General features: G+C 47.3%; 1 protein-coding gene and 1 pseudogene across 3 annotated transcripts; both read left to right on the top strand.

Annotated features, from left to right (window-relative positions):
- Positions 1–78,674: 78,674 nt before the first annotated feature.
- Positions 78,675–215,293, top strand: CPXM2 (carboxypeptidase X, M14 family member 2). 3 transcript variants are annotated; one of them, XM_061403799.1, is made up of 14 exons: positions 78,675–78,999; positions 89,916–90,014; positions 111,399–111,508; positions 133,184–133,323; positions 172,120–172,204; positions 173,187–173,337; positions 181,615–181,703; positions 190,918–191,041; positions 192,564–192,760; positions 193,847–194,026; positions 200,935–201,232; positions 206,405–206,544; positions 208,408–208,507; positions 213,953–215,293. In XM_061403799.1, the coding sequence occupies exons 1-14, from the start codon at positions 78,690–78,692 to the stop codon at positions 214,204–214,206; spliced, it is 2,277 nt and encodes a 758-aa protein (XP_061259783.1). In that variant the 5' UTR covers positions 78,675–78,689; the 3' UTR covers positions 214,207–215,293. The 3 variants fall into 3 exon arrangements, with proteins under 3 accessions (XP_061259783.1, XP_061259785.1, XP_061259784.1); XM_061403801.1 differs by lacking the exon at positions 213,953–215,293 and adding an exon at positions 208,714–208,799; XM_061403800.1 differs by lacking the exon at positions 89,916–90,014.
- Positions 215,294–240,240: 24,947 nt separating this feature from the next.
- Positions 240,241–245,799, top strand: LOC133239616 (polypeptide N-acetylgalactosaminyltransferase 11-like; annotated as a pseudogene).
- The last annotated feature ends 10,288 nt before the right edge of the window (positions 245,800–256,087 follow it).

The following is a 256,087-nucleotide window of genomic DNA, read 5'->3' as shown; positions in this document are numbered from 1 at the left end:
AGCCAGGGCAAGCCTGAGGGAGATGAGGTCACCTCAGGTCTGGGGCTGCGGGAGCCTGGGTCATCCTGGAGGCAGTGGGAAGCCGGGTCGGTTCCCGAATTCTGGAAGGACCCACTCTGGGTTCTCCTCTCCCCAGCACAGCCCCAGATACTGGTGTGTCAGAGGGGAGAGGTGGTAGCAAGGCCGGGCCTGCCAATGAGGAAACCCCCAGCTCTTGATGGCAAAGCCAGGAACAGCTTCACTCAGCAAGGAAGGTGCTGGGCCCGTGAGAAGAAGGGGCGGTGGGAGACGGGGATGGGGGCAGATGGGTGTGTCTGGAAGGTGAATCCCAGGACCCCCTCCCCCGGGGCCTGTCCAAAACCCCCGCTGCTGTGAGGCCACTCCCACCCCCACTCGGGACCCAGCTCTCAGGGAACATTCTGATGAGGACCATCTATATCTGAGTGCTCAGTCTCTTCAGTCGTGTCCAACTCTTTGTGACCCTGTGGACTGTAGCCCACCAGGTTTCTCTATCCATGTGGACTCTCCAGGCAAGAATACTGGAGTGGGTCACCATGCCCTCCTCCAGGGGATCTTCCCCACCTAGGGATCGAACCGGGATCTCTTAAGTCTCCTGCATTGGCATGCTGGTTCTTTACCACTAGCGCCACCTGGACTCTGGGCTACAGGATGCTAAAGCTGGATCAGCTTTCCTTCCCTGCAAAGCCCCTTTCCCAGGTAACATGACATATATCTCGGTTCCAGGAATTAGGATGTAGGCATCTTTGGGAACCTTTATCCAGTCAGCAACAGGGGGTGGTCCCCTGAGCAGATTGGCAGTCAGAGGATGCAGGGGGTGCCCACTGGCCTGCCCCTTTCGGACAAGAAGGTCTGAGTGGGCAGCGTCTGCCTAGCAGAGGGAGGCCCAGCTTCCCAATGTTCTGTTCTGAGACGGCGCCTGTGAGAGGAGGGAGGAGACAGGGCGAATGGCGAGTGGTTCCTTCATATGTTTCTTCCAAGTGAGCCTTGCTGTGGTCCCAGGGGGACCTGCAGAAGCCACACGGGCACTTCTGAGTTTCTGAAGTTCAGCTGCTCTGAAGTGAGTCATGCTTCCACAGGAGTCGCTTTTGAAAACCACACAAAATGGTTAGAATGTTTTCTGGCCCCCGAGGGGCTCTTGGGGACCCACCGGCCTCCAAGAGGGAAGCCTTTGGAAAGCAACCACCAACCTCGCTGTCAGCGCCTGGGCCTCGTGGCCCCAGGCTGACCTCCACTCTGTGACCTTGGCTCCGTCCTTGCTGCTGAAGCCCTGCCCTGTCAGCATGGCCTCGCCCCCCTTGTGTTGCCTGCCCCTGCCCCTCGTGGTGCCTGGCCCCACCCCCTCGTGGTGCCCATCCTTTGCAGAACGGCTCTTGCAGGTCCCAGTGGGCAGGGCAGAGGCTGGGCGGTCCTGGGCCTCTTTGACCTGCAGGTGGCTGTCCCTGAGAGCCTGCAGGTGACGAGGACACCACAGAGACGGAAGTGGTGGCACCTCAGCATCTGCAGAGGCCCCCCCGGAGGAATAATAGTCATTGCCCCTTGTCTGCCACTTGGAGTGGCTGGGTCCTCCCGCCAGGGGTCGGGACCAATCGGTTGCACCTGCGTTCATCACCCGCGCACTTGGGCAGAGCAAGAAGTAGGGCTGTCCATCCTGTGTGAGTACCCTGCCCTGTGGGTGCCCGGCTTCGAGTCTGGGGCACAGAGGAGAGTAGAAGGGGGCCTCAGCCCCCACAGTGGAGAACCCCAGCTGGGGGTAGCAGGGCAGTGAGCATGGGGGGCTGCCAGGGCTCCCAGGGCTTTCTGTCCACCTCCAGCTCTGAGCGGGCCCTTTAAGGTCAGGCCCAGGTCAGATCTAGAAGCAGGTTGTCTGGACCCTGGGCCTCCCAGGTCTCAGGACTTTCCCAAGACCTCCGTGAGGTAGTGGGGGACCCCGCCCTTCACTTCCCTGAGAAATTCCCTTCTCCCAGAGCAGAGAAAGCCCGGGTCCTGGGAATAAGGCTGGAAGGCTTCCAGCCTCTTCTCTTGGAGTCATGGGCCATCTTTCTTCACCATTCTTCCCCTGAAAGGCACAGTCTGACTTGCACCCACCAAATTTGGCCCCCGAAGAGGACAGTGTGGGGAGGGGGTGTGGGGCCAGCCCCGGGCCTGGAGCCAGATGAGCTGGGTTCAAGGCCGGGGCTGTGTCCACCCCATCTCCTTGCGGACACCACAGGCCCCGGTAATGGTACATGAAAGTATAAAGTGAGGATCCGAGAGCTACCCGTCTACCTGAGGTCCCACAGTTCCGATCTCTGGAAAGAACGAGCAGAATGTCACTTCAGAAGTTTTCCTTTATATCTTCCAAGTCAGAGCTCTTAACCATGCCACAGCGTACATTCCCCACCCCTCATCAGCCTCCCCCTCCCCAGCTGCCTGTCTGTATTTCACGTGTCAGCCCCATCTCTGATACCCTTAGGCACAGGGCAGCAGTTTCTGGGTCTTCTGGGCAGAGGTTTCTGCAGACCTGCCCACCTAGGGGTCTAGGTGGTGACCAGAGCTTCTAGGGGAAAACAAAGGGAAGCAGACACGGCTTTGTTCGGCCAGAAGGGTTTTGCTGTTGAGACTCCTGCCGGCAGAGGAATCCTCCAAGTCCTGGGTCGGCCAAGCCTCCCACTCACAGGACCAAGAAGACTTTAGGGGGCTGGCTGTGGGGGCTTTGGAGTCACAACATAAACGGACAGGCTGTCCCTGGACTCAGCCCTGCCCGGTGGCCTCAAAGGCACCAAGGGGACACCCAGCTAGAAAGTCTGCAGAGTCCGCATTTAACTTCTTAGCAAGGGTTTTCTGAGCATCTACTTTGCACAAGGCTCTGGGCCGAGCATTAGGGTGGAGGGGAGGCTGCTCGTCTGTTCATTCAGTGATTGCTTCACTGGTTCTTTCACCACGTATTTATGGGGCCCTGACTGTGTGAAGTGGGGGTGGGGGAGGGCAAAGGTCAGAGGTCAGACGCCCAGATGAGGCCCTGAGCTGTGTCCACGGTAGGCGGGGTGGGCTGGGTGAGGTCAGAATTCTCGGAGCATCCGTAAATCCTTCTTAACCACATACACGTTCTTAAACATTTGATTTTTACTTAAAGTATTTAAAGTACATTCATGTATCTGTTTTCTGATATAAGGGCCAAGGCCTTTTGCCCGAACATGAGTCTGCAGATTGGAGTTTCGGTCGTCTTTGCGGCCGAAACCACATCGTTCTGAATCAGCGCTGGTTTCTGGTTTTCGTTCTCTAAAGGCGCACGAGAACTGAAAGGCCCTTGTGAAGCGTCGGAAGGCAGAGTCCTTCGTCATACGTGTAGTTACTCCCCTTGTGTATGCTGGGACTTACCAACCCTTCCGACCTGGTTTTCAGAAAGTGACTCATATTTTCCACTCGTATTTCATTTGTTTACATCAGCGGTTCTCAAGCTGTGGTCCGAGGATGCTGGCGACCCTCAAGACCCTTTCAAGAGACCCACCAGGCAAAACTAAGACTCTTCATGACCATACCAAGACGTCGTTCACCCTTTACCCTCTCATTTCCTCTCGAAAGTACAAATGATGAATTCTAGAGGCTGAAGCTTTCTCTGATAGCTGATGGACTACACGCTTGTGCATTCATGGGCTTTGAAAATCTTTCAACCTCAATTTCTCCTGTAGGGAAGCCTGGTGTTCTGCAGGCCATGGGCTCGCAGAGTTGGACACAACTGAGCGACTGAACAACAACAAATACTGATAGATGTGAACCATATAAACAAAAGCTCTTTGGGAATCTTCAATAATTTTTAAGAGTGCAAAGGAGTCTGGCTACCAAACAGTTTGAGAACTGCTAGTTTCTATATTTATTAAATCATACATTTCTGATATCAAGCACAATTGGCATAAGAAAGACTTGGGAATAAGCGTAACTGACTTGCAATAAACACAGAGTTGACTGGAGGGCATTTTGCAGAAAGGCCAAGAGCACTAAGCCTGCCCTGAGCATCGGCTAGGATGCTGCGGAATGAGGAGATGGGCATCTGTCTGCGCGGAGGCAGACGAGAGGCATCCACGGTACCCGAGGCGACGGAGTGACAGCGATGATGCTGTTATGGAACACGTGCTGCGCACCAGGGCCTGTGCTCAGTGTCTCCGTGGAGCCTCACCACCACCCTGAGAGAGGGCTTCTGCTTATACAGATGGGGCAGCTGAGGCTGAGAGGGGCCGACACTAATAAGCCCAAGACCAGCCCCCCGCCGCCCAGCTCCTGAGGAGCAGAGTTAGGCCTGGATCTCAGGTCTGCTGATCTCCAGGACCTGCCTCTTAACCAGCTGTCCTCACCCCTGAGTCCCTGAAGTCTCCCCAGTTTCTAAGGAGTCAGGTGGGGCGGGCAGTGAAGTCAGGTGGGTGCCCGTACCTTCCACACAGTCTGGGCCGGGAGGCCGACATGGGCAGTGGGGACTGAGGTCAGGACCAGGTGGCCTCTTCAAGTCATTTCCTTGTGGAAGCAGCGGAATGGACATGAACGGTGCCCCACCCCCTCTTCCGTGCACCCCATCAGTCGGTGCCAGCCTTGTAGGGGCCTTTGGGCAGAGCCTTGATCCTGGCCTCTGCCCCCTCTTTCTGCCTCCCCTCTGTGTCCCGCACCCATCTGGAAGGGAGGAAGCTGAGCTCTGTGTGCTGAGCCCCTGACTTTTTAGGGGTTCGAACAGGAGGGACCGGCTGCTCCAGGGGCCCTTCCATCTCATGGTCTGAAGCTTCCTCAGAGCCCAGGAATCCTGGGTTGCCCCCATCCTGCCAGTTCTGAGGTTAGTGAGGGGCCCTCTGTGTTCCCTGTGGGCAACAGCTCCTGCGGCCCTGTGGGTTGGAGTCACGGGTGAGGAATGGGGAGTGGCCGCTTCCCTCCTCGGGGCTGGCCTCCCCACGGTCACCATGGAGATCGTTCGTTTACTCCCACCTCCACATGAGATAATCTGGAGAAACTGCCATTTTTCTACACTTTCAACGTGATTTGGAATTCAGGCAAATTCCAAAGCCACGCCAGCCTCCAGTTCCAAAGGCAGCCTACACGGACCTTAGGGTGCCGGCCAACTTCCCCTAAGAGAGCACGCACCTCACCTCTGCTCCACATTGTCTGTCTCCCTGCCTTTGCTCAAGCCATTGTGCCATCAGGAGTGCCCACCCTCCCCATTGTTCAACTGAGTCAACTTCATCCCCAAGGCCAAGTGCAAACATTACCTCCTCCTCCATGACGGCCTCCTGGGTTCCACCCTGTCTCCCACCTCCTGACCTGCTTGAGGACTCTTCCCCTCCTTGTCTCACCTCTGTCTAGCTTGGCCCTGATTGCTTTCTACGTGACTCGGTAGTCACTCATGTGTTTTTGTCTCCCGTCCAGACAGTGGATCCTGGGGACACACAGGCTGTTCCTTCCTCCACCCTCAGATACCCAGCCGTGGAGCGATGTTCCCGAGAGGGAGGCCGAGAGTGCCTGGAGAGAGAACTGAACTGGGAGCTTGGTGATCTGGACGAACCTGAGCAAGTGGTTTGACTTCTCCGAACCCCGTTTTCCCCAACTTCTGAACAGTGTGAGGGACCTGGAGGATTGCAACGGGCCTTTTCAGATCTGCGTTTCTCTTTGTTGCCTTTTGAGAACTCGCCACATTCCCCAAGCTGCTTCCATGCCCAATGTGTTTTGCAGAGAAAGTGTCTGGAGAAGGGATTGGGGCGGGTGTGGCAACCCCCTCCCCATTCTTCAGGGATTCCAGGAAGCCGGACCTGTGAGTAGGAGGCTCCCACTGACATGCAGCCCTGTGCTGCCCCCGTGTGACCTATGTGGGCACTGCACCAGGAAAGCCTTTCTCACCAACCTCTCTGAGGGCTACCCTGACAGATGCCTGTCACCAACCTGGCTGGCCTGCTCGACCTCCTGCTGTCTTCCTGCTCACCTCTCACCTGGGCCAGGGAGCTCCTGGCGACCAAGGATCATCTTAGGATGAGGACGCCCCAAGGTGGAAGGACTAAGATCTCCGATCAGCCAACCAGGTGAGTTGTTCTGTGTGGCAGAGAAGGGATTACAGGGGCCTCCAGAGGTGCCCACACGTGCTTCTTGGTCTCCAGGCCCTTCCCAACCCCTGTCTCAGCTAAGAGGCCTGCAGGCCATGTAGGATCCTGCCTGTCATGCCTTTAGAGAAAGGGAGGCTGGGAAAGGGCCAGACTGACTCCCAGTCCAGTGGTCCATCCGCTCCATCTGGGGCCACCAGGACACAGTGCCTGATACACTGAGCTGAGACCCTTCTGTCCTTTGGGACTGGTGGTGGTCAGACACACACACTCCCCCACCAGCCCCTCCCCATCTCAATCCTTCCCACGTGGATGCCTCCCCTTCTCAACCTTGACCGCCCACCTACCCTTCCAAGTACCCTGTCCTGAGCGGACCTGAACTTGGGTCTCATGCACCCTCCCAGGCTCAGGAGAGCCTGGGGGAACCCTGACCCCTCCTCCAGGGGGCCCTCAGAGGTGGGAGTGTAGGTGATGAGGACCAGGCTAGAGCTCCTTCCTCACCCATCGTTGTTCTGCCGTCTCCACTCCCCACAGCATCCTTCCTGGGCTCTCCTGTCTCCTTGCAAAATGGACCTTGAGGCTCCCGGCTCCAGGGCCATCTCCATAAGCCAGGCTTTGTGGCCTCTAGCCCCACCCAGGCATGCTCTGCTACCCTTGTCCTTCCTAGATGTGAGGGGACAGAGCTCAGGGGTCCAGGGGGACCCCCTTTCCCCAGGGGGTCCTTTGCTGACACTTGTCCTGCCTTAGTGTAGGCACACTGAGGTGTTGGGCTTCCACGTGGCAGCGGGTACTCCTCCTGCTTGACCTGACCTTCTTTCCCTGCTGCTTGCTCTCTCTCCTGCAGTGAGGCATGTGCTGAATGGAGCAAAGCTGGCTGGGCTGGACTTGGGTTCCAATAGGCAGGTCTGGAGACATGGCCACAAGGCAGCTCTGGGAGTGTCTAGGGTGTCAATGACAAGCCAAGCTTGGCACAATCCAGAAGAATCGCTGTGCCCACGCTGCCAGGACATTCAAAGACACACTGCCTAACAAGCAAAGAAAATGACCGCGCTTTACCAGCAGCTGCTGCAAGACACATTTGAAGGGTCCAGTTTGTTATCTTCCCTCCACTTCCTCACAGCTGTCACCCTCGGGCTCCTTAAGCTCCTGCTCATCTGTCCCAGTTGCTTCAGGAGGCTTCTCCCCCACCACCTGGAGACTGCCCCTTCCAGAGCGTGTGACTTTCTCAGCACCCCCATCAGCTGAGAGGTGATCTGGTCCAGGCTGCTCGCATTTCAGTAGCCAGAACTCATCACGTGCCCCCTCCAGCCATGGGACAGGCAGTCTGCCAGGAGCTGGAAGGAGAATTGATGTCAAGGGTCATCTCTAGTGCTCCCAGCTCCCTCAGAACCCCCACGGGTTCCAGTCTGGCCCTTCTTAGTCATTTTCCCACCTCTCAGTCACTTTCGGATTTTCTGCCTCTTTGTACCTGCACTGCATTCTGTGAAATTCCCTCCCGTTTATGTCTCAGTTCACCAAATCTTTCTACTTCTCTATATCACCAACCCTGGTCTCGAAATTATTAAGTTTTTCATTTTTAAATGACATTTTTGGGTCATTTTCAATTGTAGAATTTCAATTTGGTTCATTTTCTAGTCTATATTTTTTTTTCACAAAACTTTGTTTTTTAAATATGGGTTTTGTTCCTTCTTTATGTCTTTAATCATTCTAAACATGATTTATCATTTCATTTGAACTGTTCTGTTGTTATAAGTGCTTGGAGGATTAATCATTATGTTTTTTTTTTTTTTTAATTTGCTGGCTTCCCTTGTGAATTGTTTCCATGTGTAGTTTGTTATTTTAAAAAATCATTATGAGTTTTTCTTGGGGTATGTCACCATTTTTTTCTCCTAGGAGATTCCCACGTGCCCTTGGATTGGAGATACTTGCAGAAAGGGCTTTCATTTTTGCGTTGGTCTGAAACCAAAGGTCACTTCTCTGGAAACAAAGTTTGCAATCACTTTTGGACTTGGGATGCCCTTGCTTTATAGGAGGTATAAATTAAAGCTGTCTATGTGATTGGGAAGGGTTTCTTTTTGTTGTCATTGTTTGTTTATTTGCTGTTCGTTTTCTGTTTTATTCTCAAAAAAAAAAAAAAAAGTTTTTTTCTGGAAAAATCCGACACAATTTATCCTGCTTCCTAGGCTAGGAATTAGGGGACATTTATTTAAATATTTTTAATAGCACTCAAGCAGTTTGATGTCCTTTGCAGCAGAAAACATGAAGCAGCGCTTGGGCAGCCAAGCTGGTCGCCCTTCCGCAGAGAATGGACCGCAGGGGCCTGGGAAGCGACCGCGAGGAGGGAGCCGGCGGCCGCGCGTCCTCCAGGGGGCGCTCCTGCCGCGAGCCCAGACCCGTGGGCGCTGTTCTCCCTGGTTAGCTGTGACTACGGGACGCTGAAATTCAGAACGAAAGGAAAAATCCTTACCACCCGTCACTCCCCAAATACATCTACGTACATTTGCATCTATTCGACTGTGTTTTTCAGCATTTGCAGTGTTTTCCTGACTATTTGAGAGATTTGCTGGACTGGCTGGGGAACCAGGACGGGACACACGTCCCACAAGCCCAGCTTGTGTCTTCTGCTGTGACCCTGCTCAGTGGTTCCACCGCTTAAAGCAGTGTCAGTGTCACTCTCCATCAGACTCATGACCAATACTTCGTATATTGCCTCGTGTTTAAAAAATGCTCACAGGCAGGCAGAGCTGGGTTTTCGGACTTTCCAGTCTCCCGGTCTAAAACCCTCGGGCCAGGACTGAGAAAGGGAAGATGAGGAGCAAAGAATGGTGAAAATCTTGTGAGTATGTGTGTGTGAGTGTCTATGTGTGTGAGAGTGTGTGCGTGTGTGTGAGTGCGTGAGTGTATATGAGTGCATAAGCGAGTGTGTATGAGTGTGTATGAGTGCGTATGTGAGTGCACGTGTGTGTGTGAGTGCATGCATGTGTGTGTGAGTGTAAATGAGTGCATGAGTGAGTGTGTATGCGTGAGTGCATGTGTGTGTGTGTGTGTGAGTGTGTATGTGAGTGAGTGCATGCTTGTGTGAATGTGTGTGTGTATGTGTGAGTATGTGGTGATATCTTCTACCCTCAAGGCTCCTGGGCAGAGCATGCAGCCTTCAGGAAGGAGGCTCCTTTCTGTTAGGGTCCCCAAGAGCAGCAGTGACCACCTGGGTCCCTGGGCCCTGCAGTGGGACCTGCGTTCACCTCCGGGACACTCTGGCCGAGGAGTAGCACCTAGGGGAACAGGGCAGAGAGAGGCCTGTGGGCTGCGTTCAGCCACCGCAGGCCCACCAGGGCTGGGGATGTGGCGAGACCTGCCGTAGAGGAGCGGATGCTGTCCTTGGGATGGGACACCACTGTGTAAGCGGCAGCGGTCATGTCTAGGGCTGCTGGGCGCTACGGAAGCCGGGAGACGGGTGGCTCGGGGGAGGAGAGCTGGAGTAGGGGTGTTACCTGGACATTTGTGTTGATGAAGGAGGTGCGGGGGGCCAGACTGCGGGGGAGAGAGGACAGGATGGCACCTGGGCTGACTTTTAACCTCAGTTCACGTGTCCAGCACAGACTTCTCTGCAGAGCCCATCTGCCTCCTGACCGTCACCACAACCCAGCACCACAAACCGGCCTCAGGGGCCGACACCCCCATCCTCCCCACAGCCAGGGCCCCAGGCCAGGAGCTGTCCTCAGCTCTCTCCCACCCCATTCTCCTCTGGCCTGGGACCCCTCCAGCCCATCCCTTAGCTAAGACCAGACTTAGTTAAGACCCCTTCTCATCATCTCCACGCTGCCCCCCAGTGGCTGGGCAGTGGTCTGCCTGCCCTCAGCATCCACGCTGGGTCTCTTTACAATCAATCAGCCAGAAGGAGGCTTGCAGGTGTGAGCTGGGGGCTGTCACTCTGCTGGAACCCTGTCAAGACACCCCCTCACCCGGACAACCACTGAGTCCTTCCTGTGGTCCCGCAGGCCCTGCGTGACCTGCTCTCGTCCTCTGCGACGTCAGTTCCTGCCATATCCCCTCCCTCCTTCCTCCAGGCCCATGAGCCCCTGGCCGGTCCTCGGTGCCCAGGGTCTCTGCACCGTTTATCACCCTGCCTGGCGCTCTCTGGTCACCTGGCAACAAGGCCACCCTGGAGGCTACATTCCAGTCCCTCTGCCTCTGTGTCACAGCACCTTTCATCTTCCGTGTGATCATCTCTCACTGATGAACTTGGCTTACTGTTTTCCCGTTTCTCACAGGGCTTCCCTGGTGGCTCAGACAGTAAAGAATTGGCCTGCAATGCAGGAGGCCCGGGTTTGATCCCTGCGTCAGGAAGATCCCCTGGAGAAGGAAATGGCAACCCACTCCAGTATTCTTGCCAAGATAATTGCATGGACAGAGGAGCCTGGCAGATAGCAGTCCATGGTATCTCAAAGAACCGGATGAGACTGAGCAAATAACACTTTCGCTAAGTAGCACCATGGAAGGAGGAGTTTTGACTGTAACTCCCTGCTATTTCCTGTCCCAAGCTCCCAGGTCAGTGCCTGGCACAGGCTGGGACTCAGTAGATGCTGTGAATGTTGGATGAACAGGGAGGCTGGCTGGTCACTAAAGGAACTGGAATTTTTTTCTGGTTACCAGAATAGATGATGAATGAATTTAAGCTAAGATGTGATGTGAGCTGGGAGGGATCAGGGGCCACAGAAGAAGAAACATCTCCAGAACTGGGACACGGCTCCTCCCTGACCTAAGCTTGAGGTGATGGATTTCTGTTTGCTGTTTTTAGGTAAATAGGGACTTGACTCTCCAGGTAAGTCCGGGTTTAGAAAACTAATAACCAGGGTGCTGGCCGAGGGAACGCCAAGCTAGACTTTCTTCCACAGCTACTCAGATAGTAGCAGCTGATTGGAAACCAGTCTGAGAGGCTGAGATTTCATTGGTGATTAAGTCTGAGTCATGAAAAGATGCGAATGAGAGGCACTTCTGATCCTCTGTAACTGTCCTGTGAGATCAGAGAGGGTTTGTAGAGCTTGGGGAAGATGGAGCCAGACTTAAAGCATGAAATTACCAGAGGGGGAAAAACATCTCTCCACCAGCAATGTGATGTTTCCTTAACAGACTGTCACCCCTGTTGGCTAAGCCCTGAGTCAAGAGTCTGGGCTCTCAGGTCTCGAGCGCCAATGGCCTTGGAACCTGGGCCACGTCTTGCATCACAAAGTCTCTTACTAAGAATCTGCCAGCAGGGGGTCAGGTGGCTCTAACTTTGAAACCAGAGCAATACTCTTCTTTCCATGGAAGCTTGAATGGACCCCGACACACTGGTGGCGGGGGTTACCTGGAGCTCAGATCTCTATCCCCTGCTCCTCAGCCCTCCCCTGCCCACCCCCAGCTGTGCCACTCACACATTGTATACAACTCAAGCAATGGTTTCGTTGACAATGGCAATCAACTGAAACTTCCAGCCCAAACAAGTGGTTAGTTAGAATGACGATGGACGCGTGAGCCGCACTGCTCTGCGCTTTTGTGCATCGTCGCTCAGTTTCCGAACCAGGGCCGAGGCCGGGGCTCTGAGAAGGCTCCCGAGGATGCAGACTGCTTCCTGGTCCCCCGACAGGCCCAGCAGAGGGCAGGCTGCAACTGGAGATGCGCTGGAGCCGCTGGGAGTGAGTGGCTGTGGCTTGCTTCTGGGCAAAGTCCATGGATGCAGGAATCTGACTCCCTCCAAAGGCCCGCTCCCAGCCCGCTGGCCCCTGCCTGGGCCCGGTTTGCTCTTCATCAAGGAGATAGTCTCTGAGGGTTCTCAGCTAGGTTCCCTCCCGTGTCCTACAGTGCCTGCCCGAGTCCACCCACTGGTCCGGGCTGGCTTGGCCCTTGGGGGCTGGGGTACTGGGCTGGGGGCTGGTGAGAGGGCTGTCCCCCTCCTCCCTGCTGTCCTTCTAGGCCAGCTCACCTAGTCACCACCGTGTCTGCGGCTCTTAGCCAGCTCCAGGCACTGAGTCCACTTGGCAGCCCTGAGCCAGCCCTGTTGCCCACCTCAGCTCCAGCCCCGGGCTACATAGACAGCCAAGCACAAAGGGCAGAGGCTGGGCTCACCCCCTGGCTCCACCAGTAGCCGAGGGACCTCAGCTCCCCACACCTTGATTTTCTCATCTGTAAAGCAGGACTAAATCAGTTAATACTTGAGAGACGTTCAGGAGAGTACCTGTTATGTCATGCGTGAGAGATGGACAGATAGTGTCAACCGAAAAGAAAACACACAGCCTAAAAACTGGGAATTATGTTTCATTTGGCAGGACAAAACTGGGGACTTAATTGATGCAGCTTCTCAGATTGCTCAGATGGACTGCTTCAAAGAGGCGAGGGAGGAGCCGGGTTATACAGGGGCTTTGCACGAGAGACCGAGTAGTCGGAACATCAGAAGATTACTGTTAATTAAAAGAAAACCAAACATCTCAAGCTAATGAATTTAACACTTTTCTGTGTATGTGAAGATGCAAGAGGCTGGGCTCGTTGACGTCATTCCTTGCATATGCGCTGTGGCCATCTGGGGCCACTATCCGGGGCTTTCTCATCCCGAGTCCTCTCGGGGCTCCTTGTTGGCGGGGGTGGCTTACTGTGGCTTGATGGCGGCAGTAATCCTTTGTTTACTGATGAGGGAGGCAACACTTTTCATTCACAATAGATATAAAATTTTCTTAAGCTGTAGAACACTGTCTTTCCACTTGACACTGTGAGCCAGGGCTGACCCACTCACCAACCAGCACCCTGCTTTGCCTGGGCTTTGCCAGCCCATGGCCAGAGCAGGTGACCCATGGCCCCTCCTGGATCTCTGGGCTTCTCGGTCCAGGGCAGCTGATGTGTTTCCTTTGAGGGGATTTTAAACTGCAAAGCTCTTGTCCTGGTATGCTGTGGAAGGAAAGGGGGATGGAGCTTTCCTCTTATTGCTTTTCAGAGCTCAGAGGTTGAGTTTCCCTCCCAGATGCTGGAGAAGTAAGGAGACCCTGAAACTGTATACAGGTCTGGATCATTCCAGAAGGCCCCAGAGGTTTGCAAAGTTGCTTAGCGCTACCGGGAGCTGCCAGGCCTCCCCTCTGACCTCCCTGACATCCCGGGCACCCACAGAGGTGCTCTTCCGGGCTTGGTTGTGGCCAGAGGTGGGCAGGGCATGGATGAGGCAGAGGAGGCTGTGATATGGGCACCACCGCCCTCCATTTGGGTCACAGCACAGGAAACTGGACCCTGAATGAGGCCCCTTTAATCTCCTGGACTGGTATTAATTCCTGGGACCCTGACCCACCCCATCTTGTCCTGGGCAGGCCAGTCTTTCCAACAAAGTTCCCTGGAAGCAGCTCCTGTTCCCTCTCTGCTTAAACAACAAAGACTGGCCTCTGCTCTGTCTGACCACGTTTCAACACGTTTTTATTGTGGAATAATCCCAGGATGTGTGCACCATGTGAGTTTCAGGACCAAACCTTTCTGGTTTCATCATCTTCATTCCGTTTGGTTTCCTCTGACTCATAATCAGGTGAAATATTAATTACAAGGGGAAGGCTAGACGCAGAGAGGTGGACATGATTTGGCCTGGCTGTTCCATTTAACAAGGAGGAAACCCGCCTGGGGTAGGGGTGGGGAGTGACTTGGTTCATCCAGGGCCTCCTGGGCCCCATCTTGGTCCCTGGGGCTTCCTTCTTTTTCTCAGCTGACTTGGTCCGATCTGTGATACTGGTTTCCCAGCAAGTGGCAAAGCACCAAGATGACCTATGCCCGCAGGAAGCGTCTGGTTAATCTGGAAGCCTCGGCGGAGGCGGGGGGTGGGGGGAGCTGGACCCTCTTGGAGAGGAAGTCTGGGGTGGAGAGAGGCCACTGTTTGAAATGGCTGTGGGACAAGGGGGAGGCACAGATTCCCACCTTCCCTGCTTGAGTCATTCATTGCAGGGACACCCTGGGCTCATGGGTGACGTGGATGAGGTTCCCACGTCATGGGTGATGTGGGGAATGTTAAAATGGCAGTTCTGCCCTCAGATTCCATAAGGGAACCCACGCTGGCGGCTGGGGCACATGATTGGGAGGCCGGCACGTACGCAGGGCCAATCACAGCATTCACAGCATGTAGGGGCAGGGGGTGGTGGTCCTTGGGCCAATTAGGACCCGCGTTTCCCATCCACAAACAGAAGAGGGGGGTCATGTTGCAACTTGTTTCACCCTGTTGTAAGGATAAGATCGCTGAGGTTTCTTCCCAGTTGTTTTAGCACAGCATCCACCCACAGGTCCAGCCCATTTGGGTGGTTAGAGTGAGAAATTAAAGGATTATGTCACTGATGTAAAAGTAATTAAACCAGGAGGCCATGGACTGAGTGGCTCTGATGCCTGGTAGCCCAGGTAAGCTGGCTGAAACCTCAGCCAGGTCAAAGCACTGGAATCCAGGAAGATACACACATAGGAGCAAACAGCCAACTAACTGGTCCCCAGTAGCGCAACGGCCTAGGCCCCGATGTTTCTTTGTTTTGTGTCCACATCTTTTGTATGAAAACCTTTCCCCTTACTCCTGTTGGTGGCCGGCTCCTAACCATCTTTGATTTTAATCAATGTATACTCATATGGGGGCTTCTCAGCAGTGAAGAGTCTGCCTGCAGTGCAGGAGTTTCAGGAGACAGGGGTTGGATGCCTGGATTGGGACGATCCCCTGGAGGAGGGCATGGCAACCCACTCCAGTAATCTTGCCTGGAGAATCCCATGGACAGAGGAGCCTGGTGGGCTACAGTCAATGTCACAAAGAGTTGGACATGACTTAACAACTAAAAAACAACGGCAACAATGCTCAAATAATCTTTTGAAATTTCTAAAGTGCCTCCATTTATCTCTTACCACTGAGCACCTTTGGGCACAACAGGACTCCCTGGGGAGACGAGGAGGGTCTGCCCAGGCTCAGAGCCCTAGAGGTTCTCAGCCCTGGACACACACTTCCAGGAAATTCTGTTGGTGCCTCGGAGTAGCCGCAGGTAAAGCTTCGTGGGTGCTTCCCACGCTAGGGTCCCTCAGGGCAGGAGGGTCTGTGGTTAAATGTCAGCATAGTGAAGGCTGGGAGATTGGCTGGCTGGTCCCTTCCTTCTGAAATCTGAGGATCAGGCAATGTTTTGTTATAGAGTTCTCCAGGGTTGTCCAGGAAGTGGACTCCAAGTATCTGAGGGTGGAAGTTTCCAGGGTCAGGACAGGCTAGGAGCCATTTCTAAAATGCAGGGAGAATAGACCCAGAATTGGACTGAGGTTTCATGTGGCGAGGACTTGAGTGCCAGGTGGGAGCATGCTGGCCTGCTCAGTTGCTCGGTCATGTCTGACTCTTTGTGACCCCATGGGCTGTAGCCTGCACCTCTGTCCATGGAATTTTCCAGGCAAGAATATTGGAGTGGGTTGCCATTTCCTTCTCCTGGGGATCTTCCCAACCCAGGGATCAACCCCCTCATCTCCTGGGTCTCCTGCATTGGCAGGCGAATTCTTTATCACTGAGCCACTTGGGAAGAAGGCAGATACACAGAAGAGCGTGGACACCCAACAGAGACCCAAGAACCTCACCACGTGCACTGAGCATTCTTCCATCCGATCAAACCAAGCCATGGACAGTCAGCATCCTGAGCAGTGGGGCTGGCCTCCCTTAAATAGCCATGGCTCGAGTAGTGTGTGTGTGTGAGGGTTTTGCGGGGTGGTATCTCGGAGGTGGGGTTTGGAGCACATGGATTATTCCAGATTTAGAAAGCAGGTGTGTGGGAGGATGTCCAGAGCACTGAGAGAGGGCGTGGGCTGGTTCATCTCAGGGCCTCTTTTGAAGGAGAACGAGTTCTTCATCTGAGCCCCACTGTCTCCAACCATGTGACCTTGGGGAAGTGTTCTCTCTTGAGGGTTTGGTTTCTCATCTGTGTTGTTAACCAACGTCGCTGCAGAATCTCTCCCAGGGCTGGGGTTTGGGGTGAGAGGGGCCTGCCGGGCTTCTTGGGGGCCAGGTGGTGGGTGGATGACATCAGAGGAGCCCTAGGGTCCCAGCTGGTCCTTAGTCTCCCAGGGCTGCAGAGTGGAGGCGAGGCGAGGTACAGGCTCCCATCCTCTGTCCAGTGGAGGTGCCCAGCCTGTCTCCTCAGTGTTCTTTTTGTAAGCTTTCATTTGTATAAGGACCTTGCACTTCTCTCTATCCTTTGGAAACCCTTGGAGCTCAGAAGGCTCTCCTGACTCTAACATTTGATGATTCTGCGACAAGCCTTTGTTCTAGGACACCAGATCTTCCTTGCTTTCTTCGTGACCCAGAGTTTCCTGGACGAGACTCTCAGTGCTGAGACTCGGGGTGTCCCAGGCAAGTAAGACGAGCCAGCCATCCTGTCACGTTCCCACGGTGCTGCTTATCTTTCGAGCCACGCTTGCTTTGGAAAGCCTCTTTGATGCCTGCATGCCAAGAAAAATGGGATTGGGAATCCGATCCAGTAGTAACACTGGATGAGAGGAGAGGGAGGCCCAGCCCATCTCTGTCCGGAAAAAAGCAGCATTTACTTTAATTTGCAAATCACAGAGCGGAAGCCAACAGGGACCTTAGACTGGTGTGACTGATGGGAGCCAGGGGAAGGGGAAACTTTAAAAGGGAGAAGAATTTCACACTGAATCTCTTAATGTGTTTTTACAAAGAGGCTCATAAAATCTTTAAATATAGACCTGGGGTCGTCATATTTATAGACACGGCATCAGCAGCAATGGCAGTGCTGGAGTGTGACCAGAGACTCTGCAGAAACACAGCAGGAGCGACGTGGATTAAAGTGACAGAACCACCTCCAAGCAGGGGAGGCGGGTCAACCAGAGCGTTTCAGTCTGGCCCCCTACTGTACGGAGGAGGCTGAGCGACAACCTAGTCTGAGGTTCAAGGTCACTGACTCTTTTAAGAGCTCGGTCATGACCATCTCTGCCAAGTTCACCTGGGGAGGGGAAGCAGCGGAGGTCTGAGTAAGGTCCTGCCCCCTGAGTGTTTATCTTCTAGAGGAAGATGAGTGATGTTGACATTTGCTCTAGACCAGCAGACACTCGTGTGATGGATGTGCGCTGGGATGAAGAGGCAGGGGAGGCTGGCTGTGTGGAGGGAGGTCCCTGAGGCTCCCTGGGGGGAGGACCTGAGCAGCGCCCCAAAACATCCGGGAAGGTGCAAAGGGGGGCATCGCAAGCAGGGGACAAGAAGAGCTTTTCGACCAGACTCGTCTGGGAGAGAGGAACTTGGGAAAGAAGGTGCAGGAGCGGTGCCTGCACGGATCAGGGAGTGACCTAAGCCCACGGAGGCTGAGCAATCAACACACTCAAACAGAATTGGAACGAGTCAAGTCCAAGGGCAGACCTTTCAGACCTAGTTCTCCTCCACTCTTTCTATGTGTTCCCACCACTGCCCGAGGAATCTGGGCCTTGGCATGACTCTGTTAACATAGCGGCTTTTTAATTTTTTCCTGTTATGTGCATTAAAGAAGTGATTTCCAAACATTGAACTATGTGGAAAAAATGAAGAACCAAGTGTTCCCTGCTCTAAGGCGAAATGTGAAAAATAAAGAAAACATAATGAGTTTTTCATAAAGGTAAGCCGATTCAGCTTAAAGGGATCCCCTCCGCACTGAAAGAGCGCTGTTCCTCTTTTGTCGTTTGGCTGACACCCTTTGTTCTTTAATGGGGTCGCGGTGACGGGTGAAGGGTGAAGGGCTCTGTGGTTGTTGTTGCTCTGTTTTGTTTTTTGCTTGTTTTATGCTGTCAACCCAATGTCAGTCCCCAACTTAACTTTAAATGAAAAGTACTGGTTCTGGAAATCCTAAAGGCTGGGAATGATTTATTAGACTGCCAGCTGTCTCCCTGGCTGGAGTATATGTTGATATAACGTGGGATTTTGACATACAGGCTGTAGGCATCAAGGAAAGAGCAGAGTCTGGATATGGGAGACCAGGATTAAGTAGCTGTGCTGAAGAACATGGGATGTTCAAATAGAAGGTGGGTCCCTAAAAGGCGAACCCCACAGCTTCCCTCCTGCCTCCTTGGTCCTGCCCCCTGGAAGGTGTGCATTATCACGGTGATGGCAGATGGGGATGCATTGTGAGGGGTTTAGAGATACCGTAAGATGGTTGTTGTTGGAGCCATTCATCGGACTGGCTGGGAAATCAGGTCAGGACACGCTCCACATGAGCCCAGCTTGTGTCCTCTGCTGTGTCCCTGCTTAAAGACGTGTGAGTGTCACTCCTCATCACACATCAGACTTGTGATCAGCACGTAACATGCTGCCTTGTTATTGTTCCGTTGCTCAGTCGTGTCCTGCTCTGTCAGCCCATGGACTGCAACACGCCAGGCTTCCCTGGCCTTCATTATTTCCCAGAGTTTGCTCAAACTCATGTCCATTGAGTCAGTGATGCCATCCAATCATTTCATTCTCTGTCATCCCCTTCTCCCCCTGCCTTCAATCTTCCCCAGCATCAGGGTCTTTTCCAATGAGTTCACTCTTTGCATGAAGTAGCCAAAGTATTGGAGCTTCAGCTCCAGCATCAGTCCTTCCAATGAAGATTCAGAACTTTAGGATTGGCTGGTTGGATCTCCTTGCAGTCCAAGGGACTCTCAAGAGTCTTCTCCAACACCACAGTTCAAAAGCATCAGTTCTTCGGAGCTCAGCTTTCTTTATGGCCCAACTCTCACATCTGGACTTGACTACTGGGAAAACCATAGCTTTGACTAGACGGACCTTTGTTGGCAAAGTAATCTCTCTCTCTGCTTTTTAATATGCTGTCTAGGTTTGTCATAGCTTTGACAAACTGTGAGATTGGAACCAACAAAATCTTTGTGAAAGTTGGTTTATTCGAGCTGGGGATGGGGAAGAGTTTTCTCTCCCTTGTCCCAGACACAAGGCAGGTCAGACAGTGTCCTGAGAGGCTGAGAGCTGGCCTGCTCTGAGTCTTCTGTGTTACCCCTCCCTAGCCTTCCTCTGGCCATGTCCATTCCCAGAGGGCCAAAGAGTCCAAAAACCAAGTTGACATGCCCATCTGGAGCTTGTGCCCCCTTCCCTCTGGGTGAGACTCTATTTCTCAGAACCCTGGAATTCTCTGTCTAAATGGCTCACTTCCAGGGCTTGTACTGGCCTCCTTCCTGAGTCCATCTCCCCCAAGTGGGCCTTTGGTTGGATGAGCATTTCTAGATGCACAACATGGCCAAGGAAGGCTTTTTGCAGGATGGGGGACTGCTTAGAAGATGAAGAACTTAGTGGTGATCATGTGATGAGAGGTGGTCCAGGGTAAGCCAGGTGTGGGGAGTGAGAGAGAGATGAGAGTCTGGGGCAGCTGTGACCACACTGCACATCCCAAGGAGGACTCTTGGGGATTAAAAACATGCTAGAATACCTATGGCTGATTCATGTTGACATTTGACAGAAAACAACAAAGTTCTGTAAAGCAATTATCCATCAATTAAAAAAAATAGATTTAAAAAAATGGGAAAAATACAGGTACACAATCCATAGAAGAGTCCAAAGAAATTAGAAAAATGAAGGAAGAAAGGAAAATGGGGAAACAAAGGAAAAAAGAAAAGGAAATTAGCAGGTCAAATTAGAAAGTCTAATATCTACAGAAGAAAACCAGAAAGAGAAAAGCAAAGAAAGTGGAAAGAAGAAAAGTGTCAAAGAAATAATTCTCAGATTTAGCTGTTAGTATGATGCCTGCGTTTGGGTGAGAGGAAGCATGTCAAGACAGCAGCCAAAGCAGGGCTCTGAACCGCCCCCATCCTGCTCCCATCGGTAATTCCCTCCAGCCCAGCGTGCGCCCCTTCTGATGTCTTGAGGCAAGATGGGCAGGCCCAGGAGATGGAGAAGGAAGGGCCTTCTTGCCGTTTTTCGGTCCCTGACCACCTTCCCAACTCAGAGAAGTGCTGCAGGTGGGCGGAGTGGACAGCCACTCTTCTCGGGCATGAGTCATCGGTGGAGTCACGGCTCCAGGAAAAGGCTGGACTTGATTAGATGCTTTTATGCCTTTTTTCCTACTCACATCTATTTTTTCAGGAGATAGCTGAGCCCATCAAGCTGAGTGACAATCAGAAAGGAATCCACATAAAACTTATGCACAGATTCAGCAAGAATGCAAACAGGAGGAAAAGGATATGAGAAAAAGTTGGGTGAATAATATGCTTCTAAAGAGGGGTTTTTCTTCTCTTTCTTGGAAGGAAAGCTATGATAAAGCTAGATAGCACATTAAAAAACAGAGACATCACTTTGCCAACAAAGGTCCATGTAGTCCACTACGGTTTCTCCAGTAGTCATGTTGGGATGTAAAGTTGGGCCATAAAGAAACCTGAGCGCTGAAGACTCGATGCCTTCAAATTGTAATTGTGGTGCTGGAGAAGAGGAGATCCAACCAGTCAATCGTACAGGAAATCAATCCTAAATATTCATTGGAAGGACTGATGCTGAAGGTGAAACTCCAATACTTTGGCCTCCTAATGCGGAGAGCTGACTCATTTGAAAAGACCCTGATCCTGGGAAAGGTTTGGGGCAGAAGGAGAAGGGGATGACAGAGGATGAGATGGTTGGATGGCATCACCGACTCACTGGACATGAGTTTGAGCAAACCGCAGGAGACAGTGAAGGACGGGGAAGCCTTCAGTTCGCAGGGTCTGCAGTTCATAGGGTCGCAAAGAATCAGACACAACTTAGGGGCTGAACAACAACAAAGAGCAGTTGCTCAAAAAAGGATGGGGAGAGATCAAATGAATCCCACACAATCCAAAGCAACTACAGATACGATGAACTGAAAAACTGAGCTCCAAGGACATCTGTGAGCGTTTCAAGGAAGAGATTCTATAATGACAGAAAGAGATGAGAGGCAAGTTGATGAAGCTTAGGAAACAAGTGGGGAAAAAAAAATTATAAAACACTACAGAGAAGGAAACTGCATTCGGGGCAACAAAAACCTGAAACACGTTTGACAAAATCATGCAAAACAAACCTGTGCAAAGATGCAAAAATAATAGTGGCAGTGATTTACATGGAAGGGAAAGGATTGTGGTACTTCCAAAGAAGAGAACGAAATGAAAGGAAAATGAGACATAAACTCACCAGAAGGACTCGAATCTTCTATTCAACAAAGTCATTATATGCCAGTAAAAAATGCACAGTGATCAATTCTGAATCATAACCTTGTTTAGCTACTGAACACCACGACAAAGGCAGAATCCTATAAACAAAAAAGCCAAATGAGACAAAACAATACAAAAATCCCCCCACAGCATCCGGTGCCTGAGAACGGTGGCCGGGATCTAGGGTTTGGCAAGGAAAGGAAATGTGACCCAGGGCTCCCTGGGTTGTAAAGACAAAGGACATTTTAAAGTATGAGCACAGTGTTCCTAAAAGCCTTTTTTTCTTTTTGAGAGAACCCTGAGGAATCACCTGGTGGCTCATAGGTAAAAAAGTGCCTGCAATGCAGGAGATGTGGGTTTGATTCCTGGGTCAGAAAGATTTCCTGGAGTAGGAAATGTAACCAACTCCGGATTTCTTGCCTGAAAGTGTTAGTTACTCAGTTGTGTCTGACTTTTTGTGAGCCCATGGTCTGTAGCCTGCCTGGCTCCTCTGTTCATGAATTCTCCAAGCAAGAATACTGGGGGGATTCCCATGGACAGAGGAGCCTGGTAGGTTACAGTCCATGGGGTTGTAAAGAGTTGGACACAACTGAAGCGACTAAATGGCAACAACGACTGAGGAGTCAAGCTCCAGATCTCAGAAATAAGGCACCATCCTCAAAAGATTGGTGGTGAGCACAGGATTCATTCTACTCTGGAATTAAGACTCAACAATTCTTGGAATGATGTTGTAAAACAGAATGAAGGTGTTAGAGACCTGATCCATGTAAACAATGATGCATGGAAACATACTATCATATCAAAATATAAGAACCTCAAGCTCTTACCCATTTATACTCCTTCTTCTCTTAGAGATCTTTTCTTCTTTTATATATTGCTTAGATTTTGAAAAAATGATCATGTTTTAACAGCAGTAACAAAAAAGTCATTATTCCTAAAACATTCCAAGTTTTCTCTTTTCCGTCTGGTTTGCTTCATTCAAGGAAAAAGAAGAAAGAATGTCCATGCCTTTGGAAGGCTCTGGGCCTGATTCAACATCCCCAGGGCAAGGGAGGAGCTGAGGGCTGCAGATCAGAGCCGGTGAAGGGTGGATGGGGGTCTCCTTGCTTCCTTCTGGCTGGGGCTCAGGGGCTGGGAGGCTCCGTGAGCACCTGGTCTGAAAAAGAGTCGATGGCCTGGGGGGCAGATTCCTGAGCTGGGATGGGGCCTGTTTAGTGGGGCAGGACCCGGGGAGGTGGGCAAGGAGAGGGCCGCCTGCAGGCCTTCTGGGGGAAGTTCTGGGCCCCTCCTCCTGCTCCTCCCTGATTTCTGTATTAGTGGGCCCTCTGCCACTCTGGACCAGGTGTGTGGCTTGAGCCTCAGACTTGCCCTGAGCAGCCATCCTGCCTGCTGGCCCCCTTTCCTTCCATTTCAACTGTGCCCCCCTTCACCTGCAAACTGGAGCTTGTGCAGAGAGAAGCTGGGGGTGTGTGGGAGGGAAGGGAAGAACCTTTCCTTTCTTCTTTCCTTCATTCCTGCGCTGAGCAGCCTCGTGTACAGCCCTTGCAGTCTCTGGGGACTGAGATGGCTCTGACACTCTCAGGCCTCATGGCACCCCTGCCCAGCATGAAGAGACCCTCAGGGAAGCCTTCCCGTGGGACTCAGGGCCCCGAGGGAGTTGGTGGGGGGTGGTGGTGGTGGTGGTGGTGTGCCAGGCACTGTTCTAAAAGTGAGCAAGATGGTGGCTCCAAGCTGGTGGAGGGTGGCTTCCCTGAAGGATGGATTTCTCTGCTGGATCCCAGAGGGTGACAGTGGAGTGGGTCACATTGGGTTTTTTCCTGGCTCTTCCCTGGCAGAAGTGCCCCTAGGGCCACTTTCAGGTTCCTGTGTCTCCCCACCTCCAGGCCATGCTGATTGGCCCAGTGCTGGGAGCATCTGACCTGCTTGGCCCAATCAGACTGGAATGGCACCAGACTCTGGTTCAGATTCCAGCTCCCTGACGGATTGGTTGGTGAGCTTGGGTAGCTAGAACCTGCTCTGTGCCTCAGTTTCCCAGTATGAACACTGGCTTTCAGGAGGATTAGGTAAGATAAAGCATGTGGCACCACACTTGGCGCCTGGTAAATGATGGCACAGGTGCATTCGGAGAATTGGAGGTGTCCTGGGTCCCTAAGGGCACACCTGGCCCTGATTCTGATTCTTCCAGAAGCTCAACTTGTCTCTAGTTCCTGAAGTTCATAATCCAACCTGTATTTTTATGATCAGTTCCTCTCTTTGGCGATGGTGATGGTGGAGTTCTGTCACTTGCAGTGATGTCCCCGATCGGAGGATGGGGGTGTGCAGGGGGTGTGGGCTGTGGGATGCTTTTTAGGGTTCGATGGGCAGGAACAAAGCTGAGCAAGTTTGGGCTCACACCATTTACCTGGAGCGCAGAGTACTGGAAAGGGCAGCGACATCAGGACCAGATTCTGAGTGTCGGGCTTGACACGCGGTAAATGCTCAGTAAGAACTGGCTTCCAGCCAGCTGCGGTCTGCGTTCTAGTGAGCCTCCACATCCCCAGATCAATCTCAAAGACAGATGATCTCCAGGACCATTTCCAGCCAAGAAACTGAGTTCTCGGGGGCAAGTGATATATTTAGTGTATGTGCTGTGCTACATTGGTTCAGTCGTGTCTGACTCTGCAGCCTCATGGACTGCAGCCCGCCAGGCTCCTCTGTCCATGGGATTCTCTAGGCAAGAACACTGGAGTGGGTTGCCATTTCCTTCCCCAATATTTAGTGTATACAAACTATAAAGATATAAGAGTGTATGAGCTGCTTATCTAGACATTCCTGCACAAGCATCATTGAGTTTCATCCTCATATTCTTATGCCCATTTTGTAGATGAGAAAACTGAAGCTCGAGAAGTGAAGTCACTTGCCCAGTAGTAGGTGGCAGAGACATTTGTACCTGGGCTTTCTAACTCCACATCCCTTGGATTTAATCAATATACTCATTTGCTCCTTTGTGACTTGTTTAAATAACAATTATTTTTTCCTTCCAACTGGTGAATAACAAGGTATCAAAGGGGAAGAACTGCTTCCCAGGTGGCTCAATGGTGAAGAATCTGCCTGCCAATGCCGGAGACACTTGTTCCATCCCTCGACTGGGGAAGATCCCCTGGAGAAGGAAATGGCAACCCACTCCAGTTTTCTTGCCCGGGCAATCCCACAGACAGAGAGGCCTGGTGGGCTGCAGTCCACGGTGCTGCAAAGAGTCAGACAGGACTGAGCACGGCACAGCAAAGCAAAGGGGAAGAACTAGTCAATTCATGCAGAAAGGAGAGCCGGCAGGGAGGAAAGGAGCTCGTAATGAAGGGCTGTGTCAGAGGGGAGCTCTGCCAGGGCCATTTCCCCTTAATTGAGAGCGTGTTTGGAAAATACTCCCCTCTCTGCATAATGAAAGACTGGAGAAACTGGCTTATTTTAAGGGACCATGAGCTAATGCATATGCATGCAAACCCTGCTTGTACAAGCTTGTGTTATGTCTCCTTTCCTTTTGTTTTCTCTGGATGTGCCTGCATTTAATATACATAACAAAATGCCTCCATTGTAATCTGTTTCTCATTTAAAGGAAAAAAAGAAAAAAACAACTTAGAAACCCAGTATAGAACCAAAAGCTTTTAACCCAGCAATTCCATAAAAAAAAAAATAAAATAAAATTATTAAATAAGGCGGCTAGTCCCCTAAAGAAGAGGGTGTTATGACGGTCCTGGCCAGCTCCCTCTGTGTGCCGCCTTCGCCATACCTCCCCCCTCCCCTGGCTGTTATTACTTGTCGCACAGAGCCTTCTTGGCCTGAGCTCTCAAGTGGGTATTTGCTGTGTGGATACAGAAAAAACGAGCTCTCTCCTTAGAGAGATGCCAACGATCTGACCTTTTGTACCAGAGACCTATCTGGAGAACCATAATCATTCCAGCAGAATTGCTCTCGGGTGATCTCTATGACAGCTTTTTAATCTCCGTGATTACGCGGTTTGATTATCTCTCATAGGTGAACAAGGATGCCATCTCTGAGCTGTTCATTGCCAGTGTGGGAGCCAGTGCCCCGTGGTCCGAGGAGAGGATAGTGTGGCTCCAGCTGAGGCTGTTTCTGCATCTCACTTCAAAGGGATTGAACTGAACACTCAACTTTGATTCTTTCAGCTCTGTTCTTGTTGCTGAGTATTACCCTGAGCTTGCTGGGTCCTCTTAAGCCTGCCCTCTTTCCCGCTGGCCAGTGGAGCAGCCAGCATCCACCTGCCCATATTAACCCTCCCCACCCTTGACCCCTCCCAGGGCACTTCTACAGGTGACCTGTAGGCCCTGGGTGAGCAGGGCATGGTGGGCATCATTTAGGAAAGGCTTGGGCAGAGATGAGCGGTGTGGTGGGGAGGGAATGGGCAGTGGACACTTCCAACAAGAATCTGCCATCTTCCCCAGTGCTGACCTGCCTTTCAGTCTGCCTGATCCAGGGCCCTTGCCCTGACCTCAGTTTCCCTCTGGCTTCCCTCAGCAGTTCCCTCGTGACCCTCCTGCTGGCTGAGGTGGAAGCATCTGTGACTCCACCTCTGGCTCCTCAAGGGACAGCCCCCACCCCACCTCAAATCTCTGGGCACAATGACTGTCCTCAGGGAGCTCACGGGACAGTCCCCAGGGGCCCCGAGGAGCACAGAGGACTGAATGAGGCAGACAGAGGCAGTCTTCTGGAGGACGAGATGCTGAATTGAGCTTTGAAGGGTGAACGGGAAACACCTGAGTGAGGAAGAAATGGTATGGACCTAACAGAAGCAGAAGATATTAAGAAGAGGTGGCAAGAATACACAGAAGAACAAGAACTGTACAATAAGATCTTCATGACCCAGACAATCACGATGGTGTGATCACTCACCTAGAGCCAGACATCCTGGAATGTGAAGTCAAGTGGGCCTTAGACAGCATCACTATGAACAAAGCTAGTGGAAGTGATGGAATTCCAGTTGAGTTATTCCAAATCCTAAAAGATGATGCTGTGAAAGTGCTGCACTCAATACGCCATCAGATTTGGAAAACTCAGCAGTGGCCACAGGACTGGAAAAGGCCAGTTTTCATTCCAATACCAAAGAAAGGCAATGTCAAAGAATGCTCAAACTACCGCACGATTGCACTCATCTCACACACTATTGAAGTAATGCTCAAAATTCTCCAAGCCTGGCTACAACAATACGTGAACCGTGAACTTCCAGATATTCAAGCTGGTTTTAGAAAAGGCAGAGGAACCAGAGATCAAATTGCCAACATCCATTGGATCATCGAAAAAGCAAGAGAGTTCCAGAAAAACATCTATTTCTGCTTTATTGACTATGCCAAAGCCTTTGACTGTGTGGATCACAATAAACTGTGGAAAATTCTGAAAGAGATGGGAATACCAGACCATCTGACCTGCCTCTTGAGAAACCTGTATGCAGGTAAGGAAGCAAAAGTTAGAACTGGACATGGAAAAACAGACTGGTTCCAAATAGGAAAAGGAGTACGTCAAGGCTGTATATTGTCACCCTGTTTATTTAACTTCTATGCAGAGTACATCATGAGAAATGCTGGGCTGGATGAAGCACAAGCTGGAATCAAGATTGCCAGGAGAAATATCAATAACCTCAGATATGCAGATGACACCACCCTTATGGAAGCAAGCAAAGAAGAACTGAAGAGCCTCTTGATGAAAGTGAAAGAGGAGAGTGAAAAAGTTGGTTTAAAGCTCAATATTCAGAAAACTAAGATCATGGCATCCAGTCCCATCATCTCATAGCAAATAAATGGGGAAACAGTGGAAACAGTGGCAAATTTTATTTTTCGGGGCTCCAAAATCACTGCAGATGGTGACTGCAGCCATGAAATTAAAAGACACTTACTCCTTGGAAGGAAAGTTATGACCAACCTAGACAGCATAGTAAAAAGCAGAGACATTACTTTGCCAACAAAGGTCCATCTAGTCAAGGCTATGGTTTTTCCAGTAGTCATGTATGGATGTAAGAGTTGAACTATTAAAAAAATCTGAGGGCCGAAGAATTGATGCTTTTGAACTGTGGTGTGGGAGAAGACTCTTTGAGAGTCCCTTGGACTGCAAGGAGATCCAACCAATCCATTCTGAAGGAGATCAGTCCTGAATAATCATAGGAAGGACTGATGTTGAAGCTGAAACTCCAATACTTTGACCACCTGATGCAAAGAGCTGACTCGTTGGAAAAGACCCAGATGCTGGGAAAGATTGAAGGCAGGAGGAGAAGGGGACGACAGAGGATGAGATGGCTGGATGGCATCACCGACTCAGTGGACATGAGTTTGAGTAAAGTCCGGGAGTTGGTGATGGACAGGGAGGCCTGCTGCGGTTCATGGGGTCGCAAAGAGTCTGACATGACTGAGGGACTGAACTGCACTGAGTGAGGAAGGGAGGCGGGAAGAGTTCCAGGAGGAAGGGACAGAGCATGGAGAGGTCTAGAGACACACGGCTACACAATCAGAATTCCGAGCTGTTAGACAGAAGACTCCTGTCAAAGATGGCGACAGGTGAAGTCAGAGCGATTTGGGGCCCAAACGCCTTGAAAGTCTCTCTGTGTTAGCCCAGGACTGCAGGGACAGGTGTGTGGGCTGTGCACTGCACCACTGTGGCCACCTGAAGGGCTGTAAGCAGGAGAGAGACCTGGCGGTAAGTGTGGCTGTGGAGCGTGGGATGGGGGAGGCCTGCGAGGAGGCAGGGGCAGCAGGGTTGGGAGCCTTGGTAATTCAGGTGAGGCGTGCTCTCAGCAGCGCTAGAGAAAGTGCGGGGGTGGATTCTGCTGTTGGAGCCTGACAGCATCAGTGCACCAAATAAAGAAAACACCCATCCCTTGTGAAAACCTTCAGTGAACAACAGGCCTGTAAAATTAGCTCCCGTTTGTCATTGCTTCTGCCCCAGGGACTTTCCAGGATTTTTCTCCTCCACAATTTCAATGATGCTTGAAAAAACTTATTTGGCTTATTGCAGATAAAATGCACACTTGGAGGCATTAAAAAATTTTTTTGTTGATGTATAACATATAAATTACAGATTGTATCAAACGATATAATGATTCACAATATTTAAAGGTTATATTTCATTTATATTATTATAAAATATTGGCTATATTCCCTGTGTTATACAATATATCTTTGTAGCTTGGAGGCATTTCTTTGTTTCAATATCTCTTCCACGCTAAGATTCAATACCTTTTCTCTTTTGTGACTCAGGGTGTTTCATGATTCCTACTACCCTCATGTCATATTGATTCTGGAGCTGCAGGAAAACATGGATGCTTGAGATGGAAAAAGGCAGCAGAGTTTGGTAGAGTCTGACACCATGAATCTTCCATCCCCCCTCACCCCATACAGGGCTCAGTCCCCCACCTTCAGCACCCAGTGGAATAATTTCCTCACCTCCTTTTCTCTCCCAAGGCTGCCCTGGAAACAATCTGCCATGCTTAGTCGTCTACAGACTCGGATGCTCTGCATGGCTGAGAAGTGTTGGGGGCCAGAGTGAGGTACTCCCCCCACCGCAAAGCTCATGAGGAAGGAGGCTCGACATACGCAAAGGCGGGATCGAGCCTCAGGAGTCCCCCTGGAAATCCTCGAGCATCTACCCCCATTAACCAGAGCCTGCCTACTTTACTACTTTGTGCTCTCACCTACACCCCTGACTTTACGGGGGGCTGTCCCCCACCACCTCTTTCGGAAAAGGAGTTAACTTAGAGCTCCAGTTAATAATAATTCCTGGGCGTGATAAGAGTGTTTTAACCTACAAACTCCTCTGAAGGTTCTCTAGCCTGCCTGACAGGCTTGTCCAGCCACATGTGATTGCTCACAGCCTCCCAACCGTGAGAGGCACGAGATGCTTTAAACCTTCTAAAAACAGGTTCCTTAGAAAAGTTAGAAAACTATTAGTATAAGTATAATGGGCTGATTAGAAATTGTATTGGTGAAGGGTTTTTCATTTGTTGAGCCAATGTTTGTTGCTAAGTCTCCACATCCCCTGCCCTTACACACATTAATGAATATATAGAAGAAATAAGTATTAACCTTTGATATTAATCACGTTAGACCTTAGGCTAAGTAAATTCTTTCCTTAACTAAAACCCACTACACCCTCACCCTATAGGAATGTAACTTTATTTGGGTAGTGTCTGTTTTAAGAATAATCACCCCTGGAGAAATAAGTGTCCTGGTTGACTGAACGTTGTCACAAGGAGAGGGTCATAAATTGTCAGCAGGCCCCCCTGGCCAGAAGATGATGTAACACCCCTAAGACCTCTGTATACATTTGTATGAAGCACCTGACTTTGATAAAACTCAAGACTGCTGACCCCACGTGACTTTTGTATAACATCTCAGTGTATAAAAACAGACTCTGGAAAATAAAGAATTGGGATCAGTTTCTCGAAATACTGGTCTCCCCATGTCGCTCTCTCTCACTCTGGTTGAGTCTCCATCTGGAGCGCGGAACCCGCCATGCTTACTAACTATGCCTGGGCTTCTAAGATCCGACCGGGGAGGCCTCAGTGTCTCCTCTCCTTTGGGAGAACGGAAGGACACCTGCGGCCTACGTAAGTGGTGCAAGCTTCTTGTCTTGAAGTTTTATTGGTCTCCCGCGTAAACCAAGCTACTCAGCCTCTTTTCTCCACTGAATTTTCCTACTGAGCTATCCTTATTCTATTACTCTTTATATCTTTAATTAATATCTAATTGAAGCTATTGTATCCTGACCCTTGCCGACACTGTCCCCGCTTCGAATACCCTGGATCAGCCGGGGAGAAGGAGGGACTGGAGTTCCCAAGGGCAATTCAAGAGGTATCAGAGAAGGGAGGAGCGAAGGGAGGACCCAGTGAGATGTGGGGAAATGAAGGGCTTCTGGCAAAGAAACACAGTCCCCGTGCTGGTGTGACCAAAGAACCAGAATGCCATTCAGATGGAAATACGTGTGGGTGCCTTGGGACTTTCTGTACAAATTTGTGTAAGCGAGTTACTGTCACAACAAAATCCAACAAGTAGTGGTTTAATACAGAGCAGTTCACTTCCTGCTCTCAGCTCAGCGTGGAGGTGGGGAGTGGCTGTCCTCCATGTGGTCACTCAGGGACCCAGATTCCTCGGTCCCAACCCCATCACTCTCCACATCCCCAAGGATGAAGAGGAAAGGTCTGGAGAGGAACACGTGGGCGGGTTTTACAGACAGTCCCAGAAACGGCATGCTCGCTTCTTATATTTATTTTTTCACAACTTCATTGAGGTATATTTTATTTATCATAAAATCTGCCCATTTCATTGCCTGTGTCATTGAATGTTTTTTAGTAACTTTAGAACATTTTCACAGCCCCATCCTTAACCCCACATTGGATTTCTTGTATCCATTTAATGTTTCTACCTCACTGTTGTTGTCTAGTCGCTAAGTCATGTCGGACTCTTTCGTGACCCCCATGGACGATCTAGCCCATCAGGCTCCTCTGTCCATGGGATTTCCCAGGCAAGAATACTGGACTGTGTTGCCATCTCCTTCTGCAGGGGATCTTTCCAATGCAGGGATTGAACCCGAGTCTCCTGTGTCTCCTGCGTTGCAGGTGCATACTTTACTACTGAGCTACCAGGGAAGCCCGTTCCCACCCCACACGTAATCACTAATACACTTGGTCTCTCTCTAAACCTGCCTACTCTGAACATTCCGTGTAAATAACATGATACAAGGTGTAGTCTCTGTGTCTGACTTCTCTCACTGAGCATAATGTTTTTCAGGTTCATCCTGACGTAGCTTGGGTAGGTAGTTTGTTCCTTTATAATGTCAAAGAGTAGTCTATTGTATGCCTAGACTGAACCAGGTTCACTTCTGCTCTCTTTCCATTGGTTAGAACTCAAGTCACGTGATCAAATCCCACTGCAAGGGCAGCTGGGAAATGTAGTCCATGTGCCCAGAGGCAGGGAGCCTATTATGGTGAACAGGTAGTAATCTCCACCCAAGCACTCCTTCCTTGACCCCAGTTACCTGATAAAAATCTATAAACACACAAATGCCATGCATGAGTGGTATGTGTGTGTGTTGTCGGGGGAGGGCAGAAACTGCAGAGTCCTGATCTGAACTGTTGCCAGTTCTGTTCCCTTCCACAAGCAACAGAGGGTGTGCTTGGGAGGAGATGGGAGGGGGCACAGACCGTAAATAGAGGTGACCTTGAGGACATTAACGTAACACCTTCCCTGCCTGCCCAGAGGCATGGACTTCTGGAGGACGAGGGTAAGTGCAGATCTCACCCAGTTCCTGGGAGAAGCATGGGTTACAATTAACGAAATGCACTTGAAATAGCTTGTGAGAGGGACCTGGGGGCCGAGGGTAGGTAGTTCCAAGTCCATCGCTTTTGTGCTCTGGGATTTTCACATCAACAGCCTCTTGTAGATTCTGCTTAACTGTTGATGCAGACGCATCGACAGAGCTCCAAGTCTGGAGGCGTAATTTTTAGAAGAAAATATGAACTCTCCTTGCATTCTTAGAATAGTTGTCAAGGGGGAAATGTCTTCCAGAAAAAGTGTGGTCTTTGCAGGAGGGTGAAAGGAATTGCACTCCCGGGCCTTTCCTGAACGTGATGCTCCTACCAGAAGTTCAGGGTGCAGAGTGGTCGGAGGTACAGCCCAGGAGTTATTTCAGGACACGTCTTGCCCTGGCTCCCTGCGATCCTCAGCAGTGCTTTTCACTTAATATTTTAATCATCTGGCAGAAATGTGGAGGCTGATTCTTTTCATGGAGACAGTGAGTTTCCAAGCCAGAGAATTCTATCACCTTGAATAATAGGCCCAGCCGCCTACGCAGACCCACAGTTGGCCGGCTTCTCCAGGACAGCTGAGTCCCAGCACCTGCTCTGGGAGCCCACAGTCTGGCCTGGGATGCCTGACAGTGGCCAGGCATCCGAATGAGGGAACAAAGTGCTGCCGCTTCCTCCGTTTGGAGGCAAAAGGCTGGAAATGCAGCCAGGACTCTGTTTTCCGGAGGTAAGCAGCAGCAGGGAGAGTTTAGAAAATTCTGCAGTTAACTCTGAGGAGCCATCTTCAAATAAGCTCTGCCCTTCTCAGACATTTCTGTTGATCTGGGGGGCAGGGGTCAAGAGGGAAAGAGGGTCGGGACCAATTTTGTTGAAATCTTGCAGTCCTTCCCTAGAAAACAACTCAGCTTTCCCATGTCCTGAACAATGGCAAGGTGGGATGCTGGAATTCCATTCCTTGTTCAGGTCCCCATATTTTAAAAGTCCAGAGAGCAGACATGAGTGAGTTTGTGTCAGAGCCAGAAGTAAAATGTGGTAAAATCAAGTGCTTTGAGAGCCCACCTAAGACTTCCGTTTCCATTCTATGGAAGGAGCAGGCATCAAAGATCTAGGTAGAGTCTGCTGTGAACCAGGAAGATCTCCTATGTTCTCAGGTCATCCCACAACCTGCCAGGGGCACACAACTGTGATTCTGCTTTATCAACCAGGTAAGGTGGATTGATCAACCCCCTCGAGGTCACACCACAGGGAAGGGAGAGAATTACAGTTTGAGCCCAGGTCAGCCTCCCACCCAAGCCTGGCTCCACAGTGGCTCAGTGGGTAAAGAATCCACCTGCCATGCAGGAGACACAGGAGACTTGGTTCCATCCCTGGGCTGGGAAGGTCCCCTGGAGGAGGAAGTGGCAACCCACTCCAGTATTTTTGCCTGGAAAATCCCGTGGACAAAGGAGCCTACAAAGGACACTACAGTCCATGGGGGTCACAAGGAATCAGCCCTGACTGAGCGACTAACATCTTCACTTTCACAGCCCCTGGGCCCAGTCGTGGATGAAGTGAGTGATCGTGATGTTTGAACCTTGTGGGCCTGGCACGTGCTGTCATGAGCTCGGGAGCCTTGCAGGATGGCCTCAGGTCAAGCAGCAGCAAGTGACCAAGACCTTGGGTGTCTGTAATTAGACCTGCCCCCTCTTCAGTCCTAAGGTAGAAACGCCTTCTCAGTCATCAGTTGCTCAGACTCTTCTCTGTGGGCCAGCGGGGTCTCTGACTCCTCCATCTGAGCAGACGAGCAGGAGGGTGAAAGTCCTCCAGGCTCGAGGAAGGCTGTGCCTGTCTGGCCAGGTGGCTCTGTGGCACTGGACAGCCTCTCCAACGGCCTCATCCTGGATCTCCACCCACCGGGGCTGTCAGCAATGTCTGGCAACCTGGCTTCAGCCCATTGGCACACACAAAGCCCGACCATGCAGCCAGCCGGGATGTTCTCAAGAGCCTATTGGTTACTTTTCAGACCTAACCTCATCACTCTGCACTTCGGAGAGCTGAAGTGCTGCCCTTGGGGAGGTCCAAGGGGGCGTCTGGCTTTCCTGCAGCCTGTGGCCATCTGAAGATTTATCCCTTGCTGATCACTTAGCCTCAGCAGCTGACAAATCCTTCTGAGCAACGCTGGAGAAGACAGAGTTCCCTGGAGGTATCACTTCCTGATGGGGTCATTATGATGTGGCTGCTGTCATTTGTGACCACCCATTTCTCAGCTTGCCAGGAACTTGGGCATTCCATGCTTTACCCCGTGGCCCCCATAAAAAGATTACTTTTTGAAGGTTAAAGTCACAGATCTCAGAAAATAGAAAATGGACATGTCAAATTAATTTAATTCATCATTTAATGAGGAAATCAATAGTATGTTATAACCAGTTCAAAGAAAAATTAAAAGAGCACACCTAAAGAGGCCAACAAAGGTCCGTCTAGTCAAGGCTATGGTTTTTCCTGTGGTCATGTATGGATGTGAGAGTTGGACTGTGAAGAAAGCTGAGCGCCAAAGAATTGATGCTTTTGAACTGTGGTGTTGGAGAAGACTCTTGAGAGTCCTTTGGACTGCAAGGAGATCCAACCAGTCCATTCTGAAGGAGATCAGCCCTGGGTGTTCATTGGAAGGACTGATGCTGAAGCTGAAACTCCAATATTTTGGCCACCTCATGTAAAGAGCTGACTCATTGGAAAAGACCCAGATGCTGGGAAAGATTGAAGGCAGGAGGAGAAGGGGACGACAGAGGATGAGATGGCTGGATGGCATCACCGACTCAATGGACATGAGTTTGAGTGAACTCCGGGAGTTGGTGATGGACAGGGAGGCCTGGCGTGCTGCGATTCATGGGGTTGCATAGAGTCAGACACGACTGAGCAACTGAACTGAACTGAACTGAACTGAAAGAGGCCTTGAGGAGGCTAGACACAAATTTAGACATTGTTGCAAAACCGGTTGCAAAACCAGTTGATATTCACAGGGCAAGAGTCAGTGGTATTCCTCTGGACAAAATTCACTAGCCGGTGTACAGACAAATCATTTTCATTCTCTAAGTTTTCTACAACTTCCAGAGTTGTCAGTTAGCTCAAAGATGAGAAGAGCAGGCCCCTAGGAATCCGACAACCCAGAAAGGACACCCACTGTCTTGTCTGCCCTCAAATCCTCCCATGTGTGTGCTTATGAATCCTCATCCCAGCTGATGGCAGGTTCACATCTTGTCACTGCTTTCTGTCCAAGATAAGTGACCAAGCGAGGTCTTTGGACCCCAAACTCTGGCTTTTGAACTCTTTCAACCTAAGTGGTCCCCCAAGGCAGAGGAAGGTAAAGGATGTCTGAAGTCCCGCCTGCTGCGGGTGTGAGGGTCTTCAGCCTCTGTTCCAAGTCTCTTATTCTGATTCCACGACCACCAAGCCCCAAGCCTGGGCCCAGCCGGCCCTGCCTGTGGAAGGGAAGTGATGCCAGCCGGCTGATCCATCAGCTCCCCGTCTCTGAGCATTTCCCACAGAGAGCCGGTCACATGGCTCCCAGTCCTGAGGCTGGCTTCCCGGGCAGCATGGGTCATGTACACTGAGACCATTTCTAGTCTCCGGCACAGGGATTCTCATGGCAGATTGAGAACATCCTCCGTGTTTACCTTCATCTCACTTTCCTGTCTGCCTGGGCTGGAGGGAAGCCGCAATGCCAGCCCCTCTGTGCCTGTGGCCTCTACAACCCTCCAGACGCTGGTCCTCTGCCAGTTTCCGCACCAGGTGCCCGGCTCAGCACGTCACATGCGCAGTCTTGTTTACATGCCAACAATCCTGCAAGTCGGGGTCTATGAGATTAATCCCTGGGTCAGGAAGATCCTTGGAGAAGGAAATGGCAACCCACTCCAGCATTCTTGACTGGAAAAATCCCATGGACAGAGGAACCTGGTGGGTTACAGTTCACGGGGTTGCAAAGAGTCAGACATGACTGAAGCGACTCAGCACAATATTTCACTGGCAAGCACTCTGTCTCGTGGTCGCCTGGGCGACAGGGAGCCTGGGAGAGTGAGCACAGGCCCCTAGGAATGCCTTGCTTTTCTCTCCTTATCACTGAGATGAAGAAATCGAGGCCAAGGTAGTTCAAGGCCACCCACAGGTCAGGGGTCGGGGCAGAACTGAATCCAGGTCTGCCTGACTCCAAAGCTGGGCTCCTTCCACACGACACCTCTGAGAGCTGCTGTGTGACCCAGAAGGTCCAAACCCACCAGGACACCCACCCAGAGGAAAGACTTCGGAGCCCACCTGCCCTCTCCCCCCGGGCCCTGCTCTGTGTGCTTTAGTGGTTTGGCTAAACACCTGGGTCTTGTTTCCACCCTCACCCAAGGCAGGCGCAGGTAGAAAACATCACCATAGTAACCCTTGTTTCCAAGGGGCCGCATGTTACTTCTGGAAAAAATGATACCTTGGTTCCCAAGACTTAGCGCCCTGTGGGCCTGCGGGATGAGTTTACTGGGCACCACTGCTGGCAGCTGGCTCAGCGGACACACTTCACGGCTTTCTGTCCCCGTTGTGGTTTCCAGGGAAGCGTGACATGTTTGCTCCCGGAAAGGAGGGAGCAGGGGAGCCCGGGTGTGTCATCTGCTGTCTGATGAGACGGCTGTCTGATGAGAGGGGCTGGGAGGGCTGGGGCTCTGTCTGGGAGGTGGGGGCACCTGGGCTATGTCCCACCTGTGTCCTCAGTGAGGGTCACCTGGGCTGTGTCCCATCTGCATCCCAGTGCTACTGCCTGTTCATGCTGAAGCCTGGCATGACCCCTCTCCCTTTGCACTGACCCCTGAGACAGAGAATATAGGAGTGGCCTGGAGCATTTGAAAGACGGCTCTGGTCAGCAGCGGCCCTTCCTGGTTCTCTCGTACTGAAGGCCTCTGCCGTGGTGACCTGTTTCCCCTCACCAGGTGCTCACTCTCCCAGGCTCCCTGTCGCCCAGGCGGCCGTGAGACAGAGTGCTTGCCAGTGAAATATTGTGCTAAGTCGTTTCAGTCGTGTCTGACTCTGCAACCCCATGAATTATAGCTGGCCAGGTTCCTCTGTCCATGGAATTTCCCAGGCATGAATACTGGAGTGGGTTGCCATTTCCTTCTCCAGGGGTCTTCCTGACCTAGGGATTGAACTTGTGTCTCTTGTATCTCCTGCATGGGCAGGCAGGTTCTTTTCCACTAGCGCCACCTGGGAAGCCCAGCAGGAAACTAGGGGATGTCTTCTGGAGGCTTCTGGGGGAAATTATTCCCTTTCTCAAGAGCCCCTTTCTGCCTCTTGTCAGGAGTCACTCCTGGAGGGTTTGCAGTCATCTCGAGACCAGGAGAATGGCAGGCATTGACCACGCGTGTAGACATGGTTGGGCTGGAGGCAGCCCCACATCTGTCACCCCCTGGCTTCTTGCTTTGTGACATAATGGAGTACCTTTCATGGTCTGAGCCTCTGCTACTCCAAGTGTGATCCCCAACCAGCACCTTCGGAACCACTTGGGAGCTTGTTAGACATGCAGACTCTCAGGCCCAGCCCTAGACGGACTGATCCAGAAGATACAGTGAAAAAAGATCTCTGAGTAACTAATGTGACACAGAAACCATGAGGAGGGAGAGAAGAGGGGATGGGGTGCGGAAGGTGGAGAAACTATTTTTTGGAGATTTGTTTTCTTCGTATTTTGTGTTTATGCCTCTCTGAGCTACAAACGATGAAATCGTAACTCTATTTAAAAGGAAGACAAAGCTTCCTCCCTCCTCCCTGCCCTCCAGCCTTTCTCCCCATCCAGCTGCTGGGGCGGATCAATGGTGGGGTTCTTGCAGGCCGAGGATTTACAGGATTTGCAGGAGGAGGCATTTACACTTGGCTTACTGCTCTAAGCACTAAATCATCCCTCATCCTCTCTGAGTTCCTTAGACTGCAAGGAGATCCAACCAGTCAATCCTAAAGGAAGTCCTGAATATTCATAGGAAGGACTGATGCTAAAGCTGAAGCTCCAATACTTTGGCCACTGGATGTGAAGAACCGATTCACTGGAAAAGACTCTGATGCTGGGAAAGATTGAGGGCAGGAAGAGAAGGGGGTGACAGAGGATGAGATGGCTGGATAGCATCACCGACTCAGTGTACATGAGTTTGAGTAAACTCTGGGAGACTGTGAAAGACAAAGAAGCCTGGTGTGCTGCAGTCCACGGGGTCGCAAAGAGTTGGACACGACTGAGGGACTGAACAGTAGCAACATCCTGTCTGAAGTCTGGGCTTTACATTTAGAAAGATTAAACCAGCTTGCTCAAAACAGGGGCGCCATGAAAAACAAAAAAAATGCCTGGGGCACTTTCTTTCCAAAAGCTTGTTTCCTTCCTCAGACAAGCTGTGAAGATGCTCAGAGAAGAATAGGTTGTACATTTTTAGCTTCGAGGCTTTGTGGATGGGGAAGCGCTCTCTTAAAGGAGGGCATTTGGTTCTTGGAAGAACACAGAGAGCTCGGATTCCAGTGCAGCTTCTTTCCACAACGCCGGGATTCGAATGCTTCACTTTTTTTTTTTTTTTTTCCTTTTTTACAGGGCTGAACACCGGAGAACCATGCTAGCTCATAGGACTTTGGGGGTGGAGGGACCTCAGAGTTGTAGACCGTGAGGAAGTTTTCTCTGTGTCACAGCAGGGAGGCACCTCGGCTTGGGCCTCGCTCCCCCCACGCAGGAGGGATGTCAGAAGCTCTGAGGGGAACCGTGGCTTTCGCGCTCCCTCGGCCGGCAGGGGCGGAGTCACGTCTAGAGCCCAAGTTCAGATTCTCCTCTTCACATGTCAGCACGACTCCTGCCCCGCCCCCTGCAAGTTATCCGAGAGGAAGGAAATTCGGGGTCACCTGACTTGCCCTCAGCTTGTCAGGGAGACCAGGTCCCCAAGACGGGGCGATGCTAGGAGCTCAGAATTTTGACAGAGATTCCAACTGGGGCTCCTTCTAGCTGACCTTGGCCTCTCTGAATCGCGGTTTCCTCATCTAACTGAGATGGGGAGAAGAAGAGAGGCCAGGTTTACGCCTTCCTGCCGCCGTCTTCTTAGAGAACAGAGCTTGAACGGCTGGACTGCCCCCACACCCTTTGCTGAATAAGCTGAAAGCAGTTGATCAATACCCACGGAGGAAGAGAGAAGGGTGCCCATGGACTCCAGGACCTGAGTAAGGGAGCATGGGAAGACAGAGAGGAGGGCAGAGCAGAGGGCAAATGCAGCTGGGTGTGAGACTCGAGGAAAGAGCATAGCTCAGTTGGTAAAGAATCCACCTGCAGTGCAGGAGACCCCGGTTTGATCCCTGGGTTGGGAAGATCCCCTGGAGAAGGGAAAGGCTGCCCACTCCAGTATTCTGGCCTGGAGAATTCCATGGACTGTATAGTCCATGGGGTCACAAAGAGTTGGACATGATTGAAAGACTTTCATTTCTCAGAGAGTGTGGGAAGGGTCTTAAGATGTGGTTCTCCCTGGAGGCAAGGAATTCAGTGCAGACCTTTGCTCCTTTGCAATACGCTTGTTGGCAGTGCATTTCCATTCTGCTTGGGTGCATCCTGGCATTGGTACGTGCCTAGGAGGGGCCTCCCACTGGAGAACGGAGAACCATGCCTGCTCCTTAGTTTCCCCAAGACAGCCCAGACTAGAAATCAGGCCTGCTGGGCATGTGGCTCACAGGATCTGTTCTTTCACTTGGGATTTGTGATGCATGGAATTGTGACACCACTCCAACTCCCACCAAAATTCATGCCCACCTGGAACCCATGAATGTGACTTTATTTAGAAGTAGGGTCTTCACAGGTATCATCAAGTCAAGATGAGGTCAATCTCCATGTGTGTAGGCCTGACCTCTGGTGTGACTGGTGATTGTGGAAGGCTAGGGAAGCTGGGATTCAGAGCCACAGACACAGCGGGGAGAAGGCCAGTGGAGACCATGGTCAAGCCTGGAGCCACACATCTGGAAGCCAAGGATGGCTGGTCACCACCAGGAGCTGGAAAGGGCCAGGAAGGATCCTCCCCCGGAGCCTCCAGAGGGAGCACGGGCCTGCTGACACTGTGCTTTGGGACCTCTGGCCTCCAGAACCGCGGGAGAATGAATTTCTAGTATTTTCAGTGACCAGCGTGTGGCGCTTTGTTACTGCAGCCCTGGGACGCAGACGCAGGGCCCCCTTCTCACGTCTCACCGGTTGTCCACCCTCTTGTCCCCTCCTGCTCCTTTCCTGGACCTTCCATTCGCTCAGATAATGCCCCTATTCCCTGTCCCAATAGGACTAAACTGGAGGTGACTCATCCCACCCCAGGAACCACCCTAATTCCCAAGCAGAGGTCTGATGCCCCCACCAGTGACTGGTTCTGGAGCAGGCACGAGCCAGTCTGGCCAATGAGAGATGAGGGAGTTGGGAGGGAAGATTTCCAGGAAGGCTTCCTCTCTCAGAAAGGAGGCTTGGGAGAAGATGCTCCTTCTTCTGTGGTCTTTGCATCCCATTAAGGCTGCCCTGGCCTACCCCCGACCCACCTGGGAGTGTGGAAGGGAGGAGCTGATGCAGGCGGGACTGGGCTTCCAATGTGATGAGATATTCATGGGATCATAAATCATCACTGCTTAGGCCAGTGTGAGTTGGGAGTTCCTTCTCCTGCAGACCAAGGTGTGCTTAAGACGCCCCAGGCCTGGGTGCAGAAGCAGGCAGGTGAGAACAGATGCTATGGCCAAGTAGGGGAGCATAAGTCACTGGCAGGCCAGCACCCCCCAAATAGCTGCTGCCCAGTTGCCAGTGGGCTTCTTCATTTGCTTCTTGAAGAACAAATGCGGTGACATCAGCTTTCGGTTATCTTCTCGATCCCTCTGACAGCTCATCCATATCAGGACATCCCCCTCCTGCACAGGCTCAGAACACTTGGAGCTTATTTAGGCCCAAGGCAGCTAGTCCTGGGTCAGTGTTAGTTGAGAGGGATTGCTTGCTGGGCGGTCAGTGGACCGGTTTGCCTCCTGCTGCCATGTGGTGTGGCTGACGGAGGCCGGATGGGCCTGCTTGTCCATCACTGTGATGTCTTTCCTTGTCCAGGCCACAGTGCTGGGTTCCAAGGTCACATCTAGTGAAGTGAGTGAAAGTCGCTCAGTCATGTCCGACTCTTTGCGATCCCATGGACTGTCCATAGAATTCTCCAGGCCAGAATCCTGGCGTGGATAGTCTTTCCCTTCTCCAGGGGATCTTCCCAACACACACATCTAGTTTAATTAGTTTAGTAGCTCAGTTGTGTCCGACTCTTTGCGACCCCATGGACTGTAGCCTACCAGGCTCCTCCATTCATGGGATTTTCCAGGCAAGAGTACTCAATGGTGGGTTGCCATTTCCTTCTCCAGAGGATCTTCCCGACACATCTACGGTGACTTTTAATTTACACCTCCTTGTTCAGTTTTCCTCCCTAATGCACAATCGCTGCTCCAGGGTGGCTTGATCCTGTGATCTTCCTGACTTTGTCATGGGTCTCAACTCCAGCAGATGCCAGATACATCATCTTGTGGAGTTGTGCTCTCAGGGTCCTATGGTTATAGCTCACGATGCTTACAGAGTCAGCCCTCCCCATGTGAGCCCTGCACGCTGTGTTGAGTCTGGGCCACCAGCTCAGCGTCCTACTCTCTCCTGTACACTCCCAAGGGTGGGCCTTGATATATTTTGCTACCTGCCATACTATTAGTGGGGCTTCCCTGGTGGCTCAACAGTAAAGAATCTGCCTGCAATGCAGGAGACCCGGGGTTGGAAAGATCCCCTGGAGAAGAGAATGGCTACCCACTCCAGTATTCTGGCCTGGAGAATTCCATGGACAGAGGAGCCTGGCAGCTATACTCCATGGGGTCGGAAAGAGTTGGACACGAATGAGTGAGTAACACTTTCTCTTTTCCTACTATTAATAGAAAAGCATCTCTTTTTCTCCCACACTTTCCACACTTGAAATTTAGGGTACAGGCCCTGGAGTTCTAGTCCTTTCTTCTCCAGAGGGTCTTGTGTCAGTTCAATTCAGTCGCTCAGTCGTGTCCGACTCTTTGCGACCCCATGAATCGCAGCATGCCAGGCCTCCCTGTCCATCACCAACTCCCGGAGTTCACCCAGACTCACATCCATCGAGTCAGTGATGCCATCCAGCCATCTCATCCTCTGTTGTCCCATTTTCCTCCTGCCCCCAATCCCTCCCAGCATCAGAGTCTTTTCCAATGAGTCAACTCTTCACATGAGGTGGCCAAAGTACTGGAGTTTCAGCTTTAGCATCAGTCCCTCCAATGAACACCCAGGACTGATGTCCTTCAGAATGGACTGGTTGGATCTCCTTGCAGTCCAAGGGACTCTCAGGAGTCTTCTCCAACACCACAGTTCAAAAGCATCAATTCTTCAGCGCTCAGCTTTCTTCACAGTCCAACTCTCACATCCATACACGACCACTGTCTTGTATACACTGTACAAGGGTTTTGTGTACTTTGTACAAATTGGTCTACCTTGTACTCAGAGCCCTGTGTTCCCAGGGTGAAGCAACTCTCAGAGAACACCATCTTAGTGCAGTTGGGGGTGAGACCTCAAGGAGCAGAGTGTGGCCGGCGAAGCACAGGGAAGGATGGAGAGCTAGCACAAAGATGCATCCTTGAGGGGACCGGTGCACAAGGTCCCTGACGGCCTGGTCCCACAGACCTGAGACATGTGTGGAATGTGCCTTCAAACTCTCCACCCAACAAACAAAGGGGGAGACTCGTGACCGCATTGATCAAGGGTGTCCCTTGGCGTGTTCACTTGCAAGCTGGGAGTAGGGGCTCTCTGGTAGTTCAAAGCCCACCAAGAGCTGGTTGCTGCAGCCTTGGTGGGTGAAGTGAGTGGTGGGCTGAGAGGCCCCCGGAAGGATGCTCAATGACAGGACAATACTCCTTGCCTGCAACACACTACAGGGTGCCGGGCAATGGTGTCTCCTGACCTTGCAGCTGCATAACCAAGGACTGAGTCTGGACAAAGCCCTGGACAAAGACAAATGGCTTCAAGGTGGCTGCTGCCTCTGCCTGAAGAGGTGGTAGACACCATCCTTTGGCAGTTATATCTGCGCCTTCCTAGACTGACACCGTCTCTAACTTCATCAACACCTGTCCTATTTAAAACAAACACATGCAGACTTAGGCTCTGCATACAATCCTATTCAGCTTCAGTATTTCTCATGTGATATCAGATGCTTGTGAATTTCATTCCCCGTGGCTGCCTGACTTCCTGCTATGGCACCTGGTTAGAGGAAGGCGGTGCTCCTCTCAACGGTACTCTTGTGACAATCTTCTGCAGAAAGTGTCTTACTCTTCGTTTAACTAGTAGACGGTGACTCTGTTATAATTAGCCTACTTCAATTTGTCTCAAATGAGTGCAAAGTGGGGAGCTCATAAGCATGATCACCCCTTTTTGATGAAGTCCAATGTATCATTTTTTGGAAATATCACCTCTTTATGTATTGGGGGCTGCTCTCCCCCAGGTAGTGGGGCAGGAAAGAAGCCAGAATTCTCTCACAATACCAGAAACCCACCAGCTACATCCTCATTCAAGCTTGATAATTCCCCAGAAGGGCCCTGAAACAGGCTGAAAGCTGTTAAACTCATGATTGTGGTTTATAACAGGGAAAGGATATGTTAAAATCAGCCGAGGGAGGAGGCGTCTGGGGTGGAGTGCAGGAGAGTTCCAGGCGCGAAGCTCCCTGAGGTCTTTCCCACTGGAGTCATGGGCAGCGATGTGGATTTCACACATGAGATTTTGCTGACCAGGAAAGCTCACCTGAGCTTTGGGGTTCAGAGCATTTAGGGTGTGCTTGTTGATCACCCATGGCTGACCTTAGAGCCCCTCTGGTGGCTGAGCTGACAAAGCAGGTCCAAAGAAAAGTGAAAGTGTTAGTCGCTCAGTTGTGTCCGACTCTTTGTGAACCCATGAACTATAGCCCACCAGGCTCCTCTGTCCAAGGGATTTTCCAGGCAAGAATATGGCAGTGGGTTTCCATACCCTTCTCCAGGGGATCTTTCCCACCCAGGGATCGAACCTGGATCTCCAAATTGTGGGCAGATTCTTTACCGTCTGAGCCACCAAAGAATAAACCACATAAATCACACTGTTAGACTATTCACCGTGGCCCAGGACCCCCAGGTAAACCAAGTCACTTACTAGCAGGATGTTCCAAGGGCTTAGAGGTCACCTCCTAGGAGCCAAGGGCAAAGCCAGATCTCTCTTTGAGTGAGGTTAATTTCCTATGACACAGCACCTAAGCATAGACATGTCCATGGACATGCCAATCTATACACAGACATCTTGGAACAGAAGTTCCATGCATTCTGGGCTGTCCAAGGAGTCATTTCTCAAAAGCCCCCCTGCCCCCAACCATCCTTTGTTAAGTAACGAATAGACACCTGGGGCTCTCTTCCACCCTAGTCCCCTCCCACTGCTCGTCTCTTGGCCAGACCAGGTGGTGATCAGTTCCTCCCCTCAAGTTTTCAGGATCCTCCTTGACTGATGTCTTAGTTTGCTCAGGCTGTTACGACAAGACTGGATGGTTTATAAACCACAGGATTTATTTCTCCCAGAGTTGGAGGCTGACTGTCTGAGATCAGCGTGCCTGTGTGGTCCAGTGGGAACCCTCTTCTAGGTTACAGATTCACTGCATTCTCACATGGAGGAGAGCAGGGGAGAGAGGCAGGCTCTTCTTGTGGCCCTTATCAGGGCACTAACCCCCTTCAGGGAGTCCCCACCCTCATGACCCCATCTAGTGCCAATTACCTCCTAAGGTCCCATCTCCTAATACCACCATACTGGGGGCGGGGGTAAGATTTCAATATATGAATTTCTAGGGGCACAAACACTGAGCCATAACTGAGGGCCCCATTGGCTCATTGGTCCATGCTCACTTTTGGGGTCAGTTGTTGTCCCCATGGATGAATGAATCCTCAGAAGCCTGGGCCATAAACCAAGACATCACGGCTAATCCAGTGTGGTTAAGTTCCCCCTTCCCCCACCTACACTCAGACCTGCTGTTGTGAAGAAGGAAGATTTATTAGCTCATTACCAAGCTCTGGTGACTTCCTGGGCCGCTTATGCTCCACAGTTGTGAGAGGACAGTGATAACTGAACATTAAACTATCCAATTAAAACTAATGCCAGGAAATGCCATTGTGAATTGTTTTGGGAGGATTCTTTTAGTGTCGTTGGAGCCACACTTTGGATGTCTATTTTCCCCCTGGCTTTTTACAGGAACAGGGAAATTAAAAGCACATGGCAACTCTCAGGCATGTTTTGAGTTTTTGAATCCCAACCCTGAAGGTTTGAGTGCTTGTCATCTCTGGGTCATGTGCAGTTGGTTGGACGGCGCTAGAAGGCCAGGCTGCTCTGAAGGCGCAATTGCCAACCTGAGCGAGCTCCAAGAGTCCAGCAAGGAGACTGGCAGGAAGAGCCCTCCCGCCAGCCGCTCCTCCAGCCCTGTCCCTGGCAGAGGGAAGACTGCGTTCCTTGGGAATGTTTCAGGCCCAAGATAAACGACTTGGAGCCATGGGGCTGCTGGCAGAGCCTGCATGCCCCAGTGTCTTCATTCCACTGACAGCACCTCTGCCTGGAGGTCAGATGGTGTGGCAGGAGCCAGCTGATGGCTTTCACATCAACAAAAGTAGGTCTGGGAGGTGCATGAAAGGCTTATGGGAAGAACTAGGAATTGCTTTATCGGCTCCCTGGGTGCAAGTGGGCAGGGCTTTTCCAAGGAAGTTTATGGAGCCATCAAGGTGTTCATGTGTCAGCCCATATTTTATTTATCCAGAGTTGGAAGGGGCCAAGGTGTTAGCTGTGCTGGAGAGAAGGGCTGAGTGGGGCTGAGCTGGGCTTCCCAGGGAAGGCAGTCCCCTCTAGGGTCAGACCACGGCAGGTGGAGGGTAGAGGCGGAGGTATTTGTCAAGTCTGCTTCAGCCGGAGCTCCAGGCTACTGTGGAGGCCCTGGCATGGGGAAGCAGGACAGGCATTTGGGGCTGTATGCCCCAAGGTCTTACTTTGGCATTCCAGTCCTCTATAATGAAAAGGGCATCTTTTTTGGGTGTTAGTTCTAGAAGGTCTTGTAGGTCTTCAAAGAACTGTTCAGCTTCTTCAGCATTACTGGTTGGGGCATAGACTTGGATTACTGTGATATTGAATGGTTTGCTTGGAAATGAACAGAGATTTTTGAGATTGCATCCAAGTATTGCATTTCGGACTTCTTTGTTGACCATGATGGCTACTCCATTTCTTCGAAGGGATTCCTGCCCACAGTAGTAGATATAGTGGTCATCTGAGTTAAATTCACCCATTCCAGTCCATTTTAGTTTGCTGATTCCTAGAATGTCGACATTCACTCTTGCCATCTCCTGTTTGACCACTTCCAATTTGCCTTGATTCATGGATCTAACATTCCAGGTTCCTATGCAATATTGCTCTTTACAACATCAGACCTTGCTTCTATCACCAGTCACATCCACTGGGTGTTATTTTTGCTTTGGCTCCATCTCCTCTTTCTTTCTGGAGTTATTTCTCCACTGATCTCTAGTAGGGAAAACCACTAGACCATTCAGGTATGACCTAAATCAAATCCCTTATGATTATACAGTGGAAGTGAGAAATAGATTTAAGGGCCTAGATCTGATAGATAGAGTGCCTGATGAACTATGGAATGAGGTTTATGACATTATACAGGAGACAGGGATCAAGACCATCCCCATGGAAAAGAAATGCAAAAATGCAAAATGGCTCTCTGGGAGGCCTTACAAATAGCTGTGAAAAGAAGAGAAGCAAAAAGCAAACGAGAAAAGGAAAGATAAAAGCATCTGAATACAGAGTTCCAAAGAATAGCAAGAAGAGATAAGAAAGCCTTCCTCAGCGATCAGTGCAAAGAAATAGAGGAAAACAACAGAATGGGAAAGACTAGACATTTCTTCAAGAAAATTAGAGATACCAAGGGAACATTTCATGCAAAGATGGGCTCGATAAAGGACAGAAATGGTATGGACCTAACAGAAGCAGAAGATATTAAGAAGAGGGGGCAAGAATACACAGAAGAACTATGCAAAAAAGATCCTCATGACCCAGATAACCACGATGGTGTGATCACTCATCTAGAGCCAGACACCCTGGAATGTGAAGTCAAGTGGGCCTTAGAAAGCATCACTACAAACAAAGCTAGTGGAGGTGATGGAATTTCAGTTGAGCTCTTTCAAATCCTGAAAGATGGTGCTGTGAAAGTGCTGCACTCAATATGCCAGCGAATTTGGAAAACTCAGCAGTGGCCACAGGACTGGAAAAGGTCAGTTTTCATTCCAATTCCAAAGAAAGGCAATGCCAAAGAATGCTCAAACTACCTCACAATTGCGCTCATCTCACATGCTAGTAAAGTAATGCTCAAAATTCTTCAAGCCAGGCTTCAAGAGTAAGTGAACCATGAACTTCCAGATGTTCAAGCTAGATTTAGAAAAGGAAGAGGAGCCAGAGATCAAATTGCCAACATCCACTGGATCATCGAAAAAGCAAGAGAGTTCCAGAAAAACATCTATTTCTGCTTTATTGACTATGCCAAAGCCTTTGACTGTGTGGATCACAACAAAGTGTGGAAAATTCTGAAAGAGATGGGAATACCAGAGCACCTGACCTGCCTCCTGAGAAATCTGTATGCAGGTCAGGAAGCAACAGTTAGAAAGAACTGGACAGGGAACAACAGCCTGGTTCCAAATAGGAAAAGGAGTACATCAAGGCTGTATATTGTCATCCTGCTTATTTAATTATATGCAGAATACATCATGAGAAACTCTGGGGTGGAAGAAGCACAAGCTGGAATCAAGATTGCTGGGAGAAATATCAATAACCTCAGATATGCAGATGACACCACCCTTATGGCAGAAAGTGAAGAAGAACTAAAGAGCCTCTTAATGAAAGTGAAAGAGGAGAGTGAAAAAGATGGCTTAAAACTCAGCATTCAGAAAATGAAGATCATGGCATCTGGTCCCATCACTTCATGGGAAATAGATGGGGAAACAGTGACAGACTTTATTTTTGGGGGGCTCCAAAATCACTGCAGATGATGACTGCAGCCATGAAGACGCTTACTCTTTGGAAGAAAAGCTATGACCAACTTAGACAGCATATTAAAAAGCAGAGACATTGCTTTGACAACAAAGCTTGTCTAGTCAAAGGTATGGTTTTTCCAGTAGTCATGTATTAATGTAAGAGTTGGACTATAAAGAAAGCTGAGTGCCGAAAAATTGATGCTTTTGAATTGTGGTGTTGGAGAAGACTCTTGCGAGTCCCTTGGACAGCAAGGAGGTCCAACCAGTCCATACTAAAGGAAAGAAGTCTTGAATATTCATTGGAGGGACTGATGCTGAAGCTGAAACTCCAATACTGTGGCCACTTGATGTGAAGAGCTGACTTGTTTGAAGAGACCCTGATGCTGGGAAAGATTGAAGGCAGAGGGAGAAGGGGATGACAGAGGATGAGATGTTTGGATGGCATCACTGACTCGATGGACGTGAGTTTGAGTAAACTCTGGGAGTAGGTGATGGACAGGGAAGCCTGGTGTGCTGCAGTCCATGGGGTCACAAAGAGTTGGACACGACTGAGGGACTGAACTGAACTGAACTCTCCCAAAGTCTTGCCCCTTCTTGGCATTTAAAGACAGGATATTGGGTGTGAGTGAGAGCTGGCAGGGGGCAGGCTGTGCATGTGTGTGGTGCACACTTGTTCCAGGAAAGACCACTTCTCTCTCTGGACTATCATGTGGTCCAGAGCTATCTTCTTAGGCAGCAGGTCGTGAGGATGTTGCCATTTGCAAATAAGGCTTGTGGGAGGCAGAGGAACACTTCCGGAAGCAGAGGGGGAAGGTGAAAGAGCAATACCCAGAACTCCGGCCAGAGCACTCACTTCAAAACAGGACCCAACAGGGGTGTGAAGCCGCTTGTTCAGGGACAAAGACTCTTCTGGTGTCCAGTCTGCTGGCTTCTTGAGGATTCCCCAGCTCAGTCTCAATGCAGTAGACTGCCTGTAGGAGTGCCCCCCTCTCCACCTGGGATCTCGTAGAGCTTCCCAGGCACCCACTGGGACAGCCCTGTGCTAGTGAGCGTGCTTAGTCACTCAGTCGTGTCTGTTTCTTTGCAACCCTATGGACTGTAGGCCCTCCAGGCTCCTCTCTCCATGGGATTCTCCAGGAAAGAATACTGGAGTGGGTAGCCATTCCCTTCTCCTGGGGATCTTCCCGACCCAGGGATCAAACCCCCAGTCTCCTGCATTGCAGGGGAATTCTTTACTGCTGAGCCACCAGGGAAGCCCGCCTATGCCCTAGTTACTGCTATTGGGTAATAAACTGCCCCAAACTTAGTGGCATAAAACAATGACTTTGTAATCCTTGCAGATTCTGTGGGTCAGGAATGGAAAGAAGCCTGTGGGGATGGATGGCTCATCTCTATTTTCTGGCTTGAAGACTCAAAGGTTGTGTTACCTTGGGCAAGGCGTGTTACAGTCTGTTTCTCAATGCCTTCATCTATGTGGCGAGAATGATGTTAGTATTTACAGGATCTTGGAAAAGGGTAAATGAATCAGTGGTGTGAAAGGGTTTCTGGGTGTGTCTGCAGTGAGTGCTTACACTCTGCTGATGGTCGGTTAGAATGATTTCATTCAATTCTCACAGCAATCCTTTGAGGCAGGTACTGTTATGCTGCCCACTTTATGGATGAGGACACTGAGACACAGGGGTCATTTTGTTGCCTTGGTACCCTTGGAGGGTGGGACACAGGAGGCTCTAGAGAAGGAGTCTCAAGGAGACCTCAAGGAAGATCAGGAGAGAACATTCTTTCTATAAGGGGGGCATCGTTTGCCAAGCCCCAGAATTGAGTTGGTACATGGGGTACATGTGGAGCTGCCTGTGGAGTGTGGCTGGAACCTCGAGATCAAGAAAAAGTGGTGAGAATGAGGAAAAAAGGGTGGCAGGACTTGGTGAGGCCCATGTGCTTATCTACAGATGAACATTTACTGGTTCCTATCATGTGCTGGGCCTTGTACTAGGTTTAAGAATATATTAGCAAGTCTTTCCTGTCTCTATCAGTTAGGGTGCATTTGGCCTGAATAACAATGACTCAAGGAAGTAAAGGGATTTTCCTCACATAGCAATAAATCCGGAGCCAAGCAGTACAGGGCTGATGCAGCAGCTCAGAAGCCACTGGGTACTCTATCTCCATCCATCTTTCTGGTACACCAGATTTAATTTGTGGGGTCCATTCTCATAGTTGCAAAATAGCTGCTGCCCCTCCAGACATCACATTTATAATCCAGGCATAAAAAATGGGGGAGAATAAAGGACAAAAATAGAAGAGAGTTGAGCCAGCTGCATCTGTCTTCTTTAAGAAAGCCCTGCAGAAAGCCAGACTATGCTGCAGGCCAGCTGAACTGCAAAAGAATTTGGGAAAGAGAATAGTTTTGTCCACTTCCCTGGAAAAAAACTGATGCCGTCTAAGCTTTGAAGGAGTGGGGAATGGCTGTCTTGGAGGCAGCCAGTATTTTCTGTCATGGGAGTTCAGGTTGAAGGCGAGAGATATACATGTGAACAAATTATTCTAGTAATGCTATGGAAGAGGTAAGTCAAGGGTGCAGGGGAGCTCCGGAAGGGCTGTCAGACCCAGGGAGGGCTTCTCTGACTAAATGTTAGGAACAGCAGGAGTGAGCAGAGAAGAAAAGCAGAAGCAGGGGGAAGGGAACCTACTGTAAGAGTAGTCATGGGAAGATTGGGTTCACGTTCCCATCTCTTTACTGTGCTTGGTTTGGGATTGACTGGTGACTTCATCTGGCTATTGGACCACTAAGAACATGACATGGGACCTGCCATGAGAAGAGCATGTCCTGGGTAGCTTCTCAAAAGAAAGTAGTGGACAACTCAGGATATATAATCTCTGAGACCATTTTAACCCTGAAATCTTACCTTACTTTTAAAACATTATGCAGATGTATGTTTCCCAATGAATTTCATTGGGAATCAACAAAAGTAAGGCATTTTTGCCTCATGTATGCATCTTGGAGGCTAATTTCGACCATGTCAAACTTATTGCAGTTTGTTGTGGTTCTATCTCTAAATTCCCCAAGGTTTGTTCATCACTCTATCTCTAGTTTCCAGAACCTTGGTACTTAACAGGTTGTCAGTAAATATTGGATAACTGAATGGATGAATGATGCATGAGCAGCTCTTATATTCTAGCGGGACAGTGAGACAGGAAAATGGAAGATGGAAGCAAAGTGTCTTAAGTGTGGAGAGTGGAGAGGCACAGTCTTGCAGGAGCCTCGAGTTCTACCTCGAAATATGCGTAAGAGAGATTGGGGAGATGCCAATTTTGTGAGCTGTGTTCAACTTACAAATATATTTTGGCACAGGCAGAAGATTTCCAAGAGGATGTTTATGAATCAGAGTGTTTTTTAGATTTATGCATTTCAATTAAATTCAATCTATTATGTGAAATTGTTGTTGCAGCCACTCTCTGTACACTAATTAGCAATCAAAATGCCGACAAGTTGCACAGATTTAGCAAAGGCTGGCAAAGATGATCCCTGATTTACTGGAAAACAAAGTTAATAAGTGTGTGAGAGTCTTTCTAATAATCTCTGCTTAATGAGTTCTGGAAACTTGCTGAAGATCTAGGCAAGCATTCAAGCCTGATTCCTCTCAGATTTTAAAAAAGTAGGCGCTGTTTTTATCTGTCACAGATTATCCTGACTAGGGAAAAATGGTGAATGAACCCCCAGATCTCTCCCTGCTAAAACTTTGTGGGTGAAGGGGTAGAGGAAGTACCAGATGGGGGTTTAATTGGTTCCATGGGCCACATCTCCCTCCCATCCTTTGGTGGGTGGTGGGCTTCCTCAGGTCAGGGGCCCTGCCAGCTGAGCTTGAGGTTACCAGCTCAAGTACAGTGCTGGGCTGTATACAGCTGGTGCTCATTGTCATTGTTGATTGGATATGTGATTGGTTGTTCAATCACTCAGTTGTGTCGGACTCTTTGTGACCCCATGGACTACAGCACGCCAGGCCTCCCTGTCCATCACCAGCTCCCGGAGTTGCTCAAACTCATGTCCATTGAGTCAGTGATGTGATCCAACCATCTCATCTTCTGTCATTCCCTTCTTCTCCTGTCTTCAATCTTTCCCAGCATCAGGGTTTTTTTCAATGAGTCAGTTCTTCACTTCAGGTGGCCAAAGTATTTGGAGCTTCAGCTTCAGCATCAGTCCTTCCAATGAATATTTAGGGTTGCTTTCTTTTAGGATTCACTGGTTTGATCTCCTTTCAGTCCAAGGGACTCTCAAGAGTCTTCTCCAACAACACCACAGTTCAAAAGCATCAATTCTTCGGAGTTCAGCTTTCTTTGTGGCCCAACTCTCACATGCATACATGACTACTGGAAAAAACCAAAGCTATATGGAAACCATTAGTATGGGAACTGAAGCCCTTAACCTTTAAAAAAAATTGTCAAACTTAACAGAAAAGTTGAAAACTTGTACCCTTCACCTAGATTCAGTTCAACATTTGCTGTATTTGATTTCTTTCTTTCTATAAGACTGTATGTGGGCCTCTATATTTACACAATACACCTATCTGTAGCATGTGGAAATAAATTCTATTATGACATTTCACACCTAAATCCTAAACCTTTACTACAAATCTCCTGAGAGCAAAGATACTTTCCTAGATCATTTTTTTCCATTAAAAATAGCAATTGTTTTAACTGTATAATATCCAGTCTATGCTCATAGTTCCTCAGTTTCTCAGCTCTTCTAAGAATGTGTTTTATAGCTTAAAAAAAAAAAAAAAAGAGTCCAGATAAAAACCAGAACGAAGTTCAGACACATGCATTACATTCTGAAGCTAGAATGGTCTTTCCACATTCTTTTCCTTTTCTAAGATATTCCCTTTATAAAGTGTGCCGGCCAATTGTCTTGTAGAATACCCCACATTCTTGATTCATGTAATCGTGTCCTTGTGGCCTGTCTTCTCCCAACTTCTGCGTTTCCTCCACATTAGGGGTTGCTCTAGGGTCTTTGCTCGGTTTCTTTGGCGAAATGCTGCTTCGTAGGTGCAGTTGCAGGCGTCAGAGGACCTGGCCGGCATCAGGAAGCCCACAGCTTCTGACTGCGTCACTGGTGGTGATTGCATCGCTTGGATAAGATGGCAACAGGGAGATGGCGCCATGTTAAGACCGCCTTCCCCTTAGTGACTGGTCACCAGTGCGGTGGTGCATTAGCATCGTGTGACCGTCTTGTTCCCAACAACTTCTTGCCAGTGATTCTGGCCTGAACCGATGACTGCACTGGGGTTTTGAAAGGGAGCCCTTCTGTTCCTATTGCATTCTAGAGCTGGGAATATTTCCTAGGGAAGAGCTTCCCCGCCCCCAGGCCCACCTACTTGAGAAAGTCCTCTCACCTCTCTGAGCCACCTTTTCTCTGGGAGATTTATCTCCGCTCTCAGAAACACTGTGAGCCTCAGTGAGCCAAAGTAGTTTACCAACTGGAAAGTTCTGTATTTGCTTATGCAAACTGGGGAGATGGTTACAGACTGATCAGGCTGGTATTGAGTGAGGAGCATTGGAAAAACATCATGTAATGAGTGTTGTTTCAATGAATGATGAGTCCCCAAAACACAGGTGTTCTGGGAAAACAACAACACATTAACACGGGGAAACTGCATTATAGGCAGATTAAAGGTTACCCATTTTACATGACAAAAAATCTTGACTCTTACATTTTTTTGACCTTAGTTCCCTGGGCTCTACGGATCTCAGCAACCATACCTGTGGTTAAGACAACTGGACCCACCCCTTACTCTTCAGAAATCATTGTCCATAGCATTTGCAAAATGAGCCAAACACTGGGTCTCAACCAGGGTCAATTCTGCTGCCCCGGGGACATTTGGCAAAGAAAGCCTGGAAACATTTTGGAGGGCTTCCCAGGTGGTTCACTGGTAAAGAATCCACCTGCCAATGAAGGAGACACAGGAGACGTGGGTTCAATCCCTGGGTCGGGAAAATCCCCTGGAGGAGGAAATGGCAACCCACTCCAGTATTCTTGCCTGGAGAATCCCAAGGACAGAGGAGCCTGGTGGACTATAGTCCGTGGGGTCACAGAGTTGTTCACAACTCAGCACACACGCGGGGACAGGTGTTTGTTGTCACAACTGCATGTGTGTCGGGGGGTAAGTGCTACTGTTACCTACTGGTTAGAGGCCAGGTGTTGTTCAGTCACTCAGTTGTGTCTGACTCTTTGCGACCCGATGGACTGCAACATGCCAGGGATGCTGCCAAACACCCTACAGGGCAAAGGGCAGGCCCACAACCAAGGAATACCTGCCCCCAGATGCCAGCAGGGTGCAGGTTGAGAAATCCTGGAATGGAGCTTGAGGCTCATTTAAAGGGAAATGATTGAAGGGGCTGTGTAGGAAAACATGGGGTCCAGGGGGCGACCTTAGTAACTTCCTTGCGTTCTCAGGCACTCCCCAGGACTGGGTCTACCATGAGGGCAAAGCCGCTAGGAAAGCAAAGTAGCAGGCATCCCCCCACACACTCTCTGAACCACAGGGCCCCTTTGCACGCTCCACCAGTCAGAAGCAACACTTTCCTCAGAATTTAAGCGCCTGAATGGCTGCCACGCCCTCTGATGAAAAAAGGTTGCAGCTTCACAACTGGAGCCTGTTCAGGGCAGGGCTGGGAACAAAAGGAGAAAAAAAAAATTGAGCAAAATGGGGCTTTGTCCCCATACTCTGCATGGCAGGGGCAGCCTTGCTGAGTCTCTGCCCAGAAAGAGGGGATTTCTCTTGGGACTTGGACTCTGTTCACATCTGTTGCACAGTTCGGCTGCCTTGGTGTCTAAACCGGAAAACACAGGGGCAGGGGTGGCCCCAGGACCTCCACCGCCACGTTTGCGTGTCTTCAAATTTTGGTTTCTGTCTCTGCTCTGCTTATTATTATTTGTTTTTGTTTTGATATCTATTCCACCTTTTCTATTGGAGTTTTTAGTGGGAAAGATAGAGCGGGTATACCTCTCCACCAGAATTGAAGCCTGTAAAGTAATTTTTTCAAGGCTGTATCATGTTTCATCAAGCACATGTGTCATGCACTTGATATTTTCTATCCGATTTTAGGTCATTTCTGTTTGCTTTCATTATTATAAATAAGCCTCCATGAATATCTTTTTCTGTATTAAGAATTTCTGTTCTTGAAGCATCAGCTCCTACCCAAGAGTTTTCAGCCTCCAGGCCTGCCCTCTAGAATTCAAACTTCTCAGCCCCTCCACGCACGCGTGCCTGCAAAATTGCTTCAGTCGTGTCTGATTCTCCGTGACCTTGTGGACTATAGCCCACAAGCCTCCTCAGTCCATGGAATCCTCCAGGCAAGAATACTGTAGTGGGTTGCCATTCTCTTCTCCAGGAGATCTTCCCACCCCAAGGATGGAACCCAGGTCTCCTGCATTGCAGGCAGATTCTTTACCATCTGAGCCACCAAAGAAGCCCCTCCAGCCCCAAAGCAACATTTGATTTGTTAGAAGACTATTGTCTAATAAATAAAAGAGCTCTGAAAAACTTACTTAATGTAAAAACAAAGTTTAAAGAAGTGGGGAAAAAGAATTATTGTCTTACAATAGATATTTAGGCAGGAATTACTGAGAATTTAGGCAGGAATTACAAATAATATGAACATTTTTAGATCCTTGTGTTCTCTTCTGTCTGGAATGCTCTGCCCTATATTCCTGCAACTGGGTTCTACTTGTCATTTATCTCAGTTTAAATGTCACCTCCTCAGGGAGACCTCTAATTCCTCTACCACTTGCTACATAAGCTTTCTTTTCTCATTGTTCTTTTTTTTTTAAATGAAGTATGCATGCATGCGTGTTAAGTTACTCTAGTCGTGTCCAACTCTTGTGACCCTATGGACTGTAGCCCACCAGGCTCCTCTGTCTATGAGATTCTCCAGGCAAGAATACTGGAGTGGGTCTCCATGCTCCTCTCCAGGGGATCTTCCTGACCCAGAGATCAAATGTGCATCTCTTATGTCTCCTGGATTGGCAGGTGGGATCTTTACCACTAGTGCCAACTGGGAAGTCCAAAACTGAAGTATAGTTGATTTATAATGTTTCGGGTATACAGCAAAGTGATTCGGTTATATACACACACACATATATTCCTCTTCAGATCTTTTCCATTATAGGTTATTACAGGATAATGAATATAGTTCTCTGTGCTCTACAGTAGGTCCTTGTTGTTTATTTACTTTATATATAATAGTGTGTATCAGTGTATCAGTTAATCCCAGTTTTCTCATTTACTCCCCCCACCCCACCCACTAACATACTCTTGATCACATCGCCCTGTTTTAATCTCTCCCCGGCTCAGATCTCCATCTGAAGTTGTCATGTGCGTTGAATGTTTAGACTGTGTTCCCATCATGACGTCGTCCCTTCCAGTGCCGGGTCCTGTCTCTCTCACTCATCACTGTATCCCCAGCACCCAGCATTGTAGCTGGCACATAGTAGGTAATCAGCAAACACTTCTGGAAAAAATGATATAACACGGTGTTTAAACACATGTTCTTCATCAGTCCGGTTTTGGATCCTGGCTAAGACTTCAGAGGTTGAAAGTGAAAGTGAAGTTGCTCAGATGTGTCCGACTCTTTGCGGCCCCATGGACTGTAGCCTATCAGGCTCCTCCGTCCATGGAATTTTCCAGGCAAGAGTACTGGAGTGGGTAGCCTTTCCCTTCTCCAGGGGAATCTTCCCAACCCAGGGATCGAACCCAGGTCTCCTGATTTGTAGGCAGATTCTTTACCAGCTGAGCCTCAGAGGTTGATGGGAGTGTAAAGGACACTGTATGAAAAGCTCAGTGCCCGGTGTCTGCTGAGTGTTCCAGGAATACTACTGTTACAAATCACTACATATGTAAAATGGGGCTAGTGATTCTTCCCTCTTCAGTGGACAGTAAGAGGATGTCAATGAGAGCACGTTCTGCTGTTAGAAAGGAAGGGCCCATTCAGATCGGAGGCTTTATGTCTTTTCACTATGCATATAACACAGCGAGAAAATTTAGAATGGGTTGGGAAGCCCATTACAGCCATCTGCCAAGAGTGGCAGTTAAAAGGAAGTTTCTGTCCACAGGCTCGCTCCAACTCCCTGATGTCTTTGTAATGTTTCATTTTGAAGGAAAGTGTTGAAGAAAGTCCAGGCTGGGTGTAAGAAATGACTGTGTAATTTCATTATTTTTAATGACATTAAACGTGTTCGTCACTGCAACTTGCCTTTGTGTGGCTGAGCGCATCACAGCTGATCCTTAATTAGAAAGGGAATGAAGGCCCTCTTCTATGGGTTTCTCTGGGGAGACGTTCCTGGCAGATGCACGAACTTCCCAGTATTCTGGCATCCGGTGATGTATGGAGCTGTTTCCACCCCCACTCTCACTCTTTGCCTCAAGCTCTTTCTGAATGTCTGTGCCTCCACCCAACCTCACTCAACTGCAGGGAAGCCAGGCTCAGCCTCCTACCCCCAGCCTCCTTGCTTCCCTCCAACCTCCTCTCTTTCCTTCCATCCTTCTTCCTCTTCATTTCCCTCGCCCCTCCTGGTTCCCCTAAAGGTCCCTCCACCATCAAAGGGCAGGAAGAGACAGATTGAGCCAGTGAGCTGGAAAGGACCCTTGCGATAACTTGGCCAGACCAAACCCACAATGACTTTGAGGCCTACTGTATGCCAGGCTCTGAACTGAGGGAGGTGTGAGACCCGAGGTCTCTATCCTTGGGGAGCTTCTGAGTTAATGAGATCAGACACCCCTCCTTGCACACACACACACACACACCACATACACTGGAGTTTTAACAGGTAGAGAAAGCTTAAGGCAGCTCGTGATACACGGCCAAATTCAGTGGGTAAAAATTCCTGTGGGACTCTGGGAAGGAGAAGTGACTGTGATTCCTGGCTGGCATGTGTATGTGTGTGTTTGTGTGTGTGTGTGTGTTGGGGGTTGCATTGAACTCCCTGTCTTGAAGCCTTGGCTGTCTCAGTCTAGACCTAGACCCCGGATCCCAGGAGAATCCAGCGCGTTAGCCAGCTAACAGCTCACCAGGACCCCTGCCCTGACCCTAAGGGCTCCATCTCCTCCTCTCCACTCACCTACCCCGCCCATTTCAGGTCCCACAAATAATGGCACTTTGCCCCTTCCCCCCGGGATGCAATTCCAGCTCCCAGGGTTGGAAATGAGTAGTGGATGAGATGGTCTCCCACCTTGCAGTAATTCATTTCCTCCTAAAGCATTAAGTGGCCCTGTCAAACTCTAAGGCCAAGGACAGAGCAAACCTTACGCCAAGTGCCCTGGAGCCCACAAGCTTCCAGAGCTGATGCTGGTCTCCCAGAGGGCATGGATATAGGCTTTGGTCCAGGGGTTAGGCTCTGGTTTCAGGGGCAGGAACCTGCTCAAACCCAGGAAGGACTTTTCTGGAAGAATCTTGAAGTCTTTGGTGGAACTCCAGGACCAGGGATGCACGCAGCTTCTAGAGCGATCAGAACCAGAGCTGGAACATCTGAAGAACACTTTCTCGGTCTCCTGTTGTCTCCTGTTTAGCTTTCAGAATCATACTCATTCAGAGTCTCCTACAGACAGTGCAGTGAATCAGACACAGGCCCTGCCCACAGGGAGGTACAGACTAGCCAGGATAGCTGACATTATATAAGGCAACAAGCTTATAAACAATTCCCAGTTGTGTTAAGTGCTAAGAAGGAAACAGACAGGTGCCCGAATGGAAAGCAGCAGATGGGGCTTACTTTGGATAGAGAGACGGGAGGAGGTCTCCCTGGGGGGATGACGTGCAGACTGAGATGGACGAGGAAGCAGCAGGTGTAGGACGGGCAGGGCAGAGGCAGAGGAATGGTTAGTGCACAGGAGGGCCTGCTGCGCATTTGAGAAAGGGAAAGAAGCTGGTTGGGGAGGGATGCGGAAGAGTCAGAGCAGCAGTTGTGGTGGGAAGGACCAGGGTGGGTTCAATTACAAATGCTTGAGAAAGGGGTTCACAGTTTATTCTTTTGTGATTATTTATTTTTTAAGTTGAAGGATAATTGCTTTACAGAATTTTGTGGTTTTCTGTCAAACATCAACAAGAATCAGCCATAAGTATATGTGAAGTCACTGAAAGGGGTTAAAGCTGGGGAGAGACGTGATTGATCAGTTGTGAATTGATCCTCTGGCCACTGCTTGGGAACAAATTTCAGGGAGTAAGAGTAGAAGTGGGGGCAGTTAGGAGGCCATCCAGCAAACTCTGGCTGGAGACAGCGGTGGCGTGGATGGGAGTAGCGATTTGAGAGATCAGCATGGTCCTCAGTCATGTCCGACTTTCTGTGACTCCATGGACTGAATTCTCCAGGCCAGAATACTGGAGTGGGTAGCCTCTCCCTTCTCCAGAGGATCTTCCCAACCCAGGTCTCCCACATTACAGGTGGATTCTTTACCAGCTGAGCCACAAGGGAAGCCCAAGAACACCGGAGTGGGTAGCCTATCCCTTCTCCAGAGGATCTTCCCGACCCAGGAATAGAACCAGTGTCTCCTCCATTGCAGGTGGATTATTTACCAACTGAGCTCTCAGGGAAGAGAGTAAGAGAATAAAACAGACTCATGGTTCATCTTGGAAGCTGAATCAACAAGACACACTGATGATGCTCTCCTGCGGGTGTGGGAAAAAAGCTGGCTTAAGTCACCAGCTGGCAACAGAATGGTGTTATTTACTGAGAGGAGGAAACAGGTTTGGGGGAGCAAACCGGGAACTCATTTAGGACGGAAGATGTTGATGCAACATCTAAGCAGAGACATCCAGGAGGCTGTGGACAAACCGAACTGGAGCGCAGACCTGGGATGCAGGGTCGTGTGTGGTATTTGAACCCACAGGAGAGGAAGAGATCCCGTAGAGAGAGGAGGGGAGCTGGAGGAAGAAGGGGCCACTCAGGGCTAAGAGCATGACCCCTGAAAGTGAAAGTGTTAGTTGCTCAGTTGTGTCTGACTCTTTGCAACCCCATGAACTGTAGCCCACCAAGCTCCTCTGTCCATGGGGATTCTCCAGGCAAGAATTCTGGAGTGGATTGCCATGCCCTCCTCCAGGGGATCTTTCCCACTCAGGGATCGAACCCGGGGCTCCTGCATTGCAGGCCGATTCTTGACCATATGAGCCACCAGGGAAGCCCTAGGGTGTCCATAAAGGATGAGGAGACAGAGAAGAGCACCCAGGTCAGGGTGGTGGGAGGAAAACTGAAGAAGTGTGTTATTCTGGAATCCACTGTGGTAGAGGCTTTGGGAAACAAGCCATGGTTCTCCATGTCCAATGTTTCTGAGAGAGTGACTAAGAAGAGGACAATCAAATTTAGCTACATGGAGTCCATGGTTGATCTTGCAAAAGGTCAATGGCCTCCACCTTCAGTTTGACCAAAATCGTTTTTCCCTGCTTCTTAGCCTGCAGGGAAACTTAGAGCTCCTCCCGGGTTACACGCTGCATCCACAGGTCCAGCCACCAGCTGACACCGACTGCCTGAACTCTAAACCCCCAAGTAAGAGAATGTGCAGTGGTTCCCCCAGGCCCATCGGGTGTGGTCCAGGGCTGGGGAGAGGTGTAGTGCATGGGCTGAAGGCAACTCCCAGCTTCCAGCGTCAGGAGGATGCTGCTTCCTGGGCTGGATCGACGCTCGGCAGTGTTCCCACTGTATCTGGTTAAATAGTCCATGGCATCTTCCGGAGCTTTATCTCTGTGGACCTGAAGCTGCTGGTCACCATGGAAACAGAAGCTTTCTGTTCACCACTTCCTCTTCTCTTTTCTCCCCCTCCCCCTCCCATTTTTCTCTCCTTCCTGTCCTGACACCTACTCCCTCTCCTCCCTCTATTTTTATTCTCCACCTTCTATCTCTGATTTATCTATCTCACTTGTCCTGATTTCTTTGTCTGTTTTTACTCGTTCTATTTTGTGTAGCTTTGTTAGCCACCTTTAACGTCTCCTGTGGGAATAAGGTAGAAACAAATATTCATTTAGACATCTGCACATACCCACCTACACACATAAACACGTTCACAGCGCAGTAATTCCAGAGCTCTTCTTCCAAGTCAGTGCTACCCAAACGGTTATTAGGAAGAGAATCAAGAGTGGGGGAAATGCATTCTAGCCTCGTCATTCAACAACTGCTACTTGAAATATAAGGAGTTTCGTGTAGATTATCCTGAGACCTGCATTTAGATGAGGCAGCACTTCTTTGGCATATTTGAGTATAACTTAAACCAGCCAGGGTTTGATTGCTCCTATTTTAATAAACACAGCAATCCGTCATGCTCAGCTAAAAATACCCACAGCGCATCTTTTATTTTATGTATATACACAACCAATCCAGATTCTTCCAAGAATGGCTCTGCCAAACGCTATACTCATTAATCAATTCAGGGCAGAGAGCCCAGCAGCTGACAAGTCTAAGAAGCACGTGGATTTAGAGTTTTTCCTCTCTCCGGTGCTGAGCCTGGGACCACCTCCATCACTAAGCAATCTTCCAGCAGGCGGGCATTTCTGGACCACCAAGCAGCTGAGTGTGGACTGGTCTTGTCAGAGTTGAGGGTTAGCTACAGAAGGTGATAAAGAGACAAGGGCCCTTTAGGACCTGTGGGGCCAGATGAAACCACAACCGGAAAATGACTGAACCTGCTGTTTGACTTTAGAGACAAAAGGGACTAGGGGGTCCAGTAGATTAAGGATGTTTTCACAGAATATATCAATAGGTCCAAGTGGAGGGAATGGCGAGGGCAGATTGTTTCGGGGGGCCCGACATGAAGGGAGTTAGCACCTTGCAGGCTGGGTTGAATTGGGGCTCCTGACCCCTGGTAGGCAGTGATTCCCAAAGAGGGAAACCCCAGAGGGTGTCAAGGTGAAAACAAACAAACTCTGGCCCTCCTTTTCCCTGGGGAAATGTCTGCAGGCACGGGACTGTCACCTGGGCTTTGGAGCAGAGTCCTAGAGTCCAGCCTCCGCTGCCCCTGGGGGACCGCCAATGATGAGCCTGTTTCCTCACATGTGCAGTGGCCGTGAGAACCCCTCCAGGGCTCTTTGGTTGGGGGGGGGGGTGCCCAGGAGGCAGTGGCTGCAGAGCTTGCCCACAGCAAGTGGGCGATAGTGGTCCCTGTTATCCGAGGCTCTGGGAGCCCTGCTATAGTGAACATGAGCACCTCAGAATTAGAATTGCTCGCCAAGCATCTCCGCAGCCTCCCTGCTCTCCACCTCTGTTTCAGCCTTCCCATCTGCCCTGAGTCTCCTAAAGATGCTAGTTCAGTTCAGTCACTCAGTCCTGTCGGACTCTTTGCTAACCCATGGACTGCAGCATGCCAGCCCTCCCTGTCCTTCACCAACTTCCAGAGTCTACTCAAACTCATGTCCATTGAGTTGGTGATGCCATCCAACCATCTCATCCTCTGTCGTCCCCTTCTTCCACCTGCAATCTTTCCCAGCATCAGGGTCTTTTTAAATGAGTCAGTTCTTTGCATCAGGTAACCAAAGTATTGGAGCTTCAGCTTCAGCATCAGTCCCTCCAATGAACACCCAGGACTGATCTCCTTTAGAATGGACTGGTTGGATCTCCTTGCCAGTCCAAGGGACTCTCAAGAGTCTTCTCCAACACCACAGTTCAAAAGCATCAATTCTTTGGCGCTCAGCTTTCTTTATAGTCCAACTCTCACATCCATGACTACTGGATGGATCCACATACATGATTACTGGAAAAATCATAAGCTAAAGATTCTAAGCTTCTCCCATTTCTGGGCTCTTGAGACTCCTCCTTCCTGGACCTCTCAGACTGGGGAGCCAGAATCTGCCCCAGTTCTCAGAGCCATCATCTCTTCCTGAGAAGTGGCTTCGATGCTCCAGGACTGGGAGAGGAGCCCTGCCTGGCGCAGGAGCTGCCCTGCCCCCAGTGAGTGTCCCCGAGTTACACTTCACCTCCATTATCTGCTCCCTTGTCCACTGGACTGAGAGGCCTGGAAGCCAAGAGGCCCTATCAAGTAGCATGATGCCTGGAACACAGTAGGTGCTCAGTAGATACTTGTTCAATGCATTAATACATGAAAAAGTCACCCAGCTAGGTAAATATCAAGGGGAAAAAGTCATCTGGATCTCTTATGGGTTGGATTGTGTCCCTTCAAAAGGTATGCTGAAGGCCTCACCCCCAGTATCTATGAATGCGATCTTATTTGGAAATAGGGTCTCTGCAGCTTTAATCTAGTTAAGGGGAGGTCATTAGCATGGGCTTCCACCCAGCACAAATAAATGCAGTCCTTGTAAGATAAGGGGGATTTAGACACAGATACGCACTCATGGTGGAGAAGGCAATGGCACCCCACTCCAGTACTCTTGCCTGGAAAATCCCATGGACAGAGGAGCCTGGCGGGCTGTAATCCATGGGGTCCCTAAGAGTCAGACACAACTGAGTGACTTCACTTTCACTTTTCACTTTCATGCATTGGAGAAGGAAATGGCAACCCACTCCAGTGTTCTTGCCTGGAGAATCCCAGGGATGGGGGAGCCTGGTGGGCTGCCGTCTATGGGGTCGCACAGAGTTGGACACGACTGAAGTGACTAGCAGCAGCAGGAGCAGCAACGGACTCATGGAGAATGGGATGTGAAAGCACAGAGGTACAGATGGTGATGTGAAGTGGAGGCTGAGGCTGGGGGGCCGAGCCCCAGCCAAGAGCACCTGGGGCTGCAGACACTGTAAGAGGCAAGAGGGCGCCCTCCCCTGGAGTGCCTGGAGGGGCCGAGGCCCAGGGACACCCTGGTCCCAGACTCTGGCTTCTGGATCTGTGAGAGGGTAAACTCAACGTGTTTGAAGTCATCCAGTTTGTGGTACTGCAAAGCGGCAGCCCCAGGAAACTAACACAAGGCCCGTGGTGAGTCAGAGCGTTGAGCTTCAGTGGATGAGAAGCCGTGGGTACCCGAGCCTTGCATCTGTCACAGTCTAGGCCATTTCCTCTAATATTCGTCACTGACTCTCCTGAGCCAAACCAGTGCTTGTATCTGGTGGGCACTTCCGGGAGGCCTGTTGAGATGCAAAATTCCGGAGCCTGTGGAATCAGGGAGCTGCGAGAGTGCCCCCACCTGTGGGCCTGGCTCTGAGGTGAGGCAGGGGCTGGGGGCCAGGGGGCCAATCTCCAGAACCTACGGGGCGGGGAGTGGGTCAGTTTTGATTAATGCTGAGATGACGCTGGAGGGCTCTTTGAGGGTAAGAGCTCATGGTCTTCATCAGTCACTAAGAGGAACCCCACATCCAAAGCCATGGATGCACAGAGGGAAGTGGAGTCAAAGAACTCTCCCAAGGCAGGGGCTCAATTGTGTGGTTGGGCCAATGTGGTGGGGTTGAGCTCATGGGATACAGTTCTCAGAGACCCACCAGGCACTGCAGGCTGGTCTGCAGAGTGGGTCTGAGATGGTCCTGTCTACTGACCTCCCCATGGCCCTCCTGGGTGGTACCATCCCTGGACAAGGAGAAAGGTCCACATTCCCCACTCCCCCCCACCCCCACTCCTGCCATGATCAGATAGCTCGGGGCAGGGGGAGGGGGAGGGGCGTGGAGAGAAGACTGGTAAAATCAGTGGCTTGTGCTTGGCCTTTTTGGCTGACTCTAAATGAAATTAGATGCTTTGCTGAAAGCTGTTCCATGGGGAGCTTTTACTGGATTTCCACTTGAGTCATGCTGTAGACATCAGAGACTGACCGTCAACCTCTGCATTTGGGGATGTGTCAGCAGAGATTTAATAACATGTGATTGGGAAGAGAAATATTCTGGGGGCTTTGAATAACCCAGCAGTTAAACCTCATCAGATCCAAGCAGCCCCGGACCTCATCAGATCCAAGCAGCCCCGGACCAAGGCATTTAGAACCAAGTGAATGGCTGGGGAAAGGCAGAAAGTGGTGGGTCCACAGGCTTCGCTCTATCCAGTGTAGCAGCACAGAACGTAAATTACACCGCTGCTCTCTGGGCACGGCACCAGCGAGTCACTTTCTTCAGCACAGATTCAGTACTTTAGCAAAAGATGGTCTTTAAAAAAAGAGTTGAGCCTAGTGTGGACCGCAGTCTGAATTTATAGAGACAGAATTTGGGTGGGATGGATTTTGCTGGACTCCAGCTGTTCTGGAAGACTCTACTCGGTTGCCTGGTCCCCCTGCAGTGTCCCTGGCGCCTCGGGCAGACGCGCTTGGTGGGCCTGAGACTTCTCAGTGAGGGCTTCCCCGCCCAGTCTCATCCCAGACTGGACTCATTCCTTTTCTACCTGTTGGAGCACCTGGGCTTCCCTTACCCTCTCCGCCCTCTTTTCTTCCTTTGTTCATTACCCATCCTACCTTTCATTTCCTCTCTCCCTTCTTTTTCTTTTTAAAGTATTTACCCAAAGCTGTGTGTTCTGTTGATGTTTTGGTTTACTGACGTTACCCCTTTCCCCTCTGGAACATAAATTCTCAGGCAGTGAGGAGGGGTTGGGGTGCCCCTTGCCCTAAACTCTTCCAGGGTCCAAGCCGCCTCAGCACCAAGCCAACACTCACGAACTATTTCTGAGTGCAAGAATGAACCTATGGGAGAGTATCTATGGGGTGATCACTGGAACAGTGGAAGAACGTTTAAAAATTCCTTTTCCAGTTATGTCAGTGCTCTCAGGGATGCTTCAATTCAGTTCAGTTGCTCAGTCCTGTCTGACTCTTTGCAACCCCATGGACTTCAACAGGCCAGGCTTCCCGGTCCATCACCAACTCCTGGAGCCTATTGAAACTCATGTCCATCGAGTTGGTGATTCCATCCAACCATCTCATCCTCTGTGGTCCACTTCTCCTCCCGCCTTCAATCTTTCCCAGCTTCAGGGTCTTTTCCAATGAGGCCACATCAGGTGGCCAAAGTATTGGAGCTTCAGCTTCAGCATTAGTCCTTCCAATGAATATTCAGGACTGATTTCCTTTAGGATTGACTGGTTGGATCTCCTTGCAGTCCAAGGGACTCTCAAGAGTCTTCTCCAACACCACAGTTCAAAACCATCAGTTCTTCGGCGCTCAGCTTTCTTTATGGTCCAACTCTCACATCCATACTTGACTACTAGAAACACCATAGCTTTGACTATATGGGCCTTTGTCAGCAAAGTAAGGTCTCTGCTTTTTAATACACTGTCTAAGTTGGTCATAGCTTTTCTTCCAAGGAGATCCTAACAGACAAAAGCACAGGGATGGCTCCATGTCACCCTGTGATCGTCGGCAGGGTCAGGGTGGGCCATGGGGTGGGGCCAGGGGGCTTGTGGTGGTGACACTGGCCTCCCTCTGCTGCATGCGGTGGCCAAGGACACTGCAGGTACCCTGCTCACACCTGCCTGGGTGACGTGACTTGCTCAGAGTCTTGTCAATCCCAAGTAAGAGCATTTTGATAATAACATCATATAAAACACAGAGATTTGAAGAGAAAGAAAAGATCTGACTTGAATAATAGCCTCTGTGCTAATGATAGAAAAGCTGATGGTTTGAAAGGAAAAGAGTTTTCCATTAGGAGGCCTCTAAAAATAGTCATTGTGATTTGAACCACCATCTTCAGTTTCAGCCCGAATGTTAATTACATTAGCAAATCATTTTGGCAGAGGGAACAGGTATCCGACCTCGTCTGGGCTGCCTCCTGTAAACACTCAACACAGAGGGGAGCCCTCCCCTCTGGAAGTCCAGCTGTTTGGAACACACAAGCACACGCATGCACACACCTTTCTAGGGCTTCTCACAGGTGTCTCTCAGCATGAAGTTCACTGTGCTGAACTTGCCGGGGCAGAAACTCATAAATCCTGCTGGTGAGCCCCAGATGGTTAGCAGACTTCCATCCGGCAGCTGCTGGGCAGTCGGAAACTTCCAGTAGAAAACAAGGGCTAGTTGTTGCAGGGGAGGCCGCCACGTTAGCTCTGCCCCCCCAGCACCATTTGGGGTTCTTTTCATCATTCTGGCTCTTGCTGGTTTGGGACCCTGCTTCGCGCTCTCCTTCTAGAAAATGCTCGGGAATGGATTGAATTCTGAGGGAAATGTGAGAGGTTTCCTGCAGAGATTTCTTATCTTTGGAAGAGCCCCAGTCTTTGAGGGAACAAAGCTGGGGGAAATTCAGTGCCCGTGGCACAAAATGTAGTATTTATTTAGTAGTATTTTGGGGGGTTTGGCATCCATGGAGGGGTATTTGCAGTGTGACTTTTATGAAGTATTGGAGTTTCTGGATTTAATTTGGACAATTTTGAAATCATGCACATGGGCCCAGAGGCTCAGAGACAGCTGAGGGAGGCTGACATGATTTATATAGGGAATGTTTGGAGAGAGGCAATCTGACAGACCCCTCAGGATCCTTAGCTGCTTGGTTTAAGAGCTGCTACATCTGCTGGAGTGTGGAGGGCTACTGCGGGCAGGCAGGAGGGATGAGAGCCTTGTCTTGGCACCGGCCTGACATTTCTGTGGGATTTCTAGGGTATGAAGCATCTTTATTCCAGCTCTCTTCTGAGCTAGGTAGGCATGACTGTCCCATTTTACAGATGAGGAAACTGAGGCTCAGTAGAGTTAAATGAGATAAGTCCATGCTCTTGTCCATGTTCCCCTTTTCTTCCACATTTTTGAAGAGACTTCTGGAATGAAATGTGGGGATGTGGGAGTCTGGAGCGAGAGCAGGTGGAGGGGCTGGCTGGGGGACACTTCCTGCAGTTGGTGACATGGTTCCTGGCTGGGGACGTGGGTGAGCAGGAATGGGGGGGAACCTTGGGGATGATGTGACCTCATTTCTGTATCTGGACATCGCTGGTGGGATGGAAAGTAGGGGGGTGTTGGGAGGTGGCCGGGTGCACGCGGACCCTGGGGTTTGGGCACTGTCCTGTGAATGGCCGGGAAGTACCAGAGGGTGTGAGTTTGTCTGCTGGCTGAGAAGGTGGGGAAATTTGAGTTTCAGGGAGAGAAGTCTCAAAGCCGGATGGATGGAGGATGGAGTGGGGAGAGGCTGAGGGTGGGAGGCAGGGTGGGGGTGAAATCAGAGAGCTCACTGGGCAGGAGGGGCTGTGATGGTGACACTGGAGTTCACAGGTACGGGGGAGGGGGTCGCTGGGTGGAAGGGAGGAGCCAGATGCGATGGCCAGGGCAGACGAGAAGCAGATTAGACCTGGGGGCAACCAGGAAGCCTGGAAGCCTCTCTCCCTTAGTGAATAGAAACCGAGAGGCTAACAGTGGGGGTGACAAGGACATAATCTAATCCTTCCCACGGTGAGACCCTAAACTCAGCACTTTACACCAATTAACTCATTTACTCCTCACAGATCTGTGAGGTGGGCCCTATTTTTATTTAATTTGATTTGTTTATAATTTAAAAATTCTTTTCCATTATGGTTTATGACAGGATATTGTATGTGGTCTCCTGTGCTATATATACAGCAGGATCTTGTTGTTTTTCCATTCTATATATAATAGTTTGCATCTGCTAATTCCAGACTCCCAATCCAACCCTCCCCCACCACCCTTATTTCTTTATACATTTTCAATTGAAGTATATAATTGATTCATGATGGTTCAGGTGTGCTGAAACGAGATTCAGTTATATGTGTGTGTGTGTGTGTATGTCTGTGTGTTCTGTCACTCAGATATGTCTGTCTCTTTGCAAGCCCATGGACTGTAGCCCACCAGGCTCCTCTGTCCATGGGATTATCTTGGCAAGATTACTGGAGTGGGTTGCCATTTCCTCTTCCAGGGGACCTTCCTGATCCAGGGACTGAACCCAAGTCTCCTATGTCCACTGATCCAGGGTGCACTTTCTCAGTCAGCCTCTCTCTTACTGACTCAAGAACCAGAGCCATCAGAAAACAGTGACAAGGTGTTCTGGGTGCCGTGAAGGAAAAGAAGGAAATGAGGGGAGAAGTCCTCCATGAGACTGAATTTTCCAGGACAGGCTCCCTGAGCAAGTGACATTTAACCAAGACCTAAAGGCTGAAAGGGATTTCATTTATACGACTAATATCTGTAAAGGTTTCATTTGAAGAAGAAAAGCTTGTACGTTGATTTTAATTGCTATGCTATTTTTATTTCACTTTATAAGCCTCGTTAACTTTTTTTTTACAAAGAAGTAGCTGAGAGCCGCTTTAGCTGAGATGGGACAAACTCATGAAGCTCCTCTAACTGTGTGAGAATCAATGGGCGATGGACAGGTCCGGCCAGGCTAACCCATGTCAGAGGCCTAAAATCTCCTATTTTTGTCAAGCTGTAGCTGTGTCTGGCAAACCTTGTTTAATTTGGATCTCTGGGGTGTTTAAAAATTTTATTGCTTTGGCTCTGGCTTTTCCTCCCTTCCTCCTTCGAGAACAAGATCCCTTGTAAAATTTAAAGTGGCCGGGACAGCTGGGGAGTGCTCTCTGTACACAGCGAAGCCTCTCCCCCAGCTCCTGAGCTCCATCCCTGGGAGACAGGGAGGAGGGTTCCCTGGTCTCTGGTCTTGCAGAAGTATCAGGGTTTTCTTCCTCACATGGGCACACCCACCCCTAGGAGGGCTTCACCCACGTCAGCGGAGGACCAGAGGGCTGGGTGGCACAAAGGTGGCAAAGATGGTAAAGGATAGGTGGGTGTCTCAGGTACCAGGCTGCACTGGAAGGCTGGAGGGGCCACTCGGAGAAAAATGCAGTCCGGATGATATGAATTTCCAGAGTCGATTTCATTGCATGACTGCTTACTGAGCACCTCCAGTACTCCAGGCACTGGGACAGGTACTGAAGGGGACCCAGAGGACAAGCAGGCTTTTTATGCTGCTAAGAGCTTTTCATATAGACATGCAGCCAGCAAGTACCAGGCACCTTCTGCGTGTGGGAGACAAGCCAAGTGCTTTCTGCGCCCTCTCCTTAGAGGAGCTCGTTGGGCAGTGGGTAACTCGCAACTGCCTGAGGGTCGTGGGAGCCACGTGGAGGGTGCTGTGCGAGCCTGGCGGGAGGGGAGAGGACCTGCAGTCAGGGAGGGCTTCCCCAGGAGGGGATCTTGGAGTACAAACAGTTTTCCAGGAAAGGAAGGGCCAGAGAGCATCCAGGTGGTGGCAAAATCTGTGCAAAAGTCAGAGGGAGGATCACACCAGGAAAGATGGAGTGTACGGTATGGGGTCTCCTTTCTCCATTAGACAGTGATGAGCATGCGCCATGTCCAATACGACAAGATAAACACAGCAACTAAGAGCAGCAGCTTACCCTCCCTTAGCACCTACTACATGCCAAGCTTCAAGCTAAGCAGTTATGTGCATCATATTATTAAAGTCTCACCACGATTCTCTATTAGGTCAGGATCAGATTCTCCCACTTCACAGATGCATAAACTGAGGCCAGGATGGCACAGTCAGCCCCTGCTCCAGCTAGTGAGGCGTAGACTCAGGGTGAGCCAGGACCTCAGGCCCAGGTTGGTCTGCCTCTGATGGGTTACCTATTAGTGCCCCGGGCTGCAGGTCCTCGGATGGGCCTCTCCTGGACAGGTAATCATGTTTGGAGGCTGTTTATACATATGAAATTTAAACACTTGAATACTGAACAGCCCTCACCCCCTGGGATGGAGAATGGAAACAATAAACAAACAGGCTTTCTGTTTTATCCACTGGACTTTGGAAGCTTGGTTTTAAAAGAGATTTAAGAATTTTATCCAGGTCGTTACAGCGGCTGCCAATTTTGGCTGGATGCACAAAGCATCGGATTTTCAACCTTCTTAGAAGTAGAAATGGATTCTTAGCTACAGACTTTACAACTGGATGTGACGACTTTCCCTCCTTTCCACATGGAGGGGAAAACGTGCTGAGGGGAAGGGAAAGAAGTGTTCGTGGCTCCCAGGAGCTCCATCCTTTATGCCTGAGCCCCTCTAAAGCACTCTGCCTTTCAGCATGTGATTTACAGCTTGGGTTGAGTCATCAGTGAAACCCAGGTGTGAAGGAATGCGCTAAGATTTTTTAAAAAACTGTGTTTCCTGATTGTGCCCTTAAGGGTAGATGTAATTAAACTGAATAAAAAAAAAAAAAAAAACTACTCTGCTCTTCTTTGGATATATGATCAGTGCTGTGATCTCAATCAGGTTACTGTTGCTTGCGAACAGGATCTACTTTTTTTTTTTTTTATTGTTCAGGGTTACTTATATAATACAGTCTCTGCTTGGCAAAAGGGTATATATTACAAACACTTTTTATTTTTTAGGAATATTATTTTATAGGAATATTGCCCTATTCCTATATCTATTACTCCCTAAAAGTCACTAGAAAGTTATGGAAGAATAAAAGATTAATTGGCATTACCAAATCATTAATTTTGGCTGACTCTAGAAGATGGTGCCATACAATTGATTGGTTTATTCAATTTGGTGGAAAAGAAAAAAACCAGTTAAGCTGGTCTTCTGTATTCAAATGGCAAGGTAGACATTGTTTCTGTAATCTGCATCTTGGTTAATACAGTATTCTCTGTTGGTATAAGCATTTTAGGGATTTAAAAAAATACTTCCCAGATAAATTTTTCTTTTCCATTGGGTCCATAATCTTTAATGTCTTCTCTTGTACAAATAAACAACACAGGCACGGTGGGCACGAGTTCATTAGGAATGCATCAGGGAAAATGAGTCTGCCTTCCAGATGGAGGTCACCTGCCCCCATGCCCACCTGCAAAGCTGGGGAGGGGGTCTTATAACCTTGCGTCATCACCAGCACTTGGCACTCTCCGGCTTTCTCATTTCTGTGCCGCTAATAGCTGCCAGTGGATGCCTCATCATTTAAATTTCTGTTCCTCTGATTACTAACAACTTTGAGCATCCCTCTCTTTCCTTTTCTCTGGCTGTGTGGTATGCGGGATCTTAGTTTCCCAATGAGGGATCAAACCCGCGCCCCCTGCAGTGGAAGCACAGAATCTTAACCACAGTCCCCAGTGAGCGCCCTTTCATGCAATTAGTGATTCCGCAGAGATTAATGCTCTTTCTCTTTAAGGTTTCATGCTTTAGGTGACCATAGGAGCAGCTCCAGAATTTCCAAATTTGAGGAATTTAGATCCTAAGCAATTCCACTGGAAGGTGGGGCTAAAGATGTGCTAGTGGCCGAAGCCACCCCAAGAATCCTTTGTGACCAGCACCAGGGGCCTGTGCCTAAGTGCATTGTGGACCATGTGATGGGCCAGAGACTAGTGGGAGCAGGCTTAGATCTACAGGAAGTCATTACTGCCCATCAGCTTGCAGAACAGGAGCAGAGGAAGAGGCTTCCAGGCAACACAAAGATGCAGCTACCAACTGCACCCCTGGGACCAAAGTGGGGAGGGATGTGGAAGGGTGGGGGGGAGAAGTACCTACATCTCTCTCTCTCCCATCCTCCTATCTCCTGCTGACACCTTTCACTGACCATAACCAATCAGAAATCAGAGGGCAAGGAGCTCACTCCAGCAGGATGCAGACAAAGGACCACCGGACCAGAGACTCACCAAGAGGGATGGAGATGGGAGGGGATACACAAACAGTGAAACCCTCACAAAGGTCAGAGGTGTCATATCTAACATATTGTCCTGTACGTAGTAGCTGACCAAGAAATGCTGAATCTCCAGGAATGCTGAGCAGCCTCTGACTAATCTGAGTTCAATGTCTCCCCAGGTGTCTGTTGGCATGATTTCTTAACAGTTTTGACAACAGCATCTTAATGCTTACAAGTGGAATATCTCAAGCCAAGGCAAGTTTCCCCAGGTCAAACTAAAGCTGAAATCACAAAGCAAAGGCGGTACTGAAGACAGAAACTGAGCAGAGAGGGGAGGAGGAACCATGAGCTCAGAATAAGGCTTATCAACAGACGCCGAATCTAGAGCCTAAGAGTGAGAACAAGCATGTTGAAAATTAAATATGAAATGGGTAATTATGCAGTAATGAGACTGAGGACATTACAAAGGACACTGGCATCGAAACCACCACATCTCAACAGAGTAATGAGCAGGAAAAACCCTCCAGCTTTGTAATTATAATCATCGTTGCCATAACAACTTAGTATCTCTCTTTGTGAGCAGCTATCTTGAGACTATATTTTTAGCAATGACTGTGCCTGAACGTGTATTTTTCTTTATATAGCGGATACTTTTTCAAATTACTGATCTTAAAAAAAAAAAACAATTTCATTTTCGTTCTCTCTGAGTGTAAACGTCTCGGGGATAATTAGGGAAATGAGCAGGTGTGAAAGTTCGTTATGAAAATGCTGTAAAAGTATTGATGTCTTGACAACATTTGCTTCAACAGAATGTTCTCTGGACCTGTATACTATTATTGTTCCTTGTCAAGCAGCTTAACATATAAATCTTCTCTGTGGGGTTCATAAATATTTGAAAAATGATTAGCTCTGTAAGGTGTTTGAGGATTATTTGACAAGTACGGATTTATGTTGTGGGACAGAAATTGGCTTAGCAGAATCCTGAGTCTCAGGAATGAATGAATGAATAAACATTGGCTTACCTTGCTTAACAGAAATACACATAACAGCTTCCCAGCTGAAGCAAGCAATGAGTTGACCTAAAAAATCAAACAAAATACCATTTGAAGAATTCAGAGAACAGAAGGAATCCTGAGCTGCCATTTTGATTTCCAAATTTGCTCCAGCTATTACACCCAGCTGGAAGGGTTGCTCTTTTAGCTTGGCAAATATCCAAGATAAGTTAGCACTTTACTGAGCTCTGCTTACACTATTGGGAGATGATAATAGCCCTTTGTTAGGGTCTTAGACTTAAGTTAAATAAATGCTTTATTAGGTTAAGAACAGAAAGGTCTCAGAAAGAAGCACTCTTTCCCAATGCCATGAAAGGCCCTCAGCCAGGATAAGTCATGCAGCAAAGACTTATTGAGAATTTTCTGTCTTTCTTGTACTCTATTGTGTCTGTGGAATATGCAAAATAAGATTTCAGTAATTACCAGTTTATAAAGAGTTTAAAGACTCTGTCAAACTACCGCACAATTGCATCCCTTTCACATGCTAGTAAAGTAATGCTCAAAATTATCCAAGCCAGGCTTCAGCAATACGTGAACCGTGAACTTTCAGATGTTCAAGCTGGTTTTAGAAAAGGCAGAGGAACCAGAGACCAAATTGCCAACATCTGCTGGATCATCAAAAAAGCAAGAGAGTTCAAAAAAAACATCTATTTCTGCTTTATTGACTATGCCAAAGCCTTTGACTGTGTGGATCATAATAAATTGTGGAAAATTCTGAAAGAGATTCAGAATTGTGAAAATTCTGAAGACCAGCTGACCTGCCTCTTGGGAAACCTATATGCAGGTCAGGAAGCAACAGTTAGAACTGGACATGGAACAACAGACTGGTTCCAAATAGGAAAAGGAGTTCGTCAAGGCTGTATATTGTCACCCTGTTAATTTAACTTATATGCAGAGTACATCATGAGAAACGCTGGACTGGAAGAAACACAAACTGGAATCAAGATTGCCAGGAGAAATATCAATAACCTCAGATATGCAGACGACACCACCCTTATGGCAGAAAGTGAAGAGGTACTAAAGAGTCTCTTGATGAAAGTGAAAGTGGAGAGTGAAAAAGTTGGCCTAAAGCTCAACATTCAGAAAACTAAGATCATAGGATCTGGTCCCATCACTTTATGGGAAATAGATGAGGGAACAGTGGAAACAGTGTCAGATTTTATTTTGGGGGGCTCCAAAATCACTGCAGATGGTGATTGCAGCCATGAAATTAAAAGATGCTTACTTCTTGGAAGGAAAGTTATAACGAACCTAGATAGCATATTGAAAAGCAGAGACATTACTTTGCCAACAAAGGTCCGTCTAGTCAAGGCTATGGTTTTTCCAGTGGTCATATATGGATGTGAAAGTTGGACTGTGAAGAAAGCTGAGCACCGAAGAATTGATGCTTTTGAACTGTGGTGTTGGAGAAGACTCTTGAGAGTTCCTTGGACTGCAAGGAGATCCAACCAGTCCATTCTAAAGGAGATCAGTCCTGAGTGTTCATTGGAAGGACTGATGCTAAAGCTGAAACTCCAATACTTTGGCCGCCTCATGTGAAGAGTTGACTCATTGGAAAAGACCCTGATGCTGGGAGTGATTGGGGGCAGGAGGAGAAGAGGACGACAGAGGATGAGATGGCTGGATGGTATCACCGACTCGATGGACATGAGTTTGGGTAAACTCTGGGAGTTGGTGATGGACAGGGAGGCCTGGCGTGCTGCGATTCACGAGGTCGCAAAGAGCTGGACACGACTGAGCTACTGAACTGAACTGAGCTAAAGACTCTGTACAAGGGACGATGAAGAGCACTCCTGTCTTTGCTGCCGGCTGGTGTTCTGGGAGAGCTAAGCTGAGATGAGTATGTGAGTCGTGCACAGAGGGGTTGGGTTTCTATGGGCTGGGTAAGCAGTTTGGGTTCCTCAATAGGAGAGCAACATTATAAATGGGTGTTTCAGGGAGAAAGTTGGTAGCTTCTCATGTGGGGTGAACAGCACGTCACAGAGACCAGAAGCAGGGGGACCTGCTAAGCAAGTGCTCCGGTAATCTGGGATGGGGTGCTGAACAATGGACCAGGTACTGCCAGTCGGAAGAGAGGAAGAGAAGGTTAATGTCCCAGAAGAATCAACAGGACTAGGAAACACGTGGGCTGTCTTAGCAGGTAGAGTACAGATGGGGCAAAGTCTTCATCTGGGAAGCTGAAGCATGAGGACTCCTCCTTGACAGACAGGCTGGGGTTGAGAAGCAGGATGAGACTTGGTGAACAGGAGAATGAGGTCAGCTTGGCCACCCCTCGTCCTAAACTTGATGAACTCTGGCTGTGCCCTGAGCATTTCCAGGCGAGTCAGCCCTAGTGACGGAGAATCAGAGGAAGACAAAGGCGGCTCCAGGAACCGCACAGCGGGCTGCTATGTGTTGGGAGAACTGGCATCAGTGCCAATTCTTGTTCTATTTGTTCTGCTTGCTTTAATTATGTGCTTCTCCATGGAAAACAAACAAGCAAGCAATAACGCAGAGAACAGCGATTAGTGGGATTCATTTCTTGATTGAGGGATGTGTTGAGAATCACGTTTGAGTGGGACACTCTCTGATAGTTTACCAGATGCCACAGAGTAGGTGTATGCTATCTTAGTTACCTAAGGGGTGCCATGAAAGTAACATGTTTTCAAAACCTTTGGGTTTGCGTCCATCAAGATGCAGGGTGTCTGACGTTAGCTGTTGGATTAACGCAGGAAAGCAGGGTTTAACCTGACTGGCAGTAGTTTACTTTGCATGTGTAGGTGACTCTGGGCCTCAGTTTCCTTCCCTGAAGAATGGGAGGGAGAAAGTTAGTCTCAAGCTTTAACTGTATCAGAATCATGTGAGGAGTTTCTAGACATGGCCGTGGCCAATCCCACCCTAGGAGACCCTGTGGGTCTGGGGTGGGGCTTGTATATTAGCCAGCTCTGGGGTCCCTGGTGGAGGCAGTGCAGGGGGGCAACCCTGCCTAGATGGAGGATTCCAGGCGATTCTCTTGCTTGTGCTTTGTATAGCCGGCTAGCTGGAACTTCTGGGTGTATCACTTGCTGACTTTTTGCCAATGAAGCTCTGTGTGGACTTATTTTTTGTCTGAAGTGCCTGGCTGTAGATAAAAGAGCCCCTTGAGTGAGCCCGGGAGATATATTCCAGAGGAGGGTGGGCAAGCATCCAGAAATGGGTCATGGACCAGCTCAGCCCAGGCCACTTGGAGAGTGGAGGGGGGAAGGAGGCCTTCTTCCTCTCTCACTCTGGAGACTTCTGCTGGCTCTGGGTTCCAGAATGTTCTGAGGGGTTCGACAACCAGGTCCAGGGACTCCCGACCCTCGGAGATAGGGCAGGGCCCACTTTAGCTGCATCTCCCACCCCGCAGCCATTCTGCTTTGGCTTAGGCCTGGGAGCCCAGAAGACCTGCCTTAAAGGGCAGCCTGGTCATTGCTCTAAGTGGGGACAAGGAGAGAAAATGAGCTGGTAAATGAGGGAGGCCAGAGGCAGAGGAGAGCCCAAGTCTGCCCACAGTGTGGGCTCAAAAGTATAGCTTCAAAGAAAAGAGGAGGACTTGCCTGGCTGCCCAGACCCAGCTCAGTGGCACCCTGGAATGGCAGGGTCCCAGGGACTGGCAGGGGACAGCCCAACCAAGGGTTGAGGGTCAGGCTGTCCCTGGGGTCAGCAGAAAAAGCCCCCAAAGACACTCCTGCCCAAATCCTGGGGCTCTGTGAATCGAGTAGGTTACCTGGCAAAATGTGAACGACGTCACCACCTTAAGAGAGGGGAATTATTCTGGATTATGAGTGGACCCATCTGATCACAGGACCACTTCAAGTAGAGAATTTTCCCCAGCTGGGAGGAGGGAAGATGTGGCAGAATGGGAGACAGCTGGGGCCACTGGAGTGACTCAGCATGCCAGCACTGGCTCTGAGATGCAGGGCACACGTGGGAGCACCAGAGAGAGAGGCTGCAAGGAGCTCCTCGCAGACGGCAAGAGAAGGCACACAGGCAGCTCCCCGGAGTGAAGACCGGCCAGTGAATGGGACCTCAGGGCTACCACCTCTGGGAACTGACCTCAGCCAGCGCCCATGTGAGCCTGGAAGATTCTTCCCTGGAGGCCCCACTAGAGAAGGCAGCTTGTGAACTGGAGCCTGGATTTTAGCCTGGGGACGCCCACTCAGATTCTAACCTGTAGACCTGTCCCATAATAAGTATGTATTGTTTTAAACCACTAAACTTGTAGTAATTTGTTACAACCGCAATAGGCAGCCAGTGCAGGCCACACTTCCCCAATATCCTGGCCTGAAGGATGAACACAGAGTTTTACTGGGGGCAGGATGGTACTTTTTTCAAAAGGTAGTGAGCTCCCTGCCAGCCTGGTGGGCCCTGGAGCAGGAATCTGCTCACCTGATGACCCAAATGTGCCCTGTGGCTCCCAGGACGGCAGTCCTAGGAGGGTTCCAGCTCTCTCCCCAGCCAGCAGAGTCACTTCTCAGACCAGATCAGGGCTCCTGGTGGCTCAGAGGGTGAAGAATCTCCCAGGGAGACCTGGGTTCGATCCCTGGGTCGAGAAGATCCCCTGGAGAAGGGAATGGGTACCCACTCCAGTACCCTTGCCTGGGAAATCTCATGGACAGAGGAGCCCAGAGGGCTACAGTCCATGGGGTCGCAAGAAGTCTGACACGACTGAGTCTAGCACTTAAGGACAGGAACTTCCAGGGATGCTAGGCCCCGCGCTCACTAACTTGACTCCAAGGAACCCTGGGGACCTGGGGACCATCCACGGTGCCTGAAATAAGATCACAGTCAGGTGAGGGGGAAAGGTTTGTCTGGCCAGTGGGGAACCCGTGTCTGGTGTGGAACCAGGGAAGAGGCAGGTGTCAGGAGAGCTGGAGGCTAGGCTCGGGGCTCTATTTGCTTTAGGACCTTGGGCCACCGGGGGTCACAGTTCCCCAATCTGTAAGGCAGCTGGAGCGCCCCTTCGGATGGACACTCCTTGGAATCTCTGGGGAAGCAGGCTCCCAGCACCGGCAGGCTTCTGAGGGAGGTGAGGGGAAGGGAAGCGGTTTGGAGACAGTTAACGGGATGGCAATGGCACCCCACTCCAGTACTCTTGCCTGGAAAATCCCATGGGCGGAGGAGCCTGGTAGGCTGCAGTCCATGGGGTCGCTAAGAGTCGGACACTACTGAGCGACTTCACTTTCACTTTTTCTCTTTCATGCATTGGAGAAGGAAATGGCAACCCACTCCAGTGTTCTTGCCTGGAGAATCTCAGGGGCAGGAGAGCCTGGTGGGCTGATGTCTATGAGGTCACACAGAATCGGACACGACTGAAGTGACTTAGCAGCAGCAACGGGATGGATGGTTCCCAGGGCCAGCCACCGCGGGGTCGGCAGGAAAGGCAGGGAGGAGGGAAGGGCGGGGCCGGCCCCCCTGCGCCCGCCCCGAGCCTTGGCGCGCCCCTGCCCGCCTGGCCCGGCCCGGCCCAGCCCAGCCCGGCCCAGCCCAGCCCAGCCCAACCCGGCGGGCGGGTCACACGCGCCGCCGGCCGGCCGCCTCCGCACCCTGTGCTGCTGAGCGCCCGGTGCCCCTGCCCCGCGCCGCCGTCCGCGCCTGCCGCCCGCCCGGCGCTCCCGGCGCCCGCGACCCTGCCCGGGGCGCGGGGCGGAGCGGGCATGGCCCGCCGGGGGGCCGCCGCGCTGGTGCTGGCCCTCGCGCTCCTGGCGGTGGCCCCGGCCAGGGTCGGGGCCCGGGGCGCAGCCGTCGAGGACCCCAACGACGACGTGCAGGAGACTTGGAGCCTGGAGCCTTCCTACGCGCGCCGGGAGCCCGAGCCCGAGCCCTTCTCGCCGCCGCTGCCCGCGGGGCCCGGGGCGGGGGAGCGGGGGCCGCGGCCACCCCAGCCCAGGCCGCCCAAGAAGGCGACGACTAAGCCCAAGAAAGCTCCCAAGAGGGAGAAGTTGGCTCCGCAGACGCCTCGGCCAGGTAAGTTAACTCGCGGCGCTGGGCGGCCCGAGGGGGCGCCCGTGGCCGTGTGCCTGTCCCGGCGGTGGCCTGCCGGGTCTGGGGCGACAGCTGGCTTCCCTCTGCGTGTGTCTGGGATGAGAGAGCCCCGCGAACTCCCCCCATCGCGGCCCCCACCTCCTTAGGCACTGACCGCGCGTCCCGAGGCCCGTGCTAGCGCCCCAGAACTTAAACCTGACCAGCTGCCCTTCTCAGCTGCCTGGGGAGCGGGTCCCTCAGCGCCAAGTTTGAGATTTACTGGGAAAAGGATCTTACTGCCTACTTCTTCAGTCTTCTCTCAGGACGTTTTCTTGAGAGTGAATTTCCAATTTGGTAATGTGACCAGTGGGGGTCTGTTTTGGCATAGTGGCCTTCTGGGGAGAACTCAGCTGGCCGGCCCTTCCCCAGCCAAGGTCCCCTCGCAAGCTCCCCCCATCCTGTTTTCTGTGGGTCCCTTGAATCCTCTGCCCAGGAAGCGGTTAGGATGGCAGCGGTTCTGCTGGGGAGCCTTGGGCTGCAGCCCCAGGAAGGCCCGGGCTGCTGGACTTCAGGAAGCCCAGAGGCCCCCTCGGACCCACCCACCCCTCCCACCCCTCTCAAACGCACCCCCATGTTCTGCCTGCCGAGTCTTGGGGAAATAGCTTCCATTCAGTTTCTTACACTCTTTGGGAATAGAGGACTTTCTCTTAATTGTGTCCTGGGCTCAAATTGCAAAGGGCTGCGGTCCTAATATTTCAGGATTGAGGAGTGAGAGCAGGACTGTGGCCAAGCTCCCCGGCCTTGGAACGGCCTCCCTTGAAAGGAGCTTCGTGCCGGTGGTGGCACCGTTACACAGCTCCTGGCAGGAGCGCATCACCTTTGTCTGGTTAAACTCTTCACTGAGGATAGCAGGAGGCCGTGGGGAAGGAGCAGAGATGAGGGTCAGGAACTCCTAAGTCGTGGGGGCCATCGCAGCAGCAACTCTGCGCTTACCTGGAGCGGGAGGGGTCCTGCCATATTCGAGTTAGTGTGCTGTGTGCTCACTCAGTCGCGTCTGACGCTCTGCCACCCCATGGACTGTAGCCTGCCAGGCTCCTCTGCCCAGGGGATTTTCCAGGCAGGAATACTGGAGTGGGTTGCCATTTCCTTCTCCAGGGATTTGAGTTTGTGGGTGACTGTGAACCTGCAGGCCCTTCTGTGAGTTGTTTCACCCTGCACAGAGCCAGCATTCCCCATATTTTCTGGGCAATTATGCCTATTAAGATTTGTAAAAACCACGCTGGTTTAATAATAGGAATGGAAGTGGGACAAGGCAGTCATATTTGTAGACCATTCGCTGTGACCCTGCTAGGAGTTTTATGGGCAACCATCTCACTTATTTCTTTCACGGGCTCCGAGGGGTGGATATTCTTGTTACTTTGCAGATGAGGAAACTGAGGCTCTGACCGTGTCAGCAGTCTGCTCAGGGTCACTCGCAAGGTGGTGTGGCAGCTTTGGAGGCCCTTCTCCTGTGCTTTTAACTGAAGGGCTTTTTTGTTTGGTCGTGTGAATCAAGCTGGGATGTGTTTTTGTTTTTTAGCATCTGCCATGTGGTTGGTGTGGCGCTGGGCATGGTGGGTCGAGTTGGGTGGGAGACACATCTGTTAGGTTCTGGTATGTACTGGGGGGTGGCCAGGCGGACGTGGGGGAAGCCCCAGGCTTGACTGAGAGTCCGAGGACTGCACTGCATCCCAGTCCTGGGGCTCAGTACTCAGCTTCTTGACCCCAGCATCTTCCTCCGCACGTGACGGCTGCCTCGCTTTACTCTGTCGCTTGTCCTAGGAGCTTTTCAACAAAAGCTTGTCGTGTGTCAGCTTGCGGTTGTTCTGGTCCCTTCTGGGCTGTTCGTTATTCTGCAGGTCGTTACCAGGAACCTGCTCAGCATCAGGTGCCGGGTGAGGCCCTGGGGGAGGGGAGAGCAAAAAGACCCCGCCCCACTCTCCTGGAACACTCTGGAATGGGATGCTCAGAGGGTAGTTGCAGGTGTGTCGAGAGCAGTGTCGTTGATTCCCCAAACTGAACACAGGAAGCTCCAGAGACTCAACCTCCAGGCCTGCTACCATTTCAGGGTGTGTTTCTAATAAACAGTTTGGGGCTTTTTAGACTCCCCCTGCCCAACTCTGACAAGCAAAATGTGACCTTGATCCAATACTTTTAGCTCTGATCCTCCCCATCCTCATCTTTTTGGCCCTTGACCAGTGGAACCCTCTATCCTGAACCTGAAGCCAGAGAGGTCAGAGAGTCTGGTTAAGAATCACTTTGCTGAGGGCAGTTAGTGATAGTTTTGTGCAGTGAAATTACAGTAAGAGAAAATGATTTTGCCTCCCTTAAGGGGTGGCTTGATACAGGTACTGCTCCTTTCCTGGTGGCTCAGTGGTAGAAAATCCACCTGCCAGTGCAGGAGGCGTGGGTCTGATCCCTGGGCTCCAGTACTCTTGCCTGGAAAATCGCATGGACGGAGGAGTCTGGGGGGCTACAGTCCATGGCGTCGCAAAGAGTTGGACACGACAGAGCAACTAGACAACAACACACGTGATGTAACAGAAGCATTCATCTCTGTGTTGGACCATTTCATCAGCGGATTGCACTAATATCTTAGGACGGCATTTATAGTATTCTTAGGGGCCACAGTGGGAATGTCTGTTGTGAGCTTTTGGACTGGGTGGGTGGTGCACTGTCTAGGCACTGAGGTGGGAGTGAGGGGTTAGATTTAGAGAAGAAGAATGTAAGAGCACGTATAACTGCTCATTGAGAATTTTCTCATGTGCTTTGTCTTCCCAGATGATAAAATATTTGCCACATAGCTTGTATCGTACATAAAGGCTGGGCTCAAGAGAAGATGGGAGGTAGATGCTCTGTGTCTCTGGGTCTAGGGGGAGTCTTGTCTGAATCCCATAGGAAGGTTTACTTAAGGGGCCAAGGGCATTCGGCATTCGATCTTGGTGTGAGTTTGGCTTTGACTCTTGGCTGTTTTTTCATGCCACCAGTGTGCAATGGCTTTCATGGCCCGACATTCTCCTGGAAGTGGCTTGGATAGCTGAATCTTTTGGTTAATTGAGAGTATTGCATTTTTCCATGAGTGACTGATGGATTCCAGAGTAGAGCCCTTATGTACCGAATAGAGTGGAATCTTACATTTTTTTAAGGTTTTTATTTGGAAATAAGTATAGACAGGAAGGAAATTGTAAACATAGTGCAGAGAGATCCTGTGTACCCTTCTTCCAGCTTCCCCCAGTGATAGCACCTTTTAGAACTACAGTACAGGATTTCTCCACCTTGGGAGTATTGACATTGTGGGGTTGCCGTGTGTGTGTGTGTGTGTGTGTGTGTGTGTGTGTGTATGGGGAAGGCTGTCTTGTGCATGGTAGGATGTTTAGCAACATGCCTGGCCTTGACCCACAAGGTGCTACTAGCACCCTCCTCCGAGTTGTGACAACTAAAAATATCTCTAGACATTGTCACATGTCACCAGTGGGCTAAGGATCACTGCTATATACAGTATCAAAACAGAAAAATGACATTGGTACAATACTTTTAACTTTCAGAGGATGTGCTGTCGCTTCAGTCATGTCCCACTCTGTGACCCTAAGAACTGCAGCCTGCCAGGCTCCTCAGCCCATGCCTTGGTTTCCAGGCAAGAGTACTGGAGTGGGTTGCCACTTCCTTCTCCAGGGGACCTTTCCCACCCAGGGACTGAACCTGTGTCTCTTACGTCTAACTTGCGTTGGCAGGCGGGTTCTTTACCACTAGCATCACCTGACATTCCCCAGTTTTCGTGTGCACTTTTGTGTGTGTGCGGGGGTGTGTGTATGAGAGTGTGTGTGTGTGTGTAGTTCTGCACTGTTTCACGTCTATAGATTCACAGAACCAACCCCCACCCCATCAGGATACAGGACTGTGGAATTCCTTGTCTGTGATTGAGTAGGACTCAGTCTCGTACAGTTTCTGAGGCCCTCGTTGTGAACATCAGCAAATCCCAGAATTGTAGATCTTCAAGGAACCTAAGTGTTCATTGTAAGCAAATTCTTATTCATTGCAAGATCCTGCCAGCAGGCTACTTGGTGTTAAAAATCGGTTGAAGAAGACTATTTAGGTGATACTAACTTTAGCAGTTCATGAAGTGGGCAGGCAGTCTCCGTGTGGGGAATGGCAAATGGGGCAGAAGGCAGGAAGTTTTTATAGAACAAAGAGCAAGGAGAAGAAAATAGAAAATATCTGGTTGGCTGGGGTGACACAGTCAACTTTGTTTGGGGTGAGAAGACCCAGAGTTGACCTGGCATTTGGGAATTAACTGGATACTTCTGGTCAGGAAGGGATTGTTTGTGCCAAGAAGTTTATGTAAGTTTAAATTTGGTAATGTGGCATCGTGGGCAAAAGCAGCTCCATCTTGGGCTTCTACATTGGTCTAGGCGCCTATGTTTCCACTGACGGGTGCTCACCACCCTGAAAGGCTGCCTGTTCATTGGATAAATAGTACTGATTGCTAGAATGTTCTTCCTCACAAGGACCTGGCAAGCTGCTTTTCTCTAATTCCATTTATTCAACTGTCTCTCGCCAAATTCAATATTTTCTAGACCCCTGCAGTTGGAGGTCCAAAGAATGAGTCTCTGGGCCCCGTTTTCATCATCCTAGGGTGAAGAGTGAGATGCGGGACCACAGTCTGGGCATGCGAGTGGATGTGGGGTGTACTTTCCATGTCATCTTCAAATTGATGGCTTTGGTTTGGAACCATACTCCTCTTAGAGGGAAAAAATAGGCATCAGAGAAGTAAACCATAGTTACATAACTGACTCGCTTTGCTCGCCGTCCCAAGAGGTCGTGAAAAACAGATGAGTTCATAAACAAGACTCAGTAGGTGATTTGAAGATGTTTTATTCTCCTTCTTCCCTTGGGCTGGAAGTAGCCTTGAACTTTTGGGTTCCTACATGTTGGTTGCTTCCTTCAAGGGCTGGGGAGCATGCACGTCTATTGGAACACACGCTCGCCTGCATCACACCCATGGCTCTGACCCTCTGTCTCGAGCCCGTGGAATTCACAGAGTGGGCAGCGAGCCACGTTTGTTGGTGTGTCTGTGCCCAGAATTGGCAAGTTTGTACTTTGTCCTGTGTTCTACTCTGGCCCGGGAAGGGGAGGGGCTGGCGATAATCAGAGAGCTGTTATATGAGCATATTTGGTTGTAAACAAAGTCCTTTCTGTTATGCATTGCCAGCTAGTTGCTGGAAAGAGCTTCACTTTTAAGCTTTTGCTTCAGCACCCTTCAGGGCTTCTTGCGCGCTTCGCCCTTCGGTTGGAAATGCCATCTCTTGGGCCAAGCTGGAGTGTGAGGATTAGGGGCATGTGTTTGTAAATGTTTCCCTGCATACTTTAAAAGCAATCACAAGGCTATAGGCACACCTAAACAAATAGCAAGAAATCTTTGCATCATGGTATTATATGCTCTCTGGAAGAGTTAAATCTATTTTTTTTTTTTTTGTCCAGATCAACTTCCTAGAGAATCCCAAGGGAAAGGACTTTTTATAGAAAAGGTCTTTCTTCTCATGTACATCAGCAAACAGCTTTAAGACACCACCTCTGTTTCCAACATGCTTTCCAAAGTCAACTCTTCATGCTGGCACATCTCCCCACTGTGCCCGTGGTTGTAGAAACCCAGGCTTGTGTGTGGGTGATGAAGGGGCAGACACCTGTGTGTTTGGAGAAGCTGGGTTGGAGGCCTGGCTTCTGAAGATAGCCGTTGTGTTTCCTGTGTGCTCTGAGCATCCCTGACTGCCGGGTCTCACGGAGGACAGTGTCTTAGGTCTCATGGCAACAGCAGCCTGGGCCCTGGAATCCGGATTTTTTTTTCTTTCTTGGCCCTGCTTCATGGCGTGCAGGATCTTAGTTCCTCAATCAGGGATCGAACTCTTGCCTGCTGTAATGGAAGCACAGAGCCTTAACCACTGGACTGCCAAGGAAGTCCCTGGGAACCTGGAATTCTGAGGTGGGGGTCTTGTCTGGATGTCCCCGAGGTGGTCAGGGAGCCTGAGTTCTCAGGCTTGGTGTCTCCAGCAGTGGCTCTGCCCTCTCTGGCCTTCTGAGGTTCCTCTTGCTTCCCTGGGATCATGAAACCCATAAAATCAGGGTGCCTTGGAATGGCCACGGGAAGGGCTCATGTCTGTAACTGATTGGCATCCCATTGGCTACTGATCTGGGCCTCATAGGAATGTCAGAGCCACACAGGACACCTTCAGGTGTTAATTCAAGGCTCTACGTCAGACTTTTATGGAATACTTGGTTCATGAGAGGCACGTGTAAAGGTTTGGCAGAGGTTGTTCAGGATTCAGAGAGATTCAGAATCTGGCTGTGCCACTCGTGGGCACAGGTGACATCTTCACGTCTTGAATTCATCACTGTGACGGGGAGTAATAACAAGAAGCTTCCTGAGGTGGTGTGAGGTTAGAAGGTCAAGGCGCAGCCTCCCAGTCTCTTGAGGGACGGGTGAGAGGCAGCTTCGACCCAGGGTCTCCAGGTGCCCCAGCCACGTTGAGTCCTGATGGCTTCCTGCCAGCATTGCAGCTCAGGTTGTTGGCATCTCCTTCTCCGAGTCTCACTGTCTTCCCTTCTTCATTTGTGATTCAGGAAATAATCACCTCCCCCGGTCACTCCTGCAGCACAAAGCCTTGTCCCAGGCTGGTTCCAGGCAGAACCCAAACTGAGACTGCAGATACCTGCAGTGCCCCTGGCAGGGCCTGGCACACCCACCTTGCTGCTGTTCTGGGAGTGTCTTTTTAAAGGCTGAGGGCTTCTTACTTGGTTGTACGTCAGCAAAGTAGCTGCCGCTGCCCAGGGGCTGGGATGGGCTGTCCCTTCTGCCCCAGGGACCCTGGTGGAGACCAAGTCGTCTGAACAAAAGGCCGGCCCCTAGAGGGCCAGGGGCTGACTCGAAGGTTTCCCAGGGAAGACAAGGCTGAGTGGGGGATGGGGGTATGGGTGGGAAGAAGCGCTTGTGAGGGATTGATTGGCTGGTTGGTTGATTGATCGATAGACTTTGGTCCAGTCCTGGTTAAAAAAAAAAAAAAAAAAACTTGAGAAATTACACCCGATGCCTCCATCTCCAGCTCAGACCTTCCAGGTCGCTAGTTAACCGAAGCAAGCACATCCTTCCTCCACTCAAACTTTTGGTCCCCAGGCTTTTACCTGATCCCTGGGAAACCTGTTCCCACCAGGACCTTGGCTCTCTCAGGTTTGGGATCTGGAAGAGGGCACAGGGCAGTCCCTGCCCCGTGTCGAGCCTTTTCCTGCTAACGAACACAGGGAGCTCCAGTTTCTAACCACTTAGTTTGGGATTTTCATGTCCTCCTGCAAGATCCTCCTTGGTCCTGTGGTATTTGAGAAAGTGAAATTATCGTCTGTCACAGTGCAGCGAGGTGGCCTCTCTGGGGAGCTTCGAAAACCCTCAGTGGCTTGGGGCCAGGACCTTCCTCCCCTGGTGGGGTCCTTCCCGAGAGCTGGTGAGGGGCTCAGGGCTCAGGGCTGCATCCTTCAGGACAGAGAGAGAGTGCTGATGCTCCCGGGCTGGAATTTCCTGGGGAAAATGCAAATATGCAGCAAAGAATTTTTTCAGTTTCTGGGGCTGCTACTGTAAGCTCCTTGTATATCGGGAGGGGGGAATATAGTTTCCTATCAACCAAGAAGCTTGATATTTATCACCATGGACTAGAATAGAATATGCAGCCCCCACTGGCAATTCCGTTTGCTACTTTTAAGGAATTCGGTTTTGTCATGCAGCCCAGATGGAGATGTTGATTTGGCTCCGGCTCCTCCTCTGAGCACTATTTCCACTTCTCTCCTTTCATCTCTACAGACCATATGCTGCCTTTCTCGCTGCAAGAGAAGAGGTTGGGAAGGGCCTAGGCCTGGCATAGGGCTCCCACTCTGCCGCCTCCTGGCTCTCTCAGTGACCTTGGGAGGGTCTCTTTTCCTCTGAGCCTCTGTGTTCCCATCTGTAGGGTAATGGTCACAGCGAGTTTCCTGCCCTCGATGGGTATCTGCCAAGATGGAACGTTTCAATCCATGAGAACCTATATGTGTGTCCAGTTGCTCAGTTGTGTCCGACTGCTTGTGACCCCATGGACTGTAGCCCACCAGGCTCCTCTGTCCATGTGATTATCCTGGCAAGAATACCAGAGTGGGTTGCCCTTTCCTCCTCCAGGGCATCTTCCTGATCCAGGGATCCAACCCACATCTCCTGCGTCAGCAGGCGGATTCTTTACCGTTGAGCCACAGAGGAAGCCCTAATCTATGAGAGGATGCCTTGTAAATTGTGACTCATGGGCCACGTGTCGGCTGTTACTTGCCCAGCCACTGGGATGGTGCTCTGTGACCGTGGGAACTCGGGACTCATGTGAACAATGAGAAGAGGGAGGTTGTCTTTTATTCACTGGTCACCGCCGGTCAGGCACTGCCCTCGGTGCTTGGATATATGGCGTCCGTGTGCGCCCCATGACTTCCAGCGAGGCAGGTAGCATGTCTCCTTATTTCAAACTGATGAGGGGATGGAGCACAGGAGGGGAGAGGTGGGTTCCTTGAGGACACATGTGGTCGGTGCAGTGGCAGAGCCTGTCTGCCTGGGGCTGGAATCACATCTGTAGGTAACTATCCCAGAAGTAGATCTTCCTAGAGAAGGTGGCAGGGGCCCTGCCTGTTTCTGCTTCTTTGCCACTCCCTGTGGGGACTCTGTTTCCCACATGTTGATCTCAGGGGTAACAGGACATCTGCCCCACATCTGGGCTGTTCTTGGCTTCCCAGAGCTGAGTGCAGGGCGAGGGTCCAGCCCAGGGGAGTGAGGCTGAGTGCGTCTGCAGGACCGCGTTCTCTGACTCCGTCTCCCGTGTTGTCTGCTATGGCCCCAGAGAGGGTGACTTGGCAGAGGGAGGGCCTGCGATGAATGTCCGGCTTCTGGGAAATGTTGGATGGAATGTTGTTCCCCAGAACTTTGGCTTTTTCCTCTTACATTGTGTAAAACTTCCCCGCCGCCCCCTCCCCTGCCCCCGCCACCACCATTTTATCTTTCTGCCAGATCAGACTCTTCCTTCTCAAAAGTTATGGCGCCCAATTTTCCAAACAATCAAGATTTTTACCGACTCACCATCAGGCTCTTTCGGAAGAAGTCGTCTTTGGAGATCACTGGCTGTGACATCCCTCCCCACGAGAATGGGACAGACGCCAGGTGATATCAGGCTGATGTCATCAGCTATACTCGGGTTGGCAGCCTTCCTCCTCTGGCCTTTCTGAGTGTTTTGCTTTTTGATTTCCCTGACCCAAGGAGGACTCTTAATTTTGTGATTTTTTTTTTTTAGCTTATATTACAAATGAAAGATACGCCCAGCAGGTATCACCCAAGAATATGATGGAAAGAGAATTGCCCTTGGCCAGGCACGATGCACCCTTGACTTTTTTGATGATGTTTTCTTGATAAATCTCTCTTCTTTTTTTTGGTGACTCTAGAATTTAATCTGAAATGACTTCATGAATTGGCACAATCCACTTGATGTTTTTGGTATTTCAGCTTGTTTCTCAAAGTCCAAACTCAGTATCTTTCTCCATAGACCCTCCCCTCCCCTTATTTTTGCCTCATTGGTCATTCACTGACTCATAATCATTCATGATCATTTGTTCATCACAGACTTAACCAGACTCTGGAGGGAGAGCATGAGCAAAATCAGACGCAGGTCCTGCCTCCATGCACAGAACAACATGTGTTGTATGTGTGTGATGATGTTATCCCAGACCGGGGAGCAGAGCTATAGTGGGGGCTGCTGACACCCGCCCCGCCCAGGTCCTCTTCCCACCCAGGCATGCCTCTCCCACAGCTGCTGGGTCTTGGCTGTGATGACTCACAGCTGCTCCGTTCTCTGGAGCTTGACCCTTGGAAGGTGACTTCTCCTACCCCCAGTAGATCAGTCTGTAGCCAGAGACCAGCAAGCATAGGAAAGGTGGCCCCTTGTCTCATGGTGGGACCAACACTCTGTGCAGTGTCAGCTCCAGAGCTCCCCGTGGCGTCAGGCTGAGTCAGATTCTCGCTGGGAGCCCAGCCTAGCTTAGCTCCTGCCTCTACCTCATCTTGCTTCCTCCCACGTTTTTTCCTTAGACCCCCCTTGGTACATTACATGCACGGAACCCCTGCCTCAGGCTCTGCATAGAAGCAACTTGACCAGAGACACGTGCTGTCAGAGCCCATCAAAGGAGGCAGTGATCTAGGTGGGCAGTTCAGGAAGGCCATCTCAAGGAGGGCATGGTTGAGCTGGGATTTGCAAGATCAGAGGAAGTGAAATAGGTGGAGAGTGAATGGAAGGATGCTGCAGAGGAGAAACAACATATACTGAGTTCTGGTGGACAGAAAATATGATCTGAAGGCTGAAAAGAAGCTGGTGTTTGTGAGCAGAGAGCGAGCCCCTCCAGGTACTCAACTGGGGCCTTGGAGAGAATTAGGTGGGAGGAGCCCAGCATGGTAGGAAATCTAGCTCCAGGCTCAGAGGCCTGAAGTTCCAGCTCCATTTTATCCATTTCATCAGTTAAATGTAGTGTTACTCCTGGAGTGCCAGGGAGGGTCAAAAGTACCCCCACAGGACGTTTTGCAGCCTCTGAATAGCAGCCACCTGCAGATGTGCCTTGCTTGTTACCGTGTTTATTTCCCTGGGCATTCACCATAACACACTTCCTTTCCTGTAACCACCAGCCTCTCAGAGTTCAAGGTGCCATCACTAGGGTCTGGGGAGGCAGAGGGTGGAGATGGTTGCTTTGCAGGAGAAGATGGTTGAGTCTCACCATTCTGGGATGACTCTGATACATGGGAAAGTAAAGGCATCTCTCTTGCTCTCTCTCTGTCTCATTTATTTTTTAAGGTAAAAATATCAACAGAAAAGGCATGAGAACCAAGAGCTCTGAGAAGGCTGCCAGTGATGATCACGGCGTCCCCCTGGCCCGTGACGCTGTCCGAGAGGGTGAGTGAGGTCCCTGATGTGCCTTCTGCCCCAGCTCAGTCTCTGGCCCTGGGAGGACACGGGCCCGGACACAGTAGCCAAGTTCTGAGTGGAGGGGGATGGGCCTGGGGTCTTCTGCCTCTTCTGAACCATTCGTGGGTGAGGAATGAAGACATGCACATCCCTTCTCTTCTGCGTGTACAGTAACTACACAGTCATTGAGTAACTCAAACTCATCAGCTTGACTGAGGTCATTTCTGAATTTCCTGGAGCTCTTGGTTGCCTTCTCTGCTCTTCCCTCACCTCCTCTCCCTTGAAGACAACCTCATTTCCTTTCCTGTGGGGCCTCATAGCTGCCCACAGCCTTGTGTATACATTTATTATCACCCAACAAAACCCAGAGCCTCCAGGGTCAGAGGTCAAGTCTTCAACTCCCAAAGCACGTGATGCTAGGCCTGGTGTTTTACAGTCATGTAAAAATATTAGTCCTTCAATTACTTACTTCCGGATAGTCAAAGCCATTTGTTCTAGACTCACGGACAAGCTCAGGCTAATATTATTATTATTAACTATCACCACTGTTGTATGTTACTCTAAATTGTGGTATTTCCCAAGACATTTCTGCTGACATTCGTGATACTGAACATGTACTAAGCACTTGAGCTCTCAGTACTTGCTGTGCACTGGGCCTCTTACTTCACATCTCCTGATGTCCCTCTGAGTCTTGTGGATGGTCTTATTATTATCGTTATTATTACCGTCATCATATCACAGATGAGGAAAATGAGACTCAGTAATATGGGTCATTTGCCTACCGTTATGTGGCCTTCAGTTTGTAAAACAAGGATTTGAACTCCAGATTTTCTGATTCTAAGCGTTCTGCTTAGCAGCACAGCTGCTTGACATATATAGAGCATTTCACAAATTTACATTTATAGAGGCAGGATCCGCTTTTGGCTGCCATGTGAGCCCATAAACCGTGTAACAGAGTTGATTGTCACAAAGGGAATTGTATGTTCCCTTAGGCACATTGTGATGATTTGGGGTTGGGTTTCTAACCAAGAATTTGCCATCAAAGAAATCATAGATAGGACTAACAGCACATCCTAAAATAAAAACAGAAGTTCCACAGCAGTGAACTTCTGCAACCACTTAATATATGGGAATTCTATTCTGTCGTAAAGTGGGCGGGCGAGCCCTGGGCTCATCGCCCTTGGGAGGACCCAGCATGTCCGGAGGGTGTGTGGAGGACTCAGGGGTGCTGGGGCTGTGTTTCTGTGGGTTTGCCCTGAGAGTGGAGTCCTTTGGGGTTTCCACTCTGTGGGTGGTAATGAGATTCCCACATTGGGTGGGCCTCGGCATGACTTTTTGTCCCTTGGCCCCAACAGGCTGATAAAACACCAGCTGTTTCTCCAGATTACAAGCCACGGGGCTAGAGGGGCTTCTGGTCTGGCCTTCCCTCTCTGGGTTCTGTTGCTGTCAGATCTGGGACCAGAGAGTTCTTTCTTGTCTTGTTCATTCTTTGATGCTTTCAAAAGTATTTTAAAAAATATTTTTCCAGATTTATTTTTTAGTAGCTTTAGCACAAGGGCTGGTTTGAATTATCATATTTCTTCATTACCAGAGTTGGAAGTTGTTATAAATTCGAAAGGCATTTTCACAAAGAGTTTTCTTTTTCAATTTATTGAGTCGAAGTGTAACTGATTCGCTATGTCGTTTTGGTTTATCATGTACAGCAAAGTGATTTTATACATACGTACACATAAATATATATATATTCTTTTTCACATTCTTTTCCATTATGGTTTATTACATGATGCTGAAAATAGTTCCATATACTGTACAGAAAGACCATGTGTTTAGAAAGATCACTTAGAATTTTTAAAAAATCTTGCTTTGTTGTTTATCACAAAGACTTTTCAAGGCCCATTTCTGTACACAAATACATGTACACACACACAAACACGTGCACACTGAAGTCTGAACTTGTCCCCTGTTCTGCCACACGCCCATTCCCCATCTCCCACTCTGGATGACAGGATTGTTCCCCTGACCTTAACCTCAGAGCCCTGTCTGAACAGTTGGGACCCCATTCTCAAAGGCAGCCTTTCTGGCTCTGATTCACTGAGTGTCCTAGATGTGATTTTGGCCTGTGGACTTTATTCATAATGTTCTTTTATTAAAATGAAATTGAGAAATTGAGGAAAACCCTGGAGGGAAGAAAAGCTGCAGGGGCCCTAATGTGCAGATACAGGAGGGAGAAGGATGGTGATGAGGGGAGGTCGTGTGCAGGAGGCAGGTGGCACAGCCATTGGGGAACATGGGTCTGGACCAGGAGGGGTCACCTCGAGGTGGAGCTGGGCAGAACAGGGCCTCAGATGGGCAGCTGGGTAGGCTCAGGACCCCCTGTCCATCATTCTCTCAGCATCTCCTCTGGTCGTGCTGAGGCCTTGCTGGAGATGTGGCAGAATGACAGGGTGGGGAGGATGGTTGTCATCTACATCATGTCCAAGGTGGCAGGTGGAACAGATGGCATTTGCTTCATTTTCAGGGTGGTGGGCAGAGCAGATATTAAGCACACTGAGCTATGTGAGTGGATGGCATCAAAGGGCTCGGGTCAGATGTGGATTTGAAACCACACAACCCAGATCGGGGCTTGAACCCACTGTCTTTCAGGTCCTGTCTCAGGGCTTACTGAAACTCAGGTTCTTTACATCTCATCACAGAAAGAATTCAGTGAGAGACAAAGCGATAGGTAAGAAGTAGATTTATTTAGAGAGACACACATTTCAGAGACAGAGTGTAGTCTCTCTCAAAAAGTGAGAAGGGCTTTGGGAGGAATACCCTGCACAGACAGAGTGTGGGCCATCTCAGAAGGTGAGAAGCCCCAAAATGCGGGGTGGTTAGTTTTTATGGCCTGGGTAATTTCATAAGCTAATGAGTGGGAGGATTATTCCAATTGTTTTGGAGAAGAGGGCTGAGATTTCCAGGAATTGGGCCAGCCCCCACTTTTTGGAAGTTTATGGTCCGCCTCAGAACTGTCATGGCTCCTGGGTTGTGTCATTTAGCAACTAATATGTTACAGGGACAGGCTTTCCTGGTGACTCAGTGGTAAAGAAGCTGCCTGCAAATGTTGGAGACATGGGTTTGATCCCTGGGTCAGGAAGATCTCCTAGAGCGGGGAAAGGCTACCCACTCCAGTATTCTTACCTGGAGAGTTCCATGTACAGAGGAGCCTGGTGGGCTACAGTCCATGGGGTCGCAAAGAGTCAGACACAACTTAGCAACGAAACAACAAATTACAAGGAGAGTATGATGAGTTTCAAGGTCCTCTGGAAGTTGACTTCTGCCATCTTGTACCTAGTTGGTTCTAACCAATTTTTGTCGGAGAGTCCCTTCTTCTGCCAGGAGGTAAAACCAGTCAGTCCTAAAGGAAGTGAACCATGAATATTCATTGGAAGAATTGACGCTGAAGCTGAAGCTCCAGTAATTTGGCCACCTGATGGGAAGAGCCGACTTATTGGAAGAGACCCTAGTGCTGAGAAAGATTGAAGGCAAAAGAAGAAGAGGGCAGCAGAGGATGAGATGGTTAGGTAGCATCACCAACGCAATGGACATGAATTTGATCAAAATCTGGGGGACAGTGGAGGACAAAGGAGCCTGGTGTGCTGCAGTTCATGGGGTCACAAAGAGTTGGGCATGACTTAGCGACTGAACAACAACAATGGCTATGTCATTCTTTTAAAGCTTGTGCCCTGCTCCCTTCCCTCCTGTTTCGGACTCACCCTGAGAGAGTCTTAGTTTTCAGGGAGAGATTACGTACATGGCTGTCACCATGACTAAGGATTAGCGTCATCTGTGGCAAGTCTCCAAAATACATCTTGGATATTGTTCTTTAATAGCGTATGCAGTGGTTGAATTACTGGTGTAGCCTTCACATCTCTATAAATCTACAGCCTTTGCCATTTGACTTTGCAGTTTCCTTTGTAAAAGTTGAAAGCCCCTTGATTGTGGGCTGTCCATGTTCTTTGTGGAGGCAAATAGAATAAGGTGGACTGAAAAAGTGCAATTCTGGGCTGAGTGCTTAAGAGACTTTGCTCGTTTTCATTTTCTCCTTATGCCCAGCCATCTCCATGAGAAGAATACACGCATCTAGCCCACTGGTCCAAGGAGCCTAGGAGATGAGTGAAGCAGATACAGGTCCGATCTGCAGCCTGGAGCTACCAGCTGAGCCCAGCTGGTCTGAAGGAACTAAGAAACAAGTGTTTCCTATGTGCCCCTGGGAGCTTGTGTGGCTTGTTGCACAGCAGTAGCTGACAGATGCAGTAAGGAAGATCCGCACTTTTAAAAAAGCTGCATGGTGTTCTATTGAATGGACGTTTCATAATTTATTTGAACTCTAGGTGATGGACATGTAGATTGTTTTCAGTATATTGCTACTGAATGAGGAGTATTGCAATGAACTTACCGTGCATTGGCTGCAGAATAGCTCCTTGGCTGACATTCAGAGCCCACCATGATTTGACCTGTTTCTGGCCTCTGTCTCCCTTTTTCCCAGCCAGATAAGAGTTTGTTTCTCAGACATGCTCTGTGCTGAAAGCTCACTCATGTGTTTCCTCCAAAGGGAATTGGGCAGGCATCTCAGCTGGTGATGGAGAAGCAGCTTTGGGGTCAGGCTCTACCCTCACTGGCTGTGAGGCTCTGGGCTAGTTACTATCTCTATGACCCAGTTTCCTTCTCTGTAAAGAGGGGATAATATCTCCTTTATAGCGTTTTTGTGGAGATGAAATAATGTGTGCAGAGTGGAGCATACACAGTAAGCTCTCACAAAACATTAGCTGTGATTTTTATTTGCTGTCTTGGGATTTTTTTCATGCCTTAGTTATAGGAGTCGGCAGATATTTTTAAAGGATCGTAAATATTACACACTTTATTGGCCAGCAAGCAAAGTTGAGACTATTATGTTGGTATTTAAATAACCATTAAAAAAATATAAAAACCATTCTTATCTCCTGGGCCATATAGACACAGATGGTGAACTGAATTTGGCCCTGATGGACTGTAGCTTGCTGGATTCTGCCTCAGAACTTGTTGCTGTTGTTCAGTTGCTCAGTTGTGTCTCACTCCTTGGGACCCCATGGACTGTAGCACGCCAGGCTCCTCTGTCCTCCACCATCTCCCAGAGTTTGCTCAAACTCATGTCCACCGAGTCGGTGATGCTATCTAACCATCTCTTCCTCTGCTGCCCCCTTCTCCTTTTGCCTCCAATCTTTTCCAGCATCAGAGTCTTTTCCAGTGAGTTGGCTCTTTGCATCAGGTGGCCAAAGTATTGGAGCTTGAGCAGCACTCCTTCCAGTGAATATTCAGGGTTTATTTCCTTTAGGACTGACTGGTTTGATCTCCTTGCTGTCCAAGGGACTTCTTAGAACTTGACAGTTGTGCTGATGCTGACTCCAGGAAGCCTGTCCTGGTTACCTGTATTTTGCTTTCCTGTATCTCTTCCTCATGCTCCTGGTCCTCTCCTCTCTCACACCACAGTGATTCCTGTGCCTGACTCTTCTGTCCTGGGAGGCTGTGAATGCTTGTGAGCAGGATCTGTGTCTGATTCACCTAAGGCTATGCCCAGTGCTGGAAGAAGCCACTGTTGATCCGAATGCTGTGCTTAGTCGCTCAGTCGTGTCTGACTCTTTGCCACCCCATAGGCTGTGGCCCGCCAGGCTCCTCTGTCCATGGGATTCTCCAGGCAAGAATACTGGAGTGGGTTGCCATGCCCTCTTCCAGGGGATCTTCCTGACCCAGGAATCGAACCCAGGTCTCCAGCATTGCAGGCAGATTCTTTACTGTCTGAGCCACCAGGGAAGCCCTTTGATCACACCTGTTTATCAAGCACCCTGCACTGGGTCGCAGCTAGTGTTCAAGGGTAGAGAACAGGTGTTCCATGTATGCTGAAGCTGACTGTCCATGGTCCACATCAGCAGGACGGGCCCTGCACAGGAAGTGCTCTTTGATCTGTAGGAAAGAAGCCTCATTTCCCACCATGATGGAAGGTTTTGCAAAGCAGTACATGTTGTGAATGGAGCACCATCAGCGCTCTGCCTTTGGCCTGGGTTGGGTGAGATTTGAGGCCTCTACCAGGTACGATGCTTAGAGATAGTGTGTGTGTGTGTGTGTGTGTTTGTGTGTGTGTGTGTGTGAAACTTGAGGATTTTCTTTGTATCACAGACTCATTGGAAAAGACCCTGATCCTGGGAAAGATGAAAGGCAAGAGGAGAAGGGGACGACAGAGGATGAGATGGTTGGATGGTATCACTGACTCAATGGACATGAGTTTGAGCAAGCTCCAGGAGATGGTGAAGGACAGGGAAGCTTGGCGTGCTGCAGTCCATGGGGTTGCGAAGAGTCGGCCATGACTGAGCGACTGAATAATAAGAACAAATTTAAAATTGTTTTGTCTTCATGAAGAATTGTTTTTTTCTTCTATTGTGTATTGACTTTCTTTAAATGACTACTTTTTGACTTAAAAAATCTATTTTGTGTGACATTAAAGAAACTTTATAGCAATTTAGAAAAATCTGTTTAAACTTGGATTAGCTTTTTAAAGACCTGGAACCATGTAGGAACATAGAATGATCTGTTCCTTGAAAGTATGAAAAAACTAGGCTGTAAATTCATCTGAGCTGGACACTTTCCATAGAGAAAATTCTTTGATAATGCTCATTTTCTTTGATAATTTGATAATTCTTTGATAATTTTCATTTTCTTTCATGGTTCTTGATCTATCAGGTTTTTCATTCGAGTTTATACTGAAAGTTTTAGTATATTTTCAAGATATTTTTCAAGATAATCAAGATATCTTGATTTTTCAAGATAAAATTTAATATATGAAATTAATATTATTATATTAATATATATTTTGAAATTTGTTCATTTATTTTAGAGCAGTTTTTTCACACTTAGAGAAGAATGAGAGGAAAGAATTCCCATGTACCTCCCCTCCAGCTCCGGCTTCTATTATAGTAACACCTTGCATTCATGTGGTACATTTGTTACAACTGAGTAGAGTATGGCACTAGTGGTAAAGAATGTCCCTGCCAGTGCAGGAGACTTAAGAGTCGTGGGTTTGATCCCTTTGCTGGGAAGATCCTCTGGAAGAGGGCATGGAAACCCACTCCAGTATTCTTGCCTGGAGAATCCCCATGGACAGAGGAGCCTGGCGGGCCACAGTCCAGAGGGTCGCACAGAATCAGACACGACTGAAGCAACTTAGCACACACCCACCTTCTTATTAGCGAAAGTCTGTAGTTTGCATTAGTGTTTACTCTTCTTGTTAAACATTCTGTGGGTTTGGACAAAGGCATAATGACAAGTAACTGCCATGTGTAATGGAATAGTTTCACTGCCCTGGAAGTCTCCTGTGTTCATCCCGTTCATTCTTCCTTCCTCCAGACCTCTGGCAACCCATGTCTTCAGAGATTTGTGTTTTCAAAAATGTCATGTGGTTGGCCTCATACAGTACGTACCCTTTAAAGAGTGGTTTCTTGCATTTAGCAATTTACATTTAAGGTTCGTCCATGTCTTTTCATGGCTTGCTTGAGAGCTTATTTCTTTTGATCATGGAATAATATTCCATTATATGGCTGCACCACATACATTTCCTTATTCATTTGTTGAAGGACATCTCCGTTGCTTCCAAATTTTGGCAATTAAAAATAAAACTGCTATGAATATTCATGTGCAGGTTTTTGCTTGAGCATAAATTTTCAGCTCATTTGAGTAAATACCAGGGATGGTGACTGCTGGATCACATGATAAGAGTATGTTTAGTCTTATAATGAGTTTTGTCCCTTCTATAGTACCCTGGTTTACCAAAAAAAAAAAAAAAAAAAAAAAAAATCAGTGTTATCTCCCTCCCTTTTTTTGTGTGTATTTTCAGGGTTTTTTTTTGTCCATTCAATATGCACTTTGCACATTTGTTACCACATCACTATCACTGGTATAATTTTTTGCAGTGGTATTTCTGCTCATACTACTTTGTGTAGAATATTTCCTACTTTTACTGTGAAATAATACATACTTATGGAAAAAGTCCACTAACTATATGTTCCATTAACAAATATTTATAAAACCAATTCCTATGTAACCATCACCTGGCTCCAGAAGTCAAACCATTGTCAGTCTCCCTATCCAACATTTAACCCTTCAACTTTAGAGGTTACCTCCATCCCAACTTTGTTAACATTTCCTCAGCTTTCTTTATAGTTTTCCCGCTTATATTTGTATTTCTAAATTGGTATGTTTGACCTGTTTTTGAAATTTATCTCAGTGAAATCATACTGTGTACATTTCTATCACTGCTCAGCTTTTTTGGTTTATTCATTTTTATTCCATCATAGAAATACTCAGCAATTTCTTTATCCATTTTAATGCTGAAGGACATTTGACATATTTCCGTTTCTCTCTTTTATGAAAAGGGTTGCCAGTGAAAACTCTTACACACACATCCTGATGCCTGTGGGCTTGAGTTTCTCCTGGTGTGTATACAGTTAGTCGTGGAAAGACTGGGTTCAACTTGGCTGTTGAACAAATGCTCAGTTGCTTTCCTCACCGATCATTTCATCCTCGTTTTCCATCAGCATGGCGTGGGGCCGCCGTGGTTCCACATCCCCAACAATTATTGTGTGATCATACTTTAATATTTTGTCAGTCTGTTGTTGTTTTTTAGTTACTAAGTTGTGTCTGACTCTTCTTTGACCCCAAGGAACATAGCTTGCCAGGCTCCTCTGTTTCTGGAATGCTCCAGGCAAGAATACTGGAGTGGGTTGCCATTTCCTTCTCCAGGGCGTCTTCCCAACCCAGGGATCGAACTCATATCTCCTACATTGCAGGCAAATTCTTTACCACTGAGCCAGCAGTGAAGCCCAGTCTACTGGGTGTATAATGGTAATTCATTGTGATTTCATTCCATTTCCTAAGTACTAATGAGTTTGAGCATCTTTTCATATATTTACTTGTCATTTAAATATCTTTTTGGATGAAGCTCCTATTCAATTTTTTCTTATAAATTTATCCATTCAAGTATGAGTTTTGACTTTATATTGTTTGTCCCAAATATATTCTTTCTTTTCTGGCTTAATTTTTCTTCCTATGGACTCTTCTAATAAATGGAAATTCTTAACTATGATGTAGTCAAATGTATCAATCTTCTTTATGGTTGCTACTCTTTATATTGCTTTCTAATGCTTTCTTATACCTTTTTTCTCTTTCTCATTTAGGTCTTTATATGCTTGGAATGGATTTTGTTTGTTTGTGATATGAGGTTGAAGTTCAGTTTAATTTTTTTCTTGTAGGTACCTAAAGGGAATAGTCATTCTTTCCCCATTGTTTCGCAGTGCTACCCTTATGTGCTGGATATCAAGAGTCTATATATGCTTGGCTTTGTTTTGGGCTCTCAGTTCTGTTTTTTATCATTAATTCATTTTTATACTCATTCATAAAAATATCATTATTATACCTTCATAATAAATCTTGATAACTGATAGAGCAGAACTTTGTTATTCTTCAATAGTTTTGGTTACTCTTGATTCACTGAATGTGTGTCTGCACACAGATATTTGCACCATCTAGTCAAGTTCTTTGGGCTTCCCTGGTGGCTCAGACAGGGAAGAATCTGCCTGCAGTGTGGGATACTAAGGTTCGATCCCTGGGTCAGGAAGATCCCTGGAGGAGGGAATGGCTACCCACTCCAATATTCTTGCCTGGAAAATCCCACGGACAGAGGGACCTGGCAGGCTATAATCCATGGGATGGCAAAGAGTTGGACACGACTGAACAACTAACACTTTCACTTTTTCAGTCAAGCTCTTTAAAACCTTCCCTGGAATTTAGACTCGAGGTGCATTAATTCCAGAAAATCAGTTTGGAGAGGATTAACATATTTACATTGAGTTTTCTAACCCATGAACATGATATATCTTCTTATTTCTTAGATCTCTTAAAATATCTCTCAATATATGGGTCTTCCATATTTTTAATAGATTTCTTCTTAGATGCTCTTCTGTGATTCTTTTAATTTCAGTTTTCTAATGCTTTATTGATAGTGTTACAGGAGTACAATTGATCTTTGAATGTTGATTTTATACCTGGTAACCTTGCTAAAATCTTATTAACTATAAATTTATTTGTATATTAACTTAGATTTGGGTACAAAAATCAGTATATACTAAATAATGACAATTTTCTTACTCTTTTCCATTTTTAAAGGTTTTTATTTATTTTCCCCCTACTGCATTGGCAAAGACCATAGTTCAAAAATAGTAGCTCCTTATTTGTATGTTTTAATTATGTCTTTGGATTTTTAGTTTTCTATGTTTTTTCCCCCTAGCATATCTTTTTTTTTTTTTTGGCAAATGCAGGCCTTGTCTCTTGCACTATACGTAGGATGAACAATTTATGGGAAAACATTTTCCTGGTTATTACATCAAATCACATTATTTCTTTTGGAGTTTCTTGGATGGTGTACTTCTTTTAATGTTCTTCGTGTGGAATTTTTATTCTTCACAGACTAAAAGTTAGTATTTGCTCTTCAGTCAGCTTCAAATGAAGCAGTATCCAATCGGATTTCCTTCCCTGGAGACAGTCTAAGCCTTTCCTCAGATCTGGAGACGTTGGCCAAGTCAGCGTGCAGACTCCCAGTACAGTTTCCTCTTTCTAGCAGCCTTTTCTCTTTCACATACTTTTGCTCTTCTGTGGCGCCAGCTTCTTCCCTCACCGCTGCTTCATAGACAGTCTGACCCGATGGAATTCACGGGGAATTACAGTCACCTCCATACGCTGTTATCAGTGTTGTTCTTGTCCCCACACTGTCAGACCGTCACACCTGCCCCTGCATCCTGTCCAGTTGTGTTTTAAGGATTTCTGATCCAACAGTTGTGGAAACTTGGCTAGGGGGCGAGGTGAGCACTTGGCCACCTCAGAAAGCCACGTCTGGGCTTTAGAGATAGGTGTCCGATTTTCTAGTTGCTGCAGACCCTGGGTTTCATGAATAGAGGCATGCAGGAGGGTTGAAGGGTTTTCCTGCCCTTCTTCTGGTCATCTCCATTTTTTTCTCAATTGTCTCCATTGCACTCACATGTGGTGAATGTCCTTCCACCTCTGGCATTAGGTTGAAGCATTGTTGGGGGCCTTTCCTTATCTGCATCTTTATAGGTTTTTAGGATGGGTTTGGGAGAGGTTGCAAAATTTTAAGCTAGAGTTCCCCCAAGTCTCTGATGCCTGTACAGCTGGTGACTTTATCAGTAAATAACCCTGAACACATTACGAAAGGTTTTTCCTTTTGACATCCCTTAAAAAACTTTTTAATTGAAATAATTATAAACCCACAGGAAGCTGCAAACAAATGGGCCTTATGCAACCTTCAGTGCTGACATTTTGTGTAACTGGCACTATAACAAAATCTGGCCATTGGTATTGCTACAGTCCACAGAGCGTGTTCGGACTCTGCTAGTTATACATGTGCACACACATGTGTGTGCGTGTGGTCCGGTGCAGTTGTGCGTGTGTACTTTCACTGAAGTGAATGCCGCAGATCCAGACAGTTCGTCACCTTAGTGCTTCCTGGTGCTGCCCCTTTGTTCTCACACCCTTCCTCCCCCAGTCCCTGACTCCTCAACCGCTGATCTGTGCCCCCTTTCTGTAATTTTGTTTTTTTTAAATAATGTTAGATAAATGGAATCATATAATATACAGCTTACATTTTTTTTGGGGGGGTATCCTTTCAGCATAATTCTGAACTGGATACATAGACTTCAGTTCAGTTCAGTCGCTCAGTCGTGTCCGACTCTGTGACCCCATGAATCGCAGCACACCAGGCCTCCCTGTCCATCACCAACTCCCGGAGTTCACTCAGACTCACGTCCATCGAGTCAGTGATGCCATCCAGCCATCTCATCCTCTGTCGTCCCCTTCTCCTCCTGCCCCCAATCCCTCCCAGCATCAGAGTCTTTTCCAATGAGTCAACTCTTCGCATGAGGTGGCCAAAGTCCTGGAGTTTCAGCTTTAGCATCATTCCTTCCAAAGAAATCCCAGGGCTGATCTCCTTCAGAATGGACTGGTTGGATCTCTTGGCAGTCCAAGGGACTCTCAAGAGTCTTCTCCAACACCACAGTTCAAAAGCATCAATTCTTCGGCACTCAGCCTTCTTCACAGTCCAGCTCTCACATCCATACATGACCACTGGAAAAACCATAGCCTTGTCTAGACGAACCTTTGTTGGCAAAGTAATATCTCTGCTTTTCAATATGCTATCTAGGTTGGTCATAACTTTCCTTCCAAGGAGTAAGTGTCTTTTAATTTCATGGCTGCAGTCACCATCTGCAGTGATTTTGGAGCCCCCCAAAAATAAAGTCTGACACTGTTTCCACTGTTCCCCATCTATTTCCCATGAAGTGATGGGACCAGATGCCATAATCTTTGTTTTCTGAATGTTGAGCTTTAAGCCAACTTTTTCACTCTCCACTTTCACTTTCATCAAGAGGCTTTTTAGTTCCTCTTCACTTTCTTTGTATTAATATGTTGTAATGAACTTCCCAGGTGGCATTAGTGGTAAAGAATCCACCTGCCAGTGCAGGAGATGTAAGAGACGTGGGTTTGATCCCTGGGTCAGGAAGATACCCTGGTGGAGGACACAGCAATCCACTTCAGTATTCTTGCTTGGAGAATCCCCATGGACAGAGGAGCCTGGCAGGCTATAGTCTGTAGGGTCACATAGAGTTGGACATAACTGAGTATCTGGATACAGCACAGGGCATGAGTACCTGGAGTAAGTACTCCTAGAGAGTTTTCCAAATTGGTTGTACCAGATAACACTTGAGCCAGCAGTCTTGCTTCATTTCTGCACCAACATTTGATAGTATGTTTTTCTTGTTGTTCAGCCGCTCAGTTGAGTCCGACTCTTTGCGACCCCATGGACTGCAGGATGCCAGGCTTCCCTGTCCTTCACCATCTCCCGGAGCTTGCTCAAACTCATGTCCATTGAGTCGGTGATGCCATCCAACCATCTCATCCTCTGTTGTCCCCTTCTCCTCTTGCCTTCAGTCTTTCCCAGCATCAGGGTCTTTTATAATGAGTCAGCTCTTCTCATCAAGTGGCTAAAGTACTGAAGCTTCAGCTTCAGCATCAGTCCTTCCAATGAATTTTCAGGACTGATTTCCTTTAGGATTGACTAGTTTGATCTACTTGAGGTCCAAGGGAGTCTTAAGAGTCTTCTGCAACACCACAGTTCGAAAGCATCAATTCTTCAGCGCTCAGCCTTCTTTATTGTTCAACTAGCTTTGACTGTACAGATCTTTGTTGACAAAGTAATATCTTTGCTTTTTAATACGCTGTCTAGATGTCTCATGTCTTTCTAGTTGTATTCATATTGTTGGGTATGTACTGGTATCTCATTGTCATCTTAATCTTCAGTATTCTCCTGAAGGCTAATGACTCCTGTTTACTCACCATTAAGACATCTTCTTTCGTGAATGCCTTTTCAGGTCTTTTGCTCATTGTTCTTATCAATAATAGACTTTTTTTTTTTTTTTTTGTCTGTTTGCTTTTCTTAAAAATATTGTGGATGTGAGTCTTTCGTTATACATTTGCATTGTTGTTGTTCAGCCACTAGGTCGTGTCTCTTTGTGACCCCATGGACTACCGAACACCAGGCCTCCCTGTCCCTGACTGTCTCCCAGAGTTTGTCCAAGTTCATGTGCATTGATTCGGTGATGCTATCCGACTATCTCATCCTCTGCTGTCCTAGTCTCCTTTTGCCTTCAGTCTTTCCCAGCATCAGGGGCTGGGCACAGCATGGCTCATAGCTTCACTAAGTTATGCAAGCCCCTTCTCCAAGACAAGGCAGTGATCCATGAAGGGGACACGTTTGCATAGTAAATACCTTTTTTGCACTCTTTGGCTTTCTTTTTCATTCAGTACTCATGTCTCTTGAGTAACAAATCTTCTTAAATTTGATGTAGAACAATCATCAATATTTCCTTTCTTACTTTTATGTTTAAACCATTTCTTAATGTACATGAAGATCATGAATTTGTTTTCTTGTGTTATTTTGTAGCAATGAAATTTCTTTTGACATTACATATTTCCATTAAAATTACTTGACATAAGTAGAAATTCAGTTCAGTTCAGTTCAGTCACTCAGTCGTGTCTGACTCTTTGCGACCCCATGAATCCCAGCACGCCAGGCCTCCCTGTCCATCACCAACTCCCGGAGTTCACTCAGACTCACGTCCATTGAGTCAGTGATGCCATCCAGCCATCTCATCCTCTGTCGTCCCCTTCTCCTCCTGCCCCCAATCCCTCCCAGCATCAGAGTCTTTTCCAGTGAGTCAACTCTTCACATGAGGTGGCCAAAGTACTGGAGTTTCAGCTTTAGCATCATTCCTTCCAAAGAAATCCCAGGGCTGATCTCCTTCAGAATGGACTGGTTGGATCTCCTTGCAGTCCAAGGGACTCTCAAGAGTCTTCTCCAACACCACAGTTCAAAAGCATCAATTCTTCGGCGCTCAGCTTTCTTCACAGTCCAACTCTTACATCCATACATGACCACTGGAAAAACTATAGCCTTGTCTAGACGGACCTTTGTTGGCAAAGTAATATCTCTGCTTTTCAATATGCTCTCTAGGTTGGTCATAACTTCCCTTCCAAGGAGTAAGCGTCTTTTAATTTCATGGCTGCAGTCACCATCTGCAGTGATTTTGGAACCCCCAAAAATAAAGTCTGACACTGTCCCCATCTATTTCCCATGAAGGGATGGGACCAGATGCCATAATCTTTGTTTTCTGAATATTGAGCTTTAAGCCAACTTTTTACTCTCCACTTTCACTTTCATAAGAGGCTTTTTAGTTCCTCTTCACTTTCTGCCATATGGGTGGTGTCATCTGCATATCTGAAGTTATTGATATTTCTCCTGGCAATCTTGATTCCAGTTTGTGCTTCTTCCAGCCCAGGGTTTCTCATGATGTACTCTGCATAGAAGTTAAATAAGCAGGGTGACAATATACAGCCTTGACGAACTCCTTTTCCTATTTGGAACCAGTCTGTTGTTCCATGTCCAGGTCTAACTGTTGCTTCTTGACCTGCATAAAATGTATAGAAAGATTCATGAAGATTGAGGTTTGAGAAATGCTTTTTCAAACCAGTAATTTCTTTTTTGGCTTTACAAGCGATATTTAAAGAGCAGGCTCTTAATTTTCCATGACAATGAAGACACAGTGATGTTAATTCTGTTGGATTGTAATACACATTCATTCATTTACACAGGAAACATCAATTGGGCTTTGGGATTCAGTGATGAGAACTCACAGTTTCTGCCCTGTGATATTCAGTGTGGTTTGTACCTTTTTTAGGATGAGAGGGGTAGGTGTTGGGAGAGGAAGTCTCTGGAGGCTTTGCAAGTGGGGCCACCACTGATCCGAGGTGGGAGCCTCTAGGCTGCTGTGGCTCTGGGCAGGCTCCAGGTGTGAGAGGCTTCCACCAGCGTGAGCTGATAACCTTTCCCTGAGAGTTTCCTCTGCCTGTCCCCTGGGGCCTGGGAAACAGAATCCTGGGTTTGTGTAGCCTTACAGGAAAACCAACTCACTGGAAAGACCTTATGCTGGGAAAGACTGAAGGCAAAAGGAAAAGGGGGCGGCAGAGGATTAGATGGTTGGATAGCATCACTGACTCAATGGACGTGAGTTTGAGCAAACTCCGGGAGATAGTGAAGAACAGGAGAGCCTGGTGTACTACAGTCCATGGGGTCACCAAGAGTCAGACACGACTTAGCGACTGAACAACGACAGGAAAGAGACACCAGCCAACCAGGTTCCGAGGGTATCAGAAGATTCACTTGGGAACTTTAAATTAGGGCCTGGGCCCTTCTATAGTCCCATTGATCACAGTCTCTGGGGAGTGGTCTGGGCATCTTTTTTCCCCCCCAGAAGGTTTTTTTTTTCATAATCATAGGATTTTTTTTAATTGGAGGACAATTGCTTCACAGTGTTGCATTAGTTTCTGCTGTGCAGCAGTGTGAATCAGCTGTGATGTTGTTTGCTGTTCTTTAGTCACTCAGTCGTGTCTGACTCTTTTGTGACCCCATGGACGGTAGCCCACCAGGTTCTTCTGTCCATGGGATTTGCCAGGCAAGAATACTGGAGTGGGCTGCCATCCCCTTCTCTAGGGGATCTTCCCAATCCAGGTATTGAACTCGAGTCTCCTGCACTGCAGGCAAATTCTTTATCATTGAACCACTAGGGAAGCCCAAATCAGCTATAAGGATCCATATATCCCCTCCCTCTTGAGCCTGCCTCCCACCCCGCCTCCCATCCCACCGCTCTAGGAAAGGCACTGAGCTGACCCCCCTGAGCTACACAGCAGCTGCCCACTAGCTAGCTGTTTTACATACAGCAATGTGTGTATCAGTGCGACTCTCTCTTCCTGTCTTCTCTTGCCGCCACTGTGTCCAGTGTCTCTATTCCTGCCCTGCAAATAGGTCTGTCTTACGGAGCAAAGTAACGCAGAAGATTCTGGTGTTGGCTCAGGGTGAGAACTGCAGTCTTGAAGAGTCCAAAAGTCAGGGAGGAGCTTTCTAAGGGTGATTAGATAAGGCTGGGATTAGTGCCTTTGCAAGACTCCGAGGGAAGCATCCCCCTTGGGAAGTCAGTGGCTTCTGAGACAGGCAAAGGGCCACTGCAAACACTTCTTCTCCAGTGCACCAGGCAGGGCCTCCACACTCTCGCTGATCAAAGGGAATGTTAGGTTCAGAAAGGCGAAGAAAGGAATGTCCTAAGTCAGAGCTATTCGGTTTATAGGCGACCACGAAAGCAAAATTCAGGATGGCTGTGAGCTGGCCCCTGGCAGTGCCCTCGAGGTTTTGGAGAATTCTTTGCTCTGTTTCCAGCAGACACCACTGCAGGCCAGAAGGCTTCGGACTCAGCTCCCCTCTGCCAACTGGTGAAGCCTGTCTCAGCGCTACTTCCTGTCTTGCATGTGACCCCAAATGCCATCACGAAACTTGCATTTGTATGACATTCTTGAGTTTCCAAGTCAAAGAGAGCTGGTGCAAAGACTGTGCCTGGCATTTTAGGTCACACTTGACTTTCAAATTCTAACTCAGGCACTTATGTGCTCAGTCACTTAGCCCTGTCTGACTCTTGGTGACCGCCTGGACTGTAGCCCTCCAGGCTCCTTTGTGCATGGAATTTTCCAGGCAAGAATAATGGAGTGGGTTGCCATTCCATCCTTGAGAGGATTCTCTCAACCCAGGGATTGAAGCCGTGTCTCCTGCATCTCCTGCATTGGTAGGCAGATTCTTTACCACTGAGCCACCTGGGAAGTCCAGCCGCTTAGGAGCTGCTTAACTCTGTGAGCTTCTTTGAGTCTTGGCTTATGTGTAGAATGGGGATGGTATTAGCCATCTCTCATGGTCCTTGTGAAGGTTAGATGAGTGTCTGCAGAGGCTCTGGCTCACGGTGGTTGCTTGCATTGCTCCCCAAGTCACTATCCTTTTGAAATAATTTTCGTGACTTGACTCTCATAACGGCCTTCCCTCCAGACAGATTGAGGGCTTGGGAGTGGGATGTTGGGATTGATGTGCCCGACTCTGAATTCCAGCTTCTACACTCTGTTCTGACTGTGCCCTGTAACTTCTAGGTCACAGATTAAATGCCACAAGCACTTCTGATTTGTTGGAGAGCTGGTGTGTGCATGTGGTAATCGACGGGGTGATAATAATGAATCTATGCCATAGTGCATGCGTGCTAAGTCACTTCAGTTGTGTCTGACTCTTTGCGACCCTATGGACGGTAGCCCACCTGCAGGGTCCTCTGTCCGTGGGATTCTCCAGGCAAGAACACTGGAGTGGGTTGCCAGGCCTTGCTCCAGGGGATCTTCCTGACCCAGGGATAGAACCCGCGTCTCTTACGTCTCTTGCATCGGCAGGCAGGTTCTTTACCTCTAGCGCCACCTGGGAAGCATGCCATAGTGGTGATGCCCATTTTGTAGAGTGGCTGCAATGCAGAGAATTTTAGTTAGGGACAGATTTGATTGAACGCATGTGCCCTAGTCGGAGGGGAGGTGTAGAATGAGGCGGAGGGTCCCCTCTTCCCCCACCTCCTGCGCGTGGAGCGCAGGCCTGGGAGGCAGGGCCCCCCCGTTCGGCACAGGGTGTTCTCAGAGAGTGGCATTGCCTGCAAGAGAGAAGTCAAGTCATCTTGGATGACTGTCTCTCTTCCCTCCAGATTATGACACATCTCCTGTCTCTAATTAATATTTTCCTCAAGTGTTCTTTTCACACTTTTTAATTTTTTTTCATGTTCTCCTCACCCACATGCTTCTTAGGATGAGAGTCTTTTTCCTCTTAGAAATAACACAAATGTGATTTGATGACAAAGGGTGTTGTTTGTTTTGGGAGGAGGAGCAGGGAGCTTTCTGGAGGGCTCTTCAGGGGCTGCTGCTGGAATGAACTGGCCCAGGAGTCCTGACTGAATTACGGTCAGAGACACTTCAGTGCAGCCTGGCTGGGGCCTTAGATCACAGGGGCAGGGTGAAGAGCTGGGAGTGCATTTCCCATTGATTTCAAGCACTCTTTAAACCTGGTAATTACCTCCTCCATCGACATTATAATCTTGATGATAATACCAACATGTTGCACTCCAGCCAGGATGCCAGCGCTCTGCCTGGCCTCGGTTCTGATGGCGGAGATTTAAATCAGGCTTGGAAACACTAGCATCTCCTCCATTTATTCGATCCTCAAGGCGGCACTCCTGGCTTCCTCAGAAATATTTTCTAAAGACGGAGGAAAGTCCTGCTTGTCGTGTGCTGATTTCACGATTGACAGCTCTTTGGATGGAGCCGAATGTATCTTTGAGAATTTAGAGCCAGAGGAATTCTTGCCTCTTGCTTCAGCTTCGCATTGCTTATGGAGTTCCGTGGTGGGTCGAGTAGACTGGGCCCTTTTGGGGAGAGTCATTGCACAGGGTACCCGGCTCTTACTGTATTGCATGGTGTATGTGTGTGTGTGTGTGTGTGTGTGTCTGTCACATTATTCCAAGTGTGTTTTGCAAGAATCTGAGCTTATGATGGGAGTTGGGTAAATTTTCTAAGCACTTGTCTGAAGATGCCCTTTCTTTTGGTGGAGGTGGGGGCAGGACAATATTTGGAATTTTTTTTTAACTTTTTATTTTATATTGGAGTATAGCCTATTAGCAATGTTGGGATAGTTTCAGGTGCACAGCAGAGTGACTCAGCCATACATAAACCTGTGTCCGTTCTCCCACAAACTCCTCTCCCATCCAGGCTGCCACAGAGCATTGACCAGAGTTCCCTGTGCTCTACAGGAGGTTCTTGTTGGTTATCCATTTAAAATATAGCCGTGTGTACATATCCGTCTCAAACTCCCTGTCTATCCTTTCCCCCCATCCTTCCCCTCTCGTAAACATAAGTTCATTGTCTATGAGCTTCTGTTTAGTAAATAAGTTCCTTTGTATCATTTCTTGTTAGATACCATATATAAAGGATGTTATACAATATTTATCTTTCTCTGTTGATTTATGAAGATGTCCTTTTGATTGTTGAAAGATGGTGGGTTTCCCACGGCCTTTGTCCCAGCAGTCGCCAGTGAGAAGCCCCATGTTAGGATGATTGTCACTCTCTAATCTCTGGGGAGTCATGGACAAGACAGGAATTGTGGCTGGGATGGGGCCTTTCAGTTCCTTTCTGTCCCCTCTGCCCTTCTGGAGTCCCCTTTGAAGATTGCTGATTCATCCTGTGGGTTTTGTTTGGCTGTTCACTTACTGCCTTTGGGATGTGTTAGCAGAAATCTCCTACTGTGTCCAGGTCCAGGCAGCAACTGAGCGGCTGAAGTCCCATAGATATCCCATCAAGGACCAAGAGGTAGCCCTTGCTGCTGGCCGGATTTCTTAATCATCTGCATTGCTTTCTTTCCCCTTATTGTTCCATGTTTTGAGTGAGTTCAGTGGGGAGGGACAGCTTATTTTTGCTTATTTTGGATGTTACATAGACCTGCCAAAAATCTTGAGAATCACCACAAGGCCACCTGAAGCCTTCCGAGTCCTCAGGCAGCATGGAGCAGGTGATGAAATGTCACCTCCCTCATGCTCTTTACCTCGCTGGTCACTAGTACTCTTCCTCTCTGTGCCAAGCGTCTCTACCAAGCCTCCTGGTAGATACGGGCAGAGGAGCAGAGTGGCATCACTTCAGAGCCTGCAGCTGAGAACCTAGAGACTAGGATGTGAGGTGCACTCTGTCGCTGGCAAGGATGCCATGGATGGTTCACCTCAAGTCTTGGGGCCTCAGTTTCCTCTGCTGAAAACTCAAGGGGAGGACTCGACGGCATCTCAGGTCCTGGCAGGCCTGAATTCCTCTGACTGCAGTGCATGGGCACACTTCCTTACCTGGCACCTTCAGAGCATCTCCTGGGGTCGGTGTATTGCCAGCCTCCTTCAGCAATCCAAGACCAGAAGGGCCTTGCCCTGCAGGGGTCTGTCGTGGATGGACAGACACCCAGGAGGCACTCCCATCTCAGCAGTGACCCACGGGGCTTTCTAAATTTGCTCTGTTACATCAGGGATTTCTGATACTTCTTGTGGAAGCAGACTTTGTTCATTTCTACTTCCAAGTGTTTCTTTCCTTTCCCTGGAGTCAGGTGTGAAGGGGAGAGCACCACTTGGTCAATTCCAGCCCTATGGCAGGGTGGGCGGTGAGACAAGCAACCCAGGAATCAGGAGGCCCCCAGAGCTGCTATTAAAGCTCGTATCCTCAGGGACAATGGGCTGGACTGGGACGATGGCCAAGGAGCTGCCCATGTGCCAGCGTCGTATTCTAGGAGCAGCTTGGACTAAACTGTGTTGAGTAGCCATTCTCAGAATTACCAGTTTTGCCAGGAATGGAAGGCAGTAGGGTTCATTTTTTTTTTTTTCCCCTCTTTCTATTGCTGTGTTCATTAGTATGCACGATACAAAGGCCAGAGTTGCTGAAGCAAAACCATCAAGTTCTGATTAATTTGCAGAACTCAGCCACAGAATCGCTCTGAAATTTCTAACCAATAATGCTCCCTGGCTGAGTCACTCAGCGGAAGGATCCTTAATTGGAAACAGCCTCAGACAGTAGCATGGAGAACATCAGACAGAGGAATATTAGGGCAGAAACACCCAGAGAGGAAATGCCTACAGGAAAGAAAGCTGGCGTAACGTGGATGGCTGAATAGTGTTTGTCCAGAAACACCAGTGAGTGGGGCTGACACAGAGCTGGAGTTTAGGGGAAAGGCAGAGAAGCAGGTGGCCAGATTTTTCAAAATCAGCAAGTTCGTTTCTGTCCATATCTGTCCTTGTTTTTAATGAGCATTGTCCTTTCCAGGTTGCCCACCTCTTGGTCTGGAAACCTTAAAAATCACAGACTTCCAGCTCCATGCATCCACTTCCAAGCGCTATGGCCTGGGGGCCCATCGGGGGAGACTCAACATCCAGGTACCCACATGGAGGGGAGGATTCGGGCTGCACCGCTAGTGGCTCTGGCCACCGACATGGCGATGGTTCATTGAGCTTGGGGCAGGCTCCGTGCCTGGCATTTAACACGAATCAGCTCCAGTTCTCACGACAGGGAGGAGCTTGCTGCTTAATCCACATTTTACAGAGAAAGAGTCCTGAGTCTCAGGACACGTGTCTTCTCCAGAGACTGGTTAGTGAAAAGGATGCTGCCAGTTCCTGGGCCCAGCTTGGACCGCCTCCATGTGATCTGTGTGGAAAAGACATGCGGGGACGCTGGCCGCCTGTGACCGTGGGCAGGCAGTGACCTTGGTCCTCTCTCACCTCCCTGCTCGTGTTTCTCCACCACTCACGCCTCTTCCAGGCTCTTCTGTGGCTCCTTCTGCCGTGTTCTGCCAGCTCAAGCCCTTAGTGGTGCTCATCGTGTCTGGCCTCCCACCCTGAGGCTCAAAGGCCCCTGTAACCCTGGCCCTCCGTGCTATCCAAGTCCTGCTCCTGGAGGTGGGGTCGTCCTGCCTCCCTCTGTGCACCGTGCATTTCTGGGCTGCAAGCCTTTTCCCAAGCAGGGCCTCTGCCTGCAGCTCCCTGCCTGCCACTTTGTCCAAGCAGGGTAAACCCTGGTTCATCCATGGCATCACATGCTCGCACTTCTCTAACGTCATACATGTAGCCATTAAGCATCACAGATTTATTCTCCTAGAGTCCTGGAGGATAGACCTCTCACTGGGCTCAAATCAAGGTATGGGCAGGACTGCATTCCTCCCGGAGGCTCTCGGGGAGAATCACTTCTTTTCCTGGTCCTGCTTCTCTAGGCGCGTGCATCCCTTGCTCATGGCCCCTTCCTTCCTCTAAGCCAGAGATGTCAGGTCGAGTCCTTCTCAGGCTGCCATCTCTCTGGTTCTCTCTTCTATCTCCCTCTTCCACTTTTCAGTTCAGTTTAGTCGCTCAGTCGTGTCCGATTCTTTGTGACCCCATGAACTGCAGCACACCAGGCCTCCCTGTCCATCACCAACTTCCGGAGTTTACTGAAACTCACGTCCATCCAGTCGGTGATGCCATCCAACCATCTCATTCCCTGTCATCACCTTCTTCTGCCTTCAGTCTTTCGCAGCATCAGGGTCTTTTCAACTTCTAAGGACTCTTATAAATACATTGAGCTCATTGGATAACCCAGGACCATCTCCCAATCCCAAGCAGCCTTGGCTGCATCTGCAGCCTTCATTTCCCTTTGTCACAGAACCTTGAGGATTCACAGCTTCCAGGACGAGCATGTGGACATCTTGGTCGGGCAGAGGGCATCACTCTGCCAACCCATCTCAGATGCCTTTTCCCTCCTCTTCCAATTCCAGCCGATCCACCCCTTCTCACCTTGGCATTTGGGTCCCATGCCATCCTGTGTGTTTCTCCAGGAACATAATTCCCTAATATTTTTACAGTCTTTCCCCAACTGATGTGTAACTGTGGGTGGTTTGCAGACCCTTTGGTAGATGTACCATCTCAGCCAGCCTCCTGATAGGGAGGTATTCCTTTCACACCCACAGTGGGAGACCATCAAGGCTGCACTCACAGCTTCCAGGTGGCAGAGCTGACCTCTTATCTCCCCAGTGGTCACTGTAAGTGTGCCGCAGGTGGCTGCCATGCAAGAGTGGATGAGCCCCCTTCCCAGGGAGCCCCTGGGCTTGATGGGGGGACATTTGAGTGGAGCTCTGACTCCAAGCTCTCTTCCTTCCTCTTGACTGCATCAGGCTGCATCACTGCTTCTCAGTTCAGACAGATTCGGTAATATGAACTTTCATGAAATCTAAAGTTGTTTAAAAAATATCCATTAAAAAAACCCAAACAGCTGTTAAAATATTTGGGTGTGTACAGCTGAACACTGTTTTACCAGTGGGTGAACTTTCAAAGTTTAAGTAGGAGTAACTGTTAATAATTCGAGGGCCCCCAATACCTTGCATGGGCCGAAGCCCTCCAAGTAAATGAAGTCAGACCCAAGCAAGGCTACATCCAGATGGGAGTGGGGCTGCCTCCTGCATCACTCAGAGGAGCTGTCATCTGGTGTCTCTGATTCCCTCTCTAGAAATGAAGTCATCCTTCATTAAAGAAGAAGCGTTCACATTGATAGCCCAGCTGGTAAAGAATCCGCCTGCAATGCAGGAGACCTGGGTTCCATCCCTGGGTCGGGAAGATCCCCTGGAGGAGGGAATGGCTACCCACTCCACTATTCTGGCCTGGAGAATTCCATGGACAGAGAAGCCTGGAAGGCTGTAGTCCATGGGATCGCAAAGAGTCGGACATGACTGAGTGACCAATGTTCGCATTGATTTACGCTTTCGATCAGAAGTGGAGAGCCCCAGCTAGTCCTAAATTTGTGGGGTGAGGGTGGAGGATGGAAGCTGTGGGCTTCCCAGTGAGCTGAGTGGACAGGTTGAGCGTATCCCAGTCAGGCAGGCTGAGTTCAGACTTGGCCTCGACACTTAGAGATTTTGGGACCTTGGAAATAATTACGTCGCGTCTCTTGAGCCTCAGTTGTCTCATCAGAAACATGGGAGCCCATAGCACTCCCTGGATTCCTTGAACAGTGAAATTGGGTGATTTATAATCAGTGAAGTTAAGTGTGATTTATCCCTGGTGGCTCAGTGCCAAAGAATCTGCCTGCCAATGCAGGAGACACAGGTTTGATCCCTGGGTCAGGAAGACCCCCCTGGAGAAGGAAATGGCAACCCACTCCAATATTCTTGCCTGGAGAATCCCACGGACAGAGAAACCTGGTGGGCTTGATGGTGTCTTGAGGAGTCAGACACGACTTAGCGACTCAACAACAGCAACAATTTTAAAGCATTTACTGGATTATCTCACTCCTCTGCAGAAGCTGCGAGGACCCCCTTTGGCGGGTTCCACTTTCCTGAATCAGTGCCACATGAAGCGCAATTGCATCCCGACAGGTGCCCCGGAATGCGTCTTCCCACACACGGAGGTTGAATGCAGTTTAAAAATAACCACATCTTGTCTCACATCTGAGTATTTGGTAGGCGTGTCAAGCTAATGGGATTTTATGTGTGAGAAACAGCAAGGTTTTGGCATTAGAAACTATATTTAAATGCATTTAGCGCAGGAGGTGAGCAAGGTCAGTCCAGCCCTTCGCTGCTCTGGCTCCGTGGGCGTGAGTGTGGTCCACTCAGAACGTGGTCCACTCAGAACGCAGGCTCGGCATGCACCCTGGTCCTCCTGCTAACGAGCTGAGGGGCTTTAGGCAAGATGCTCACCTTGGCTAACTTCTCAGAATATGAAGATTAAAAGGAGGAAGAAAGAGAATTGTCCTCCTCGATTCTCAAATGCCATTTTCCTTCCCATTAGATCCGTTCCCTCACCTGACCATTCATTAGATCCGTTCCCTCACCTGACCATTCATTAGATCCGTTCCCTCACCTGACCATTTCGAAGTGCCCTTTATGTACCAGAACTGGGTGGCCGTAAAAAAAAGCAGAGGAGAAAAGTTCCTGCTTATTCCATTTCCCCAGGATGCCTCGGTCTCCAGCAAGAAGGAGACCAGGAATCGGCTCTGATAGTTACTGGTGCTGTGCTGGGTGCTTTACCTGTTTCGTTTATTCCTTGACGTGAGACAAGGACTGTTATTTTTATTACCTCTGTCTCTAATAAAGCAGCTACACGGATTGGTAGAGTAACTTGGTTAAGGTTTCTCAGGAGAGGAAGGATGTGACTCCAAGCTGCTTTAATCCTGGAGCTGTGGCTCCCAACGACCCCATAAAACGGCCCTAACCAACGACTAAAGTGTTCTGTGCCCCTCTGGATGCTTATTAAGCCATGTGTGAGTCTCTCTGCTGACCTTTGTCTCGTGCTGATTTACTGGGGGCTTACCCTCCTCAGGTCGGGTGAATCATGTTTGTCCGAGATTCCCACACTCTGTGGGCACCGTGTCTGCACATATGTGTATGCGTGCTGCAATGCCAAGGGCACTGTGGCTGCCGTGAACGAGGGCATTATGACCCAGAGGTAGCGTTGGTCTGTGTACCAGTTTTGCCAGTACATCAGTGTCTTACGGGACCAGGTGCCAGCCCTGACCCCAGAGCACTGTCCACACAGCTGCAGGCAGAAGCCTCCGAAGAGCTCAGTCCTGTCCATGGTGCTCGTCACTCGGTGCTGCTCTGGCTCAGGGTGGCCATGTGGTCCATCCTAGGCCATTTGCTGCTCAGGTCCTTTGCCCATGTAGCCGTTGTGCCCACAACCCACCAGCTTCCATACTTCCTGACACCCTCTTCTATCATACCACTTTCACCGTGTTTTTTAAGATCAAGTTCTATAAAATTTATTAAAAATTTTTTAATTTAAAAATGTATTAAAATTTTTTTGTTAGTAATTTAACATGTCTCCTTACCAGAACTAATTTTTTTTTTTTTTAGAATTGATTGAGTTTTTTTGTTCTTCTGATTACAGAGCTGCATAGATTTTGAACCTTATTTTTTCCTGTGAGCTTGGTTTTTATGAGTGCAAGATTTTGCAGACTATAAGCATTCACTGGATTGCATTTTCCACATTATAGCAAAAACACCTGTCTCTGTGTTAGTTCGTTGGAGAGTGCAATGCAGTGCAAGTTGTGTCCGACTCTTTGTGACCCCGTGGACTATACAGTCCATGGAATTCTCCAGGCCAGAATACTGGAGTGGGTAACCTTTCCCTTCTCCAGGGGATCTTCCCAACCCAGAGATTGAACCCAGGTCTCCCGCATTGCAGGCGGATTCTTTACCAGCTGCGCCACAAGGGAAGCCCAGGAATACTGGAGTGGGTAGCCTATCCCTTCTGCAGCAGATCCTCCCAACCCAGGAACTGAACCAGGGTCTCCTGCATTGCAGGCGGATTCTTTACCAACTGAGCTGTAGCTCGTTGGGGGCTGCTATAAAAACATGCCATACACCAGGTGGCTTATAAACAACACAGGTTTATTTCTCACAGGTTTATTTCTGGTGGCTGGAAAGTTCAAGATCAAGGTCCTGGCATACTTGGTATCTGGTGAGGGCCTGCTTCCTGGTTCCTAGATGACTGTCTTCTGTGTCCTCAGGAGGTGGAAGGGGAGCTTCTCAGGGTCTCTTTTAGAACAGCACTAATCTCAATGCCTGGGTGAACACCAGGAGATAGTGAAGAACCGGGAGGCCTGGGTGCTGCAGTCCATGGGGTTGCAAAGGTCGGACAGGACTTAGTGACTGAACAACAGCAATCTCATTCAAGAGGGCTCCACCTTTGTAACCTAATCACCTCCCAAAGGTCCCTAAAACTATCACCTTGGAGATTAGGTTTCAACATGTGAATATTGAGGGGACATATGCATTCAGTCTGTAGCATTCTTTTGTCCTCATTTTAAGCATAAGACTTTGATAGACTAAAAGCAGCTTATAATTCAACTTCTAAATTCTCCTTTTTGCAAGTGGAGTTTTGCTTGTGTCAATTTAATAATATAAGCTCAGAAGAGAAGCCCAGGTTTACGTTTCCCAGGTACACTGGGCAAGAGAGAGCTTTAGGAATTCAAGGGAGGGGTCCAGTTCATCAGGATAGTCCTACCCAGGTTTATCCTCGCAGTGTCCCAGGGTCCTTTTCTACTAACTTACTTGTGAGGATGTCTTTGGTCTCATTTAGAAACAGTCATTGGCTTCTGCTCTGGGACCACTCACAGGCAGATTGGAAATTAACATCCCAGGTCTCAAAGAAAAAGTTTCGGTAATGACCTCTAAAATCACCCTCGGAGCATTTGTTTGCCTGTGCTTGGTCTTAGGAGATAGCCCTGTATTTATGTGGGTCATTTAACAGTAGCCATTGCTTGTCCTGGCCCAGCAGAATCCTCTAAGGACCCTGAGAGATTTTCCATGGCTCGTAAATTCAGCAAGGTGGTGTCAGAGACGGTGCTACTCTTTGATTTATCCCACCACCACTGTTATTGGGAGCAAAGCCTTGAGCAGCTTATGGCAGCACTTGCATTTCAAAGGGCTGGGTTTCAGTTTCACTCTTAAGACTCTAAAATGATGGTAAGTATAAGCCTGACATGTGAGGCGAAGAAACGAAATACTGAGAGCCTGATTGGACCTCAGGATGTCATCGTGATTCCCACCGATAATCAGGAGTGTAAGAGGGGTGATATTCTGATCAGAGTTTTGAAGAAAGAGCTGATGTTTTGAGGTCACAAGGAAAAACATGCAACATTAACACCATCAGATGTCTTTGCGATGCCCGGTCGTCATTTGACTCTCTCTGGCCCATGACTTGTGTGTGTTAGCTGTCTTTCATGAGGAAGTCTAGTTATAATAATAGCATCTGTCTGAGCCACTTCTCAGCACCGCTGGAATGAAACCCAGCTCCTCTTGGAAGTCATTCCATTCAAGGGATTCTACAGAGCATCCAGATCCTGATATTAGAATCCACTGCCAATGTTCTGATCATCTTTTTACCTGAAATGAGGTATAAGCCATGAAGATGGTCGATGCCCATGGCTTCAGATATGTGAAAGTGAAAGTCGCTCAGTCGTGTCCAACTCTTTGCGACTCCATGGACTGTCCATGGAATTCTCCAGGCCAGAATACTGGAGTGGGTAGCCTTTCCCTTCTCGAGGGGATCTTCCCAACCCAAGGATTGAACCCAGGTCTCCCACATTGCAGGTGGATTCTTTACAGCTGAGCCACAAGGGAAGCCTGATATACCCACAGGGAGTTGGTTATGGAGCACTGAACCAAGTTTTTATCCTGGTGTTGAAGTTCAGGAGCCTGAGCACATCCCACATGTCTGTCTGCCAGTCCTATTTGGCCCTGGTGGCACCTGGTGCCCCACCCTGGCCAAATATGCATGCATGCTTGCTCAGTCCCTTCAGTCATGTCCGACTCTTTGCGACCCCATGAACTGTAGTCCACCGGGCTCCTCTGTCTTGACTGGGATTTTCCAATCAAGAATGCTAGAGCAGGTTGCCTTGCCCTTCTGCAGGGGAGCTTCTCGACCTAGGGATCGAACCTGCGTCTCTTACATCTCCTGTACAGGCCAGTGGATTCTTTACCGCTAATGCCACCTGGGAAGCCCCATCTGGCCAAAAATGGAGACCACGTTTAAATTGTGGACACCACCCAGGGCAGCACCATTTTCTCAGGCATCGCCCTGGGCACCCTGACTCCTGCCTGTTCCTGGAATCATTTGCACTCAGGGTCTTCTGACCCCAAAGCCTGTCTGTTCCTTCACTCCATCCCAGATCTCTGGACGGCAGCCTCTCGTTTCTTTCTGGTTGCACAAAACCTTGCTGTAAGTCAGCAAGTCCTCCCTGGGGGCTGTTTACATGCTGGGTGCTGCAGAGGCAAAAATCATCACTGTGGGTATAGTTTCCAAACCCAAGAATGTCATGCTCGTTCCCATAAGGGGATTTTGTTCTGCGTCTGGCTTCAAGAAACGGTCCGGGACACAGTGTCCAGATGCCAGGATGCAGGAATTTGGGGTATTTGGATTTTTATGGGAATAACAGGACCAAATATTTTAAATCATGACTTTCGGAAAATTCAAAGTGAGAATTTGCTATAGTGAGATTGAGGTGCTCTTGCCATTCTTGGTCGCATCCTGAAGGCAAGTGCAGTGAGAAGAGCTAGGCGTAGAGCAGGGAGGAGGAGTAAGGAGGACAAGGGAGCCCCGAGGAGCAGAGACGCCAGGCCTGTGTCTCAGACCGTTCTGAAACCACTAACCCCCTGGTGCTGAAGTGGACCCTGCGCCACTTGCCATCTGAATTTTTTCTTTACTATTTTACTAAATTTCACTAAATTATTATTCCATTTCATCTTCAGTGTACTCAGAGGGAAACTCTGCTTTAGAGAAGAGGAACTGAAGTCGGGCTGAGTGACCTGCCCTAACCCAATACCTAGCAAGCGCAGAGCTGAGATGCAGAGGGAAGGGTTTTCTGTGCTCCTTTCTTTGCACATCAGGTGCCCACGGGAAGGTTCAGCTTGTGGTCTCCTCCAGCACCCCATCTTCTGACTCATCTCCCTGACCACTGAGCCTCCTAGTACCATCCTGGCAGGACCCAGAGAAGTTTGAAGGGTGTCAACAGTCATCCCCATGGGGCCTCATGTCCATTCAGCTGGCAGAACCCACTGTGCCTTCTCAAATGATGGCTTATAAAGATGGGCCCTCTGGGCTGTCAGCCCAGCCACACTGTCTCCTGGGCACATACAGTTGGGAGCCAGGAGTCCACGTTCTTCTGAGCTAAGGTTTCAGTGGACACAGCACACACTGCCCAGGCAGAGAAGACTTGTGTAAAGAGAGGATGAGAGACAAAGAAGGGGAGAGGAGGCGTGAAAGACAGATCAGAACAGAGTTTTTCTCGTCTTCACTCATTTCATTCAAAACCCCGCCTCCTGGGAACCTTATTGGTGCCAGGCAGACACTGTCAGACGTCTTGGGGAGACAATGATGAACAAAACCAGAAACGCTCTCTAATCTTTTAGCAAATATTTAAGGAAGGCCTTCTGTGTGCTGGGTCATGTCTTAGGTCCTTGGGATGCCTCCGTGGCCAAAACAGAGGTCCTCACCATCTGACAACTTACAATCTAGTGGGAATTGTTTAGTCCCTAAGTGGTGTCTGACTGTTGTCTGACCCCGTGGACTGCAGCCTGCCAGGCTTCCCTGTCTGTCATTATCTCCCAGAGTTTGGTCAAATTCATGCCATTGAATTGGTGATGCCATCCAACCATCTCATACTCTGTCGCCCCCTTCTCCTCCTGCCCTCAATCTTTCGCAGAATCAGGGTCTTTTCTAATGAGTCAGCTCTTTGCATCAAGTGGCCAAAAGGAGGCACATAAAAGCGAAAAATATAACAGGATGATTTTTATAGTATTTCAAAGGTGATAAATGTGACAAATGTATAGCCAACAGTGGGGTCGGGAGGGCCACCTCTGGGGAGGGGTCAGGTTATAGTTAAAAGTGATCAAGGTCAGGTTTGAGGCCAAGTTGGCTTAAGGATCAGCAGGGGATCCGGTAGCTATGGGAGGAGCATTCCGGCAGTGGGAGTGACTTGAGTGTCTTGTGGAGACAACAGGCTGAACATTATCAGTTAACAAGGAGCGGGGTGGCTTGGGCCCTAGGAGTACAGAGGGTAGTCGCCAGCCCAGACATCGCTCTGGGAGGACTTTGACTTTGACTCTTGAGCCAACTGAGGGGCCGTGGAAAGGTTTGGGGTACAGGAACGCCATGCTCTGCTTTGAAAGTGTGAAGGAGTAACCCAGTCTCTGTGTTGACTTAGGGAAGCAGGAGTCAAAGCAGGGGGCTGGAGAGGGGTGACGTCAGCACCCTACATGAGAGGTGATGCTGGCTCCAGCCAAGCCAGGGGTGTGGAAGCGGCGAGAAGTGGTTGGGTTTTGGATATTTTGAAAGCAGGCTTTTCTGACGAGGAGGAGAATGAGGTTTGGGTGCGAGAGAGAAAAAGAGGAGTCCAGGATGCCTCCTCCAGTGTTATTTTGGCCTTGGGTCATGAAATGGGGAAATGAAATTATTTTGAAAAAAATCTCATGGGTGAGATTGCCCAGTGGAAATCTGTGATGAATGCACAGAAGGAGAGGACCAGGTACATTAGTTCTGGGGGCTTCCATAGCAAAGTGTCACAAACAGCGTAAAGCAACAAGAATTTATTCTCTCACAATTCCAGAGGCTGGAAGTCTGAAATCAAAGTGCTTTTAGGTCTGAGCTCCCTCTTAAGCTACTAGTAGAGGATCTTCCCTTGCCTCTTCCAGCTGCCAGTCCTCAGGCATCCCAGGATGGGTGTTCCTGGCTTGTAGTGGCATCTCTCCAGTCTCTGCCTCTGTGGTCACAGGCGGTCTCCCTCCTACATCATCTCTCATCTCAGTGTGTCTGTCTCTGTAACCAGAATTCCCCTTCTTCCAAAGACACCAGCCATCAGGTTTAGGCCCTCATCTTCATCTGCTAATTTCATCTGCAACAACTCTGTTCCCAAATAATATCACCTTCTGAGGTTCCAGGGATAAGAGATTGAACCTATGTTTTTGGAGGATATAATCCAACCCATAACACCATGGTTTTCTATATCCAACGAACCTGCCTCAATCTGGAGATCTGGAACACTTTCCTGAGGATGGGCTACAAGGTTTGAAGCAGGATTAAAAGTTAAGAGTTTATCAGACAAAGAGTTGACAGAGGGGACAGGAGAGAATTCCCAGTTGAAGGGAACAGTGTGTGCAAAGGCCCCATGGTGGAGGGAACATGTTATATTTGAAGAACTAAAGCAAAGCCAGTGTGACTGGACCTGTGCTGTGCTTATGGAGCAATATCATGGCCAATAAACCTAAGAAAGTGCTCTTTATCGTTAGTCATTAAGTAAATACAGATTAAAATCGCAATGATATGTAGGCACCAGAATGTCTTAAAAAAAAAAAAAAAAAAAGAACAATATTAAGTGTGGGCAAAGCTACGGAGCAATAGAAAATTTTATATAGTGCTGGGATCATGAAATAGCACAACCTTTGGAACCTGTTTGGCAGTATCTACTGAACTCAACATTCTTGTACCTGTTAATCTAACAAATTCTTTCTTACGCCTAAAAGAAATGCATTCATATATGTACAAAAAACATGTACAGATAGGTTCATAGCATTGTTATTCATGATACTCCCAATATGGTAGTAATCCCCATGTCCATCAGACAGTATGATGGATAAGTCATTTGTATATGTGTACAGTGGAATACTATACAGCAGTGAAAAGGAATAAGTTACTGCTACCTGTAATAATATGGATGAATCTCACAGATACCACAGTGAGCAAAAGGAGCCAGGCACAAAAGAGTTGTCACAGAAAGTTCCATTTATAGAAAAAAGAAAACAGGAAAATCAGTCCAGGCAGATGGATGTCAGAACAATGGTTATGTTAGGGGAAAGATAATGCCTGGGTGGGGCCACCGGTGGGAACTTTGGGGATGCTGGTCATGTTCTACATTTAGATCTGGGTGTGGGTACCTGGATGAGTGCACTTAGTAAAATTAGAAAAAAAAATTTATTTATTTGGCTGCACAAGATGTAGGGCCTTTGATCTTCACTGTGGCATGCAGGATCTTTTGTTTTGGCTTGTGGATTCTTAGTTGTATCAGGGAACTCCCTGATAGATTTTGTTTCAATCATTTTTCATTTCAAACTTGAGATATTTATTGTTTTCCTTAGTTAGTGCAAGACATTTTTAAAAAATGGATTTTGGGTTTAAAAATGGATTTAAAAGCAATAAGTATTTCATTTTAATCAACTTTATTGATTATTACCCCTTCATGGATCACAGACTTGTTGTGGCGAAGAGGTTTGCATAATTCACTGAAGGTATGAGCCATGACATCCAGGGCCACTCAAGACAGACAGGTCATAGCGAGGAGTTCTGACAAAACGTGGTCCGCTGAAGGAGGGGATGGCAAACCACTCCGTGTTCTTGCCTTAAGAACCCCGTGAACATTATGAAAAGGCAAAAACACATGACACCTGAAGATGAGCTTGTATATATGAACCGAGAACTTTCAGGTGTACAAGCTGGGTTTGGAAAAGACAGAGGACTGGAGATCAGACTGCCAACATTCTTTGGACCATAGAGAAAGCAAGGAAATTCCAGAAAAACATTTGCTTCTGCTTCATTGACTATGCAAAAGCCTTTGACTGTGTGGATCACAAAAACTGTTGAACATTCTTAAAGAGATGGGAATACCAGACCAGCTTACCTGTCTTCTGAGAAGCCTGTATGTGGGTCAAGCAGCCACAGTTAGAACCTTACGTGGAACAATGGACTGGTGCAAAATTGGAAAAGGAGTATGAGGCTGTATATTGTCACCCTGCTTATTTAACTTCTATGCAGAATATATCATGCGAAATGCTGGGCTGGATGAATCACAAGCTGGAATCAAGATTGCCAAGAGAAATATCAACAACTTCAGATATGCAGATGACACCATTCTAGTGGCAGAAATTGAAGAGGAACTAAAGAGCCTCTTGAAGAAAATGAAAGAGGAGAGTGAAAAAGTTGGCTTAAAACTCAACATTAAAAAAACTAAGATCGTGGCATCCAGTCCCATCACTTCATGGCAAATGGAAGGGGAAAAATTGGAAGAAAAGACAGATTTTATTTTCTTGGGCACCAAAATCACTGCTGAGGGTGACTGTAGCCATGAAATTAAAAGATGCTTACTTCTTGGAAGGAAAGCTATACTAAACCTAGATCAGTTCAGTTCAGTCGCTCAGTCGTGTCTGACTCTTTGCGACCCCATGAATCGCAGCACGCCAGGCCTCCCTGCTCATCACCAACTCCCGGAGTTTACCCAAACTCATGTCCATCGAGTCAGTGATGCCATCCAGCCATCTCATTCTCTGTCATCCCCTTCTCCTCCTACCCCCAATCCCTCCCAGCATCAGGGTCTTTTCCAATGAGTCAACTCTTCACATGAGGTGGCCAAAGTACTAAACCTAAAAAGCAGAGGCATTTCTTTGCCAACAAAGGTCCATATAGTCAAAGCTATGGTTTTTCCATTAGTCATGTACATATGTGAGAGTTGGACCATAAAGAAGGCTTATCGCTGAAGAATTGATGCTTTCAAATTGTAGTGATGGAGAAGACTCTTCAGAATCCCTTGGACTGCAAGGAGATCAAACTAGTCAATCCTAAAGGAAATCAACCCTGAATACTCATTGGAAGGACTGATGCTCAAGCTGAAGCTCCAGTACTTTGGCTACCTGATGCAAAGAGCTGACTCACTGGAAAAGACTCTGATGCTGGGAAAGACTGAAGGTAAAAGGAGACGGAGGCAGCAGAGGATGAGATGGTTAGATAGCGTCACCCACTCAATGGACATGAATTTGAGCAAACTGGGAGATAATGAAGGACCGGGAAGCCTGGTGTACTGCAGTCCATGGGGTTGCAAAGAGTCAGACACGACTTAGTGACTGAACAACAATAACACTGATGATTAAGGTCTGAAGCAGCAGGAAGCTCTGCTTATTTGCGAAAGGATCAGCTGATTGGCACCCAGGCAGTGTTATGTGTCTATCAAAAGTTTATCACAGAGGTTTACCAAAGGTGGATATTCAGAGAGCATTATGGCCTCTTTTGGGAGAATAGTTACTTACCTATATTAATCAGATATCACAGCTAACATTTTTAGGTAATCACTGCCTCCAAAAGGGGAACTTGTTGGTAACTATAAAGTTTCAGCCTCTGTTTCTAAGAATTTTTTTTTTAAAGATTTTAAAAGAACTATTACTTTATTCTGTTTCAGTCCAAATAGCCCTGGGTTATGTTTACAAAGTGGCAGCTGGGTCAATTATCTGGGAATTGCTGAATTGCTAAATTGTTACACTCACTTGGATATAACTTTTTAATTTGCTTCCAGATGTTTCTGTACTGAGGCAGCCCATGATCATGAAGTATATACAGTGCAGATTAATGGTTTCATGACAGCAGAGTGATTTTGAGATGCACAGTTTTCTATATATGCCATAAAGCAAATTGCATAGTACCTAGCACATAGTGGGTGCTCATGTAGACACCTAGAAAATTAAAGCATAGTTTAAAAAGTAGGCTGTATATCATATTTGTGCATTTGTCCATATTCGTCTTCGAAATTAAAAGATGCTTGCTCCTTGGAAGAAAAGCTATGACCAACCTAGACAGCATATTAAAAAGCAGAGACATTACTTTGCCAACAAAGGTCCGTCTAGTCAAGGCTATGGTTTTTCCAGTAGTCATGTACGGATGTGAGAGCTGGACTGTAAAGAAAGCTGAGTGCTGAAGAATTAATGCTTTTGAACTGTGGTGTTGGAGAAGACTCTTGAGAGTCCCTTGGACTGAAAGGAGATCAAAGCAATCAATCCTAAAGGAAACCAGTCCTGAATTTTCATTGGAAGGACTGATGCTGAAGCTGAAACTCCAAAACTTTGGCCCCCTGATATGAGGAACTGACTCATTTGAAAAGACTCTGATGCTGGGAAAAATTGAAGGCAGGAGAAGAAGGGGATGTCAGAGGATGAGATGGTTGGATGGCATCACCGACTCGATGGACATGAATTTGAGCAAGCTTTGAGAGTTGGTGATGGACAGGGAAGCCTGGCGTGCTACAGTCCATGGGGTTGCAAAGAGTCGGACACTACTGAGCTGAACTGTATTTGTGCATCTCCTTTCCTTTCCTTTTATTTTAGTCAGTTTTATAAGCAAGTAGTTAAAGAAATCAAAACATTAAAGGATTATATCAGATAAACAATAGAATGGTTGTTGCCAGGGGCTGAGCAGGAGAGGAAATGGGGAGATGTAGGTTAAACAGTATATACTTTGAGTTATAAGAAGAGTAAGTTCAAAGGATCTAATATATAGCATGGTGATTATAGTTAATAATAACAATAATACAGTATTGTGTAATACTTGAAAGTTGTTGAGGAATATATCTTAAGCATTCTCACCACACACACAAACAAAAGAGCTAACACTTGAGGTGATGGCTGTATTAATTATCTTGATCTTGGTAATCCTTCTGTAATGTATATGCCTATCAAATAATCAAGTTGTACATATGTACAATTATATCTGTTGATTAGTCCTAATAAAGTTGGAAGAGACAAAAATAAAAACAAAGCGATGGTCCCTGTAGAGGCATTCCGCATTCCACCCTACTCCCTGACCCCCATCAAATGCTGTGATGGGGCAACTACTTCCAGACTTTTTCCACTTGTTTCTTTGGGAATTTCAATCTTAATTTCTAAATAATGTGCATGTATTGATATATACTGATTTATAAATTTTGGACTTTATCATTTGAATCTTTATTATGGAAGATGATGATTTCAGCTCATTTCTAATCATCCCTATTTAATCTTTCCAACAAAATTGTATCTCAGCTTTTGGACAAAAACCTACATTGGAGGTTTTCATTGTTATGACTATAAATACTGCTTACTACTGAGCCAAGAATTATTGTAGTTTTAAGTCAAGAATTAATTCCCATTATATAATTTTTGACGACTTTTTGTTTTCCTGGAAATGCTCATGTTTTAAAAAACCATCCCACACCCGGCAATAGTCTGGGTCTGTAAAACAGCCTTCAGTGTAACTTTCTGTTAGGTCAGATCTGCTCAGCCATTTTGAGTGTGACTTTTGCTTTTTGTGTTTCTGTAGACATCCTTTCAGGAGCCCTTTGACCTGCTGTGTTTCTGGATCTTCTGCATCACTTGTATCTTGGGATTTCTTCACCATCATACTGTTTTGGAACCTTTGATTTCTCAATCTGACTTCCTCTTTTTGGTGTTCTGCTTCATTTATGTGGAGCATATCCTCTAGTAGCTTCATGGAAACGGTACGAGAGAAATTTTGGGGGGATCTGTGAATCTGAACACCGTTTTTTTGTGATCAATAGTCTATGTATAAAATTCCAAGTTGGAAAATCTTTGCTTTCAGAATTTTGGAGTTGTTATCTCTTTATTCTTTTAGCTTCAGATGTTGTTATTAAGAATTCTGGTACTCTTCTTAATCTTTTATTTTGTTTTGTTTTTTAAAATTAATTGTTCTTGGAGTACAGTTGATTTACAATGTTGTGTTAGCTTCTACTGTACATCAAAGTGAATCAGTTATACATATACATATATCCAGTCTTTTTTTTTTAGATTCATAAAGGTCATTACAGAGTATTGAGTAGAGTTCCTTGCGCTGTACAGTAGGTTCTTATTAGTTACCAGTTTTATGTATATTATAGTAGTGTATATATATCAGTCCCAATCTCCCAATTTTCCCTTCCCCTCTCTGTTTTATTGTTTCCTCTTTGAAAACTTTTAGAATCTTCTCTTTATTTCTGATATTTTAAAGCTCACAATGATATCCTTTGGTGTGGTTCTTATTTGAATCATTGTCCCATATTCTTAGTTCTTTGGAGACTTAAGCCATAGCGATTTGGGACATTTTCGTATAATAGTTTTTTGCAATTTCTTCCTCTGGAAAAAAAAATCTCTGACTTTACACTCTGCCCTTCTTCTTTTTCTGGTATGGTTATTGTTACTGGAATTTTCACATTCCAAGAGTTCTTTCTTGTGTACTACTATTTCCTCCCTAAGACTATCCTATTTTTGATTCATGCAAACAAGATCTTCTCTTTCAAGGGATCATAATTATAGTGTCTTTGAGGTTTTTTCCTGTTCTCCAGTATATTTTTAGCTTATTTATTTTTTGTTTGTTCTACACTTGGCTGCATTGTGTTCTAGAATTGCATGGAGAAACAGAGGTGGGTCATCTCACGCTTCACTATGCTGATGATTTCCACTGAATTGCCTGTACTTGTCTATCATATCTTCCCTCCTCTGTGTCCAGGGTTTTCAAATCTAGTCTCTCTGGTTGCCTTTTTTTAAGAGAAAAAACAATCAAGTTTTTGCAGAAGAGAAGACTGTACACATGGACATCACCAGATGGTCAATATAGAAATCAGATTGATTATATTCTTTGCAGCCAAAGATGGAGAAGCTCTATACAGTCGGCAAAAACAAGACCAGGAGCTGACTATGGCTCAAATCATGAACTCCTTCTTGCCAAATTCAGACTTAAATTGAAGAAATTGAAAGAGGAGAGTGAAAAAGTTGGCTTAAAATTCAGCATTCAGAAAGCTGAGATCATGGCATCAGGTCTCATCACTTCATGGCAAATAGATGGGGAAACAATGAAACAGTGAGAGACTTTATTTTGGGGGCTCCAAAATCAGTACAGATGGTGACTGCAGCCATGAAATTAAAAGACACTTGCTCCTTGGAAAAAAAGCTATGACCAACCTAAACAGCATATTCAAAAGTAGAGACATTACTTTGCCAACAAAGGTCCATCTAGTCAAAGCTATAGTTTTTCCAGTAGTCATGTATGGATGTGAGAGTTGGACTATAAAGAAAGCTGAGTGCCGAAGAATTGATGCTTTTGAACTGTGGTATTGGAGAAGACTCTTGAGAGTCCCAGGGACTGCAGGGAGATCCAACCAGTCCATCCTAAAGGAGATCAGTCCTGGGTGTTCGTTGGAAGGACTGATGTTGAAGCTGAAACTCCAATACTTTGGCCACTTGATGTGAAGAACTGACTCAATGGAAGAGACCCTGATGCTGGGAAAGATTCAAGGTGGGAGGAGAAGGGGAGAACAGGGGATGAGATCCCCTGATGGTTGTATGGCATCACCAACACAATGGACATGAGTTTGAGTAAACTGCGGGAGTTGGTGATGGACAGGGATGCCTGGCGTGCTGCAGTCCATGGGGTCGCAAAGAGCTGGACATGACTGAGCAACTGAACTGAGCTGAAGGCTGGGGTGGTGGGGCAGATGTGAGAATCTAATTTTTTTTGATTTACATTTTGAATCAATTCCCCGTTTTTAGTCCTCTCTCACTCTCACCTTTCAAGATATCTAAGAATCCAGTTTTTGAGCTTTCTTAAATTCTGTGTGGCTTACTTCCCATTGGTGTGTCCCTTGGAAGTTAGCACTTTCTTCTCTTACTGAGTTATTCAAGAGCCCTTCATCTCATTTCTATCTTCATATATTGTGATCTGAGTTTTATAAACATCTCCTAGTTCTATCAGTGGTCAAAGTTGTGTTTCTTTATCTTGTTTTCTTTGTTTAGGGGAACTTGTGAGAGAAGAACCTGGAGAAACCAACGTATTTACTCCATCATTTTGAAATAGACAATTCCCATTTGATTGATCTTAAATGGAGAGTGTCAGGTTTTCTCTTTGTTATGGAATTAATAATTCCCCCTTTTATCTTAAGCAAAATCTTTCATCAATTAGATGTCTTGATAGGGATTTTTAAGGGAAAAAATGATGCATATAAAAATTGCCTTGAGAAAATTACATTAATTCCTAATTTATTTGGTACTCTAGAATAAACAGTCATTCTATGTAAGTGGTATTTTGAAGACTAGCTTCCTTAAAGTTTAAGGAATCAAACCTTCCATTTCAACAATTTCTGACTTAAATTTCTCCAAAATTGATGAAGTACTTCTCTTCATTATTAAACAAAAAGGGATGAATGTTTCTTGGTTTCTCAGACATGTTACTGATATCATTTTTGGCCCTCTGGTGTAATTTGGTGACATCTCTGAGACTGGTACCTCCTCTTGCATTGAATTCTCCTGGACTCTTGCTTTATCAATTTATAATTGATTTTGCAGAGGTGACTGTCATGTCCCAAAGGGTCAGCTTCGCGCAGGGCTCTTCAATCCCCTGACACCTTATTACACTTAATTGACTGTCTGGTGTGCTTAGGAAGAGCTGAGATTGGCAGCAGAAGCAGGATATCCAGGCTAGCAAAACCAGGAACAGGAAATCAAATGTCAGCTCTCAGACAGCAGGCTTTGGTTGAATGGCATGAGGACAGCTGCTCCAAGCTTTCATGATCTTGGAGGGGTAAACATCTCGAGCTGTATGGCAGCTCTTTCTTGTGTGCTTAGCCCAGGAGCTGGCATGCTTAAGCTCTGCACGATCCACGTCTGGGGCTGGGCAGCTCTTTGTGGCCGGGCTGTCCCACGGCTTGTAGAATGTTTCCCAGCATTCCTGGCCTCTGTCTGTCGTTGCCAGTTGCACACGCTGCCCCCCGTTGTCACAGCCAAACACGGCTGCAAGCATTGCCGGATATCCCGTGGGGGAGGCAACGTGGCCTCCTGCTGAGAACTGTAGACAGTGGACCTCCTCTGTTTTCAGATTTTATGATTCTTTCCTGGATATTTGATGTTGTAAACACCATGACACCAGTTGACTGGAGTAGTGTTGCAATTCCCTAGACTTTTCCAAATGTGAACTAATTCTTAAAACATCCATATTTTCACGATTTACCAAATATTCATTGTTTTAGATGTACTGATTTGTTGTTGTTTAGTCGCTAAATTGTGTCTGACTCTTCGAGACCCCATGGACTGTAGCCCGTGCCAGGCAGTCTGCTCTGTTGGTGGAATTATCTTGGCAAGAAGACTGGAGCGGGTCGCCATTTCCTTCTCCATGAGATCTTCCCGACCCAGGGATCGAACCGTGTCTCCTGCTTGGCAGGTGGATTCTTTACCCCTGAGCCAGCAGGGAAGCCCAGATGTACTGATAACTAGTGTTAGCTGAGTGTTCAGTTCTTTTGGCATTCATGTTAACCAAGTGCCAGCCCCTGTTGAAAGCACAGTTAGCATCCTAAGGGAGAAATGAGCATTGCTCTCACTTGAGCAGATGGGGAAACCGAGGCACAGAGCAATTTAGGCAAATTGCCTGAACTTGTACCGTATGAAGGTTGCAGACCTGAGAGTGACACCCAGCTAGGGCTTCAGAGCACAAGCTCTTAATCAGCCCGCTGTGCAGTGGTTGATCGTGAGATGCTAACACCAGAAGATGCCGTGAGGGGACTTTAGTCCATCTGCCTGTTCTGAGTTCTGGGAAGGCAGGTCTGACCCCATGTTGTCTACCTTTGTATTCCTTCTGCCTGGACCACAACTTGGCAAATAGCAGAGGCAAGGTGAAGGTTAATTTCAATAAATAAATGAAACTGTTCTAAGCACCAGTCTCATGGGTGGTTTACAAGAAGAGAGGAACCTCAACCAAAACTCAGTGTATATTATGGTTTCTTGAAAGAAGATGAATTGTGATACTGTAAGTCATTAATGGGTTGCAGGTCTCTTCTTTTGGGGGGATAAGTGCCATAGATGAAGAAAGGGAACAATTGTGTAATTATAGCCTTCAGACAGGGTTGGTGATCTCCCTGATGACCGGCAGTCCTGGGAAATGACACATTATATTTAAAAGTCGGCATTGCTTTAACAAAACTCACTGAAGCACAGGTAGAACAAGTCATGCACACTTGCAAAATTGAGCTTTTCTTTGGTGGCTCTGGAAGGCACAATCTTGCAGCACCTCTAGGTCCTTATTATAGACACCCTGTGTGCCTTCAGACACAGAGGTGCTGGTTAACTGAGAGAGTGGGTTTCTGGAGAATGTTGACTAACAGCCATTTTATTCACCTTCATTTGAGATGGGTGTGCTTTTAAAAGAGCATCTGGTGCTCAGTTGCTCACTGGTGTCTGACTCTCTTTGACCCCATGGATATAGCCTGCCAGGCTCCTCTGTTCATGGAATTTCCCAGGCGAGAGTAGATGACCATGGTACATTAGTGTTCCAACATTTGCTCTCAGAGCTGTTTCAGGATTGTTCCAGGAGTGGACTGGGAATGCATACTCTGTGTTGGTCCTGATACAAGGTTTGTGTTATCCAGTGCAGTGCTGGATGAGTTCTGTCAATAGGACCCCTTGCCAAGCTGTTCCTCTGCTATTGCTGGGGTCTGAGTTCCACATCACTGTTGGCCATTAAAATAAGGGTGACAGAATTTGAGTTGAAAAGTGCTCAGAGGTAGGGAAGATGGACTGGCCTGTCATTTTCATCTCTTGAGTATCATTCAGACTTTTTCTCATATGATTATGTACTTGTGAAATAGGCATCGGAAAATGAGATTAATGCAGAAAGGGTCTTAGTAAATTAGGAAGTTTCCCCTGACTCCTTTGTCTTTTTTTTTTTTTTTAAACATCAGGGAGTTGTCTCTTCAAATGGGGATAACATAGGGAAAATTCTAGAACAGAAATTCATCCACATTGTAAATTCAGATCAGGAGAATCCCTGGTGGCAAAAGCAACTGATACTCAGACCCATCAAATGGCTTAAATGCTAATAAGTAAATTTCACTAGATAAACCTAACCTTTAACATCCGGTTCAAATATCTCCTCTGCCTAGGGGCTTTCTGTCCATCATCTTCCCCAGCTCAAGTTAACTGTGCTGTCCTTGAACACTCCCAAAGCAGTTTGTTCCTATTCCTGAAATAACACCTGCCCTATTGTGTTCTCACTTATCTATTTTCATGTCTTTCTTCCTGCCTGGATCTTGAGGTTCCAGGAGGGAACGATTCACCTTTGTGCTCCCAGCACCTGGCGTGTGTAGGCTGGTACGTAGGAGACACTCTGTGTCTATTGGATGAATGAGTAACAGGAGAACTCATTAAATTTCATTTTTCACACTGGGCAAGAGGAGGACTTATCATATTGAAATATTTCCAACTTGTTAATAACAAGCAGCTCATTTTTATGATTTGGAATTAAGAGTTCAGAGCACAGTGACTTTTTTCTTTATCTACTTCCTCATTCTCTTCTATCCCTCCCACCTACCTTCCTAGAAATGTCACAAAAAAACTTGTCTACATTTTCTTTGAGTATATTCTGGGTCTTTCTGAAGAATGCCCTCCCTTTTCTTTTTTTAAAAAGTATCTGTGTGTGTGTTCAGTCACTCAGTCGTGTCTGACTCTTTATGACTCGATGTCTGTCTGTTTACCACTGTAGCCTGCCAGGCTCTTCTGTCCTTGAGATTCCTCCTGGCAAGAACACTGGAGTGGGTTGCCATGTCCCTCTCCATTTTTTAAGTATATTGATTGACAATGTTGTGTTAGTTTCAGGTGTACAGCAAAGTGATTCAGCTCCATCTTTTCAGATATAGCTTTTTCAGATTCTTTTCCCTTATAGATTATTGCGAGGTACTGGGCATCGTCCCCTGTGCTACACAGTAGGGCCGCGTTGGTTGTCTGTTTTATATGTAGTATTGAAGAACACCCCTCTCTTTCTTTTCAGGCGGGCATTAATGAAAATGATTTTTATGATGGGGCATGGTGCGCGGGGAGGAATGACCTCCACCAGTGGATTGAAGTGGACGCCAGACGACTGACCAAGTTCACAGGTGTCATCACTCAAGGGAGGAACTCACTCTGGCTGTAAGTGTGGCTGGACCCGTGCTTAGGCTCTGGGCCATGGGTCTGAAGTTCTAGGGTTCAGACAGAGTCAGGGAAGTCGCAGAGAAGAATCTGGTGACCGGCAATAGAAGGGAAGGTTACAGGGAAGATGGGAGGCTGGCCTTGCTGTAGACACCTTGGGAAGCTGCATCTTTTGGTCAACATCTTCCCCAGCACAGGAGCAGAGAGAGGGATCCGCAGGTTAGACTGAGGAGGCAAAGGTACTCTTTGGCAAGTAGCTGCCTTCCTGGATGTGGGGTGAGTCACTGGTGCCCTGACAGGTGGGCTGAGCAGATGTTCAGTGAGCAACCGGTAGCTGCCTCCACCCACTGTCCTGTGGTGGAAGGAATGAATCTTCTCGATCCTGGGAAGAAAGAGGAAGCACAGGCAAGTTCCCGAATAAAGAACTTCTAGAGGAGGAGGAGAATTGAAGGATGAACCAGTGAGAATAAGATGGAATCCCATTGCTCAGAACGGAGCTTGAGATCAGGGCTGGGTCAGTAAGAATGGTAATCCCCAGAGAGGTGGGCTGTAGTCCCTTACAATGCTTCGTCTCATGGTGCTGTGCTGTGGTCGATCACTTCAGTCATGTCTGACTCTTTGTGGCCCACCAAGCTCCTCTGTCTGTGGGACTTTCCCAGCAAGAATACTGGAGTGGTTGCTATGCCCTCGTCCAGGGATCTTCCCAACCCAGGGATCAAACCTGCATCTTGTGTGTCTCCTGCATCACAGGCAGATTCTTTACCACTGAGCCACCGGGGAAGCCCAGTCTCATGGTGGATATATACAACGGGATATTATTCAGCTTTAAAAAGGAAGGGGCTTCTGACGCACACTAGAATATGCATGAACTTTGAGGACATTATGCTCAAGGCAATAAGCCAGACCACAGAAGGACAAATACTGCATGATGCCACTTCCTTGAGGTTCCTAGAGCAGGTCAAGTCATAGAGACAGAAAGAAGAGGAAACAGTGGCTGCCAGGGTCTGGAGGGGAGGGGAATGGCGTTATTACCTAATGGGTACAGAGTTGAGTTGAGGGTGATGAAAAGTTCTGGAGATGGATGGTGGTGAGGGTGTCACAGAATTTCACACTTCCAAATGGTTAAAGTGATGCATTTTGTGTTATGTATATTCTGCTACAGTAAACAAAAAAATTCTAGACCCTTCAACTTCATCCCAGGGCTGTTGGTAGAGACAGAGGCAGGACAGTATCTGTGAGGTTGTTCTGTGGCTCAAGTTGTGTCCAGAGCAAACGTGTGGAGACTGGGGGCTGGGCGAGAGTCAGGAGGGGCTGCAGGACCCTGGGCGTTTTCTGAATTTAAATAAGAAATTTTCAGTTCCTCTAGCATCTGTCTCTATACTGAGAAGCCAGGAGCACAAACACCCCACACTTAGACATCGGGAAACTGTGCACCTAGTTAGCCAAGCATCATTCTGCCCTGGCGCCCTCTGCCTGCTCAGTCTGCACACTCAAATCCCATGTCTTGACCCCTTTCGGTTTTACTGACTACTGGTTGGCAACCAGGCTTCCCTGATGGCTCAGCGGGTAAAAAATCCATCTGCAATGCAGGAGACACAGGAGACGTGAGTTCAATCCCTGGGTCAGGAAGATCCCCTGGAGGAGGAAATGGCAACCCACTCTAGTATTCTTGCCTGAAAAATCCCATGGACAGGATCACAAAGAGTCAGACAGGACTCAACAAATAAACCGACAGCCATATAAAATCTATCATTGGTTGATTAGATTAATTTTAATTCCTAGAAAGGTCAACATTCATAAGTAAACCAGGATAAGAGAAGGGAACCTGGCATTTAAATGCTTCTCATTGTCACTGTAAACGGGACTTTCTTATTAGATGACAGTTGTCAGGCAATGACTCATCCTGTTTTTGTCTGAATCTTTTTTTTATTGTAAAGACAAGACTGTAACCACTAACAACGTCTAGAAACATTACTGGTGATTCCAGTGTCCTTAGGCAAACAGAATTTTTCTACATGTTTGTAATCATATTACCTATGCGATTATTATTTTTAATTTAAAATGTATCCATAACATTTTCATGCTGTGACTCAGATTTCATAATGATCATTGTTAATAGCCTATAATTTACTCAGCTTTGCCTCACTCACCATCTCAATTTTCTGCTATCACACATCAATTTTCAGGAGAGCATTTACATACTTTTTTTCTTCCTTTGAATTACTTCCTTCAAATAAATTTCCAGGGCAGGGATAATTTGTGCATTTTGATGATGTTGGGTTATGTATTTGTGCTACTTTGCCTATCAGATTTTATCCACTTTACCTTCCAGTAACACTTCTGTGTGTGTTCATTTGTGCTGATGTTTGCTCTGCGGTGTGTGTTTTGCTCAATCAGTGGCTTATTACCATAACTATTGTTTTCACTGTGTAGATTCTTAAAAGGCAAGGAATTTAGAAGAAGCAAAGTCAAGTTGCTCAGGGAGAATAGAAACTCAGAAAGAAAGACTGATTTGAGATGATCCGTAGGGATGAGAGTAAGGGCTTTACCTTAATGCTTGGATATTAGGCTGTCTAATCACTATCATTAGAGATGCAGTAGTTGGTTTATTATTGGCTCAGAAAGAAAGAGCTGGGTAGGAGTGCTGCTCACATTCTATTTCAGCTGGAAACACAAGAGGGTTTGGAGTGAATAAGAAATTACAGTAGAACAATATCTTTCTTTGACTTGGCCCGGGACAGGAACATTTAGAGGGAGGGCAAGGGATAGAATTGCTTTTAAGAGTCAGTCTTTTAATGTCTAAATGTATTTCAAGTCAAGGACAATGAAAAGAAATCCAATGAGTTTCAGTTTATCTTACCTCCTGGAATAGGACTGTGCACTAAGGAGTGAGGAGGAAATGGTCAAGAGTACATTTTGGTACCTGAGCCCCTTCTCCCAGAGGCATGAGTAATGCTGGAAGCATTAGCTGTGTTCTATTATGAGCAGAAAACTTGCCGACAACAGAAACCAGCAAATACCCATGGTAAAGAAGGCAGTAGTTATCTTTCTTTCCCTCTCCCAGGCTATCCTTGAGCTGTTCCCCTGTGGTCATCATATGACTTTTAATATTTTTGTTTATTGGTTTCCGTATTTCTCCCTACTAGTCTATGGACACAATAGAGGCAATGCTTTGATAGTCTGTGTCTCTGGGACCTGGCCTAGTACCAGGCATCTGGTAGATGCTCAATGAATGATTCGTAATGAACACTGTAAGGAAGTAACAAATTAGCAAAGAACCATTCACACCGAATACTGATGCGTTAATTAATTTATGAGTGAAAATGACTGAGGGCAGGCTTAAATTGTAAGGGGAGAGGGGAGGGGATGTGGAAAGTCTAGTTGAGGGGTGATGAGGATTTTTAGAGATGAAAGCAGGGGAAACAGCGTGGCTTTGGGATTACATCACGGCTGACTCTTGCTGGTTATGAGATTTTTCTTCTTTGAACCTCAGTATGCTCTTCTTTAAAATGGGTTAACTACTGTCTAGCTCATAAAGATGTGGTGAAAGTTAAATGCAATTATGTTAATGATGTTTCAAAATTACCCAGCACATAATAAGTGCTCAATAGATGGGACTTTCTTCCCTTTGCACCTCCTTGGGTTTATCTAGAACAGTGGTTTTCAAGCTTATTTTTAGTCACAGATCTTCCTTCTTATAAAGTCTTTTTTGGAAACATGTAGAAAACACAGACAGAACTTCCCCAGTGGTCCTCTGGTAAAGAATCTGCCTGCCAATGCAGGAATCCGGGTTCAGGCCCTGGTCCCGGAAGATCCCACGTGCCTCGGAGCAGCTAAGCCCATGGCCACAACTACTGAAGCCTGAGCGCCCTAGAGCTGGTGCTCTGCAACGAGGTAAACCACCGCAGTGAGGAGCCTGCGCACCTCACCTGGAGCACAGCCCCCACTCGGCGCAGCTAGAGAAAGCCCGGACGCAGCAACAAACACTCAGGGCAGCTATAAATAAATAAATAAACCAAAAAGAAAAAAATAAATACAGATAAGTAAACCAAAAACAAAGAAAAAATACAGAGAGGTGAAGCTGCTTCCTGTGATTCTGGCAGGGGGGAGCGTTGCCTGCCGGGCCCTGCCTTCGCCCTCTCACAGGCGCGTCCTTGGAGGATGTATCCATCCGAGGATCGCTGTGTAACAAGCATGCTACACAGGGAGCTTCTCTGTAGGTTACAATCCTGCCAGCTCCTCCAAGCGCCGATTGCTTCTTCCTGACTCCAGCCGGGTAACAGGCGGATGTGGATCTCAGACCAAAACAAGCAATGGCAGAGTTGGAGTTAGAGTCTGATTTCTTCCAATTAAACAGGAAGAACGTCCACTAATTCAGAGTGTTGCATTTGATTGGTGATGTTTTAGAAATGGAAGGAGAATGGGGTGATGGCTCCTTCAGGTTGGCCAAACGGATGTTGTTATTTGTAAATAGGGCCTATCTGATTGTTAGAATGCACAAGCACTTTGGAGTATTAGTTCAGTTCAGTTGCTCAGTCGTGTCCGACTCTTTGTGACCCCAGGGACTGTAGCACGCCAGGCATCCCTGTCCATCACCAACTCCTGGAACTTGGAGTATTAATATCAGAACTCTGTAATATTTTTCATTCATAAAACTTTTGTGGTTGGTATTTAAAATGGTCATCCATCATCTTATTTGTTCCTGACCTCCTCTTTATGTGTTTATGATTTCACTCATCTCTTTATTGAGCACTCTGATATGAACACTCTGTACAAGAAGTGGCCTGCCTGCAGGGAGCTCTCAGCCTGGAAGAACCTGATATGTTGACAGATCCACTAGAATTGGCATAGTCCAGGCTGGTAGGATGGGAAGAGGGGCGCTGTTCTCAGACCTGTGATTCAGATGTGAAGGGCAATGCAGGGGATGGTGATGCTTAGCCATGATCTGGGACTAGCTCATAACCAAGTTGATGAAAAACTATATGATTCTAGTTTTGATAATTTTCAAATAATTCATGCTATTTGAAAGTAATAAAACATAATTGTTTCCATGATACTGAATAACTTATATTTTTCACCAATATAAATGATTCTTTCCCATTGCATTGCAGTTTAGTGGAATGTTAGTATGCTAGAAAAAGCCAATTTTTGTTTTGCTGATTTCAGAAAGTATATTAGATGTGTGAATGTCGCAGTTATAACCAATATGGTGACTGAAAAGTTAATTATTCTGCCTGAGGTGAATAGATGCGTCTAATGACTTGGGCGAAATACAGGCAATTTAAAACAACCAAATGGTTTAGACTTTACTTATTTCATAAACAGGATAATTCTCATCCTCTCTTGAGAGTCTGTAAATGTGTCCTTAAAGAGAAGCAGCCATTTGATTGATGGATTTGTAAGGTGAGGGCTGGGGAAAGTTTGTCTGGTTGGCTGAATTTTTTAAAAGCAGTTCCACTAATTAAGTAGGATGAATGGCTTATGGCTGAGAACCCAGAGATGGTAGGAAAGACAGCCGCAGCCCGAAGAAGCTGGCTTTCAGTCTGTTGGTGCAGAATCTTGGCTGATATTCTGAATGTGAGCGTCCCCTTCGAGAATTCTGAGGGTGGAGAAAATGAGCAGGTGGGGTACCCAAGCCAGACGAAGACAAGCTCAAGGAAAGGCCTGTTGCCTGCTCTTTTCCTGGACACACCGTGGTCCTGGGAAGGACAGGTGGCCGATGGAGCGGGTCCCCGAGGGGTGAGGGTGGTGGTGAGCAGTGGGGCTGATGGGGGTGCAGAGGCTCAGCTGGAAGGAGGGAGTCCACCTGTCCTGAGAGAACAGAGCTGGGGAGTCGGGAAGTAAGTGCTGAAGTGGGTTCAGAGCCTTCACACTGGAGGGTTTTCTATTCTTGATGAAGTAGGAGGCGGGTCCTCTGCAGACAGTGAGTGAGACAGATTCAGGGACTGGAGATGTAAGGACAGGGAGCTTCGCTGTCCCATTAGAGAAAGGGCTTGGCTGGCCTCCCAAGCTCAGGGAATTGTAATGGGCTCAGTGGTAAAGAGTCTGCCTGCACATGCAGGAAACTCAGGAGATGTGAGTTCGATCCCTGGGTCAGGAATATCCCCTGGAGAAGAGAATGGCAACCCATTCCAATATTCTTGCCTGGGAAATCCCATGGACAGAGGAGCCTGGTGGGCTACAGCCCATAGGGTTGCAAAGAGTCGGACAAGACTGAGCATGCACGCATTCATGCATTTCCCCAGTGTTAGTCACTCAGTTGTAGCCCGCCAGGCTCCTCTGTCCATGGAATTCTCCAGACAAGAATACTGGAGTGGGTAGCCATTCCCTCTCCAGGAGATCTTCCCAGGGATCAAACCTGGGTCTCCTGCATGGCAGACAGAGTCTTTACCGTCTGAGCCATTAGGGGAGCCCACACGTATGCATTAGGCACCACTGATGCTTTCTCCACTTGAGGGTGGTGGAGTTGGTGGCAGTGCAACTGATACCCTGGGGCTAGGCCGTCGCAGGACCCGGTAGGACGAAGCGCGTTAGGAGTGAAGGGTTGTGAGGCTGAGATCCAGGGCTGGTCAGGAAGGAGTCCAAGCCAGAGGGCTGATTCCCTGGAAGTTAAGATCAAGTTCACAGAGCCCCTGGGGGAGATGAGGTTTCAGAAAAGACAGAAACTTGGAAGGGGAGGACACTGACCATCTGGGGACTCCACGGGGGCAGTCGAGGTGATGACTGGGGTCAGGGAGTGGGGCTGGAGAGGGGCAGACATTTGGGAATCTTGAGGTCGCAGGCTTGGCTGCTTAGGGCTGTTCGTGTTGGGAGAATCTCCAAGACGCGCTGGACCCTAGATCAGGAGGGGGGATGAAGAGGCAGCTGAGGAGGCAGCGGGGTCTGTGTGGGAAGGAAAATGAAGGTGAGGAGGAACAGAGGCCTGCGTAGAGGCCGCTGGAGGACGTTCATCCAGAGACCAGGGAGAGAGATGGAGCCTTCCCAAGAGCTGGCTTGGCCTGGGGCTCTGCCCAGGGGCTGGACCTCTGGTTTCCACAGTGAGAAGTATTCACCCGGCCCCTCCCTGTCTCTTCAACTTCATCTGGTTTTCCACTCCCGGAGGACTGAGCCTTGGCAGTCGGGCCGCAGCCCTGCAGCAGCGCGCCAGGGTGCAGAGGGAAGGGGCGCCGGGCTGGGCGGGGAGCGCGGAGCCCCTGGAGGCAGGGCTCATGGGGCCACCGCTGCGCTTTGTGAATCACGTGCTCATCTTTTCGCGGAGGGTCGGACACAACTTAGCACGGCACACGGCACGTCTTCTCGGGAGAGAGCCTGTGCATGTTTTCAGGACGTGTCCCTTTGCGTCTCCTCCCTCACTGGCAAAATGAAATGTTTGGCGCCTGTGGGGGCTGGGAGACAGAAGTTTCCAAACTCCTCTCTAACCTCTTTGAAAACCATCCGTTTCTGAACTGCTGAGTTTGGCTAAAATGGAGGGGTTTCGATGACAACATCTCCAAGTTCAAGTAGAAGGCCAGGCATGCCATCGTATCTCCACTTGTGTTTTGTTCCCGCAACGCAGGGAGCATTATTTCGAACCGAGTCAAGCTCTCTCTTGTGGCTCAATGGCTCATACTTGGTTTCCTGGGTGCCAGGTGACTAAGGAATCTGTTCAGAAGGTAAAATCTCTGAAAAGGAAACAGCACTGGAGATGAAGCTTCCACCGTGGTTTATTCCAGGGTTCTTGTCCCCTGGCTGTCACTCCCCGGGAATCCCTCTAGGAGGTTTCTGGGTGCACTCACCTTTTTTCTCCTCTCTTCCTGGTGGCCAGGGTCTCCTTGAGTGGGCACCCTCCCCAGCTGGGCTCACATAGTGCTCTCACAGGCCTGCACCCACAGGGCCTGTGCAGACTGACTCCCATTGCCCGTTTGACCTCCTTCCCTTTGCTCCTTCGTTTCTAGCCCAGGAGCCTTGTCTTTGTTCTGCAGATAAGCCAGCATGCTCCTACCTCAGGGCCTTGGCCCCTGCTGTCCCCCCTGCCCGAAGGTACACCCTGCCATGCGCTGCCTCATTCCATCATTCAGAGCAGTTTGTCCTGATTCTCTCCTCTTCTGAGGCTGGCCAGCAACTCCGATCCCAAGCCAGGGTCTGCCCACCACAGGGGGGCTCTTTAATGAACAGACTGCCAGGAGAAAATAAGCCACACCCTGTGGGGACGCAGCTGTCGTATTCCTTTGGTGTCCCTGTCTCCGTGGCCACCTGGTGTAGTTGAGCAGATAAAAGTGCAGATTCTCCAGTGAGACTGGGATTCCAGGCTCCCAACTGCATGGCCTTGAGTGTGTTTCTGAGCCTTTCTGTGCTTCAGTTTCTTTATCTGTAAAATGGAAATGATAATAGTGCCTGGCACATAGGATCGCTGTGGGGATTAATTGAGTTAATGTGGGCTTCCCTCATAGTTCAGTTCATAAAGAATAAACCTACAATGCAGGAGACCCCGGTTGCATTCCTGGGTCGGGCTGATCTGCTGGAGAAACAGATAGGCTACCCACTCCAGTATTCTCTGGCTTCCCAGGTGGCTCAGCTGGTAAAGAATCCACCTGCAATGCAGGAGAACTGGGTTCGATCCCTGGGTTGGGAGGATCCCCTGGAGAAGGGAATGGCTACCCACTCCAGTATTCTGGCCTGGAGAAGTCCATGGACTGTATAGTCCATGGGGTTGCAAAGAGTCGGACACAACTGAGCGACTTTCACTTCACTTCATTGTGTATCAGGCTGTAAAGACCATCCTTGGCACATGGTGAGTGCCTGACAAGTGTCTTAGGATCCCTTCCCTTCTCTGGTGGGGGGTCCTGCTCACACGCTCCCCTCCACCCCAGCCCCCCATCCCTCTTTCTCCTCTCTAGTCAGGCCTTTGCTGTCTCTCCTCTCCACGATGGCCCTTGCTCCCTCTGTGTGGTCTTAGAGACGTTAATGGAGGGGGGCGGGGAACCTGAATGGTTACGGGTGTTCCTGGTGGTCTTCTTAGCCTTCCAAGCCTCAAGTTTCCTGGTCGGTGAGAAGAGCTTATTTTGAGTCTTCAGCGAGACACAGATGGAAAGTCCTGGCACATTCTGGACCCAGCAGATGCTCAAGGAACCATGGCTACTGTAATTTATGAAGCGGCCTCATCGCACCCCTCCCCGTCTCCAAGCCCCCAGCCCCTCAACCATCCAGGGTTGAACCTCCAGAGACCCGGTGCCCCCAAGGGCACCAGGAAAGACTACGGATCCAAACCAATCCTATTGCAGCTGAGGAGAGTCTGACACTTTGTGGAATTCTTCTTGTGACTCATCTGTATTTTTTTGGACACTTTTGGTCAGCAGGAAATTCCTTTAAATGAAGCAACTAGCCTGGGGCAGCTGAGTTTGTGTTACCTCACGTGGTGTCTCAGTGACTCTGCCTGGAACAAGGTCCCTTTCTTGTCCCCATTTTGTGGATGAGTAAACTGAGGCTTGGAGAGCTTGTGGTAATGCTTGTCCCTTCTGCTGCCTCCTTCCTCCGCTATCACACTTTTCATCAGGCCTCAAGCCCCGTGAGTGGCTCGGGTGTACTTCCTCTGAGCACTGTATCAAGGGACATTGAATGGCTGCCCCTAAGGCTGACCTAGCTGTCAGACACAGCAGGCACCATGCCTGGGACCTTGTGACCCTTAGGGACTCAGCAAAGGGTTGAAATTCTTCAATAATCTGGAGAAAGTAAATGAACTTTCAGGTCAAAGAAAATGTTTTAATATGTAATGTTAATACATTCATCTTTCTATCAATACAGTCGGTGGCTCAGACGGTAAAGCGTCTCTGCCTGCAATGTGGGAGAAGCGGGTCGACCTCTGGGTCAGGAAGATCCCCTGGAGGAGGGCATGGCACCCACTCCACTATTCTTGCCTGGAGAATCCCGTGGACAGAGGAGCCTGGCGGGCTACAATCCATGGATGGTCGCAAAGATTTGGACATGACTGAGCAACTAACACACACACACAGTCATAAAATATGATTAAATTATTTTATTTTAAAGAGGAAGGGATCTCTTCTTCCTCCATGTTGAAAACCGAGTCCCCAGAACCTTGACTATGTTAGGTTTTTATAGCAAATGGGACTCAAGGTTGCAGATGGAATCACGGTAACTAATTAGCAGATCTTTAAATAGAGAGATGACCCTGGACTATCTGGGTGGGCCCAATGTGTTCATGAAAATGAAAGTGAAAGTTGCTCAGTCCTGTCCAACTCTTTTAGACCCTATGGACTATACAGCCCATGGAATTCTCCAGGCCAGAATGCTGGAATGGGTAGCCTTTCCCTTCTCCAGGGGATCTTCCCAACTCAGGGATCAAACCCAGGTCTCCCGCATTGCGGGCAGTTTTTTTACAAGCTGAGCCACCAGGGAAGCCCAAGAATACTGGAGTGGGTAGCCTATCTCTTCTCCAGCAGATCTTCCCAACCCAGGAATCAAACTGGGGAGTCTCTTGCAAATTGCAGGTTGGTTCTTTACCAACTGAGCTATGAGGGAAGCTGACACTTAAGGGTCCTTAAAAGTGGAGGAATGAGGGGAAGAGAGAACCAGAGAGCTGGCTGCGTGAGTGAGCAGGACCCCCTGTTGCTTGCTGGGAAGACGGAGGAAGGGGCCACAAGCAGGGAGCGTGGGCGCTTCTGGAAGCTGGGAAAGGTGGGGAAACATTCTCTCCTAGAGTTTCCAGAAGAAACGCAGCCCTGCTGAACACCGCTGTTGCAGGACTTCTGACCTCCAGAACCGTAAGCTGATAAATCTGTGGTGTGTAAACCACCGAGTTGGCAGAAAATTGACAGTGGTCCAGAAAACTAATAGATCCACTGGGGCAGAAGTAGCCACAGACCACGAGATCCCTCCCATGCCCTGGCTGCCCCCTGCCCCATGCTTCTCTGGTGTGAGGCCGTGGTGGCGACCTCTAGCTGTGGACTGTGCCTGCCAGCAGCGTCATGCCGTCATGCTCCACTCATGATATCACAGCAGAACTGGGGCCAGTCCTCCCCTCTGCGTGCTTTAGGTTTCCTGTGAGCTGTTCCTTTGGTTCCCTTCTTCTCGATCTTTCAAGCGTCTCTTTCAAATTTGGGGGAATTTAAATACCTTTCTTTTTTTCAGTTCTCTGCAGTGGGGCTTAACTCGGAACTACCTCCCTCTTCACCCAGATTTACTGGACTTGGCCCCCAAAGTGGCATTTCCCCCCTTTTCCTGGTAGACAATTTTTACTGGAGGTAATGGAAAATAGATAATATTTCTAAGTTTATAACATTTCCTCCAATGGTCTGGATTCTCAAATAGCCGTGGTAACCAGTCTGAAGTGAAAAAATCTAATAAATCAATGGGCTGGTTTCTCAGTGTCTAACATTTGTCTGCCCTGAGAATGTGGCAGAACCATTTAATTGTGTGACTGTGGTTCCAGCAGACAGAGGAGGAGAGAGAGAAAGAGAAATGAGAGTCAGTATCACTCACATTCTTGAGTGTTGGGTGTGCCCACGCTTGCTGTAGACCCCCAGATAACCCTTTTCCTCCCATATTGTTTCTGGAAGTCACAAAGGCAAGGTTAGACCTCTGGGGAGTAGTGGTCTTGCCCGGAGTTATAGCTGGGCCACAGCCAGGATTTGAGGCTGCTAAGTTCTGTCAAGGAGGTGATGGACAGGAAGAGGAAGCTGCCGGCTTCCAACAGAAAATTGGCATAAAAACTAGGAGAGAAAAGGGATTTAACCGTGCTTTCCCTACCTGGGATTTGGCCTTCCCTAGCTCAGACGGTAAAGAATCTGCCTGCAATACAGGAGACCTGGGTTCAATCTCTGGGTCAGGAAGATCCCCTTTAGAAGGGCATGGCAACGCACTCCAGTGTTCTTGCCTGGAGAATCCCATGGACTGAGGAGCCTGGCGGGCTACAGTCCATGGGGTAGTAAAGAGTTGGACACGACTGAGCGACTAACACTGTCACTTTCCCTTGTATGAGAAAGTGGACAGCACCCAGTGCTATTCTCAGCGGAGTGAATGAGTTGATGGATGCTCATTTACCTAATCAGATGATGTGTGCTGAAGCTCTTGATGATTGTTTTCAAGGTTTGGGGAGATTCTATCTCTTGTGAGGTGGAGGGAGAGAAGAATCTGGTTTTTTGTTTGTTTGTTCAGTCGCTCAGTCATGTCTGACTCTTTGCGACCCCCTGGACTGCAGCACACAGGGTTTCCCTGTCCTTCAGCATCTCCTAGAGCTTGCTCAAACTCATGTCCATTGAGTCAGTGATGCCATCCAACCATCTCATCCTCTGTCGTCCCCTTCTCCTGCCTTCAGTCTTTACCAGCAACAGGGTCTTTTCTAATGAGTCAGCTCTTCTCATCAGGTGGTCAAAGTATCAGGAGCTTCAACTTCAGCATCAGTTATTCCACTGAATACAATCTGACTAGTAAGAGCAATTGCCCTGAAACTCTGGTGTGATAGACCCCCAGTGCGCACCGTCAGATCTTACCTTACATCCTCTTGATATTAGTCCTTTGACTGTGATTTGAGCTACTCATGCTTTTCCTGATTATTCTCTTTTTTATCATTTTGCTTAGAGGACCTTCTCATGTACCAAAATTTTGAATTGTTATATGGTTACTGTAATCATTCTCTTAAGATTGATGTCGTGCTTAGAAAGACCTTGTCTCTGCTGACAATACAATATAAGTAATTCCTCCCCGTATTTTCTTCTAGTATTTTTGGACTGCAAATTTTACATTGACATTTTAAATTGTGTGGAATGGATTTTAATGTAGGTTATACGTAATAGATCAGGCTCTTCGTACCTTCAGATTACCATTAACATGTCCCAACATTATTTTCAATATTATCTCCAACTGCCATGATCTGAATATTTGTGTCCTCCCAAAATTTAAATTCTCTCTCTTTTTTTTTTTAATAGGGAAACATACTTTAATAAAAACATTACTGGACTGCAGTTTTACCAATCTGCAAACGGAAATTATACTATCTTACCACTTAGCTATCAGGATGCCTACCATGAAGGGAAGTGTCTCTGCTAACTATAGGGAGCAAAATTGACACAAAATTAGCCATCACACTGAGGACAGAGCTTTTATGTCACACACCTGTGTGCCTCTTCAAGGGTAGTCTAAACATGGAAAAAAAAAAAAAAAAAGCAAGTGGCCAGCCAGTGTTTGCTAAAGCAGTTGAACACATTTCAACACCCTTCAAGAAGTTTGTCTCTGATGTCTGGAGGTTTTTCTTCAACACGAATGCACAGCATCTGTCTCACTCTAAAACTTAATATAGTGCAGCTACACATCACTTTGGACTTCCCCAGTGGCTCCATGGTAAAGAATTTGCCTGTGATGCAGGAGGCGCTGGAAACACAGGTTTGATCCTTGGGTTGGGAACAGCCCCTGGAGGAGGAAACGCCAACCCACTTGGGCATTCCTGCCTGGAGCATCCCATGGACAGAGGACCCTGGCGGGCTACAGTCCATGGGGTTTCAGAGATTCAAACATGACTGAAGTGACAGAGCACATACACACACACACACACACACACACACACACATCACTTAAACTCCCATTCCTTGCTTGTTTGCCAGTTTCAACTCATGCGTCCGTTTTACTGGCAATGTCCTGAAGACAGAAGTGAGAGCCGTGACTTTCACATCAGGTAAGGGAGTGCGGGGAAAGGCGTGGTACACAGCACAGCCTGCACAGACGCTCCTGCTGCTTATGGCAATAATGTGTGCTCAGTCGCTTCAGTCCTGTCTGACTCTGTGCAACTCCGTGGACTGCAGCCCGCCAGGCTCCCCCGTCCATGGGATTCTCCAGGCAAGAATACTGGAGTGGGTTGCCATTTCGTCCTCCAGGGGATCCCCCCCACCCAGGGATCGAACCCGCGTCTCTTATGCCTCCTGCATTAGCAGGGGGATTCTTTTCCACTAGGGCCACCTGGGAAGCCCTCTGGCAATAATCCCAATGAGTATAACAATTGGAGGATGAGGTTTGGACCACCACCGAGCGGTCTCCCTAAATTCAAAATCGAAGCTGAGTTCACAGGCTAGCTGCCTCTTTACCTGAGGTTGGGGTCACCCATTGAGGTCTATTTCTCAGCATGGTGTGTGTAGGGGAACGAGTCATCATGACCAATTCCGATTTTATCCATTTCTGGAACGATGACAGCTGTTGTTGTCTGATCGCCATCATTGTTTGTCTCAGTTGGAGCTTAAGTGTGTGTGTGTGTGTGTGGACACGCGCTCTCAGTTGTGTCCAACTCTTTGTGGCCCCGTGGACTGTAACCCACCAGGCTCCTCTGTCCATGGGATTCTCCAGGCAAGAATACTGGAGTGGGTTGCCATGTCCTTATCTAGTTCCTCCTCCTTATTAATCTTTTCAGAATATTCCTGGCTATTCTTGCCATGTCCTTTTTTCATATGAATTTTGCAATAAGTCCAGATTATCTCCAAAAAGAATTTTGGGTGATGTCTTAGAGGGGAATGCCTTAACTAAAATTGCGCTCCCTTCTAACTGGCATCCTCAAGATCAGAGTGTCTTCCTCTTAAATAGCTTTTTCCTTGTGTTCACATATCCCTTTCTAACTCTGTGCTGCTCTGTGTTTTTTAAAAACTGTTTTCCCCCTAGTAGTTCTCTATGTCAATTGCACAGTTAGTTTTGTAAAAAAAGGCTGTGTTATTTTCCAAACAATGTATATGATCCAGGTTCTCTGAATCCTCTCTAGTATTTGGTTTTGTCATTCTTTTATTATTTTAGCTGTTCTCATAGGTGCGTGGTGACATCTCCTCATGGTCTTTATTTGCATTTGTCTAATAGCTGATGGTGGTGAACATCTTTTCGTGTACATATCTGCCGTCTCTATGTCTTCTTTAGTGAAAAGTCTCTTCATATCGTTTGTCTATGTTCTAATTGCCTTGTTTGAGTTTTTACTCTAACGTGTTGAGAGTTCTTCATCATTCTAGATGTGTCTTTTGTCAGAGAATGTGGTTTGCAAATATTTTCTTCCAGTCTGCAGCTTCTCTTTTATCTTCTAAATACTAGCTTTCACACTGGTTTCTCAGAGAAAAAGCTTGTAATTTCAATCAAGTCCAGTTGACTGATTTTTTTTCTTTATGGATTGTGCTTTTGGTGTCATGTATAAGAACACTTTACTAAACTCTAGATCCCAAAGATTTTCTCCTTTATTAACTTCTCAAGTTTTGTAGTTTTGTGTTTTACATTGAGATATGTGATTCATTTTGAATTAATTTTTATATAAAGTGTTAGGTTTAGTGAAGTTTAATGATACATGTTGCAAACTAATGATATATGATTGTCTATAGATACATATTAATAGTTCCAGTGTTATTTGTTGAAAAGACTGTCCTTCCACCATGGAACTGCTTTTGCAACTTTGCTAAAGATTGGTCAGTCATATGTGTATGGATTTATGTCTGGGTTCTCTCTCATGGACAGAGGAGCCTGGAAAGCTACAGTCCATAGGTTTGCAAAGAGTTGGACATGACTTGCATAGATCAATGTGTCTGTCCCTCTACTAATAATTAGTACAGTCTTGGTTACTATACCTATATACTATCTTGAAATAGGGTAAATGGATTTTTCCCACTTTCAGTTCAGTTTAGTTCAATCGCTCAATTGTGTCTGACTCTTTGCGACCCCAGGAACCGCAACACACCACGCCTCCCTGTTCATCACCAACTCCCGGAGTTTACCCAGTCTCATGGAGAAGGCGATGGCACCACTCTCCAGTACTCTTGCCTGGAAAATCCCATGGATGGAGGAGCCTGGTAGGCTGAAGTCCATGGGGTCACGAAGAGTCAGACATGACTGAGTGACTTCACTTTAACTTTTCACTTTCATGCACTGGAGAAGGAGATGGCAACCCACTCCAGTGTTCTTGCCTGGAGAATCCCAGGGACGGAGGAGCCTGATGGGCTGCCATCTATGGGGTCGCACAGAGTCGGACACGACTGAAGTGACTTAGCAGCAGACTTAGCAGCATGTCTATTGAGTCGGTAATTCCATCCAACCATCTCATCCTCTGTCATCCCCTTCTTCTGTCTTCAATCTTTCCCAGGATCAGGGTCTTTTGAAATGAGTCAGCTCTTCACATCAGGTGGCCAAAGTACTGGAGTTTCAGCTTCAACATCAGTCCTTCCAATGAACACCCAGGACTGATCTCCTTTAGGATGGACTGGTTGGATCTCCTTGCAGTCCAAGGGACTCTTAAGAGTCTTCTCCAACATCACAGTTCAAAACCATAAATTTTTCAGCACTCAGCTTTCTTTATAGTCCAACTCTTAAATCCATACATGACTACTGGAAAAACCATAGCCTTGACTAGACGAACCTTTGTTGGCAAAGTAATGTCTCTGCTTTTCAATATGCTGTCTAGGTTGGTCATAACTTTCCTTCCAAGGAGTAAGCATCTTTTAATTTCATGGCTGCAGTCACCATCTGCAGTGATTTTGGAGCCCCCAAAAATAAAGTCAGCCACTGTTTCCACTATTTCCCCATCTGTTTGCCATGAAGTGACAGGACCGAATGCCATGATCTTAGTTTTCTGAATGTTGAGTTTTAAGCCAACTTTTTCACTCTCCACTTTCACTTTCATCAAGAGGCTCTTTAGTTCTTCTTCACTTTCTGCCATAAGGGTGGTGTCATCTGCATATCTGAGGTTATTGATATTTCTCCCAGCAATCTTAATTCCAGCTTGTGCTTCATCCAGCCCAGCATTTCACATAATGTACTCTGCATATAAGTTAAATAAGCAGGGTGATAATATAAAGCCTTGACGTACTCCTTTTCATGTTTGGAACCACTTTATTCTTTTTTAAAATTGTCTTAGCTATTCTAGTTTCTTTGCCTTCCTACATTAATGTTAGAACCATCTTGTTTATATCTGTAGAAGAATCTTACTGAGATTTGATAGAAATCAGCTTGTGTATCAGCTTGGGGAGAATTGACAACTTTACCATGTTGAGTCTTCCATTCCACAAATACAATATTTTCCAATTTATTTAGATCTTATTTTGGTCTCTTTTATCAGCACTTTATAATTTTTAGCATACAAGTTCTATACAGGTTTTATTAATTTGCACTTAATAATAAGAATTTCATGAGCAGTTGTGAATGGCATTGTTTGCTAATATTTTATTTAGGGTTTTTGCATCAATATTCAGATGTGACATTAGGCTACAGTTTCCTTTCTGTGAACAATATTTATTGCTTTTTGTATCAAGTCTTCCAAATGAGGGAATATTTCTTTTCTTTTCTATGCTTTGAGTACATCCAGACATGAGGTCTCGAGGGAGCTGGTAGGGAGCTCTTTGATGACTGGCCCTCTTTTTGTTGTAGCACTCAGGCTGTTCAGATTTTGTCTCTTCCATTAGTTTTGATAAATTCTTTTGTCCTAGAAAATTTGTGTTTTCAAATATATTTGTGTTTGATTCAGCAAATCCCAGGATTGTCTTAAGGGTTTTTAAACATTTTTTTCTGTTTGATTATTATTTTCTCAGTATTTTAAAGTATTTGTGAATTTCTTCTTTTTCTTACTCAATAGTTTGCCTATTATTTCTTTTCCCTTTTTTAACGAGCAAGCATTCCTTGTAATTATTTATTAGTTCTGCTATTTTTCTGTTTTTGAATTCCTTATTTTTTTAGATCGATTTTTTCCCTATGTAAGAATTTATTTTATTGTTAACTTCCTGTGTTGAACTCTTAGTTTATTTTTCTTTCTTACTTAGTGATATGTTTATAAGGTTGAGAACCTTGTGCTGAGTAGTGTTTCTGCTTTATCTTGTGGGTTCTGATATAAAATGGTTTTATCACTGATTTCTAGATTCTGCGGTTTCAATTTTGATTTTCTCTTTCATCAATGATCGTTCAGGAGACTGATTTAACTTCCCTGAGAAAAGAGGATTTGAGATTTTAAATTTTATACATTTCTCATTGTATATGAATGTCATCTCTACTTTCTAATTTCATGATGTTTTGAAAGTTTCTTTTGAGACTTAAACTGGAGACAATTTTTCTCTTAAAGCTCCATGAATATTTGATTAGAAAGACTATTTTTGTTTCCAGACTACAGAACTTTATGTATAATAGATTTACATTATTGATTATAGTATTTAGTCTCCTTCTTATTAATGATCCATCATGGCCTAGCGACACCTGCTCTCTCTCCTTGTATCTCCAGTAATTTGTTTCATTAATGTTGATGCACAGTTGTACTCATCTCACACGCTAGTAAAGTAATGCTCAAAATTCTCCAAGCCAGGCTTCAACAGTAAGTGAACCATGAACTTCCAGATGTTAAAGCTGGATTTAGAAAAGACAGAGGAACCAGAGATCAAATTGCCAACATCCACTGGATCATCAACAAAGCAAGAGAGTTCCATAAAAACATCTACTTCTGCTTTATTGACTATGCCAAAGCCTTTGACTGTTTGGATCACAACAAACTGTGGCAAATTCTGAAAGAGATGGGAATACCAGACCACCTGACCTGCCTCCTGAGAAATCTGTATTCAGGTCAAGAAGCAACAGTTAGAACTGGACATGGAACAATAGACTGATTCCAAATATGAAAAGGAGTACATCAAAGCTGTATATTGTCACCCTGCTTACTTAACTTATATGCAGAGTACATTATGTGAAATGCTGGGCTGGATGAGGCACAAGCTGGAATCAAGCTTGCTGGGAGAAATATCAATAACCTCAGATACGCAGATAACACCACCCATATGGCAAAAAGTGAAGAAGAACTAAGGAGCCTCTTGATGAAAGTGAAAGAGGAGAGTGAAAAAGTTGGCTTAAAATTCAACATTCAGAAAACGAAGATCATGGCATCCGGTCCCATCACTTCATGGGAAATAGATGGGGAAACAGTGGAAACAATGAGAGACTTTATTTTTGGGGGCTCCAAAATCACTGCAGATGGTAACTGAAGCCATGAAATTAAAAGATGCTTTCTCCTTGGAAGAAAAGCCATGACCAACCTAGGCAGCATATTAAAAAGCAGAGACATTACTTTGTCATCAAAGGTCCATCTAGTCAAAGCTATGGTTTTTCCAGTAGTCATGTATGGATGTGACCGTTGGACTGTAAAGAAAACTGAGCACCAAAGAATTGATGGTTTTGAACTGCGGTGTTGGAGAAGACTCTTGAGAGTCCCTTGGACTGCAAGGAGATCCAACCAGTCCATCCTAAAGGAAATCAGTCTGAATATTCATTGGAAGGACTGATGCTTAAGCTGAAACTCCAATACTTTGGCCACCTGATGTGAAGAACTGACTCATTGGAAAAGACCCTGATGCTGGGAAAGATTAAAGGCAGGAGAAGGGGATGACAGGGGATGAGATGGTTGGATGGCATCACCAACTTGAGTTTGAGTAAGCTCTGGGAGTTGGTAATGAACAGGGAAGCCTGGCGTGCTGCAGTCCATGGGGTCGCAAAGAGTTGGACACGACTGAACGACTGAACTGAATGTTGATGCTGTGGTCTGGTGGATAACTGTTTAATGCCTTATTGCGAGCCGTATCTTTTGGAATCATGTATTGCCATTCTTTGTCTGGTTTAATACCCTTTTCTCAGTGAATTCAACCTCCAGGTTTTGCATTTGCTGTCTCAGCACTCTCTCTGTTTGCATTGGCTGATACTTCTGTGCCCATACTTCTGTTTCAATCCTGCTGAATCATTTTGTGTCTCTTGTGTATATCCACAGAGTTGTGTTTCCTCTGATAGTTAAGAATTTCTGTAATATAGCTCCAGTGGCTCTCTGGCTGATTACAGTTTTATATAATGTTCCTAATACAGTATATCTCCAGACACTATCTGTTAACACCCTGTTATGAACCAATAAGTGTTCTTGCCTGGAGAATCCCAGGGACAGGGGAGCCTTGTGGCCTGCCGTCTATGGGGTCGCACAGAGTCAGACACGACTGAAGCAACTTAGTAGTAGTAGCAGTATGAACCAATAATTAAATTTATGTAATTCTTCATATCTTATCCTCACCCTCTAAGTCCTTCCAATTTTAGCTAATTACCTTTCTTAGTGTTTACCTTTGCCTATTAAATGTTCCTAAACTCTACTGCCTGATTTGTTACCTTTAGTATCTTTTAACTACCCTTCTTCTTCAGCTATTGCTGCTGCTAAGTCACTTCAGTCATGTCCGATTCTGTGCGACCGCATAGATGGCAGCCCACCAGGCTTCCCCATCCCTGGGATTCTCCAGGCAAGAACACTGGAGTGGGTTGCCATTTCCTTCTCCAATGCATGAAAGTGAAAAGTGAAAGTGAAGTCACTCAGTTGTGTTCAACTCTAGCGACCCCATGGACTGCAGCCCACCAGGCTCCTCCGTCCATGGGATTTTCTAGGCAAAAGTACTGGAGTGGGGTGCCATTGCCTTCTCCGAGGGCAGGTTAAAGAGAGCCAGGGTACCTGGGTGTGGGGTCTCATCCCACCTCTAAGTGAATGGGGAATCCTCTTAAACTCTGTGGCCGGTGGAGAGGAGGCCAGGCAGAGGAGCGCTTGCAGAGGAGACTATACACCTACCAGAGAGAGGCAGGAGAACTTTCCACTTCCCGTCTGACCTGCAGTGAGTGATGACTTCTTGTGCTTCTGTTTCCTTCTCTGTAAAACAAGAAGAAAATAGCACTTAACACGTAGTGTTGATTAAATGGAATAAAATAATTAACATTGTTAGAGCTGTGTCTGGTCCACAGTCAGCATCCATAGGTGTTCGTAGTTACACCGTAGTGATCGTGATTACTGGAACTGGACGAAGCTTTATGGTGCAAAGGATGGATCACAGAAGGTGTTTGTGTTAATTGCAGCTGAGAGCGGTTAGGAAGCCACGGCACCCTTCTCACCCCGAAGAGCCCTTTCTGCGGTAACACATCAGCCTGTAAAGACCTCATATTTTGCAGAATTGTACACTTAATGGAGCTTATTTGGGCTGGCCTCACAAAACCAAAGCAACTTGGAACCAGAACATCACTGAAACCAACAACAATCCTAATAAAAATATCAGCACAGCTAAAGACATGTTGCATCCTGTGTTCAGATACTTAAAGGGCACTACTTTTCACCACAAAGTTGCTTGGAAGGGTGGGGAATACTGTGTTATGCTCATGGAGACAAGGATACACGGGCCTTATCATCTGAGGGCAAGTAGGGAGGTTCACAGCTGCAAACTTTGGCGAAATGTGAGACCAGAGACGAAGACTCCGGGTGGTTATCTTTTGCATACTCTTTCCGAACAAAGATAGTAAATAAACATGCATTCAGCACTTCCAAGTCAGAGCACGTGGCCAAACTGAGCAGAGGAAGGTGGGCATTGCACACCGTGCTGGAAACTTCCGTGGCCTCTGCCTTCAGTTGAGTGGGTGTGTCTTCCATTTGGTAGCTGTCACTTGGTGGTTCAACCATGGACAATGCTAGAAAACCATCAAGTATGAACCAAAATGACTCGGGCCTTTTATGCATTATCGCTGCCCCCTTTCTAATGAGTATCTTCCATGTACACGCATTGAATATCTGTGTGGAACACATGGTGTGATAGGCCCTCATGAAGCCTTGCCAGTGGATTCTCCACATTATGAAATCCATTCCGAATTGTGGTTAAGGCACAATGTAGGTCCAGAAGACGAATGCTTTCCCATCATCATCCTCTACCCAGAAGCTTCTGGTCTTCCTGGAACTTCTGGTAGGTGTCCAAGCATCTCAGCAGAAGTTTCCAAACCATGTTTAGTAGTTTTGATTTGGGAGCAAAGGAGACTTTCACATAGGCAAAGACACGATTCCTCTGGGTGCAGGGCCTTCTGCGTTGACCCCGCCCCTTCCGGTCAGTCCGGCAAATGACAGTTGAGCGCCCGAGTCCTTGCTGCCCAGTGTCCTTCAGCCCTGGAAGATGTCACGTTTCTTTCTCAAACAGCCACAGCGAAAATGTCTACCTCGTGTTGAGCTGCTTCAGTAGTAAATATATTGTACATTAACTTTGTTTCTTATGGCATCCCTGGCAGTCAGCATTTATCTGCTTACTCTTGCAGAGAACTGCAAGGGCCAGAGGTGGCATGATCAGTACATGGCCAAGTGAGTCTGTGAGCCCAGTTCTTGTTTCCAAGCTGCCATCCAGCATCAGGAATTGTCCTCAGATGTCTCTGCTCCCTCTCCATGCTCTGGTTGAGACTGAGAACATACCGGTCTCTTGTGGATTTTGCTTTTTCAATACCCTCTCTCCTGCCTTGTAGGATTCTTCCTGTTTTCCACAGAGACCTTTCTTATTTGGAGGGGAGTTTTCATTCTTTCCTAGCTCCCATTCAGGTTGAGAGAAGGTTGAACCCATGATTTTTCTAAGCATTTTTAAAAGTCAAACTCTTTGCTCAGTTTCAAAGCAGTCGTTATTTTTCTTCTTTTTCAGTAACCTTCTGATCTTCAGTTTTTCTTTAAAGTCTGTCTGAAAAATAACATTTAGTGTGGCCAACAGAGTAGTCAATTGGCAATAATACATCTAGAACACAAAGCGGGCAATGGGAAGTAAAAAGCAAAGTGCTTTCCAATTTTGCTCACGTCAAATTCCACTGACTTTCTCTCCAAAGTAACATAGTAAAATGCGAACCCTTAAAAGAAAAAGAAAAAAGAAACTCAGCTTTTTAATCCTGCGTTCAGTTTATAGCTGAGATACAAATTGGCCTCAATTCATGCCTGCGTTGGAAGAAAATGACCCTGAACTGGGTGGAAAAAAACTGAGAAAGTGCCAGAGGAGTGAAGCAGAAATGAGAAATAAATATGGGGGTTTATTTTGTAATTAACAAATCATGTGTGTAATTTAAAGATCAACTAGCACTACTTATAATTAAAAATAGTTGCCCATGTGCCCATACCTCTTGGTCCTGGGTCCTGGTGTCTTAATGTGACTACTGTAATCCCTTTAGCTGTTTCTCCTATTTTATTTTTCTTAAACCCTGTGTATTCTGAACAAAATAGTTTTAGTACTCTTTCTTGATTCTTTTAAATTATTTATTATGTGTTGACTTTCAACTATGAAAGGGGAGAATTTAAGTCTCTTATTGAGTTGGCTCTAACACACACACACGTTCTCATTCTGTCTGTCTTTGTATCTCTCTCTCTCTCCTCCCAAAAGAGTTAGTTATATTATCAATTTTAGCTAAATCAACATTTAGCTAAAATGTCTCCCACATTGTAGGCGGATTCTTTACCAGCTGAGCCACAAGGGGAAGCCCAGGAATACTGGAGTGGGTAGCCTATCCCTTCTCCAGGGGATCTTTCTGACCCAGGAATCGAACCAGGGTCTCCTGCATTGCAGGCGGATTCTTTACAGGGAAGCTCCAGTTATATTATCAATTTTAGGTAAATCAACATTTAAATTTTGTGTCATGATCATTGTTGAGCTGTTATTTATAACTAGGTCACATGGTATGCTATTATTAAATTTCCTTTCCTGTGCAACGTTTTTGCTTTTACTGGAGGTGATAATCATACTTTTTCATGGCTTCCTTCGTTTTCTAGTTACCTCTTGCTAATTAATTCTAAAATCTTCTGATAGATCTGAAAACCTCCTCTGAACGTGTGCATACTAAGAACAAGTCACTCTTTCCCTTTTCCTTCCTGGAGGTATCTTTCCTGAAGCCATCTGGGCTCTGCTGGCATCTGAATTTGTTTGGTTTTCAAGCCTATTGCATTGTCTCTTCACCATGCTTGTTGGAATTCTCTTCCTGTCTTTCCTGAGTTCTAGTCTCTATTTCTTAGATCCTAGGACTCTCTGTTTTTCTGTTTATTTTAGTGGTACATAGCTTCTGGAAATGGAACTCGGGAGATAGAATTTTCGATTCCTTAAGTGTCTGAAAATGCGTTTTTGTTGACCTCACTCTTGACTAGTAGTTTGGAAGCAATTTTCTCTCACAATTTTTAACAGCTTTACTGAGATAATCCCCACATTGTACAATTCACTCATCGAAAGTATGCAGTTCATTGTGCTTAACTTACTCACACAGTTGTGGTATCATCACAACATTCGTCTATAACATTTCGTTGTCCCCAAAACAGACTCCATACTTCTTTTCCCTTATTTTTTCCATTTCCTCTTTATCTTCAGTTTTATAAAGAGCTGAGGATATTGATACTTTAAAACTTTTGAATTCTTTTTCTCAGTAAAGTTTTAGGACTGTTTCTATATCCCTTGTGCTAACAGCTGTTCAGTGTTATGCCATGTTGTAGTTGGCACTTCTTCTTCATTAGTTTTTGGCCGCACCACATGCCCTGTGGGATTTTAGGCCCCTGACCAGGGATTGAACCTGTGCGCTGAAAATACCAACTCCTCACCACGGGACCCCCAGGGAATTCCCTGTAGCTAGCGCTTGATGCGATCTTGAGATACGGAAATTTGTATTTTTCAGTTCTGGGAAATTCTTCGCCTTCTTCTTCTTCCTCTTCCTTTTTATTCTATCTTCATTGTCTCCTGTCAACTTTTTAAAAATTATTATTTGCTTGTTGAATCTCTAGAATTGATTTTTTTTCTTCACCCTGTTACTTCGTTTTCATCCTTCACATTTCAGCTCAGGTACCACCTTCCGGGAGCCCTTTCTCCATCCAGCCTTAGATAAGTCAGCACGACCCTCCATTTAGAAGTGCTTTCTTTATTTCTCCTCTGAACAACTTCAAGGTTGCAGCTTAATAAGTAATTGTGCAGTTAACTCTGCAGTCTGAGTCTTTCCCAGTAGACTGTGAGCTCCTGAGGCCCGCGCTGGGTTTGTGGCGAGACTCTGGTGCAGCGCCTGGCGCCCTCCTCTTCCTGGGGCTCATGCATGTTTGGTGCTCGAGTGAACACAGGTAGCAGCTCTGCTGGGATGAACATGGTGTGAGGTGAGGTGGGCATGGTCTGTAAAGACAAGTTTTGATAAGCAAAGCACAGTGTCACCTCGTTCAGGGGTGTTCCAGACCACTTGAAAGAAAACCAGCTTCTGTTCACTGAACATCTGTTCATCACAGCTTCGGTTCATCACAGGTGTCTGTCAGGCAGCTAGCCACCTTCCGTGAACTCACTCAGCCACCACTTTCTTCCTCGGTCATGTATGTGTTTCTGAGTCCTTCCTGGTATTTAGGCAAATTGACAGGAGAATGTGGAGCAAGTTTTATTCACCAATTCCTGATGTTCAAGCTGGTTTTAGAAAAGGCAGAGGAACCAGAGATCAAATTGCCAACATCCGCTGGATCATGGAAAAAGCAAGAGAGTTCCAGAAAAACATCTATTTCTGCTTTATTGACTATGCCAAAGCCTTTGACTGTGTGGATCACAATAAACTGTGGAAAATTCTGAAAGATATGGGAATACCAGACCACCTGATCTGCCTCTTGAGAAATTTGTATGCAGGTCAGGAAGCAACAGGTAGAACTGGACATGGAACAACAAACTGGTTCCAAATAGGAAAAGGAGTACATCAAGGCTGTATATTGTCACCCTGTTTATTTAACTTATATGCAGAGTACATCATGAGAAATGCTGGGCTGGAAGAAACACAAGCTGGAATCAAGATTGCCGGGAGAAATCTCAATAACCTCAGATATGCAGATGACACCACCCTTATGGCAGAAAGTGAAGAGGAACTCAAAAGCCTCTTGATGAAAGTGAAAGTGGAGAGTGAAAAAGTTGGCTTAAAGCTCAACATTCAGAAAACGAAGATCATGGCATCCGGTCCCACCACTTCATGGGAAATAGATGGGGAAACAGTGGAAACAGTGTCAGACTTTATTTTTCTGGGCTCCAAAATCACTACAGATGGTGACTGCAGCCATGAAATTAAAAGATGCTTACTCCTTGGAAAGAAAGTTATGACCAACCTAGATAGCATATTAAAAAGCAGAGACATTACTTTGCCAACAAAGGTTCGTCTAGTCAAGGCTGTGGTTTTTCCTGTGGTCATGTATGGATGTGAGAGTTGGACTGTGAAGAAGGCTGAGCACCGAAGAATTGATGCTTTTTAAGTGTGGTGTTGGAGAAGACTCTTGAGAGTCCTTTGGACTGCCAGGAGATCCAACCAGTCCATTCTGAAGGAGATCAGCCCTGGGATTTCTTTGGAAGGAATGATGCTAAAGCTGAAACTCCAGTACTTTGGCCACCTCATGCGAAGAGATGACTCATTAGAAAAGACTCTGATGCTGGGAGGGATTGGGGGCAGGAGGAGAAGGGGACGACAGAGGATGAGATGGCTGGATGGCATCACTGACTCGATGGACGTGAGTCTGAGTGAACTCCGGGAGTTGGTGATGGACAGGGAGGCCTGGCGTGCTGCGATTCATGGGGTCACAAAGAGTCGGACACGACTGAGCGACTGATCTGATCTGATCTAATCCATCCTGGTAGTTAAACTGTCATGAACCCCCTTCTCAGTTTCCTTGTTAGGAAATTGCCAGTAGTGTTTATCTCAAAATAGTTTGAATGAATCAAATGGAGAATTGCCATCTCGTTTTTGACTTGTTTGGAGTGGGGTTTCTCGGCCTCCGCACTCTTGGCGTTCTGGGCTGGATAACTTCACTCTAGGCATCTGTTCTGTGCGTTTCAGGCTGTGAGTGGCATCCTGGACTCTATGCACTTGATGCCCCGCCTTGTAGCCCCCGACTTCACACCCTACCCCCTAGTCATAACGCTCAGGAATGTCTCTGACCTTGCCAAAAGCCCCCTGGGGAGCAGAATCACCCCCCACTGAGAACCATTGCTGTATGTGCAGACTTGAGGTCTCTTCCCAGACACATACAGTTGGTACACTGCACTGCCCAGGGCCTGTTGGCATTCCCCAGAGCAGTGGGGGTCCACCCATGTGGTGGGTGGAGTGCTCAGAAGAGCATATCGGGTCTTGGGCTGGAATTGAAAGCGTTTCCAGAAGCCTCCAGTGCCAATACGATGACCTGCTTGTTCTTGCTAGTTGGGCTCATGATGGGTAAAGAACAGAGCATGCGTGTTTCTGGCACATGGCTTCCAACATCCCATAGAAGGAACCAAATGTTTTGAGAAATACCAGGAAACTCATCTCTGGTAAGTGAACCATGAAGTTAAACATTGATTTGTCAGATGGGAAGGAATTTCCTGAGTGTTGATTTGAATTCTGATTCCACCTTGGGAGAGAGACTGATGTTTTGAGATGGGCAGGATGACTTAGATTTCTGTGGCTGTAGTTTTCTGGCTAAGCCCTGAGCTTCTCATTCATTGAATGCAGCTAGGGAACCGTTATTTTATCCTGTTGGCATAAAACAAGCCTGGACCCACAAGCCTGGGGAAGAGAGAAAGGATTGGAATGAGTCTAAGAATGGAGCTACAATCCAAGTGGGGCCCTCATGGTGAGCAGGTTTCCCCCCACCAGATGTCCACGTTCTGATCCTGGGACCTGTGAATCTCTTACCTTTCATGGCAAAAGGGACTTTGCAGATGTGATTAAGTCAAGGACTTCAAGATGGAGAAAGTGTTCTGGGCTATTCACATGGCCCGAGCAAAATATGGGTTCAGTTCAGTTGCTCAGTCATGTCCAACTCTTTGTGACCCCATGGACTGCAGCACAACAGGCCTCCCTGTCCATCACCAACTCCCGGAGTTTACTCAAACTCATGTGCCTCGAGTCAGTGATGCCATCCAACCATCTCATCCTCTGTTGGCCCTTTCTCTTCCTGCCTGCCTTCAACCTTTTCCAACAGTGGCCAGAGGAGATGTGACTACAGAAGACAGTGGTTACAGAGATGCAACACCACTGGCTTCAAAGATGGAGCAAGGGGACCACCAGCAGAGGAAAGTGGGCGCCTCTAGAACCTGACACAGACGAGGACACAAAAGTCCTTCCCTAGAGCCTCCAGGCAGGAACCAGCCCTGCTAACACCTTGACCTTAGACCAGTGAGACCTGTAGTTTGCAGAACTGTGCAATAGTATATTTCTGTGGTCTTAAGTTAATAAATGTGGTAATTTATTACAGCAGCCATAGGAAACTGACATAACTCTCAAAGTCTAGAGGTCAAAATGAGAGTCCAGTGAGCATAAAGCCCAAAGCAGGGGGACTTGGGAGCAGACATTTCAGAGTGAACATGGATCCTTTGATTCATGTGATAATTGTGGGTCTATTAGACGTGTGTGTGTGTGTGTGTGTGTGTGTGTGTGTATGCATGGTGTGAGTGGGCATGTTTGTACTGGCCAGAATACAGAGCTTTGCAAGCTGGAGAGACTTGGCCTGCTCTGGGCAGAAACCAAAGTTCCAGACTACTTGGAAAGCTTTATATCCTGTTACTTGCAGTCCATCATCCAGACATATCTGTTCCAATTTGGTACCTAACATTCCTTGTCAGGTCCTATTATTTTTATCAGGAGGTTCAAAAGAGGATGGGATTATACTTCCAGTACATCTGCTATGTTCCTGAGCACCGGAGTTGATGCATATCTATACGCGAGCTCATTTAGTCTTCACAAATGACAGTTGTTAGAGGATAGTGATGATGCTGATCTGCTCTCTGACTGCATTCCGTGTTTCTTGGAAGCAAAGTGAAAGATGTTGGGAAGGACTCATGAGATCGGGTGAGATCAGGTTGGTGATTGATCTGGGGGTACTAAAATTCTGCACCCAGAGCCAAGGGAAAAGAGGAGTATGACGAAAACCAAAGAATGGGAGACTGGAGCTTCCAGGATGAAGGAGCAGGAATGAACATAATCTGACCCTTTCCTCCCACTTCACAGCCACAACCTTGCTGAGACACTCGACTTGTTCTTCGGAGATACAGTAAGGCCACGTGTGTGGAAACAGTTTGTAAACTGAAGGCTGGGGGCGTACGAGTTATTATTAGGAAGTGTTAGTATAGTTGCTGTTTCAAAGAAGAGGAAAACTGTATATTTATAAAAAGTTGGTGGTAATGGTTTAGTTGCTAAGTCGTGTTCGAGTCTTGCAATCCTGTGGACTGCAGCCCAAGCACCTCTGTCCATGGGATTTCCCAGGCAAGAATACTGGAGTGGGTTACCATTTCCCTCTCCAGGGGATCTTGTGTCTCTTGCCTTGGTAGGTGGATTCTTTAACACTGAGCCACCAGGGAAGCCCCTTATAGGAAATTACCAGGGCAAGTATTTTTGTTTTTTCCTTAAAATATGTTTTCAAGGGTGAATGTAGCATCTTCGCCTACATCCTGTCCCAAGAGATGATTGGGCCATTTTCCTGTGCAGAAGCTTAGCCCATAACATTCAAATAAATATTTTGTCTTTGTCATTGTGTAATGTTTGATGGATACAAAAGCATTGATGTAATGTATACTTAAGGTCCGTGCATGCTCAGTCGCTTCAGTTGTGTCTGACTCTGCGACCCTATGGACTGTAGCCCACCAGGCTCCTCTGTCCATGGGATTTTCCAGGCAAGAGTACTGGAGTGGGCTGCCATGCTGTCCTCCAGGGGGTCTTCCTGACTTAGGAACCCCATGTCTCTTGGTAGGTGGGTTCTTTACCACTAGTGCCACCTGGGAAGCCCCTACTACTGAAGGTGGTATCATAATAAAGGGCTTCCCTGGTGTTGCCTGGAGAATCCCAGGGATGGGGGAGCCTGGTGGGCAGCCATCTATGGGGACTTAGCAGCAGCAGCAGCTGGTGGCTCAGACAGTAAATAGTCTGCCTGCAATGCAGGACACCTGGCTTTGATCCTTGGGTCAGGAAGATCCCCTGGAGAAGGGAATGGAAACCCACTCCAGTATTCTTGCCTGGAGAATCCCATGGACAGAGGAGGCTGGTGGGCTACAGTCTGTGGGATCACAGAGTCAGACATGACTGAGCGACTAACATTTCATTTTCATCATAATAAAACCAACAGTCACAAACCCACTGCACACCTGAGGAACTGGAACATTGCCAATACTATTGAAACTATTTATGTGCTCTTTCCTCATCCTGCCTAGATGCTTCTTCCCAGAAGTAAAACTGTTCTCTTTATTATTTATCTATTATCCCCTTACCTTTTAAAAAAGTCTTATCATGTATCACACATGCAAACAGTTTTCTTTTGGGGGGATTTATAAAAATGATTTTGTTCTTTATTTAGCTTTTTAAACTTGTCTTCCCCCCAAACTTATGCTTCAGAGGGTCATTCATGTTGCCTATGACTGTAGTTCGTTAATTTGTTCTGTGTTTGACCTTGTAAATTTGTTGTTCCTGTTCAGTCACTAAGTCATGTCTGACTTTTGGGACCCCATAGACTGCAGCAGGCCAGGCTTTCCCGCCCTCCACCATCTCCTGGAGTTCACTGAAATCCATGTCCGCTGAGTCAGTGATGCTCTCCAGCCGTCTCATCCTCTGCCACCCTTCTCTGTTTGTGTTCAGTCTTTTCCAGCATCAGGAAAATGATGATTGACTTTTCCAGTGAGTCATCTCTTCACATCATGTGGCCAAAGTACTGAAGCTTCAGCATCAGTCCTTCCAATGAACATTCAGGGCTGATTTTCTTTAGGATGGACCATATGCCACGATTTATCCACTGTCCTTCACGGAGATTGGATTGTTCCCGTTTCAGTTTTTTTTATTATTTTATTATACATTTTTTTGGTCTTAAAAATAATATTGCTGTTAACATTCTTGTATATATCTCTTGGAGCACATGTACGAGGGCAGCTTCGTGGTATGTACTTGGAGTAGAACTGCTGAGGTGGAAAGTGTGTAAATGTTGAGTTTAATGGAATAAGGACAAGTCATTTTCCAGAGTACTTGCCCAAGTAGCCTCTCCTTCTCCAGTCGTGTTTTAGAGTTCCTGTTGTTCTACATTCTCACCAGCATTTTGGCATTGCTGTTCTCCTAAATCTTCAATATAAGCATTGTCTTTTCAATATAAAGCAGTATCTTCCCTTGTCGTCCTAACTTTCATTTCCCTAATTACTAATAGGGTTGAACTTCTTTTCCCATTTTTACTTGCTTTTTTGTTACCTTTACTCTGAAATACCTACCATGTTGCTTGCTGTTTATGTTGTTTTTTTTCCTTTGTCTCATTGTTTTATAGAGTTAAAAAATACATATTCTGAATACTAATCCTTTTGTTAATTAAATGTGTCAAAGTATATTCTCCCAGCTTAAGATTTCTGTTACTGGTTTCTTTATGATGTCTCTTGAAAAGTAAAAAATTTTTATTTTTAGTTAGTTCAATTTGCTTGTATTTTATGATTATATTGTATCATGTAGAAAATCCTTTCATACCTCATGGTTACAAAGTGATTCTCCCATATGTTCTTTAATTTTTTAAAGTTTCGCTTCTCACATTTAATAGTTGATACTTCTGGTTATGATTTTTGTAAAAGATGTGAAATATCAGTCCAATTTCAACTTCTTTTTATATTAATAGCCCAGTTGCCTTCAGACAGGTTTTGTAATAGTTTATTTCCCATTGCTTCTCTGATAACTCAGTTGGTAAAGAATCCACCTGCAGTGCAGGAGACCCCGGTTCGATTCCTGGGACGGGAAGATCCCCTGGAGAAGGGATAGGCTACCCACTCCGGTGTTCTTGGACTTCCCTTAGGGCTCAGCTGGAAAAGAATATGCCTGCAATGCAGGAGACCTGGGTTTGATCCCTGCGTTGGGAAGATCTCCTGGAGAAGGGAAAGGCTACCCACTCCAGTGTTCTGGCCTGGAAAATTCCATGGGGTTGCAAAGAGTCAGACACGAATGAGTGATTTTCACTTTCGCATTTCCCATTGATATATGACATCTCTGTCAAGGAATGGGTCTGTTTCTGAACTCTCAGTTTTGTTCCATTTATAATGTGTCTTAATTACTAAAACTTTAAAATAAATCCTAATATCTTAATAGGGCAATTCCCACTCACCCTGTTTCTTTTTCCTAGAAAGAGTCTTGATTATTTTCTTCCATGTAAATTTTAGTATCAATTTGTCAAAGTTTCTCTACTATGCTATTGGGATGTTTTGCTTAGAATTGACATACTTTTCTCTTCATGGGCATAGTATATAAATCTCCATTTATTTATGTCTTTTAAAATGTCTTTCAATAAAGTTTTCTTTATTTTATTTCTAGGTACTTTATTTTTGGCTGCTGATGTATAGAGCTGTGGTCAATTTTTGTATAGTTGCCTTATGTCCAGTCATCTTGCTGAACTTTCTTATCAAATCTAATAACTTTTCTAGCTTCTTTTGAGTTTTCTTTGTAGATAGATAAATTCTTTGGGATCTGAATTTTTTGCTTCTTGCTTCTGTTACTTCCTTCCCATGGAGGATGTTTTCTTGTGTGTTTAATGATATATATCATGATATATATCATGATATATATCATGATATATATATATATATATATATATATTTTTTTTTTTTTTTAATTGTGAGTGTCTATGTAATGGAACTTAGTGAAATTGTTGAGAACCTAAATTGAAGATTTTTTTCTTTAGAGAGGATTCATGGGTGCTTCTTTGGGGAGCCAGGTGGATGCTAATGTTTTGAATCCATTTCAGCCCCCTTTGAGAGCCCAGGAAAAAGTCCCTGAATCAGCGTTCCTGTCTTTTGTTGTCCCCAGGCTTACTGTTTTGATTCCAGCACTGCTATATCCATTTTTCTCTGGGGCAACTCTGCTCCTTTTCTTTGCTTACTGTTCATGTTTTTTTTTTTCAGTTCACAGATCTTTTTTTGTTTTTGTTTTTCCCCCTTAGAGATTTCCTTGACTTGCTTTCTAGCACTCTGATGTTTTAAAACATTCAGTTGTTTTAACGTAACCAGCAGCTAGTCGTACTGAAGTAGAAAGCTGTGTAAGTATTTAGATGATGGACGTTCTTGGCTTTTATTTCAACCAAATTAACATCAAGTTAATTATCTGAATGTGTTCCAGTTTTTTTCCTTTGTAGCCCACCTCCTGTTTCCTGATCTGAAGGAAGGCTGGTTTGGTGGCAATCTCATATAAGGATAGGATTTGGGGGGAGGGGCGTTGTTTTTTTAATTTCCGTTCTAAGTGAGGGAGGTGGCTGGAGCCCAAAGGAGAGTCAGCGTGGTTTCTCAGTCTTTCTGTAGCGGGAAGTCTTTGACATTAAACCCTTCTTTACTTGGGCTGCTTTGCTTGTAGTTGAAATCTCCAGTCACAGAGAATTAAATGTCAAGGTGGGTCTGTGATGTGGAAAACCTCTCTGAGGGAACTGGAAAAAGCCACAAAGTGCTGTGAATTTCAAGCCTTCCCCACGGATTAGGAGACCAGGAAGCGCGGGGCATTATAGCTCTGATTTTTAAAGCTGGGTCTCTAATCGCATGGATGTGTCTGTCACAAAGGATGAAATATGTGACTTTTACCTTCGATAAGGAGTATGTTGCATTCATTAACCTACGCCCTGCCTCCTTCATTCCTCTGGGCTGCACACCCTTTCTCTGCCCTGCCACAACTTCCTGCACTCACCTCATCACAGCACTTAATCATAGTCTCTTGAGATTTCTAGTTTACTTCCCCTTCTGCCTCATTAACCTGTAAACATCTTGAGTAAATAGATCGTGCAGGCTTTGTCTTTGTAGTTCAGAGGCTGGAATTGTATTGGCAGTGTAGTAGCTGCAGGGTTAGAAACAGGATTTAACACATTCCACGTTGCCTTAATCTTTTCGGGCAGATAGAACTTTTAGACACAAATCAATCCCACCCCAGCATTGCTGCTGCTGCTGCTAAGTCGCTTCAGTTGTGTCCGACTCTGTGCAACCCAATAGACAGCAGCCCGCCAGGCTCCGCCATCCCTGGGATTCTCCAGGCAAGAACACTGGAGTGGGATGCCGTTTCCTTTTCCACACCCCAGCATTACTGATTGGCAAATCTTTCTCTTCTATTACCCTGGACTATCAACTTTCTTAAATTTAATTTAAAAGTAATTAATTCTTAATTTTTTTTATAGCTGTGACAGCCCTGATTATTATCATTACTAGGGCCTGAAGGGTTAGGCTTGGATATCAGTGGTTCTCTGAAAGTGTCTGAAGGGAGCATCTGAGTTACGTTTACAGTTCAATTGATAGTCCTAGATGCTGGTATAGCATTGGGCAGTATATTAATTATGATACATTGTTCATATGAAGAGCTCGGATTTATGGAGCAGTTATTATGTTCCAGGCACTGTGCTTGGACTCGACATGCATTACCTCATTCATCCCTTACTCACTGTGCAAAGGCGTAGAGTGACCTTCCAGTCGCCTTGCGGCTGGACCTCAGAGATCACATGACTCTCATGCAGGTCACAGTTGCTAAGTGGAAGGACTAGGAGTTTGGTTTGGGCTTCTTGACCTCAAAGCCTGAGGCCTTAATCAATGTAGTATAGCCTCTCTCAGCGTATAAATGAATATATAAATATATAACTTCCTGGTAGGTAGCCTTATTATTTTTGGAAAGATTAGGCAGCTTGCCAAGTGTATGTAGTTAGTAAACAACAGCGCCGGATTTAAGCTAAAATGGTTCATGCTCATTTCTCCACTCCCACTCTCATTGTACTTTCACTAAATGTCACAGCAGTAGTTTCAAAATGTGTGCGTGCAAATGAAGCAATGCCTCAGAAGCTAATGAAATAAAAAAAATGAAATCAAATATTTTAAAGTACTGAAAGAAAACGTCAACCTAGAATTCCCAGAAAAAAATATCATTCAAAAATGAAGGTGAGACGAAGCCTATTCAGACAATAAAAACCTAGAAACTTATTGCCAACGTATCAGCTTGAAAAGGAATATCAAAGGATGTTCTTCAAGCAGAAAGAATATTTTCCCAGATGGAAATATGAAAATGCAAAAATGAATGAAGGCTAGCAGAAAGGTTAAATAAGTAGGTTTACAATTACTAATGATACAAAGCAGGAGTAGTAAATATCTTAGAAAATTGAAAGAATTTATAGAATTAAAAATAAATTCCGAAATCATGCAAAAAGCAGAGGGATTAATGGACTTAAATTATTGTATGGTTCTGGTATTATCATGAAAGTGTTAGAAATTAAAATTTGAATAAGACTACTAATTCAAGGATACATGTGTAATCTCTAGGTTAGTTATGAAAAGAATAGTGTGAATATTTAACTAGTAAATTAATAAAGAAAAAAATGGAATAGTAAGAATATTTGATCATAAAATGAAAATTCAAAAAGGAAAATGAAGTCTATTTCATTACAAAATACAAATTTCTTCTTACAAAAGAAATAGTAAGGTGGTAAATATAAATCTAAATATAATACTAATTACATTTAAATGAACTATATTATCCAATAGAAGAATAATATTATCATACTGTACCTAAGAAAAAAATTCATGAGAGACACAGTTTAAATAGTTTAAATTTAAACTATGTCAGAGGTTAAAAGTAAAGAATTAAGAAATATATCAATCTTAACCAAAACAAAGCATGGTTAGCTCTCCTACTATTACACAAAATGACTGTAAGGCAAGAGGCATTGATAGAGATTTAAAAAGCATATTTCATAATCATAAAAGTCAATCTACAAAAAATATATCACAACCTCAAATCTGTATGTGCTCAACAGCATAGCCTCATAGTGTATGTAGCAAAAGTGGGAGAACTAGCAGAAACAGATAAACTCACAGCCAGTTTGGCATCTTTTTTACACACTTCTTTCCATAACTGTTAGAAAAAGCAGACAAAAAATCACAGATGCAGAAGACCTGAACAACATAGTTAATCGTGCTCGCGCTCAGTTGCTTTAGTCGTGTCTACTCTTGGCGACCCTAGAGACCGTAGCCCAGCAGGCTCCTCTGTCCATAATATTCTCTAGGCAAGAGTGTTGGAGTGGTTACCATGCCCTCCTATGGGAGATCTTCCCGGCCCAGGGATCAAACCCATGTCTCATGCCTCTCCTGCATCAGAGGCGGATTCTTTACCAGGGAGCCACCAGGAAAGCCCAACATTTGTTCAAAATTATATGTGTGGAACATTGCACACGGCAATCACAGAACTGCAGTGAGTTTTAGTGCACATAGAACATTAGCCAAAGCTGACTACATGCTGAGCCATAAAGGAGGTCTCAACAAAGGATCAACATGATTCAAAGTATGTTCTCTGTTCACAATGAAATTAAACTAGAAACCAGCAGTAAATAGATAACCGGAAAACCTCTAGTACCTGGAAATTTAAAATTGTACTCTTAGATAGTTCATGGTCAAAGAAGAAATCACAACTGAAATTCATATTTTGAACTGAATCCTAATAGTTTAGAGGCAGACAGGGGACAGGACAGGAGGAGTCCAGACAAATGCAACAGTGTGTGCCAAGGCCCTGAGGCAAGAGAGAGTGTAATCGGTATCAGGGATTGAGAGAAAGGCGTGGAAAACAAGAGGTAAGCAAGGGTTTTGTAGAATACAGTGAGCAATTTGGTCTTAATGCTAAGATAAGAGTGATACTTTAAGCAGGGGGTGCCGTGGTAATATTTCATTAGAAAAAGTAAGCCTCTGACTGCAGGATAGACTGGAGGGCAGTTTAAAATTTACAAGACTGTTTGGAGGCAGCAGCAGTAGTCCTGGCTGGAGAGAAGGGCTGGATGGTGCAGGGGAGCTGCGGGAAGTGGGAGGTTCTAGAAAGCTCTGGGAGGTAAAATTGACAAAACCTGGTGATGAATACACTATCAGGGAGAAAGGGAGGGTGGGGAACCAAGAGGACTCTGGGATTTTGTTGCCCTGGGTGGCTGGCAGTGTTTTCCTGGGGCAAGGGCTCCCCAGTCGGGGCACAGAGTGGACGAAGTGAATCAGTTGGTTTGAGCGCAGGTTCAGTTTGGCCGTGGCTGAGACGTTAAGTGGAGGGTCGGATAGGCAGGAGGACACGGTGCAGGTCTGCGGGTCAGAAGAGAGGGCTGAACCACATACGCAATTAATCACCCTCCGAACACACGTGTTGAATTAATCACCCTCCGAACGCAAGTGTTGAATTGGTTCGTGTTTATTTTTTCTTTTCATTAAGTTTGAGAAATCGTTTTTTGGTTTTCAACCTTTGTTTTTTTTTCTCTCCCTCCTTTTCTTTGGAGAACTTGTTTGAATTTTTCTTTCCATACCTCTCTGTTTGTTCATGTGCTTCTTTTGAGCATGCTCCGTTGTGTCTGACTCTTTGCAACCCCATGGACTGTAGGCCACCAGCCTCCTCTGTCCATAGGATTTCCCAGGCAAGAATACCGGAGTGGGTTGCCATTTCCTTCTCCAGGAGACCTTCCTGACCCAGGGATTGAGCACGTATTTCTTGTGTTTCCTGCATTGGCAGGCGGATTCTTGACTGCTGTGCCACCTGGGAAGCCCAGCTTCTTTTGAGAGGCTTCCTGAATTCATCATCTCCACTGTGCAGGATACACCCCTCACTTCTGCTGCCTGCCTGGCGGGATCGCCATGGGGCGTGATCAGCAGAAAAACAGATGGCCAAGGAACTAAGGATGCAAGCCATTGGAAAATGATTTGAATGTGGGAAACAGGTTGCTATTTGGGGTGAAGATAATTTCCCAGTGCAAAGGATCTGAGCACTTGCTGAAGTGCCTTTCAGAAGGTTTGCTTATTGGGCCCTTATTGGGCCCACACAGACATGGGCCCAAGTCCTTAACCTCCCTAGGAGGAGCGTGTTGCTTGATAAATCCTGGCTTCCAGCAGGTACTCACACAAAGCTGGTGGGCAGGTGAAAGAAGAAGGGAGAAGGTTCAGCTGAAGATTGGTTCCCAAGCTCGTATAAAAGCACCTAAGAATAATAACTTTTGGGTTTCCCTGGTAGCTCAGATGGTAAAGATCTGCCTGCAGTGCAGGAACAGGGTTAGATCCCTGAGTCAGGAAGATCCCCTGGAGAAAAGAATGGCAACCCACTCCAGTATTCTTGCCTGGAGAATCCCATGGACAGAGGAGCCTGACAAGGGGAACCTTCTTGCGATCTATCTGGATCCTGAGTCCAAGGAGATTTCACAGTCAGAAAACAAGGATTCCAAATGCTTCAGCTGGTGGAATGTTCTAAGAGATTAGTCCTTTGGTGCTTTTAGTTCCAATATTTTAAAAATTTAAAAAGGAAGATGCTCGGGAAGACTTTCCTCCATTGCTTTAATAAATGATGCTATAAAAAACTGAGGCAAAGGGGGAAAAAGTCTTTTTTTTTTTTTTTGCCTAGCCTACCACATTGACCTCCACACTGGGAAGTCATATTTTGGCTCTTTTTCCCTCAGTAATTTCTGTGCAGTAGGATGTGGTGACAGGGATCTGGCCTGGGGCCTGGATATCTCTGGATTATTGCTGGAGGTGGGGTCAGGGACTTGTCTGCCCGGCTCTGACAGCCAAGGAGAAACCTACTATCTCTCAGAGACTCAGGCTGCTGTGTTTGTGGCTGGTGGGATCTCATTTGTTACATTCCCAAATCAGTTTTCCAAACGAAGTTTGTAGACTGACTTTTCCACTTTTACTGAGATTACTTTTCCATGTGGAACTCTGCTACTACGTGTGATGTCAGTGTTCCATATAAACAAACAAGCAAGTATCTGTCAATCTTTATGTGCGTGACAGACTTTTAATGTTTATTGGGGGCCAGGCGTTGTCCTAAGTGTTTAAAGGGTATGAAAGCATTTACTGCTTACATTAATATTTTAAGCTTGGTGCTTTTATGATTCCCATTTCATGGGTGAATAAACTGTAGCACAGATGTGTCACTTAACTAGCCAAGGCCACAGGGAGGGTGAGAGTTGGGCCAGGCTGTGACCCCACGCTGTCCACCTCTGGGACCCCCTTTGCCTATTGCTGAACCTCTGTGTGGAAGAAGGAAACTTTCTTAAGCGCGTAGTCCCAATGATGTTTTATTTTTCCTTAGGAGTGACTGGGTGACCTCCTATAAGGTCATGGTGAGCAATGACAGCCATACATGGGTCACTGTTAAGAATGGATCTGGAGACATGGTGAGTCCCCTCTAACCATGCCCTGGGGATCTGGCTGTCAGGGTTCTCCAGAGAGAGGCGGTGGACACCCAGCCAGCATTTGCACCTGGATGTTGGCTGATTCTGTGCCAACTCAAACCAACCATCCAGAGTGATGGATGCTGACCCCCCTTTCCATGTCCTGATGCTCAGAACCACGGGGTCCACATTCAGGGCTCGTGTAAAAGTCAGAGTTGCTGCGATGTGGTATCTTCCGCAGGTCACAGGTCAGCCCTGGAAGACCAGTGGGATGTGGGCTATGTTGGTGCCCACACGGCTCTTCAGTTAAAATAGTTCCTGAACTTACTTTACTTACCTGGCCTTTCAGCTCCATGCCTCCCTCCAAGCTAGCCAGTTCTGACCCTGTTGCCCTCTTCCTCGGGTTCTCAAGTGCGAGTTCCTATCACGGTGCAGTGCCTCCCACAGCCTGCCTGCAGCCTCTGTTTTGGCCTTCGTTCCCATTCTCAACCCCACCCCCGACTTGTACCCACTCCTCTGTGTTCCAGTAAAAGTGAGGTGGCTGCTCTTCCGCTGAATCCAATGTCTGAGCTCCTCCAGCCATCACTTCCTTTTCTCTAGCATCCCTCCCGTTCCTGCATCTCGAGTTTTCCTTCAAGGCCAGTTCAAATGGCATCTAATCCCCAAAGCTTCACCTGGTCCTTTCCTTCTTCAGAAATCCCAAAGCTCTGTGGCTGTCTCTCTGCCATGACACCAATAGATTTCACCTACGATGTCTAAGTTTAACCGTCCTCCTCCTCCCAGCTCCGCCCCCGTTAGATGGGTGCTTCCTGAGGGCAGGGTCCAGGCCTGATCCATTTCTCCTCCCCATCCCCCCCACCAAATGCCGACCTCACATTTAGATGTGCCTTAATGAAATCTTGCGGACTGAGTGAATTACTGACTCTTTCATGACTTGATAATCAAGCTCTAAAAGAGTCTCCTTTTCCCCCTTGTGCATAAATAGATATTTGAAGGAAACAGTGAAAAGGAGATCCCTGTACTGAACGAGCTGCCCGTCCCCATGGTGGCACGCTACATCCGCATAAACCCCCAGTCCTGGTTCGATAATGGGAGCATCTGCATGAGGATGGAGATCCTTGGCTGCCCGTTGCCAGGTGGGTCTGCCCTTCTGTGCTTCCTGCAGGGAGGGAACGCCGGTGGAAGACAGGTGCTTAGCCAGCAAGGTGAATAAAAATAAGCCACACAGTCTTTTTCTCATCTAAGAAAATTACCACATCTATTGCAGAATATTTAGAAAACACAGGTAAACAAAAAGAAAACAAAAATCTCCTAGAACAACACTCAGAAACACTCTGAGCATTTGGGGTATTAAGGTAACATGCCAGCTGTGGTTTTGCCCACTGGGACTTTAAGATGATGCTTATTTCAAGATTGAAAATTCACCCAGCGCTGCTGCTCAGAAGCAGGCAAAAAATTACATAAAATGTTTTTGGTAACGTGTTTAGTTGCCCTTGAGTGCTCTTGCCACACTGGTTACAGGATGTGGCGGAACTTAGTTTCAAACTTGACCGTGTACATAGTCTCGCTCTGCTTACATAGTGAAGCCTCTTTCTGTTTAAGTAGCTCCACTTGGTTGCCTGAATCTTTGGGTGCTTGTTCCTTTGGCTTGTGTTCCCCTTGCCCTGTTTTCACATGATGGAGTTGGGTGTAACCCCAGGATGGAAGGAAATAAAGGGCTTGAATTAACATGCGCTTTTTGCATGTGGAGCTTTGCTGGTGTCTGCTCTGGACAAGCTAATCCGGTCTGGCTTGCAGCTCTGTCGGCTTTTCAGAACCTAGGGATTTGTGTCTGTATGGAGCCTTTTGTGGGCTTCCCTGGTGTCTCAGATGTTAAGAATCTGCCTGCGATGCAGGAAACCCAGGTTCAATCCCTGGGTCAGGAAGATCCCCTGAAGAAGGGCATGGCAACTCACTCCAGTATCCTTGCCTGGAAAATCCCACGAACAGAGGAGCCTGGTGGGCTAGAGTCCTTAAGAGTCAGACACAACTGAGCTGCTGACACTGCTACTGGAGCCTTTTGTGGCGGCTTCTTCATCCTCACCAGACATCTCCAGGGCAGGAAGCTGGCCTCCAGAACACTCCTAAGGCCCTTCACCAGAGCCTCTAGGAATTTCCGCCTCCTGTCCACCCACAGTCAGGCCACGGCAAGCAAGGAGCACAGCTTTGGGTTACTCTCCTGTGCTTCCTCCTCCAGGGAAGTCTCAGCGTTCCTGTCTTATCTGAAACTCAGGCCTTACTATCTCTGGATCCCCTGCCAGGAGGAGGGGCACCACCAGCTCTGATGCTCTCAGGTGCTTCTGTATCCATCATGCTACTTCTATAGCCATCCCAGCCCCCACCGTGAACTTACACTTACTGAGTTTTCAGAGTGTATTTCATATCATTTATTGCTTTTCCCTCAGCCCTCATGATCTTGCTTCGCCAAGTATGAATTTATTCAAAACAAACTCTATTGGTGAGAAAGACAAGTCTGCTCACCTGCTATCTACTTACCTTCCCACCAGACAGATTCTTGGCTCCTTACTTGTGCTTACTAGATTACAAACTTTTTTCATGTCACTAACACTATTGGAGACCATCTATCTTGTGGGTGTTTTTATCCACATATCTCAGGTTTTCAAACTGCCTCTGATAGTTGGAAATTCAGTTGTTTGATTGGAAAATTGGAAATACAGTCGGAAAATCAGTTTGATTCTTAAGAATTTCACAGTGGACGTCTTCGTTTCTGTGTCATTGTGCATGTCCAAAATTATTGGGTGAATTATGGGATTATTGCTTAAATTAGATGATGGTACAAAAGACCCTGATGCTGGTAAAGATTGAAGGCAGGAGGAGAAGGGGACGATAGAGGTTGAGATGGTTGGATGGCATCACCAATTCAATGGACATGAGTTTGAGCAAACTCCAGGAGATGGTGAAGGACAGGGAAGCCTGGCGTGCTGCAGTCCATGGGGTCGCAGAGTCAGACACAACTGAGCAATTGAACAACAGCAAGAGGTGGGATTGCTGGTGGGAAAGCAGTGTGTGTGTTCAAGGTGGGTCCAGAGAAAATGTGAAGGCCTCCCAGTGTGGGACCCGGGCCCCCTTCTGTGGCTCATTCATCCTGGGGTGGCGATCACAGGGCCTGCCTGCTGCCGCCGGGGTCCTGCTGGGCTTTGCTGAGCTCACTGCGTCTGCAGACACAGACCCAGGCAGGGGACCGTGAGGCCGGCTTTGTGCCCGGTTGCTCAGCATGGCCTCTCTCTGCTTGCTTTAAAGGGCAGGGTCACGGTTTCTCTCTGAGGGCAGGAATTCATCTGTTGTCGGTTGAGGGCAAAGGGCAGCCTGTGAGAGTCTCATGAAATAAATATTTTCCTGTGAAGTTATTCTTGGTGTGTGTGTTTGAAGACAGGTCCTGGGGGCAATTTAAACACAAAGACAGAGTTACAGTGTGAAATCTGGATGGGTTTCAAGTATGGCCTTGGAATGGTTCTATTTTCCAACCCCAAATATTTAGGGCCGTTTTTCTTCTAGAAGTTGCTTAGCAGTCTGCCCGGAGGGGAGCTGGCCTTTGTACATGCCACTGGTGGTGGTCACATCTGAGGTCCTGGGGTGGCTCAGGGGTCCCCACGGCCACGTGGGTAGGTAAGTCTTGTTCAGTTGCCTTTCTGTCAACATGGTTCCTTTGTGCAAGTTAATGAGGCCAGAGGCAGAGGTGACCCGACCAAGTCAGTCACTCAGCCCAGCATGACTTTGTGCTGGTAATGCAACCGCCCAGCGTCTGTTCTTCCCGAAACTCTTGTTTATGAAAAATTCATTTACCTTTGCTTCTGCTTCTCTTTGTTCTGTACTCAGTCTCCCTGCGAACCCTCAGGTTGGGGCAGAGGAAGGGGAAGATGCTTTTTAAGTCTTCATGAATAATGTTTCTAGAAATTTTGAACTAGAACATGAATTACCCTATACATGGCCAACTCATTAGCAAAGACCCTGATGCTGGGAAGGATTAAAGGCAGGAAGAGAAGGGGACGACAGAGGGCGAGATGGTTGGATGGCATCACTGATTCAATGGACGTGAGTTTGAGCAAACTCCGGGAGATGGTGAAGGACAGGGAAGCCTGACACGCTGCATGCTGACATGCAAAGAGTCGGACATGGCTGAGTGACTGAACCACAGCGACAACAAAAAAGCTCCAAACTAACAGAAAAGGAGGAGGGTTGTTTAATGGTTGTAGTTTCAGTTTTGTAAGATGAAAGTATTCTAGAGATCTGTTTCTACAACAGTGTGAATTTATGTAATGCTACTTAACTATACTCTTGAGCATGGTTAATCAGAAGGTTTCCTGGACTTGGGCGAGCAGCCTGGTGGAGATGCCGTGAGGTGGGTTATACGAGATGGGGCAGAAGATAAGCACGGATGACGGCTCAGTGCAGGTGCTGCAAGGTCAGGTTACAGGAGATGGGGCGGAAGATACACGAACGTCAGGCTGCCCCCTTCTTGGAGCCACGTGGAGCTGTGGGTTTGATGTTTTCACTCACAGTAATGACTTGGGATCAAAACAAGCTCTGCCAGGGGTCCACGTCTCCCCTTGTTCCTCTTGGAGCGACCTTGTCACAAGAACAGTCACATGGGGTTGGACAAGCGCAGCTTCTCCTCATTAGGGAGCCGAGCACCTTGCAGAAGGGGTTTGGTGCTATTTGTGCTGCTGCCAGGTCATCTCTGCTCAGGCTCTCTGTTGAGGCGTCAGGGCTTAGGGTGATCATAAGGCCGTGAGTGACAGTGAAAGTGTTAGTCACTCAGTCGCGTCTGACTCTGTGTGACCCCATGGATTGTAGCCCGCCAGCTCCTCTGTCCATGGGATTCTCCAGGCGAGGATACTGGAGTGGGTTGCCATGCCTTCCTCCAGGGGGTCTTCCCTACCCAGGCACTGAACCCAGGTCTCCTGCCTTGTAGACAGGGAAGCCATAGGTAGTGGGCATTTCCTTGGGTGAGGGGCTGGCCTCGTGGCAGGGAAGGAAAAGGGCTGCAGTGGCTGCATTCCTCGTGTCCTGTTCGTCCTCAGAGAGCACTTTGAGGTCAGCCGTTGTTTTCCTTTTTAAATGAGGTGAAACTGATGTAACATGGAGTTAAGCATTTTAAAGCATACAGTTCAGTGCTGCTTAGTGTATTCACAAGACGGTGTGATCGCTGGCTCTCTCTGGTTTTCAGAACTTTGTCATGGACCCCAAAACACCCTGGACTCACTGAGTAATCACTTTCGAATCCCCTTCCTCCATCTCTGGGTAACCTCTAATCTGCAGTGTCTGTGGAGTCACCTGTTCTGGATAAAGTGCATCATGAGCTCAGGGACTGCAGATAGCAGTGAGCCCCTGGCCCAGTAAAGGTAGCCTTTCCTCTCCCAGTTGAGAACTCCCTCCCATCAAGCAAGATCCCAGCCCCCAGAGCAGCAAACAGCTGAGCGGAATGGTCCGAGAGCTGGGGTGTTCCCTTGGATGGCCACTAATGGGGTTTCTTCTGCGACTCTGACCGTCCTGTGGAGTGAGCTGGTGCTGGATTTGGGAGAAGAGCGTGTGTCCACATCAGTGAGGAGCCAGGGATGTTCAGGGTGTGCAGTCATTTCCAGAGCTGCCATAACTCAGTACCAGGAAGTGGGTGGCTTTGGATAACAGAGTTATCATCTCAGTTCTGGAGGCGAGAAGTCCAAGATCAAGGCGTAGCAGGGCAGTTTCTTTGAGAGGCCGAGCGGCGGCGTCTGTTCTTGCCTCTCCCATGGGCTGCTGTGGTTTGCTGTCTGATTCTGATGCTCCTCAGCTTGTGGGCACCTCGCCCCCGTTGCCGCCTACATCATTACATGGTCTCCCCGAATGCTTCTCTCTGCGCTCACCTTTCCGCTTTGGATAGACGCAGTCCTAATGGAATGGGGCCCACCCTAAGCACCTTATTTATACCCAATGAGCTCTGTGAAACCCCTCTCTTCAAATAAGGTCACGTTCTAAGGTCCTGGGGGTCAGGACTCCAACATATCTCTTTGGGGTGGGGACATCACTCAACCCAAAACGGGCTGAATAAGTAGACTTGTTGGGATGGAGCAGGATTTTGAGTCGTTGAGTAAGAGAAGTGAAGGGGGGAGGAGGTTGTAGACTCCACGATCCCCATCTGGAGTGAGTTTATTCCCATAAGTAAGGTGTTCCAGAAGGAATAAGCTGGTTTTCAGTACATCTGATGCATGAAGCCAGCCTCATGAAAGGAAGCAGGAGGCTGATTCTCCAAGGCACCATCTGTGAGAATAAGGTCTTGCAGACTGAATCAGGACTTCTGTTTCAAATGTCGGAAGTCCTACTCAAATTCGCTGAAGTGAGGAGGGGGAGAAAAGGAAAATTTTAGTTCACAGGAATAAAAGTTCCAGAGGTAGATGTGACTCTGGCTTCAAGCAAGAAAGGGTCGACAATCTCGGGGTCTTCTTGGTGCAGTCAGGGCTCCCCTCCTCACCAGCTTGCAGGTGGGGAGCTTGGCCACTAACACCCCGAGCTCATCCACCATGTGAGATGACTCCGGCAGGAGGCCCTCCTCCTATGGCTCTGGAGAGAAAATCATCTTATGAGCCCAGCTTGTATCCTGGGATCATCTCTGAGCCAGTGGCTGTGGCCAGAACATGTGTATTTTCACGGGCTGGACCTAGGTCACATGCCCATCCCCGTGAGTGTTGGGCGAGGCTGTTCCATCAGAAGCATCTGGGATAGATTCTGCACAGGAGATAGGGATTCTTTTATCCACAGAAGGAAAAAGAGGACAGTGGGTTTGGCTGAATAACAGGGTGTGCCTGCAGACTCGGCCCCAGGGTGGGGCAGCTGAGTTTGGTTCTCACTTACCTACAGTGTTGAGGTCCTAAGAGGGTCTCCATAAAACTTAATCCAATCAGAATAAGTGGACAAGTAAAGAAATATTTGTACAAAAGGTGGAAGGTGGAAAGTTGTGAAAAATGCTCACCTGGGGTTCCAAGACAATTCTGCAACTTGGACCCATATCCTCAGACAAATTGGTTAGTCTCAGGGAAGGAAGTTACCAAACATGAAGATATTTCATATGTACAGTTCTGGGCTTTTCTTCAGTCCTTTTTAAGAACCTTGAAGGCATAACTTGTGTTTGAAGACAAAAGGGGCATTTCAAAAAGAGCTTTAGAAAGAGGTTCTGGGGACTTGGAGGGTGGTGAATAGCTCTTAGGAATCAGCTTGTGGGTACATTCAGGGTCAAGTCGTGTGAAAAATGCACTTTACCTTGACTTTGAAACCGACAAGTTTGGAAATGGAAGGGCAGGTGGCTTGCCAGAGAATGCAGGCAGCCGGCCCTCCCCAAAGGAGAAAGCTTGGAACAGAACTGGGGGCCTTTGCTAAACCTGAGATGCTTTTGCTTCTTTTCTGAACAGAATACCAGCTTGCCGCCCACCTCCCCCATCCTCATCCCCTGCATACATTATTTGCTTCTAATAGTGTTACTGGAAACCCTTTTGTGATCATTAAAAGCCATCTTTTTGGCCTTCGGGTCTGTGTGTGGTTTTCAACCTGCTGCCAGCCTTTAAGGGAACCCCTGGTTCCACGTGCCAGTCACACCCCGTGGCTGTGGGATGCAGACAGGTAGCCGGCGCAGGTGGTCTCAGTGTGTCATATTGTTGGCAGTGTCCTCAGTACTTTAACACGGTGCTTCTCAAACTTCTGGATTTTTTAAAATCGTGCATTCTGATTCAGTAGGCGTAGGCTGGATCTTGTAAGCAGCTGGTGTTGCTGGTCTTGGCCTTGTTTGGTGGCACAAATTGGGACTCTCTGCTCCTGGCCCCACTGGGAGCAAGTGATCCTCCTTCCATCACCTGCCACGGCCACCACCTGCAAATTGTCCTTGGAGCCACTTGGATCAGACACCTGCTATGGTTCTAGCTTTGCTCACGTGGTTCCTGAGTTCGTAGGTTGACCTGTCTGTCTACATTGCAAGGAGACCTAAGCTGTTGAGGATTCCTGGCTGCATGGAGATGGAGGTGGAGGTCGTGAGCCTGGCTGAGGCTCTGTAGATCTCGCAACTTTTTGTCAGGTCAGGAAGGAGTCCTTAGAGCCCACGGATTGGTCCTTTCCCCCTTATCCTTCTTCTAGCTCTTCCTGCTCCCTCTTCCCTCCTTTCTTCTGAGTGTTCTTTGTTTTTTGGAATTACATAAGCAGTATCAGCTTATAAGTTTGGAATTATATAAGCAGTATCAGCTTATAAGAATGAAAGAAAGAAGTCAGTTTATACAGAAGAGAATCAAGTCAAGAATAGACGTCTCCTCCCCCGTCCCCAGAGGTCACCACTGTTAATGCATCCTGATCATGCCTGTTCGGGTGCTTTGGCTTCAGCAACAGAAGCACAGCCCCCACTGGCTTAGCAGTTCGGGAAATTCTTTATCTCACTTGACTGAAAGTCCCAGAGGAAGTTGATGGGGATCTAGGGTTGGTTCACTAGGTAACTATTGAGGTTCTCTTCTCACTCTCTCCTCTGTGCCAGTAAAGGTCTTCCCTTCAGTCCAGACTAGTAAGAGTGGCCAGGGGTGCTGTGCTCTGATTGGCTTAGACCAGTCATGTTGTACCCCTGCAGCTGAGGGCATGAAGTCAGTTTCCTAGAAGTGGAGAAGCGGGGATTCCCAACAACACAGGGCTCCTGTTAGGAAGGACGGAAGCGGACTGCATGTTGGGTGAGCAACTGGTAGTGTCCACCACACTTCCAAAAATTTCTATGCAGTTGTGATGTTCATTCATGAATTCATTCATTCATTCACTATCCCTTCCTTCATTTAGTGTGACAGTTTGCCAGACACTAACAATTTTATATTATTAATATATTATATATAGTACATATATTATAATAAATTGTTAATAGCAACTTATTAACATTGTTAATAAAATAACAATGGCATCACCAACTCAATGGACAGGAATTTGAGCAAGCTCTGGGAGATGATGAAGGACAGGGAAGCCTGGCGTGCTGCAGTCCGTGGGGTCACAGTGAGTCACACGTGACTGAGCGACTGAACAACAAATACTAACAATGAATCAGTGAGGGAGGCACCACTGTTCCCCTGTTTATGGGTGAAAACACTAAGGAAAAACTGCTCTAGTGACTTATCCAAGGTCACGCAGCTCATGAGTACAAGAGCAGAGATTGGAGCCCAGGCATTCTGGCTCCAGGTCTGTGCTTTCCCCACTAGGTTGGTTCTGACTCATAAAATGCTTCTTGAAATTTGGCTCTTTAACCTCTGTGCGAATGCTAGAAGCTGAAGGTTGGGCTATGTCCCCACGTGAATCAGGCCCCTAACAGAGCCACTATAAGTAAAGGAGTGATGTGGATGAATTCAAAACCATATTTCTGTCCCTAGATCCGAATAACTATTACCACCGACGGAATGAAATGACCACCACCGACGACCTGGATTTTAAGCACCACAACCACAAGGAGATGCGTCAGGTAAGACTCAGGTTTGTCAGAGGGAAATCTGTCTCGTGCCCAGGAGCATTTAGGTGTTTGTGTTTCTGTGGTTTGTTGAGGCCACACTTAATCTTGTGGTTTCAAGGTTAAGAATGCCTTTTGGGGTTGGGGGGCCCAGAGGAAGCCTCTCTTTCCAGCAGGGGGTTGAAGCAGAATTCGAACCCAAACTTTCTGATTTAGTACTGTAGCTCTTCCTCCCACACTGTTGGTGGGAAGTTGGTGCAGCCACTCAAGAAAACGGTATGAAGTTTCCTTCAAAAACTAAAAATAGAGCTATACCGTATGACCCAGCAATCCCATACCTGGGTATGTATTCAGAGAAAACGAAAATTTTAATTTGAAAAGATTCATGTGTCCCAGTGTTCATAGCCATGTGTTCATCAAGAGATGACTGGCTTTAAAAGATGTGGCATATATATATACACACACACAATGGAATATTAGCCATAAAAAAAGAATGAGCATTGCCATTTGCAGCAACATGGATGAATTAAGAAAAAATTATCCTTACTGAAGTTAAGTCAGGCAGAGAAAGGCAAATGTTACGTATGACACCACTTATATATGGAATCTAAAAAATAACACAAATGATTTTATATGCAAAATAGACTCACAGACATAGAGAACAAACTGTGGTTACTAAGGGAGAAAGGGAGGGTTGGAAGGATGCATTAGGAGTGTGGAATTAGCAGATCCAAATTACTGTATGTAAAACAGATAAGCAACGGGATTTACTGGATAGCACAGGGAGTTACAGTCAGTATCTTGTAATGATCTATAGTGGAAAATAACATATATATTATATATATATATATGTATGTATGTATAAGTGAATCACTTTGTTGTACTCCTAAAACTAACATGATATTGTAAGTCAAGTATACTTTAATTAAAAAGATACTGTAGTTCTGAAGAATCACTGTGGGCTTGAGAGGTAACACTGGTTCAAGGACATTAGTCATGTGCAGAGCGGAAGAAGAAAAAGAATCTAGAACAACACTAGTGATCAGGAAGCTCTCACACAGCACCTCCATCTATTTCCCTCCATTAGGAATTTACGTGTGTTAACCTGGTCAGTCTCTATAACCGCCCTGGGAGTGCAAGATTATTGTTGTCCTTATCTTACTGATGGGGAAATGGAGTCACTGAGGGAATATATAACACCCCCTTGTTATTCTGATTCTCTGATTCTCAGTATTAGAATCACTGGAAGAAATCTGAAAAAATACCTATACTTGAAACCTGCCTCAGGCCAATTGAAGTAGAATCCTTAGGAAAAGGGACTGGGTGCTCGCTTCGGCAGCACATATACTAAAATTGGAACGAAAAGGGACTGGGGATCTAAAGTTTTAATGAAAGCTCTGCTTGCGATTCTAATATACAGGGAGGTTTCAGAACAGCTGGTTGATACCTCTATGGCTGTTAGTGCTTTAGTAATGTTAGGAAGAAAAGACATTACAGATGAAATTGTCCTCAAACATAGATACAGAAACCAGGTACTCCAGAAGTAAGTCAGAAAGAGGAAAGCAAATATCATACACTATATGATAAATATATGTGGAATCTAGAAAAGCTGTACTGATAAACCTATTTGCAGGGCAGGAATAGAGACTCAATAGAGAACAGACTTACAGACACAGTGGAGAAGAAGAGGGTGGGACGAACTGAGAGAGTAGCATTGAAACATACACATTGCCATGTTGGAAATAGACAGGTGGTGGGAAGCTGCTGTACAGTACAGGGAGCCCAGGCTGGTGCTCCGTGACAGCCTGGAGGGATGGGATGTTGTGGGAGGTGGGAGGGAGATCCAAGAGGAATGGGACATGTGTATACCTGCGGCTGATTCGCACTGATGTACAGCAGAAACCAGCACAGCATCGTAAAGCAATTATCCTCCAATTAAAAATAAAAATTATGAAAAAAGAAAAGTAATTAAAAAAATAAACATCTCCACGATAATTAAAAGCAAAATAAGAAAGAAAGAAACCGGGTACTCCTGAGCTGTTGACAGCATTTGCACACTGGGTGTGGAAGGGAGAGTGGACCAAGCATTTAGTAGGAGGGGCTGAAATAGCAGCCCAGTGCTGTCATGCTTTGTCTGAAACCCCTGTTCAGCATTCCCCCAGCCTCGAGCTAGAAAGCCCAGGGAAGTGCTGGCAAATGGAGAAGTCCTTAGATATCAAAGAATCTGCCCAAAGAGACAGAACAGAGAAATAGACTCACAAAGGTGTTTAAGGAACAAGTGTTCACCGAAGGCCAAGAGAGCATGGCTCAAAGCGAGGGCTCAAAGGTGCAAGGGAGGGAGCCAGCCTCCGCACGAGGGCAGGAGACTTCCCTGAGGTTGGAGCAATTAGGCTGCGCCACATGGGCCCTCTGCCTCAACACAGGGAATCAACAAACCTGGGTTCGTCCTGATATCATTTAATCTGAGATCCTCACACAGCTTCCAGACACCTGTCAGCACAGATGTGGAGGTGGGACATGCTAAGGAGATTGTCTTGCTGTCTGGCTCTGCAGAAGTGAGGCTAATAGGCTCGGACTTGAGTCTGTGAGTCATCCCTGCCACTCTCCATCTTCGGGTGTTGATGTGACTCCGCTCAACCTTCCATTTTATGAAGCATTTGTGTCTTGACTCAGCTTTGTTCAGTGGGCATCACAGGATATCTTTGTGCCCAGAAATGAGGCAAATAACAACTCAGCTGGTACAGTTAATGTCAAAAGCAACCTATCTAAATGCATTGTAAAACGAGCTCACTGCACAGAGAGTCTGGTATCTTTAAACAGTTGTCCCACGTGGAGAATGAGGGCTCCTCTCATACGAAAGAGCTAATGGCTGTGCTTCATTACCCTGAGGGACTCTGGTCCCCGTCATTTGGTAGATATCAGAGCTAAGAGGAACCTGGGAAGGCAACCGGCCCCTGCAGGGGACAGTGGGTGACCACTCCGAGGTTCCTGGACCCTGCAACTGGAAACTGTCCTGGGGGTGGGGGGGCATCTATCAATCCCGAAGTGTTCAGGCCAGAGTGGCTTGCCATTTGGATTCCTGGTTCCTGGGGATGGGAGAGAAGCCAGCACTTTTAGCGATACCCTGTAGGGAGTCTGCTAAACGACTGCAGAAATCTTTCTACTTCAAGCGAGGGGACAATGTTAGTTTATCCTAGTATTGAGAGAGACATTTGCAAAAAACATAAAAATGAGAAGCAGACGCAGGAGCAGGGAGTGAAAAGAGAAAACAGAACAGCTATTGCTTTGGAGGGGAAAATCATGAGAATGTGAGCGACTCGTGGAGGAATTCTTTCTGGAGCACTGGCTTATAAGACACTGTGCTCCCCACAAGGGAGCCCCCAGGGGGCTTGGGAGGGGAGAGGGGGAGGGGAGCGAGGAGGCTGGAGGCAGTCTCACGAACACTGATACTGTGAGGCAGAGTGAGTTAATTGCTCTGAGCACTGAGAGGACTTCACACCTCATGTAACCATTTATAATCGCTTAGTCATCTCTGTGTCTGCATGGACTTTACCCTTCGCCTTCATTTGGGACCATGAGAGCAGACACTCAATCGTCTTAAATCCATAAAATGTATGGGATTTGTTGTTGCGGGGAGATATGTGGGGGACAGGAGGGAGAGGTGGCTGGCGTCGTTGGCCGTGGTTGGGAAGGGATGGGGTTGCAGGTGAGGTCAGCTGTGGTCCAGGGCCTGTGGCCGGAAGAGACAGAAGGAGGGGGGGGTCCCAGCAGCAAGGACGGGGAGCAGGACCATGGAGGTGGGAGGGTTGGCACTCCACCAACTGTCTTCTGGTTTTGATCTCCAGGGCAGCTAAGGATGGTCCTGGGCAGCAGGCTGTGGGACCGCTGAGCTCTTGACCATGGGGGTGGTGATGGTGGCAGCAAGCCAGGGCAGGACCACAGGCAAGCCCAGCTTCGCGCCCATGGGACACCTCCTACATTGGCTCTCTCTGGAATTCCTCCCTCTGGAATTCCTTTTCACTTGATCCGGACAAAGCAAATGAGTTAAGATGATAGAAGAGGACTTTTTCTCTTCTCACTTCTTTATTTTTTAAAAAATCCATTGGATAAACAACATTGGATCCATATCAAATGCAAACCAAAAATCTCAAGGTTAATCCTCCATGAACCCATGGCTTTCATCCCCACTCCATTTCTCTCCAGGGTTTGCGTTTCTATGTTCACAGAATTTATGCAGTTTCGATCAGACTATGGTTAGCCGCTTTGCCCAGACTGTCTCACATCATGTTGGATCATTAGCCATGTCTCATGCTGGCTTCGTAATTGTCATTGAAATGCTGCAAGATGAATCAGAATTTCCTCAGCTATCTTCCTGCTCTGGAGCTTCAGGATAGCACCACACTTGTAATGAACAGTGAGAGAGGATGAAACAGGCTACAGCCAGTGTCATCATGCATGTAACTTACCGCGCTCTTTATGAAAATTTCCTCTGATGTATCCCTAGAAACTGAATTACCAGGAAAGGGGCTCTTTCTTTTGTCTCCTTCAGGACAAGAGGGAAACAACAGAGATGGGGGGATTCAGTAGCTCCCAGGATATGATTTATTCTGAGATGAGGAAACAGAGTCTTGAGGATAATGAACATCTTACAAAACCCACTTCTCTCAAGGATAATGTTTCCCTACTGGCCCTTTCTAGACACTTTTCCTAATTACCCATTATAAAACTAAGGAATAAGATTTTGTTTGGTAAGGTTGCACTTTGGAGGGTCATAAAGCTTGTAAGAGCTAAGATTTTTAGCCCCGGGAGAACCAATTTTCACTTCCTTTGGGGTGATGTCACCCTTGTTGAGGATGCATGCTTTTAAGGCCATCAAGAAAATTCTGTCTCTTCCTCTCACTTTAAACTTCAAGACCCAAACATTTACCAGTAAGACTCAAACTCCAGAATGTCCTTTTTGACTCTTCAGAAATAAGCAAGATGGATCACCAGCTAAGTCTTAGATGGTGCCTGTGGCCCCCAGAAACGTTGGCTCAGATGGTGACGAATCCGCCTACAATGCAGGAGAGCTGAGTTTGATCCCTGGGTTCGGAAGATCCCCTAGAGAAGGAAATGACAACCCACTCCTGTATTCTTGCCTGGAGAATCCCATGGAGAGAGGAGCCTGGTGGGCTCCTCTGAATGGAGCATGGGGTTGCACAGAGTCGGACACGACTGAGCGACTTTCACTAAAACTTCCTAAAGGGAGTCTCCAAATGCCCGTATTCTTGTTCCAGTCTGTAGAAAAGATACTTGTGATATCAAAACACCGAGAGGAAAACCTGACTGGTATAAAAATACTGCAGTGGTGTGTGGAGGATGAAGAGGTGACTCTGAGGACTCATGGTCAAGAGTCGTCCCATCCTGAGATGCTGTGTCCCTGGCTGACTGCTCATCCTAGGGAATATGCCATTTGTCTTTTTTTTTTCAATGTCAAGGTGGAGATTTCCAGCACAGGGGGCCCGGTTCTCAGGCAGCTCTTTGAAAGGGGAAGGAGGGTAGGCATTAAATGACAGCCAGGCTCTGTGCTGATCACCTAGTTAAGGATGAGCCGAGTGGCTCTGTGTCTGAAGAACCGGTCACTGATCTGAACGCAGGACGGGACCACCGGCTGACCGGGGTTTGGGGAGGCCCACACTGGTAGCAGAGAATGACTGTGGTCAGCAGGGACAGGTGTGTGAGGCCCGGTCAGATAGTGCTTGCGCCGGGCCATCCTCCAGAACGGTCCCATGTAGAGCAGACAAAGGAGGTGGCAGGGTTGATTTTGATTGCTTTACTCCTTCATGGACAGAGTGCTGGCAAAGTAATGCTCAAAATCTTCCAAGCTAGGCCTCAGCAGTACATGAACTGAGAACTTCCAGATGTTCAAGCTGGATTTAGAAAAGACAGAGGAAGCAGAGATCAAAGTGCCAACATCTGATGTATCATAGAAAAAGCAAGAGAATTCCAGAAAAACACCTACTTCTGCTTCATTGACTATGCTAAAGACTTTGACTGTGTGGATCACAATAAACTCTGGAACATTCTTAAAGAGATGGGAATACCGGACTACCTTACCTGTCTCCTGAAAAACCTGTATGCAGGTCAAGAAGTAACAGTTACAACCGGACATGGAACAACAGACTGGTTCCAAATCAGGAAAGGAGTATACTGTCACCCTGCTTATTTAACTTATATGCAGAGTACATCATGTGAAATGCTGGACTGGATGAAGCACAAACTGGAATCAAGATTTCCGGGAGAAATATTAATAACCTCAGATATGCAGATGACACCACCCTTATGGCATAAAGCAAAGAGGAACTGAAGAGCCTCTTGATGAAGGTGAAAGAGGAGAATGAAAAAGCTGGCTTAAACTCAACATTCAAAAAGATCATGGCATCCGGTCCCATCACTTTATGGCAAATAGATGAGGAAACAATGGAAACAGTGACCGGCTATTTATTTGGGCTCCAGAATCACTGTGGATGGTGACTGCAGCCATGAAATTAAAAGATGCTTGCTTCTTGGAAGAAAAGCAATGGCAAACCTAGACAATGTATTAAAAAGAAGAGACATTACTTTGCCAACAAAAATCCGTATGGTCAAAGCTATGGTTTTTCCGGTATTCATGTATGGATGTGAGAGTTGGACCGTGAAGAAGGCTGAGTGCCAAAGAATTGATGCTTTTGAACTGTGGTGTTGGAGAAGACTCTTGAGAGACCTTTGGACTGCAAGGAGATCCAACCAGTCAATCCTAAAGGAAATCAACCCTGCAAATTCATTTGAAGGACTGATGCTGAAGCTGAAGCTGCAGTATATTGGCCTGATGCGAAGAGCCAACTCACTGGAAAAGATGATTCTGGGAAAGATTGAAGGCAGGAGGAGAAGGGGATGACAGAGGACAAGATGGTTGGATGGCATCACCAACTTCAACGGACATGAGTCTGAGCAAGCTACGGAAGATGGTGGAGGACAGGGAAGCCTGGCATGCTGCAGTGCAAGGGGTCACGAAGAGCTGGACACGACTGAGTGACCGAACAACAACAATGACAACCTGGACAGATAAGGACCCATGAGTCCAAAGCCCTGGCTCCACCTGGTTCTAGATGGGTGACCTCGGGCAAATCCCTCAATGGTCTCTCTGAGCCTCAGTCTCCATATCTGTAGAATGGGTTCAGGCCCCTTTGATTACCTACTTCAATTATCTACTTCATTGGTGTTTGTCATGATAAGACTCAGTAGAGAAATAGAACTTGCTGTGACTAATGACGTCAATACCGAGTCTCTTATTAAAACTTGGTGCCACTCCTCCATGGCTCCTGCTCAACCCTGCGGTGTGTATTCCTCACAGTGAGAGTTGTGACGCTAGATCAGCCTTGCTTGCATGTGGTTTCTCCATGGGTGGTGGGTTTCCATCTCTGCCATGGTTGGACAAGAGTCCTTTACAGTCGTCTTTCTCTTTCTCTCACCTAGATATTAAAACACAAAGTGAGTTATCATAAATCAAAGTATGTTTCCCCCTTGCGGGAGTGGTGAGAAAATCAGACCTTGAATGCCTGACCAGGGCTGCAGTTGTAACACCTCGTAGGTGTGTAATGAGAGCCAAGCTCCAGCAGCAATGAATCCTCCGCTCCTTTAGGGATGCCCCCCCAGTACCCCGCGATTGCCCTCCACACATCAGTGCAGAATGCAAGAAAGGCAAGAAATGCAAAGAAATTGCAGAATGCAAGAAAGGCAAACCAGTGTGATGTCACTGCACTCTGATAGAAGTTCTACCTGATACCATTTTTCCAGTTCTCGTAGCTTTCAACCTACTATAATGTTTGCAGCAGATCTGTCTATGTACAATTTACCAGGACATTTTATAGATCGTTTGGCTGATAGGAATGATGTGAAAGGTGCATCGAGCACGTCCAGGCCCACGCTGGCCCTCTGTGAGCCACGCCCTTGCTCTATCACCGCTAGCACAGCTCCTGCTCAGCTTGAACAAGGATGGAGCTGTCCCTGGTGGGCACACGCCCAGGCTGGAATGCCCTCGCTCACTGCTTGCATGGAACCCAAGCTTCCCTCTTGGTCTGTAAAACTCATGTACTCTCCTGATGCCACCATGGGGAAGTGTGGCTGGTCTGGTGCCTGGCAGGAATGTCCTTTGAATCAGAGCTTCTTTCCCTTGGGGATGGCACAGGGGTTTCACACAGAGAGAGTCAAAGCAACTTACCAGCTTACCCACAGGTTCCTGCTCAGAGATGGAGGTGTGGCAACCTCTGGTGGGTGTGTCTCTGTCCTTCACCCCTGTCATTAGCAGACCCTCATCCCCTCTTTTGGAAGCTTGTCTGACAAGCTCAACTATTAAAGCAAAATTCAGGAAACGGCATGTATGTATTTGACTTTTCTGTGGAAGCCTGTGTCCCCCACCCTCTCACAGCATGGCTCCCATTACCTCATGCCCCTTACTTGGCACCAGTGAAGTGGCGATGGTCCAACTCCATCTGCTGCATGCTGTGGGCTCCAGGAGGGCAGAGCAGCCTGATGTCATAAATGCTCATTAAAGTATAAGACAACATGATGTTCAGTAATAAATACTTATTTAGGCAAGGGATTCCCTGGTGGCTCAGACAGTAAAGCATCTGCCCACAATGTGGGAGACCCAGGTTCGATCCCTGGGTCAGGAAGATCCCCTGGAGAAGGAAATGGCAACCCATTCCAGTACTCTTGCCTAGAACATCCGATGGATGGAGGAGCCTGGTGGGCTACAGTTCATGGGGTCTCGAAGAGTTGGACACGACTGAGCGAGTTCACTTCACCACTTTAGGCAGGGCTATGGCTGCCCACTCCAGTATCCTTGCCTGGGAAATCCCATGGACAGAGGAGCCTGGCAGGTTACAGTCCATGGGGTTGAACAGAGTCGGACAGGACTTGGGGACTAAACCACTACCACCAGCATAGAGAGAACAGGCTGTCTTTAGGTAATAAAGCCACCAAGGGAGGTGATACCACCACCCAGGAGGGTGATAAGCGCAAGCCAGAGGTGCTGGGAGACAGGGCAGGGGGAGCAGAAGGGGACCCTTCCAGGCAGGGTGAGAGCATGGTGTATGGGAGGGTGGGGGTGTGCAGGGGGCCGTGGGAGGGGGCTGTCTCCTTGAGAGCTCTGCCCACTATGGCGCATAGCCATCATGGCTCAGAGCCATAAATTCGTCTGATTTTGCAGTTGATGAAGGTCGTGAATGAAATGTGCCCCAACATCACGAGGATTTACAACATCGGCAAGAGCCACCAGGGTCTGAAGCTGTATGCCGTGGAGATCTCCGACCACCCCGGGGAGCACGAAGTCGGTGAGGCTGCCCGTCTGCAGTGCCCTGGCCCTTCGAGTCTGGTGCTTTCTTAAAGAGCGAGGCAGAGGTCACTCTGAGAGCATTCATGAAGCAGGGTAGGAGCTGGCTGTGCACCCACTCTCGCAGACAGGTTCTGCCAACTTTGGTTCTGTGTAGTATACTCTTGCCTGGAGAGTTCCATGGACAGAGGAGCCTGGGACGCTACAGTCCATGGGGTCGCAAAGAGTCAAACACGACTGAGTGACTAACACTTTCACTTTGGGGCTTACCTCGTGGCTTAGGCTATAAAGAATCTACCTGCAATGCAGGAGACCCGGGTTAGATACCTGGGTTGGGAAAATTCTCTGGAGAAGGGAGTGACAACCCACTCCAGTATTCTTGCCTAGAGAATTCCATGGACAGAGGAACCTGGTAGGTTACAGTCCATGGGGCCACAAAGAGTCGGACGCAACTCAGTGACTAACACTCTCACCCCACATTGTATGATATAGGCTGTCAGATTATTTAAGCTGGAAGTACCCTACTTTTCTCCAAATGGACCACACTTAATTCTGTTCTTCTCTGAGACCAGTCACACTAACCAAAAAGGAAAATGGCTGAGATGCTTAAGACAGACTCCTTTCTCTGGAGAAAATTCTGGACTCTCTGGTCATTAGGGGTTGGAATTAGAGGTGATTCCCTTAATCTTCTTTTAAATTTCCATCCTATTTTCAAGCATTTCCTGTTGTTAGCCACTTCTCATTTAATCACTCCCAAACCTGTGTTCTCCTACAGGTTAGGGGATGCAGGGTCAGGGTGGGGATGGGTGAAAGATTTTTCTTTTTGCTAAAATTGTGAGCCCGTTGGAGATCCACTGGAATTTAAATGTAGAGATTTGTCTGATTCTCTTGACTTGAATGTTCATCAGTATTCTAGGAGTTTCTCTCAGGAATGTCTTTTAAAGTGTGAGGGCTTTATCTGTGGGTAAAGTCACATTTCCTCAAAAGCAGTAGCTTGGCCAGTGAGGGAGGCAGAAGTGCTGTCAGCTCATGCCCAGCACTGATAAATCCAAGTGAAAAGCTGAGCTTTGAAAAGAACAAGGGCAAAGACAGCTCCCTCACAAAACTGAGTCATTGCTGACTTCCCATGACACTGTTTTCTGCTTGCATTTATTTATCTCCGCATCTTTATAAAACTAAATACAAAGTCCTTTTAAGAAAAAGAATTAGCTCCCCAAATAATTGCTACGATTTGTGTTTAATTTGTAACCTTTAAACCCTAAACCCTGTGTTATTTTATCTATTCTTGCCAAATAAGTTGCTTTGTGGCTGTTACCGTCTAAGGTTTTTTTTACACATTTTCTCATATGCCTATCTGGGAGCTAATAAAAATTGTACTGATATAGCTTCAGTTGATGTGCAAGAAGAGATAAAATTGTACGTTGCTGTTATTCAGAGATTTCTTTCCTAATACAATGTGCTGAGGACTGTTTTGTTGTAAGCATCCGATACGATCGTCTGTTTTTTCCCATCTTTGAGTAAAGGTGAGCCCGAGTTCCACTACATCGCCGGGGCCCATGGCAACGAGGTGCTGGGCCGGGAGCTGACACTTTTGCTGATGCAGTTTCTGTGCCAGGAGTACTTGGCGGGGAACTTGCGCATCATCCGCCTGGTGGAGGAGACCCGGATCCACATACTCCCCTCCCTGAACCCCGACGGCTACGAGAAGGCCTACGAGGGGGTAATGGATGGCTTCCCCCCCCCAGCACCGCAGCCGCCCCCGCTCCCTGCCCACACACGCACGATGCACTGAGCCAGGAGTTGACCTGAATTCCGCATCACCAGCTTTCTTTTTCAGTGTCTTTCTGCTGAGTCGGGGGGAACCCGGAAGGTTTATGAAAGAGGCATTGCACTAATTGAGAATTATGGGGACCCTGAGAAGTGGACACACTAACAGATTGAAGAAAAGGATGCGAAAAACAATATTGTTATATATACAATGGGGCCAATAAGACAGAATAATAATTACACCTAACATTAATTGAACACTTAAAGCATATTCTAACCTTGATGATTACCTATAAATCCTCTCATCAGTTTTCTGAGGACAGCTGTTTTTATTATCCTGATACATGGTTTATGTTTTATGTTCTGGTTATAATATAGAATTTATAGGTTATAGTTATATATGGAATATATATATATAGAATTATGTAGAGATTACAGTTAGTATAATGTTGTATTGTATATTCATAATTATATATCACACCATCTGGGAATAAAATGGCAAACTATACTTCAAACAATGGTGCCCATCAAATGCAGATTTACAGATTTTTGCTTTTGTTTATTGGTGCAAATAGTTGGTTAGAGATTTGTGTTGCTAAATCGTGAGCCAGAATTGCAGCTGAACATATTAATATGGCAACTCTTGATTTTTGCAGTGAGAGTCTTAGACTTATTACTGCTTGGAGTTTCATTCAACCAGTGTAGAAGAGGTGAAGGCAGACGAGTCAGGAGAGAACTAACCCTTTTCTGAGGACTGCTCTGTGGCAGGATGACTCTGTACATTCCCTCTTGGGAGTGGGAATGATAATGACTACATAGAGTGGGAATAATAACAATAATGACTACATTATCCATCACCCACCAAACAGTAACAGATTATTAGCCAAATAGTCTCCCTTGGATGACATCTTTGTGTCAGAGGGTGTTTGGAGGCTTCGAGGCACACCCGAGATGGAGGCCGACATGGAGCGGTCTTGTGTGTGAGAGACAGGGGGGTCCAGAGGTCTGTGGGTCCCTCACATTCTGAATTGTCTCCCAGGGTTCCGAGCTGGGAGGCTGGTCCCTGGGCCGTTGGACCCATGATGGGATTGACATCAACAACAACTTTCCTGACTTAAACACGCTGCTCTGGGAGGCGGAGGACCGACAGAACATCCCAAGGAAAGTTCCCAATCACTATATCGCCATCCCCGAGTGGTTTCTGTCTGAAAATGCCACGGTGAGTAAAAATACCCATAATCTGTAGAGCAGAGGAGGCCAAAGCAAACACCCACTGCTGCTGGCAGAGGATGTAACATTTAAGAGCAAGACGAAATCATTTATTCCCTTTCAGGTCTTCTCCAAAACTAGGGAAGTGTGCTAGATAATAACTACCTATTAAATTGAAATGTGAGCAGATTCTTCCCAGAAGAGAAATCATTTAATTAGATTTCTTTGCAGTACTTCAAAAAAAAAAAAAAAAAAAAAACCTTCACCTGAATTGTGCATATTCATTAATGTCATTATTACCCTTACGTTTGGCAGTGCTGTGAAATTTCAGTGACATTGTCCTTAGACCTCACTGATTGCTTGAGATATCTTATTTTTATTTCATGAGTCCCTGTGGATTTATTACTCATAGTGCTTCTTTGGAAAGAAAAATGCAATTGGATGGGAAATATTTCCCCCACATTTCTTAGGTCTTAGCAAAAAGTATCTTGTAAAATAAATAATCTTCACAAAATTTCCCATGCCTCTTATTGTCTCTTCTGCTCACTGTAAATTCTCTTATACCCTTAGTCTCTGCCCTATATGCTCTTTAAAAAGGTCTGCATTGATTGCTGTATACGTGAGTGTTAGGTTTGGCTATACCAACAGAGAAAGTGGCTTAAAGAGGTAGAAATATCAACAACCTCAGATACACAGACTATACCACTCTAACAACAGAAAATGAAGAGGAACTAAACAGCCTCTTGATGAAGCTGAAAGAGGAAAGTGAAAAAGCTGGCTTAAAACTCAAAATCAAAGCACTAAGATCATGGCCAGTCCATCCTAAAGGAAATCAGTCCTGAATATTCATTGGGAGGACTGATGCTGAAGCTGAAACCCCAATACTTTGGCCACCTGATGCGAAGAACTGACTCATTGGAAAAGACCCTGATGCTGGGAAGGATTGTAGGTGGGAGGAGAAGGGGATGACAGAGGATGAGATGGTTGGATGGCATCACCGACTCAATGGACAAGAGTTTGAGTAAACTCCGAGAGTTGGGGATAGACAGGGAGGCCTGGCGTGCTGCAGTCCATGGTTGCAAAGAGTTGGACACGACTGAGTGATTGAAGTGAACTGAAGATCATGGCATTCAGTCCTATCATTTCATGGCAATTAGGTGGGGAAAAAGTGAAAACAGTGACAGACTTTATTTTCTTGGACTCCAAAATCATTGCTGATTGTGACTGCAGCCATGAAATTAAAAGACTCTTGCTCCTTGGAAGAAAAGCTATGACAAACCTAGACAGCATATTAAAAAGCAGAGACATCACTTTGCCGACAGAGGTCCATATAGTCAAAGCTATTGCTTTTCCAGTATTCATGTACAGATGTGAGAATTGGACCATAAAGAAAGCTGAGTGCCGAAGAATTGATGCTTTCAAACTGTGGCGCTGGAGAAGACTCTTGAGAGTCGCTTGGACAGCAAGGAGATCAAACCAGTCAATCCTATAGGAAATTGACCCTAAATATTTATTGGAAGGATTAATGCTGAAGCTGAATCTCCAATACTTTGGCCACCTGATGCAGAGAGCCGACATGTTAGAAAAGCCCCTGATGCTGGTAAAGATTGAGGGCAGGAAGAGAAGGCGACGATAGAGGATGAGATAGTTGGATGGCATCACTGACTCAATGGACATGAATTTGAACGAACTCTGGGAGATAGTGAAGGCCAGGGAAGGTGGGCATCTTACAGTCTCTGGAGTCACAGCAAGTTAGACATGACACAGCGACTGAACAACAGTAACAGCGAGGTAGACTCTTTTTTTTCTCTTTTCACATAAAGAGCCCTGGAGGCAGATGGTTTAGGGCCTGACAGATAGGAGCCCTGTGATCATCAGGAAACCAGAGGTCGTCTTTCTGCTTCCACATGATAGCAGGTGGACTTCTACTCTCGGGGTCATCATAATCCAAGATGGCAGTTTCTCATGCCTTTGGAGGAAGAGGAGAGAAAAGGCTAAAAAAAAAATTCCTCCTCTCAGATAAGTCAATGCACTTTAAGAGGCATTCCTAGAATTCCTACATAATACTTTTGTTTAAATCTTATTGGCCAAAATTTAGTCAAAACATGATATCAGTGCACCAGAGGGAAGGCTGGTGAATGCTACATTTTAGGCAAGCATATTTGCAGTCTCAAAAAGAATCATTAATTGGCTTCTCTTCTTGAGGAATCAAGGGAGAAAGGATGGATAGATAGAGGGCAGCTCTTCTTCTTTCTCAGAGCTCCAGCTCACGTCACACGTGGGTACCACTTCCTGGAGGAGGGCCAGCCTGGTTGCCTCATTTAGTGTTGCCCCAGATGGTGTCATCCGGTCTCTCAAGAAGCAAATGATGGGGACAGACAGTACTTAGGATGCCCAAGGACGGCTTATGGGGGATAAAGGGCTTGGACCCTCTGGGTCTTCCAAATCCTTTCTCACGTCCTAATTCCATCCTAGAATTCTTCTTTTTCAAGCTAACGTACTAGTGACATCTGGCAAAGCTGAGGATTCAAGGGATGTTATAATTTGGGAACCCTTGGACCAAAATTGGAACATGGTTGCCAGCTTTCTTAGCCTTGAGGTGCTAAGAGAGAATTATTTTAGCACAGTGATGGGAAGTCCATGAATTTCAGTCTTTGCATTAAGATCAGAATTTAGTTTTTGAGCCTGTTCTTTCGAAACACAGGGAGAATTACACAACCCTGCCATCACCAATTCCTTTCTCAGTTACGGACAGGTGAGATAGATAAAGTGATGATGATGAAAGTGCTGTCCCTTCAGTCATGTCTGATTCTTTGTGACCCCATGGACTCTAGCCCACCAGAATCCTCTGTCCATGGGATTCTCCAGGCAAAGATACAGGAGTGGGTAGCCATTCCCTTCTAGGAGAGAATCTTCCCAAGCCAGGGAACAAACCCAGGGCTCCTGCAGGTGGATTCCTTACTGTCTGAGCCACCAAGGAAACCCCCTGAGATAGATAAGAAATCAGCAAAGATAGAGATTTGAATAGCAACTAACAGCCTTGACATAGGAAACTGTAAGAATTCTACAAGAAGTAGGAGTATTTATTGCTCTGAGTACTCCCTGGAGCAATTTCAAAAATTAATGGCACTCTGGGCTATAAAGGAAACCTCAGCAAAGTTCAGAAAATGAGAGACAGGCAGACCATGATTCTTTCACTACCATACAATAAAACGAGCAGGCAGTATGAAAAGAACTCTAAGTAGTTAGAAAATTGAAAAAAAAGAAACTTCTAAGTAGTGGGTCAAAGAAAACTTCACACTGGCAACTAAAATAAGTAGAAATTAATGATAATGAGAACACTAAATATAAAAATTGGTGGCTGTTGTTCCTTCTCTCAGTCATGTCCGACTCTTTGCAACCCCGTGGACAGCAGCATGCCAGGCTTCCCTGTCCTTCACCATCTCCTGGAATTTGCTGAAACTCATATCCATTGAGTCGGTGATGCCATCCAACCATCTCATCCTCTGCTGCCTTCTTCTCCTTTAGCCTTCAATCTTTCCCAGAATCAGGGTCTTTTCCGTTGAGTCAGCTGTTCGCATCAGGTGGCCAAAGTATTGGAGCTTCAAAATTGGTGGAGTACAGCAAAAAATGCTTTCAGGAATTTATACCTTTGAATGATTACATGTCAAAAGAAGAAAGATTGAACATCAACTAATGTAAGAAGTAAGCAAAAGGATAACAGAAGAAGCCCCCAAAATGTAGAAAGATTTTGATTAAAAAGAGCAGAAATCAATGACATGATAGAAAAAACCAATAATTTGTCTGCAGAAAGAAGCATTTGATAAAATTTAACATTTGCAATGATTCCTCAGGGTGAGGAGAACAGTTTTAAATGGCATTTATTATAAAAGATTGTTAATTTCAACTACATCAAAATAAGAAAGCCCATTCATCAGAAGACTTTCAAAACTATCATAAGAGCAGGTTAAAAACTGAAGTGTTATTTGAAAATTATTTAATTGGAAAAGAACTAGAATTTTTAAAAGAATAAAGAAAAACAAATGAGAAAAATAGAAACAACAGAAAAATGGGTAAAAGATACACAGAGGCAATTCATGGAGGAGGAAACATATGGTCAGAAAACAGGGAAAGATGTTCGGTATTACTAGTGCTAAGGAAATGCAGATAGAGAACATTTGACACCCATTGATTGGGAAGATTAACAGTAGCCAAGCATTGGGGAGGATATGGGACAGTGGATCTCTTACTCATTGTGAGAGCTGAAATTAGCACAGTAACTTTGGAAAATAACTTGATTATTTTATAAAGTGAAATATGTATATATCTATGACTGCAGCTATACTTCTGGCGATTTAGGCAAGATAAATTTCACCACAGGTATAGGAGATCTGGATTCGATGCTTGGGTTGGGAAGATCCCTTGGAGGAAGGCATGGCAACCCACTCCATTATTCTTGCCTGGAGAATCCCCATGGACAGAGCAGTCCGTGGATCACAAAGAGTTGGACTTGACTGAGCGATTAAGCACATCTTAGCACAGCCCATCAGAAGACGGCACAAGTTAAAAGCAGTGCTGTTCACTGTAGCAAAAATGGAAAATTTTCTACATGTCCATCATAACAAGAACAGATGAACGATGAAATCTTCATATTGAAGTGGAAAGACTGAACAATTTAGCTTTATACAACACAGATTAGTCTTACAAACATAAGTTAAGAGGAGAAATTTACAGAAGACAATAGTATGTTACCCACCCTTTTTTTAGATCAAAAGAAAATAAAGCCAAGTAATACATACTTAGGCATATGTGCGTGCTTGCTCAGTCGCTCAGTCATGTCCAGCTCTTGGCGACCCCATGGACTATAGCCCACCAGGCTCCTCTGTCCATGAGATTTTCCAGGCAAGAATACTGGAATGGGTTGCCATTTCTCCTCCAGGGAATCTTCCCTGACCCAGGGATTGAACCCTTATGCATACATGTATGGAGTTAAACAAAAGAGACTCAGAATCATTGTTTAGGGTGTAGTAGTTCCCTCTGAGTGAGAAGCAGGAGGATGGGACAGAGGGAATCACAGATGTGTGTAGAAACGATCAATAAAAGCTGACCATTGGGATGGATGGTAGGTTCACAGGTGTTTATTATATCAAAACATGAAAGAAGAGGATGAAGCATGGATCCACAGTGATCCTGCATTGTGAGCTGAATTCTATGCTTCATCCAACCCAAGGCCCTGATGTGTTTAGGAACAAAAGCAAAGCTTAATGAGTCCTTCAGGTTCCTTTCATTCCTTAATCAATTTGCTATACAGCAAAGTTAGGCCATTTCTAATGTTTACTTCTTTTCCATTATTAGGGGTTTTTTTCTACTGAAATTATCTTCAGAGATATCAGTAACTTATGACAAATATTTGATTCATTGATCAGTATTTGATCATATCAAGCTTTCCAGTTTTAGCTTCTGTTTCCTGGCTTTCTTCTCTCCTTCTTTCCTTCCCTCCCTGCCATTAACCCTCTTTCCTTCCTTTTTTTCTCTTAACTTTTTAATCATAAAAAGTTCAGCATACAAAATTAGAGAGGGAGCTGTAGAGAATCCCATCCATGTACCCATGTCAACGTCAACATTTATAAATTCACATTTCATCTACATATTCAGTCACTTTCTCCTCCTCTCCAAGACTATTGAAGAAAATTCCAGACATCGTGTCATTTCATCTGTAAATATTTCATTAAGTATCCTTAAAAGATCTCTCTTTTAAAGCCATAAATTACTATTATATCAAAATAAGCTATCTCTTAATATAAAATATCCAATCAGTGTTTGCATTTCTCCTATAATCATTTCCCATCTCTCTCTCTTACAGTCTGTTTTAAGTGGGCTCTAATGAAAACCCATTCATTTTGATTAGTTTGTAAGCCTTTCAACCCTTCTTTAAACTATACTTTTCTCCTGTATCACTTTCTCCCTTTTTTCTTGCAATTCTGTTGTTGTTTATCTTGTAACAGCTGTAATATAAGCAACTAGATTCTCGTCCAGCATTTTCTCCTGTCTGGGTGCTGCTAACTGTATTCTCGTGATGTAATGTGACATAGTTCTCTGTGTTTCTTATATATTAGCGGTGAGATTCAGACCGCTCGGCCATGTAGACTCGGGAGGGGTTGGTAACGCCCCGCCCAGGCCTGTTCCTGTATGGTGTTTTACCAGAAAGCAGCCATGATCATCATCTGGGTGTTGTCCAGGGGACCTCACTGCTCCAGGGTAGACTTGGATATTTGCTACTGGCAGACTCGAGTAGTTGCAACAAGGACTTCAGCGCCCTCAAAGCCTAAACTATTTCCTATCTGGCCCTTAATAGAAAAAGTCTGCTGACCCCTGCACTAGAGGCTTCTTCACACACAGGGTGGATGGATTTTTAGGTGTGTGTTCTTTCATCCCGGAGATAATTGTGTTTGCTTCTCTCTCTCTATGCTGTTTGTTACCGTTCAGTTCAGTCACTCAGTTGTATCCGACTCTTTGCGACCCCATGGACTGCAGCACACCAGGCTTCCCTGTCCATCAGCAACTCCTGGAGCTTACTCAAATTCATGTCCATTGAGTCACTGATGAACATTAATTCATTGACTGACCCATGAATTCAGTGAAGTTGCCAAGTGTTGATCCTTTAATTCTGTCATTCCCTCTTTGCATACTAACTGGAGTATTCCTCCAGTAAGAAATTTTTCTGGATTTTTCTTTTTATCCATTACTTCCACAGTGGCCAGTTTTCCCTAGACAAATTTTGAGATTCTAAATTTTGCTCTGATGATGCCGTAAAATGACTGCTTTTTCAACTATGTCCCTCTTTGGAAAGCTCAGGAGAGAAGTCAGTTTCCTTCTGCTTTTATTTCTCAAATGTGCTAAAATTGGGCATGTTCACAGGTGGCAGTAGAGACCAGGGCAGTCATAGCCTGGATGGAAAAAATCCCCTTCGTGTTGGGTGGCAACCTGCAGGGGGGCGAGCTGGTGGTGGCCTACCCCTACGACATGGTGAGGTCCCTGTGGAAGACCCAGGAGCATACCCCCACGCCCGACGACCATGTCTTCCGCTGGCTGGCCTACTCCTACGCCTCCACTCACCGCCTCATGACGGACGCCAGGAGGAGGGTGTGCCACACGGAAGACTTCCAGAAGGAGGATGGGACCGTCAATGGGGCTTCCTGGCACACTGTGGCTGGAAGTAAGTCTCTGATGGCCCTATTGTCATCGTGGGGCCCAGTGACAATGGACTGCTGGATGGAGGTTGGGGGGGACCCTCTGGTCCAGCTCTCCATCTATCCTTGTTCTCAGCAGAATAACTACCGTAATTAACCATGTATAAGGTTCGAGCACTCTGCCTAGACTCTTCTTTCACCTTCACAATAGTCTTCAAGCGGATGTGGCTTACTCCCCTTGTTATAAAAGAGGTAACCGAGGTTTTGAGATGGGAAAGGGATCTGTTCAAACCCCCAAGGAGCAGAACTGGGATCTGTCTGATGCTGTGGTCTACTCTTAGCCGCCGAGCTGTTTGGATGTTACAGGATCAGAGTTGGTAAGCATAGTCTTAGGGGAATTATTGGCCAGAAAAGCAAACCCAGCGAAGGGGCAGAGAGCACACTGGTGCTTTGCAGCCAGGGCGCTGTACCCAGAGCCATCCCCGCAGTGGGAGACACCCCGTGCTGCCAGCCCTTGGAAGGGAGGCGGTGGGGGGAGCAGTGAGCCCATGTTCAGGACTTTTTCAAATCGCTCGTTCACTGGAAGCCCCACCATCCCACCAGGGTGTCTGGTCAAATTCCCATTGTTGTGATGCAGGGAATGTGATGTCCTGTCCCAGCATGCACTGAAGACAGAGAGGAAGCCCAGCAGAGACTTCAGGGATTCTTTCGCAGCAGCTAGAGGACCTCGTGGTCCAAGTTTCAGGATCAGCCCTTTGTTTCCTGGGTCAGGGCTGCTCCTGGCCTGGAGTTCTCAAGTGAGGAGAGTTGAAGACATCACATTCCCTAAGGTGTCTCTGCATTGGGATGGCAAGACCCCAGACGTAACGTTCATTGCTTATTTTCTTGACTTTGTGAAGATTGGCCAAACTACTCCATGTCAGATGGACCTAATTCATCACGTAAATGCTGTGTGACTCTGGACAAGTTACTTTACCTCTCTGAACCCCCGTATTTTCCATTTGTAAAATGGGCTTGATGTTAATGGCGACGGTAAGGACAATGATGATGGGCACCCTGGGACTGTTGTGAGGATGACAGAGATGGTAGATGTGTGTTCTTTGTCTTGCTTGTCAGCAGCACTGTGTTATAAATTCCCATTCCTTCTCTCCCCCCTCTTCTAGGAAAGTGCTCACCATGAAGCCTCTTTTATGAGCATATCCCTGTTCTCTGTTTTACTCTACTGATTCACTTTAATATTATTTTTCCTTTGCTAGAGATTCAGCCTTCACAAACTTTCCAGGTATGTTTCCACTCTGGGGGAAAATTTTTTTAAAAGAGTAGGCATATTTGTTCCCTTGGCCATTAAGAAAAAATAAAACATGCAGAAAGCTTGCCATTTTTGTCTTGGTTACAAACCAAGCAGAGTTGTTTTATTTTTTCTCCATCATGGCTTTGCTCTGTTCAAATTAAAAAAAAAAAACAAAACCCTAATTATTGACTATCAATACCCCTAGCCCTGTCTATCAAGAAAAATATCCTAATAGCAAAAAGCATGCTTGTTTGTTCAGTTCTAGTCCTAAAAACCTGCAATAATCTTTATGAGAAGCATCTGCTTAGTTTTTGTGGCCACTGTGACTAAATTAGGTTCGGACACTGCGGAATTTGTCAGCAGCAGGTCAATAGCACCGTTCTGAGAAGTCGGTTGCTATCTAATCACACTGGCAGCGTTTGATTTGTTTCTATCCATTATATTTTCCATTATGCCGGGGACTTTTGTGGCAGAGCCATGTGGTGGCTCGAGCCTTTTTAATCATTCTTCCTGCAGGCAGTGTGATGAAGCCTGCAGATTCATTTCTTTGCAGACTAATGAGATGCGATTTCTAATTTCCTTTCCTCCCCCCGCCCCTCCACTCCTTCTTTGTGTTCGGGTCTTGCTGGCTCATTAGCGGTGACCAACAGGTCTTAGCTAGTGGGAGTGGGCCACTGGGAGCAGGGTCCAGTCCTGCTCAAAAGGCACATGGTTTGCCGTGTGTGTGTTTTGGTTCCAAAGAGACCTGAGCCCTTCTTTGTGTCAGCTGCCGTCCAGCGTCCTCTCCCCGACGAGGAAGGCAGACGTGACAGCTCTGGGCACACGGTGCTCTAAGGAATATGCTGCCCTGTGTTCCCGTATTGAAGCCATGTCAAGAGCAGGATGCCAGGCCCAGGGAGAACACCGAGGAGGTCTCGCCGTCCCCAGCCAGGACCCGAGGCTTGGGAAGTGCTATTTGGGTCGCCCCACACCTTCTGCCCACACGTTTCACTTTCAAAGCCATTTCTTACCCAGGATTCTCCGCTGCACCACATTCACTAAAGGACTGGAATTTGGTGTTAACCATAGCTTGGCTCAGGCTTTTCCACCGTTCTCCTGGTTTCTCATCATTTTGCCAATTCTTCAAGCACTTCCAGTGCTGTTGAAGATACACTCATTGCAAAGGGGCATCCCAGGTGGTACAAGTGGTAAAGAACCCGCCTGCCATTGGAGGAGACATCAGAGACGTGGGTTCGATCCCTGGGTTGAGAAGATCCCCTGGAGGAGGGCATGGCAGCCCACTCCAGTATTCTTGCCTGGAGAATCCCCATGGACAGAGGAGGCCTGCAGGCAGGCTACGGTTCATAGGGTCGCAAAGAACTGGACACAAGTAAAGTGACTTAAAATGCATACATGCATGCACGCACTTACTGCAAAATGGCAGGCCCACCTCAGAGTTTTAAATAGCACATTTATTTATTTTAGTACTAACAAGGTCTGAAGGTTGGGATAATGAGAAGTGTGTGTGTGTGTGTGTGCTTGGAGCAGTCCTGCGACCCAGGAGGGCCTGCCTGTCATGCTGCTCTGCGTGCACGGTCCGCAGGCCTCCCTGCGCTGGCTGTGATTCCACACCTCAGGTTCCACTGAATGAGCTGGCCTGGCATTTTGACCAACCTCTTTCAGCCAGACCAGGCCCTGCGAGGGATTTTCCATGAACTTGACATTGTTCCAGCCTGCTTATCCCCCTGCTGTCACTTTCCATATTTTATCACAAATGTGATCAAAGGTCCGTGGCTGCTGACACGTGAATGGTTCAAATCTGGAATCTGGGAGAGAGAGGCCGTATGTTTTGCACCATTTTATTTGTGACTTGACTGATTAGGCAGCAGGTTGATACAGAATTGCTCTTAACACCCGAAGCCGTGATTTTTAAATAGACTTTTGTGCTTCAGGATGCTCCACTGAGCACTCGGAGGAGGGAGGGGAGATGGGACAGGTGAGGCTGGGGGAAGCACAGGAGGACCTTTTACCCCTACTCAGCAGACGAACCAGCCCCACCGACTCCTGCTCTCTGTGGCCTTGACTCTCAGAACCCAGGGAAGGCTTGGTGGAGGCACCTGCTGCGGGGGGAATCCGCCTGGCTGTCACTTGGGGCACAGTAGCACTGTGTTCTTGCTAATCACCCTGCTGCCCAAAACTGAAAATGTTGGGCAGGCAGGCCCTGAACTTCATGCCACCTGACATTCATTTGTCCATTTTGCAAATGTTGGGTATTGTAATGGGATGGGGCCCCCAAAGATATGTCCACTTCCTCATCTCTGGAACTTGTGTGTGTGACTTTATTTGGAAAATGGGTCTTTGTAGGTGTCATTAAGGATCTCAAGATGAGGTCATCACGAGTTACCCAGATGGACCCTAAAATCAGTGACAGATGTCCTTGTAAGGGGTAGACAGGGAGAAGACCCAGACACTGAGAAGGCCCTGTGAAGACAGAGCCAGAGCTGGGAGTGGTGCAGCCGCAAGCCAAGGAAACCAAGGGCTGTCGGGAACTGAAAGAAACAGGGAAGAGCCTTTGGAGGGAGTGTGGCCTTGCCAGCACCTTGATTCTGGGCTTCTGGCCTCTAGAACTATGAGAGGATATGTTTCTGTTACTTTAGACCACCCAGTTGGTGTGATCCTTGATACCAGCAACCCTAAGAAATGAACACAGGGACCAAGTCCTGTTGTAGGCATGTCAGGATGCAAGAGGCTGTCTGCTCTCCAGCCGGGTGGTGAGGGCATTTGTCCTACAGTCCCTGAGCAATGATAAGCAAGTTCTAGGCAGGCATTACACACACCTGGGTTCAAACCCCAACTCTGTCCAGATGTGTGATTCTGGATACATTCCTTAATGCATTCCTGGACCAGTCTCTGCCTCAATTCTCTTATTTGTGAAATTGGGCTACAACTACCTACCTCTCTGCTGGTTTGTGGTGAAGAGAAAGTGAGCTTGGCTGTAGAGCGCTAAAGACAGGTTCTGGCTTATGTAGGAACTCAATAAAGGGTGAGATGGATAGCTGTGTTTATGAGTTAGAATGGACAACTACACGTGTCATTCCACAGTTACAGAGCTGTTGGTGAGAGCAGCATAACGACTGAGCTAAATTTAAACACTAAAAATGCGCATTATTAATGAGACCTTAAAAAATGGCAAAGTAAAAAGCCACAGGAACAAAAGAAAAAGAGACAAGAATTTAACAAAAGTGGGGCTTCTCTGATGGCTCAGTGGTAAAGAATCCCTCTGCCAATCTAGGAGACACAAGTTTGATCCCTGATCCAGGAATATCCACTTGCCATAGAGCAGCTAAGCCCATGGGCCACAGCTATAGAGCCTGTGCTCTGGAGTCTGGGAGCCACAACTGCTGAAGCCCTTGGGCCCTGGAGCCCGTGCTCGGCAACAAGAGAAGCCACTGCAGTGAGAAGCCCACGCATCACACCTGGAGAGTAGCCCCTGCTCACTGCAACTAGAGAAAAGCCTGCACAGCAACAAAGACCCAGCACAGCCAAAAAATAAATAAAATGATCACAACAAAGTTAAACAAGAAAAAGAAGTGATACCGCTATCCTAAAAATAGTATTAAACTGAGTTCAATAAAACGAAAGTGATTTTATCTAGAAGACACTTCTTTCAGTCCCCCTTTTCTCAGAGATGTTCTGCACATGCCTGTCTTCCCCATAAAGATGTTCCAGCTGCATCTTGTCTCTCTCTCTCAACACCCGCCCCACCCCGTTTTCTGTTCCCCTGCAGTTGCTCTAATTAATGTTTTGTGTAGAGTAGATACTGGATGCCTCCTTGTTCAGATGAACTCCTCGGAGTCGTGTGCTCTTGCTGTCTCTCGTGCCCCTCTGAGCACCGTGAAGCTAAAATGTTACTTGGTTGGCTTGGCAGGTCTCAACGATTTCAGCTACCTTCACACAAACTGCTTCGAGCTGTCCATCTACGTGGGCTGTGATAAATACCCACATGAGAGCGAGCTGCCTGAGGAGTGGGAGAACAATCGGGAATCCTTGATTGTGTTCATGGAGCAGGTATGATGCGGGCACTCGGCAGGGATGGGGGCTCGCTAGGGAGCAAAGCCCTCGAGATGGCCGAAAGCCTGAGATCAAAATTAATACCATCATCCTGGGCTGGTGACTACAGTGTCGGAAGGAGCTGTTGTCTCTGAGCTCTGTGTCAATGTCAGTCGCTCCCACTGGTTCTTGGTGAGTGAGACTCCAGATCGCTGCTCTATTGGGAGGGGTGATTTGTGTCCAGCCAGCATGCCCAGGCTTCCTGTCTTCATCAACTAGGTCTAACATAACAAAACACGCAGGCTGGGAAACAGGAGAAGGCTGGAAGTCCAAAATGAGTGTGTCAGCAGGCAGGTTTCATTCCAAAGCCTCTCTTCTTGGCTTGTGGATGGCCACCTTCTCACTGTCCTCACATGCTCTTTACTCTGTGTGCGTACACTGCTGGCGTCCCTATGTGTGCAGGTTTCCTCCTCTTTTAAAGACATCAGTCAGACGATAAAGCCCACTCTTCTGGTGTCATCAGTTCTTTAAAGATGCTATCTCCAAAAGCAGTCACCTTCTAAGGTACTGGAGGGGTGGGGACTTCAACATATGGATTTGTGGGGGACACAGTTCAACCCATAACATCAGCTCAGAGGCTGAGGACTAACTGCTGCAGGTAGCCGGGTGCCACCTGGGAACAGTTCTAAATCATACCAGCTAGGTTCTGCTTGGAGCTGGTGAGCATCTGCTTGTGGCCAGTGAGGAAGCCTTGCCGTGTATGCTAGGACCTTCCCACACCTTTCTTTTCTTCTGTTCTCAGTGACACACCTGTCTCATAGTATTGGGCAAACTGGCTTTCGTTTGGTACTAAAACTAGCCAAGTAGCATCCATTCCCCAGTAAGGAATAGACTCACAGAAACCAGAGAGATAAAAATGAATGTTGAACTTCAGATGATTCTACCATGACTCCCATTCATCAGGAAGTAAGATGCTGAGGCTGTATTGGGAGGTTGCCCTTCCTCCATGGGTGGCTGTAGATGAGTCAGAGGCATCATCTTAGCCAAGGGCTTGGCTGCCAGCTTCCTGATACCTGCACCTCCACATGGGTGGTAGAGGTTGGCACCAGTTTATAGCAATAGCATCCACATCTGATCCATGAGTCCTGGGAGGGTCAGTGCAGCCCACAGTACACATTCATGGTAGAGAAGGCTGTGAACCTGTTCTCCCTTCTTAGGAAGCCATGAGCACACTTTCCATCCCCACTCTGGAATTCTGTGGGGGAAGGCTCTTTTTTCATTTTATGTACGCAGACAAAGAAGACCCTAGTCATTCTAACATGATGATCCCAGTTTAGCCAAAGAACCTCCTATGAATAAAATGCCCAGGCTTAGCAGTGCGTGTAAAGAGTGTCATTGGAAGTGATGGTATGTCACCTTGGATCTTCAGATGAGGAAACCCAATCGGTGTGCATCACATGACTCAGCTCATCAATGGGAGGGCCCTGGGGACTGAACTATACTTTACAGGAGCCTCTTTGAGTCTTTCCTCTCCTGTTTGATTCTTAGAGTCTATTTCTTAAGTCTGTAGAGTCCAGGAAAGTCAAAATAAATATGCCTGTAAAAATTAAATTCCATTTTTTACAGGATGTGTTTTTTATGAACCATCTCAGATCCTAATATTTTCTCAACCTCTGGAACATTTTAACTCTGGTGGAAAACTTTCCAGTAGAAAGGAATACAGAAATTTACACACCAAATCCACACAGAGTTGGGGAGCTTTCAAGCCAGATGTGGCTCTGAGGGGGTTCTGGGTAGCCCTGGCTGGCAGTAGGTTTATAGGTACGTTTGCTGTTCCGGATGGTCTGTGAGCCCCTCTGTTTCCTCATGTTCACCGAGTAGGTCCATCGGGGCATCAAAGGCCTGGTGAGGGATTCACATGGAAAAGGAATTCCAAATGCTGTTATCTCCGTGGAAGGCGTTAACCATGACATCCGAACAGGTAACTGCAAGTGTCTGTGAACTGTTTCTTAGGAGCAAATACCCTTATTCTTGAAGCGTTTGACTTGAGTTAGAACCACAAGGTGAGGTCCAGAAACTTCCTCCTCTGCTCTACCTTATCCTCTCTTTCCTCCAACTTTCCATGGGAGACCCTGGAAGCCAGGTGTTCAGCCTATGCTTTCTGCCTTCTCTCTGTCCCTTATTCAGGTGGAAGCCAGATGCTCCGAGAGGCTGGAGGACCCACTGAAGGTTCAGGAGGTGGGTGGGGCTTGGGTTGAGGTGTGTGAGCAGCTGCATGCTGTGTCCCTGCTGGTTCCAGAGTTCCCGAGCTGGCGGGAGGGCAGCCTGCAGACACCGGGCACCTGCCCACCGGCTGCCTTCTTCTCTGCTGATCAGAAAGTGAGGTGAAAACATGCCCAGGCTTTCCCTTGCGCCCCAGGACTCCCATCACCTGGGATGCACTTGGTGTGTTCAGGGGGAAATATGAAACAGAGACCTTGACCTTCTATGGACAACATTGGCGCCATGAGGCAGTGACAGATGTGCGTGGCAGAGAATTGCTTGGATGCCTAACTCAGATTGTCAGCAAGAGTTCTGCTGGAGATGGTTGCCCACAGACACGATCAAACTGACACGCAGAGGTTTTTGTAGGGGTGGGGGCGACTTTAGAGGCCACTGAGTCTGCAAGGCAGACGCTTTGCTGTCAGCGGCAGTGAGCAGGGCACCGGGTCCTGCATTGGCTTCCCATGGTTGCCATGACAAATGGTGAGGCTTAAATAAACAGAAATGTATTCTGTCTCTGTTACGGAGGCCAGGAGTCTGCAGTCCTGGTGTCAGCGGGGTGTGCTTCCCTGGAGCCTCGGGAGTGTTCCCCCTTGGCTCTTCCAGCTCCGGGTGGCTTTGGGTAATCCTGTGCTTCCTTGGCTGCGTCACTCCAGTCTCTGCCTCCGTTTCCTCCTTGCTCCTCCTCCTCTGTCTCTTCTGAGGACAGATCGTTGGATTTAGGACCCACTCGTGTAATCCAGGCTGATCTCATCTCAAGAGCCTGAATTACACATGCAAAAACCGCTTTTCCAAATAAGATCAATTCACAGGTCCTGGGTAGTAGGATGTGGGCCATTGGGAGGGTAGGGGGTGGGGCGGGCGGCATCACTGGACCCAGGGCAGGTCCTGCCCAGGTGTAGGGAACGGATGCACCATCAGCAAGAGGAAGGAAATGATTGTCATAAAAAAAAAAAAAAGACTTCTTCAGTCACAAACACCCTTGAACTGGAGAAATGAGACTTCCACGGACTTGCCCTGGCCTGTGCCTGGGGTCTGGGAGCTTACCCTGGGCCCAGGCAGCCAGCCACCCTGGCCACGATGCGGCGTTTCCCAGACGCACAGCGAGAGGCTGAACTGGGACTGAACCGGGGATTGAGACTCTCCATGGTGGGCCCTTCCCCTGTCCATGCTGTTCCTCCCTAAGGAGAGAAGGGGCCTTTTCCCCACTAGCCGATCACATGCATGGAGACACTGTCCTCCCCGAAGTGATCCCATTTGACCTGCGAGGAAGCAGAGGCTCTGGGCAGGGAGAGGCTGGGATTCAGTGCATGTAAAGACTGTCACCCTGGCCCAGGTGTTCTTCGATGCCAGGCTGCCCGCTCACATGCCTGACATACAGGGACAAATATCGTGTCAATGGGTGACACGCATCTGAAATGCCATGAAGCAGTGGTCTACGGTGTGATGCCCTGAATCGCCTTCTCTCAAGGTAGTTAACCTGTTTCTTCACTCAGCCGTTATTTCCTGAGCATCACACCACTTGTCCCCCAGGATCTTATAGCTACTGACCACGAGGCCACACACTGGGTTGCGTGGCATTTGGTACATAGGAGCCCCACTGAACTGAACTGAGCCCACATTGACGGGCACACACTGATCCATTCATTCATTCACTTATTCATTCATTCAACAGATGCAGATTGTAAACTTGTCATGGGCCAGACACGTAAGGGACGGGTGATCCTTATGGATCAAATGGGCTGTCTGATCTGGTTCTGCCCAGGACTTGTATTTTAAACATTATTAATGAGCTCCGAAAAAAGTGATTCGTTAAAGAGCCTGGAATGTTCCTTGGACCATTAGCGCCTTGTAGGCAATGTGAGAGAAGGAGAGTTTTAAATAGAGTGGGAGATAAAACGCCCATGGGGCCCCACAAGACAGCAGAGAGAACTCTGCCTGATGAGCTCGGAATTTCAAGCCCCTGTCATCAAGGAGAGTTTCGATGAGCTAATGGGAAACTCAGCTCGCCCTCCCTTTATTCCCCCAAATAATCTCCCAGCACCTTCTCATTACAGAGGAATCCCATGTGTCACGGACAGTTCTTCATCGTGTTGGTTTCAGGGTCCTCCCGTACATCACGTAAGCTCTGAATCTGCCTTGATTTCTCTCTGAGGCTTATGTGATCTGACAAATTTTATTCCAGGAGGGATTTTGCATAAAATAAGCAGGCGTATGCAATGGAATTCCACAGGGAGTGAAGTTAGTAAGGATGCTTTCTGAACGCATGCAAATGTGCTGGCCCAACAGCAAGCTCAGAATGCCACGTGACTGTCTTTTGTTCGGGAGACACTAACCCAACCTGCTAACGAATGGCCCTCCGTTAGGACCTGGCTTGTCCCTTCCATCCACCTATGCCGGGCAGTGCCAGCTGGGTGCCAACCTCCCCATGCAGCCCCACAGAATGCTCCCCGCAGGCACACACCTGGCGGGGCGGCACGATAAGAAGGCTGGCACACCAAAGACAGGTGGATTGAGGAGGGTGTGAGGAGGGAGCCTGCTGCTGTTGCTGGGAGAAAAAGAATTCCAAAGCCATCTTATAAATCTGAATTAGTAGTGCTGACAAGTGTGTGTTATTTGTGGATTTCTTTTGCTCCTCTGGCTCCCTGAGCACCTCCCTTGGTGTGAACCTGGGCTGCCCCTTCCCTGGGGGATTTTAAACTGCCCTCCCGTGTGTCCTTGAGGTAGACACTCCCACTGAGAGGTCTCACCTCCAGGGCCTCCATCAGGGTAGGCAGCCATTGGCAGGAGGCCAGTTCCTGATCTTAACTAACCCACCCCTGCGTTTGTGGGGAGAAAGTATCCACAGTAGTTGAGAGGTAAGGTGTTCAACTTCTCGCAGGAACAGGACATTTGGGTTCACGTTTGCATGACTGTTGGTCTTCATCCCACTCAATCCAGCTGGCATGCTTGGAGGACGCACTATTGAAACCCAGTGTTAAGTGGGAAAGAGGAAGCACAGGTCTTATGGAGCCCAGGGCTCAGCATGGGGCCAGGACAGGACAGGGAAGCTACTCACACTCCGGTCATGAGGTCTGGAGGAGCAGAGGCGCCCCTGGCAGGTGTGTCTGGGAGCTGAGAGCTTGGAGGAATGTCTCAGGGGATGCCTGCCCTGCCCAGGAGGTCGGGGCCATCTGATTAACTGGACAGAGATGGCCAGACGTGGCTCTTGGTCTCTGAAAAACCATGAAGTGGCATTTTATGTAGTTGAGAACCTTGCATTTTCACTGGAGAAAGATACAGGTGCTGAGAAAGACAGGGAGCCACCCGCCTGTGTTATATGCCCGGGGCTCTCATGTTGAGGCCTGTTTACCAGGTAGCAGACTCTGCGAGCGTGTGGTGAACAATTGCCTGCGTATTTCATTTTTCACAACATCTTGTGCTTTCATGAGCTCACTGCACGCATTGCATGGGATGTCTCAGATAAACAGAGATTTGTGATGTTAGTTTAAACGTGGTGCTTTAGAGTGTTATGTGTGTATGTGTGTAAGATACATATTCACTCACACAGAGAGTTCTCGTCCATCCATTTGAGGACTTCTGGACTCATTCAGACAAGTAAACCTTGCCCAGGCCTACATAGCACTTGATCAAATCCGGCCTTTTCTCTTTAGACCGGACAGGACAGATTGTCCTAACAGAGAGAACAAATCTGGCCCTGGAAGACCAGCTGATCACTAGCTGTGTGACCTTGTGTAGATGTGACACTTCCCTGGGCGTCCAGTTACTCCTGTAGAAGTGGAGGTTGTCACACAGCTTACCACGAGCTTGACTGGGTCGGTCTGGCGGATTGGCACCTGTCTCATCCTTCTGTGGGCCGCGTCAGAGTTGACATTTGCTTTTTGGTCCATCGGACACTACTGAAGCGACTTAGCAGCAGTAGCAGCAGTCAAAGCTATGGCTTTTCCAGTAGTCATGTATGGATGTGAGAGTTGGGCCATAAAGAAAGCTGAGCACCAAAGAATTGATGCTTTTGAACTGTGGTGTTGCAGAAGACTCTTGAGAGCCCCTTGGACTGCAAGGAGATCCAACCAGTCAATCCTCAAGGAAATCAGCCCTGAATATTCATTGGAAGGACTGAAGCTGAAGCTCCAATACTTTGGCCACCCCATGCAAAGAACTGACTCACTGGAAAATACCCTGATGCTGGGAAAGATTGAAGGCAGGAGGAGAAGGGGCTGACAGAGGATGAAGTGGTTGGTTGGATGGCATCACCAACTCGATGGACATGAGTTTGAGCAGGCTCTGGGAGTTGGTGATGGACAGGGAACCCTGGTGTGCTGCAGTCCATGGGGTTGCAAAGAGTCGGACATGACTGAGCAACTGAGCTGAACTGAACTTTCTATCGCGAAGCCCCCTTAATGTCAGGGGTCCTAGTGATCTCAGCAGGTGTGGGTCCCCTGGGGAGGAGTGGCCTTGGCCTTAGACCCTGCTTTATTCAACAAGAATCTAGCGAGCTGAGGATGGACACGGGTCCAGTTAGATCCCTGTTGGATGCCTGCTCAATGGTGTCACTGAGGGGAGCTGGGGAGGAGGCAGGGGACACTGCCTGCAACATGTACCTGCCCCTGAAGCTCCAGTTCTTCATGGAAGACCATGGAATGAGGTGCAGACATCTGGTACCTCCTTCCAGGTCATTTGGCCCAAGTCCTCTGTAGCCTTTTCCTTCTCTTTTTCAGAAGTGAAGAGCCCCACCCTCATACGACTCTTCTATATTTATAGCCATGCTAAGGGAAGCCAGGAAACCAGGCACAGATGGCTTTTCAAGATGGCATTCTGTGGCAAGGGCATACGGTTTAGAAGTTCAAGTTCATAATGAATGGTGTGTATTGTCAGAGAGAAAGGAATGTTAGGGATCATGTCTCCATCTCTGCTCATGCGTATTAACACTGCAGGGAGCCTACACCCCAGTCCCCTTCCTGTTAAAACCATTAAGGTAACGTCCCAAAAGGAAAACATCTCGGCGTCCAAAATGTACTAAGAATTTGCATTTGCCGGGGCTCGAATTCCACACTGCCTGTCTCCAAGTCTCTCCCTGGCCAGGAGACTGGTCTTGGAATAACAGGGCTGGTTGGTATCATTGTTAGAAGGGACTGCTCTCAATTCTCCTGTTTTCTTTTCACAGCCAGCGACGGGGATTACTGGCGCCTCCTCAACCCTGGAGAGTATGTGGTCACAGCCAAGGCAGAAGGTTTCACCTCGTCCACTAAGAACTGCATGGTTGGCTATGACATGGGGGCCACGCAGTGCGACTTCACGCTCAGCAAAACCAACCTGGCCAGGATCAGAGAGATCATGGAGAAGTTCAGAAAGCAGCCCGTCAGCCTGCCAGCCAGGCGGTTGAAGCTGCAGGGGCGGAAGAGACGACAGCGCGGGTGACCTCCCAACTCTTGAGTCGTGTCCTGGACCCCTGCAAATTAAACCACCTTGGTTGTAGCTCCATAGAGGACTCACTCCTTGTTGTTTTCTCTGTAATTCATGAAGGCCTGGGAGTATGTGTGCACTGCAAGGCGGGTCCCCAGCAGGGGACTTAGGATAGTTTCTTTGCTCCCATTTATCCAAATAACTTGGGCAAAGCAGCAGAGGAAGGCTGGTAGAGGTGAAATAATTCAACAAGCCAACCTGAGACTCTGAGAGAGAGAGAGGGAGGAGCTTGCCTGTTGAGGTTCTCCGGGCTGTACAGGAAAGGAAACCGGTGCTTCTCCTGTCTGCGTGACAGCAAGAATTCCTGGTGCATTTGCAGTTTGCACAGTGACAGTGGCAGCATCCCCAGGGCTCTGCTGTCCCAAATGTTACCAGCTGAGATGCTCACAAACATTCTAAGAACCCACCCTGTCTGGCCCCAGGACATTCTGAGCTGCTGCAGATGAATCCTACACTCTGTTGACAATAGAGACATTACCAAGTGAGCTTCAGTCTGCCTCTTGATTTAGCTTAGTTCCCCTTTCAACAAAGGATCATGCTCATAAAAGGAGAAAAAGGCTGAAATAATTCGAGTGAATGTGGGCAGCAGGCGTGCATTGGGTCAAGTGGTGTGCAGTGGGGCCCACACAGAACCCCCAAAACTTCCCGCTGCTGCAGTCGGGGGCTCCCTAAACAGGGACAGAAGGAGGCGCCAGCCTCCCTAAGGAACCAGAGCAGTTAGTCTGGCTCTCTGACCTGCTGGGACTTGAGCAAAAAAGGCTGACCGTCAGCCCTCCCTGTTCAATATAGTCCTCCTTTCCTGGAAGCGAGCACTCCTAAGCTGGCCTGACATCACCCTGGCAGTTATTTTTGGTGTGTGGGATGCTGGGCCATCCAGATTAGACTCCATTTGATGAAAAGCTCTTAGAATTATCAGGGAGCATTGGTGTGGGAAGGGTTATTGAATCTCCGTGCAAGAGAACAGTTCGTCTCGCTTTTTATTAATGTTGCTGCCTCACTGACCTGGGAAGAAGAGAAAAATAAAGCAAGTGGTGAGATCCTTCTAGTCGTGTGGTTTTCTCGGGTAGACTCGCAGCCACCCAGATGCCATGCCCCACCTCCTCTCTCTGCAGTTGGTCACCCTGGAGAAGGCGCCTGTTCTAGAGGGGCAGCTTGTACCCGGATCAAGGTCCGTAGAGGTGCGGCCAGCTCTGTGTCCCCTCCCTCCTGCCCCAGGGTGGGGATGGGGGCGCCTGTGCTGGGGTGAAGTTATCCTGACACTTGGGACCCACTAGTAAGTCCTGGAGATGCCAGGGAGCGCCTTCCCAGAAAAGCGTCTCATGTCACTTTCTGAGAATCTACACAAGAGATCGGCAGCCTTATAAAGGATTAGATTGTAAATATTTTAGGTTTTGCAGGCCATAAAGTCTCTGTCACAAGTACTCAGCTCTGCTATTCTAGCACAAAAGCAGACATACACCATACATAAATCAAGCAGGTGTGGCCTTGTTCCAGTAAAGCTTCATTAAAACATGTGGCAGAGACTTCCCTGAGGTCCAGTAAGGTTAGGACACTATGCTTTCACTGTGGTGGACCAGGTTCAATCCCTGGTGGGGGAACTAAGATCCGACAAGGAGGCCAAAAATAAAAACTTGTTGCAGCTGGGTTTGACCGCAGTCTGGGGCATTGTTAGCTGACCCCTGCTGTTCACTAGAACCTTCTGCGGTGATGGAGATGTCTGATTCTGTGGTACCTAACACAGCAGCCAGTAGCCACATGTGGCCTTTGAGCACTTGGAATGTGACTCGTACAACTTGGGGAAAGCATTTCTAGTTATATAATTTGAATGAATTTAACTTTCTATAGTCATATAGCTATTCACCATGAAGCTCTCCAAGAAGCCTGTTGTAGGAAAACCCTGGCAGCGTTAGTTGTGACAGGTGACACTAGAAAACCCTTGAAATGATCAACGAGCCCTGCAGTTCAGAAGGATTAGCATTCCAAGGGCATTGGCAGACGGTGGATTGGCAGATCCCTGCTGCATCCTGCTGGGAAGCCTGGTCCCTGCACTTGGCACCAAGATGCCTCTCATTGCCAGTGTCTATCTCTCACCCATGAGGCTGTGGTTCGCCATCTGCCTCGTTCAGCAATTCTCAACCCTCTGCAAGCGTATCTTCAGACTTAGCCCATCCACAGGTGTCGGGTTTGCAGGCTGGAGCTGTGGCTTCCAGGCCTGTCACCACCCTTTGGTGTGTGATCTCGGGCAGGGCAGCCTCTCCGTTCTCTCCTCTGCTCCTGTGGAGTAAGCCCATGGGCTTGAGGACTGTGAAGGCCTATGGGGCTGTGATGTCCCCTGATCTCTGGGGGAGAGGTGACATTCCAGATCCTGACGCTCTGGTCTATTAGAGCTGCTCCTCTACTCATCCGCTTTGGTGGGCTCCCCGTTGGCTCTGTAATAATTCAGCGGCTTCTCCTTGCTGAGCCAAGCCCAGACCATATTCCTTCACCTAGCTCCTGGGGCTTCTCTCCAGCTGGACTTCTCTCCTATTTTCCAGCCAGAATTACCCCTCTTGGATCTTCCTAAGAGGTGGCCTTGGGCCTCTGCATCCCTGTCTCTCCCCACAGCTGGAAACCTTCCTGCTCCTCTCAAAGCCTTTTGTCAAATGCCACCTCCTACAGGAAGCCTCCTTACTCTCACAGCACGGACACGTTGGGACAGATGGACTGAGCCCTCAGGGCCTCTGGCTGTCCACCCCTTTCCACTGGGAGTCGTCTCATGGCTGGTTCTCCTGGCTGTTGTCCCAGAATCTCCCCAAGGGCAAGAATGATGTCACCCTGGGTCTCTGCCCCACATGGCTGGCTCAGCTTCCTCCTCACAGCACGTGCTCAGTGAATACGTGTGGAACTGAACTAGCCTTGTGCATGCGCTGCTTTTTGGTTGTATGTTTTTGGCCACACAGCACAGCATGCAGGATCTTAGTTCCCCCTCAAGGGATCGAACCTGTGTTACCTGCCATGGAGGCACGGAGTCTTAACCACTGGACCACCAGGGAAGTCCGTGTGCTGCTTTGTAAGATTCCCTTAAAAGTTAAGATGTGATTTCATAAACTGAAAAGTTGTAACATGGATTTATTCAGTATGTTATTACCTCTTCAAAAGTCTTCACTTTTATAGGTAAGGGTAAGACTTGACTGAATAGAAACATGTTTTAAAGATTTGTAGAAGGGTTTTGCTTTCCATCTGGACGTCTTTCTTTAGAGTAAAATCAACACAAAACATCTGCTTCTGGCAGAAAATCCTCTGTTTATCCTTACTCTCCCACTCAGGGCCCAGGTGGCCACTGCAGCCCTGCTCTTTTTAATGTCACCTGTGTTTTTGGTTAAAGGGCATTTAAGGAGCTGCTCAGATCAGGATCCTTCAGGGATTGCATCTGTTCTTGCCTGGAGAATCCCAGGGATGGGGGAGCCTGGTGGGCTCCCGTCTACAGGGTCGCACAGAGTCGGACACGACTGTAGCAGCAGTAGCAGTTCAATGACTTTAACAGGAAACCCTGAGATTTATCTAGTCTTTGTGTAACAAAGATATTAAGAACAACTTTTTTTTTCAGTATTTTTTTTACTGAAGTATAGTTGATTTACAATGCTATGTTAATTTCTGCTGTGCAATAAATGATTCAGTTATACATACATACATACATATATATATGGCCTTCCCTGGTGGCTCAGCTGGTAAAGAATCAACCTGCAATGCAGGAGATCTGGGTTATCGGGAAGATCCCCTGAAGAAGGAAAAGGCTATCCACTCCAGTATTCTGGCCTGGAGAATTGCATGGACTGTGTATAGTCCATGTATAGTTGATTTATAATGCTATGTTAATTTCTGCTGTGCAGTAAAGTGATTCAGTTATATATATATATGTATATATATATATACACTATACACATCTATATATTCTTTTTTAATATTCTTTTCCACTATGGTTTATCATAGGATAATGAATATAATTCTCTGCGCTCTACAGTAGGACCTTGTGGTCTATCCATTCTGTGTATACAGGCTTACATCTGCTAATCCCAAATGAACAACTTTAAAGCTACAACATTTTGTTAATGTCCAAGTCATGATGTAGCATAAAGGATGTTTTATTAATATTTACGTGCTATTTGGGTGGCTGGTCCAGAAGAGTAGCACAGATTTTCAGGTTCATAATTGGTCCTGGAGGTCACCACCCAGCCTGGAGAAGCTCACATTCCCACCCCACTTCGTGTTGACACTCCCATGCCCAGTGGGGGAGTCACAGTGACTGGGGTCACTGCCACTCACAAAGCCACACCTAGAAGAACTAAACAGAAAGCTGGCCAGAGACAAGCTCCCCGCAGCCAGATTCTGCAGCTGAGCTCTGGGTACCAGGAACAATCTCCCCTGAGGCTATGGGAGTTCTTCCTTCTGTCCGTCTATCTGCTGCCACACAGATACAGCTCCAAGTTCCTAGCCAAGACACAAGGTGTCCAGAAAAAGTTAGAAAAAAATCAGACCAATGGAACCCTTGGGATAGAGTCTCCAATGCCTGCTAGTATGTATGGAGGAGAATGACAGGTCTTTAGAGCCGAGGGGCACCTCAAGGTGAATGAGGTTTCCAGAGGTGGAAACCACGTGTCCCCTTGCAGGCCAATTCTGATGCATCAGTAAGTAGCTGCTTGGAGCCCTGTGTTGAGAAAGATTCTGAAGCAGAGCCCTGGCTCAGTGGGAAGCAATGCGACAATTGATTAGCTATGTCTGCTCTGGGTATGTGAAGGGGTGACAGCACTGATGGCCCATGTTTCCATCCTTAAATAGTCCCATCCCCCTGGGTTTATAAATGGAAAAACCACGGTCCAGGGAGAGGCACGAAGTATCCAAAGCTGTGTGTCAGTTCACAGCAGAGGCCGCACTCTCAGAGCAATGCTCTTTCCACTGCCCTCCTGGAATGCCATAATTAGGTCCCAGAGTAGCCTTGCGCTCTGTGCCTCTCGGCCTTTCCTAGGTGCAAAGAAAGTGATGGAGTCAGGGTGAACTTGGGAAATCAGAGGAGGGAAGATGGGAACCCTTGTCTGATCAGCTCGCCTGGGGTAACTGTTGCTGAGGAGCCAATGAATGTGCAATACAACCCCGAAGAAGCTGCTGGGCCTGACTCTGGGTGCTTCTCACCGTCAGAGTGCTCTGCCCACTTCAGACGGCCTGACAGCTGGATGCTGCCCTCACTCCCGGCCCCATTTTGATTCTCGGTTAGTGATGCTCACTGGGGGTGCAGCTCTGGGTCCTCCACAGCTTCGTCCTCTCCCCGAGGAGCGCATCACCCTGGCGCTCCTTGTTGCCTCTTCTATCATGAGAACAGACCTGATGGAGAAGGGACACAGGCTTCACTCACGCTCACTAGTGCCTGTGTTAGCGGACTCTGCATCTGGTCCATTTGTCAGCATCTGTGGGAGGACCTCTTTCCAGAAGCCTCTTCAAGCCTCTCTCACTCACCTCTGACTCATTTTAGAGCAAAATGTTTAAAAGCATCTTTCTTGAAGCCAATCAGGGTTGTAGTCCCAGCCCTGCCTCTTAGACTATGAGAGTTCTCCCTTCTGTCCATCTATCCTATGCCACATAGATACAGCTCCAAGTTCCTAGCCAACCTTGGGTAAATGATATAACCTCTGTGATGCAGTCTTCTCATCTGTAGAATCTGTGTAATAATAGGACCTCCGTCACCTGTGTGTGGTGAGGGTCCACCTTGGGGGGCATTTAGGCTGGCACTTGGCACACTGCAGGCACTAAGAGGCAGTGTAAACCATGCTAAATTGCTTTGGTCATGTCCGACTCTTTGCAACCCCATGGATTGTAGCCCACCAGGCTCCTCTATCTATGGGATTTTCCAGGCAAGAATATTGGAATGGGTTGCCATTTCCTTCTCCAGGAGAACTTCCCCACCCAGGGTTCGAAACCATGTCTCTTGTGTCTCCTGCATTGGCAGGCAGGTTCTTTACCACTAACGCCACTTAAGAGGCAGAGAAGAAGCTAAGTATTTGTTTATTTGGGTACTATGTCCCCGGCACCGTGCAGTATGACTTTTAATCCTCGTAAAGTATAAAGTGTTAGTTGCTCAATCATGTCTGACTCTTTGTGACCCCATGAACTGTAGCCCACCAGGCTTCTCTGTCCACGGAGATTTTCCAGGCAAGAATACTGGAGTGGGTTGCCATTCCTTCTCCTTAATCCTCATAGCTGCACCTAGAGATAAGTATCATTCCTATTCTCCAAATGAGAAAACTCAGGCTGAGGCCCGGAGTAAATAAGTATAGCCGGATCATCTACTTTAATTTTTGTTTTTGTTTTTTTAAGTTAATCACTATTATGGAAGCAGCCATCTTGATCTACTCCTTGATTTGCTCTGGGAACCTGCGTTAGTGGAGCAGATGGAAGAGCTGAGCTGAGGAGACAGACACTCCTGGGGCCATAGAAGCACATCTGGCCATGGAGAATACTTACTGCATAGCATCAGCTTTTAAGGAATTTTCACTGAGAGTTGTAGTTTCCTGTCTGAGTCTGCCTCACCGTTCTCTCCAGACATGTGCTCTAGCTGTCAGGCTTCCCAGACAGGGACACAGCAGTGGCCGCTGTCCTCCGGGTGTTGTCCCCGTCAAGCTCTGGAAAGTCCAGAGACTCCAGGACATCAGATTCTGGTTCTGTGCCTTCAGCAGGCTTCATCAGAACACACCGCACAGGGCCAGGGGGATTCTTCAGGGCAAGAAGAAAGGTGGGACCTTTGAACCCCATGGAGAAAGTTCCGCTGGCACTCCCAGGCCTGCAGAGGAAAGAAAGAGCCCTCCCACGAGGCATGGCCCCTCTTGGGAGGGGGGCAATGACATAGAGAGGGAAGGGATGGGGCTTTGGGGGACGGGCTTAAGTGTAATCCTTGCTCTGGCCATCTGAGAGGCACTTAACAAGCTTCTTTATCTCTCTGAGATCTCCCACCTCTTAAACGGGTTTAGTCATCCCTGCTGCTTACAGATACCGTGGAGAGTCAGTCAATGTTAATGTGTTTAAAATGTTTGGAAGTTTCAGCATCCAAAAGATCTAGCAACAAAAAAGGACTATTTTTAGAGAAAAGTGCAGCCGCTTTAGGAAACAGTCTGGCAGAATTCTTAAAACGCTCAACATGGAGTTACCATATGATCCAGCAATTCTACTCGTAGGTAAATACTCAAGAGAAATGAAAACTTGTCAACATAAAACTTGTGTGGGAACGTTCACAGCAGCATAATTCATAGTAGCTAGAAAGTGGAGACAAGCCAAATGTCCATCAACGGCTAAGTGGATAAATGAAACGTGACCTAGCAGTTCAATGGAACATTGTTCAGTCATAAAAGGGCATGAAATACTGGTCCACGCTGCAACGTGGATGAACTTGGACAGCGTTATGCCAAGTGAAAACACATTAGTCACGAAAGACCACATGTTGTACGATTTCATTTACGTGAGCTGTCTGGAATAGGCAAATCCATAAAGACAAAGCGGATTAGTGGTTGCCTAGAGCTGCAGGGATCAGGAGGTTGGGTGGAGGTAATGGCTGAGGGGTGTGGAGTTTCTTTAGAGGGTTATGAACACGTTCTAAAGTTGATCATGGTAATGACTGCACATATCTGAAAAGTCATTTAATTGTACACTTTAATGAATTGTATGGTACAGATTATATTCAATAAGGCTGTTAAAAAAAAAAAAAAAAGGTCATCCCAGATCATTTTCTCATATGACATTCCAGAGAAGACCTTGGTTGCATAAGTAATTTTTCCAATTATATCCTAGTAAGAAAGAGACCAGGTTCCTACAAAAGCCATGCAAACAACTATAGAGCCATTCAAAATAGGGAGACTCAGTAAGTTTCTGAATTCAGCTGTTAAAAATTAAAACAAATAAAATTCACTTTGTAAGTCTATTCTTCATTAGCTCCTCCTTATTCTGGAGTAAACTGACACTCCACTAGAGAACAGGCTGCTTTAGGGCAAAGCTACTCTTTTCCTTGAAAAATAGGAGTATGTACACAGCTGTATTTCCCTATCACTGTTGCTTCTGGTATAGTCTTAACTGATTGTGTCCATTATAACTTTTAACCAAAGTAAGCAACTTCTTTTTTATCCAGAAAACTGTGGGGTGGTTAATTGAGAACCTTGTCACTCATCAGCATTTTAGCAACTAGCAGAGTTCATGTATCAATATAACAACTTTCTGTGGGCACCTACCTCCCTTAAAACAATCTCTAAAAGTAGCAAAAATGTTCATGTTCATTAATATAGCCCAATGAACATAAAAATAAGAAGCAGAGTTCTATCAATGCAAAACTGTGCTTAGTAATCATTTCAGCATTCATCTTGCTTAGAAATAATCCAGGCATCCAGTGATTATCCTTTAGTTAATGCAATTTACTGTCAGTCCCAGGGTTTAAATTACTTAAAGATCTTGGAAAGTATCTTCATGCTGACAGACTACAAAACACAATTGCTGTTGAAATGTAGAGTTTGTCAGAAAAATGATTCAATTTAGTTGAACACAAACTTCACATTTTTCAGAGCCTGTAATATTAACTAGGAATAACATTAGCATCTTTGATAAGTAGAAGAGAATAAGTCTAAGAAAAACACCCTTTAGAATAAAAGTCCCCTATTATACATAGCATTAATCAATTAGAGAAGACATAGCAGCATTTATTAAGTCAAAATCATTAAATTAGTCTCATTTGCCAAAGATTTACCTTAGTTGTATGGATTCCTAAAATGTTTCTAAGTTAGCTTTAGCTAGCATATTAAAGAATTATAAGTTTAAGGTCCTTGTTGCTTCTGCTGCTAAGTCACTTCAGTCGTGTCCGACTCTGTGCGACCCCAGAGACGGCAGCCCACCAGGCTCCACCGTCCCTGGGATTCTCCAGGCAAGAACACTGGAGTGGGTTGCCATTTCCTTCTCCAACGCATGAAAGTGAAAAGTGAAAATGAAGTCGCTCAGTAAGTGTCCAACTCTTCATGACCCCATGGACTGCAACCTACCAGGCTCCTCTGTCCATGGGATTTTCCAGGCAAGAGTACTGGAGTGGGGTGCCATTGCCTTCTTTTCTGATAATTGTATGAAATAATTTATGTAAGTGTTTATCTCTATAAACCAATCAGATCCTTGCTCCTTTCATTTCAGAGACTTTGTAATTTTACTTATTAACAGCTTCTGAAGATAGGAAAACATCCAATACACAATTAAAGGTAAAGTTCTTTCTGAGCTACAGATACGGACATAGGTATCCATAGAGGGCTGACAGCTTCAACACTACCTTCTTAGCCACTGTTCATAACAACTCACAGGTTCAAATAGAAAATTGCTGTTGCCTTTCTTGAAAAGAAAGTGAAAGTGAACGTCACTCATGTCTGACTCTTTGTGACCCCATGGACTATACAGTCCATGGAATTCTCCAGGCCAGAATACTGGAGTGGGTAGCCTTTCTCTTCTCCAGGGGATCTTCTCAACCCAGGGATTGAACCCACATCTTCCACACTGCAGGTGGATTCTTTACCAGCTGAGCCACCGTGGAAGCAGACATACAATTCTTAATTGATTTGCATTCAAAATATACAGATGACAAATAAAAGACTGTAGGTGAGATCTTACTTCCAGCAGCCAGCAATGATCTTTCTACCTTTGGGGCTACCCTCCAGCTTTAGGGCTCACTTTGCTTGTATTTGCAGAGCCAGAATAGTGAGGACATTTTCTCCACTGGGTATCCCCTCCCCATTGAGTGGTAGGTGTGAGTGTGTAATTACTCCAACTGCCTGATCCTTGAGTTGAATGTGTATTCTCCCCAGGAGTCCCAGAGGGGCTGGTCAAGGTCAATCTTGATGGCACTTGGCTTATAACACGTTTGTCCATGTAAAAATATATTTGCAACCTAGAAGTTGAGAGTTATGTTTTATTCAGCAGAAATTTTTAGGACTTAAGCCCAGGAGACAGCATCTGAGAGAATTCTTCCAAGGAGGCAAGGGGAGGAGCCAGGTTATATAGAAATCTTACAACAAAGGGCAGGTAGTCAGAACATCAAAAGATTGTTGTTATTTAAAGAAAACTAGATATCCCAAGTTAAGGAATTTAGTGCTTTTCTGTGTATGGGAAGATGCAAGAGTCTGGGCTCACTGAAATAATTTCTTTCTTGCGCATCTCAGCTGTCTGGGGCCATTTTCCTGGGTTTCTCTCAGTGCTCACCATAAGGAGTGGCTGCAGCCCAACGCCTGCTGGATCACAGGTATTGTTTTCCTTCCTGGTTTCCTTAGGTCTCAGAAATTCACATTTGGAGGGCTGTAATCACAATGACTGTGACATCCTTGTTTACTGATATGGCAGGAATACTCCATTTCTCATGTCCTTGCTTAGAACCCTTCATTCTTGATCCAAGTCTCCACACTCTTACCTCGTTTTCCTGGACTCACTTCCCAATGAATCCCTTTCACAGAAATCCACATTTCTGAAGCTGCTTCTGGAAAACCCAACCCAAGTGTTTACTTAATATCTCCTTCCTGTTTAGTAACTGAACCCTGAGTATATTCAAGGGCCATTTTCTTTTTTCTTTAAAGGGCATTTTCAATGGTTAATAATATGGACAAGGAAAAGGCTACATTTCTAAATTGTCCTTGAGGGCAGGAATAGTACCATGTTGGTAAGCTCTGGATAATGAGGTGTAAATGAGAATTCCAGAATGTGCAATTAAAAGGAGGGCTTGCTTTTTTGTTCTTTTTTTCTTCCTCCTTCTGTCAGCCTGGAACAGAGACATGAAGGCTGGCACTCCAGCAACCATCTTGGGAGGGCTTGCTTTTTTGTTCTTTTTTTCTTCCTCCTTCTGTCAGCCTGGAACAGAGACATGAAGGCTGGCACTCCAGCAACCATCTTGGGTACTGGCCTCAAAGATGGAAACCAAGCCCTGAGGATGGCAGAGCCTGGGGCCTGGAGACACTGACGTGCCACCATATCAGTCCCCAGCTGTCTTCCTCTGGACATCTCCCACCTGCCTCGTTTCCGCCTGCATTGTCAGGGGGGTTTAGGTTATACGCAGCAGATCTCTATCCTAACTGACGCAAGGCTCAAATTCAGGTCTCTCTGATGGGAAAGTTAGCATCTCCAACCCTTCAGCAACACTGAACTCAGGAACATTTTTGCATATATTTTTCTAATTTAGTCTGCCTTGGAGCTTCAGAAACCAAAAGCCAAAATGCTAAATGGTGACTAAAAAGAATAACTGTGTTGCAGGGGTATTTTCAGCTCCTCTGTTCAGATGTTCCATTATGCACCAAGGTCCTTTGTGGACAACCTCACGGAATTGCCTGCTATTTTTAATGTTTCTCAAGCTGTCGCTGGGCACCACCCCCTAACTCGGCAGCCATTGTTAAGGACTCTGGAGTGTAAAAATGCTTCAGTTCACTGACCTTGATGGAGCCGTGGATGCTACTGTGGTCACACATTTGAGTGGGAACTTTCAGCGCAGTGAATCTGTATCAGTGACCTTGGATCATTTTGCCAGTTCGAAGAATAGAAACATATTATTTCAAAACACTGCTTCAAACCTTCTAGCTGATCAATAGATAAAGAATTTTCAAAGTATTTCTTTTGGTTAACAGAAAGGAAGGCTTCCCCAGTGGCTCAGACAGTAGAGAATCTGTCTGCAGTGTAGGAGACTGGGGTTTAATCCCTGGTTCAGGAAGACCCCTTGGTGACAGGAATGGCTACCTACTCCAGAATTTTTGCCTGAGAAATTCCATGGACAGAGAAGCCCTGTGGGCTACAGTCCATGAGGTCACAAAGAATCAGACATGACTGAAGGACTAACACTTTCAGTTTCAAGGGTCACCCTAGAGTGTTTGCTCGCTTGTTCAGTTACTTTAACAGAGATTAAATTATCTGTGTTCTCCTAAAACCCTAGTAAAGAAATGCGTCCTGTTATAAAGATCGGGTTTTGAGTCAGGTGGTAGAGGGCCATGAGAAACTGAATATATGAAGGCACAGCAGTCAGAGCATATGTAAAAACTGGATCTGACTCACAATTTGCAGGAACCAGCCTGCTCTAAGTCAGACTCGCAGGAAGTCAGAATGCTATCTCTTATAATAATTAGGAAACCAAACAAAAGCCCCTGTAAATGATCAACCCATAATAGGCAGGACTTGATGAATCACAGACACCTTCCCTAATTTCTGTCCCTGCTTCTAAGTTGGAACTAACCAGAGACAGTCCAGTATGCTTCCTGTGTGCTCAGTCCCTAAGTCATGTCCAACACTTTGTGATCCCTTGGACTATAGCCCACCAGGGTCCTCTGTCCATGGGATTTCCCAGGCAAGAATACAGGAGTTGGTTGCCATTTCCTCCTCCGGGAGATCTTTCCCACCCAGTGATCAAGCCCGTGTCTCCTGCATTGGCAGGAGGATTCTTTACCACTGAGCCCCCTGGGATGCTCCCTAGCCAATCCCACAAACTGCTTGCTTCTCTTTAGTTCACCTCCAGCCTCTCTAGGCCAACAGCCTCCCGTGAGGGCACACCTGGAGTCTTCCCTGTTCCACTAGAAAGCTTTCTACTCTTCTGCCTGCCTTTGAATCTCTCCCAAAATGCAAAAGGTAGTGGCTGCCTCCCTGCTAGAGCCACTTCTGAAAAAAATAGCCCCTGCTAGTTCTCATGTAGGTGGTCTTCACCGATTGCACAGGAGAGAGATTGGACATTGGAAGGAGAGAAAAGTGGATTTGATTTCAGAGTGTCATTTGCTATCATATGACTCTAAGAAAGTCACTTGCTCCTGCTCAGACTCAGTGTTCTCACCCACATAATGGGCCAGCAACAACGATCATGCAGAGTCCCTTTAGTGATCCCAAAGGAGGTGATGAAACAATCGTCCTGCCTGAGGCTGACTCAGAAGGAACAGGCTTGCAGGAAATGAGGGACGCTCAGCTTTATGAAAATCACTTCCTAGGAATCAGCTCTATTACCTTCAGGGTTTTCTTCTCTTTGAAGGGTTGTTGTCATTCAGTGTCTCAGTTGTGTCCGACTTTTTGCGACCCCATGGATGGCAGCACACCAGGCTTCCCTGTCCTTCAGTGTCTTTCGGAGTTTGCTTAGACTCATGTTCATTGAGCCAGTGATGCTATTGAACCATCTCATCCTCTATCATCGCTTCTCCTCCTGTCTTTAATCTTTCCCAGCATCCTGGTCTTTTCCAATGAGTCGGCCCTTTGCATCAGGTGAATACAGGGTAAAAACAAAAAATGTATTTACATGGCATCTGGTAGTTTACAAAGGACTTGTACAGTCATTGTTTTATTTGACCCTCCCAGCAATGGCCAGGGGGAAGTTGTTATTGGTTCCATTATGCAAATGATGGGAGCTTCCCCTGGGATTCAACCGGTAAAGAATCCACCTGCAATGCAGAAGATGTAGGAGATGCAGTTTCTGTCCCTGGGTCAGGAAGATCCTCTGGAGGAAGAAATGGCAACCTATTCCAGTATTCTTGCCTGAAGAATCCCCATGGGCTGAGAAGCCTGTCAGGCTACAGTTCATGGATCACAAAGAGTCGGACATGACTGAGCAACTACGCATGCACACATACAAATGGGGGAAGGGGTCAGAGCACCTTAGGGTTGACTTGGTTGGTTGGCCCGTGAGTAAGGGCTTGCAGGAGCAGCTGTGCAAGGCTCCTACCCATCCCGAGCCCTTTTACTACAAAGAGGCAACCCAAACACATTAGCTTGGCTCATGGGAGTGTTTGTCTAGGATTGAAAGCCTTCAATTCAATGGACATGAGTTTGAGTAAACTCCAGGAGTTGGTGATGGACAGGGAGGCCTGGCATGCTGCAGTCCATGGGGTCGCAGAGTCAGACACAACTGAGCAACTGAACTGAACTGAAAGCCTTCAGACAATGATATGTGTATTTGGAAGATGAACCGGTCCCACTGACAGACCAAGAGAAGAAAAGGGTGGGTCTCTCCAGGGGAAGGGGACAGTTTGTGCAACAGGCCAGACAGACACCGGTGTGTTGTGTTTGAGGAGCTAGAAAAGGATCTGACCTGAGAAAGGGATAGCAATCTACAATGAGGAGAAGCTGATGGTGGCAAAGAGGAGGCAGGGAGGATGGCACCAGGCCTCAGACGTGGGACTGGGTTTTGAGCAGAGCCTCGGGGGTGCTCCAGGCCCACAGGGAGCTCAGCAGAGACCACACAGATGGTTCCAAGAAACACAGGAGAGCAGGAGCATGCTTCTTGCTGAGAAGTAATGGAAACATTTCAGAGTGGCTCCTTCAGTTTACAAGTGTGTCTTGGGCTTTTGTTGATCTTCTGCTTCATCTACCTTAAAAGGAAAACAAAATATGCATGTAGTCCATCTTGACTTTAGGAACATCTCAGAAGGAGACAGAGAAAGAAGGCAAAATAAACAGTACTGTGCTTAGACAGGACAGCAAGAAAACCTTGGGTCCTTAGTAGCATTTGGCTGGTTTAATAGAGATTTAGCTGCTGATATTGATTGGCTCCTCCACAAAGATTAAACAGCATTTGCTTAGTAAAAACAACAACAAAAACACAAACAAACAAACAAAAACCCTTTTAAAGAAATAAATGGAGTGGAAAAACTCTTTAATTCTTAAGAAAGAAACAATTTTCTTTTCTTTTCAATTAAGAAATTGCAGGACAAGCTTTAGGATCTAATTGCAAGCCTAATTTTGGTGAATCTGGTGCCTTTGTAAGCATTGCAGGGATCAGCTTCCCAGCACTCTCCCCCAAGACAGCAGTGAAATGGGAAGACTGGTGAAATTATTTCCATTATACTGAGGAAATGAAGCCAGGGAATGGTTAGGAGCTTCCCTAAGCTTTTTTCAGTTTATCGAGAAGCAGAAATTCTGAGGGAATAGCATTTAGTAAAAGGATAGATAATTAAAAGGTTTGCAAGATGGGAACAGAAAAAGGTCCACAGTGAGATATTTTGTCTAACTGTATGCCTTGGTTTGGGGCTCTGTGAAAGTTAAAGTCTAAGGCAAGAATTTGGGTGCAGGGAGTTTCTTAGGGAGCTGCTCCCAGGAAGCAGAGGTGAAGGAGCTGGGTAAGTGATGCAGAAAGGAGACACCAAGGTAAGGCTGCTGTTGTTGGCAATGGCAGTTCATGCCCCCAGCATCTTTGAGAAGCAGGCAGATGCCAGCCGCTATCATCTGTGAGAGCGACAGGAGGCTGGAGCTGGTGTGAGCCTGGTGGGCTCCTGGGTATCAGAGAAGGGCCTGGGTGTGAGACACGAGGCACAGAGCCTTGAGGCGGACACTGCTGGCAGGAAGTAAGTGTGAAGCTCCGGTGACAGGTGAACGGACCTAAGGGCACTGGTCACTGAAGCATCCCTGAGAGAAGCACATGTGAGAGGCGGGACCAGGAGCCTGACTTGTCCATGTGAGGACTGAGGGGGAGATGCTCCGACCTGAGCACCTCCATGCCCTGCACTCGTGAAGACCCCAGTGATCTCTGCCCTCCCATTTGTCTGATATGCTTCTGGCTACAAGAAATCCTAGACTGCTGGTTGTCTATGCATAGAACATTCTGTTCTTTCATCCACGTGTTCAGGATGTAAGATGCATAGTAATCCAACGGAGGGTAGCCAGGAAGCTGGAGCTGGGCTGGGCATTTCTAGTCACTGACTCATTTACGCAGCAGATGGACTGAAGCCTACTGCTCACCAAACACTGTGCCGAGGCCCAGGGGTACAGCAGGGGAGGACACGTTACCAAATCAGGTCTGGCTGCTCGCCACTCGAAAATCAAAGAGAGATGTTGGTGGAAAGGAAAGTTGCCTTTAATCCAAATGTCGGCAATCCGGGGAGACGGTGGACTTAGTGTCCCTCAAAAACCGCCTCCGAAGATGCTGCTCGGTCGTGATCGTTTTCAAAAGGAAACAGGGGAGTCACCTCAGCTAATCATGGAGATGGGGTCAGAGTCATCACCATCTCCCGCTGTGTACGGGCTTGCGTGCAGGGCTGTGTGCGGGCTTGTGTACAGGCTTGTTGACTTCTTGTTTTGCTGCTATTTTGTTCACAGTTTATTCTCGAGATTACTGAAGGGGAAGCTGGGGAAGAGATCTGGTCATCTGTTAACTACTTGGTTTTCATTTCTACTTCTTTGATCTATGGACAGAGCCAACAGATTAGGCAAGGAACTGTGTGATCAAAAGATTTGAAAGGTGGGCTTGGGCCAGAGATGAGTAGAATATGGGGGGTATCCGGTTTAAAGTTAGGGACAGGGCAAAGTGGGGGGCCCCCTGTAGAGAGTGCTTCTCTGCCAAAAGCTGCTTTCTGTCTTCATGGAAATGACTCTTTCCAAGTGTTCTTCTGGGTGTCCTGGTGAGTGTGCTCTTGAAGACGATCCTTGAGCTCACAGGTACAGGAAGTCAGGTGCGGTAATTCCTTGTCAAATGGACTGAGGTGCTTAGCTACTGTGCAGGTTGAAGTCATCCAGGAAGGACAAAGAGGTCTGCAGGATGTAAACATCTTCATCCAAATAAGTGAATTTCTAGAGGCAGATAGGAGGCCAGCAAATCTCAAGCCTTCCTAATAGATAAAGGCTGAGTCCTTGTCTGTTCAAGTATCTTTACATCCCATAGATCATGTAGGTGTTTATATCCTAATATCCTTGTGAAGTCCAAAGAGTCAGACACGACTGAGTAACATCACCAACCTACTCAGGGAAGATCCCCTGGAGGAGGAAATGGCAACCCACCCCACTGTTCTTGCATGAAAAATCCCATGGAGAGAGGAGTCTGGCGGGCTACAGTCCAAAGGGTCAGACACAACTGAGCACACATCACAGCCTTATGAAAAAGGAATGTACCTTCTGCGGGGAGGAAGTATCTGTGCTCTGCAAAGACATTATGCGTTTTCCTGGGGATGCGTCAATCTACTGAAAAATTAATGCTATCAGCTTACACATTTAAGTTACTATCAATCATCCCACTCAGCATAAATGCCAGAGGCTGATTTACATTCTTGTTCCTGACATGAGCTCTGGATGTAACATTTATCAGGCAATAGAAAAATAACTGTAGGCGAGAGAAATGGGAGGTTCTCCTAGGGGTGTCCTTTCGTGGGCACCACTTGACAATTTGCAGCCTTCACGCCACGAGGAGTTGCCCTCCTAAACCCCAGAGCCCCTGGAGAGCTAGGCGTTGGTGTGAGACCAGGCCAGAGAGTCATTTCTACGAATTCTCATGCATTCCTTGAAAGGTGAATCATTGCCCATTTTAGCGGGTTCCCGGACCAGGCAGCGGTTTGTGAGAAGAGGCACCATCTTGCTCTTATTCAAGCTGAGACACAGGCACAGAGGCAACAAAAGGCAGTGCCAACCTAGGAATGCCCCCTGCATGCCCAGCCCCTGGGGACAACCAGCACCACCTAGCCAGCTGCAGAAAGGCAGCCATCCCACCTTCTGATTGGAGGCTACCCCTCAGGGTCGTCGGGGCTGCCTTTCCTGAAGACTTTTAGAATACTGATTTGAATTAGGGCTTCCCTGAAGGTCCAGGGGTTAAGCCTTCACCTTCCAAGGCCGGGGGTATGGGTTCGATCCCTGGTCAGGGAGCTGAGATCCCATATGCATCATGGCCAAAAAACCAAAACAGAAACAGTGTTCTAACAAATTCAACAAAGACTTTTAAAATGTCCACGCCAAACTTTTTTTTTTTTTTTCAAAAAAAGGACTTCCCAATGTCCATCTTCTAATTGGAACCCTTTTTCAGGAAGAGTGGTATCTGAGCCAGCCCCAGACCCTTTCCCGAAGGGCTGGGGTTAACTGACCCCACGCAGGCCTACCTTCTCAAGCCCAAGTGTGTGGCCACACCAGCCCATGCAGGGGGGAGTAGGGTGGAGGAGACAAGCCTAGAGGGAGGCTGGGGAGACCCTCAAGAGACAAAGAGATTCAGGGGGAGGCAGGGTCTTGCTGGAACAGCTGCCACCCTTCTCCTGCCAGCGCCAAGGCTGCGGTCACTCTGCATAGGATCCGTGTGCCTTAACTGGCTGGCTTCCCAGGGGTGGTGTTTTGTGAGAGGAGGTGCCATATTGCTTTCACTCAGGCTAAGATGCAGGACAGGGTAGCAGCCAAATATGCCAGGCTAGGAACAGGACACAGGCAGTGTGCACACCCAGTCCAGAATCACCAACCACAACACTAAGTGAAGACAGACAAAAGAGCCTCGTGATGAGCCTCGTGAAAGAGGAGAATGGAAAAGAAGGCTTAAAACTCAGCATTCAAAAAACTAAGATCATGGCACCCGGTCCCATCATTTCATGGCAAATAGATAGGCAAAATGTAGAAGCAGTGGCAGATTTTATTTTCTTGGGCTCCAAAATCACCGTGGACAGTGACTGCAGCCTTGAAATTAAAAGATGCTTGCTCCTTGGAAGAAGAGCTATGACAAACTTAGTGTATTAAAAAACAGAAACATAACTTTGCCAGCAGTAGTCCCTATATTCAAAGCTATGGTTTCTCTAGTAATCATGTACAGATGGGTGAGATTGGGCCACAAAGAAGGCTGAGAGCTGAAGAATTGATGCTTTTGAACTGTGGTGTTGGAGAAGACTGTTGAGAGTCCCTTGGACTGCAAGGAGATCAAACCAGTCCATCCTAAAGGAAATCAGTCCTGAATATTCATTGGAAGGACTGATGCTGAAGTTGAAGCTCCAATACTTTGGCCACCTGATTCGAAGAGCTGAATCACTGGAAAAGATCCTGATGCTGGGAAAGATTGAAGGCAGGAAGAAAAGGGGATGACAGAGGATGAGATGGTTGGATGGCATTACCAACTCAATAGACGTGAGTTTGAGCAAACTCTGGGAGATGGTGAAGGACAGGGAAGCCTGGCATGCTGCAGTCTATGGGGTCACAAAGAGTCAGACACGACTGAGCGACTGAACACCACCACCACCAAGAGGTGGCCCAGAGGTACCAGCTCAGCTAGATTTTTAAGAAAAGTCCAAAATTGAGATTTTTGTGGGACTTACATGTTGGTCACTAGTTTAAATACAAATAATGGCTGGGGTTTGTGGGGATGAGTTTATGACTTCTGATTTGACTCAGCTATGTTACATTTTTGTTTCTTTTCCTTTCCTCCTCCCCAGCCCAACCCCAAAGAACTTGAGCATATTAACTCTGGAAAACAAGAGGCGTCTTTGTTTGAACTCTAGAGTCTGATTCAATCTTTTCAAAGCATTTAACTCAATTACAGCCTAAGCCAGTCCCCAAAACATTGTCAGTGGGAAATATGATCTCTAAGAGGAGGTGAGGTTACCAAGATCACTTTTAAGGTGATTTGTATTAACCTTTTTGGGGGAACAAGTAACATTGTCTTCAAGCAATTCAAATAAAGGCACTTTTGTCTTCTAAAGTTGTTTATTACCCCCATTGTCTACCAATCTACTAAAGGAAAAGCTAAATATATACAGCTTTTCTGTCCTAGAAAAGCTCAATAAAATGCTTTTGCTGCTTAGTCACTTCAGTTGTGTCTCTTTGCGACCCCATGGACTGCAGCCTGCCAGGCTCTTCTGTCCATGGGATTCTCTACGCAAGAGTACTGGAATAGGTAGCCTTGCCCTCCTCCAGAGGATCTTCCCCAATCAGGGATTGAACCTGGGTCTCCTACATTGCAGGTGGATTCTCTACTGCTGAACCACCAGGGAAGCCCCAATAAGATGCTGCTGCTGCTAAGTTACTTCAGTCGTGTCCGACTCTGTTCGACCCCGTGGACGGCAGCCCACCAGGCTCCCCCGTCCCTGGGATTCTCCAGGCAAGAACACTGGAGTGGGTTGCCATTTCCTTCTCCAATGCATGAAAGTGAAAAGTGAAAGTGAAGTCGCTCAGTCGTGCCCGACTCTTCGCAACCCCATGGACCACAGCCCACCAGGCTCCTCCGTCCATGGGATTTTCCAGGCAAGAGTACTGGAGTGGGTTGCCACTGCCTTCTCCTCAGAAATCATGATTTAAACGCAAATCTGATCTTCCAACTATATTGACTATTATTCCTTTAGTCTAATCCTCTGCTCCAGCCAACTTAAATCCATGGCCTTGGGAGACTGTTCTCTACTCTGATTTCTCTAGGTGGAAATCTCCCTGATATACTACTTGGCTACACGTGTTGCTTTTACATGATTCTTCTCTCCTGGCAAGCATACAGGAAGGAAAAGTGGTCCTCTGGGGTCAGAAGATTAGGTGAGAGGCCTCTCCCAGAGTCGGGGTTCCTGGCACCAAAAATGACTCTGAGGGAAAAGGACAGAGAGAGGAATGGCTCCCCAAAATGGGCTGACAAAGGAAAAGGACTCGGGATATTGGGCATTGAGGTGAGGTGCAGATGGGGCAAGGGAAGTAGCATTAGTTATGGGGATGGAGAAGAGGAGAGAACTCAGCTGGCAGTGGTCTGAGTGTAAGTGGAGGTCCAGTGGAGGAAAAGGATTTGCTTTGTTCCTTGACTTTGCTTCTCAAGGGTATCTCCATTTGAAGCGGGTGCATAGGGTCATCTCCATGAGACACGTTAGGGCTCTTTCAATTGCATGTGATAGAGAGCAATTGAAATGGGCTTAAGGTCCAAAGGAAAGCCTTAACTAATGCAGCTGAAACTCACGGAGTCAGTTTCAGGTATAGCTGGATCTGGGTGCGGGTCTTGGGGAACCTATCTTCATAACTTGTCTCTGATTTTCTTTGAAGTTGCTTCATAGTGGGAGGGTTCTCAACATGTTTTATCAGAGATGAGCCTTAGCAGTGCTAGACCTTCATTTGACCAGATTAGCACCAAGAGAGGAGAGATCCTTTCCCTAGTAACTCCAAGAAAGCATTTGGATTGACCATGAGTCTTCAAATTTGACCTGTGTCAAGGAAAACACACCGTTTTCCTTTACCTTCCTACTACATACTTCTGACACAAGATGTGTAATTTTTTTCCATGCCAATCAGTTCTGACACCAGCTAGATGTCCTACAGTTCAGCTCAGTTCAGACACTATCTACTTGGAGTTAAGGGCTCAGTCCCACAAAACTACCCCTGTTTCAGAGGCCACTCACAGGTCCCAAGTCATCATCTGTACTTCTGATGGACTGGCTACAAATTGGGGTTCCCACAATCTCCTCCTTGGATTTGACAATTTGCTAGCATAAGCTCCCAGGACTCAAGGAACTATTTAGTTACACTTACCAGTTTGTTACATTATAAACCACCTGATAAAGGATGCAGATAAACAGCCAGATGACGAGATACGTAAGGAGAGGTCTGGAAGGGTCCCCAGCACATGAGTTCTGGTCCCTGCGGAGTTGGCACACCCTACCCTCCCAGTACATGGATGTGCTCACTGGCCAGAAGCTCTCTGGGATTTCCATGGTCTTGCTTCCACTTCAATTCACATTTGCACCTTATTAGCGTATATTTTCCAAATCCCCTTGATCTACTGATGAGCCTTTGCATGACCCGTGGAGTGTCTTTGCTGACTATCTGAGACAACAGGAGGAAGAGAAGGACCCTTGAACCTGTAATAGTACCTTTCTGCCATCAAAACTCAGGCTGTGGGTTTGCTTTTTTAATGAGGAATTTTTGCGTAAATGTACTTTGCAATGTCAAGATGGCTCTAACTGTGGATCAGGGTACAGGAGGGCCTGAACAAGGATGTCATTTGAGAGTCTTGGGAAGGATAAAAGCACAGTCCTGAGTGGCATGGTTGGTCATCCTGTCTTCTCCACTCTCCTGCTGATTTCTCGTCTCCTGACCCTGAACCTAACCAAGGGTAAATTCAGTTTTAGAAACCAGGGACATGACTTTGCATCATCTCCATGGAAACGTCTTGGCAGTGTTGAAAAATTGCTGGAGTCAGATATCCTAGAGCAGGGAGACCTGTCTTTACCTGTGCTTTAGAACCAGCTGATCCACAGGTGAGCTCGAGGCTGAGGTGGTTTGGGATGATCAACAGACAGTACAGACGCCATGTTAGTTTTCAGCCAAAAGCTACAGTCCAGGAAGACTGGAGAGAGGATACTGGCTGGGCCAGACTTCCCTGGGGCAAATGGACATAATTTGGGGTCCCCAAGCAGGATAGTCTATTGCTGAGCATCCCCCCAAAGACACCCACTGCTTGCATGCCCTGGGCTGCACCTAAATGCCTGCAGGAGAGCCAGCCCATAGCTAGAGCTCCTCATCACACACTCCACTGTCCCAATCCAGCAGTTCAGGTGCAGGCAGCCCAACCAGAGAACTAGGGACTCTTCAGTGTGCCCCCAAGTTCCTGCTTCCCTTTTCCTACAGAAATCTCTCTACTAACAGTCAACATCAATGCCATCTTGGATGTTCTAGCTCAGTAAGGAGCTTCTTGATGAAGATGAAAGAGACTTTATTTTCTTAGGCTCTAAAATCAGTGGGGATGGCGACTGCAGACATGAAATTAAAAGATGCTTGCTCCTTGGAAGAAAAGCTATGACCAACCTAGACAGCACCGAAGAATTGATGCTTTCGAAATGTGGTGCTGAAGAAGACTCCGGAGAGTCCCTTGGACTGCAAGGAGATGAAACCAGTCAATCTTAAAGGAAATCAATCCTGAATATTCATTTGAAGAACTGATGCCTAAATTGAAGCTCCAATACTTCAGCCACCTGATATGAAGAGCTGACTCATTGGAAAAGACCCTGATGCTGGGCAAGATTAAAGGTAGGAGGAGAAGGGGACAATAGAGGATGAGACGGTTGGATGGCATCACTGACTCTATGGACATGAGTTTGAGCAAACTCCGGGAGATGGTAATGGACAGGGAAGCCTGGCGTGCTGCAGTCCATGGGGTCACAAAGAGTTGGACACGACTGAGCGACTGAACACCTGGCACCTCAGTTGCCTCACCCTCACCCTGGCCCTGGGTGGTAAACAAGAGCCCTCAGGTGAGTACAGCCCAGACATCATCACGTGGAACAGAGGTACCTCCCTAATGAGCCCAGTAGAGCCACAAGATCTTGAGAGATAATAATATGGTTGTTGCTTTAAGCCACTAAGTTTTGGGGTGGCTTGTTATATAGCAATAAGCAAGCCAAACAGGTGTCTAGCAGTTCCAAACCTACATCCTCACAGGATTGACTCAGGCCAAGTGTCCATCCATGAACTGGTATGATCGTGGCCAAGGAAGGTGCTGACCAGCCAGATCTGGGCCATACATCCATCCCTGGAACTGGGAGGCAGTCAGCTCTGCCTGTCAACCCAGACAGAGAGCAGGGAAGTGCCTTTCCAAGGAAGACCAAAGTGTGTTATCAGAAGAAGGGCAGTGGAGTGGGGCAGAGCAGATCCACGCAGTAGTCAGCTACAACTGGGTGTCCGGGGACCCCAGCAGAGGCAGGCAACCACTGGACTGGGAATCCTGAAGGTGTTTGTGTAACCATAGTGACGTCTATCCTTGTGTGGATTACGGGAGATAATTTTAGGTAAACCATTACATCCAGTACCCAACACACAGTAAATGCTCATCTATGGATGGCTATTATTATTTTATTTCTGTTAGTGCTATTGAACAGTATCTATATCATATGAATTGATATTCCTGTCTCTGAAGACACCAGCCTGAATTTCGTCCTAGCACAGACTATATTCATGCAGAAGTGCATTTGGCTCTATTTGAAGGACTGTCTCTGCTCTATGCGACCCAGTATTTAGAGGCAGAGAAGTGTAGTGCTTGTCTATTTGAAAGGTTGTCATCTTATTAACTCTTAGCCGCAGGGTCTGGACTCTGCTGTGGCTGCTTATTTAGGAGACAAATAACTCAGCCTGGCCTAGTCCTGTCTGGTTTCAAGGTTTCCATGGAGACGGCGTTCCAGACAGAGGTAGCTTCGGAAGACTCAGCACCTTCCCGTGCAATCAGGAGACTGGCAGTCCTTGTTCTTATGCATCTTCTGTGTTGAGGGAGGGGTGTGTGTGTGTGTGTGTGTTTGTGTATACAAATACTTGTATGTTAGAGACGTGAAATTCTATATCCACGAGTGCACAAGTGATCGCCTCTTAAGAGACACATGCACTCCTGGAAATCACAATGAAAAGTCACCATGCGTGCCGTGGATGATATAGGAGAAATCTCCAGGACAGTTGACCACAAATCCTCCTATTAATGGAGTCCCACTGCCAAAGGCTGGCTGGGCTACTGGGTAGCTGGTATTTCCTAATCTTTAATGTCAGAGGATAGACTGCATCACAGTTTCAGTTACGTGGATGTGAACAGCTTGGACAAGCACTTGGTCTTCCAGAGGCAAAGGTGGGAGCTGTGAACTTGGTCTCCTGGAGCCTGGATGCATGTGGTTTGGGAGCAGAGATGAGAGTCTGTGTGTCTCTGGGACACCTGTTCCATCTCAGATTTTGTGTCTCCTTCTTCACTGTACTCTCTTTACTGAGCATCTATTTGCTTTCTGGCCACTGATTCACACGCTGTTCAGTAAATGCAACTTTTTCCCTCCACCAGCTCACAGTCTACACCGGGAGGCTGACAACAAACCAGGAATCAGAGCAAACAAGCTGCAAAGGGTTACAGAGCCAGAGAACAGAGCTGCCTCCCTTCCCAGGGCCGGGAAAGTCTGGTGCATTTTGAAGAGACCCGTCAAACTCCCCATTTTGCTTCAAATACGCAGGGAGTGGGGAATGTGACTTTCCATGGACCCTACCCCTCCTCAGAGTCCCTCATTCTGGCCTGGCCTCTATCTTCCCCACTGTGGTTTAGCAACTGAAGCCCATCATGTTCCCACTGCTTTCCCCAACCTAGATTGGGGCTGTCTCCTGATACGTGTAGCCCCTAAAAATCTGCTAATGTAGGAGGGGACTTGTGATCTGGTTCCTGAGTGAGGTGGACTTGTCAGCTGGAGAAATGGGAAGAGCTCTTTAAAGAGAGGAAAGGGAATATGCAGAGGACAGAGTGTGATGGCACAACCAGGATCAGTCTGGAGGAGGCTTGGCAAGGGTGGCCCCAGGGGACACGGCTTAGAACTGGACTGTGGAGCCTTGTAGTCAGCCACATAAAAAGCATTCACCCAGTATCTGTCAAGACAGAGGATGTGAACGATCTCTGATTTTAAAAGACCCCACCAATATCCATGCATTGTTATTGGATCACACACTCATCATTGAGATTGGGGGCTGTAGGGGGCAGGACTCAGATCTTAGACCCCTTCCTTTCTCGAATTCTGCTCATCTCACACCATTAATGACTCCAAAATTGGTGTCTATATCCAGACCGCTCCCCTGAACTCAGACCGTCCATTCCTTGCTGTGGGACATTCCCACTTAGGAGTTACCTGTGCATCTCAGACTCAGCCAGCCGAGCCCTGACCTTGCCTCACCCCCGCCTCTCCTACAGCTTTCCCCACAACAGGTCAGTGGAGAGCCCGTCCTTCTGGTTGTTCTGGCTAAAAGTCCTGGAGTCGTACAGCCTGATTCCCTCTTTCTCTCTCTCAGACTACCCCCAAGTTCACCTCATTGGTGCTTCTTTTCCAGACAATTCTGGATCTGATGGACAAATATCACTTCATGTCTAGCCGTGGCTGCTACTCTTGCTACTTCTGCCCCACCTCCATCTATTTCTCAATCCAAACAGCCAGAGCGATTCTTTTCAAACCCAAGTCACACCACATCATTCTTCTTCCACAAGGCCCTCAGTGGCTCCCTCTTTGCATAGATGGAGTAAAGGTCAATATCCTTACTGTGACCCACAGGGGCTGCCAACACCAGCAGCTGGAGGTGAAAACACACACTTTGGTCCCAGGATAGTGGTTCCCAAGCCTAACCAGGCCCCCGGATCACCTGCAGTGATCATTCCAGACATGACGCTGGGGACCAGTCCCAAACCTGCATATCCACGAGAAGTTCCTTGATGGGGACATTCTGCTGGTATCAGGGCCAGGGCTAGAGTGAGGCACCTAGGGCGTAAATTTTCAGGAAAGAGTCACTCTGAGGTGCTAATTCAATACCGTCATGGATTTGAAAACGAGCACCTCTTTAAATTCCTGTGGCCCCCAGCACCTCACTAGCCTCACCCTCGCCCCAGCCCTGGGTGGTAAGCTTCCTGTTTTTATTTATCTGCTTTCATGCATGCTAAGTCGCTTCAGTTGTGTCTGACTCTGCAATCCTAAGGACCATAGCCCTCCAGACTCCTCTATCCATGGGATTCTCCAGGCAGGAATACTGGAGTGGGCTGCCATGCCCTCCTCAGGGGATCTTCCTGACCCAGGGATCAAACCTGCATTTCTTATGTCTCCTGCAGTTTAGAGGAGAAAACAAGTGGGTTCTTTACCTCTAGTGCCACCTGAATTCCAGAGACGCCCTTTCAACTTCCTGCACCCTCCATCCTAACCTAAAGCAAGGACTCAAACTGCAGACCAGCCCTGCAATTGGATTCACTTTGGATCAGCCATATGCTGTTGGGAGGAAGAGGATCGTTCAGTGGTGGCTGTGTGGGTGTTTCAGGGGACCTCACTACCCTTGTGATGGTAGAGGTTAGACCCCAAGTTTTCATCCACTCATGTTACTGACTGGTTGACAGGAGAAGAAGGGAGGGAAAAATCAGCCAGCTCGGAGGACCGATTTAGTCTTGTAAAATACACCGGAAGAGCAGAGCATGGGAGTGATCAGCTCCCCATGGTTTGTGGTTGTAAAGATGTCTGCTTGCTAACATGCCCAGAGAGGTTACTCTGCAGCTACTCTGCAGGATAATAATAAGACGGTTTCTTGTATCTTACAGGCTGTGGCGGGAGGAGGAGAGGATGGAATTCTGAAGGAGATGAAAAACATAGTCTGAAAAAGTGAATTTCAGCTTCTTTTGGTTTTTCACATCTTATTTGAGGGACCTTATTGGTGCTAGTGGTAAAGAATCTGCCTGCCAATGCAGGAGACACAAGAGATGTGGGTTGGATTCCCAGGTTAGGAAGATCCCGTGGAGTAGGAAATGGCAACCCATGCTGGTATTCTTGCCTGGAAAATTTAATGGACAGAGGAGCCTGGCGGGCTACCATCCACTGAGCCACAAAGAGTCAGACACAACTGAGCAGCTGAACACACACACACCAGGAGGACCCTCACGCCCTTCCATTTTCCAGTATTTTATTAAAGAAATGCTACAATTCATCAGAAGTCTGCCTGGAGCAGGAGACCGGCAGTTTTCATGATTTGGGAGGTGAGATGGTTCGTCTTCATCAGCCAGATATTTAATTAAACGCTAACCTGGGTGTTTCTGGAAAGTGGATGTGGTTCACATCTATGCTCAGATGACCGCAAATAAAGGAGATAATTGCCCTCAGTAAGGCCAGGGGTTGCTCATCCAATCAGCAGGAGGCCTGAAGAACAAACACTGAGGTTTCCTTAAGAGGAAGAAATTTCTTCTCAGGACTGTGACAGCAACTCCTGCCTGCGTTTCTGGCCTGCCAGCCCTGTGAAACTCAAACTTACTAGCCCCCGTGATCACATGCTCTAACTTCTTAAAATAAATCTCTTCATATACTTGGTTTTATTTCCTCGGAGAACCCTGGCTGATACCGGATGCCTTTACATTCCCTTTTTTTTTGCTTTAAATAGATGAAAGGCAAGCATCTGAAAGCCAAGTGACTTCAACAGCACACGCATGAACCTCACACACTATGAGGTTGGAAAAAGAAGCCTGTGGGCCAGAGAGGAGCTAGAAAACAGGGACACTAGTCTTTATTATTTTTTTTAGCTTTATTTAATGTGCAGAGGGGTGCAGCTGCTTCATCTGTTGAGGCCCTGCTGTCAGCTCTGTCTTCTGTTCTCTGCCTTCCACCTCATCCTGGTCCTCAAATGTTACCTGACTCAGTCTCTGCAGACTCCTCCTTCCTCCGGCCTGGATTATTGAGATGGCTTCTTCCTACTCGTCTTTTTTTTTTTTTTGCCACGTTGTTACTCTTTCTCGAGGAGAAGGCAATGACACCCCACTCCAGTACTCTTGCCTGGAAAATCCCATGGACGGAGGAGCCTGGTTCTACAGTCCCTGGGGTCGCTGTGAGTTGGACATAACTGAGCGGCTTCGCTTTCACTTTTCACTTTCATCATTGGAGAAGGAAATGGCAACCCACTCCAGTGTTCCTGCCTGGAGAATCCCAGGGACAGGGGAGCCTGGTGGGCTGCCGTCTATGGGGTCGCACAGAGTCGGACACGACTGAAGCAACTTAGCAGCAGCACTCTTTCTCTAAACTTCTCCACTCCTTGGTTTAGGCTCCCACGGTCTTTTCTCTGCACCTTCTCTCTGTTTCTCTCCACCTGCCCCAGAAACATCCACTGAACACCCATTTGCTGGATGACCTTGTCACTCAAATAGTTTGAACCACCTCCTAAATCGTGATGCTTCTGAAGCCTTGTCTCCATCCTAGAACTCTCCCCACTTCTTCAGAATCATCCAACCAACTGCACACTGAATCTCAGACTTGACATATTTACGGTAGACCCATCATTCCCAACCCTGTCCCCCTGAATCTCAGACTTGACGTATTTACAGTAGACCCATCATTCCCAGCCCTGTGCTCTTGATCACGGCTGGCAGAGTTTCCATCCAGAACTGGCACCTCCGCTAACAACAAGTCAGTCATTCTTGTTCACACCCGATTTCCTTAAGAGCAATGTAAATGCTTTGACTTTATTGAAGTGATGTAGTTAGATTCCTCTGAGACACGATCATTATTCTTGGCACATGATTTCTGTAATGGGATAAGTGGCTGTCTCTGCCCCTAGATAACACCTGAAAGAGGTAATATGTGCACCCGCATTTTTAATCAAACTGGAAAATAATAACCAGGGGCAGCCTAGAGGCACAGTGAATGTGCTAGCGGTGCTTCTGGTAAGTTCATGGTGGCGGGCAGCTGGGCTGCATCCACGTGAGTCAATGACAGGGCAAGATGAGTGGAGACGGACTCCGCTGGCAGTGCACTGATTAAGAATCTGTCGGCCGGTGCAGGGGACCCGGGTTCAATCCCTAGTCTGGGAAGATTCCACGTGCTCTGGGGTAACTAAGCCCGTGTGCCACAACCACTGAGCACAAGCTCTAGAGCCCGAGCTTCACAACGGAGAAGGCACTGCATTGAGAAGCCTGAGCAACGCAACGAAGAGGAGCCCCTGCTCGCCGCCACTGGAGACAGTCCACGCAAACCCTGAAGACCCAGCACAGCCAAAAACGAATGAATGAATGAATTAAAAAAGAAGACCGGTGGAGAACAGAACTCAGAGGGGCTTCAGGCCTTCAAAGGACATGACCTTTGTCCTAATTACAGTGGAAAACCATTGGACGGTTCTGGAAGGATTGCGAGATGATCTGAACTTCGCATGGGACAGGTGTGGATGTGGCCAGAATGGAGCCCAGACTCCAGGCTCTGATTCAGTCAGTCTTGGTAGGCAGAAGGCATTGGGGAGATGTAAAATTCCTCATGTGATGCGGTTCGGAGCCAGGCTTCTCGAGGTGAAACCACAGAAGCATGACCTCCCCCAGCCTAAGACTGCATCCCCAGAGTTGCTCACTCCCGCGCCAGTCCAGGCCCAGCCTTCAGCACCAGGTTACAGCTCCAGCAGATTCTGCTCCAAGACGTTGAAAGAGGCCCTTCAGCTACACTATGTCTACAGAGGGAAGCATCACCGTGTGGATGGCCTTTTATAACTGCAACCTGGATGGTTTTCCTTTTAGTTTATTTCAACCTCAGTGAAGTGACTCAGCCACTCAAGAATGGGTTTATCAAGGTGTCTGGCTCCAATGGATCACTCTGCACCACACCCCCACCACCCCAAATTCTATCCCTGTTTAAGTCCAGGTCCAAGTTGAATATTAGAATGATAATTCAAAGCAAACAAAATCGTTTACGTCATAGATAGCCACACTGAAGATCCAGAAGAAAGATAATGTGAAATTCTCTTCTTCATTGGGTACAATTTTTAATGAAAGTGATCAGTCGTTGAGAGACCTAGGTTATCAGAAACATGCCTTCAGTAAGCTTCTGAGTAAGGTCTTGGCTATTGCAGAGACGTGCCACATACAAGGAACACAGCATGTAAAGACAAGTCTGACTCAGTGGATTTGTGAGCGACTGGCCGTGTTATTTGTTTCTACAATGAAATCTGTATGCCTGGCCCTGGGCCATCGGCAGCCTCCTAGACCACATGCCAGCCCAGCTTCTTTAGGAAGTTTTTCCTGTGAACAGCAATTTGGATGAAGAACTAGATGAGTATGTTCAAAACTAACTCCTTGGATTGAGTTATTGGGGAGATTGATCTGAGGATGAAAGGACCAGAGCAACTGTGATGTGACTGAGCCTTTGCTGTCTGTCGTCCAGGAGGACTGGGTGCCTGGTGACCAACACCATCAGTGTTGACACTCACCTCAGTTCAATCTCCAGTGTTGTGGGGAGGATTCAACTGGGGGCTACCCTTCAGATGGGATCCCATTCCCTTCTCCAAGCTTGGAGGACCAGCAGGAGCTACTTTACCAATGAAATCACCTACAGTTGCCGGAGAATTGTTTGCCTTGAACAGAAACTATTTCATTGAACTGGACGGTGACAATGGCACAAATATCTGGGAAGGAGAAAATTTAGAAATACCACGTCAGATTTGGATGGTGGAGGCCAACTCTTCTTCATCCCTCGCTCTAAAGTTGGACACATATTTGGAAAAAGGTGACCATATGGTTCTTCTGAAGGTCAGGATATCGTGACATGCATGAGGAGACTGGTTCATGTTTCGCTGGATGAATATGAGAAGCAGTACTTTTCCATAAGACCTGACCTGGGGTCCAAAAGCTTTGGAAATATCAATAAGCATGTTGAATTGAGGAGGAAGTTGGGTTGTAAATCACTTCAGTTATATTTGGATAATGTTTATCAAGAGATGCATATATGTGAGCCCCATGCCAAACCCTTGCAACCCAATTTTATCAATAGAAGGCAGAACCCCCCAAAGCTGTTCAATGGGAGAAGCTCTATCACCTCCAGTGAGTGTCTGGTGACCCAGGGCTGCCTAAGTCAGGAAGAAGGCCTAGGAGTGCTTAAGGGGTGTGGCTACGGTGACCCAAGTCTGATCTGAATTTATAATGAAGAGCATGGATTGGTTTTAAATAATCTCCCTTGGCTGGATATGTCAGAAACACGTTCATCAGGAGGCTCATGAAGTGTCATGGGTCAGGAGGGGCCCAGCAGTTGACTTTGGGAAGAATAATTGGCTGTGCCAGGAGTCAGTTGGATATGCCTGAGAGTTGTTGATCTCCTGAGTCACAAAGGCTGTGTTGCTGTGTTGGCATCTCCTGACAACGGTGGCATTTGGAGGGTTAAAGTGGACACTGTGGCTGGAATGGTGATTCATCACACCTGTCCTCCTTGGACAGAGGTGCCTGAGAAGATCAGTGGAGGCAAGACAGCAGCTACACCGGGGACTGGAGCGCAGAGGGACCACCAGGAGCTGAAGAAGTAGGCTTCACCACGACGTTAGTCACTTCTGAGCTGCTGTTAAGGAACTTTTTTGCTTATGACAGAAAACCAGAATACAATTTCAACTCGATAAAGAGTCAAGTTTGTAGAGAAGGACAAAACCCAGGAAATTGACATGCTTATTCAAATCTATTTATGCTTCTTTATTTAAATCCATTTTAATAATGGAAGGGCATTTATCTGATCAGAAATTGTTATGATTTCCTTTCTTAGAAGACTTCATAGGAGACATTTTTTCACTTCTATTATCATGTTCTAAATAGATAATTTTAAACAGATTGCACTCACATTACCTTCAACTCCAGAAGGCATCATTTATAAGATTATATTTAAGAGGCAGTTAACTATTATAAATTATGTGATGAATTATAGAACTATCTACATTTAAAGGATCCTTTTTGTTACTAAAATAAATAGTCGCTCAGTCATGTCCTACTCTTTGTGACCCCATGGACTCTAGCCACCTGGCTCCACTGTCCATGGAATTTTCCTTTCCCTTCTCTACGGGATCTTCCCAACCCAGGGATTGAACCTGGGTCATCTGCATTGCAAGCAGATTCTTTACTGGATGAGCCACCAGGGAAGTGGTTTTTATTACTAAAAAATAATAGTATGGAACTAGGTGAAATTTCCTGCGCTATATTAAGTCCTCCAAAACCTGAGACCCTGTTACAGCCCCGCAAGAAAAACTCCTGCAGGGACTTCCCTGGTGGTCTAGTGGTCAAGAATCCACCTGCCAGTGCAGGGGACGTGCGTTCAGTCCCTGGCCTGGATGAGCCCACGTGCCACGGGACACCTAAGCCCGAGGGTCCTAGAGCCCGTGGTCCACATGAGAGACTACTGCAACGAGCAGCCCACTCCCCACAACGACAGTAGCCCCCACTCGCCATGACTGGAGAAAGCCCACATGAAGCAACGAAGATGCAGTGCAACCAGAAATAAATGAATTCAATTTTTTTATTGAAACAGGAAAGATTCCTGTAGCCTGAGCTTCTTCAGCCCAGCAGCTACAGAGAACTCGCTCCTCACCGAGGCACCCTGCTTCTCCTTCAGGCTGCTCTGGTGTTGGAAAATTCTTCCTTATTTCAGAGACCAATCTTCTCCATGGGTTAAGCCTTGCCCTCCGCACAGAGCACATATTCCAGTTCTTTTAACAGCCCCACCCATGAGCTGGTGTCAGGGACCTCTGTTTCCTTCCCTTTAATTTTCTTTTTCTTTAATATAGTATGAAGGCATGCGAGAGTATAAAAGTAAGATGAAGGGCAAATAAGCCAGACCTCGAGGCTCTGGAGTCCTCCCCCAAGAGACAGTCATGTTACCACTTCCTATCTTTTCAAGAGAATTCTATGCACTTGCAAAGTATACACATTATTTTTTTAGGCAAAAGTATGACATACACTATTCTGCACTTTGCTTTTCTTGAACCTAATAATAAATTTTGGAGATGATTTCACATCAGAATTTAAAGCCCCACCTGACTCTTTTAAAACCTCATTTCATTAAACCAGTCCCCTGTTGATGGACACTAGGTAGCTTCCAATCTTTTGCTCCTGCAAGCTAATCAACCGTGAATATCCTTGCATTGCATACCCCTCTTCGTGCAGGTTATCTGTGTGATAAGTTTGCTGCTGCTAAGTCGCTTCAGTAGTGTCCGACTCTGTGCCACCCCATAGACGGCAGCCCACCAGGCTCCCCCATCCCTGGGATTCTCCAGGCAAGAACACTGGAGTCGGTTGCCATTTCCTTCTCCAGTGCATGAAAGTGAAAAGTGAGAGTGAAGTCGCTTCAGTCGTGTCTGACTCTTAGCGACCCCATGGAGTGCAGCCCACCAGGCTCCTCCATCCATGGGATTAGAGCAATGCAATTGCTCGATCGAAAGATATGTGCATTTAAAATTTTAATGCACGCTGCCAAATTGCCACCCAATGAAGTGCAACAGTGTGCTCTCCACCAGCAAGGTCAGTGAGTGCCTACTGTCTCTTACGGTTAGGAGATGAGCCAGTTTGTAATGCTGTCTTGGAACTGTCTTTCCCTGAACTGAACCCACTGTTTCTGTGTGACCCAATGACCTCAGTGAATACAAAACGTCCTCTCTCATGCGAGTTACTCTACTTGTCATTAAAAACAACAACAACAACAAAAAAACTTCAACACCAAAGCTGCCATTGTGACCAGGGCCACACTGATGACATTTAGTCATTAAGCTCTGTTCTGCAGTGTAGCTGCTGACAAGTTTCTCCCTTTTGGGGCCTGGGCTTTTGGATTTTTGTATGCAAGCTGCAGAAGTTTCCCATTTACCTGTGTATCTTTTTCTTTTTGCTGGTGTAGCCAGTTGCACAAATTTGGCACCTTAAAGCAACATAGACTTATTGTCTTCTAGATGTGTCACTCCCAAGTCCAAAGTGAGTCTCAATGGGCTAAATCCAGATGTCAGGACTGCGTTCTTTCTGGATGTCCTAGGGGAGAACCCACTTGCTTTCTCCAGCTTCCAGAGGCTGACTGCCTCCCAGGGCTTCTTCCTCCACTCAAAGCCAGCAGCTCAGCCTCTTCAGTCTCTCTCTGGCTCTGACCCCTGCTTTCTTTGTCCTTTCCTGACTCTCCTACTTCCATCTTCTTTCCATCTTTTAAGGACCCTATGATTATATTAGGCTTCTCTAAGTAATCCAGGATAATATTCCTGTCTTAAGATCCCCAACTCAATTATATCTGCAAAGCCCCTTATGCCATGTAAAGTAACATATTCATGGGCTCCAGGGATTATCTTTAGGGAGCCATTATTCTCAGACACTGATCTGCATTAAATACCATCTTGTAGAGGTTAATTGCTTCAAAGACTGTTTGGACATAAATGGGCTTTGAGGGAGGGGCTGGGTATCCTCCCTTCTACAGGGATTTTAAACTAAGTACCAACCAGTACGTGATGTTGAGCTGAGTATCCTTGGAGCTAGAGTGAAGAAGACCAAACAGCTAACAGGTGGGTGGGTGCTTTGTGGTTTATAAAGAGCATTTACATCCATTACCACAGGCATTTCTGTTTGCCACTGTCGGGTGAGGAATCTGCCTGAAGTCACACGGCAGGCACGTGTCCGCGAGATTCTTCAAGCTGCAAAGCTGTAGCTTCTCCCATCCCAGCTACACCAAAGTCATGCCACCAGCCCACACGGAGTCTCCAATAAAAGTCCTGAGAACTTTGTTCCTCTGTGGGTTTCCAGAGTTACCTGTTCCCATAAAAGACCAATTTGATCTCCTTTTACCAGTAAAGATTTACTTAAACACCATCTACTTTAAAATTTTACTTCACTTTAAAGATACCATTTACTTTAAAGATTTGCTTTATTGGTAAAGGTCTCCTTTTATCAGTTTCTAGAGCTTGTTCTTACACCTTAACTCCCCAGAACTCAGCCTTGTCTGCTGAGCAGTTCTGGCCTGGAACAGTGTTATCACATCTGTGATGGCACCAGGGAGATGGAGACCCAAAAGGATTGGGACCATGACCAAGGTCACAGGGGACTCAAACCCATAGGTCTCCTCCCACTGAGTCACTCTGTCTCTTCCAGAGAGACAACCCTGAAACACTAGCAATTTGCAAACTCCCCAATAATCTGACCTTCACTTCAGAGGACATTGTGGAGTTCTCGGAAATTGGAGGCTGAGTAGGCAGCCATGAAATGAAAAGACGCTTGTTTCTCAGAAGAAAAGCTATGATAAACGGAGGCAGTGTATTAAAAAGCAGAGACATTACTTTGCCGACAAAGGTCCGTATATTCAAAGCTACGGTTTTTCTAGTAGTCAGGTATGGATGTGAGAGTTGGACCATAAAGAAGGCTGAGCGCTGAAGAATGCATGCCTTCAAACTGTGGTGCAGGAGAAGAGTCTTGCGAGTCTCTTGGACAGCAAGGAGATCAAACCAGTCCATCCTAAAGAAAATCAATCCTGAATATTCATTAGAAGGACCTGATTCAAAAAACTGACTCACTGGAAAAGACCCTGATGCTGGGAAAGACTGAGGGCAGGGGGAGAAGGGAGCAAGAGAGGATGAGATGGTTGGCTGGCATCACTGACTCAATGGACATGAGTTTGAGCAAACCTTAGGAGATAGTGAAGGACAGGGAAGCCTGGGGCGCTGCGGTCCATAGGGTGTCAGAGTTGGACATGACTTACTGAACAACAAGGAAACTGACATACATGGAGTCCCTACTGTGTGCCAGCACTTCCCAGAGATAGCTCATTTGCTCTTTCTAACAGTTTGGGTGTTCTCATCACCGTTTTACTGATGGTGGCTCTGAGAGGTTAAAAGTCCCAAAGATGGCAGTGAGTGGATTCCACACCAAGTCATTCTGATTCCAAAGTCCATGAGTCTTCCTCTTGCCCATGCTGAAGGACAAGCTAAGCAGGATTCCAGGTTAAAAAAAAATCTAGCACCTGCTTTATGAGAGTCCGGAGCCCTCAAATGTCCTGGTTAGCTTTGCAGCTGATTGGATGAAAGTGAGTGCAGCTGACGGGAGAGGCAGGGAGGGAAAGTGCAGGCCAAGTGTTCCCTGGCTCATGTCCAGTGACCTGCAGCCCTGGGAACAGGTGCCAGAACCCTCTCCCGGCCAAGAGGAGAGAAAGGCGGTCCCGGGGTGGGGGGAAAAGTCACAGACAATCCATCAACAGGTAAAGTTACCAAACACTAGCTTGAGAGCTAGAGGCTTGCCCAGAATAGTTCTCAGGACTTGCTCTGATCACCATTTGAGCTAAGCTTCATTTCCATTTTTCCTTCAATTTAAACCCCATCTGCTGCTCTCTTTGCCTGGGCCCACCGCTAGAGACACAGGCATGCAATTATCCAACTCCTACGCGTTTTTCTTGTTCTCTTTCTCTTTGAGTTTAATTTCCATCAGAGGCTCTGCCTTGAGCTTGCTTAAAAACCTGCAATTACGAGAAGGCAGCTAATGAGACCAGGAGCAAACTTCTGTTCTGTGCAGCTATTTTTTTTTTTTTAATGAGATAAAATGTCAGAGAGAGGGATTTCTATGTTGCTCCCAATGACTGAAAGGGTCCCCAGCGTTGCAAATAAACAGGCTACAATTAGCATATGTAGGGAGGGGTTCAGTTCAGTTTAGTACCGTTGCTCAGCCGTGTCCGATTCTTTGCGACCCCATGAATCGCAGCACGCCAGGCCTCCCTGTCCATCACCAACTCCTGGAGTTTACCCAAACTCACGTCCATCGAGTCAGTGATGCCATCCAGCCATCTCATCCTTTGTCGTCCCCTTCTCCTCCTGCCCCCAATCCCTCCCAGCATCAGGGTCTTTTCCAATGAGTCAACTCTTCGCATGAGGTGGCCCAAGTATTGGAGTTTCAGCTTCAGCATCAGTCCTTTCAATGAATACCCAAGCTGATCTCCCTTAGGATGGACTGGTTGGATCTCCTTGCAGTCCAAGGGACTCTCAAGAGTCTTCTCCAACACTGCAGTTCAAAAGCATCAATTCTTTGGCACTCAGCTTTCTTCACAGTCCAACTCTCACATCCATACATGACCACTGGAAAAACCATAGCCTTAACTAGGCAGACTTTTGTTGGCAAAGTAATGTCTCTGCTTTTTAATATGCTGTCTAGGTTGGTCATATGTAGGGGTTAGAGGGTGGTAATTCTCGCCCCTGGGGTCCTTGGGCTTCTTGACCTTTCCCGAGATGTAACTGGCAAGGTCAATTACATAACTGGCTCTTGACTGGCTGAAGATCCACTGGCCAGGTCATGGTCAACAGATAAACGCCCAGAAAGGTCACTGCCTGTGGCAGCAAGGCTCTGACCTCGGGCACACAGCTGTGTTTCCGAGAGCAGCTTGTTTTCTCATGCACATTATGGGGTAATGACTGGGATTGTGGAAACTGCAAACAGCATGTGTCATAATGAGTAGTTTGACTTGGAATGCAGCTTTCTGAGTGGCTCCCGGTGTCTGCAGAAACTCAAGAGGTGACAGAAAAAAAAAAAAAATCTGTCGTGAAAGCGCCTCTCACGCAGTATAGCTGATAATGGAAATTCAATTGCAGGAGCATTTATTTAGTGCCTGCTGTGTACCTGGCTCTGGGCTGAGCGCTTGGGATATAGAAATGAATAAGATGCAGCTGGTGACCTTCTTTGGACCTAATAGAGAGAATCGGAGAGCTAAAATGATGCTTTACCTAAGGAAGTCCCCCTGCCATCCCCTCCCTTGCCCCGCATCCCTTAGGTCTAGATTTTCCCAATGAAAAGGAAAGGGTCAAGGCTTACAGTTTTCCTTGAACTAGCACCTGTTTGAGGTCCGTTCTCCCGCCCCAAGGGAAGAACATTCTCCTGCCCTCCTGTCTGCCCACCACACCACAAAAGCCCAGTGCAGGCTGCAGAGGTCCCCACCCAGCCCCTTCCAGGGCACAGCGGGGAATGGCTCAAGGCTATGGTCCCTGATCCTGGCCACACACTGGAGGGCCTGGGTTGCTTAGCAACAGGGCAGACGCCAGGCCCCTGGGCAGAGGTTCTGATGTGCAGGTTTGGGACTGGCCCCACAAGTTGTGTTTAGAACAATTGCTGCAGGGGATTCTGGTACCTGGTCAGGCTTGGGAACCACTAACTGAGGACCAAAGTCGTGTTTTGTCACCTCCAGCTGGTAGTGTAGTCCGGCGCCTCCTCCCTTCTCCTCCTCCTTCCCTTTCTCCCATCTATAAAATATGTCTGGTGATCTCCGAGGCCCGCCCTACCTCTAACCACCTGTGCATCAAGAGACAGGCTACCTGGGAGCCCGCTGTGATGCTGGGTCTCCTTCACACCCACGTCTCAGGGGAGGAGAGAGCGGGCCAGCCTGAACCTGAATCAGGTCCCAGCCGCTTCGCCTGCTTCCTGGTGACCCAAGCCGGGTCCACTCCCCTCCCTGGCCTCAGTCCAGGGTAAACCTGTCAGGAATTTCAGCAGGTAACCACCACTTTGTCTTTCTTTTCCTTGGGGAATTTTTCAGGGCAGAAAGCAAAGCACTTTGAAGGCAAAGCCAAGGGCCCTGGGTGGAGGCCACCTTCGAGGGCAGGGAGAGCCAGAGGGGCAGCTGTTGGGGGGAAGGCTCTGGGGGTGGTCCTGTCCTGCCATTGTGATGTAACCCACCTGGGGGCACTGGAACCGCGTGAGAGGCGAGAGGGAGGGTCTGCCTTGTGTCCAGCCTGCCTCCAGGAGAGCCTGGACACCAGTTCACACCACTCTGAACTCAGCCAATCCATCCTTAGGCCAGTGCTCAAGTTTCTGCAGGAGCTGAGCACTCCAGAGTAGGGAAAGTCCATGAGACACCCCCCCTCATTGTACCCCATTTCTGAGAAGCTACTTAAAAGAGAAGGGAGGTTAAACCAGCCCTCCATGAGACTTCTAGATGAACCCTCCTCATGCCCTTGTTGCCCATCCCCCAAACTGCATTTCATAGACAGAATCCAGTCTATGAATTTGGGTGAAAATGTCCTTGTTTTCACTAAAATTTAAGCATTACCTTCAGTTACTAGATTATAGGGGGTGTTAGTCAGCCTATAACTTTATCACCAATGGAAATCACAGGTAACTTCACATCATTTTACAGTTGATACGGGTATTCCAAAGAGATCAGTCAGTCCCAAAGGAAATCAACCCTGAATATTCATTGGAAGAACTGATGCTGAAGCTGAAACTCCAGTAGTTTGGCCATGTGATGCAAAGAACTGACTCACTGGAAAAGACCCTGATTTGGGGAATGATTGAAGGCAGGAGGAGAAGGGATGATAGAGGATGAGATGGTTGGATGGCATCACCGACTCGATGGACATGAGTTTGAGCAAACTCTGGGAGACAATGAAGGACAGGGGAGCCTGGTGTGCTGCAGTCCATGGGGTTGCAAAGAGTCGGACACAACTGAGCAACTGAAAAACCGCAACACAGATATTCCAAATCTTGTTTGGGCTCATCTTTTGAAATGATAGTAAATTCTGAGATTGTCACTATTCCTTGTTATTAATGTGTTAATAGCAAAGCACATATATCACTATACTGCAAACATATATGAAAATATTTTGGCAAAATTTTAATATGATTGTTTTCTTTCAAAATATTGTGTATTCATTCGTTTTAAAAAATGTTATTTGGATGAGCCCACAGGGTTCGCAGGTTGCCAACAAGTCCGCCGTACATTAAACTTTAAGGATTCCACTTCTGAAGTCATCTTAAGATGACTCTGAAATGGGGTATTGTGGAAAAGTGAAGAATTGTCAATAATGGTAAAAAAAAAATTCTGAGTATTTGTCAATATTTCCAGGAGCTAGAATAGATTCTAGTGATATATAACTTCACTTGTTAAATTGACATTATTCAGCTTTAATTTATATGAAATAAAATGCATCTTTTTTTTTTTTTACCATATGCTCACTATTTAAAAATTGTGGCAAAAAAACAAATAACATAAGCATTACCATGTTAACCATTTTCAAGTGTACAGTTCAGCTGTGTTAAACATACTCACGTTGTTATGTAAAATGCACCAATTAGAAGCATGCAGTCTGATTAGTTAAGACAATATACCCGAGAACCACCACTACAATTAAATACACAGTATTTCTATCACTCCCAAAATGTTTTTTGGTGCCTCTTTATTGCGTCCACTACCCCAAACATAAATAAATGTTGATTTACTTTTTGTCACTAGATAGACTGCTGCTGCTGCTGCTGAGTCGCTTCAGTCGTGTCTGACTCTGTGCGACCCCATGGACGGCAGCCCACCAGGCTCCCCCGTCCCTGGGATTCTCCAGGCAAGAACACTGGAGTGGGTTGCCATTGCCTTCTCCCACTATAGACTAGTTCTGTCTTTTTTGAGTCAACCATTTCATAAACATGGAATCCTACAAAATATACCCCAACTGCTTGTCCGCCTGTTGATGAATGTGTGGGTTGTGTCAAGTTTTGGATTATCACAAATTTACTATGAACACTACTGGCATGTCTTTCTGTAGACACGTGTTTTCATTTATCCTAGGAAAGAATCCAGGTGTGGAGTCACTGGGTTATGTGATAAGTGTATGTTTACCTTTATAGGAAATGACCAAACTGTTTTCCGAAGAGCTTGCATCATTCTTCGTTCCCAGCAATCATGTATGGGAGCCCCAGTGGTTTCTCTTCTTCCCAATACTGGGTACTCTCGGTCTCTAATTTCAGCCATTCCCTGTGTGCTGGCCTCTCATCGTGGTTTTAGTTTTCACTGTCCTGATGGCTAATAACGCTGACTGTCTTTTTGTGTCTGTGAGCCATGAGAGACTTCTTTGGAGGAGTCTAACTCTTTTGCCCTTTCTTATTGGGCTGTCTTATACAGTCTGGATACCTTTTTTTTTTTTTTTTTTGCTAGACACATGTATTGCAAATATTTTCCCCATTCTGTAGCTTGTTTTCATGTTCTTAATGGTGTTCTGATGCAGACCATTCATCAGATTTTTATTTTATGGTCATGCCTTTTGTATTCTATCAAAGACATCTTTGCCCCAAAGTTAAAAAGATTTTCTCCTACATTTTCTTCTGGAAGTTTTATATTTGTAAATTTTATGTTTGGGTCGATAACGTGTTTCAGGGCTTCCCAGGTGGAGCCAGAGGTAAAGAATTTGCCTGCCAATGTAGGAGACAAGAGATGAGGGTTCAGTCTCTATTTCAGGAAGATCCCCTGGAGGAGGGCATGGGAACCAACTCCAATATTCTTGCCTGGAGAATCCCATGGACAGAGGAGCCTGGCGGGCTACAGTCCATGGGGTCGCAAAGAGTTGGACACGATTTTGCATGCATGCACAGTGCACAGGATGGAGTATGGAACAAAAGTTTATTATTTCTTTTAGCACGTGAATGTTCAGATCTTTGAGCACCATTTGATGAAAAGACTCTCCTTTCCCTGTTGAGCTCTCTTAGCGCCTTTTTTGAAATCAGTGGACCATATACGTGGGGTCTATCTCTGGACTCTCAATGCTTTCCACTGACATACGTCTAACCTTATACCACGTGTGCGTGCATGCTAAGTCGCTTCAGTTGTGTCCAACACTGGGATCGAACTCCAATCTCTTACGTCTCCTGCATTGGCAGGGGGAGTCTTTACCACTTGCGCCTCCTGGGAATTTAGAGCTGAGAGAGGAAAAAGCCTTGTACAAGGTCGAATCAAATAAGCCAGAGGTCAAGATGGAATGTGGCTTGTGTAAATCTTCATTTTTATTCAAGTTTTCCTTTCCATTGGCAATATCAGCACTGCCCACAGTGGCAGCCACCAACCATCGTGAGAAAAAGTTGTGCTACCCGTGCTCAGTGGCCCCAGTCGCATCCGACTCTGCAACCCTACGCACTGTAGCCCACCAGGTT

Source organism: Bos javanicus, chromosome 26, assembly GCF_032452875.1.
Source record: "Bos javanicus breed banteng chromosome 26, ARS-OSU_banteng_1.0, whole genome shotgun sequence".
Taxonomy (NCBI): Eukaryota; Metazoa; Chordata; class Mammalia; order Artiodactyla; family Bovidae; genus Bos; species Bos javanicus.
The sequence above is the reverse complement of the archived record's forward strand: the minus strand, read 5'-3'. Positions and strand labels throughout refer to the sequence as shown.

Excerpts from the sequence above, each read along its gene's own strand:
- CPXM2 (XM_061403799.1), top strand. The coding sequence starts at position 78,690 with ATGGCCCGCCGGGGGGCCGCCGCGCTGGTGCTGGCCCTCGCGCTCCTG. Across the intron at positions 194,027-200,934 it reads TTCTGTCTGAAAATGCCACG|GTGGCAGTAGAGACCAGGGC; the intron begins GTGAGTAAAAAT and ends GCATGTTCACAG. Across the intron at positions 201,233-206,404 it reads CTGGCACACTGTGGCTGGAA|GTCTCAACGATTTCAGCTAC; the intron begins GTAAGTCTCTGA and ends TTGGCTTGGCAG.